The following is a 280,070-nucleotide window of genomic DNA, read 5'->3' on the forward strand; positions in this document are numbered from 1 at the left end:
CTTTTCTGGCTGGAATGATTTATAAGTTTGTACATGAGAAAACACAACAGTGCTTCCATTATTATAATCACCAATAGTATATACAAGATGTCCTCTCCAATCGGAAAAGACGATTAGTCTAAAACTAGATCAAGGAAATCTTTTCTCCAGAGATTGCTGGTCAGAGTTTGGTTTCAGTCGGAAATCCTGAGATGAAAATATCGGTAGACTGACACGTATTGCTCTTGATAAGGAAAGAATTCACCTTTGCTGGCTGTAATGATCTATAAGTTTGTACATGAGAAAAAAAAACAATGCTTCCATTATTATAATCACCACTTATATATGCAAGATGTCCTCTCCAATCGAAGAAGACGAATAGTCTAAAACTAGACAAAGGAAATCTGTTCTCCAGAGATTGAATTGAAAGATGGTTTCAGTTGGAAATACTGTGATGAAAATATCGGTAGACTGAGACGTATTACTTTTGATAAGGAAAGAATTCACCTTAGCTGGCTGGAATGATATATAAGTTTGTACATGAGAAAAAAAATGTGTTTCAATTATTATAATCACCACTTGTATATACAAGATGTTCTCTCCAATCGGAAAAGAGGAATAGTCTAAAACTAGGCCAAGTAAATCTGTTCTTGAGAAATTGAAATGAAAGATGGTTTCAGTCGGAAATCCTCTGATGGAAATATCAATAGACGGAGACGTATTACTCTTGATAAGGAAAGAATTCACCTTAGCTGGCTGGAATGATCTATAAGTTTGTACATGAGAAAAAACATCAGTGCTTCCATTATTATAATCACTACTTGTATATGCAAAACGTATTCACCAATCGGAAAAGACGAATAGTCTAAAACTAGACCAAGGAAATCTGTTCTCCAAAGATTCCATTTAAAGAAGGTTTCAATCGCAAATCCTGTGATGAAAATATCGGTAGACTGAGATGTATCAATTTTTCTAAGCAAAGAATTCACTTTCGCTGGCTGGAAAATCTATAAGTTTGTACATGAGAAAAAACAACAGTTTTTCCATTACTATAATCACCACTTGTATATGCAACATGTCCTCTCCAATCGGAAAAGACGAATAGTCTAAAACTAGACCAAGGAAATCTGTTTACCTGAGATTGCATTGAAAGATGATTTCAGTCGGGAATCCTGTGATGGAAATATCGGTAGACGGAGACGTATTACTCTTGATAAGGAAAGAATTCAACTTAGCTGGCTGGAATGATCTATAACTTTGTACATGAGAAAAAACAACAGTGCTTCCATTATTATAATCACTACTTGTATATGCAAGATGGTCTCTCCAATCGTAAAAGACGAATAGTCTAAAACTAGACCAAGGAAATCTGTTCTCCAGAATTGCTGGTCAGAGTTTGGTTTCAGTCGGAAATCCTGTGATGAAAATATCGGTAGACTGACACGTATTACTCTTCATAAGGAAAGAATTCACCTTAGCTGTCTGGAATGATATATAAGTTTCTACATGAGAAATAACAACAGTGTTTCCATAATTATAATCACCTCTTGTATATGCAGGATGTCCACTCGAATCGGAAAAGACGATTAGTCTAAAATTAGACCAAGGAAATCTGTTCTAAAGAGATTTCAATGAAAGAGGGTTTCTGTCGGAAATCCTGTGAGGAAAATATCGGTAGACTGAGACGTATTACTCTTGATAAGGAAAGAATTCACCTTAGCTGGCTGGAATGATCTATAAGTTTGTACATGAGAAAAAGCAACTGTGTTTCAATTATTATAATCACCACTTGTATATGCAAGATGTCCTCTCCAATTCGAAAAGACGAATAGTCTAAAACTAGATCAAGGAAATCTGTTCTCCAGAGAGTGCTGGTCAGAGTTTGGTTTCAGTCGGAAATCCTGTGATTTAAATATCGGTAGACTAAGGCGTATTACACTTGATAAGGAAAGAATTCACCTTAGCTGGCTGGAATGATCTATAAGTTTGTACATGAGCAAAAGCACCTGTGTTTCAATTATTATAATCACCACTTGTATATACAAGATGTCCTCTCCAATCGGAAAAGACGAATAGTCTAAAACTAGATCAAGGAAATCTGTTCTCCAGAGAGTGCTGGTCAGAGTTTGGTTTCAGTCGGAAATCCTGTGATTTAAATATCGGTAGACTAAGGCGTATTACACTTGATAAGGAAAGAATTCACCTTAGCTGGCTGGAATAATCTATAAGTTTGTACATGTGAAAAAGCAACTGAGTTTCAATTATTATAATCACCAATTGTATATATAAGATGTCCTCTAAAATCGGAAAAGACGAATAGTCTAAAACTAGATCAAGGAAATCTGTTTACCTGAGATTACATTGAAAGATGATTTTAGTCGGGAATCCTGTGATTGAAATATCGGTAGACGGAGACGTATTACTCTTGATAAGGAAAGAATTCAACTTAGCTGGCTGGAATGATCTATAAGTTTGTACATGACAAAAAACAACTTAGTTTCAATTATTATAATCACCACTTGTATATACAAGATGTCCTCTCCAAGCGGAAAAGACGAATAGTCTGAAACTAGATCGAGGAAATCTGTTCTCCAGAGAGTGCTGGTCAGAGTTTGGTTTCAGTCGGAAATCCTGTGATTTAAATATCGGTAGACTAAGGCATATTACACTTGATAAGGAAAGAATTCACCTTAGCTGGCTGGAATGATCTATAAGTTTGTACATGAGAAAAAGCAACTATGTTTCAATTATTATAATCACCACTTGTATATACAAGATATCCTCTCCAATCAGAAAAGACGAAAGGTCTAAAACTAGATCAAGGAAATCTGTTCTCCAGAGAGTGCTGGTCAGAGTTTGGTTTCAGTCGGAAATCGTGTGATTTAAATATCGGTAGACTAAGGCGTATTACACTTGATAAGGAAAAGAATTTACCTTAGCTGGCTGGAATGATCTATAAGTTTGTACATGATAAAACGCAACTGTGTTTGAATTATTATAATCACCACTTGTATATACAAGATGTCCTCTCCAATCGGAAAAGACGAATAGTCTAAAACTAGATCAAGGAAATCTGTTCTCCAGAGAGTGCTGGTCAGAGTTTGGTTTCAGTCGGAAATCCTGTGATTTAAATATCGGTAGACTAAGGCGTATTACACTTGATAAGGAAAGAATTCACCTCAGCTGGCTGGAATGATCTATAACTTTGTACATGAGAAAAAACAACTTTGTTTCAATTTTTATAATCACCACTTGTATATGCAAGATGGCCTCTCCAATCAGAAAAGACGGATAGTCTAAAACTAGACCAAAGAAATCTGTTTACCTGAGATTGCATTGAAAGATGATTTCAGTCGGGAATCCTGTGATGGAAATATCGGTAGACGGAGACGTATTACTCTTGATAAGGAAAAAACTCAACTTAGCTGGCTGGAATGATCTATAAGTTTGTTCATGAGAAAAAACAACAGTGCTTCCATTATTATAATCACTACTTGTATAAGCGAGAGGGCCTCTCCAATCGTAAAAGACGAATAGTCTAAAACTAGATCAAGGAAATCTGTTCTCCAGAGAGTGCTGGTAAGAGTTTGGTTTTAGTCGGAAATCCTGTGATGAAAAGATCGGTAGACTGACACGTATTACTCTTCATAAGGAAAGAATTCACCTTAGCTGTCTGGAATGATATATTAGTTTCTACATGAGAAATAACAACAGTGTTTCCATAATTATAATCACCACTTGTATATGCAGGATGTCCACTCGAATCGGAAAAGAGGAATTGTCTAAAATTAGACCAAGGAAATCTGTTCTAAGGAGATTTCATTGAAAGAGGGTTTCTGTCGGAAATCCTGTGAGGAAAATATCAGTAGACTGAGACGTATTACTTTTGATAATTAAAGAATTCACCTTAGCTTGCTGGAATTATCTATAAGTTCCACAGTTTGTACATGGGAAATAATATCAGCCCTTGTCAAAGTATCAAGTATCCTGTCAAGAAATATTTCAGTTTGCATATCTATAGATGTGGTGAAATTTTTAAAGCTTTCTTACTTGTTGAGCTTTTACTTTTGACTCTTTTTCGGGCTTTGGCGAATATGGATAGTTTTAATTATTCTCACATTTAGGATTTCTCGCACTTGAATCCATCATAGACAGGTTCCCACATTCGAAGCACTGATTTCATGTTTTCAACCGACCAAATCTGCACTGCCCGGCCATTGTAGCAACATAAGGCGATTAGAATAGAAAGTCGAAATGGACAGCTGTAATACACAATTGCAACCGATTTCGGAAGGACAGGTTGATTAAATGTTAGTTTAAGGTGTATTGTTGGAAGGAGCTTCCGGTCTCGTTTCCTTTTAATTCTTTCCACTACGCTGGCATTTTAGAATTTCAAGGCTTCTAATATAGAAAATACAGAATCGTTTTGCAAATCTCTTTGTGACATAATGCCGTAATGTGTTGGCGATAGTCGGAAAAAAGTTCAAATATACATTTTATTGGCTCAGACAGGTCTGATATAGTGGACGATTTATTTTATGACTGCATTCCTTATTTCTCCTGTATAATTCGTATTTGGACGAATAAAATGTGTTCGTTTCAAATATTCTTTCATCTCCATAAAAGTTGCTCTCATTAACGAAATAAGGGAAATTTCATTCTGCTAGTTTTTAGATATTTCGTAATTTAAAACTCTATTATTATAGTGCTATTGAAAAAATCTTAACGTCCTCAACATTTGCTTAGAACATTGGAATGTTTAAAATATCGTTGGACTCTATGTAAAAATCCCATGGATACCATTTTCATCATAATAAAATAGCCTTATGAAACTTAATGAAATCCCCTGTCAGATAAATGGTATTTTCCCTTGAAACAATCTTTTAATGAACACCGATATTAAGACTGCTTTAAAATGGCTTCACAATACTCGGAACTCATCAATGGTGGAATTTTTCTTTTTTAAAATAATTTCATTCCGCTTGAAAAAAATAAGATGATTCTTGAGGCTTAATCAACGAAAGAGGTTGAATGATAAATTGATTTGAAAAGTAATGGGAAGCCTCGGCATTCAAACAATGGAATAATTTGAAAAGTCGTGCTCATGTTAAAGGTGAATTTGAATCATTCCTCCGATATTTCTGCAAATAAAAAGTAAAAGTTTTTTTTTTTCTTCTTCTTTTCCTATTAACAAGCTGAGAGATTTGCTTAATATGCAGTCTCCGGTGGGAAGACTCTTTCTCGGGCGAAGTATTCAACAACTGAGATTCCTCATATCTCAAAAATGCTGAGAGTTTCGGAATGGAGAATTTTTATGTATGATTCACATACATAAAAACAACTGCTGATCGAATTATTGAAAAATCTCGGTTTTCATAATAGAAAAATTTTGAGATAGTAGTTCATTAACTCGATTAATTAGTTTGTCGATTGGAACAAATGTGTCCCCTTGAGTCATTTCCATTGATTCCAGTTTTGTAAGGATGTGATAATAAGTAACAAAAATATAAAAAAGGTTCGTTTTTTTTGTTGTTTTTTTACGACTGCACACCAGTTGGTTAGTCGTTCGGCATTGAGGTCTTTAATACAGAATAATTTTCATGATTTATATAAAATCTCAAAGATATTCAACAAAAATTTCTCTGATGTATCACAAAATTCAGTTTTACTTTCAAAAAGATTTAAATGACAAAATTTTATTTAGTTTCAGTCTAAAAATCAATATACTTTAAAAAACTTACGAAGTTTAAATTTTATGCAGTCCTTTGTTCCTAAGTGAGCATAATCTGCGAAATATTCTTGACAATCTAATTTTTAAATAAATGAAGAAACGCTTCGATCTTCTGAGATCAAATCTGTCCAATTTATGAAGTTTTGAATATTACAATTTTAGAACAATCAACATTTTCAGAATCTTTGACCAATTTCTCTTGAGAAATACTTGGAGATGATTGACGTAACTTCTTGGAGATAATCGATAAAATAATCTAAAATCGCCATTTTTTTTTTTTTTTGTAGAATAGTGATATATAAATTTTCATAAATTAATCAGCCTTAATGGTGCATTTAATGGATTGATGTGAAATCCTTTCAATTTAAAACATTAGTGTCTCATGAACATTCTGTTAAATGTGATTCACAAGGCAGAGGATCTATGCAAAATTTAAAATTCGTAATCCATCAGAACATTTATTGATTCAAGATACTTAAAATATAATTATTTACTTCTTTTCAATAATTTTTTAGTAGATGTATGTTTATTACTAAAATTTTAAAAATTAAACGTTGGGCCCTGATTAGAGTGGATATCCTGTATATATTAACCCATGCTTGCCTTAAATAAAACTGTTTTATTGATTTAATAATACAGATATTGTAAAAGAACACAGAAAAATTCCCTGCATTTACTTTTTCGAAAATATCATATTTCATATTTATTTCATTTCATACAGAAATGCTCTGAACATTAAGCTTTTATATGTTTAATTTGCAATAATATTTAACTTATTTTTTTAAATTTGAGCTTTTGTCATTGGGATGGCAAAACGTTGATAAAATATAATTTTATTCCATTTATGCATAATGTGCTCGTGCAGAATAAATTTTATTTTCATTGTGTGCGAAATAAATTGTTGAACAATATGATAAAATTATTTTTTAAAAAAAATCATTAAAGATAGAAATTTAATATATAAGTAAATACATTAGTATCAATGAAAAGATTATTTTTTGAATTTCTATATGATGTAAACATTAATTATGTGCTACAATATTTTTGGAAGTTATAGCGGAAAAATGCCAAACTTTTGCTTAATTTTCAATTAATTAAAATTTCAAAAAAATCTTTCCGAGTTGCACATTCTCCAGGTATACATGTGCCAAATTTGGTGGCTGTAGGCAAAATGGTCTGGCCTGTAGAGCGCTAACACACATGCATTACGCTTAAGTAGTACAAAAGCTCGAGAAACATTCAGAGAAAATACGACTGTTTGAGAAAAAATATTCTACAAATTACTAAATACTAGAAATTAGATGGAAAAAATGTGGTACTTTGTGGTGGCTTTTAAAATTTTTTGAGAATAAATAACTGCAAACAAAACCAAGTTTCTCTATAAGCAACGACGCACTTCTAAATTCATTGATCACATTTTGTTGTGACCTCTTCCGCATGCCATGTTCTCATAAATTGTGAGAAAATATGCTTAAAGTATGTTTTAAAATTTGATTAAAAATAGAAAAAAAAAATTAGGTTTCACAAACTGGCATTATTAAAAAGATAAAGTTTGAGTTGATGCAAAAATAATTTTTGTACTTTAGTAATTATGAAGTTATCGCGAAAAACGAAGACGCTTCTCCTGATTTTAAATTAATTAAAATTCTGATCAAAATATTACAAATCGCTCCGAAGCGCACATTCGCACTCTTCAATTTATCAATGTGCAAAGTTGGCAGTTCGCTTAATTTTTAATTAATTAAAGTTTAAAAAAAATCCCTTTCCGAGGTGCACATTTCCATCCTTCAAAGCATGCAAGACTTAATTTTCAAAACCTTATATATGACATCAATAATCGAATGCAAATTTATATTTCATTTCAATTTTTTTTTTTTTTTTTTTTTTAATATTTGTCTACAAAAACCATCCGTGCACTTTTTATTTTGTCTCCGTTCAAATAATTTCACTTTGCCTCAGTATTCTTTTCCAATAGTTCGGTTGGGAAAACATTCAGCTAAAATACACTTCTTAGGGATCCAAACCGTCCTAAGTGTAAGGGTTCATTTGTCATTGGATAACATGGCCAGTAAACCTCTCATTAAATTCCAGATTGTTTCCCTCTAGTCTCATCCCCCATTTTCGAACGAAAATGTAACCAATAAAAGCCAAATATGTAGATTTCAACTACAGTAAAACCTCTTCGAACGGCCAATGTTCCGTGGCATGGCTTTTTCAGCCCATAGACCTAATGTTAAAACAGCCCCTAGAAACGGCCATCCAACTCCCTCTGAACGGCCGCCGCGATGATTCGTTCACTCATTTTTTAAGATTGTAATCACTTTCTGTTTCTAACTATGAGTCAAAAGGTTCAAAATCAGAAAGAAAGGCCGTTTTTATTTCTTGCTTACTGTTAGTTATTAGTGGATTTACGATTACTTTGGAACAAAAACGTCATTCATGCTTTCTTTCAGTAGTTGGTCATTGATCTGAGTTGCAACAATGTCAAAGGGCGTTTTTCTAAATCTCGAGCAACGCATCAATATGAGAACAGAAAATCGGGGGCAGCGTAGCTGAATTATTTAACTGCGAAAGAACGCAAATCAACAAAATCATTCAAGAAAAGGATCAGATTTTGAAAGAATACGAAAACTTCAAATTTCGTGGTATCAAACGGATGAGACATGAATGAGACAGTTTTGGAAAGGTTTAAATCTATCCGTGCGAAGAAAATTCCTGTCAGTAGACCTACTATGATTCAATACTGAGCAAAACAGCGTGCGGATGCTTTGGGAAATGAAAATTTCTCTGCCAGCAATGGGTAGTTGGATATATACCGTACATGGAATAACATCACTTTTCGATCACTGTGTGGCCGATGCTGACTTCGGTTCATGTGAAAATTGACAGGGGATCTTTCATTACTTTCGGTTGTATATGACATATTCAAAGTGGACGAGACGGCACTCTTTTTCTCGCGGTTTGCGTAATAAGAGTATGATTCGAAAATCCAAAGAAGCCGAAAGTGGAATAATTCCGTAGGAGCGGCTCACCATTAATTTTTGAGTGAAAGTAGCTGGAGAAAGAGAGGAGGAAGAAAAGAAAAAAAAAAGCTCCTTGTCATTTGGGTATGTCAAAGATCCGGATGTTTTGAAGGAAAAAATTTAAACCGTTTTGGTGTGTCATGGTACAGGAACAAAGAAGCATAGATGGCATCATTCATTTTTGAAGAATGGCTGGTAAACATCGACAAAAAAAGGAATCAAGCCAGGAAAGTTCTTGAGTTGGACAATGCGGGGTGTTCATGCTCACGGAGCTCAGTTCACAAATGTTAATTTTTTTTTTTTTCCCCACCGCCAAATACTACATCAAAACATCAGACATAGGATCATGGTGCTTTAAAGATAGAGCATAGACAATGCGCTCTGCGACATGTCATTGCACGTAAGGATGGATGCGAAACTGCCAGTGAACTTTTGAAAAAAATTTCAATCGGAGATGCTCGTAAGTGGATTAAAACCTCTCGGGAAAAATATAAGTGAAGAAGTGATCACTAAATGTTTCGTTACCTGTGAATTCAGCAACAGAGACTATTAGATTTATCTGATGAACCTAAGGCGGCAGATCAATAAGCGGAGCTTTTGAAACTTGCTGGAGTAGAGTACGATCCCTAATCCTTCCAGCACGAAGCAGCAGTGGAGTGCTTTGGTGCATTTGAGAAGAATGTTTTTTGGTTGACGAATCTATCGAAGATGTGCGTTTCTTACATACCTTTAATCAAATCTAAAATTAATTTAAGATTGATTTAAATTAACTAACCAGTATGTTGTGTGTTCACAAATGAATTGATTGTGCACCATTCTATCTATAGTCAGCACCGATTCTATCTCTGGCAAGGAATTTTCCGATCGTAAGTCAGCTAAACTTTCAGCTCAAGCGACTTTGAGGAAAATAGATGAAATCATCGGAAATCCCGAGTCAGTAACAAACGAAACGGTTAGAAATTTGATTTTTAAATGGTTTCAACTTGGAAAATTGGTTGCTTCAGAAAAGTGTAAAAACTTAAAAAAGTAAAATTATATCGTTTTTCACTAAAATGTAGGAAAAAAAAAAACATTAAGTGAAGTACTATTTTCTCTTTAGATAAATCTCAAACTTCATTTTGAATGTTTCAGACTCGTTTATATTATGTATTACAGCAATTATCTTGCATTGCAAAGCGGCCAAATTTTCTCGGAAGGAGGAGGGGCTGCTCAGACAGGTTTAACTACATTATCAATTCCAAAACGTAGAGTTAGTAAAGTTGAAGAAGAAAATCTCTAACAGCTGCTTTTGCAATGTCTTAGTTCTGAACAACGAAGAAATATATTTCACAGGGAGATTTGAAAGGGTAGTGCAAAAGCGCAGGGGCTCCCTGTATCTGATAATTATCAGTATTACCTGGCCATTTTTCAAGATTTAATAAATGCATTATTCAATCATTATTATATGCATAGTAAAATGATTATTGTCTTTGATATGTGCAACGAAAGACTCGCCCACTCATTAGAGATCTGAATCAATTAATTTGCCCTTCAATAATGCTTCAAATCTTGTATATAGAAAGATGAAAATTCTTTCGAACTGAAACGCTTTGAAATTATAATTTTTAAACACGTTTGTCTTATTGTTTTTTATTATTTCATAAATTTTCAAAACAAAATAATGATAAAACATTTTTTAAGTAAAATATAAAAATTAGAAAATATATTCAAATATTGATTCTCCTATCTTACGCAGTTACAAACGCTCGTATCAATTCCTTTATATTTAATTTATCAAAAATTTCGCTCTTTATGGATATAATTGACAAGTTCGATAATCTCTCCTACGCCATGGTAGATCACATGTAGTTTTTTGTAATTTTAAGTTTTGAAAAACTTCGTTCTCCAGTAGCCACCGAAACTGGCAGGGTTAAAGAAATCCGTAAAGCTATTGCAATATTTGGAAATGTATCGGTAAGATTGTTTTCATAAATATAATTTAAAACATCAATAGGTGACATATCCTCTTAGGTAAAACATCGCAAAGATTTTATTTCTTCGAACATATTTAATCCCTCAATGTTCTTTTCATTAACATTTTTAGTATCCGTTAATTTTTGTTCTAATTCTTTACAATGTTTTAAAATTTCATTGTCACTCCAGTTTTCTAAATTAGGTATATAGGTAGGTATTAAGTATATACTACCTCGTAATAATTGTAATGTTCTTTTAATTGACTGAATCTTTCAGTAATTGAAGAAATAGCAGTGTCTATTATATTGTAAAATTCAACCTTAAATTTTTGTCTTGGATTACTGATTGGTTCGTCGGTTTGTTCATCTTGAAATAGTTTCTTTTTAAACCTGTTTTGGCTTTGAGGAAAATCAGTATTCACCCCCAAATCATCAGCAACGATACTTGCATATTTATACGCTTCATCTGATCTATGATTATTTAGTTCTGATATAAGATTTTGTAAATTGTCAGTCACGATTTGTAAATCACATTTAGAATTTTGCATTATTTTATTTGCACATTTACTAAATTTAAAATATCGTGCCAGATGTTAATGGAACAAATGAATTTAAACGAGGAAATCTTTTGAATCAAATTTTTTGCTTGAATTCTTGATTCCGTGTTTCTTGTTTGATCTTCTTGAATATTTATTAACGCTCTCAAAATTCCCTTGAAATCGTTTTTCAACGGTCTTAAAGCTTGAATTCTACTTTCCCATCGGGTGGTGGAGAGTGGCCTTAAAAAGTCAGATTTTCGACATACTGTTGCAAAATAGACCAATGTTTAACGGATATAGAAAAGAAGTTGTAAAGCTCCTGCACTACACCAAAAAAATTAACTGTTTCGAAGAAAATTTTAGCTGCATCATTTACAACTAAATTTATATCCCCTACTTTGCCCATTCTCTAGAGTCAACTCTCGAATTATTTTCAATAATTTTTTGTTGCAATCCTTTATGCTTTCCTCTCATACTAGCACCATTATCGTAAGATTGGCCTCGTAAATCTGATAAATTTAGTTGTAACGATTTTAAATGTCCATTTATGAATTCAAGCATACCCTGTCCATTAGTGTCGTCGACAGATTGAAATCCTAAAAAATGCTCTTCAATTTGGGCTATATTGGTTTCCTCGTTCTTATAAACAAATCGAATTACAACAGTCAACTGTTCGGTATGACTGACATCGGGTGTAGTATCCAGAATTAGTGAGTAATATTTTGACGATTTAATCACATGTAATAAATGCTTTTTAATTCTTCTGAAATAATGCTTATAATTTCATTCTGAATTAGTAATGAGCAATGTTCTTGTTTCGAGATGTTTGAATTTTGTGGAGATATTCAGCGATTATTGGATCAAATTTTGCTATAGTTTCAACCAACTTCAAAAAATTTCCATTATCACTACGATACAACTTTTTCGAAGAACCTCTAAATGCAAGGTATTGAATTGAATAAATAAGCCGTTCAATAACCGATTGCCAGTAAACCTTTCCTGCATCATGAAGTCTTTGTTGAACTGCATCCATGGTACATGAATTACGCACAGACATTTTGAACTGTGCTTAAGGTGAGATACACTGGTTTCAAGTGTTTTCCAAATGTGCCCGATCATTACATCCATCCTTAATAAGCTTCTTCTGAATAGTTTACGTGGGAAGCAGAAAACTGCGTTTCGGGAATTTGAATATACTAAATAATTTCTAAATACTTTTTCTCCATTCGGTAATGTTCTATAATAGAACCATTCTGAAAACTTTCTGCCAGAATTATCTCTCGGAAAATGTTTGGTTATCAAGCGGGGAGGACCATTTTCAATTAAATAATCTCTAATTTTTATAGAAATTGTATCAGGCCAGGTAGCTGGATCGTTTAATTCAAAGTCAAAATCTTCGTTTTAAGATATTACGTTATTACCAGGCGAATTTTCTACGTCAACATCTAAGTTTTCTTTTGGTACAATCGTGGCTTCTTCTTGATCTTATCCGTATGAATTTTCATTATGAAATTCCAAACCAGATGTTGATGGTCCTGGTTCAATTGCTTGTCCGTCTAATCCTATTGTGTTTCTGAGATATTTATTTAGAGATACCTCCAGTTTCTGATTAGCTTCCTCTCGTTGCAATTTCCTTTTTCTATTTTGTACTCCAGACTTTTTTTCTTTTTTTGAGAACATGTTCTAAAGAAATATTTATTGCACTAAATAAAAATAATTAATTTTCATTTCATATACAAAATGCATCATATGATTTTCTCTCAATATACTATTTGAAAGTCGAAGCGTATGTCATTTGCTACTAAATAAAGATTCAGATAAAGAAACTAATTTGACTAAAAATTTAAAAACATTTTTTTTTTCGGAAAATTTATTTCTGAGATTTTAGTGTGAGATTTTTTCTTCTGATTCAAAATATTTAAGTAAATTAAACCAATATTAAGACAAATTACTAAAAAGCATTTGTTATAAGCAATTGAAATATTGAAAATATCTCAGATGCATAGTAATTATAAATTTTTAATGAAAAAGTGCAATAATCATTAGTAATTTTTTTTTTCGATTATTTGGAAATTGTAATTGTATATCAGAAATAGATAAATCAAATTCTGTCCAATTAAGGGTAAGATTTATCTGGGTTTTATAGAGATAAATGAAAAGTTGCTTTTTGAATTATTTTGTTAATTTGAAAGATAGAAGTTTTTCTTAATGAATTATTTCTTTTTATGAATCTTTACTGCTATGGGAATAATACTAATAATATATTTAGATTGCTCACCTACCTCTAAATAATAATCCTATTTTTTCGAGCAATTATAAACAAAAAAGGATTTGAAAACAATTAATCACAGTACTTTGCTTGCGAAGCAATTCACAGAATGTATGCACTTTATGAGCAGCGACTACGTATATGATTAAAAATAAGTGTATTCCCTGTTAATTCAAAGGCACACACGGACGGTGGCGCCTCCACCAACATTCAGGGGTGTTTGTGGGACCCCAAAAAATCCCCTGAAACTTTTACGGACTTACTACCGGCATTTTGGAGTTTCGAGAAGGGGGGGGGGAGAGAAATGAAAAATTACAATTATGAAATATTGAATGACCTAATTATAAAAGTTCAATGAATTACTTTTTTTGCAAAATTCATAACCATAAATTTTCAAACATATAAACTACTACATTTTATGCAAATATTTTAAATTACTTGAATTAATTCTTTAAAAAAATTATCTAATTTCTGCTGCTTTTTTTTTATTTTCTGATGTTTGTGGGCTTGTCTTTCTTTTGTGGTGAACTTCATAATTGCAGGAAGATTGACTTTTATTTTCCTCATTTACAGTTGAAGAAATTTCGTCGAGAACTGCACATGCAGAGGTAGAAGCAGTTTGCTTTTCTGCTAATGTAGAAGGTTTTTCAGAGACTTTTATAGGTGACTCATCTGAAATACATGTTTTTAAGTCCTCTTGATATGTTTTCCAACTTCTGTTCATATTCAGTAAGAGATCTTTGTGAATTGGATCAGTCATTGGATTTTTTGAGCCATATTTTTCACATGAGGTTTCTTTAGAAGCCATTAAATCATATTTAATAGTCTGCACTGCATCTAGGGAATCAATCTTAAGAGAGGTTCTATAGTCAGTGACAAGTGTATCCATTAAGTTGAATGCACTTTCCACTAATGGGCCATGGAAGCAGCTAAGGCAGGCTTTGACCAATTTAGCCAATGTAGGATACTTATAATCATTTGTGAAATCATCTTTTAAATTAAAAACTTTAGACCAATATTTATCAATTGTACACTTGACTTGATTTCCACTTTCATCAGATGTGTAGAGCATTTCTTTGGTGATATCAATATCACTCTGGTATAACCTTATTTCAGCTTCTACTTTTGACTTTTCATTATCACTAAAAATATGGGACATAAAAGATGATAATTTTTCAAAAGCTAATATTGTACTGGTTTTACCTCTTAGCTCTGAATCTAATGCTGTAAAACTAATTAGATATGAATTTTTAAGGGGTAATTTCTGTTTCATATGCTGAAATTTCAAAGTGAAATTCTCTTGCGTACATAAATAAAAAAATATTTCAATAAGAGAAACGAAAAATTTACACGTGCATCAATAAATGAAACGAAAATTTTACACAGCGGAGAAAAAAAAGTTGCGAAGCGATCAATGACAAATAGCTAATACGGCGAAAAATCCCCCTTCTCTACTTATTGGCGCCACGCCAGTAGAGATAAGACCTTTGAACCCAGAGTCACGTGATCGCACATCTGGTCGCGAAGTCTCTCCCTTTTTTTTCTGCCGCGCCTACTTGCCGAAAAGAATCCAGAAGAGAATGTCTGAGAAACGGGGGAATGAGTCATAACTCGCAATAAGGAAAGAACAAAAAAGAAGTTTTTCCCCCTTTTCACGCATTATCACTGCCTTTGGAGAAAGAAAGGAAAAGTTTTCACCACACACGCTGACCTTGCGTTTTCTGCTTTCAAAGCAAACAAAATCGCCCAGATCAAAATAAATAATTCATTATTATTCCTACTTCCTTTTGAACGACGATCCCCGGAATTTCCGGGTATCAAAGTTCAAAATCCCCGGAATTCCGGGGTTTCCCCGGAGCACAAACACCCCTGAACATTCCAAAAAAAAAAAAAAAAAAAAAAGCAAACTAAACAACGACGTTGAGCCGCAACAGCTTCACAGCACATAAAGAATAAATATATACAAATACAAAACATTCCTGTTGTTACATGTTACAAATTCTTAGATTTTTAACATGTTCCGTGTGGTAGCGTGAACTCCACACTTAATGTGTTTTTATTGTTCGTATCGGCAATCAAATTTTGTTTTACACAAACGAAAACAACCCGCAGAAACAAAAGTAAAATAAAATAGAATCTCATTTTTTTGCTTAGAAAATATAAAACATGCAAAATTGCAAGCGTATAATTAACAACTTTCATTTAACATTAAATTAAAACATTATAAAAGTACTATAAATTTTGGCGCGGCCCAGGCGCCCTTGTGCGGTGAACAATTTTGCCACCCTCACGCGGTGGCTTCGTGCTTGGAAACCTGTTTAAAAAAAAAAAAGTGTGGCATTTTTGCTTCCATTGGTGTGGTATTTTGCCATCTTCCTCCTCTTTTCTCTTACAAAAAATACTATTTTTGCTGTGATGTTGAAAATAAATATTTGGTGAAATGTATATACCAAATAGCAAAGGCAGTTTATTGATGTGAATGCATTCATAATTTGCAATATTGCTTTGATGTTGGAATGCAATTTCGAAATTTTTATTACAAACCTTCATACAAGCCAAAGTATGTTCCCAATTTGTAACCTTATTTAATGAATCTTAATCATTGGAAATTAACATCGAGGAGCAATTCTTCAGGAAATAAATGCCTGCTCTATTTTTTGGGAACACTTTGTAGAGTAAGATGAAAATCCAGATTATTTGAAAAGATCCATCACTACCGAGAAAGCTCAATGTTGATAAATAATTATTTTATGGCACCTGCAATGGCCAGAATTTTGCATAAACAACTGACCATGGTGCTTTTTCTTAGTCACAGCACTTTAAGATTTATCTCACACTAATTATTCAGCTGGTCTCTAAATTGGGAACACTGCAGTAAATTAATTTTCTTAATTTGTTTAATAACTTCATTAGATCTGTTTGGACTTCTTTAGGAACGGCCTTTTTATCCCCTGGAAGTAATTTAGCGATAGAATCTTCACTCACATTTTGGTTTATTAGACCTAAATTTTGTAAAGCATGTAACTCCTATTTTTCTTCCTATTAGTTTACAATTCAAAATTACAAATACCATCCCAAATTAGATTCGTCAAATTCAAAACATGACATTATTCTATATCCACAATGATGAAAAGAATTCATTCATTCATTTTTTTTAATGCATTGATGATAAATGTGGAACAGAATAGATATAATAAACTATTTTTGATTTCCATGTGTACAAAATAATGTTGAGGGAGGTGCAAGTTATGCTTTTCTAAATAGGGTTCTTATAAAAGATTTCTGTTGCTTTCTTTTCCCCCCAAACCTATTTTAATTTATGTGATCCAGCATTATGAAACCACTTGGATTGATATTTACATGCTTTATTTGAAATTGATATGTTTAATGTTTTTCAAGATGAATTTCGTAATCGATTTTTTAAAGCCTTTTCCACACTGAAAAGTAACGAGATGAATTATTATACAGATGCAAATATAAGGATTCCTTTTAATGTTTAGAAATCTCAGTAATAATTGCAGTCTGTTATGATTCATAAAAATTAGTTCTGCTGTGAAGTTTCTGCTATTATAATAATCTTTATTCAATAAGAATGTGAAATTGATGTATTCTACACAAAAGCCTGTCAAAGAGGACATACTTTTTTCACAACATACTTTAAAAAAAAAAAAAATCTTATATAATTGTGCGCTGATGATATAATATTTTCAGGATTTTATTAACAGTTAAATCAATTAATTTTAATTAAGTATCATAAATTATAACTGGTGGCATCTGATAGTGAATTTAAAAAGGAGAAAATTACCACAAAAGCCAATAATATGATGAATTTTGCAATATATTAATGACTAAAAAACAGAAAATAATGAAATAAGTTTTATAAAAACATTTTTTATGAATATATTAAAAAGTGATCAAAATCTAAAATAAAATTATCAAAAATTTAGAGGTAAAAATGCATAGATGCAATATCAGAAGACGGAAACAATACTAAATGGAAAATAAGTTATAATGGATATCGTAGGAAAGAAAATTCTTAAACATTCACTGAAAATTAAATACATTGTACATGTAATTCAAATTCCAATTAAGTATTCATGTCAGTGCCAAGTATTAGATTTGATATCCATATTTTCATAAAAAAATAATAATTTTCTTTTTAATGATATATTAAGACAGAGTTTCCAGAAGCTTTTTCAGTACTTTTTTTTCTGAGCTAGCATTTCATTAGTATTCAAAGAATGAAAGGGAGATCTTTCCGTACTAGATTTTGTTGCTCCTATATAACAAAAAAAAAAAAAAAAAAAAAAGAGGGAATGTGTAGTAACGCATTGTAAGGTGGGTTTTGTTGATAGAAGCACTGGCCATTTATCTTTTTTATCAAAGCCTTTTGGGTCAAATGGGTTAGTGGTAAGTTTTGGAATCAAAAGAATCGGGTTTGAAACCCAATTCCACTTGAAGAACTATCATATAAATGGATGTTAAATGTGTCAATTTAAACGAAATCTCGATAACAAGGATCAAATGTCTTCCTGCTTTTGAGGAATAAAAGTTTGGAAAAAGAAATATAGCTTAGATATCATATTTATCTGAATGTAGTTCAAAATTAAGTTTCAAAATAACTTGTATGTTACTTTAAAATAGGGTGTAAATATAATTAATTTAAACCAAAATATTTCATTTCTTATTGCTGCTTGTAAACAATAATCAATGATACCTTACTACACAATGAGTGCAAATTCTTCCAAACAGATCCTAAATGGATAATTCTGAATGCCGATCTCTGCTTTGAAAAAAAAATCACAATTTACCAGGATACACAATAAATTGTGATGATGTTTTTCAGGAATCAAGTGTGTGTGATTGTGAAGAACTTTCTCTACTACAGATAGACAATCACCATAGAACAATACTACTTTTTTCTCAGAATATCTAACAAATGAAGAAATTGCAGATACATACAATATGCATCGCAGTAAGTCCCTAAGTCTAAAAACTGCATGATAAAATGAATTTAGCTTTTCCTCTCTTCCCTATTTAGGAATTTTCCTTTATCATTGCTGTCGGCATCCTACAGAATTACTATTTCACTGTTATTAAAAGAAAAAAATCATTTTGTAAAATTTAGAATTTGATTTCAATTTATTCATTGTTTGCTATTTCCAATTTGGTCTCTTTCGAGAATGTGAATAGTTTGACAGCATTTTCAATTTAGAGAAATATGCCCAATTCACTTCTTATTTTGCTCAACTTCTACAGCACGGCTCTTGATAAATAATTGTATTTGTATCATGGTTAATGAACTTTTAAGATACAATTCCTAAAATATGGAATCCATACTTTATTGGCAATGGCTTTTTGTCAGCAAAGACATATGTACATCAAATCTATGATTGTCTCAGCTACAATGAAGAAATATTTAGATAAATAAAAAGAAATGTAACTGCTTAGATTTTTTCCCTTCTGTTCAACATTCCCTGAGCTAGTTTTATTTAGGAAACAGAAATAGTCCAAATACATGAACATGAACCAACGTTAGGCACCTCAGAAGCCTTGATCAGAAAGTGTATGAGAATAATTTTTTTTTATTCTGGCTCTTCAAAGAAATAAAAACAAAACAGTAATAGCTGTTTATCTTTTTAATTATGATCTGTACATTTTGGAGTGACACACAAGTTTTTAATATTTCCTCATATTTGGACGATAGCAACACTGAATGAAAGCACTTTATACAAAGAGGATTTTCTAAATGATGAACAATGGCAAGGCAATTTCTCTTATTTACAACTAGAATATTACACAAATCTTTTTCAGAAACATTTAAAAGTGAAGTCAAAAATGAAAAGAAAGAAACTGTTCTTTCACCTAAAACGGTGCAAGACTTTGGTATGCTACAAAAATTTTTGCAATTTTTTTATCTACTTTTTCACAAGTTAAATTAAATATGAGTTAATGAAAATTCATAAAGATGAACCTCATGCACACACCAAACACATCTTTCACTTTTTCTACTTGTGATTGTACAGGATTCAAAAATCTCAAATGATGTATAATGGAAATAATTATTAGTGGATTCACAAGTCAAATAGTGAAATATGATGTTGTCAAATCAAAAACTGTCTTTGTCTTCATATGTGTTGGACAACACTCTTCAAGAAAAACAAAATGGTGCTTTTGTTTAATTATGGAATTGTAGCTATTTATAACAGCTATAGAGCATTCAATACCTCATTTAGGAGGATTTCTCAGTCGCATGGTATAAGGCGATGCCTTTTGCTGTTGTGCAGCTGCAGCTGCTGCAGCAGCGGCTGCTTGTTGTTGCTGCTGTCGTGCAACCTGCATAGCTGCTTGCACAACCTGAGCATTCGACTGTGAAGTGGTCAGTGTTAAAGCAGACGTTGAACTGCATGTTGCAACAGTATGCATAACAACATGAGTTGAAGAAGGGACTGTAGAATCAGAAGCAACTTGCTGAACAATAGTTGCTGTAGGAGAAAGAATGCTCGAGACCTGTGCTGTATTCTGCTGTTGGATTCGGTTCTGGGTATTTTGGAGTGCAGCTGAAACCACCTGTGACTGAGGTTGAACTTGAATTTGGACCTGCTGTTGCTGGCCTTGTGCGGCACGAACAGCAAGAGTCACGGCCTGAGGAGTTAATCCAGACTGAGAGGCAGCTACCTGCTGCAGAATCGCAGCTGTTTGTTGTTGCCCAACAACAACAGCTGGTGTTCCCTTTAGGACACCACTGGTGGTTAAAGTTGTAGATGGTAAAGTTGTTGTTTGAGCTTTCACAGAACTAGAAACACCAGGTTCACCTCTCAGAGTAACAGACTGCTGTTGTTGCTGAGGAACACTTGGAAGACTTGGAGTTGCTGTCACAACCTGAAATGGAGATAAAATATAAAGCAGAATTCTATGCTTATTTAAAATGGAGTATGAATCAACTCTTAAAGTAAAAGATATATCTACATATTTTTACCATTAAAAATATCAATTAATTCAAGCAATAAGCCAAGAGAATAGGTCTATTTTTGACAAACTGCATTAACAATACAATATTCCTAATTAGAAAAAGGTACAATACATAAATATTGTCAGATATTGAATTGAAAATACAGTGGAAGGCAAAATGCTTAGATAAACAGTATTTACGAAAGTATGTGTCATGAGAATCAACTTGACAGTGCAGTTCTTGATTACTGCACTTGAAGTGACTACATAGAAACCAGTTTGCAGGTATTTGTCACTTACAGCAACTGAATGCTGGACATGACACTTGAAAAGAGATGAATATTATGCTTTGGAAAGTAAAAATACAACACACAGGAATCATTTAACACAAACAAATAGTGAATGCTGCTACTGTTAAATCCAGATTTAGGCCAGCATTTTTGACTATGTGGTCAACCTTATAGAATGATAATATAAATTACACACACCATTCAAATAATAAAAAGAAACTCCTACTACATTAATGATCAGATAGCATATTTATACATTATTACAGAGCTTCAGATATCTCAAAAAATTGCTGCCAGGTCTCCTCCCAAACAACTGCATCCAAAAACATGTTACATGTGTCCACTAAAGAGGATTTAAATAATATATATATATATATATATTTAAATCTTACCACTACCATTATTCAGAGCTTGATTGAGCTGAATGTTTCTTCAAAAAAGTCCACTCTTCTGGTAGCAAACACAAAATGTTAAGTTAGAACCATGCAAGGGATTGAATAAATACCATTTTTATTTACATTAGCAAAACTTTTGAATTTGTTAGGAAGAGAATGCTATTTATAAATGCTAGAAATCTGACTTTATGTCGTCAATTGTTCAGTAATATTTATGTACAAAATTTTGCATCACTTAATATATCACCAAAATACTGTTAATTTGATTTGCTGCTGTATATAAAAATAAATGAAGAAATCTGAATCGCAACATCACACATATAGTACTGTGCAAATTAATTGGAACAAACTTCATTTTTTATAAAATTCTTTTTTTTTTCTCGGGAGTTTTCTGCCTTAAACTCATTTAAACTTCTTACAAAAAGGGGTTGGCCTTGACTAGTCTAAACTGGTTTAACCATGTGATCATCACATGTACAACATTTTACCATCAGTTGTGTTTCAGCTGCTGCAAGAAGCAATCGATCGAGTGAACTGTCTTGTTCTAACATGTATAAAAAAAATGAATATTATTCCCAGGAAAAGTATTAAAGTTGACATCTTTAGTCAGCATACTTCTAGAACTGTGGGGCTTCTAGGACTGAAGCAATTGGAGTTGGAAAATCCAGTTTTTTAGGATTATTAATCAGCAAATAAATTTTGGGACAATTTCTCCAAAATGAAAGATAAAAGTGGATGCAAACACATGACAGCACCTCAGACAGACAAATTTCTTGTACGAAATTATAAAATGCATCTTCGCAAAACAAGTATAGATCTTTAGAGAGGATTATTAGCTACTGGTATGAGCGCTGATTCATCAACAGTATTATTGAGTATATGTGTATATATCTCTCGTTTTATTAAAATAAACTTGTAAAAAAAAAAAAGAATATGTGACTGTGACCTTAATGATGATGATCATCATCAGAGCTTTTTTTCAAAAGAATCTGATGTTCAAGCAGATGACAGTGAAGCAGACTTAATAGTAATGTAATATCAGAACAAGTAATGTTTGATAGTGTCATCTGAGGATGAAAACACTGAAAATATCAATGATCCTGCTGATGACGGTGGTGTGAGTTGTTCACTAATCACAAAAAATAATGAGAAGATTATCTATGGGAAGCATTTAATTGAGATTATGCATTCTGTAACAAGAAATCCCCAAAGATTGATTTCAATACAACAGGTGGAGAAGAGCTACTAAAATTTTTGGACTTTTGCTGGCTTTAAGGTCAAAAAAGAGCCTTTTGCAATTTACACTTTTTATACTATTCACCACCAGTTCCTTTTAATTAGATCCTTATACTCTCTCAGGGTGTGTAGTGAGAAACTGAAGAAAAAAAAAGTACTTTTAAGCACTTTAATCTCAAAAATTAAGCACCTTTGTATAAGCATGCATATGTAAACTGTGTATTTTACAGGCATAGTATTTTTTTCTGTTTTATAATAATGCATAAATTTTATTGGAAAAAAAATTCTTAAAACTTAATTTTAAATGCTTGTTCTTTAAATTTTAATATTTATTTCTGTATTTGCACAACGTCTTCTATTGTAAAATTATGCCTGTTGGGATTCGACAAAAATATAGAAATGATTATAAAAATAAAAAAATATCAATACAAAAAAAATTAAGTTAACTTTTATAAGAATAACAATAAAAATCTATGAACTTTTTCAACATTTCTTAAAATTAAAAAAAAATCATCGAGATAGATGCAACATTTCTGAAATTGTCGATAGTCATGTAGAAGATTAGCACGACCAAATATTTTTTATGTTTAATTTTTATATAAGCAACAACAAATACGATTAAACATGGCTGGGATGGAAAGAGTAAATTTCTACCTGCACTGACTCATTCTATTAAGAAATTTTATTTGCCATCTTATAAAGTTAAGAACTAAAGCATTCCCATGTCTATCATCATATGATTGGCGAAACTGCCATGATATTGATGATGGAACAATGCCATGTTCTAAATGAGATTTTAAAATCATTTTAATAGAAAATAATAGCAGCATTCACAAATGATCAGACTAAAAAAAAATTGCCTTATCACCTCTTATTTCTAAAGTGTAGTAAAGACCTTTTTTGAACGTTTAACGATCCTAAAATTTAATGAAAACCTGCTTTTTAACTTATAAGCAAAATTCATACTTAAAAAATTACAGAAGAAATGTTATATATATTTTATCAAGAGATGAATATTCTTTAACAAGTTCTAGTTTTCATAAATAACGGAAAAAAAATTCATGAAATCAGCTCCGTAGTAGGAACCAAAACAAAAAATAAGTCAGGGGGAGAATTTCTCCCAAAACTTTCAAGCATACTTCCAGAAAATGAGAATTTACCAGCGAATTTGGGTTTTAGATGCATTCTTCCCAATTGATTAAAACAAAAATTCTGACTCAAAATAACATACCACGTTTTGATATATTTAAGTCAGTGCATTTTTGAGTTATCACGTTTACATGTTTCTGAAAATACAGACCAACATACAGTAAACCCATGGTTGGATTTACCTCAAAATTTGACAGATGTTTATACTATAGAAATTAAATCTGTGTACCAAATGTTACCCCTCCAGCTGTCTTCGTTTTGTAGCTATCATGCTAACTTATATTCGAACAGTCGGACAGACTTCCTCTAAATGGATATTGCTGAAAATTTGATCAAAATCTAAAAATTTGGTGTGACGACCGTATACCAATTTTCATTCCAAAAACACTTTTGCCTAGCTTAAAGTGTTTTTGGCTTATTTTTATCACAGACAGATGTTTTCCAAAAATGTGTTTTTCGAATTCAAGGAAGTTTGAAACGTAGAGATTCTTTAAAATCTCACGTTCGAATTGTTTGACGTTTGCAACATTTTCTCTAAATTTTTTATAGGAGAACGTAAAAATCCAATTGAAGAATTTTATTATTAAGTCCTCTTTGAAGCCAACAAGACAATATATCAGATTACTTAAAAATTTAATAAAATTTATCAAATGAATGAACTGCTTAAAAATTTGTTAAATTTAAATAATAAGGAAAAAAAAAAGCCCCCTTCCCTTATATTACAACAATTTTAACAACTGCAAAATAATGCCATTCAACAATTCGAAAAAGTAATACTATTTTGAATTTCATTATTATAAACTATGCCCAAAACTAATTTCACAAAAATTATTAAAAAAAAAATTAAAAAATACATTCAACCAAACAAAACTTTTATCATTGAAAAACTATTCATTTTTAACCTTTAAAATGGTGTTAAAATAATTTTTCTGTAATAATATGCTTTGATGTTATGATGAAAACAGGTTAAAATTCTATTTTTTAATTAAACTTCGAATTAAATGTTTGAGAATTCCATTTTTAGTGGGTCTCTAATGCCCCCAAAAATAACTTCCAAAATTTCATGCTCCAATGGTTTTATGCTGGATATTGTTCAGGTCAAGTCTTTATATATAAAGGGAGATTTCATTGGGGAAAAAAAAATTTCTATAAGAATTATAAAAAGAAAAAAATCATTATAAAATCAGAAAATCTAAGCCCTGAAAATAATTGTTAAATCCTTTTTTCTTTTAATTCTTTAAAAATGTCAAGTACCAGATCCAGTAGTTTCTTTTTCACTTAATCAAAACAAATTTGGCAAGATTAGTTCAACAAATAAAAATGTTCAAATGGATGGGGACATTCAAAAAATTCTGTGAAAGATATCGCGACCAGTGAAAATTTAAGGTTTCAAGTAAAAATTTCATACTAGATGTTACGCAATTGACTTTTGTATTTACATACCACAATTAATCACAATTCAATATAGTGCAGTTGTAGTTCAATATACCTGTAGTAGGTCATTCAAGCGTTTGCACCAAAACGACATATTAATAAGAATGATGATCAAATATGTTACTGTTTTTAAAGCAGCTTTTCCCAAATTTGATATATTGTTTTAATGTATCAAATTCAACCTGGTGTTTTCTTATTTTCACGTTGATCGGACCATATCGCATATTCTTCTTTACAACAAATAAAACTTACCAAGTGTAACAAATAAATTCTTCAAAACCAAAAAATAAAATTCAAATGTTTTTCGATTCACAATAAGTATGCATAGTACACATTTCGTACTGCCCCTTCTGGATAGCTATTGTAGTATTTTAATAAATGTTAGGAAATTTGGGCATTAAGGTTATAAATTCCAAATTATTTTGTCTCCCATACTTTATTGAAAAATGATGCAATGCATTTTGAACCTGCTTTTGTGCGTCATTAGTATGAATAAATCACTTCGCATGACATTAAACATTTAACTATTTAATTGGTATCGTATCTGACATTTATGTAACCTAGCAACTGTAGCTAATATACAAAATTTTAGAATTAAGACAAAAAAAAAAAAAGTGTCGTTTTGTTTGTAAGATGTTTTGATTCGGTATTGGTCTCAGGTCCTGTAATGACCATTTATGTTTTTATAAGTTTTCCCCGTCATATCTGTAAATAGTTCATCATGTGTTCAATTCTATTTCCTCATAATAAATTGTGTTTAAATTAAACCTTTCCTTTTGTCGGACCCAATCTTTGGAGACTTTTTATTTGTCATCATTTCCACTGCAATACTCTGATATCAAACGTCTGAATTCCCAGCCATTTTATAAAATATCATTGTAACAATAAATAACAATGCACATTGTTGAAAAAAAAAAAAAAGAGTGGAGAGAAAAAGAACCATTAAGCATTATCTTAATTTGCGCTGGAATCCGATATACTTAATTGAATTATACCCTTTTCTAAGTTTTTTTTTCATACATCTGGAACAAGCCTTTGCGACCACAGGGGTGTTTGTGGGACCCCAAAAAATCCCCGGAAACTTTTACGGACTTACTACCGGCATTTTGGAGTTTCGAGAAGGGGGGGGGGGAGAAATGAAAAATTACAATTATGAAGTATTGAATGACCTAATTATAAAAGTTCAATGAATTACTTTTTTTGCAAAATTCATAACCATAAATTTTCAAACATATAAACTACTACATTTTATGCAAATATTTTAAATTACCTGAATTAATTCTTTAAAAAAATTATCTAATTTCTGCTGCTTTTTTTTTTTTATTTTCTGATGTTTGTGGGCTTGTCTTTCTTTTGTGGTGAACTTCATAATTGCAGGAAGGTTGACTTTTATTTTCCTCATTTACAGTTGAAGAAATTTCATCGAGAACTGCACATGCAGAGGTAGAAGCAGTTTGCTTTTCTGCTAATGTAGAAGGTTTTTCAGAGACTTTTATAGGTGACTCATCTGAAATACATGTTTTTAAGTCCTCTTGATATGTTTTCCAACTTCTGTTCATATTCAGTAAGAGATCTTTGTGAATTGGATCAGTCATTGGATTTTTTGAGCCATATTTTTCACATGAGGTTTCTTTAGAAGCCATTAAATCATATTTAATAGTCTGCACTGCATCTAGGGAATCAATCTTAAGAGAGGTTTTATAGTCAGTGACAAGTGTATCCATTAAGTTGAATGCACTTTCCACTAATGGGCCATGGAAGCAGCTAAGGCAGGCTTTGACCAATTTAGCCAATGTAGGATACTTATAATCATTTGTGAAATCATCTTTTAAATTAAAAACTTTAGACCAATATTTATCAATTGTACACTTGACTTGATTTCCACTTTCATCAGATGTGTAGAGCATTTCTTTTTTGATATCAATATCACTCTGGTATAACCTTAGAATTCGAAAAGAATCCAGAAGAGAATGTCCGAGAACCGGGGGAATGAGTCATAACTCGCAATAAGGAAAGAACAAAAAAGAAGTTTCCCCCCCCTTTTCACGCATTATCACTGCCTTTGGAGAAAGAAAGGAAAAGTTTTCACCACACACACTGACCTTGCGTTTTCTACTTTAAAAGCAAACAAAATTACCCAGATCAAAATAAATAATTCATTATTATTCCTACTTCCTTTTGAACGACGATCCCCGGAAATTCCGGGGATCAAAGTTCAAAATCCCCGGAATTCCGGGGTTTCCCCGGAGCACAAACACCCCTGGACCATGATTTTGAATTCTCATTTTCAACTTGTAGGGAAAGAAAGAAAAAAAAAAAAAAAAAAAAAAAAACCACTGAACTAAAAGCTTTCTTTGTTTTCACGAGAAAATTAAGCACTTTTTAAGGACCTTGTCTGAAAATTAAGCACTTTTAAGGTGCTTAAAAATGGTTTTCAAATTTAAGCACTTTTCATGACACTACGCACACTGTCTCTTTTATTCACAGGAATGGTTTTTGAATTAGTAAATCAAATACTGTATAGCCATCACAATGGTTATAGCTTTTGAGAATTTTCATGGAAAAACTTGACAAAATGTGATAATTTTTACTTTCAAACCTAAAACTGATGCTTGATTTCATATGGCAGATATAAATAATTGAGGAAAAAAAAAAAAAAAAATACATGCTTCTTTGACAACAATAGTCAAATTGAAAGTGTACAGTAATGTTGTTAAGTTTGAGCAATGGGATGATAATTCATTCCAGATCAATAAAAGAATATTAGTATTTTAGAATGCATGAAACTTATACAAATCGGCTAATCAATAACTCAAATCCATGATTGGAAATCAAAATTGTTTTCCATCAGAAACTTTTTTCTCAATATTTCTATTCTTAGGAAACATATCTAAATAATTCATATTTTCTCTTGTTATTTTTAAAAAGCTACACAGGAATTTTTATGAACATAATACTTTCAACACGAATTACAAATGAAAATTCAAGCATTCAGAAGAAATGCAATACTTACCACAGGTAAGTTTTGAGGAATTGCTTGTTTCATTGCCTGCTGTATCTGTTGCACTGTCATTGCTGTAGGCAATCCTTTTACTTGCTGGGTACTGCCTACCTGAGGATTGTGTTGAACTATCTGAACTGCATTCATAGATCCTGTTAATGAGGTAGCAGCTATGCTCGCCCCTTTACCTTGTACCTGAAATAAAAAGACAATTATTTAAAACTCTTGAGAAGATAACAGGAAACTAAATATATAAAAAATTTTAAGTTACAATTTTATTTTTTAAAGAAATGCAATATAATTTACATTTCATTTCATTATTTAGACACATTACTTTAATATAAATTAATTTGTAATATTTCAATAGATGTGATTTAAAGAGGAGAAGATAATCATTGCATATTAATAAAAACAGCTAACTTCTTAATGGACTTGGCTAATTTCTTAGTTAGCCTTACGCACTCTTTCAAATTTATAGACAAAATTTCCATTACATGGGAAGTTTCTTTATATCCAATAGGTTGTTTCAATTTTTAAAAATTATAAATTCTAGAATTAGTTTATACGATAAATGAACTAAAATAAAGGAAATAATTTTTACATCTTGCCAATAATGAATAGTGTATGACAATTAATTCTATTTACAAATATTAGAAGAATATGACAGAGGCTGTTCAATTTTATTAAAATAATGCTTATGAAAATTAAATAGTTTGATTCAGAATGGCCATAAGTTAGTTCAATTTTTATCTTAAATATCAAAAGTATGATCCACTCTTGAATAATTAACCTGAAAAAAGCAATTATAGAAATTACATTGTTGTGGTTGAGTTGCTTAGGGCCAAACTCGCAGAGTTAGGGTTCGTAGCCGTGTAACATAACCACTAGACAAAAGTGATCACTCATGTCCGGAGGTTATTAACTGACTTATGAAGCTACCACCACAATACTCCCTCACCAGTGAGTCGGCGGTAAGATGAATAATATTCATCCTTACAGAAGCCACATGAATTTCCACATTTTAAAGACCATATTAAATCTACAATTAAGCACTGAAGACACAATAAATAGCATAATAATATTATTTCCAGCTGCTAAAATTGCTGAAGATTCTTTCTATATATGGTAATCCTGCTTCACCAAATTGCAAAGAGAAAAGACCTTAGATTAATAACTTCCTCATATCAACACTCCTTTCCTTTTGGTGGATTTCTTCAGGCAAAATCAACAGTCTAACTGAATGGTTTTGAAACAAGCCAAAATATGGTAAATAAAATGCCATTCTTTTCTCCGTTTAAGTAGTTGAATTGGTTCTTAAACAGGCTTTTTAATTTGCTACCCAATTAAAAGCCTGGGAGATAGTTGGAACATTAGTTTTCTGTGTTTAAATAAAAGGCTATCAATTTGAGAGGGAAAGCTTGAATTGAAAGCCTTAGATATTAAAAAGTTCTGAACATTGAGTTACCGAATGTTAAGATAATTGAATTATATCAAAAATAAATTTGAAAAAAAATTAAATTTACAAAATATAAATGCTTTAATATATATTTAAGTGAAACTTTATAATTTTTTAAAGGTATATTAAATAGTAGGAAATGACTAGTAAAAATTACACTGATATCTGCACTTTATTATTTTTTTTTTTGAATAATCCAGCTTTGTTGGTGGAAGGGGAATCTTTAAAATACTGGCAGACTGATAAAAAATTTTTCCCAAGTGAAACAGCAATAAAAAAATGCATTTAAACTTAACACTTGAGATAAAATCTTAATTTTAAACTTAACTTTCATTCTTTTTCCTGAAAATGGACTTCTAAAATGCCATCTAAAATCATAGACAAACATACTTTTTGGGGGAGGGGGGGGGTCTGCAAATTGGGGGAAAATGTGTGTAAATGTTGCTTAATCTTCCAGGACTTAATGAAGAATCACTTTGTTGGGGCACCCCAAGAATTTTCAAGGACTATAGGAAACATTATACAATCTAACAAGAAAGAGTTTTACATTCTGTAAGCATGATTATATTTGTCATTCAAAAAAAATTAGTGATGATGCTAAAATGCCTTTTCAGTGAACATATTTTAGCTAAAAATTTGATAATATTCAAGTACAGTAAAAAAAAAAAAAAAAAAAAAAAAATCTATCAAATTAAGGTCTAAGTGTACATACATATCTGCATCATCAGAGGTCTACAAAAAGTGAATAGAAGAAACAATAAAACAACACTATCTTCTAAGTTAAAACATTCAAGATTGAGCTGTTTCAAATTAAACAAAACAACACAATGCAGTAAATGCATACTTATTATACACAATTATTACGCAAAATAACAAAAACACAAAGATAAACATTTTATATGATAATAATAAGAACATTATTATTATCATATAAAAATGTTCATGAATTTATATTTCCAATGAGTTTAATTACAAAACTAGGTAATAAGGAAAATAAATAAATAATTATAAAATTCATTTCATTAAAATTTTATACACAACAAACTAAATTCCACTTTGAAATTTTTTAAACAGTATTTTCACCCGCATAAGTAGTTAAAATTGCATATCAATAAATTTTTCAGTACCTATCTACTAATATTTGCAAAGTATTATTCAATGAACAGCACTGAAAACTGGCAGCAGCTCTTATAATTAATTTAAGAAAGCAATTTCCTCCCCCATTTTTTGATTGTTTCTTGCGCAATATTTAGGTAAACAAGTAATTCTATTCACTGGTGATTTATTATATTTTGTGGTTGCAATTTGAGAAGGAAACAAAAAATTATTTCTCATATTTTTAATAAAAATGGGTATTTCAAAAACAGGGCATTGAAGTTTTTTAGATTGCTTAGAGAACTATGCAAAATATATATTAGGTATACTAAGTATTTCTTCAATTATCACTGATTCTAAACCAAATTTTTACAAAATATCCAAGCTGAAACAATAATTTATAGAACTAATATTGTTATTTAAGTTTGGAATTATTTCTAACTGACATAATTCAGTTTTATAGAATAGAAAATTTTATACTGTAATTATGAGCACATAACATTTTCATAGAGTAACTATTGTAAAAATTGGAATGCAGTCTAATTCTAATAATAGAGAATATAAGCTTTAATACTTTACCTTAGCAAGTTGAGTTAAATTAGACTGTGCTTTGCTTTTACGGGCTTGACTTAAAAGCTGCTGTTGCAACTGAAATTGTCGAATCTGTTGATTAGTGAGACTAGCAGTTGCTTTGGCTGGAACAGCACCAGCTTTCCCCTAAAATTGCATTTCAATATCAAAATATAATTTCTAGTTCAAGCATCAGGGTTGCCACTCAAATCTGGAAAAAAAATTCCCTGTGTTTTCCCTGTATGTATATTCAAGATATGCGGAAATGCACAAACAGCACTCGTGTGTTAGTTATAATGCATTATGGTTTTAAAGAGAGGAAAAAACAAGGAAAGGAAGCAATAAATTAACATTATTGGAGAACAGCATATTCAAAAGTTTATATTTACATGCTGAAATTTTTTTAAATCTTTATTATCTAGAATTTAACAAGACAAAACTTATGTATTAAGGAGTGATGGTGGTATATTACTTCTCAAGCTCTTTAAATGTAATCCACACAAAATTAAAAACTCAGGTGAAATAAAACGCAATAATTTGATTATTACTTTTTATTTATTTATTCAATTTTGCCAATTCAAGCATCTGACCATCAATTTCTGCAGATTTGTCAGCCATAAGTTTCATAGAGCTAATGGACCTAATCCATAACAAATAAGGTACTGCAATTCTGTACGGCCTAACACATATTTTTTTAAATCCTATTCCACTTCCAGTGTATGGGAAATTTTTTCCACTGAATGAATTAAAGGACATATGTCACACAATGAGTTTTACTGCCCATAATAATTCAGCTTTAAATGATTGTTCTTGAACTAAAAAGTTCGAAATTGGTTTATTTTTGGATATTTGACATTTTTGGATTTTGTGTCTTTTCCTGTATTCCTTTTAGATACTAAGTCCAATGCCAACGATAACTGGAATGTAGTTTTGTATGTTTTCCACTTTTGACATGATTAATAAATTTTCTTAAAGCAGTATTCAATAATTGGATTTTGAGGACCTTTTTGAACCCACTTAGCAAAATCGGGAATGCTTTTTTATCTTTCCAATTAAATATGGATTTTGAGCAGCTCAATACTTTAAAAAAATTCTCTAATCTATTTTAAGATCACAGTTTCTCAAATAATAAACAAAACATTCAATAAACAAGTATGGTTGGCTAAATACTGCTGCGCTGCTTCAGTAGATTGAACATTGCCAATTCCACCAGAAATGTATTCTATTCTTTCATGCAGTTGCAGAAATCTCACATTTGCTCATTAGCTGCAATTCAGGAATCTCATGGAAAAAGAACAGTTATCTCGCAAATCAAAACCAGAAAAATCTCTGCAGAAAAAAATGCATTTCTGCATTACACAAGCGCCAATGGTATTCAGTTTTTATAAGCTATACAACTGCAATCTTTCATTCTTGCAATCTTTAGTGATGGGTATTTTTTAAATGAGGAAAAATAACTAAGAAACTTAAAATTCTCTGTTAATATGAAAATTTTCAAATTCCCTTGTATTTTCCCGTTTTTTTTTTTTAACACAAATTTTAACTTTTCTGTGTTTTCCTTGTTCTCCTGGTGGTGTGGCAACCCTGAACATATCACGAAATTATTAAATTATTATAAAAGGTAATATATGAATTATAATGATTATTATTAAATAAAAATAAATACTGATGGCCTAATTTAAAAAAAAAAATTGTTACAGGATCTAAACTCATCACATTCTATGAATCATTTTCTATCTGCTAACAGTTCCTTATCTCCAACATTTTAAAATTCTAATCTACCATTTGTAAACCTAGAATAAAATAATAGCATTTCTTGAAAATGAACAGCATACTTGACCTTATTGTATTTTATTTGTTAGCACAGCATTTAAAAATATCAACACAGAAATTCTCAGAAATCCCTCCTTCCAAAGATGTATGCTCAATTCAGTGAAATTATATAATAAAGCAAATTAATTACAGAAATTTATTTAATTTTTCTATTCACACAATTAATCTATATACTTCACACGATTGTTAAAACATATCTGTGGATGCAAAAGTAAATATTAATAACATGCCTTATTTGAAATGAAAGTGCAATCATTCATTATATAGCACAGATGCTTCTAATTATGAAATTTAAATGTAACTAATTTCTTTTAGTTATTTTTAAAAGTTACTAATCATAAGTGATTATAAAAAGAATTAGTAAACAGCTTCAAATATATGAATGGAGAAGATGTACCTGCGGAACACTGACATTGATGTTGACACCCCCAACTGTAACAGCGGAAACAGGAATAGCTAGGGAAGATGTGCCTGGAGCTGAAACTGTCTTTACTAAAGTAGCAGTGCCTCCTGTTATAGATACCTGTTGTGGTTGAACCTGCAACTGAGCCTGGGCAAGGATTTGAGCTGTAGTCAGCTAAAATTACAATTGGTTAATTATATACCAAAATTGGTTAATTATATACCATAAATATAACAAACTGTCATATTTAGACAAGTTTCTGTGTGTAAATATTTTTCTACAAATGTGAATGTTTTCTATACTATTATTTTATTATTCAGTTTGCATTGAATGTTATAAGATTTTCACAAATTTAAAAATTTAATTTCTTAACAGGTTCATAAAAATAGATATTAAGGTGCAAGCGTCCGGGCATAGGGGTAGCATGTTTCCCAGTGATCTGGGTATCCTGGGTTTGAGTCCCAGTTCGGGCATGGTTGTTCTTCCTGTGTTCTATCTGTGAGCTGCGTGAATGTGCCCTCCTGTAAAAAGGGATTGTGCAAGCAAATGAGTGATACGTGAGTGGCAAAGTCGTACTCTTGGCAACAGTTGGTGCTACTAAAAAAACACAACAAGAGACACATCCCCTATCGGCTTAAATCGTTGTCTTTGTAACAGCGGGCTTGTCTGCCACAAGAAACAACAAAAATAGATATTAAGGTTGTAGTCTACCAAACTTCTTTGAAAAATGTAAATATTTCAACACAGACATTACAAGTAAAAAAAAATGCAGAAGAGACTTCACTACTAAAATAACAGGATTTTATAATACCAGCCTATTCTTGAACTTCCATAACAATCAAATTTGACATTTAGATGATAAAATTATAATATATAGAAAGGCAAAGTCATTCTTTTAATTTTTCCTGCAAATTCCGAATTTAGATATTGTTTGAAGAGAAGAAAACATTCAAAGAGAGATCATTACATTGACTTGTGCTTGCTTCTGCAGCTGCTGTCTTTTCATGAGTTGTGTCATCTCAGCCTCTGTTATGGGCCGACCTTGCTTCATAGTAACTTGTTGTGCAACACGTTGCTGTGCTGCCACTGTCAAAGTCCCAGCAGTTCCAATAGCAACTTTAGCAGAAGGCTGAGAGGCTTGCTGCTGAACAGTCTGCAACCGTTTTAACTGATGCTGTTGTTTTGCAGCTTGCTCACTCTGATAGGAAAATATACAAAAGCAAGTTTTTAAAATTTTCCATGAATGAAATCTAAAAATAAAATTATGTCCTATTCTCATTCGCAAAGTGTCAGAAAATTAAAAAAGAAGAAAAAGTTATGGCAGTACTGTCCCCTATTAAAGAATCCTGAAAATGATCTTTAGGAATTCGAAAGTAATTCACACATTTACGATTTTAGTTAGGAGTCCCAGTAATAAACATTTTATATTTCAACTATCAAATTTGACAGTAAAGAAATCAGTTTCATACAACATAAATAGTGGTTCCCTTTGATCAAAATGAGTTGTCACTGATAAAAGAAAATAAAAATATCATTTCAGTTAAAAAAAGAGTCATCAAGCTCCACAATTATACAGATTCACTTTATAAGCATAAGTAAAACAATATTCAAGGTGTATTATTACTAACAAACAAAAATGTATTTGTTTTAAGGATTTTCCACTTTTCTATTAGGTAACAGAGAAAGAGATAAATAAAAATTCATACATGGAATAAATTTGACCAGCGGCAACATCAGTTAGGTTGCCTTCTTTGCTAGCTATGTTTTCTATTAGTTGTTTTTAATTCTGTTTGCTGTATGCTATATTGAAATGCAATTGCTATTTTGTTTTGTACCACATATTAGGTAAGTCAACCTTCTAACTCTCCGACCCGCCCTAAGGCACACGGATTTAAATCATAAAACTGAATGACCGGACCGCCGCAACAGCAATTGGCGGGAACTGTGGTTGAGTCCTAAGGGCCGCCACCGGCCACGGTACAACCCTCCCCAAAGGAAGTACGTCCCGTCATCGATGGGAGGAGCCAGATCCCCCACCTATTAGTGTACCCTCCAGGGTGGTGAGATCCAACCACCATGCCGGAAGCATCTCATCCTCATTTCGAGGTGCCCCCCCCCCCCCCGAGGGTCCCACATGTTAGGTAAAAAATTTTTTGTTTTTCCCTTGTGTGTGTGTGTGTATGTGCGTGTTACATTTAAGGCATTTCTTTCCTGGCAAATAGATTCTGCTGTAACAAAAATTACCTTAAAAGCAAAAAAGGTACAAAAGAACTTGTGATGTGCCTTGGCTCAAGTGACTATCAAGAAATAAATATTCTCACAAATGTTGATAAATCTAAGAAAGTGCCATAGTTCAAATCCTTTTCTTGTACAGGCTTTCATAATGAAAAACAATAGACATGCTTTCTGAGAAAATATGAAACTATGACGCAAAGCAAAATAATTTTTAGAACTAAAGATTCAATATGTACCAGCCTACTGCTCTCATTGCAAAATTTATTTATACAGACATAGCAAAAATATTATTTGGAAAAACATATCTTCTTAATTTCTGACATTTAAAAACTCAGCAAATATCCCATTGGAAGAGTTGGCTGATGAAATTAAGGATAAAAATGACCATATCATTTTTGAAATAAAGTTTTTTTAAAAGCAAAATTCAACAAAGGAGGTATGCCAAAGCTGGTAACAGTTCTCAGTACAACCTTAGCAGATTTAATCAAAATTTGGTTCATTAAAAATCATTAAAAAGAGGAGAGGAACATTTTAAAGATTCACCTCATCAATTTACCAACTACTTTTTGTATGCTTACCATTCCTGCATCTGTGATGAAATACATATTGGCCTTTGCCACAGACCAGAAAAATGTTTTGACTAAAAAGGTTCCCACAATGCCAAACATAAATCAAGCCGAGCTTCATATAAAAACTGGAAAAGCCAGAGATACCAAAAATTTCATATTCTGAAACAGTCAAAACTAAGCCAACAGCAACTGATTTACAGTACCTCAAATTCAAATAAATTCTTCCAGTGATAAATGACACTTGGATGCAGACAATGAAGAAGGGGGGGGGCATGAGCAAGGGTACAATGGCCAAGAGAATATGCGATTAAGCTGTTTCAGCTTTTCTTGTTTTATATTCGATTGATTTCCTTCTGTCCAACTCATGCGAGTTTCTTCATTATCAATGGTTTTCCACTGTAAGCTTTTACCTTTTTCTTTTCTTTCTTTCTTTATTTTTTGCCTCATTTCCAACAGAAATTGCATTACCATTTAAAATGCAATTTCTTCGGTGGAGTTGTCACAGCATTAAGAATAAACAAATTTAGTTCAGGCAATGACCATTTTTTACTTCCTTATTTTGGAGCTATCAAGAAACATGCTTGAAAAAGAGTTATTTCTATATTCAAAGCAAAGCCCAATGAAATAAGACCAAATAGTTGTCTTCTTATTGGTATCCAAAAAATATGTCAGACAAGAGTTATTTACAGGCAAGAAAAATATCCAACACATCTTTTATTTTTGGAGACTAATCTCCATAACTCTATTAACAGTAAATATTTTGTAGAATGGTAAACTATTTTCAATATATCAAACCCAATTAACATCACAGATATTGATACATACAGACTTTGGACTTCAATTTTTTATATTGCTCATCTTTTTAATGAAGCTGATTGTAATGTCTTGAACAGTTTATTTAAAAGTTAAGATTTACCCATTGTCATCATATGGTCAAAATTACAACAGTTTTTTGAGAACAAATGAAAGTATCTCAAAACTATTTATTGGATCCTAATTACTAAGGAATCGAATATATTTATCAGTTTGGTTGATTATCCTTCCACTGACTTGTAAAATCTCACAAATTATAGCTATGAAGAAAATATTGCAAAACAAAAGTTACCAATCATATAGAATGCTGATCGCGATAATTTCGGTTGGCTACGAAAATAAAGGGGGGGGGGGATGTATATTTTTATTTCCAAATGGATAGAACGGAAAAAATAAGAGAAGCAATCTGAAATTTCCTATTATATATATATATTAGGATTATTAAATTTTTCATTTAATGGACATTTTTTAAAAAATATATCAAAAGTCTACTTTAGTTACAATACAATAATTTTGTTTTATCATGCAAAAACAATCATAAAAATGAAACCATGAATACAACATAGACTAAAATTTAAAAATAATACAAACCCTTTGACGCAATATGGCATTTTGTCTAAGTGCTTGTAGCTGACTCATTCTCTGAGGAGTTACAGTCTGAGTATTTAGTTGACTAACAGCAGCTATAATAAGAAAAATAATTAGCACAGATAAAAAAAAAAAAAAAAAAAAAGAATTCTTTAGCAAATTCTTATAACTCAATAATGGATTTTAAGAAATTTAACCATTATTATTTTTCAATTACACCAATAAATATTATATGGCATTTATATATGGTATTGGCTGTTAAATGATGAGGAGAAATATTCCTTAAATCCAAATTAATGTTTTTTAAACATATTCATGCAAATGTTTTTATTTTTGAGCCAATTGAATAGTTTTATTGAATATAATTCCATCTTCTCATAATTAGGCCAGGTACCTAATTATGAGAAGATGGAAAGAGACAGCACAGAAATGAACTTTTCCTGATGTATAGTTAATAAAGAAATTCCTCAGCAGATCAACATTAAGAAATTATAGACTCTAAGAGACATGGGAAACACCAACAACCTTTATAAGGAAGGAATTACTATGTTTTTAAGGGGCTTTTAAAAAACAACCTTTTTCATTCTGAAAACTTCTACAGAGTTTGGTTGCATGAGTTTTCAATTATTTTTGTTTCTTTTGTTTTATTCTGAATATATCAACCACATTTGGCAACCAACTTGTTTTTCAAAGTAAATTTGTCACACTGAAAAGCAGTTTAAAGAATTCATATCATTATGTAAAAATTAATTTTAAACTTATTTGATTTGCTATTCATTCTATGCAATGGGCAGCAAACACATTTTTTCACCATTGCGAGTTGCGTTGGCCAGTGCTTGTGCACGTGGAAAAGACGCGTCTAACCAATTTATTTTATGTTAGTACATATACATATGTGCAATCCATCACGACAGGTTCGCTTAATATTGTAAGATGAAAAATGGAAACATATCCTAAACTGAATTACTAAACCTTTAGAATTTCGTAAAATCTTGAGACCGATTCATCTAGCAGCTGAAGGCTTAGGCTGACGAGATGCCAATTTGTTAAAATGTGAAGGTATATTTGAAATTCTTTTAAATGAACTAAAAAATTAAAATAAGTATGAAATTATTACATGCTTTAGAACAGAGTTTCCCAAACTTTAGTAAGAAGAATGAAGTTTAGAAGAATGAATTCAAGAAAGAAGACAGTAGAATTAGCCACTCTTTTGCTGTATTTGAAAAATCCACAAAATGTTTCTAGTTCAGCGAAGAAATCTAGTGTACTTACTTTAGCTTCAAAAATCAAAATTATTTAATTATCGGGAAGATACTGTCTAGAATATTTCCAAATTCTTATGTCGAAACCGATTCTGATGAAGAACAAATCGAAGAAACTACTCATGAGAGTAATGCTTTTTAAAAAGACGCCATAGAAAAATCAATTCATAAGTTTTTTGAAGATCCTGAAGAAACACTTACAAATCCAAAGACACTGAAAGCTGAATTTTCATTATTTGAAACAACGAATAAAAGAATAAAAAACTTGGATTTGTTATTTGATGCCATGAAAATATAAAACCGAGCTCAGTAGCTAGTGAACAAGTATTTTCAATTTCAGGCAATATTGTGCCCAAAATAAGAACAAGACTTAACTACTGTTCAGTGGATATTTTATGTTTTTTTAAATCCTATTTTCGTAGGAGAAATTAAAATTAGTGAAAATAATATAAATACTATTTGAATTTTTTTTTTGAGTTTTTCATTATTTTGCATAAGTAATATATATATATGTAATCCTTAATTTTTTTTTAATATTTTGACTTTGTTTTTTGTTATTTTATATAAATAAAATAAAATATTTTCTCTATTTTATTTTTTTGACAAAAATTCAAAAACTGGTTTTTTGGAAATATTGAATTTGAAAACCAGTTTTTCAAAAAGTCGGGTTTAGTATAAACCCTAATTCTAGCATTAATGGTGTCTAAAATTTTCAATTACAGATCAACCATGTAAATTTTTCATGATAGAATTTTTGGCAAAATACTTTAAACTAAAATTTATTGAAGTATGTTTTAGTTTTAGAGTCTCGCACCAACACATTAATTGTGCAATGCATCGCTCTTATTCGCTGTCTTCTCACTTAAAATTTGAAATTTAATTTAAAAAATGGAAAAACTAATATAAAATTTGTCTTAGTAAATTATTTTTTATTAAAAATATAAGGACAGAGGGAATAATCGATGAGCATTAATGTTACAAGTATTCTACAGATTATTTTTTGGTAATATTCTATATATACGATTTCGTATATAATGTATAAAAGATTATTTAATAAAAATTTATTTGATTCACTTATGAGAGTAGTACAATAAAATTTTTAGTACAATAAAAAATGTTTGAGCAAATGCAAATTACAATGCAAGTTTGTACATCCGATTATACTGCATTATTTCACACCTGAATTGTTTTTTTTTCCTCAAAATTTTCTTACTTGCTTCTCTGAAAAGTTGAACATTATTACGATTCTTTCCTACAAATTAAATTATATCTAAAATTAATGTTTCAAAAATTACTAAAACTATTAGGGGAAAATGCTTTCATTGTGCAATGATGCTTTGATGTTTCAGTGTCAACATGTTAAAATTGTTTTTATTTTTTTTTTAAATTATACTTTTAAAATTTTGAAATATCCCTTCTTAGTAGACCCCTAATACCAAGATGTAATTTTGCAAATTTCAAGCTTCTAACTTTAATGGTTTATGCTGTGCATTGATTGCTCAGTCAATTAGGACAAACTTATAAATTTAAAGAGAGATTTCATTGTGGGGTTGGGGGAAATTCTTTAAGAGTTATAAAAAGGAAAGAAAAATCATTGTAAAATGATAAGAATCATTTTACAATTTTTAATAAGAACCCTGAAGAATAAAAGTTAAAAAACTTTTTTAATGTTAAGCACCAGAACTAGCACTTATTATTTTTTTTTCTTGGTAAAAACTAAAATTTAATGAGATTGCTCCAAGAAATAATAATACTTTCAACTGGATGGCAACATTTAATAAAGTACACCAAAAAAAAAATTATGATCATTGAAAACTTAACGGCTTCAAGTTAAAATCTCATCATACTAAATTTTATATGGACTAATATAATTAGTCACAGTTAATTACTAATCATTATAGTACAGTAAAACCCTCCCAAACGATATATTTATGAGAATCATCGAATTTGCAGTATTAATAAAAAGGCTTCACTGTAAGAGATTTGAGAACAGCTTCTCGCATATTTGATATATCTCTTTGGCACAACATTCATTTCACTGCATTGTTATTTTCCTTTAATTGAAGCAATTAGCACATTCTTCTTTAACACATAAAAGGTTAGACATACACTTATCAGACATAAGTTAAATAAATTCTTCAATATCTCTAAGACTAAAAATTTTTTAGTGCTTGAGATATTAGAATTTGTTTTCAAACACTTTTCGAGTCTCAACAAGTATGGCACAGTTGTATCTTATATTGTCCTTGCTGGACAACTATTCCAGTATTTTAATAAACAGCAATGCACTTTGTTGATAAAAAAAAAAAAAAAAAGGAATGGGCAAAAAAAAAAAAAAAACTAATTAAATGTTATCTTAATATGTGCAGGAGCCCCTGCATCTATTCCATCCTGGATTCCTCATTTTCATTCTTCACTTTTCTTGATATATCTGATAAAGAGGCCTTATTTAAGACTATGCTTTTGAATTATCATATTCAACATGTAGGAAAACAAAAAGTTGTTTATGCATTTCTCAAGAAAATTAAGCACTTTTTAAGTGGTTTAAGTGGTTAAGCACTTTTTAAGCTTAAAAATGTTTTTGAAATATAAGCACTTATCATGACATTACACACCCTGTAATATTTTTAAAAAAATTGCCTTGAGTCTGCATATTCCCATCTATTAAAATATATCTGTGACAATTTAGAAGTTCTCAGTTTTACAACCTGTTCTGTAAAGCACCAACGCATACATTCATCGTCATTATTAGTTATGATGTAAATCTGCATCAGATGAAGGATAAAAGGAAAGAAAGGAGGATTAAAGTAAGTAGGATGGATGGAAAAAAGATAAGGTAATAGTAGAAGTCTTTAGTCATCCAACAGCATCAAAGTAAATCATTCAACAGTTTAAAGCAAGACTGTTTTTAAAAAAGTATCACATTAATATAAAACAGATTAATTTTTTAAAACTAAATTTTCAAATGGACACGCTTTACCAAATCAAATTATCTCCTTAAAAAAACAAAATTATTATAAATGTCCAATTACCTGATGCAACTGTTGTTGCAGGTGAAAGAGTTGTTCCTGCCAGTCGCTGGGAAGCTGCCAACTGCACAGCAGTTAAGTTGGACACAGAAACAACAGCAGGAGCAGTTGATATTCCTCCAGTGACAGTTGTGGCAGCTCGTACTTGACCAGCAGTTGCAGCAGCTACAACCATCTCTTGCACAGTCATTGTAGTAGTTGTGCCAACAGCAGTAACAGTGGCACGTTGATTGCGTATACTGGCATTATTTAGAGCTGCAGCAATGGCAACATTCTAAAACCAAATAAACGACATACTTACATATTTCAATTTTAAAATATTCACAAAAAATAGTAAAAACAATTTTCAAACACAACTTTACTAATGAAACAAAAAGCTGAATTATTTTATAATAACCATTTTCTACTTTTTAACTTTTAATTCATAATTCTGTATTCCAAATATTATGGTATCTTGAGATTATTTATTGTTTTTTAATTCAATACTTATATGGAATTAAAAATTAAAATTATTAATCCACCAGCCTCTTACCCCGCGATTTCCATGGGTTGGTAATCAGTACATCTTCTATTGCATCCAGTGTTTTGTACAGTTTAGAGTATTTATTTTTATGACAACAGATTTTTATTATATCATATTATTAGCATGTAACATATAGTACCAGTTCACTTTGTTAAAAAAATATATGAACTTATTTGCAAACATCACATCTAAATAGTGATTTTAAAAAAAATGTGCAGTCAGTGGGGTTAATAGCAGCAAACAAACATATAAATTTTAAAACTCTAGAATGGTAACAAGTTTCCATCTTTACAAACATTAATAAAACAAGTTATGTTAACCATAAGCATGTCAAAATAAGAAAGATAGACAAATATAATTCAAGAAGAATCAAGATCATATAATATTTTTTAAGAAGCCACACTAAATATTTAATGTTTTTTGCAGACAAAAAAATGATCCTAAAAATATGTCATACTGAGCTATGTTTACAATATAAAAGTATGATTTATATACTAACTAGCCAAAGTAACCATGATTCTCTCAAAATACATATTCTTTTACACTGCACAATTTTCGAATTTTTATATACAATTCATTAAGAAAATTTAGGATTTTCAATCCTAGTTAAAAATAATTAATTACTGCTTTGAATAATTTTGGCAAACAACATTCTTAGTCTCGTTGTTTGGTGCATGTTTGTAAAGATTAGAATAGGCTTCTAACCTAGAACTTGATTATTAAGAGTATAATTATTCTTCCAGATACTAAGGAACTTGTGCTCTAAATTTTTTTGTTCTAATCTACCAAAAAGTGTAGAATTACATAAGGTTTGAAAATACAGATATTCAGCAATGCAATTAGAGATTTACCCTCTTCAGAAGAGGAAAATGAGATTCTCATGGAGAGAAATAAGCCTCATAGCTTTGAAGCCTGGTCAGTAAAAGAGGTAGTCATGTCAAAATAAGGATATTGGATCTACAAGAGACTCAAGGTGCATTATGTCGATATACATAGTATATTTCTAATGAAATCAAGTCTTCAACCTATTGTCAAGCTATCTCAGCATAAAAAAAGTTATGTGAAACAAAATGAACTTTTAGCACTACAAAGAAGTGTACTAAAGAGTAATCGAAAAGAATGATGTGATAAGTCATTCATTATACATGCAGATTTAATAAAATAATAACAAAGATATTAAGTTAAAAAATATTTTATAGCAAAATACATTCCTTAAGAGCACTGATGACAAATCGAAATTTCAAGGCATGCTATAAATTTTATAAACACCTTATATGCCCTTTAGTGTGATTAAAAAATTAGGTCACTTTTTATAAGACTATTTATACTAATTGACAAAATGTTAACTCTTATATATAGAGCTTCATATTTAATCCATTATAATTAATTTTTCCATTTAAGAGAAAAGATAAAATTCAAAACATTCTAATGATGAGTTATAATAACAAATAAAACTTTCAGATAAATACCTGTGCTGTATCCTGAGTTGTAATAGAAGTGACTTGTCCAAGTGCTTTTGTGAGATTAGCCAATGTACCAGCTGAGCTAGCATTTACCATAATACCACTGGTGAGCGATTTTGCCAAGGAAACAGATGCAACAGTTCCTGATTGCAAGTTGGCTTTACTTAATTGTACCTGCTATTATATGATATTTACTCATTAGCATCTGGAATAACATGTTAGATCTATAATCTTAGAATATTAAAATATTTTACAGCTACAAAAATACAAAACACATATAGTTAGTTTCTTATTAATTATGTATATACATTTTTGTAAAATAATTAATGTGAATGCATATTATGGAAACTATACATACATATTTTAAATTACAATCTATTATAGTACTGCAAGTTCAGTACTTCATTGATTTATACTACAACAATGGATTAATGGGTTTTTAATGCAAATGGATGACATTTGTATTGTAACTAAGAAATTTTATTAATATTGGTAATAACATAAATGTCAAGAAAGACACCACAGCTTGAATTCCTTTCAATCAGCATCAAACGATGTCTACTACTACTACTACCCTTGCAGCAATTGTCTCCAAAGTGATTAGTGAAATTTGGTTTCCCTAGTATAGATAATTGTATCAAGAATTTCTCAGATAGAGATATATATATCTTTCTTTCTGGCCTTCATTAGCAGACAGAATACTTAATATTAATTGTGTGTTTAAAACAGAAAATCTTTTAAAGTAATTATTAATATACAATAAAAATATCTTTCAAAGATGCTCCAAGGAAAGCGTCAAAATAATTTTGAATCTTCATGCAAAATACAATAAATTACTCATTTACTATAATACAGCCCAATGCACCTTATGATAAATGCAAAATAATTTTGAATTTGATACATAACAAATGTCATAATAATTTTAGACTTTATAAAATTCATTAAATTATAATTAAGATTTTTATTACAATTTTATTGTTACATCTTTTCTGGAATAACCATAATTCCTGATATTTATCACAGAACATAAAATAGGGAAGTGCAATTCTTATTTTTAGAGATAAGCAATAATCTGAACTCATTTTATTATTTTTACTTTTACCCTAATAACCTTCTACATAGTTTCTTAAGAAATGCTCAAATTTCAATTGAATTCAAAAACGTAAGGCGGGAATTAATTTTGATTGCAGCAAAAATTTATTTGGTTCACTATTAAAAGAATTTATAATTCAAGAAATTCCACACAGTGGCATACAGATGACAGAGAAATTCTTCCATCTTTCAACGCAGCTTGAAAAGAAAATTATTTTCTTCATCCCCACTTCTTTTGTCATGCAAAGAATCCTCAGTTAAATCTTCATTATTTTATATGCAGTACATATTTGCTAATTATCAAAATTAATCTGATCATGAATGTTTCCAGGCAATTTCTTTTAGAATGATTGATATCAAGACCTATGCTTTTGCTTACTAAGTTGTGTGTGGAGGAAGGAATAGAGGGGCATAAGTTCTTATATGAATTAAAAAAGTTAATTTTGGCACAGAATTTCAAAACAGGTAATGCGCTATCAAATATAACAAAATAAAGAATTTTCTTAAAAAAGAACTGGGATCAAAGACACTGTACACATTTTATTCTAGTTTCACAGAGCAGAATTAAATCAATCAAGAATTATGTTACAGCAGTTAATATTATAAGAGATTTAAACACCTGCAATTGCTGGGCTTGTTGTAGACTTGCTATGACAGCCTGAGCTTGTGCATTCAAATTAGTCGTTGCAGAGACAGCAACAGTTGGTTGTTGGGTGACCTGGCGTTGGGCTGTTATCTGTTGATCAGATACCTGAGTTGTATTTTGTGCAGTAGACTGAAGAACAGCGGGCGTCTACAATTATATACAGCAAAATAATAAATCATATTCAAGAACTCTTTAATATATTTTCTATAAACAAATTAATAGCAAAAAAGGAAAGAACAAAAAGAAATGTGAATCAGTAACTTAGAAATTTTAATTATAATGAATAATCGTTTTCTAAATTTTTTTGCAAAATAATAACAAGTTGTATTAATGCATATAGGCTTTCATTACTCCTCATTCATGCTTACAATGTAACACATTAGCAAATTGTAACAAAAAGAGATTACTCACAAAAAAATGGCTAAATTATGATTTCCCCAAAAAATTAAGATCTAAAATAAAATTCTGAACAATGAAAAAATTTGTAAAAAGATTATAAAGAGATTATACAAATTAATAAACTCAATTCAAACATTTAAATGAAGCAATTTCAAATAAATTTATGGCAATTAAAATAAACATATTTGGCAACCGTCTAGTTCATCCAAAATGAATTTTAAGGTGTAAGGTGTTTAAACTTTAGTTAAAAAAAAAAAAAAAAAAAAAATTAACCATGTTATTTGATAAAAAAGGAAAAACTAAATCAATTCAGCATGTACAAATATATAGAACAAACATTCAACAAAATAAAAATCCTATTTACTAGTAGTCTAAAGAAAGTAATTTTCTAAAAATTTTAATTTAAATATTGACAAAGACATATGGCTGAATTAAAAAAAAAAAAATCCTACAAAAATGAACTTAAATATCATTAAAAGGTAAAATTTTTGATTTTTTAGATAATCCAAAAATTATTTTTGTGATAAATAATGCACTGTTTACTTCCCTTCTTTCTTTTCATTTAATATTTAATCAATTGCGATTAATTACGATTCTATCATAAGTACAATGACGCAATAAGACACTAAGCACCATTATCCCATGTTTCTATTGTTACTGAAAATCATTATGATGTACTTCTATCTTAATGTCTGCATCATTACAGTTATCTTACTTCAATCATATTAGACAATAAACTATAATTACTTCAAGCTCATTTTTATTTCTGCATATTACATTCTGCTTATTTCCCCATCATTATAATTTTCAAAGATATGCATAGTAATTTTCATAGAAAGTGAACTACATCTAAGGTTAAGCCTGATTTCCTTCTTTATTAAACTTTTTGCTTGATGTCTATTTCCATTTTGAATTTTTTTACATCTTTTTTTAATTGAATGAAGCCATTGCTGACTCAATTATAGGAACTCTTCTGAATAGTATCCTACAGTTCTATTAGTTAGGTGTGGTTCTGATGATTTTTAGAAGTATCCTACAATTCTATTAATGTAATTGTAGTCAGTGAAGCAGTGTGAAATGCTTGCATAGTGGTTTGTTTACATTTGTGAAAAAGTAATATGACAGGGTTGACACTCAAATCTAGAGGAAATAAATCCCCGTGTTTTCACATTATTTTCCCTGTATGTATATGCAATATAAAAGGAAATGCACAAACAGCATTTATGTGCTATTTATAATAGAATAACAAATACTCCATAGTTTGAATGAGTGAAAAAAAGAAGGTTCCTTAATAAATACAGATAACCTGCTGTTCTGTTCGGGTCTATATGACCTGAAATAAAATTTATACCTACATAAAAGTATATAGTACAATGATATTTTCACGAAACTTCTTGACATCTTTGGTAAATAATATAAATATGTACTCATACAGAGATTTAGACTCATTCTTATCTCGAAGAATTATTTTTCAATTTATAAATAATGCATCGTTCAGGTCAATATGACCCATAGCAAAAAAAAAAAAATATATATTTTTACTTATACATTTTTATTTGGGATAATTCAAAGGAAAAGAATAACAATAGTTTCTGTAATTTATCCGTTTTCAAAACCTGTTTCGTTGATGTATGTGTTTGGTCACATGACAAGAAAATGCATGCGCTAAGTCCAAAAGTTGATATGATTGGCAGGGGGTCAATTTCTTTGCTTTCATTGCAAAGTTTCTTTTTTCTGCTATATTTCACTTTCCGATATTACTGTAAAAGAGTTGTGCCTGCGAATGTGGGAGAAAAAAAATGGCGAATTGCAGAAATTTGAGTCACGCTGATATAGCTAAACTAACAGAAGCTTCTGACAGCGAAGAAATATCAGAGTATGAAAAGCATACAAGTGATGAAATTGTAAATTCTGACAGCGATTTTGATGCCGATGTTCAACAAATGAACTATAAAGGAAGTTTTCAGTCCAAGAATCGTGAAATAAAGTAGAAGTTAGATCCGTTGCCACATTCTTCTCAATCAACATCTGCTAATATTATAAAAACTACCCCAGGGGTCACAAGATATGCAACGGCAAGGATAACACACATAAAATGTACATTTGAGGTAGTATTCAATTCTACAATTGAAAAAAGAAATCATAAATATGACTAATATTAAAGGAGAAAGGGTTTATGGAAAAAAGTGGAAAAATATTGAAAGTAAAACTTTTCAAGCATATATTGGATTATTAGTGTTAGCTGGTGTTTATAAATCGTAACGAAAATCAACAAAAAGCTTATGGGATAAAGGAACTAGCAGAAATATATTTCGTGTGAAAATGCCACTTGAAACTTTTTGCACTATATTTAGTGTTATTTGTTTTGACAATAAATCCACTCATCATGAAAGAAGAAATTTAGATAAATTAACTGCAGTGAGAGATATCCAGGAAAAGTGGATAGAAATTCTACCGAAATTATATAATCCGAATGAAATTACTGTAGATGAACAATTAGTAGGATTTCATGGCCTATGTCCTTTCAAACAGTATATACCAAGTAAGTCATCTATACATGGGATCAAAATATGGACTTTATGTGACAGGAAAACTTCGTATGTACTAAAAACTGAAATTTACACTGGAAAAGAACAAGGGTCAAAGCCAAAGAAAAATCAGAGAATGCGAGTAGTATGTGATCTTACTTATGGGTATTCAGAGAACAATATTACATGTGATAATTTTTTCACATTTTATAACTTAGGACTACTTTTTCTAAAACAGAAAATGACTATGCTTGGCATCATTAGAAAAAATAAATCGTAACTGCCTGAACAAATGCTAAGCAAAGAAGTTCACAGCTCATTATTTTATGTCACAGAAGACACAACAGTTGTAAATTACATCCCCCAAAAGAACAAGAATGTTATTCTTATGAGCACTTTGCATCATGACAAAGAAGTCAGCAACAGACCTGACAAAAAATCATTAATGATCTTAGATTAAAATTCAACTGAAGGGGCTGAAGATACTCTTGCAAAAGAAAAACAAATCGCTGGCCCATGAAAGTATTCTATAACATGCTTGATATTTCTGCATTTATAACTTCAATACATTTGTTCTATGGACTTCAATACATAGTGAATGGAGCGAAAACAAATTGACTAAACGAAGACTATTTTTAGAAGAACTGGAAAAATCATTTATTTTTCCACACATTGAAGCAAGGTCCAAGAAGAAAGCACCTACAAAGAAGTGAGACTCAATAAAAATAGTGAAACAAATAGAGAGAAAAAGGGAAAACATACAATTGGAATCTGCTGAGAATACTTCATTGTGTGTCAAACATGCAAGGTGCAAGCTCTGCCCATGAAACAATGAAAGTAAAACTTATATGTTATACTGCAATTGTAAGAATCACATTTGCAAATCTCATGTAAAATATTATTGTTGAAATTGTAAATAAAAGTAAGTTTCCATTTCCAATATTTTTCGTTATTTTTACAGCTGCTTTATATTATTAGATCTATTTTTAAACTTACATTACTACTGTTTAAACTCTTTCTTAAATGGTACTTATCAATTACTGCAAGAAAGGTTAGCTTTCCGAGGGGTCAGGTCATATTGACCCCAACGCTACATACGTGAAGCAAATACGAACAGAACAGCAGGGTTAAATATGACAGTTTTTAAAAATAATATTTTTTGGATATATGCTCAAATATTTTTATTTTATTCTTCACAAATGTGAAACATTCTGCTAAAAAGCTTTTTTTTAAATTATTATTATTTTATTTTAAGTTTCAGCAGCTCTACTGATAATCAAGTAACTTGTAGTCATTATTCAAATATCAGTTTTTTTCTGGACCTTATGTTTTTACCATCATCAAACTTTATTATATATAATTTTCTGAACTTTTCTCATTTGGTGACTGGAATAATGATACCATGATAAGCCTTTTGAAATTCCAAGAACCTACATTGAAGTTGCAAAATTGAGAAAACAATATCAAACATATATATAAACTTAAGAAAAAATTAATTCCAGAATTCTTCAAAACAAATATTTTACCAAGAAAGAAAAGACAGGATATGAAGCATTTCCTAAAATATAATACATTAAGTAATGAATTACCCTTTTAATAAAAGAATTCAAAAATAGATATTCAATTACCAGGACTACTGTCCCTGTTCCTGTTTGGGTTTTCTGCTTCTCTCGGGCGATTCTCTCTGCTCTGTTTGCAGCAATCTGTGTAGGGGCAAGAGGGGCATCATAGTTAATACCATTTTCAGCCAAGATGGAGGCAATTTTCACATTTTTTGATTGCTGCAGCACTGTCTGCTTTTCATTGGCTTTACGTCTAGCAGAAGCTTCCATAATCCATTTGTAACGGTCATTGATTATCCTTGTAAAAGCGGAATTATTATCTTGTACAAAAAGTTGACTAGTTTTCATTGGTCGGTTATTTTTGGTCTGAAAAATATTATTCTTTTTTAAAAGGATATTCAACAGTATTAAAATGACAATAAAGAATCAGTATAAATTTAAGTATAATACAATTATCAACCAAAATTTCTTTCTACATCAGGTAGGGTATAAAAGCAGACCTCATATATGAATTGATAATGTTTAATGTTTATATCATATCTTAAAAAAATGTTAAATGAATCAATGCAAAAACTTAAAATTTAATTCCTCTAACAAGAAAATGAATGCACAAACAAAATTTCTTCATATAAAGTAAGACACACACTTTAAAATCGATATAATTATAACATACATTTTAAAAGCAGAATATAAAATAAATTTAGCATTTCAATGCATATTAGAATTTAACATCTATAGTTCTATTAAAAAAGATTAAAGAAGATTAAAAAAGACAAATTTTGAAAATATTCATATATATGGTTTACATTCTATCACATGGCTATTTTCATTAGCTTTAAGCATAATTAATAACACTATTTATTAAAAAGATTGCAAAAATAATGGATTAAAAAAGGAATAAAAGTAATGGATTAATAAATAAAATAAAATATATCAGAATAGCCACTTAAATCAGGAAAAAAATTCCTATTTTTCCTGTATGTATAAGCAGTATAAGAAGAAATGTGCAAACTGCACTCATGTGTTAATTATAATAGAACAACAATTTTCTTCTTAGTTTTTATCAGTCGAAAAAGCAAATATAATCAAACAACAATGCAACATTACCAGAAATAATAGCATATTAAATATTTATAGATACATTCAGGGGAAAAAAAAACTTATTTTTATTATTGTCTAGAATTTCAGAATAAAAATTCACAAATAAAAAATGTCGTATACATACCAAATACAATTTTCGATCGTAATGTTATTTTATGGAGAAAAATCTTTTTTTCATTTGCTATTATTATCTTTTTTTTAATGAAATCAATAGCAATTGGTAGAAGGAGCAAAAAAAATGCTGGTTTCTAACAAAGGAATTTTTTTCAAACCTCTGAAAGTATTTTTAAATATTTATTAAAAGTAAAAAACCTCAACTTCACCATTCAAAGAATCTCATAAAAAATTCTATCATAGCAGAAACATCCATTTTGATATCTTTCTACAAATGCATATGTATTAAACATATATTTAAAAAAAAATTTGGCCCTTTCCATCATAATTTTTTAAGTCTGATTATTTTGCAGAGGAATATGCTGTGAACCCTCTGACCTCTGATTGATTTTGATGGTTAGCAATCAAGTATTTATTACATTGTAAAATCTTCCCTACAGCAAGTAAATCCCCCCTTCTGATTTGTTAAGTATCACAGCTGTGGTCATATGAACATTCCTAACGAACATGCATTTCTACAATTGCTACCTCAACATGAGGTACTAGACTTGCTCTATGCTAATTTTATTTACTAATTTTTATGCATATTTGTATTTAAATAATTTTTCTAACTCATGTTTTTTAAATATTCAGAGAAATAATTTGCTTATTATTTTAACGTAATGGATGTTGAAAACGTATTAATATTTTATTTTATTTATTTGTTTATTTTAGAATGGCAACGTTATTTAAGAAATATTTTTTGCTGTCTCATTTTGTAGATGGCAACTTGTAGATCAATCCCAAGATGGAATAAACAAAGTTTGAATTTTTTACCGGTGGGATATCGTTTTTCTATTTTAATATAAAAAGCGAAAGAAAACGGTGTTTTTTCTTAGGCAGCTTTAACATTTTTTGGCGTCCGCGACAGGACTTTCTCGAAACAAAATAAATCAAGATGTTTCAAGCAATAAAAGGTTTTAAAAAAGAAGATCTGAAATACGTTGCGTCTGAAATTGGAGAAGACGTATCAGAAAATATTACGATAGTTGGATTAAAAGATCTTATTTTAAAAAGTTGTGAATATAAGAATGATCCAGAATTCGTTCAAGAACTTTTAAGTAATGTTATTTCGGAAAGGAAATTAAAAGAAGAAACCGAAAAAGAAGATAAAAGATTGCAGCTTGAAGCTGAAAAGGAAGATAAAAGATTGCAGCTTGAAGCTGAAAAGGAAGATAGAAGATTGCAGCTTGAAATTAAAAAAGAAATAGAATTGGCAAGAATACAATCTCAAAATAGAGGTGAGTCATTTTCTGCTAATTCTACTGCTGATTTAAATAATTATAAGAGAAAGTTTACACTGCCTAGATTAGAATTTAGACAATTTGGCGACGATATTAAAGATTGGCTCCCATTTTGGAGTCAATTTGAGCAAATACATAAAGATGAGGATATCGCACCAGAAGATAAATTTCAGTACCTAGTTCAAGCAACAATTTCTGGTTCTCGTGCTAGAGAGGTTGTTGAAAGTTTTCCGCCAACTGGCGCCAACTATCAAAAGGCTATTGATGGTTTAAAATCGCGTTTTGGTAGAGAAGATATTTTAGTGGAAGTATATGTGAGAGAATTATTAAAATTAATTATTTCTGTGCAAACAAAAGAAACATTTTCATTAACTTCTTTGTATGATAAGCTTGAATCATATTTACGAGCATTAGAAACATTAGGTGTAACCACAGATAAATGTGCAGCCATTTTGTATCCTATGGTTGAATCGTGTTTCCCAGCTGAATTTTTAAAGGCTTGGAATCGTAGTAATATTTCCAGTATTAACTCTGACGCGAAAGGAAGATTGGATAATTTGATGCAATTTTTGAAAACGGAAGTTGAAGGAGAAGAAAGAATATGTTTGGCTGTAGCCGGTTTCGGTTTAGGAAAGGGCCAAGAATACAGACCTTTGAAAAAGAAACAATATAGCTCGGAGAATTTGAGAAATAAAGTACCTACAGCTATAGGTTTGTTAACGACTGCTGCAGATAAAGATGTAAAGAAATCTTGCGTTTTTTGCGGTGGTAAACATTCAAGTTCAGATTGCTTTACGGCTCAAAAAATGACTCTATCGGAAAGACAAAAAATAGTCAAGGAAAAACGATGCTGCTTTGCATGTTTATCGCCATTTCACGCAGTTAAAAGATGCCGAGCAGTTTTAAAATGCCTGATATGTTCTAAAAAACATTTTCCTCTAATGTGTGATGTGCTTGATTCGCAAAAGATGTCTGTAGAGGGAAAAGAAGATAAACCCGCACTAGATGTTAATATGGCTAATTTTAATAAACACAGCCCTAAGATATTTCTTCAAACTCTCAAAGCTAAACTGGTATCGGATAATAAACAGAAAATTGTGAGGTTACTTTTTGATTCTGCATCACATAAATCTTACATTTTGAAAAGTGTAGCTGAAGAAATGAATTATACACCCGTTCGATGTGAAAAATTGGTACATTCTCTTTTTGGTGGCGTTATCACTAATGAATTTAAACATAATTGTTATAAAGTAAAATTGAGAAATTTGAGTGGAAATTTCGGCTGTAATTTTGAAGTTCTGGATCAATCTATTATTTGTGACAATATTAGACCGGTTTTTAAAGGTCCCTGGATAAAAGAATTAGAGGAAAATCAGATTAATCTAACTGATATTAGCGATACTTGTGAAGGCATTGATATTCTAATTGGAGCTGACGTTATGGGGAAAATGTTAACTGGCAAAAGAAAAGTCTTATCTTCAGGTCTTGTCGCTGTAGAAACTTTCTTAGGATGGACCTTAATGGGTAAGGTACCACAGGAAGAATCTTCGAAAGAAAACCTGGCTTTAACAGTGCTGTCCTTATTTGTAAATGAAGCTGAAATCACAAATTTATGGAAATTAGATTCAATCGGAATCAATGATCCTGTTGAGAAAAAATCTAAGAACGAGATTGATCTTCGGACAAAGGAGCATTTTCTAGAAACGGTAACAATTAATAAAGATGGTCGATATGAGGTTTGTTTACCATGGTCTGATGATAAGTCACCTTTGCCCGACAACTTGGATTTGGCGGGGAAAAGGCTCGACTACACTACCTCAAAACTTATAGCTATGAATATGTATGAGAAATATGAAAATATTCTTCTAAATTGGTTAGATGAAGACATAATAGAGGAAGTTCCTGCCAACGAAATGAACTCTTATGGTAATTATTTACCTCACCGTGCAGTGATAAAACTAAGCAGCAGCACTACTCCAATTCGTCCGGTGTTTGACGCTTCAGCGAGATTAGCAAATTATCCATCTTTGAATCAGTGCTTGGAATGTGGTCCTAATCTCATTGAGCTTATTCCAAATATTCTTCTTCGATTCAGAGAGGGACAGCTTGGCGTTATAGCTGACATCAGGAAAGCGTTTCTGCAAATTAGTATTCGTAAAGAGGATAGAGACTTCCTTCGGTTTTTGTGGTGGGAAAATAGAGAAGAAAAGAAATTGAGAGTTTTTCGTCACACAAGAGTTGTTTTTGGGGTAAAATGTAGCCCTTTTCTTTTAGCTTCAGTAATTGAGTACCATATTCAAAAATGTGAAGGATTTGAAAAATCTTTGAAGAAAAGACTTTTGGAGAGTTTCTACATTGATAATGTCGTTACTAGTGTCGACAGTAAAGACCAATTAGATCGATTCATTGACAATTCTAAAACCTTGATGGCAAAAGGTGGTTTTGATCTTAGAGAATGGGAATGGTCTGGCGACTGTGAAACTAATTCAAAGGAAGAAACTCAGGTATTAGGTCTTATTTGGAATAAGAAATTAGACACTTTGAAAATTAACATGAAATGGCTGGATGGCATTAATGTGGAAAAAGTAACTAAAAGGAGTATGTTATCTACAGTACATAAAGTATTTGATCCTTTTGGATTCACTGCACCAGTGATGCTCTGTCCAAAAATAATGCTACAAAAGGCATGGACATTAGGTACAAGTTGGGATGAAGAAGTAACTGGTGAGCTTCGTAAAGAATTTCTACAGTGGTTTCAAGAACTTAAGCATTTGTCTGACATACAGATTCCTAGGTGTGTTCAAGCATCTTCAAAAGATATAAGCAACTGCACTATTCATACGTTTGTTGATGGAAGCAAAGATGCATATGCTGCTGTTACATTCCTTAGAATAGAAAATAATGGTCGAATCGAGCTATTTCTACTTGCAGCGAAATCTCGAGTGGCTCCTTTAAGAGGCACAACTATCCCAAGAATGGAGCTTCTTGTGGCGGTGATTGGAGCGAGGCTAGCGAATTCAGTTGTTGAAGCTCTTGGTTGGAAAAATGTTACGATATATTACTGGAGTGATTCTACAACAGTGCTTGCATGGATATTACGAGAAGAAAATTGGTCTGTCTTCGTTAGGAACAGAGTCCAAGAGATAAGGAAGTTGAGTAATCCTACATCATGGAGACACATACCTGGTGATAAGAATCCGGCAGATTTACCTTCCAGGGGCTGCAAGGCAAAACATCTAGTCTCCCTAAGATGGTGGGAGGGTCCACAATGGATGAAAAATGCTTTTGAATTTCAAAACATTATGGGTTCCACCAACCATGATTGGAATGAAGAAGAGATTAGAAAGGAAAAGTCTAAGACGACTTTTATATTATCAAATAATGAAGCCTGTGGTGTTGCAAACTGGTACTACAGATATTTTTCGAACTATGATAGAATAGTTCGTCTTGTTGCATGGATCCTCCGCTTCATGAACAACTGCAAAAATATAACTGAGAAGAAGCATGGTGAATTAACCGCTACAGAATTTCAGGAAGCAGAAATGAAGGTTTTATTTATGATACAGAATGAGTCTTTTCTCCCAGAAGAAGAAAAGAGATTAAAAACCCTACAAGTATTTAAAGACGATCTTGGCATCATCCGTTTGAAAACTAAAATTATTTATCGCAAGGACAGTGAAGATTTTCTTAAACCTATTGTTCTTCCTCCGAAGCATGAAGTGGTAAAGCGGTTAATCTATAATGCTCACGTTAAGAACTGTCATGCTGGAGTCCAGATACTATTGAATGCACTTAGAGAAAAGTACTGGATCCTAAATGGAAGAAAAGCGGTGAAACATGTGGTGGCCAATTGCATTACGTGTAAAAGATATAGCTCAAAGAACATAGAAGTTATAAGTCCCCCCCTTCCAGAAAATAGAGTAAAGGATGCTGCGGTGTTTCAGATAACTGGCGTTGATATGGCTGGACCTTTATTCCTTAAAGACAAGAAGAGCTGGGTTCTAATTTTTACTTGTGCAGTGTACAGAGCAGTTCATTTCGAGCTTGTTACTGCTGCATCGACTGATGTTTTTTTAATGGCCTTTAGGAGATTTGTTTCTCGCAGGGGAAGATGCACAACAATATACTGCGATAATGGCTCCAATTTTGTTGGAGCAGCCAACTATTTAAAACAACTGGATTGGAACCGTATCCAAAAATATGGAGCAATAAACTCTATTGACTGGAAGTTTAATCCTCCAACTGCTGCCTGGTGGGGCGGATGGTGGGAGAGATTAATTAGAATTTTAAAAGATCTTTTGAAGAAAGTGTTAGGACATGCACGTCTCAATTATGAGGAGATGATAACGGTTTTGGCAGACTGCGAGCGTGTAATCAACTCAAGACCTCTAACTTACATTTGCGAAGAGGAAGCTATAAAACCAATTTCTCCATCGATGTTCATACAAGATGTGCATGAATGCAATCTTCCTGATATAGATGCTGTAGAGCAAAATTCTGTGAGCAATAGATTCAAATACAGACAAGCAGTGCTTAAAGACTTAAGAAATCGTTTCAGATCTGAGTATTTGGGTGCTCTCATACAGCGGAGAAATAAAAAATCAAGAAAATGTACAGTTACTGTTGGTGACATTGTTATGGTGGGAGCAGATAATAAAAAGAGACTTGTCTGGCCTTTAGGTCGTATCACAGAAATCATACCAGGTAAAGATGGACATGTACGACTTGTTCGAGTGCAAACTTCACAGCAGAATTTCCTGCGACCAATTCAAAGAATATATCCATTAGAGTTAACATCCTCTGATGACTTCTCCACTTCGATGACACCAGATGATTTGAATAAATCAAATGACATCACCAAAACTTCTGACAGTACTTCTGGCAACGAGATGAAATTTAGTAGAGCCGGAAGAAGAATTAAATTGCCAGAGAGACTGAACTTGTGATTTATTTTGTTTTTGATTGGACATTTTCACATTAATTTTCATTTTTATATTTAAATATTAATTGAAAATTTGTAAAACGTTGCCATTTATTGAATCTCTTAACTGTGTTTAACTAATAGTATTATATTTTGATTATTATTTATAATCAAAAGGTGGGAGGATGTTGAAAACGTATTAATATTTTATTTTATTTATTTGTTTATTTTAGAATGGCAACGTTATTTAAGAAATATTTTTTGCTGTCTCATTTTGTAGATGGCAACTTGTAGATCAATCCCAAGATGGAATAAACAAAGTTTGAATTTTTTACCGGTGGGATATCGTTTTTCTATTTTAATATAAAAAGCGAAAGAAAACGGTGTTTTTTCTTAGGCAGCTTTAACAATGGACATTTTAAATAGCATTGTCCCATAAGTTAAAAATAAATATATTATCTAGTTGTTATTGAAACCACTACTACAAATTTGTTCATTCTTGTGTGGAGATGGGTATAAAATTGACAATATTTGGTTGTGCATACATGTGTAGTTGTAACTTAACTCCAGCACATCACAATAAAAAAAAAAAAATCACTAAATATGCTCGAGGGGGAAAATAAGGCTCTTTATTTGCAATGGTTTAATTTTATACCAATTGCAGAAGAAACACGAAAAAAAAGTTTACATCACTAAAAAGCTTTAATTTCTGTTTAGCTGCTCAATGCTGAAGCTGCAGCATTAGAAAAGACAATCACTGAAAAAAAAAGTGTTGTGCAGAGAGGAACATAATGGTCAGCAGAATTCCACAAGGCAAAAAGTGTCAAAATGTATCGCCACTTTTAATTTTGAATTATCCTTTTCATTTAAAATAATGTTAAATAAAATTTTTAAAAAACCCGATGCTTGCTCAACAAAATATTAACCTTTGAAGATATTTTGAGCCCCAAAATGTCGGAATTTCAAAGAAACTGCTAGCGTGGTGTGAAACTGGAGATTTTGGGTGATCCCATTAGGTATATCTACATAAAATAGAGCATTAAGCAAATTAATAAACTGGAGTGAACATTTTTCCAAATTGGTCCAATTTAAGAATCAAAGAATCCCCAACAGAGCATAGAATTTACTCAGTACAGCAGTTTATAACTTATCTAAACATGCATAAGTTTGAGTCATAATTAGGTTCAGATTCTCATCAATTCTGCTTAGATCCTGGAGTCTTTTGACAGCTAAGGTTTTTGCACTAAATTTGTAGACTTCTAGAAAATTAATGCAAAATCCATTATGAGGAAGTCGGCTGTCTGTCTGCCTGAATATTAATTACACAATAACAGCAACAAAATAAGCAAGACAGAGAGTGAGCTTCAAAGATAAAATTCGGTACACAGATTTAAAATCTACAATGTAGACATCTATCAAATTTTGATCCAAATTCAAAGAGAGGATGACTATCTGTCAGATTGTACAATGGGAAGCATATAAATACAATAACTGAAAAATTCAATCACTTAAATAATCAAATTTGGCATGCAATTTTGTGACTTGAATTACAGTTCTGTGTTAAATATCAATTTCAGTTGATTAGGGAACAGCACGTCCAAACCACAAATTTGCCTTTATTAGAGAATATGCAAGGTTTTGGGTGAGCACCGTCAGTGGTTTTTGTATCTCTATCTCTATTATTAACAAAGGCGAAAGTGTGAGAGTGTTTGTATTAGCTCTTTATAGACCAGACCATTAACCTATAGCTATCATACTTAGCACATATATTTTTTGAAGGGTAACAATGTGCACTTTTCATTGTAATTAATTAAAAATCAAGTAAAATTTTGGCATTTTAAATGATAATTTCTAAAAAATATTGCAGCACTTTTTTCTCTAAATTCAAAGAATTATCTTTCTGATATCACTTTTTGCTGCAGATTTTTTTCTTATTTTCCATTCATCAAAAAAAAAAAAAAAAATATTTTTAACATATTTTACAAAAATATATTTAATTGTGGAAATGAAACACAAATCACTTTCAATGTTACTACTAAATCTAGGCTTTTTTTAAAAAATTTGTTGATGATGATACTATGAAAAAGGTTTATTTTTGCATAATGAGTAGATTTCTATTTAAAATATGCTTTTAATACACATTTTGAAACTTATAATTACAATTTCGGTTTAACTTGATAAGTATGCAAATTTTTATAAAGTGTGTCCATTTTTAAATTCTGTAACACTTTAATGTAATAAATTACTCAACATATAAGAATATATGAAGATATATTAGCATAAGATGTATAAGATAAGAATTAATGTTTACAAAATTAATTAATATTAAGAATACACTCTATATTACACATAAACAATTCTATTTTCTGTTCAAGTTTTTGTATTAGTTAAAGTTTTAGCTCATTTTTCTTAAAATTAGAGAGACGCATTGCAAAATAAATGAGATAGTATTAGGTTTTTAAAGAGCAGTAGATGTTACATGTTTATCAAATTTGAAGTTTCAATATATTTTTTTGAGCAAGTGATCAAAAGCTAACTAAATAAATTTGAGCAACCACAAATCCAGACAATAAAAATTATCTAAAACTAAGTTAGCAGCTTTTTTCATAAAATAAATAAAGCAACATAAATTTAGAAATCAATTAATGACGGGTTTAAAATTATCAAAAACCAGGAGACATTAAAAACAATATATATTTATTTCACAATTTAATTTGCTATATTTTCTTCTAATTTATGCACTTTTATTTTACGTTGACAATTTCCTTGTATGGAAAAGTAGAGGAATAGAATTAATTCGAATATCATGCTTAGAATAACTATATCTGTTATTTTTAATATAATACAAATGGGACATTTAATTAAAATTTTGAATATTTTCTTCTTAGGAAAATCCGGCAGAAATTAGGAACATCCTAGCTACACAGACATCAGGTCATTTTACACAAATCAAATACGAAACAAAATTTGAAATATTTTTTCGGTTTCTTTTCAAATTAAACCTATTTTGTAATTTTAAAAATAAATAATTTACTTATAATTTACTCCCAAGTTTTGACAATCGGGGATATTTTATTAAAATTTACTGTTAGCAGTAAAATTATTGTGAAATTTGAAAAAAATTGAGAATCCGAGACCTTACAATTTCATAGACATATAAACCATGCACAATCCATCAAGACTAAAAAATAATTTGCAATATTTAAAAAAAAAAATTGGCCAAGGAAAGTGGTTAATGAGCAGAAAGAAATTGAAGAAAAAGAGAACCTAATAATTTTACAGGGTAACTAGAAATTGGTATAAAAATAATTTTAAACATGGAATACATATTCTAATGTTGAATTCTTTGCACATAAAATTTATTCCTAGATATTATCACCTTTATTTGTCGTTTGCGTTTCAAAGTCATGGTATTCACACTATAATTTTCCCCTTTAATTATTCATCTACTGCCAGAACCAAAAATGGAAGAAATGTATGAGGTTAACATTATTTTAATAAATATAGAAATATAAAAGAGTAAATAATACCTTATAGATTCCTTTAGTCTTTTTCTGCTTTTTGGGATTGGTATCATATAAAATTTTCCCCTCCTCTCGTGGAACAATGACATTCTCATAGCGATTTCGGCAAACCTTTGGTGAGCGATAATTTCTACTAACCGAATACACTGCTTCGCTGGCCATATCCCAATTAGGAGTATGAGCAGGTAATAGCACAGTCAAACTCAAAGGAATGCCTTGTAACTCTTGTATAACCTGAAAAGAAATGAATATTAAGGTAACCTTGGGAATGAGTAAATTTATTTATACTCTATAAAAAAAAATTTTTCACTACTTGAACTGAGATTACTAATATTCAGTATGTACCAGTTAAATATATATATGTAACATATTTTTGAAAAGTAGAATGCAGGTTCGAAGCAGTGAAGAGACTTGGTAGTTTTTAATTTCGTTTTATTCTCTCTCTTCTCTTCCAGGAGACAAACATGATTATTTTACGAGATGCAGCGCGGCACAAACACAAAAGTAAAGCAGAGGCAAAAAAGGGACGAACAAATGATCACTAGTCTTATATAACAAAGGATTTCTGGCCAGGTGTGCCAATTCAGTACACGTGTGATCTTTGACACCTTTTGAAGGATACAGAAGATATCACTTTCATTTGATATGTAGTACTGATGGCTCATTATTTTTACAAAGGGATTAATTAGACCGAAAGTGGAATTGGATCAAGAAATAAGAGAATATTTTAGAATGAAGTTAGATGGGCTATAAATTAAGATAAAGTTTAGGAAATTAATTTGGATTAAATTAAGAGTTTAAAATATCATTACAAACACAGACACACCAGATTAATTGCATACTTTTTTCAGTTTACTGCTTCAAAAAAATATTTGGCATAACATATATCACAATACATACCCACTTTTTTCTATTTACTTTTTAATATATATTTCAATTATCTTTTTTAGAAAATTCAAGGGCCATGAGATTACATACTTAGATATAAAAATGCAAATAATAAATGTTCACTACTAATTTTCAAGCATATGATTAACTTCCTTGCTTACTACTTCTAAATGCTTAAAGGAGGAGCACTCAAAAGATTTTCTGCACTCATCTTCAATTAATAAGTTAAAACTTGCAGCTCAACATATTGATTACAATACAAGCACCTATACTGCCAGCCACCACACACAGCAACTATTAGATGCTAATTTTATAAAATTACTATTGACCTGAGTACACAATTTAGTTAAAGCAAAATTCATTAAAAAAAAAAAAAAAGTGTTAATTCCATAAGAATATCTTGACCTACTTTTGGTCATTGCTTGAAAGATGAAAAAGGGGAGAGATGCAAATTAAGTAATCTTCATTTACATTTATTTAAATTAGAACAGTGTGCATTAAGATATTTTAAATTATAAAATTTCAATTCTTTAAGCTACTTGATTCTGCTATACATTGAAAATTTATATTATTTTCTGCCTTTCCAACTATTTTTTTTACAGATGTCTACAATCTAAAAAATAGTCTCTTTAATTTTTGCTCATTTTGATTTTAAATAGTTTAGTCTATTTGCAATGTTTTTTTTTTTTTTCCTTTATTGCATTTCACCATTTTGAAATTATGCTTGCCCAATTGTTGATATACTTGGAAAGGGTATTTTTCTGCATCTAAAAGTTCTTTTGCGATTTGAAAATTCTCTACTGTATTTTTTTCAACTCAGATGAAACCAAATTTTTTATAATGAGTTTTTCTGTAAGATTAAGATTTTCAAATGGGATATTTTTTATTTAAGAATAATTCTTTTCTAAATTTGGTAATATGAATGCTTCATAAGAATTTAATTAGTTTCCACAATTTCAGACAAGATTTTTTTAATTCAATTTTTCTTTTAAGTAAATTTTTTTGAATTTTTTTTTTCGACTTTTCAAACTTGTCTTTTTGATTTTTAGATACTTCAAATTCTCTAAATTCCATTGAACTGCAAGACACATCATTTAAAAATTTGCTCAATTCTATTAAACTAGAATAACATTCCTTTTTATAGGTACTTGTATTTCACAAGAATAGAAAGAATGGCTTTCATATTCTTAGAGTAGGGCATCTTTTGCTATTCTCCTCCGATATGAACAGTCATTCTTCAGACAAGCATATAACTGAGAAGGAAATCATCCAAAATTTCATGAATGAAGGTGCATATTAAATACTTTTTTGTATGAATGTAGATACATAGTTTGAAATCTGTTGGCCTTTTTCTGAAAAATTTTCTCTGATGAAAACGATTATTCAGAATTTTGTTTTCAAAGATAATTCTACTAAAAAAGTCTTATAAATCTTCATTTGAAAAATCAAAGAAATGCTATTTACAATCTTAAGGCTTCCAAGAATATCAATTCACATAATACTGACAATTTTCAAACCAGCAACCGTTATTGTCATACCTTGTACTAAACATGGAAGTCTATAGAAGAATGTAAAAAGTGATTGAACACTTTTATTCAATGATGAGCAAATCTGTCTAATATAAAGAATCTTTGTTGTATTTAGATTTTGGTATAATAAATTACAGCAGATATATTGACTGAGGAAGAGAAGAATGCAAAATATCTGAACTAGCCCATAAGTAACAAAAAAAAAAATTCTGCAAGTTTAACATTCTGTATATATTATCTTTCATCTACTTAATTTGACTATCCAAAAGTGATCCTCAAATGTAAGCCCATTTTTTTTCTTTCTTTTTCAAACTGTTTTCTATTAGATACAATAATATATTTCATAAGTTTTCCAATGAATTCAATGTCCTTTATGATAGTTTTGATAATCCCAGAAGTCCCTAAAATAACCATTGGAGGAACTTAATATATAGAATAAAACCCTAGAAATAAATTATCTATGCAAACAGAAGCCTTCATCTTAGATACAAGACTGAGCACTTACTTGAAGTATAGCCCAATCCTCTTGGACAAGCCAGTCTGGCCTGTCCTGATGGGCATCCATTGTTGGTTTGTTTAAAACAGTCAAGGGAGGTTGTTTTAATCCAGGGAAAGAGGCAATGCTAGGTTTTGGTAGACTGCTAGTTCCCACCATCAAACCTTTCACCTTCTGCATCTTAACTTCACGTCTCATCTTCAAGATGGCAGCAGAAGGACGATCGAAAAGGGAACGAGGAATATTCACCATATCATCCTTTCGCACTTTCTGCTTGCGAGTTGAAGCTACTGTTATTGAAAACAATGTGTATTAGAATGGTAAAAAATATACATATGAAAAATAAATATATGATACAAAGTTAATAAAGAAGCTTCTGAAAAATACATTTTTCTTAATTTTTCCATTTCATTATATATGTTATTTGGAAATGTCACTGAACTATACACCATAATAACTAAGTCTGCAGTATTCTTTAACAAAATAAGTTCTATAATAGTTAAGCACAATAAATTATTCTTCTCCTCCTAAAGCACTCCTAAGTTGGCTCATTTTATTTCCTCTTGTAGAAAAACAGCCTACAAATGATAAACACGTACAATGTAATCAATCAGCTTATTGTTTCATTAAAATAAAGAAAATTAAATTATAGCAAAGTGCAGTGTTGATTCTAAGAATCTTTTCTAAGACAGAAACATTTAGCGAATGGTTCTTTCATAAAAAACATATGTGTGTTTTTTAAAAAAATAATTCCAAAAACATTTTCTTTAGCATTAAATTAAAATTCCAATTTTTATAATTATCTTATAGGACAAAAATTCATATTTTAGTACAATATCCATTATTAATTTCTGAAGAAAATTGAAGTTATTATTGGCAAGCAGTATTTTCCAAAATATATCCTAATTGCTATATATTACTATATAATATAAACCACAATAATACTCAAGACCTGAAAATTTCCAAAATAACTTCAATTATAGTGAGTTTTTTTTTTAAAGGAGAGGGATTACTGAATTGAAGCAATTGGATTTAAAGTATTATACACAAAATTAAATGAAAGAAAAATTTATATACATGTTTCAACAGAAAAAAAAAGTAAGTAAAATTTAGGAAAGAAAAAAAAATCAAAAAGTAGAATTTAGGAAAGAAAAATTTCAGAAAGAATTAGTCAAATAAAATTCAATTTAAATACTATGTGTTTTGCAAAAAATGCAGAATAGAAGTTTACATAATGACAAAAACAAGTTGCTAATCAAATCTGGGGGGGGGGGGGGACAATGTGTTTTTCATGCATGTATATTCAAGATACCAGAAAATGCATGAATAGCACTCATGTGTTAGTTATAGGTGAATACGGTTTTTCAAAAAGGGAAAAGCAAGGAAACACGATTCAAAATAAATATAAATAGAAAGCTTATATTTACATACAGAAAAAAAAAAAAAATCTTTATTTATTATCTAGAATTTAACAAGATAAACTTTTTATATATTGAGAGGTGGGAGGATATTGATCACCTCTCATATTCTTTAATTGGATGCCAGGCAAAATTCAGGACTCGGGTGAAATAAAATACAAAACACTTTTCCTATCATCATATAAATCATTTAATGTTTACTTAACAAAAAACATTAGGGAGTAACATTACTTTTTATTTCTTTATTTATTCATTTTTACCAATACAAGCATTTTTGAAACTTCTGCCCATTTTTCAGCCATCAGCTTCATGGAGCTAATGGACTTCATAAAAAATATGGTACAAAATCTTTGTACTGCTTAATCCACAATTTTTTTTAGCTATTTCATTTTCAGTAAACATATGTGATCATTACATATGTATCACTGCATACATTAAAAGACGAATGTGATGCAGAAAGCTTTAATACCCATAAAAATTCCAACTTTAAATGATTATTACCGCACTAATAACTTCAGGGCTGGTTCATTTTTGGACATTAAATTTGACATTGTCTGATTTGATGTGTCATCTTTTCTTGTATTCCTTTTAAATACTAAGTCAAATGATGACTCTTTTGAACTGGCATCTTGTATGTCTTCCTATTTTGGAATGACTAGTAAGTGCATGCTTTCCCATGTAACTTAGGCTTATTATCTTCTTACAAAATGAGTAGTATGCAACTAACAATTGAGCATAACTTCTCTTATCTATTCAGCAAAATCAAGATTTTTAAAAAATTTTTATCCACCCAATTCATATTAAGTTCGGATTTTAACAGATCACTGTTTTGTAAAAAACTGCCAATCTATTTTGAATAAGCTCACAGTTTTCCAAATAATAAACAAACCATGATTGACTAAACACTATTGCACTGCTTCCAAAGATTGAATGTTGCTAAACCCCCCAGAGAAATGTATTTTATTCTTTCATGCAGTCACGGAAGTCTCTTTAATGCTCATTAGGAAATCTAATGGAAAAAGAACAACTTTTGCGCAAATCAAGACTGGAATGATCTATACAGGAAGAGAAAAGGGAGAGGGAGAAAAGAAGCGAGTTTCCGCATTAAACAATCAATAATGGTATTATTTCGTTTTTAGAAGCTATGTCCACAATCTTTAATTCTTCCAATCTTTAGAGATTGGCAATTTTTAGAAGGGGGCCCCAATATAAAAAACCTAAAATTCCCTGTTTTTATGAAAACTTTCAAATTTTCCTGCATTTTCCAGTTTTTTTTTTTACACGGTATTTAGTTTTTCCAGTTTTTGCCGTTTTCCTGGTTTTGAGGCAACTCTGCAAAAATGCTCAGATTATAAAGATTTGTTTTTAAACATTAAAAAAAAATTTTTTTCATGAAAAATAAAATGACTTGGTAAATGACTAAAGTGAATCTGAAAAAATGTTGCATATATCAACACATCATGCTTTTGATGACAACTACTAGATATAAAGCATTATTAAAATAAAACAATAAATATACAGTGGAATTCTAATTATCCAGAATTTTAAGATCAAAATTCCTTTGAATAGCTGATAAGATAAGAAAGTTGTTTTTAGGACTATGAAATCTACTTGTAACAAAACAATAAAAGCAATGTTATTTTACATTTTGTATACTTACAAAGATTATTAAAATATTTCTTTTTGAATGCATTAGTCAAAGTTGCCTATCTATTTGGTAAGATTACCCACTCCCTCATTTCAAAACCATCATTATAACTGGAATTTTATTATATATGTTTTACATCGGTATTCTGTTAAATCTCTTTTTTCCACATAATAAAAATTTGTATGAGATTTTATAAAAAAAAATTCTTTTCAACATTTCTGGTAGAATAATTCTGCACTAAGTTTTTGTTTCAAAAAAAATATATATACATAAATAAGAATGTATTTCATTAACTGACAAGACACATGTACAGTACTTTGCAAATTAATTAGGACAAGTATATTTTAAAAGAAAATTGGTCCTTTCTTGGGGATTTTCTGCCTCAAACCGGTTTTAACTGCATTTTCTTACAATGTGCGATTGCCCTTGACTAGTCTAAACCGGTTGGACCACGTGATCAGGATCAAATTTTTTCCCCTTCAGTTGCTGTAAGAAGTGATCGCTTGTGTGAATTGCCTCTTTCTGATGTATATTTAAAAAATGGATATCACTCCCAGGAAAAGAAGTAGAATTGTTACCCTTAGTCAGCATACTTCAATGACTGTGAGGGATATTGCTGCAGCAGTTGGAGTTGGAAAATCTAATGTGTCTAGGATTATTAACCAGCAAAAGAATTTTGGGACAGTGTCTCCAAAACGAAAGAGCAAATGTGAACTCAAACGCAAGATCACACCTCGAACATACAAATTTCTTGTACGAAATAGTACAATGCATCCTTACAAAACAAGTAGAGATCTTCAGAGAAAATTATTAGCTACTGGTGCGAGTGTGGATTCATCGACAGTTCAATTAAGGCTTATTGAAGCTGGGAGATTTGCAAGAAAACCAATGGGAAAACAGTTATTAACACCTACAATGAAGAAAAAACGTTTGGATTGGGCCAGGAAATATCAATCCTAGACAGCACAAGATTGGAATAAGTTTATATTCAACGATGAAACGCATTTCCTTGTGCAAGGGTTTCGACCAAGATTTGTCAGGTGAAAAAGTGGAGAACCCATCAGGGAACAACAGTTAAGCACCCAAAGAAACAGATATATTGGGGTTAATTTACTTCTGGAGGACCTGGCAACTTAGTACCAGTTGAAGGGATGATGAACTCTAAACAATACATTTCTATAATAGAAAGTAAAATTGTGCCTTTGATGCAAACATTCGCTGTTGATGTGGTTGCTTTCAACAAGATCTTGCTCCATGCCATACTTCTAAGCTAACAACGAATTTTTTTCAAAAACCAAAAATAACGATTTTGGATTGGCATGGTAATTCTCCTGATGTAAATCCCATCGAAAATTTGTGGAGCATTATAAAGAGACGTTTGAGTAAAGTGGACTGCTGAACAAATAAAACAATGATTGAGAATGCTATAAAAATTTGGTTTCATAATGGCGAGACCAAAAATTTATGTTCTAATTTAGTGGAATCTATGCCAAACCGTGTAGAAGATCTAATTCAAGCTAGAGGAGAACATATTTTGTATTAGATTGATATACTGTGCATGTAAGTTAACCTATACTAATTAGAAAACATGTAAAAATTTTTGTGTTTGTCCCAATTAATTTGCACAGTACTGTATCAATATGTATATATATTTAAGACATACCAGGCTTAATTCAGTTTCATAATTCAGGTGTCAAAAAATGAGGTATTAGTAATACAAAATTACCTGAAACAATAGGGTCAATCTTAAGTCTCTTTGCTTCTTTCTTAATGAATACTGGAGGCAATCGTGCTTCATGCATCAAAGAAGATTCATACCAAAAGGTGACGCTATAGTCAATATAAATGTCATTTTCATTGGTAGGAGGTGTGGGGGGAGCCCATATCTAGACACAAAATAGCTTTTAATTAGAGAAGATAACACATGGAAGGATTTTTTTAAAAAACGTTTTAAAACTACACTTTTGTTAATATATTAAAAGTTTGAGTTTCTTCTATGTTTTAAATATTTTACAATTATCAGTCTCCTATTTGTAATTTCTTTTTATAAATTTTATAGATTCTAAAAATTTATGTTTTTTAAATATTAATATCAGGTGATATTACTTATAAGAAATCGAATTCGATTTAAATTGACTGATGAACTGATGATTAAATTCCGAGTATTTAAATTATTTTGATAAAAACATGCAAAATTAAAAAAAATTTGAAAACTGTGGTGTGAGCAGAAAAAAGCCGATTGTTAAATTCTACCCATAAAAGCAGATAATCCTATCATGAGTAGAATTGGTCAAAAATAACACTCATTAAATGCTGCAGAGACACCAGCACTAGTTCTAATATAATGGTTAGTGCTTTCATGGGCACAAATTAAATCTTACAATTATAGTAGCAATACTTTGATTGAACATCACACACTTGACTAGCACACAAGAAAAAAAATTTGGCACTATGAAAATACTTATTTCCAATCCTTTTTTAAAAAAACCATTTTCAGCTAAAAGAGCTGTAATAAAAATAATAATATTACAAAGAGAAAGATAAGCAAACTAGGTTGTTAATATATAAAAACCAGAAGATTTTGAAATTGCAACTTTGTGCTTCAAATGGGAGTAAATGATTTATGGTTTGTCCTTTTAAAGGTGGAGTACAAAAACTTGAAAACTCAGCAACCAATAAACAAAATGGTTTCAAATAATTCTGATAAAAATGAACCATATATAAACACAATGCATTAAAGTAAGGATGAAAAATATACCGATTTTAGAGGAATCTGAAGAGCCTGATGTCGATGATGATAATGCACAAATAACCAATTAATCAAATATAGCATAAATTTTGAATAATTTCAGACCAATGCATGATTTCACTCTCTACCTCCCCCCCCACCCCCCACAAAAAACACACAATATTTTACAAAACAACAAATAAAAACAATATATTTAAATAAATGTAAGTTATTTCAGAAGATTTAGATTGTATGTAATGGAAGAACTTCATGGAAAATACAAAAACCAATAAATTCCTAATGATAGTACAACTCTGCAACACAATGGAATTCCTTATATTATTTCCTTGTTGTTTCTGTATTAACATGTTGACTGCCATGGGGGGGGGGGTCACAGGAAGGCCCATATGAATTGCAATACCCAGCAGTCAATGTGTTAATGACCAGGAATAAGAAGTTATCCAGAGATGAATCCTAAGGTTAAAATAGACTGTTACAAAGCAATATATCTGGGGAGATATGTCGAAATTACTACAAATTATTACTAGGTATGATACACTTTACTGATGATCCCTTAATGGTACTTCCTATCTATACTAAATTTGTATATTAACATAGGCAAATTATATTCTAACCAATTTATTCCACTAAAAAGACATAATTTCTGCATGGAATGCACAGGAATAAGGATAATTCCTATAAAGGACAGGAATAAGGATAAAGGATATTCACAGGCTTTATTATTAATTTTAGGCTTGGTATTATAAGCTTCCAATATCCAAATATTGAAATATCAGGTAATATTATACAACAATTGATTAAACTTTCTACTTTTATAAGGCACACATGTTGAATGTTGATAATTGGTACACAGGTATGCCATTATTTAAATATTTGCATTTTAATACCATAAATGTATAAGGTAAAAAAAAAAAAAAAGTCAAGAAAGTTTAAGAACAAAGAAAAGGTTGAAAATAGAATTCAACTTTGTATTCACTTGTTAACACATTAAAACATGTACTATCTACTATGCAAAAAGAAGAAGCTGCAAGTATTCCAAACCCCCCCCCCCCCAAAAAAAACACTAGTTTGCACTATATGCAATTCTCAATACCACAGCAGCTGAAACGCCATCTATCCCGGCTAAACATTGCCTCAGTACACTCAAATCACTAATCCAAAAGAATTTCTTCTCTCTATAGACAAATGGCACCACATGACCCTTGACTTTCACTTTATTCAATATCCATGTCAGCACAAATCTTTTATCATTTGGTGGTGTTCTTGGTATTTGTTCAATCCATGTCCAGTATCATTTTTTAAATAGTTTTCATAATATAATATAATAAATTCACAGGGTAACATTTGACAGATAAAAGATGGTAATCAAGTCAATGCAGAAAAAACAGCAGCATGCTCAAAATGCTCTTTTCACTAGACCAATGTGTATCTATAGAATATATACTGCTTATATGAATTAAAATTGATGCACATACCTATATTTTGTATATATTTATACACAAACTGCCATCTTGTGTTAGCTAAACAAATATTAGCAAAATACCAAAAATCTAATATAAATTAATCTACAAATTTTGGTAACAATAGTGAACTAATATTCATCAGAAAATATTTTCTTTCTCCTTACACAGCTAAAGGGGAAAAAATGACAAAGATAAATTGTTTGCAGCAAAAACAGTAAGATATAAATGATATTATTAATATAAAGAATGTGACGATGGATCGTCCGTTATTCTTAATTAAAAATTTATTATACTCAAAAAGATTATCAATGATGTTTATATTATTATTATTATTTAAATTTTCATTGTCTCACTAAAAATTCAAACTGGAAATTTATTATAAATATATTTTCAAATATGGTCATGAACGATACAGAAATTATCTAATAATTTCTCTTAAGATCTTACTGTACAAAGATTTAACATGCATAATGGGCACTAATAACCCATTTATTGGTGGTATAAATAATTCTGTTGTCATCAAAGGGGTTAAATAAATTTGTATAAACACATTAAAATTATATTTATTCGATAATGATTACCGATAGAAAATAGTCAAAAAGGAATTGTTTTAACCTATAAATGTCAAGATGCAAAAAGCTTGCAACTAATATGAGTACAATATATACATACAAAAATGAAATTTTGCATATGATTTAGGTAAAAAGCAAATCTATTCTTTAATAGCAATAATACTCACAGGCATTTCTTCTTGACCATTAACAGAAAAGTAAACCTATATGGGGAAAAAAATTATTAATCCAATATTATATATTTTTATATTTTCAGTATAATGATTTAATTTATAGATTTGTAGATGATTCAAAAGAATGCTTGATTAAAATTCATGTTGAAATTAAAAAAACAGAAAATAATATGAAGCTTGATTGACAAATTCGAAAAATAAAATTGATGAAATGCAAAAAAGATAATAGTAGCAAATATAGACAATTTTTAAGAGCATCTGCAGAAAACTATTTTCTCCTATATCTAGAAACAAAATCATCTACGTATGGACGATTTATTGTGAAGAACCCTCAAGAATAAACAAATTATCTATCAACTAATAACCAACTAAAAACCAAAATCAAATCAAATTCAATGTTCTGTTCTACTCATTCATGATTTTGGAAAAATAAATACATCAGGAAGAGCATAAACATCTCTAATAATAATAAAACAGAATGTATATGACAGCTGCCTAAAGAACAGATTACTAGACAGAAAAATTATTAAAAATTATGTAAAATTTCAAAATTCTTCCACCATAACTTGTAATTAGAACAAGTGATTTTTACCATGTCTTAAAACTAAAATAATAATCTTTTCACTGGCACTAATTTATAAATTTGTTTGTTTAATTTTAATTAATATTTAAAGATATTTTACAAAAATTTTCATTGTTAACGAAACCTAAATAGATTTTATTGCTAGTAATATTTCAACCTGCTTACCTGCCCTTCCCCTTCCATTCTTGACTAAATCATTCATAACAAGGAAATGAGCAGCACTTCTTACAAATATATTACATATAATATCACATCAAAAAATTATTGATGAATAGATATTTCCAAAGAAATTTAACAAGTTAAAACAAATATTTTCAAAGATTGTTCAAAATTATTTAAGACATTTAATGTTGACTAAATTTATAAATGAAATAATTTATTTAAAAAAAATCAAACACAATCTTACTGATCTAATAAATAAGCACTATTTGTTCGACAATTATAATTTTGATACTCTAAATAGCAAGCCCTTTTCTAATGTCATCATTGTTCAATTTATTAACATTAATTTTTGTTATTCATGTATTCATTAATTTGTATTCATGCTTGAATAAGATTGCATTCTCCGTCTCTCTTCAGAATCATGCTAAAAATACCCTTATTATCGTAAAGCTGTGAGTAAAGATTTAGGAAAGGGGCATTTTCAGAATATTTTTTAGCTTTCCATATATACTTTTTTTGTATACATATCCATTATTTAAAAATAGTTTTACTTAGTTTCTGATTATATATTCGTAATTCTGTAGTTTTTATTTAATTTCTGTGGCAACTACAGAAATTTTGCAGTTGATAGATGGCATGCATTTTGAATACACAAAAAATTTCAATTAAAATAATCTATATTTCTATTCTTTCTTTTTTGTAAATGTGCTTTAATTCTACAAGCAAGTTATTAGATTAGCTGAAGTATTATCAGTTTCTGTTTCAAACTACAATTAAAATTTCAGGTGAAATTAGAGAAAAGTGTATAGAAAATTAATGTAACTGTATAAGTCTTTTGAAACAGTACAAATTAAATAATTATCAAATAATGAAGTTTACAAATATTTTGTTACAAAAGCTACTAAGAAAATAGTAAGTCAAAAAATTCAACTGAAATTTTCACAAATAATAATTCCAGCATACTAACTGGTTACCAAAGACGGTTAATTATTAATAACACTTTAAACTGTTTGAGAACAATAGAAATAAATCAATTTCTAAAACACATAAATCCCCCAAAAATGAAGAGATTTTCAAAAAACTGATTGATAAAATTATTCATTATTATATTTTGTTCACCCTTGTTATATGAACAAATTTAAATATATATAAAAAAATAGTATGCAAGCAATAAGATAATATTAATGAATGGAATATCAACGAATATTAATCATCAGAGGATTAACAGTTCATAACTATCTAATAGGATGATTAAATATCATATTTCCGTTACCTAATATGTTGTAAGTTTCTCACCCCCCCCCTTTATGTTTAACAGTGAATGTTTATATAGAAAAAATAATTTTAAATTAAATCCCTATAACCTATATTGAGAGAAGGGATACTGCAACACATAAAAGTACATTAACATTGAAAATATTTCATAAAAGCTCAAAACTTTTCTTTAGATTTCATACTATAGATAAAAGTTTTAACGAGGGAAAAAAAAAAGAAGGTGATGGTGGATAATTTTGTTTATATTTTCAATTTACAAATGAAACAAAAATAATTGAGCATAAAATTTCGTGGGAGGGAAGGAAATCAAACTGCTGTTTTTAAAAAAAATACATTCCTATTAATTGCTGGTAATTTCTTACTTCTGTTATTAATTTCTATCCGGTCTGTTCAGAACAAATTTTGCACTCAGTTTTAAATTAATAACAAAACTTTCAATACTGACTGAATGGTGACATGAAATATTTAGTAGTATTTTGTATTTTTCATTCATTTTTAACACATTTTTTAAAATTTGTTTTCTTGTTGTATTAGTTGTTTTTGGAAACAATTTTAAATTAACTCTCAATGAACTAGACTGGAAACTTTAAACATAACTTAGTATTGGATACCAATGCAATATTTACTTGCTTTCTTGCATAATCATTACAAATTTTTTCAACAGCTATAACTCATTGGCAAGTTAATTTAAGGTCAATTGCAAAGTTTCATACACAAAAGTAAAAAACAATAAATAAATAAAGAAAAATAATACATCGCATCTCTAATTTGGATTTAAAGGGATAAGATCATTCCTTCTAGTTCTATACAGAGTTAAATTCACAATCGCAAATTTTCAGGATAATCCGCATGGTTTTAAGATAAATTATATTATATTCTTCAGTCCGATTGACCAATATAGTATATTAAATTCTTTTTGAATTTAAATAATTTTTTTTCCTTTTCCTAATTTATAAATCACTAATAAAAAGCAAAAACAGTTATAAAAAAAACAAAAACAAAAAAACAATAACACTTTCCCACAGATCCGTTTCATATATAACATACATTACCAAAGTTGAAGTATATTTCATGTAAAAATCTTTTATATTCTTTTTGCACTCAAGTATTCTTTTCCCTTCAAGCTGCCACGATAAAGTTAATGGTGACTGAAGTTATCTTAATGAGACTGGTTATCAAGTGTAAATGGTTAACAATTGACACCTTTAAAGATTGATTATTTTACTATAACTTCTCATTGTCATTACAGAATCTTCTTTTACACATATCTAATGCTATACATTTCAGATAATATTATGATTTTTTTTTTCATTAAAAAAAAATAAACTTAATTAGTTCTTTCACAGATAAAATTAATATTTGTCTCATCATTCAAAAACATCTGATTATCTCATTTAAAAAGTTGATATTTAGATAATGCATTTATAAATTCTCACAATGAGATCCTAAAAGAGTTGCCAATAAAACACCTGTAACATAATGTTAAAGATTTCATTTACAGCATCAATAAATATCTATTTGCTAATCAAATAGAACAGCAGCATACAAATACTTATCCCCTTTCCCCTAAAATAATTATCCCCTTTCATTTTATCTCATTGATTAGATTTAAATTTAAAGATACCAAAAGATCAAGAATATTTACTGTATGTCACTAACTCTTTCAGTCTCTTTTATACAAAGTGCAAAAAAAAAAAAAAAACAACCCCTAAATCTTAAAAATATTTTTTGAATTATGTTTTTCAATAAATAATCACAGCAGTGCTTTTTACAATAAATTTTGAATAGTTTGTTAGAAATTTCCTCTAGATGTGGGCTAAATGAGCAAAATCTCAGTATAAATTTCTAGACTGCAGAGGCTAACGTTCTGATCTATAGCTACAGCCATCTTCTTTCAAGCTGAAGCACTTTTAAAAATTTTTGACTTAATAATGATGGGGACTTGATATATGAACACTTTTAGAAAATATTTTCCAATCAATAATAACAAAACTGTTTCTTTATACATTGTGAATTTGTTTAAAATACATATGATTAGTAGTAATAATTAGTTGCATTCAACAAAATATCATTTTATATACAAGAAATTTCATGTAAGTTTTAAACAAGAAGGTAAAAATATGTACTTTTTAGGTATTAAAGAATAAGAATTTAATAATAATGCAAACTAACGGATCCCAAGCCTATTGGGGGACAAGAAATTTTTGCTTATCTGATAACAAAATTAAATTAAAATATTTTTGAAATTAAATTATAAATATTTTAAATATATAAATTAATATTTATATGTAATATAAATAAATAAATATCAAATATATAAATTATAAATATTATTAAATTAAAATTATAAATATTTTTTAATTAATGAAATAAACTGTAAAATGCTACACTTTTAAAACTAATTTTCCGTTAGCTATCTGCATACGATGTGAATCGTGAAGATTCCCAAACTAAGTTTATGTTGAATAATATTGAAATTCATCACATAAGCTATAGCATTCAGGAAAAATTATGAACTATATATACAAATTAATTAATTTTTATACTACAGGGTATTCTAAACATCTAATTTAACTTTCTATTACACAAAGTACATTAAGAAAAAACATTGTAATAATAAAAAAATTGGAACTTGAAATTTTGTCGTATTTCTACATTTCAGACTTCTCTAGATCCAGAAAACATATTTTTAAAATTATGTTTGCTTGTTTGTAAACAAGATAAGGAGGAAAAAGGTGTAATATAACTTTGGCATTAGGTTTTTCATTGCAAAAGCATACAATAGGAAATATTATCCTTTTATGAGAATTTAGCAATTTTACTAAATCTATCGTATCTTTTCTTGGCGAGTTTTTTTGGTAATTAATCACTGCCATGAGATTAAATATATTCAAAAACTGAATTTTTATTATAAACATGTTCTTTCCAAACAATAAAAAAAATCTGACACAAAACTATGCTTATAGTCACAAAATCACATACCAAACTTCATATACTTAAATGACTGTTATAGCATTTCCATATTTCAGACAAACTGACAGCGATCAACCTGTTGTCAAATTTGGCTCGATAGGTATCTATACTACAGATATTAAGTCTGTGTATCAAATTTTATCTATCAAACTCTCTTCATTTTGTAGTTATCATGCAATTTGTATTCAAACAAAGAGGCAGACAGACTTCTGAATGATTTTCATTAACTTTGATGAAAATCTACAAATTTAGTGTAAAAACCTTAACCAAATTTTGCCCATCCAGATCAAAGAATTTTTGTCACAGACGGACATTTTCCAGAATTGTGTTTTTCGAACTACGGGAGGTCTAAAATGTAGAAATCTGTCAAAATCTCGTTTGTCTGGGAAAGGAGGGAGGGGGGGGGGGAGAGTTGCACACACAAAATATTTCGGTTATCATACATTTATCACAAGTCATTTAATGATTAACAAAAAACAATACAAAGCAAAATTTCTTTCTTTCTTTTTTTTTTTTAATCATTTTTGCCAATTCATGCATTTGGGCATCAATTCCAGCTATCAGTTTCATTGAACTAATCCTTAGAAAATAAGGTATAACATTTTTGTGCAGCCTAACATACATTTATTTAGCTATTTCCCTTTCAGCGAACATATGTGAAAATATTTACGATATACCATTGAATGAATTAAAGGACAAAGGTGATGCAACAAGCTTTAATTCTCATAAAAATTCAGCTTTAAATTAGTCAACTTAAATTTATTAAGTCACAAAGATCAAAACTAATATTTATCTAGAATTGAAACAGTAAAATTCATATAATGTTTATACAAAGAATTGAATGTCAATTTAAATCGCATCCAACAATGAGCAAAAGAATCATAATAATCTTCTAGTAATCCAAAATAAGTTTTTTACAAAAATAAATTTATTCTTTCTATTATAAAAATTAATACTGAATTCGCTTAAATGCATGATAATACTTTTAATTTGCCTCAACTTTGTCTTTCGTAGAAATATCATATAGACAAATCATTATTTTATGTATTCCTGAGAATTAAAACAAACATTAATATAAAAAATTAAATTTCAGAGCAATTAAACACGAACAAATATTAAATAATAACCAACAAACACTTTGAAAAAATAAACTACTGATACAAAGGTGCAAAATAAACCATCTACTATATTAATATATATATATGGAAAATTATCACTTGAAAGAGGAAGCAAGAAATTTGTCAGATTCTTTAACCTAATTAATCAATATTAAACTGGACAAAGAAATGGGTCATTTACATATGTAAATGAGCCATTTAGAAATTTATAAAAAAAACCAACAAAGAAACCATGTTTCCTTTCAAAATCAGGCAAATGAAAATTTGCTGTCCAATGCTAATTAATTTCACTTCCTTTCAGTATCAAAAGTCCCATTTCGATGTTCACAAAATGTGATGCTCATTCGGTTTAACAACAACTAATAAAGGGGAGGGGGGCATTTTGCCCTATATAGTTTAAAATTTTATAACACTTTTTAATTTAAGAATAGATAAATTTAGTTAAGATTTTAGGCAAATTAACTGATCTGTAATGAGCTTTCTATGAAAATATTATATTTTTTTAATTATAAGTTTAATTAGGCTGAAAATTTGGGACAAACTAAAATCTTCATCCAAAAGCATATAATGTAGGAGGAAATGAAATGTTAGGTAATAATAAGTATTTATAAATAACCATTTCTTCACTAAAACTGTCAATCAGTATAGAAATAACATTGTATAAATCTATACCATATATAAAAACTATTCAACATCTAAAACAAGTACAATGCCTAAATAAAAGGTACTTTTTTTTTTTTTTGAAAACTGTTTAAAATTTAAAAAAACTTGCATGTAAAAAAAAGAAGGCAAAAGTGATAATCTGAAATGAATTATTTTTGTAATGAAAAGATGAATGCTATATATCAAGAAAAATATTAATTACAAAGGAGGGGAAGGGGAGGGGGAAAGGACATGAAGTCTAAAAGTTAAGAAATATTGAAACAATAAATAAAAAAATATTAAGAGTTTAAAAATTCTTATATATCTGTTTCAATTTAAGGAGAAACAATGAATAAATGTTCACTTTCAAGATAAAAATTAACCTGAGGCTTCTCTTTTAATGAATCCCTCTATAATGAATCCACTGAATCATCTTTGGTTAATATATAACCTTTTCAATAAATATTTCTTAAGATAGGGAGATTTTTTTTTAGAGAAACATAAGATGCATCCAATCCTTTTCATTATGAAAAAACATTTTATTTTTTTATGTCTTAGAGTATATAGTTCTTATCTATCCCCTTTAATTTATCCCCCACCCACTGTAAATGGTACTATGCAACAGAGCAGTTAGCAACAAAATAAAACCCTTTTCATGAAAATTGGGAAGACTCGGTATCATATTTGTATAGTCTATCAATGTATGTGAACATTTTTTTAAAAATATATTAGATTGGAACACACAAACATTAAAATGAAACAAAATATCTACTGTAAAAACATGCAAACTGTATTTTCGTAAGGTGGGGTGTGGGAAGGCATATTTATTTCCACATTTTCAAATTTGCCAATGGCAAAATTTTTTTTCTTATTCTAAAGAATTTCTCATATTCAAAATCTTTAGAACATAAAATTTTATGCAACTTGAAACACAAACAAATGGAGACATACGAGAAAAAAAGATTTAAAGACATGCCACAATATAAACAAATATAGAAAACATATCATTTTTACAAATCTTTTCTTTACTTTTTATACTTCACCAGTTGATACAACTATTGTTTATTAAATACCGAACCTTTTAGCTACTCTTAAAAAGATTTATATCAAAAGAAAGAACTGAAAATATATGTAGAAATATGAACAAAAATATTACATATTCACGCTCAAGTATAGAAAGGAAAGGGAAGGGACTGGATATTTGAAGTCTGCATGGCAAACAACCCTTTATATGCTGTTTGGTTTTAGATAAGAGTTAAATACTTTCAAAAAATAAATAGTCGATATAAAATTATATATATATTATTAGCATTATATTGAGTGGGGAAAAAAATTGGTTAAGAAAATTCTATTAAATCATGAAATATTGATTTCATACTGATTTATTCATTTAATTAAGATTAATATAACATTAAAATTTTTTTATATGGAATTTATATTTTTACTATAAAAAACTTGTAGCAGAACTTCACAAATGATAAGACTGACTCTTACAACAAGATTTTTCTTTATTTTGTTCCTAAAGTTGACAATTTAATAATATTTTTCATACAGAAGTTATTTAATTATTCTATTTTATCTAACTATACTTTAACAATTGTGTCCACTATAATTTCAATGAACAAATTTTTTAAAAAAAGATTTTTTATTATCAAATCAAGGATGCATCAAATTCTTGCAATAATTTCTCCCTCCCCCCCAAATCATTTTCTGCACACAAAAAATTGAGTTCAATTGTACATAAATCAAATTTGTTTTTTCAAATGCTTCATTTCAGTTTTTTTGCATTACAAGCTCTAAAAGGAAACATCTATATATATAGTATAAAATGAAGTCTACTGAAAGCATCTGTATGTTGAAACAAAAAAAAACCCCAAGAAGTACTTAACTAATTTTGGAGATATTTGTACCATTTTGTAGGGCATTTATTAGGAAAGGTTTAGCATATTGAAGTCATATCAAAATTAAACAGTGATTCAAAACTCTTTATCTCCAAAAGAAGGAAATTCAACCTTGGCCGGAGCACATTAAATACCAAAACGCTTAGTTTGTTGTGCAATAATGAAAATGTAGAGGAAAGAAATATTAGGTTAGCGAATATCAGAGAAAGATTGTCCACACTCTTCAAAGGAGTCTTCTGCTGAGCCAAGTAACCCTCTCTCTTCAAATCGCACTGCAATTGAATTACAGAAATAGAATGAATCTTGCCTGTATGCTCACAGAGAAAGATATTTAAATTTGAGACACAGGAGAAGAAGAGAAAGAACAAGCGTTCCTGATATTTAGTCCAAAAAGGAATACTCCGCTCTGAATTTCAATCCATGTGTGGATTATAGAAATGATGCCTCAGTTTAAATAGGAACAATGTCTATCTAAACAATGAATGAACAATCCGTATTGTTCAGCTTTGATATACAGTAATTTTTGCCAAATTTTATCAAACTAACCGAGTGTGGCGAGAACAGCAGCAAAAGTGCCACGGAAACTGTTAGCTAATAGTATGCAATTATTTGTTTAAATAGAATCTAAAGATCTACTTATGATTTAAATTATCTTTCTCCTCCTTAATAATATGTACGTAAAATTCTGAGTATCCTTTAAAAATTATAAAAAAATGTGGAATTTGATACACTTCAGAATTTCTTTGCATATTTTCATAACTACTGAAAGGAAATAGCTAAAATTTTACAAGGTTGTTGCTGTCAGAAAAGATTTTATGTGTAGAGCACGTTTGTTTGCAACCAACACAACAGCAAAATTTTCCTTAATTTATTTCAATATGAATTTTTGATAGGGATTTCTTTGACATATGTCAACTTAGGAAAGAAAATCTTGGGTATTTTTAAAAGGAACATGTATGTGTAGTAGATTTTTTTATTCCTTCGCTCGTGGCAGGGAGAACAAAGCAAACATCAATTGTTTTAGAGCACATGTTAAATATATATATATTTTTAAAGGGAGATTTAGTTAAAAAAAATAAGAGAAAATTTTAAAATGAAATAATATGGGCTAATTTAAGATAAAATATTACATATATGATAGGATAATTGCTATTTCAAAAAATCATTAGGATAAATTTTAACATAAAGTTGACTCACTCATAAACAAAAATTGCAGAACTAGCTAAAATCTTTTTCTAGGAAGAATAAAAAGTTTCAGTTTTAATAAGTATAAATTATCTCTTAACTAATAGGCAGTGTTTGGATACTTTGGATACTAAATAAACCAACTTAAATTCAGTACATACACCTTCAAGTGTAATCAAATGAAATGAGCTAAACTCTTTAACAGAATTTTAAAGAAATCCATAGCATAATAAGATATTCGAAATTTGAGAACTGTTATTTCTATGTCACAATGTAATATTAACCATGTAATGAGCAATATCCTTTCATGTCAATTTGATCTTGCTCTCAAATGCATCCCATTTTTCTTGGTAGAGCCATGGTTTTTTCTTTCTTTGGCTTCAGAAGGCATGTTTTGGTGCCAATAGAAATTTGTTTAAAAACAGATGGTAAGTCACTAATTTTTTTATATCTCTTTCAAAAAGGGAAAAGAAATTGAACTGGATCTACCATAGAAAATTACAGCATTTTCGAGCAAGAACAAATTCCTTAACCCTCTGGCAAAAATTCTTTAATAACTGCAAATTCTGCAACAATAACTTCATTAAATTTATTACTTGAAACTTTCTATAAGATAAAAGTAAGTGTCTCAGGACTTGAAAATTCTTTTGAAATGATTGCTGAACCACTATCAAGAATAAGTAATAAATTAAAATTAAACTTCACATTAAGTCCCCTGTACAGGAAAATTTTAAAGGAAGAGCATCTACAGTTCCAGAGTAAATAAATGAAATATATATTTTCATGGGTTTATCTTTTACCATTAATTACATCTAACCCAAAACTATAGTTTAAAAATACCTAATTTTCGAAAGGATTGTCAGAGGGTGACATTGCTAATAGTATTGACACCAAAACGTGAACCTGAAACCATGCCAAATGACCCGGAGACACCAAGAAAAATGAGACAACACACAATGATTTTAAAGTAGCACTTTAATACATTTATTTCCTAAACAGCTTTCAAAAAATTTGTACAATACAATTCATATAATGGTTACTTATAGTCAAGATTTTGGGTACTACAAGTACATTTTCATCCAAATAAACAGTAAAAGATGAAAATAATAATAATAATAAAGACGGCAACTTTCTTAGTAATCTAAAAAATGAGTACATTAACAACTTGCAGGTCACATAACAAATTCATTCAGATTTCTAGTGGTCTAAATTATACACATTTATGTACATTTAAAAATAAGAACAAACTGTGATTTTCAGAAAATCACTGTGTCAAACAGTGAAATCATTTTAAGAGTTAGAGGGCAAGGATGTCATAATGGAAGTAGCCAATGCTTCAGCAAATGATACATTCCTATGAGTATTTAAAATATTATTTACAGTCTTAGGGCTAGGTAAAGATAATTCTGATTCACTTTCACTCTTTGACTTTTCTTCTGCTTCAATGGCAGAAGCACGTCTTGTCCGAATGACAAGATTAGGATTAGAAAAAGGTTTTATTATGAGCGGATTTGGGGTCACTTTCGAGATAGGCTTATGGCTATTCAGCCGTTGCCTAGAGACCTTCATAGAAATATCACCATTAGTTGGACCATTTAAAAGACTTTGAAAGGAGTATTCTTGTTTTACTATTGAATCATTTGATTCCTCACTATCTGCAACATTATCTAATTTTTCATTTTTAATTATGATGCGCTTACTCCTACGTTTAGGAGTAGTACTTTTAGAGGCTGGGGAACTGTTCTTAGGGGACTTGGTTCTCTTAGACCTAGATGATGAAGATCTAGAAACCTGATTGGCTGCTTCTCTACTGCAAAAGAGAGGAGAATCATCATCCCCAAGCTGCCTGGATCTTCGTTCTTCCTCCTCTTTTAGAGCCTTCAGGTGTCCAAGCTCCCAATCTTTCTTCTGTGCTTCTATTTCTTCCTAAAATTTTGAAAACAATGCATACATAATGATATAAGCATACTTATATTAAACATGCATATCATAAACACCTTTTGAGAGAAGTAATGTGATCAAGTTAATCATTTTATTTTTAACCTTTTCACATAGTTTTATTATTACCAAGTTATACCAATGTTAATTATTTATTAAAATAGTCATTCAAAAAATTTTATTACTTGAATCAACAAATAAAGTAGGGCACAGGCATGAAATAATAAAAATTTGTATTTCATAATATAATGCACTGAGCCAAATATAGACATTTGAGAACTAAAAAAAAATAAGTATAAAATAAAAATAGGGATATAAAATAAACAAATTTATACAGAAACATCTAAAGCTATTACAAACAACAAAGAATTATTACAAAAAAAGAAATCAAGCTCAAGAATGATAAAATTTGACTTGAAAAACTGAAATCCGTGGAAAGAATGCTTGATAAAATGCTTATATGGAAGATACAAATGCTTATAATAAAGCTCAATGTGTGTGTGTGTGTTGGCGCTCTACAGGCCAGACCGTTTGACATACAGCTACCAAATTTGGTACATGTATAACTTGGAGGTTGGGAATGTGCACCTGGGGTTTCTTTTTTCGAATTTTTAATTAGAATTTTAATTATTAATTAAAAACCAACTTTCCCGCCAAAAACATCTTCCATTATCCCCAGCGCCAAACGAGAAAGGCTTCAGTTTTTTTTTTCTCCCAACAGTAATGAGGGTAGGGTTAAAATTTTTCGGCGGATTATTTCAATCGGTTCTGTTTATTTTCTTAATGTTTGATGCATTTAAAATTAAACATTGTTAATGAATCAATCTTTCAGATTCATTCTGAAGTACTTTTGAATTAAAATAAAACAGAATAAAGGAAATTAAAAATTTCTAATCCGCATAGCGTTCCCCCAACTGGCGTAGAAAAAAATCACGTATTTGCGTTACGTAACTGGCGAAGAAAATTCACGCATGCGCATTCTGTTCTGATTGTTGCCATGACAACGTTATCAATGGATGATTTAAATTATTTTTGGGTTAGCTGCATGCTTTTGAAAGTAAATTGTATTTATGTTAGTTATATATTTTTTGTATATGCTTATAGTTTTAAGTACATCGTTTTTTAAGTAGATTTTTTTAAACCGGTTTTCGACCGATTATTTTAAACGATTCATTTTATTTTCTTAGTGTTTGATGCATTTAAATTTAAACATTGTTAATGAATCGATCTGCTCATAATGAATCTAAGAAAATTTTGTTGACCAACTCTTGAGATATTACATAAATTAAAAAAGATATTCTTTAGTGCCCATAAAGTTTAAACGCTGAGTGACTCTATTTTCAGTAATCAGATTAAAAAAAATGCTTTGTTTCAGTAAAAAATATTATTATATTAATTGAAGATAAATTCTTTCCACTTTAATTTAAAGCATAAATTCTAGGGGTGCTAACAGAAAATGAGAGAGATACATATTACGTTATGACTGAAGGCCTTTATAATATTATGAATGAATTATATGATAATCAAAATTTGAAGTTTTAAAATATTTTGATGAAGAAGCTATTAAAGTAGAAATTGCATAAAATATTTAATTATTAAAATTTTAACGAACATTAAGATTGGCGAACCGGCTGGTCGCCAAAGGCGGCTAGTTGAAAATAAATGCTAGTATATAATAAATTCAAATAATTTTAAAGTAACTTCTTTAGCAAATAGTACAAAATCACAGTAGGTAAAAAGATTTCACTTCATTCTCATAAAATAGAAAAAAAACCTTTAAAAATCTGCAATTGTTTGTAATTAGATGACAAACATGAAGATATACAAGTCTTTTTCAGTTATCACAACTGAAAGCATAACTTACTTCAGCTAATTTGAGCTGCTCAAGGGAAACTGGTTCTTGCAATGATTCCAAGAATTTTAAAGCATACTTTTCTACTGGTGATAACTATTAAGGGAGAGGAAGAGAAAGAAATTAGATTTAAATACAAAAAGAAAAAATGGATTAATTATTGCATCATTAATATGAAATTTTCAGTAATATATTAATAACTTTATATTACAAGTAAAATTTCTAAAACATAAATCTATGATAATTTAAATTACTATGAATATTAATGCAACCAATTTAAAAATGGACCAAATATCAAATAAGGATATATAATCAATAGTACAAGCTTATCTTTTTTGATAAAGCTTTTTAAGTAAATAATTAAGCTTCTTGTAAAAGTTATAGACAATATTTCTTCATTTCCTTAACATTCCAGCAATATATATAACAGAAGGTAGTGGTGATATTCTACGATTGAAAGTAATTTTAAAAAATTATTTAATTTAAATGAGTTTTAGTTTAATTCCTTTTGAGAGAGAGAAAACCCGTGAGAAAGAAACCCTAACTTTTCTGTACAGCTACACATGTTTTGTATGTATTTTAATATTATATTTACTAAAAGAAATTACATATGTCATTAGACATCTTTGAATCAAACAAACTTTTACGTGACAAGAAAAATGAAAAGTTACCTGAAACATTAGCTTTTCTAATTCTTCTTCTGCAGCAGATTTTTCTTCATTGTCTCGACTGTCATTATCCAATGGTATAGATTCATCAAATTCGGCAAGTTCCGCCACTGCTTCTGCACTGGCTGTTTGAGCAGCCTGTAAATCAGATTCCTCTTCTGCCATTCCTAAAGCCTGAAGAATAAACATCATGATCTTACTTAACGGAACTCACAAAAGCTGGAATAATGATTATATCAACTGACTTATTTACTTCTAATGTTTCAAGCTCGTAAATTGTATCATTTGAAAAACTATTATTTATTAATAGCATCACTTCAAAGAAATCATGACAATGTTTATGCTAAATTAAGCATGCTATCTCTAAATTGCATCAGCAATTTAGCAAATAGCAATAGAGCGAAAATAATTTAAAATGTTCTTTTGAGCAACATTATAAAATATATTACTAAAATTATGTTTAGATTTTTACTTAAAAAACAATTCAAAATATATATGTGTGTATGCACATACTTTAAAATAGTTCGAGACTATTTTAAAATATAGGAGTCATTCTGGGAGAAAAAAAAAATAGAACATTCATGTTTCAATAAAAATTCTTAATAGCTCTGTGATAAACATATATACATTTATATTTTCAAATGATTTAATGCATTCATATTTTCAAATGATTTAATCTTGCAAAGTTAAAGTAAAATTTTAAACTAATAATAATTCACCATTAATAATTTCAAAATTGCATTTAATATTTTTTTTTTTTTTTTTTAAATCAGTTTGCATTTTGGTGGGCAAGTAGAGAAGAATTAATTTTGGGAGTTGATATATTTACATTTTTATACAAATAAATGACAGTTAATTTGCATTACCTTCGTGTAAAATAAATAAATAATTCTTTTTTACTGAATCAATACTAAATCAGAATGTGATAAACCATAATTAATCGGATTAATCAGACTTTGATAGAACCATATTAATAAGTGTTGGTGAGGAAATGAAGGAAGTAAAGTTAGTAAAATGTCCAGTTATTAAAGAATATATTCCTAAACTCTTTATCAACTAGGAATAGAATATAACAAACTAAATTGTCATTATATTACCCATAGAAACAAATGCACTACTTGCAACACTACAAATGCATTTCTTTTCTAATTGGACTGATCTACCTCAAAATGCCTAACAATTTTAAATGCCTTTCACCACCAACAGTTGAACTTTTAGGAAAGAATCCCAAAGACTACACTGTGATTTATTCCTAGTTTGATTTCCTAGTTTGATTTATGATTTCAAATATTTGCCAAAGGGCCACAGTCTTGAACAGGGGCAAATTAATGCAATTATATTTAAGAAACATTCAAGAATTTTTACAGGGTTAAAAAGGAAATCTTTCAGACTGACATGTTTGCAAATTATTATTACAGAAAAATTTAGTTTGACCTCCATACCATATCATTAGATTACAAAAAATAAATAAATAAAAAATAATGAACATGGTGTGTTTATTAGGGAGGGGAATTCCACAAATTTAATTAAATAAAAAAACCAGAATAATGGAGAGAAAAAATCTGAAAGTCAATCATTTTTGATTATCCAGCAGGCCTTATGTTAGCATTCTCACAGTATCCTTGCATATTTTAGAGGGAAATATAGAAAGATATCTGAATTAAGATGTATGTCAGTTGCAAAATAAATATAAACTAATTTAAATCTTGTGTATGTATGCTAACAGTAGGTCTAAAATTTATGACTTATCTAGCTCTAGTTGCCAATTAAAATTCCAGTTAAATTTCTTTTACGAATACATTTCCATGATTTTGATATTGATTTTTTTGCATTTATCTCTGGTTGAAGATTTATAATACGTTTTACAAAATAAGCAGCTTACATAAAAGAAAACTATTTCTCTTTTTCAAGAAAAATTAAATGCACCTTTAAAAAAACATTTGAACCCATATTACATGATATTGTAATTCATTTCAATTAATTAAATAAAAAAAATTGATAAATCTTACAAAAGTAATTTTTATTTTTAAATGAACGAATCAACTAAGAATTTAGTTACTTTTCCTTTTAAAACAGAAATTCTTAAAAAATAAGAAAATATAATAGCATAAACATGCACCCTATTTTTTTAATCTAAAATAAAACAAATTAGAAACTTGCATATTCTTTAAGCATTTTGCACAAACAAGCTGCATTTGAGATTTTTCAGTAAAAAAAATTATTGATCCATAAAAACGTTAATTAATTTTAACAGCTACTGAAAAAGGCTATATATTATATGTTAAAGTTCAATTTTCAAACATCTCACATAGTTAAAAATAAGATAAAATTTGACAAAAATTATACCTGTTCAAGTTCCTTTTCAGAAAATTTTTCACCATCTTCAAAAGTAATTTCTGAAGGGATTTCCTCAATTTTTTTCTCTTCCTCTTTAATCACAGGTTCAAAACCAAAAAGCTCCTGAATGGAATTCTGGCAGAAATCATACAATTAGTATGCATTAAATATAATTTACTCATGTATGCAATTAAAAATTCAAAAATATATTTACTTTTTTAAAGAAAGCAGTAGTAAAATTACCACCTTCAATGGCTACATCACCCAAAATTCTTTTCTGGTTGGCTTTCTTTAAAATGTTCTCCTCTATAGTTCTTTCACTTATCAGTCTAGTAATCAGGCAAAACAATTAGTTATGATATTAAATTGACAAACTACTAACAAAAAATTTTAATTGATAAAAAAAATCATAAAAATTCACTTTAACATTTTTCAGCTACTCATTTTTGCCATAAAAAAAAAACTAAGTTAGAATTTTGAAAAAAATTTATTCATTCATAAATTTACCAGTCCAATATATTTACAAAATATTTAAAACTTATTAAAAACCAAGGGAGTGGTAATAAAGTTATTACAAAAGAAAATGCATTACACGGTATTGGCATATAATTTATCCACGTTAGCCAAAAAAATTAAGCAGGCGCACAGACATACACTCTAAGCATTGGATATTTTTTTTCCTGTTTTGTAATAATGCATAGTTTTCATTGAAAAAAAAATAATTTAAAATATTGATTTTTTAAACTACAATATTTATTTCTGTATTTGCACAAACATTTTCTATCTTAAAATTATGCTTTTTTAGTTTTGACAAAACATAAAAATGAAAGAAAAAAAAAAAAAAAATACCAAAAAATTAAATCAATTATTTTCTTCAATATTTCTTAAAATTAATAAGTTACCAATTCATTTAAATCGATACAATATTTTGGAAAAATGTCAATAGTGATTAGAAGCATTACCAAACCTTTTATTATTTGATTTTTAAATATGTAACAACAAATAAGATTCAGCATGGCTGGGAAGGAAAGAATAAATTTCCTCCAGCACTAACTCATTCTATTTCCAGTCTTACAAAAAACAGTCTCAATTAGGGGGGGGGGGCAAAAACAAAAAATAATAAAAATGAAAAAACTATCAATGCCAAAATGTTAACTTTTATAAGATTAACAACACAGATGTCCTTTTTCTTTTAAATTAACAAACTACCAGTTTATTTAGATAGATGTATTATTTCTGAAAATGTCAATATTGATGTAGAAGAACAAATAATTTGTAGTGTTTTATATACCAACAACAAATAAGATTCACCATAGCTGGGATGGAAAGTGTAAATTTCTTCCTTCAATAAATTGCTATATTTAGAAATTTTATTTGAAGCCTTATAAAACTAAGAATGAAAACAATCTTATGACTATCATCATAAGATAGGCAAAACTGCCATGAAATTGGTGATAGAATAATGCCATATTCCAAACAAGTTTTTTTAAAGATTTTTTAATTAAAAAAATATCTGCAATACTCAAACAAAGGTTACATACATTTTATGACAAAATAAAAATGATTTAGCAAGTCACAGATTTCATAAATAACAGAAATCCATTCGTGAAGTAAAAAAATCTCTGTAGTGAGAAGCAAAATGAAAATAAATCAGTGGATATGTCACTCCAAAACTTTCTCGCATACTGCCAGAAACTATTTGGCATGGCATTAATGTATAATGGTTACGAAATATTAACCTTAGGTGCGAATTAAACATTTTTACTGATTCTATCGAATGATCCTTGGCAGGTATGCAATGTGGTAGTGATGCAAATTCACTTTAGTAATGCCCAGAGTTTAAGGGCATTCAGCTAACACACTCTGTCTTTAAAAGAATACATCAATCAAATCACATTAACAATTCTCACCTGTATATATGTACATCGCGTGTCTGTCCAATTCTGTGACAACGATCTTGTGCTTGAGCATCCATAGTAGGATTCCAATCACTATCATAGAAAATAACAGTATCTGCACCAGTAAGATTGACTCCAACTCCACCAGAACGAGTTGACAGAATAAAGCAAAAAATACGCTTATCAGCATTGAAGCGTTCCATAAGTGCCTTCATAAAAAAGAAGAAAAATTATATATATATATATATATATATATATATATATATATATATATATAAATACACATACGCATATTATACATAAAAAATATATACATATATATATATAAACTGCTTGACAATTGCTAAGGAACAGCTACGTTTTTTGGAATAATTAAGTATAGAGAAAGATTGAAATGAAATTAAGTACATATTATTATGGAGCAAAATAGCGCAGATATCTACACATCAAAGAATTAAAAAAAAAAAAGAAAAAAAAAAAAATGCTCCTTGGATGGTTTCCAAACAGCCCCACAAAAATTGATCTTCAGATCAGAATGATGCAGACATGAGTACCTTAGCATGATGACCACAGGCACTAATGCATATTTTGTACCTATTCTCCACTAAACTACCGAGGAGTTCTGGGAAGGGGGGGATTTTGTCCCACTCTTTTCAAAAGGCGATTTTGAGCTCCTGCACTGTTTAGGGAGAGATGTTTCTTTGTGAAACACGTCTGCCAGGAGCATCCCAGGCATGTTCAATGGAATTTATGCTGGTAGAGTAAGCATGCCATTGCATACGGGCAATATTTTCACTTTGCAGTGTGTCCGATACCTGAATGCTTCTGTGAGGCCGCACATTATCGTCCAGAAACAAAAAGTCTGTACCTTCAGCAACCCTAAAAAGACTACCATGATCCAGAATAACATCTCTGCAATACTGTTGCAAAGTAATGCTTCCTTGCTCAAAGATGTGAAGCGGTGTTCTGCCATTGTGCATGAAGAATGCCCACACCATCACGCCTGGGCTGTACCGATCACGTTCACTAACAAACTGTTGTGCATAACGCGTTTCACTCTCTCCCTACAGTAATTGGTGGCCAGAATCACTTTTCACACTGAAACAAGATTTGTCTGAGAACATCACTCTAGACTAATTTTCGGAAATCCCAACCAACAAGTTTCTTACAAGTTTGCGTAATCGCCAACATGTTCCTTACACCAGCATAATCTCTCGTGAAGATGGCGTAGTTGAAGCGTGTAGCAACGAATAGGCTTTCTTGCATACAAATCAACTTGATTTAATCGTGGTGAGATGATTCTTGCAGAAACATGCATACCGGTAGTAGCTGCAAGTTTTACAGCTATCTGGCCAGGAGTTAAATTTCTGTTCCTTTTTTGCCACAAGGGTTACACAGCGATCCTCTAAATGTGTTATGTTCCTACTATAACACCCGTCATGCTTTTGTAAAGTATTTCCACCTTCAACAGCCTTTGTTAATTGCGAGATGCCACTCTTCGATACACCCATCGCAGCAGCTGTAGTGGTGACACCGTAACCTGCTTCCAATCGGCCAATTGTTTGCTCATGTAAGATCGCAAACACTCAAATGATGTCTTGCTGACATTTTACTCTGAATAATTGCAAGAACCAAACGGAATTTCAAAGAAAAAAAAAAGCCTTTATAACATCCTGTACTATTTAGGGTCAAACATCAAACAGCACGAACTTTCGTATGAAACATGAGCTTGTATGCAATGTCTTTTATACATATAATGAGTCCAGGTCTATCACGCAATTTTGCATAAATCACTTCTTCCTTAGCAATTGTCAAACAGTGTAAAAACTATAAAAAAGTGAGAAACATTATTATGAGTTAGAAGATCTGCTCAGTACACTATCCTTAAAAAATGCTTTAAAAAGTTATAGGTTGCCTATTTAGATATAAAGCAGCATAAAATTTCATGAAAATTGTATTAATCATTTTTATTCTATAGGCATTATATCAGTTGTATGATTATACCAATAGGTGTACCTAATAGGTACCAATTTTATATCTTTGAGCAGAATTAGCATAAACCTAGGCCACTCAAATCTAGGAGAAAAAAAAAAAAAATCCCTCTGCTTTCTGGTTGCCATAGCATCGCAAATGCAACACAGGTAGACATGCTCATATTCGCTATCCGGTGGATAATCTTGAAGCATTTTCAAAGCTTGTGCCATTTCGAATACAGTTAATTTACAAAAAGAAATTCATATTTACAAAAAAGGGGTTCATAGAATATATTTAATTCAATATTTACATAATTGTCCGAAATAAGCAGTAGCAACACTTAAAATGAAGAGCAAAAAATCTGAGCTGTTAAAAGTAAAATGCCCAAAGCTACTAAACTTTAGAAATAAAGAAACAGGCAGGCACTTCAAATAATTTTAAACATCCCCTACAATACAGCCAACAATTTTTTTTTTTTTTTTTAACTTTGTTAGTACCAGAAAAAGTTTTAAATATATATTGCTTTTACAGAATGAACTGCATTAAAAATTATCAATCCGCTTGATTTAAGCTACAATATTAGCAAAAGAGAAAAGTAAAGGGTTCATTAAGGAGTTAAAAGAAGACAGGCTTTAATAAATGGCATGCTTAAATGAGGAGTAAAATGTTTCCTTATAAATTAATATTTTATTAAAAGTAAGAAATAAAAAAAATTTTAGGGTTGAATATACTTTTTTCTTTTGACATAACAATAAATCTTCAGTTGTTTGTATGTGCATGGAAAGAAAAGGAATGAAAGTGGCCATATAATTAAATCACAAAAGGAAAAAGATGCTAGGTGGAAAAAAGGGGGGGAGAGGATAACTTCAAATAGTTAATGAAATCAAATCAAATTTTAAGTTCAAGAAATTACATAATAACAGTATTTTGAATTCTCCTGGTAAAGCCAATACTGTCCAAAAAATAAAAATAATTAAAACCCAATAAATCATTTATTATATACCGACATAATACATAAAAAGTGCTAAAAAGGCCCCAAAACATTTTATATATATTTTTAAACATTTTATATCAATGAGATATAAATACCGAGGGTTGCGGTATCAACTTTTTTTTTTTTTTTTTGAAGAATGATTTTTTATAAACCTGTCGGAACTCACCTGCCGTTGCTCTATTTTAGTGTTTCCATCTAAACGAAGATATGTGTGTCCATGGTAATTCAGAAACTGCTCTAAAATATCTAGCATTCGTGTCATTTGTGTGAAAATAAGAACTCTATGATGATCTTTTTTTAACTCCCAAAGAAGATGCGCCAACCTTTGCAGTTTTCCTAAAAAGACATTTCAATTATTATTTTCACTAATAAGAACTGAAACTTTATAAAAGTGACACAACAACTACAGATAACAAATTCTAACATGCAGCATTAATGATTTTATCAAGTAATGTTTATTTTATAGTTAATATATTAGAATCCAGATCTACATTTGATGACAACACAACAAATCTATCAAAAAATAGTTCAAAACCGGCAAAATTTCTTTTCAGCATGTAGTGAAACTTACCACAATCATATTCAATAAGGCGTAATTCTGGAAATTGAGTCTTCATATTACTAACAATAGGATGCAAAAAGGCACAAGCAGGAGCAAGATATTCATTTAATTTCTCATTGTTCATATTTTCTTCATTCAATTTCCATGGGGCAGGATGAGATACATGCAGTTCCACAGCAGGCGCAGTTACAGCAGGAACCACGAAAATAAACCTTTGATAAAATATAAATAATAAGAGAATAAAGATGCATGACTATAAACATGTGAAGTAATACAAAATTAAATTCTATTTAATAATTTCAGAAGCAAAAACCATACCTAAAGCTTTTGAGCTTAATTTATTCTGATAGCTAAACAATGAATATCTGAGTAGCTTATAAACCTAGAGTATGGCTTAAAATTCCTTTTTTAATTAATAAAAATTAACAGTCTCATTAATTAAAAGGAAATTTCATTACAAATATGTTTAAACTATAATATCCCAGAAAAAATATATTCCACAAGTATCCTTTGTATGCAAAAAGCAGATATATCCTCATTATTAGAACTCAATGGAATGCTAATATGGCCATAAACATTTTTTTCAAAACTTATTTTCAAATGCAATTGATCATTTTATATACTGCAATATACAAAATCCTTTTTCTGTCTAGAATTTTATTTTCAACTAAACATGAGAAAAAGTTTTAAAGGTTTAAAAGTTTGCATAATTTTTAAAAAAAAATTAAGCATATTATTTTTTAAAAAATTCCAAATAAACTCACAAATAAATTTTAAAAACTGCAAAAGGCATATTTTACTCATAATTTCAAGATCATTTTAAAAAAAATCACATAAAATACAGTAGCTACTTAATAATATAAAGACAGCTATTCCCAATAGCAAGTTTCACTTTCCATCAAAAGTTAACGGCAAATTGTTGCATCTTGAATCAATTTTCAAAGAATAGGAAATATCAAAATACTTTTCATTTTCAAGTATCAATAGGATAAAAGATATCTTATTTAAACATTTCACATGCCTATATTTTGGACTGCTAAACAGAATTCAGGCATTGCAATGTTGTTTGTTTGTGCAAAGGAAATACAGTTTTTCACTAATGCAAAATAAATTATTAAAGGTCATGAAATTATATTTAAATACTTCCTAATGTCTCACATTGTCTGTAAAAAAATTTTTGAAAAAAAAAATCCTCTAATCTAGATTGGGTTATTATATGGGGAATTACAATTAGCATTGGTTTTATTTGTATACAAGAAATGAGACATTTCATTTGTCCCCCTTCAATGTGACAGAAGATTTCTGATTACAAAACCTTCAAAAATGATTAAATACAGAAAAAAATATATAATACCTATTGATGATATCAGTCAGTTCAGCCACACGATCTTCGGGTGTCTTGATGATATTAGACAATGTTTCTGTATAATCCCAGTAGAGAGATGGATTAACCTTCGCAGGAATTGCATTCAGACAATTAACATAACCTCTACCTTGCCAAGGACAGCCAGTGCTGGGATGTTTCAAACTATGGACAATGGTCACAGCTTCAACTAGATCTCTACCATAGATTGGGCAAGCACCACAACGACGATTGTTAATTTTTGCAAGTGTTTTCAAGCATTCTTTCCTCTGCTGTTCCCGGGCTTGAACCAAAGATTCCTGATGAAATTAAATAAAAATGAATAATATACATTTAATATGTGCATAAGTGTTTTTTAATTACAATGAAAATAACTCTTAAGCAAATAAATTTGTCATGAATAAAATAAAATTACAGTATAAGCCTTAAGTACAGTTAGCAGCAAAGAACATTCGTGCAGTGCATAAAAATGGCAAGAATGACTACTACCTGTCCATGACAAGAACACTGCCAGACAATCGTCTATGTTTATGGCGGGCATTACATAAATAGGTTACTGTAGGAAGAGTTCATTTCGCAGAGGTAGAAATTAATTCAAGTTTCTTACGTTGGCACGTTTGGCGCCAAATTGGCGATATTTGGAATTATTGCATTTAATTTTTGAAAACAAATTCAAAAAATAATTCACTAAGCTGAAAATCATTTGCATACTCAGAATATTAAAATTGTCTGGCATTCCTGTCATATGTATACAAAGAACAAAACAAATCAAATAGAAAACTGAATAATTATTTGTAAGTTAACGACTGCATAAGAAGAAGAAAAATAATTAACTAAAATCATCCAAGACAAAACATTAATCGTCTTCATTTCATTTTTTTAAAATTTTACAGAAGTTATTAATATCAAATTCTTTGCAGCAAGCGCAAGGTTATCTGCTTAATTTATTTCATAATTTTTATAAAAGGTTGCTTTTATTCAATAAAGTAAAAAGTTCATTGTTAAATATGCTTAAAACCTTTCCAAATTTGTATTTATTTGTTTGATGTATATACTATTTCCCGAAACACAAAATTAACGATCACCATAACTATCAATTTTCAGATTTTTAAAAATCAAACTTTGATTTGTAACTTATTTTCAATATGCACAAGCTTTTTACAGCATAATTAACTTCGTAAAGTTTATATGTAAAACTATTCTGAATTTGAAGAAAATTCAAGTATTCATTCCTACACATGCCAGATGTCCCGGACTTAAAGGAACCCAACTAAATAAGCCCAACATTGCCTTACATTATTCTATGAAAAACGCGGTAAAAGTTTGTTTTTGTATTCCAGATTACCATTTATTCATTTACCCTGGCTTGAAAAAGAAACAATTATTTCAAAGAAAATTTTTTCTCACGAATTGTGAATTCAAATAATAGTGATAAATGAGCTTTTCCTTTCAATGTATATCAGTAGTCATGAGCTCGAGGCAATAAAGGATCCAAATTATTGCATGCATTTTATCATTTCAGGGTTAAAAATTCTTCACTCCCAATGTTCTTCACATTTCTGTTCCAAGTCCACCAATGCCGTTTGAGAATACTTATCTGTTACCTTTTTATTATTACAATCAGTGCACCCGAGTACAAAGGAATCTCATTAAATGCTTTAATCAGGGGTGTTTGTGGGACCCCAAAACATCCCCTGAAACGTTTACGGACTTACTACCGGCATTTTGGAGTTTCGAGAAGGGGGGGGGGAGAAATGAAAAATTACAATTATGAAGTATTGAATGACCTAATTATAAAAGTTCAATGAATTACTTTTTTTGCAAAATTAATAACCATAAATTTTCAAACATATAAACTACTACATTTTATGCAAATATTTTAAATTACCTAAATTAATTCTTTTAAAAAAAATTATCTAATTTCTGTTGCTTTTTTTTTTTTTATTTTCTGATGTTTGTGGGCTTGTCTTTCTTTTGTGGTGAACTTCATAATTGCAGGAAGGTTGACTTTTATTTTCCTCATTTACAGTTGAAGAAATTTCCTCGAGAACTGCACATGCAGAGGTAGAAGCAGTTTGCTTTTCTGCTAATGTAGAAGGTTTTTCAGAGACTTTTATAGGTGACTCATCTGAAATACATGTTTTTAAGTCCTCTTGATATGTTTTCCAACTTCTGTTCATATTCAGTAAGAGATCTTTGTGAATTGGATCAGTCATTGGATTTTTTGAGCCATATTTTTCACATGAGGTTTCTTTAGAAGCCATTAAATCATATTTAATAGTCTGCACTGCATCTAGGGAATCAATCTTAAGAGAGGTTCTATAGTCAGTGACAAGTGTATCCATTAAGTTGAATGCACTTTCCACTAATGGGCCATGGAAGCAGCTATGGCAGGCTTTGACCAATTTAGCCAATGTAGGATACTTATAATCATTTGTGAAATCATCTTTTAAATTAAAAACTTTAGACCAATATTTATCAATTGTACACTTGACTTGATTTCCACTTTCATCAGATGTGTAGAGCATTTCTTTGGTGATATCAATATCACTCTGGTACAACCTTATTTCAGCTTCTACATTTGACTTTTCATTATCACTAAAAATATGGGACATAAAAGATGATAATTTTTCAAAAGCTAATATTGTACTGGTTTTACCTCTTAGCTCTGGATCTAATGCTGTAAAACTAATGAGATATGAATTTTTAAGGTGTAATTTCTGTTTCATATGCTGAAATTTCTAAATGAAATTCTCTTGCGTACATAAATAAAAAAATATTTCAATAAGCGAAACGAAAAATTTACACGTGCATCAATAAATGAAACGAAAATTTTACACAGCGGAGAAAAAAAAGTTGCGAAGCGATCAATGACAAATAGCAAATACGGCGAAAAATCCCCCTTCTCTACTTATTGGCGCCACGCCAGTAGAGATAAGACCTTTGAACCCAGAGTCACGTGATCGCACATCTGGTCGAACGAAGTCTCCCCCTTTTTTTTCTGCCGCGCCTACTTGCCGAAAAGAATCCAGAAGAGAATGTCCGAGAACCGGGGGAATGAGTCATAACTCGCAATAAGGAAAGAACAAAAAAGTTTTTTCCCCCTTTTCACGCATTATCACTGCCTTTGGAGAAAGAAAGGAAAAGTTTTCACCACACACACTGACCTTGCGTTTTCTGCTTTAAAAGCAAACAAAATTACCCAGATCAAAATAAATAATTCATTATTATTCCTACTTCCTTTTGAACGACGATCCCCGGAATTTCCGGGGATCGAAGTTCAAAATCCCCGGAATTCCGGGGTTTCCCCGGAGCACAAACACCCCTGTTTAATCCTTCTCACATTAACATGCATAAATTTTTAGATTCTTAGAAACATAGTTAAGAAGGAAAGCTATTGAAATAGGGAGGCAAGAAAACAAGCCTGAATAAATGACTATTTTTCTTTATTTTATTGAAAAAAAAGTAATGCGCTACCCATAATATATTCTTCACACCAATATATAGTTGAATAATATTTCGCAATAAAAAATTAATAGAATTACTTCTTAATTGCATATACTCATTCAATTTCAGAAAACAAATTAAATCGTTTTAATCCCTAAATACTTACATATTTAGGGATTAAATATGTAAATATTAAAAATTGCAATTTTTAATTTCAAAGTAATTCTTTTTTTCTTTTAAAACTATAAATACAATTTCTCATAATTATTATTTAACACTAAGAGCAAAAGGTTAAAACTACGTGTTTTTTTTTTCTCTCTCTCTCTCTCTCTTCCCTTCTCTTTTTATCTTGACAATGATTGTGATAAGAGATAACTGAATTATACCTGTAGATTTAAGGTAATTATTCAATAATTTCAATGAAAATAAAATACTGAATTGTAAAATATGCTTCTTTAAAAAATAATGAAATTCAAAATTTCCCTTTAAGAACTTTTTTAAAACAAATTTTCAAATAAAAAATTCAAAATCAATAATCAATTAATTTTACAAATACAAACAGCTGAGTATAATTTGCATTAAAAGTTTCAATTGTTTATTTTTTTTATAAATATGATCCAAAATGGATTTCTATATTTTCCAGTTCCATACATCGATCAATTCAAAAGTCCTAAAAAATACAATATCAGGTGAGAAATATTATGTTATTCGCCCATTTCTTCTGGCAAAAATTCACTGAATGTAAAACTTTCATCAACGATTCCTTATTCCAATAAAAATTCAACTTCTCTCTCAATACGGGAAGTAATTTTCTTAAAGAAAACACTTTCTTTTGCTGGACATAAAAATCTTGAATTGTTTGCCAAATTACACATTTGTCGAAGTCATCAATTTCACAATTTCAGTGAATAGGCCTTTCACGGTGTTTTCTAAGAGTACTCAAAACTACTGTTTTGTACAGTGTCAAAACTCCCTAATAGTGAATTCTGACATTCCAGTCATTTGAGCAGCTCTTTTCATGGCTTGTGGAAGAGGAATTTTTAAAGATTTTGATGCAGCTTCTTTGGAGAAAAACTCTGCAACATTATGCACCATTTTACGTGCTTGTGATTTTAAAATCTCTCTTTTCTTAAATCCAAAAGGCATTTTAAAGATGTCAAAATTTAAGAGACAAAAAGAATTATTATTATTATTACAAAATTAATTATGAAATAATGAAATGCAGTTAATATTAACCAAAGAAAGGATTAATAAAATAGAAGTAAGCTAAGCGAATATAAAGATATGTGCAACTGTGACTGAAACGAGAAGACGAATGAGCAACAGGTTTTCTTTAATCGCTTCACATTGATGCCAAGAAAAAGAAACCGAAACCTATTTCTCTAACGCCCATCGTAAACATAATGATCATACATATTTAAAATGGAAATTTTATTCATGATGAATCATTTTTAAAGACTAATATATAACTTTTTGAGAAGTTTTTTTTCTTCTGTTATGTAAACTTTGTCACTAACATTTGAATATTATTTGATGATATCTTTAATGTTCATCTTAATTTACAAGAAGAAAAGCTGTATCTACCGAGACTGTAATGAATTTATTTACATGAACTTGCACATTCTTCTGTAATTTATAAGCACAAAACTTCTATTCACTCTAATTAAAGAAAAAAAAATTTGCATAAAATTTTAATATGAAATGCTTATTTAATATCATAAAAAAGATACAGCAGAAGAATTGAGTTGAATGCTTGACTTTTAAAAATATAATTCCCATTAGTCTATATCAAAGAACAAATGTCACATAATTTACTAAGAAAAATACAAATGTTTATATAACCTCAAATAATGATAGTCGTATGAAAACAAAGCACAGATTTTATGTCTACTGACATTCTCACTGTCCAGAGTTTTAATCCACATACTTTCATTTACAGAAAATTTCACAAGAAAAAAATCTCAATCTCATGTCTTACCAAATAAAATGCAGAATTCTTTTTGGCAGATGAAACATTCAATATGGCATCAGATTTAGGAGCAGGTTTTGTCAGAGAATGGACAACAGGAGATTTAGTTGGTTGTATATGATTTTGATTTACAGAACCTTTAAATAAATCAATAAAACATCAGATTTAAACTTGAAAATAAGGTAAAAAGTTTCAAAACAAGATAATACTGGCATCATGAAACTTACTATCTAAAGATGTTGTAGAAGGAGAATGGCCGTTAAAAGAAGTCACTCGTGTAAATGGCCTGTTGTGGACAGTCTGATTGTTGAGAGTTGTTACAGATGCATTATTTGTTTGAGGTCGAGTGATGTTAGTTAAAAATGGTGGTGCAGCAGATGGATTCCCAATTTTCTGTGTAGGAGTTACAACTGAAACATTTCAATAAATTTAAATATAAGCTTTAAATGCTATAAAACAGAGCAAAGTAAAAGGAAAAAATTTGAAGGAAAAAATTACACAATACAGAGAAAAACTTAAGTTTCATCTCTAAACTACAATATTAGATATTCATAAGGACACATTCCTCCTTCCAAATCATTTTACTAAATGTTAAAACATGGGTTCTTTTATAATAGATACTTTTAATTCAAAATTATAAACAATAAATAATATTTTATTTAACATTGTATAAGATGTCCAGATTTTATCAGCCAGAAACTCAGCATTGTTTGAATTATCTTTGCAAATAGAAATTTTTAACTCTAAATTATAGATTATAAAAATATTTTTTTGAATTAACTGCATTTATATTATTTCCAATTTTATAAAACATACATTTTTTCAAACAATAATAAATTAAATCGAATCAATCATTATAGAATTGTGCTTTCAATTAAAATATTTTGCCTCCGAAACCGAAAATCCACTTACTTCATTTACAAAGATTTGTTACATAAAGAATAGATGAGGGAATGGTCACCATTTTAGCAAGCTTTTAGTCTAGAAACATTTTGAAACAAATGTGAAAATCTCTTTACAATACCTATACAAATAATAACTTTCTATACCTATAAATAACTTTTTAAATTTTATAACCAAGTATTGCAAAGACATAATGAATGCCATAATAATATCTCCAGCAGTTGAAGATTCCCTGGCAGTTGTAGTGGTGTTCCTGTCTGAACCCTCCCACTTCCTTTCCAAACACAAACTGAGAAAAGATAGGTTATAGTTTTATCATACCAACACCCTTTTACAGTTTAAAATTCAAGAATTTTTGAGGGCTGTATTAACTTAAGGAACCTTACAACATATAATATAACCAGATTTGAAAATGTGCTTTATTCCATCAATTTTGAAAGATACAGACCATTATATAAAAAAAAAAAAAAAAAATTAAAACCAGAAAAATGATCTCCACATATCCAGCAGATATAAGCCTACTTGAATAGACAAGTTTCAAAACGAAATTAGATCTTTGTAATAATGCATTCACATGGTGTTCAATATATCAATCATTAAAATGTCTACATCAAAAATGCAACAAGCATTGGTTACAGTACTTATTAATCTAATAGATACAACTTTAAATACTTCTTTATATGTTTACTCAAATTTCATTGAAATTATAATACTTCAGTAAATTCAATTCTTGATTCTTCAGCTTGCATTCTCTGCTAAAAGATAATTTGTTAGTCAAAACATAAAAGTTATCACAGTGACAACCATGCTAAAAATCATTCTGTCTTTATATGTAAAATAAATACACCAATACAATGAAAACTTATAAGCGAATAGCTTTAGCATACATTGGGTATTAATGTTCAAGCAGTTCCTTAAAGAGTAAAATATAAGCAATGAAGTAGATTTTCAGAAGATAAAGAAAATACATTCAATAATATTAAAGCTTGAATTAAACGGAAACACCAAAGCAATTTTTCTGAATTAAAAATAAAGCAATAAATAAACATTGGTTAGATGACTCGTAGATCTTTAGACACAGAAAAATTGAAATCAAAATTAATACGTAAAATCTCTACATGCAGCAAATATCCACTATTTCTACAAATGGTTTAAAAAGAAATATTGAAAATTTCAGTGGAAATTCAATTTAATTTCAAAAGAAACATTCAACAAAAATAGCTCCATATTGCAATGAACTAAATTCTAACAATGATGAATTACTGCATTCTGATAAACCTTTAGTATCAAATTTCAATGATACATTAGCTAATAAGCCATAATTACCTTACAAAAACAATGAAGTGTCCTTGTTTGCTCTGGGAGATAAAAAAACAAAACTGCACTCATGCATCAAAAAAAAAAAAAAAAAAAAAGTAATTCTTTAAAGAATAAAAAGAATCTCAATTCATGGAATCAACTGTTGAAAAAAGTCTTAATTTTTTTTAAAAAAAAGGTTTAATAACCGGGTGCACCCATATAACTGCAACACCACAACATACTTTGTAAATATTTAATAAAATGCCTACCAGTTGTCGTGGCAACATTTGTGCCTAATACAACAGGCTGAATACTAGATGTGGTACTAGCAACAGTCGTTTGGGCGGTGATGGCTGGTTGTTCCCCCACAGAAGTTATGACAAAGTGGGCCCCAGCAGCAGTCTGCACAACACGACCAATTCCACCAATAAGAGACTGAATGCACTGAACACGGTTGCTACCTGGAGGTTGCAGCTGCAGTGTGAGGCCACCCAGAGGGGCAATAGAAGCAACCGCTAAGAGAAGAGAGAAATGCCCGATTTAGACATGTTATGCAGTAGTCAGAACAGCACAAATACTGAATGCAGAAGGGGAAAGAATAAGCAATTCATTACAGCAGCAGAAAATGGGTAGCATAAAGAAGAAGGTCCACAATTTAATGTTTAAAAGTTGGTGTGTTTATATTAATTATATATATTTTAATCTTTAATATAATAGAATTTAAACAATTACATTAGATGAAGATTAGTAATTCACTCAAATGGTGTAATAAACAGAAAAATAACTGAGATGGTAAATAAAATGAGATAATAAAGCATCAAACTAAAACAGCCATGCTATATTATCTATACAGATTTTGAAAAATGAGAAAAATTTATTAAAGGTTAATAAAGACAGAAAACTAAATCATTATTGAACAGATATTCCTCAAAATTTACTCAGTATTTTGAAGCATACAGAAGATTGCCCAAATATAATTTTTTAATAACATGTTTCTATATTTAGAAAAGTAATATCTACAGTTTTGGCATTCCTAGTAAATGGAATATTTAATAATTCATTGTCATACTGCTACTCACAATTATGTGCTTATTCCCACACCCTTCTTTAAAAAAATTACCATGCATCAATGTTTAAAATTCCTTTTGTATTTCAGCTTGCATTTTTTTTTTTTTTTAATATGCAAGACTTAAAAGTTATAAAAGCTTGTCAATATACTCTTTTAATTCAAAATAATGTCATAGATGATATGAACTTTAGATACAGTAGCATTTCATTAAAAAAAAATTACATTGATATTTTACAGAATATTTTTTAAAAATTTATCAGATGGGCATTGACATTCCATAATGTGCCAATTTTAAAATATTTTTTAAATTTTTACATGTTTGCATAATATTTCCTGAACATCCTATTTGTTGTGCAATAACTATAACTTTTGTTATGCTAACAGTACTTCACCAAAGATCAATAATTTGTAATACCAAGCCATATAGAAAGCAAAGATACAAATCTCGTGGTAATTTTAAAAAGTTTCAAAATTACTTAATAAGTTAGTCTGAAAAAGTGATAAAAGTTTGTGACAAAATAATATTAAAAAGATTTAAATAAATATCACAAATAAATGTGGCTTGTACAATATATAGTTTTAGCATCTAAAATCAAAATCGTTCGAACAAGATACCTTCGCCCCACAGACAACTCTACCACCCAACACAATATATATATCATCTTTGATGAGAATCTTTTTAAAATGAATGAAGAGTGGAATTTTTCAATTTCAGCACATGAAAAATTACCTTGAAACAGAATGGGGGGCTATAATGAAAATCAAATTCCAACCCAAGAACAACTTTTTCAAAAGGAAAATGAAGACAATATTAAGGTAGATTTTGCTTACTCAACCAAAGAGGAATAGGCTGAATCAGAATTCTTATGATAACTGAGTTAGATCAAGCATTGGTTATCCAAGTGACAAAACAATTAAAGACCTGCAGAATTATACTACCAGGTACATAGCAGCCAATGGTTAAATTCTAATAACCTTCACGAACCACAGTACATTACCCTCATTAGAAGCATGCTCCATCATCAATATGATGATAGATAATCCTAATTGATTACTTTAACAGTCTTGGAAGTAAGAAAAACCACCCTATCAAAAGTTTCTCACTCCCCCCCCCCCTAAAGTGTCCAATGGCACTTCCATGGCATTTGTGGTAAGAAAAAGCACACATCCAAGTTTTAAGGATTACATATTGTCGAATATTATACCATGTAGCAAAGCTAGAAGCCAAGAAGGCTGCAGGATTTCACAGACTGCACCAAATTCTGGTGAAAGGAAATCTCAGGAATTTTAAATGAAATAAATTTATCATAGATTTGGATGATAATTCATGCATGTGCTCATGAAAATAATGATTTTATTCATTATAACCAGCATCAAAAATTATAAAATGCATTTCTGAGCTAGCAGTTCTTAAAATTCAAAGTGCTGGAGATATTATAGGTAAAAAAGCAAACATACACAAATTTAAAGGATATACTTTTGGGGTTAAATTACAATTGGCAATTGATATCAACCAGAAAGATAGCAACTACAGAAATGTGTACATTATTAAAAAAAGCAGAGTGAGATATGAATGAAATAACTGGAAATAGAACTTCCATGTCAAACAAACATTTTCAAAATATTCTCTCAGCATCTCAGACTTTTAAAAAAACCTCGATCAGGTAATGACTAATCCCATTAACAATCATATTTTAGCTCTATTTTTTATAGAATAAATATAATATAAAAGAAATCTTTTAAAATAATAAATAATGATATTATAAATAAATATGGCCTATAAAAAATATATCCATAATATGAAGAGTGTTCAAATGAAAAGTTACAAAATGATACTGTGAGTATAAATGAAGACTTTAATCAAAGTATACACCATAGGCCCGAGCACAACGATCCCATTGATAAATGAGCCGAAGGATCCCTTGTTCCGAGAATTCCTGTGGCTGTGACGAGACCCAGTCCTTCACAGCTTCTGTCAGTTTGCTGTCCGAGTTGAAGTGCTTGCTTTTCAGAGGATCAAACACATAAAAGTCTCAGGGCGACATGTCCGGACTGTAGGGCGGATGGTTGAGTTGCTCCCACTTAAACTTGGCCAGTTCCGTGCATGTGACATTGGAGACGTATGGATGCACATGATCATGGAGCAAAACCACACCCTCCGTGAGTAGCCCTGGTCTTTTGATCTTGATGGACTTGTTTAGTCTTCAGTGTCTCATAGTACACATCGTAGTTAATGGTTCTTCTGTGCTCGAGGAATTCAACACGCCACATTAATTGGACAGTGCCTTTTATAAGTGCCTCTGCTCTTGTACATGCAGGTGCCCGCACATACTCCAATCAATACCAGAGATTCCAATCGCATCCCTAGATGTCCGATTCTGTTCTCCCATAGTGGCATAGGCAAATACAATACATTAATGTTTTGATGACAAAAATGTAACGTTTTGAAATATGTTAACTACGTTGTGTATTTTTATTATCTGAACACCACTTATACTAGTACAATGGTAATATTTTGCAGAATGACCATTGTTTTGACAAGAGAAAATGGGCCTGTTTATGTACATTGTACAAAATGATTTAGGCAACCTTGCTCCAGCACTGATCTTGCAGTCTGTTCTTGTGCTTAAAATTGATTCCCTTCCCTCACACCTAAATAATATAAATCTTTCTGTTGTTTCATGACTTTCAGTACACATGAACTTTTTCAACTGGTTTCAGCGAGGGCTTTTAAAAATATTTCAGCTTTTTCCTTGTGGAATTATCTGTGAAACCACACCTCCCTTTTAATGTTCCAGTATCATATACAAAGCTTAGCAAAGGGCTTTAAAACTTGGTCCTCATGCAACCTTATGATCCTCATGATGAAACAGAGTTTCGGAAACTTTCAACTCATTTGCTGCAGTAAAATTGATATATCAATCCTCAAAAGCTGAATTGCAAAATAAAGCATATGACTTATCATAGTCGACCGCCGTCCCAGAATGTTGCTGGTGTACGAGGTAGGACCATGCTGACACACTAGTGTACGTATTAAATGAATCAGAAAGTTATTTTAGTGATGAGGATAATTGTACAGAAAATTTTTTCAATGAAAGTTCGCATTCGACAAATTATGATATGCACGTTCAAATCAAATTAATTTTTCTAGTGATAATGTATTTTGAAAAATTTTTTAAATATATCAGTATACCAAGAGAAATATCTACAGAATTTACAGGCTGATTTTTATACGAGTACTTAACCTGTATGCTTAAAATGCTACGGATGTTCACAAGTTTCTGCATAAAAATAATGCTGATAAGAAAAAGGGTCAATTTTACCTATTGTCAACTTTTTTTTCATATAATTGTTGAATTTTCTATTAATTTCTTTTTATATACTTTTAAATATTGGAAAAATAAGCAAAAAAAAAAAAAAAAATGTTTAAAAAGCAAAAAGTAATATGGTTACATGTAATTTGAGAAAAAAATGCATGTTCAAATGCAATAATTTTTTACATTTTTATACATCAAGAAAAATATATGCAAAATATATTTGCTGATTTTCTGCAGAATTTTTGGCTGATTAATACTTTCATTAGAAAATTTAAATTGAATATAAAGAAAATGCCGTCTTGTAGACCACACTTCCACAAGTCCTAAATTTTCATCTAACCAGTGTACCAGTAATTGTTGGATCTGTACATTTTTTTTTTTTTTGAACATTCTAAAAGCGAAGCAACATCCAAGTATTAAAGTTGAACCAAATAGATATAAATTGAAAATTTGGTAAGATTTTATTTTGTATTGTGTTAAAAACATCGAAGACATTTCTAAACTCTTCAAAAATGATATAACTGGCAATTACCTTTTTTTTTTTTTTTTACAAATCTTTCGAGATTGATAAAATTCCCAAACTTTTTCTAGATAGCCTAGTTTTGTGGTCATTGCGTTCTAATTTAGATCCTTATCAAACTAATGAAGAAATACCTTTCTCAGGAATCTGCACTTTTAGCTACAAATCAGTGAATAAAATCTTTAAACTCATCTAGCAAACAATTCTAGTTTTATATTAGAGAGGAATGTTCGAATAGTAACCTAAAATTTTTTGAAGATAATAGTCAAATGCAAAGATGTTGGTTTTAATTCTTAACATTTTTCAGAAACAGGACTTTTTTTTTCAAAAGTTCTTAAAATCTAATAAACCACATCAGATATACAGAAAAAAAAAAAATTCTGGAGAATGGCAATAAATTGTTACTTTCAGTAGCATACTGATTTCCCACTCCTGACACAATGATAGATTTGTCTGAACATGATACACAATAACTTTCTTTTTAGAAGTATAGATAAAATAATAGCTTAATTAAAAATATAAGAAATTAAAATAACATTAGTGAATCTGCAGACATTTTTATTATATTTAGAATATATATTAAATGATAGAATGAACCCAAAATTATAGCCACATTTTCAAATAGTTGTTTCAATTTTGAAATTAGCAAACTTTTAAAAAGTACATTAAAACTTCCCCAGCAACTTTTTTCATTAGACAGCATAACTAAGGAATAGAATAGGAAGGCAAGTCTCAATTTATCATCTATTAAAAAAAAGTATTTTCTTACTAGCACCAGGTTGAACTAATTGAAGAGTATACTGTTCAGTCTGACCAGTAGCGGTTTGACCACCAGCAGAGGTAACTGGAGTTGCTGCACGAGCCACCTGCTGACCAGGTATCACCATGTACCTCTGTGGCTGGGCTGTGGGTGGAGTAGTCAAACGATTAGGAATATTAGAAGGGACACGAAGCGTTGCAGTCGGAGCCCGGGATGCTGCAGCTGCTGGTGTGGAACTGTTGGAAACCTACAGGAAAGTTAACAATGTACTTGAACTAAATTTTCTAAAATAAATAATAAGATTTAAAAACATACAAAGAAAAGGAGGAAAAAGACTCAATCATACATCAAATACAAATAGCAGTGACATTAAAAATAAACATATTAGTAGTTCAATGTCACAAATATTCAGATAAGATTAGTACAAATTAGCCTTACAACAAGCCAAAGAAAAAAGTTAACACATCATCAATATCATATAGGAAAGAAAAAGAAGAATTACCTGCCACATCAATTTTTGCACACTAATTCAAATAACAAATTCCTTAAAGCTCAGAGAATAGATTTTGTTATATTACAATTTTTAATGCCCTTTTAAATGACTTTCATCACAGAAACTTAAGTATAATGTAGGTTTTCTATCATAGTATTTTCCATATGCTGAAAATTTTTAACTGTACACTTGTACAAAGATATCAAATTAACTCATTCTCAGCTAAACAAAGAGTATAATTTATCTGTATTTCTGTGCTGCCAGCACAATTATAATTTTTATAACATTAATAACGAATTCTTATAAATAAATTTAATATGATACATGAACGTCCACTTTCAGATTGGCCAACAATTCTGCCTATTGATTTTTCAAACTTTTATATAAATTATCCTGATTCTTTTAGGGTGTATCTTAAAAATCTTCAGAATCTTGCATTATTTTCATCATCTTGCAGATTACACGTTTTATTTTTGTAATTAATAAACTCTCTCTTCTGCATTTCTGAATACAAATATAGCCAGGCAACTCTACTGCCAATGGTTGATTAACTGACCAAATGCTAATAAGACAAGCCTCAGTCACAGTATGATCTAAAAACGATTTAACAAATTATAAAGCCAACAGATTACCATTAATTATGCATTACAACATATATTCTTTAAAACTATACATAAATAAATATATACAATATGGAATACAATAAGACCAGCAATGAACAAGTAGGTTATAACAAAACAATCAGCAGAACTGTTGTTGTAAATAACAATTATTCTGACACTGTTCATCATACAAACAATCATAAAAAGGTGTCATCCGAAAGATCTTAATGCATTCTTAAAGAATTTTTAATTAAAGTTTTGAAGGGCCATCTATATACAGAAATCAGAGCAAAATTCAAAATTTCTAATGCAAACAATCATTTTTCTCATCAAATTTTAAAACTACACAAAAGGTTATTCCTGGATATTAAATTTCATTGATTTTTGGACATTTTGTTTCAAAATTATAAGCAAACAAAATTTTGATTTTTTAATATTAGAATTAAGTTTTCAACTTTTCATTCATATCTTAAAAACTTTAAGTAACTGACCGAAATTGTTTTTGGTATGAAAATATAACATTCTAAAAATTTTACATATATATTCAACATGTAAAAATTTAATACTGAAAAAAAATTATGTTTAAAAATTTGCATCATACTTAAATTTTGACATAAAACGAAGGACATGCAAAATTTTAGTTCATTACTATGAGTTTTTTTCTTACATTAAATTTTCTATAATGCACCCAAAACAATGCATTTAGAGGTGCACTCACAAATTTCAAAATATTGACAGCTTTCTTCCTTGGAAATGAAATACTACTGATCATGTATTCCTTTGACACAAATATCATTCCACATTGTTGTAACAAATATATAATTTAAAAAAATTGGCAGAGGCAAAATTATAAATATAAAAAATTCCACTGCCATAATATTTTATTACAAGTTGCTACTTTTAAATGTGGATTATAATCTCTGTCCTTGTAATAAGTTACAATTTTTGTCAGATCATATAACGTAATTAACAGAACACAACAGATTCCAGAAATCTGGGAATTTTATTTCATAAAAAATTATTTCTCTTAATAATTTAGGCATACTGAATTCCATATTTTTTTAACAAGAAAAGGGCTATTTGTGTTTGTTTCAATTTATTGATATTTGCTCATGCATACAATATTTCATTAACAAGTTTCAAATTTCAAAAAAATTAATCTGCCATAAATATAATTACTGTATGTAATGACAAACGGAATAAAAAAAAAATCTAGACACCAAAATATTATTTATATACATATACTTCCCAAGACTTACATAGCCGGACTGGCTGTTCCCTTGAATATATAAATATAATGTAAATACCTCATTGCCAGGCATACACTGACAAAGGTAGATAGTCCCAGCTGATTGTATAGTAAAGTGATTTTCAATCTTTCATTTTACTTATGTAAAAAAAAAATCAGTAACTTGTCAAGTATGATAATGATCAAAATAAAAAAATTCTAGTTTTAAAATAAAAATCTTTTTTTTTTTTTGTTAGTTGGGCACTTTGAATCTGGAACTGAAAGCACATGAAAAACTAACAACTAAGATGCTGTAGAAAAATTATACAATAAAATCAAAGATAACACATATTTACAATAAACTGAAAGTTATGAACAAACCTGAGAATTGCAAAAATTGACTTTCATCTTCACTTGTGGGCAAGGAGGTGGAGGCTCTGGCAAACTGTCGATTTCAACAATTAATTTTGGTGGTACTTGAAATTTCTTTACACGATGTGCAGCGAATGCAGTTAATGACAGTTCAAGATCAGCAAGTAAAAGGTTCAGAGATGATAAATTGATATGCTGTAAAAAAAAAAGAGAGAGAGAGAGAGAGAGAGAAAGTGAACATTAAAACTCAACATAAAAAAAAACATGCTTTATTACATGGATTTTATAATTATGTTATTGCCAACCTTAAAAGGATCATAATCAAGAGCACCCATTGCAAGAGATGCAGTATGATATTTAATTCCTTCCATCAAGAAAGGAGATATTGTTGGTCTTTCTTCAAACATATTTGGATGATTGCACACTTTTCTCAACTGCATCAAAATATTAATTACACTCATGAAGTTTCCTGTCGCAAGAGTTTCTTTGGTCCTATGCACAAAAGAAATAATACATTAAAAAAAGAGAAGACAAGGGAAAAATAATATCTCCAATTAAGAATTTGAAGGGAAAATGTCTTTAAAAGTAAAAGACTTACTTAGTTTGGGACATGAAGTCATCATATAGATATCTCTGTCGGTTAGAAAGTCTGCATACAACAACATGTTCATATTTTTTAGGCAGTTGCTTCTCAACTTCCGATTTAAGCCTTCTTAACAAGAAAGGTCTTAATACCTATGAAAAAATAAAACCATTCATAATTATTAATTTTTCATATCATTACGAAATAACTCCCCAGTGATCTTATTAAGCGTATGACTTTTATATAAAAATTTATATGACATCGCTTTAAAAAAAGATGGTAGCAGCAGACTATATTAACAAATTCTGAAGCTATAAATTTATTTGGGAACATTATATCTACATTATATATATAAAAGTTAAGTTAGTGCTTTTAAGTCTAGTGCTTTCAAAAACAAATATTAAAAATAAAACTGCAAGAGAAGCAAGTTTGATTAAAAACTAATATCAAATTAAAGACACAGAAACAGAAAAGCAATAAAAAAACAGTAAGATAAGATTATTTAAATTACAAAATAGTTTAATAAATTCTTTTAGATCCCCCCCCCCTGCTTTATCTTCTTAACAACAATTATTTCCATTGTAATAAGATTAGGTTCACATTTTAAAATATGCATCTAATAACTATCCTAAAATTCATTGATTCTTCAAAAAGCATTACTTTACAAAATTCCCAGCAGTAAAAATTAAAGTTACAAGCTTTAACAGACGATAACTCTTACCTTATGTAGCCTTTTAATGAGACTCTCATTGTATTCATGATTTCCCTCTATCATCCCAGTAACTGGATTGACAAACCACTCCTTGAACTCTCTATGTGACTGGAAGACATTGGGCATGAGGAAGTGCATGAGAGACCATAATTCCATTAAGTTGTTTTGAAGGGGAGTGCCAGTCAGCAAAAGCCTATGTGAGCTTTGGAAGTTCAGCAACATTTGCCAACGCTGAGACTTGAAGTTTTTGATATGCTGTGCCTACAAATACATGGAAATTCAATTCATTAGCCAAATTCATTTAGTTATTAATTAAAACAAACAGGTAAAATCTATACAAACAAAATACAATTCACTGAAATTCAGTACTTGCATACCTTCATAATTTTACATGAAATTTTTTTTATAATTTTACTTCACATGCATAGATTATACAATTTTTTCAAGAATCGTAAAAATTTATTTTAAGTATAAAATTTCCTCTCTCTCAAAAGTCAATTCGAAGACAAAGATAAATATAAACAATTTGACTGTTTCTTCTAAATAAAACCATGCGGAAGGGTGTCCAACAGCTTGACACCATTTCCGAAATAGAAGACATGCTTGTCATAGACAGGATGTTGTATTGTTAACAAGATCTCAAATGTGATAAGTATAGATAAACTAATGAAGTTTGCAACAGAAAATATCATGTGCATACAAACAGTACTTAAGAAATTAAAAATACATATACATTATTTAAAGTACAGTTTAAATGAAAATATAAGCAACGTTAAAATTTGTTTCCTTACTAAAGGTCCCCAGAAGGCTCCCTTTGTCTATTACTTTCGAAATGAACATAATTTTAGTATCCTGACCTTCGGTTAGCTTATTTTTTACCTCTCTTTGGTATTTCATTCATCAACTGTTGAGGGGAGGGGAGTAACTGCAATGCAAATAAACAGAGCCAGGTTCTTTAACTTTCTATGCGATAGAAACATTCTATCGTTTCTAGTCTTAATAAGAATTTCATTTATTATTATTTTTTTATTTCATTTTTGCTACTATGCAAGGTCTGTCTGGGTTTTACCATCAAATCAGTTATATTTAACATAGCATTCAGATACATTATTAATTTATTTTTGAATACCTTGAATACGATTTGTAAAGTAAATATTCATCAGGGGAAGAAAGTCTCCCATTATGAATAAGGCAATTAATGGCACAGATTCATGGTCTAAAGAATTAGAAGTCAAGATTTTGATATGGATATTTTATCAGAATCCAAGTTCACTGCGTTCCTGCATTTTACTTGTTTTGTATCGTATTTTTGAATTTTTAAATATTTATTTCAAAGTTTGTTAATGCATTTTGCCAATTAAAACTATAAAATATAAATAGGACTTCTGAAAATTATTTCACAATGTAAATGAGTTTTAAAAATATATTTTAATGTAAATTAAAGCATTACTAAATGCTATATTAACATACATGACAGCTGAACTAATATTCTAAATGTGTACCGATAATTATGACATTAAAACTTGACACTTTTTTTGTGATCCCCCACCTCAAAGTTAGGCTTAGAGACGCAAAAACCATGTGGGATGATTACTTTTGCATACACCCCATACCAAGCAAATGTTTAGAATAAAGACCTCCCATCCCAAAAAGATTGAAATCCGATTTAAATATAATGGTCGACTAATAAAGAAAATGCATTGCCAAAATAGAATTTTAAATATTCCTAAACAGAAGAAAAATCATCATTCAGTGTTATCCATATAGCCTTTAATGTTGTGTTTTAAATAATTATTAAATCATTGAATTTATTTAATGAAATATCATTAAATAATTATTATATTATGTAATATTTTAACAAATATGCTATTTATTAAACATATCTGAAAATCTCTAATATTATACAAATTAAAGAAAAGTATAATTATTCATCTATAATGATGCTAAACACTTACAAATGGAATTGATATTAAAATAACACATCTTTCATTTAGAAACAAACTAAGAAAAAATAATGAACTCAATGAAACATGTAAAAGTATTTTGCAAACATTGGATAGATATTAGATGAAGTTCAATTTTAGCTATAGTACTGTTTGAAAGCAAACATAGATCTATTTAAATCATAACTTGACCTGCAATTAGATGATGAGAGCAATATCTGAGCTGACATCCCCCCCCCAAAAAAAACTTCAATGCACCAATAGGAGCCGATATAGACCATAACATCAGATTTAAAATGCACGAGCAAGCATACATCATGGATCTTTAGAAGAATCCGAATTTGAAACTGGAACACTCTGGCTCCGAGTTCAAGACCTTACTATAACTCATATGAATTTTCAAATTATTATATTATGAAGCTGAATAATAGTATACAACAATCATTAACAAGAGAATATACTCATAAAAAAACACCTATTTGATTAAAAATATTTACAATATAGCACACAAAAATTAAATATTAGGTATGGTCAGCATTTTTAAATTATAAAATTTATAACATACCTCATCTAAAATTAAATACTTCCACTTTTTCCTTCTGAAAGACTGATGATCTTGCACTACCAATTTATAAGAAGTTATACATACATGAAAAGCATTGAACTTTGTCCAGCCCTTGAAAGAAAAAAACACATTTAAAATCAATAAATGAAGATAAATTTCATGACTATCAGTACATAAAATTTCAATAATTAATTTAAGAAGTTAAGTTCATTGTTAGGAATCAAATGTTTGCTAATGAAAATAATTAATTAGTCAAAAACTATATCTTATCTATAAACAAAATTATATCTTATTAGAATAAAAGGAAAGAATGAAATGTGTACGATTAATGAATGCACATATTACAATATATGTGCATTCATTAATCATACAGAGATTAAATATATATACATATGCAGCATAGTGATTAAAAAGGTCCAATTGTTTTGTCGGCAAAATCTCTACCTTATTTTGCAATACTGCTACAAAAAATTACAGTTGGGATTAGGCAATAATTGATGATATCATGCACTTTCCTTAGTAATAAAAACCAATGAATTCAAATCAGTAATTGAGAACTCAGTTCTTGTGTTCTTCAAAGAAAAGGTAAAATGAAATAGAGCTTATCAAAGATATTTCGATAGTGGTAAATGGCAAGAGATGGGCAACCACTGATGTCCTATCTTGATTTATCTTTCTGGTGAAATAAATTCCTCTCAACAAGCAGGAATGTAAAGGTAGATTCCTATTCATCTAAGTTGCTATTTTCAAATTTCTTACAATCGTTAGACAAACATCAATGGGAATAATCTTCCCAAAATAATCGGGTACACCCTCCAATTAACTCTCTCCCCTCTCCTCGCAAAAACTTGTGGATCTGGCTTTAGGCCACATATGCCTTGAATGTTGTTATATTCGTAACACAATAAGCCAGTTGAATCAGTTCTCCTAAATTAAATGTATTGCTTCAGATTAAAATTTCTCTTTTGGATTTTAGCAAGCAATTATGCTACTGGTACTGACATGTCAAGTTAAGATTTTTTAAAAATGTATTAGAAATGGAATCTCCATAAGAGATTCAAATAATAATTTGAATAAAAATCATCTCTTTGAAAGGAATTTAAAAAGCCTTTATAATAACTATAATGTCACTTACCACCCTCTTCTGTTTTCGTTCCTTAGGCGTGCCATAATAAGTCAAAATTTTAAATGCAGGACACCATTTCTTGAACTCCATTTCCCAATTTAACATTACACTTGTAGGAACAACAATAAGATGAGGACCCCAAACACCTAAAAGGAACAAGAGATTAATTTTAATTTCATGCCTATAAACTCCTACTGTACAATGACAATCCTCCAAATACAGACTGACTGAAAGTTACTGAATTCTTCCAACTACTCATATTATGTGGATGCATTCATAAAATGACAAAATGTCCAGAACTAATTCTTTAATAATAAATACTCATCCTTCTTTAGATTAAATGCAATGTATCACTGTTTATTTTTCTCCTAGTGAAAAATTAAACCAGCCATTCATTTTTTATATAATAAAATTTAAATTATTAAAGGCAGAAAGTTCGATTAGTTAATTTTCATAAATAATATCAGATCCAGTAATTTTTCTAAAAATTGAAAATATTTCAAATAAATGTAATTTCCATAATTTCAAAGAAAAAAAAATAAATTTTGTTGGAGAATAAGAAAAAAAAAAATTTTGAAATCACATAAATCCACAAAACAATATTTCTCCTTTTCTATTATAACTAGCTGCCTCTGACGACCAACTTGTTCGCTGAATTTAATGCAGCTGAAAATATATTCAACGAAGCAGTCTAAAATTCTTATGATATTTTATTAACATTTGGTTGTTGCCACTTGATAAAAATAAGGATGATTTCTGCACCATATCTTAATATATATAAATTACGTGTCATGTTGTTTGTCCGCGATGGACTCCTAAACTACTTAAGCGATTTTAATCAAATTTGCACACCGTGTGCAGTTTGATCTAACTTAAAAGATGAGATAGCTTTTTTTTGAATTTTTAATGAGAATTTTAATTATTAATTAAAAACTAACTTTCCCGCCAAAAAAATCTTCATTTTTCCCACCACCAAATGAGCACGGCTTCAGTTATTTTTCCCAACAGTCATGAGGCTAGGCTTAAGATTTTTCGGCTGATTATTTGAAACGATTCTATTTATTTTCTTAATGTTTGATGCATTTAAAATTAAACATTGTCAATTAATCGATCTTTCAGATTCATTCTGAAGTACTTTTGAATTAAAATAAAACCGAATAAAGGAAATTAAAAATTTCTAATCTGCAAAGCGTTACCCCAACTGGCGTAGAAAAACTCACGCATTTGCGTTACGTTTCGAAACCGAATGTTCGTATTATTTATGATCCTATCCGAAAATGTTTCTCAGGTATAAGATATCATTTTCCACAATTATTTTTTAATGCATACAATAAATTTGATACGTTGCAACGGATACAGTTTCACGATCTTATGTTTGAATTTTGTATTACTGTGCACGGTGGCAATTCTCAGAAATAAAATATTTTATTTGAAAATGATTAATTACAAACGTTTTAACGCATCACTGATTAATATAACATACTATAATTCTGATTTTTTTAATTATAAAGAAGTTTGGAAAAATACTTGGAGGTGCACACGCATAATTATTACTTTTCGTTTTGAATGAATTCAGATTCTTTATCTGACTGTTTACTAAGAAAAATGTTGTACGGCAATAACATTTGTCACCTTCATTGAATTTTCAATTAAATGATTTTATTTCTTTTGTTAAGGATATCGTAAAAAAGGTAAGTGAACGAGCCAAGAATAAGTTCCTCTAATCGGATAATAAAAAAATATTAACTCATTTGTATGCTAAATGAAATTTAATATTTTTTATATAAATTATTGAAGATATGATAGTAAAAAATGGTTACAATAATCGTTTCAGTTTTTCATTTCTTTACTAATAAACTGCATGTACGTATCAAGTTATGTCAGCTATCATCAACTCAGCTATCATTTACTTCAGCTACAATGCTTATCATTATTTAATAAATGTTTCTGAAACTGATTTCATTTTATAAATGAATTTTGAATTATTGCAACAGACAAATGTATCAATGACGGAATAAATCTCATGGCAACTTCATATGTGGAATATAGAACTTTTTTTTTAAAAAAAAAAATCTTTCCTTTAAGCTGAGGAAGCCAGAATCTGTAACACTGAAGTTAGAGGATTTATTATACATCATAAAGGGTTTATACTAAGAAGGAAGGTATTAAGAAGGAACAAATTATTTGTTCATTATTTGACAGTCACAATTATCTGTTAGCTCCAAGCGATTCTAACAAATGGCGGTATCTGTTGACTGGATTGAGTAAGTATTTTCACAGATGGCGCTGTGTTAAAAGTACCAATGTTTCACATAAGCTACAATTTAATGGCATAACAGCACGTGTTGCTGAGGCTAAAGTATAAGTTAAATTTATTTCGTAGTAAACGCAATACAATGAAATTCAATTGTTCTTACTTTTTCAATTTTTGGTATTAGCATAGCCGACCACGTGTTATTTAGACTGAAGTATAAATTGAATTCATATTATAGTAAAAGCAATACAGTGGAATTCTTCTTGCTTTTTAATTATTAGTGCTTCATTGTTCAACAATCTTTAATTAAAATATATACATGTAAGTATTATCACACAGTTATATTATATATTTGCTATACATCAAATCACACTGTATGATATATGTATTTTGATGGTACTTAAGGCTTCAGGATCAAAAGATAATTAATATATATATATGAAAAAGTGGTACAAAGCTTCTCACACTTTTTCAATAATTGTACAAATATTTTAGTCTTCGATTAAAGATTGGTTCACCTATTATTCTCCTGCGTAATTTGAATCCACCTCGATTATGCAACGGTATGCGTTTGGTCATCAAAAAGATCACCGGAAATATACTTGAAGCTACCATTTTAACTCGAAAATTAAAAGGAGAAGTGGTCCTGTTGCCACGTATTCCGATGATACCATCAGAATCTACGATACCCTTCAAAAGGTTACAGTTTCCAATTCGTTTAGCTTTTACCATGTCTATAAATAAGTCTCAAGGCCAAACAATGTCCATTTGTGGTTTAGATTTGGAAAATCCTTGTTTTTCTCATGGGCAACTATATGTTGCATGTTCACGTGTAGGAAAACCTTCAAATCTATTTGTGTTAGCTAAAGACAGATTAACCAAAAATATTGTGCACCGATTAGTGCTAAATTAAATTGAAATTCAAAGTATTTATAATTCAAAATAATAAACATTATTGTCAAAGATTTAAAACTCTCTGCCCTACCTACCTCATTTATAAGTTTAAGTGTTACGTGTTTTTTACTAAAAACTTTGTAATGTACTCATTTGTTACAAACTTGAATACAAAAAATAAAGAAATTTAATTTTTTTTTGTATTGATTTTTGCTTAATATCAACGGTAGTAGAAAATCAATCATGGAGGTCCCCATGTTTTTTTACAAATGGCATCTGTGTAAAAAAGCATGGGGGTCCCCATGACTGGTGTTCTCCTACCGTTTCCCTTGAATAGTTTACTACTATGTAATGTAACAAAAACCTTAGCCACAGAAACGCGTGGCCGGGTCTGCTAGTATTATATATAATTTGCTAAAATTAATGAGGTCTTTAAAAAAGTAAATCAATGAAATAATTGATATAAAACTAACTGCCTGAAAACAGACCAATAAAAAATTAGAAGGAAAAAAATCCAATTAAATATGCAAATTATTTCAAATACAAATTCTGAACTAGTTATATTTTTGTTCATCAGTATTACTAATGAACATTATTAAAATACATTAATTCTTTTACAGCATCAAAATCTCCAATCTGTCATTTCATGCATAAAACAACTCCTAAACTTCAAAATGGTACATTTTTTATGCATTTTTAAATAACAGTGCATTTAGGCTATTTTTACATTTAATTTCATCAATAATAGATTTAATACTTACATTCCACCCCTCAAAGAAGCTATACCACAGAGAGAATAATTGTGGATGCATGAAAATTATTATTATCAAAAAAATATTGATTTATTATCAGTGTACATCAAAGCATACAAATAAATATATACTGTTTTTAATCTCTACTGCTAACAATAAAGATGAATCAGTGTGTTGGCACAGTATAAGCGATACCATTTGGCATACAGCTACTAAATTTGGCACATATATACTTTAGAGAGTAGGAATATGCTACTTGGAGCATTATTTTGTGAAATTTTAAATATTTAATATTATTTAGTACTTCTCAACAATAACTGACCGAAATATTATTGCAATAAACGAATTAACATTTAAAGAATGTCTTTTTAGTTATACTAATTTAATAGCCGTGCAATTTTTTTTTCTCTTCTGAATTCCAATTTTCAACAACAGATGACATTGTTGCCCTGAAGTTCGAATCGTTTCCCTTCTTTCATCAAATATTGAATCCTATTTCCTACCATTATTGAAAGCTAATAAAGGTAGATTCTGCCTAATATCTGTGTAATTTACGAATCAAATAAAAAAGTGGAATCATAATATTGTAAAATTCAGCAGATAAGCAAATATTTACATTTCTAACAAGACTGATGTGGAATGTTATGAAGCTAACTCCTTCAGAAAGGATTATGTATATAATAAAGTGAAGAATATTAAAATAATACAGCATTAATATCAGAAAATTTGGCAAAATCATGGTTATGAAGTTATATACATATATAAAATGATTTATCTAAAATCAAATAATCAATATATATAGCGAACCAGTTAATGAGGAACAGAAAAAATTATAAACTAACAAAAGCTGGTGGTAAATAACCAGTAAAACTAGATTACACTAAAAGCTACATTGTTAATGATACTACGATATCATGGGATTCTAATTCAATTAAGACATATATCAATTACACAGCTCTTTATTGTCATAATTTCATGCTTAAAAATATTTTCCTGAATAAGTTATACATATGAGATTTAATTAAAAGTATTAACTGCCCCTATTCCAAATGGATTGTCAAAGATGATTGGAAATAATATTTAAAAAAAATAATAATAAATAATCGAATGTACATAAAAATTACCTTTTTCACAAGCAAGATGTGCCAGCATGGATATTGTCTGAATAGTTTTTCCTAAGCCCATTTCATCTGCAAGAATGCCATTCAATTTCTTCTCATACATTGCATTCAACCAATCTAATCCTATGTGTTGATATTCACGCAAAGAATGTTTAAGCAGAAATGGAATTTTGGTACAAACCTGGAACGCATTCACAATTGATCAATAAAAATTTAAGTGTGAAAAAAAAAAAAAAAAGGTTTCATTAAAAATTCTTTGATCTAAAGTAAAATTTTAATAGTACAGAATAACATAACTTACATGAGTGGTAGATAATGTGTTTCCTTTAGGTTGAAAGCTTTCCGCAGCAGCTGCAATATCACTGATCTCTTTCGATGGATTATCATCTTCCTGGAATATAAAAAAAATGAAATCCAAGACATCATATTATACTATAATATTTAACATTAAAAAATGCATTAGCAAAACTTTATTCACTTAGAAAACAAGAAAGAAAAACACACATTTCGATCTTGGGATGTAAGCTCTTTCAGTGATGATTCGTTATCATTTTCTTTGTTTTCATCTTCAGAATATTCATCACTACTTTCAGAATCTATTTTAAAAAAAAATGAAACAATTTACTTTTTTTGAAACAAATTTAAAATGTCTACAAATTAGCTCCAGCAAATAAAGGCTCAGAAACAAAACAAACTTGTCTTATTCATGAGCCCATTCATTAAACAAAAGATATAGAACAAAAAAAAAAAAAAAAAAAAAAGGCAGTGTATGTATGATAACATTCATAAAAAATTTTACGCCTGGAATACTTACAAAAAAAATCTCCCTTATAAAAATTTAATTTTACATTGTAGGTATGATGGTTAATATATTGTATATCTCATACAATGAAATGCAATTTGCACAGGATCTAGGCTTGCAATCAAATTATCCAGCAGATCTACGGGAAGATTGAAATATTCAGAAAGCAATGTTTTATGAAGTTCTGATACACATGCAGGAGGTGATTGATAAGCTGCAACTTGATGGACAAGCATATCTCACACATGTTTTAAAAAGATTCAAATCAGGAGGGAATGCTGGCCATTCCATAGGTGTGATATCTTCAGATTGAAGACATTTGTTTATGATGTTTACATGAGGAAGTTGAAAATTGCCATCCATAAACACAAATTCTGTGCCCATGGCATCCCTAAACAAATGTACATGTTGTTCCAGAATGATGTCCGTAAATTTGGCCTGTCATGGTTCCAATTTGAATATACAGATATGCTCTGGAGCACCAGCTGCACAGCAATCCTGCACCACCAAAACGGTTTCTCCAGTGACATTATCTTGAAAGTAAAGGGCACATGGGTCCTTTACATGAAAGCCCGACATTAATCAGACTGGAAACTAAAGCTGGACTTGTCGGAAAACATCACACAAGTCCACCATGACAATGCACACATTGCATATTTCTTTACTCTAGGCTAACCGCTGGCAACAGTGATTTGCTATGAGCAAAACATATCTGATAGATGAGGGTCGTCACTGGACATTATAACTTGGAGGCAACCTGCACTTTAACGACTACTGACATTTCCGTCGTCTTGAATCATTCCAAAGCCTAGAGTTGACACTTAGGCCAATTTCAAGTTCTTTGGATACTCCCATTTGTGTCATTGTGCCCTGCTATTGGCACCATTCTGTAATCTGTATATTATTCTTGAAGATGTGTGAATTCTACATGTGAAATTTTTACTTTAGTATTCAATTATTGTGCTATTATATCTTCAATTTATGGACATAAGTGTAATAAAATGAGTAAAACAGTATTATTTGATTGATAATTTGTTGAAGTACTTACCATTAATGCCACTCAACTGTTCTGAAGTTTCTACTTCAAAATCACTTGTATATGCAGCAGAATACTTAGCTCTGAGTTCTTCAATGGAGAGTTCATCTAACATTAAAATGAAGATACAGAAATTAAAAGCTTCAGAAAGTCATAAATTTATTTAAAATTTTTTTAATATAGATGGAAACATAACTCAAGGAAGTACAATACAAATTTGTGTACTGCAAAGTCATAAAATAAATAATTATTAATTTCTAACAGCATTGCCATTCAAATTTGGGGGGGGGGATTCCCTGTACGTACATTTAAGATAGAAAGAAGTGTGTGAACACTCATGTTAATTATAATGCAATATGGTTTAAAGGAGAGGAAAGGAAACAATTTAAAATTATTCAACATAACAGCATATTAGAAGGAAATTTACATTTATATACATTAAGATGGGGGGGATATATTACCTCTCATGCTCTATAACAGTAAGACAAACAAAATTAAGGAGTCAGGTAAAATTAAACACAAAACATTGTTATTATGATATAAATCATTTAATGATTATTATAGGGGGAAAAAAACTCATGAATACTGTCTGTCGATCACAAGAATAGCTCCCGCCAAGAAGTCTGTCTAGTGGCGGTCGCTGTAGTAACAAGACTAGTTCATTTCTAATGGGGATTAAGCGTGTAGGGAATTGGCGGAATTATAGGTTACATCACGTCATTCGTCTTCTCGGATTTAAAAGAGTTGCACGTGTTATCTTATCCTTGTGTTTATTTTGCTTTTGCTTTTAAAATTATTTATTCCTTACTGGTTTAATTGATTTTGCTAATTTGCTAAACTTGCAAGATGGTCTTTAAGTTAAGGAAGGGTGAAATTTTGAAATCGCAGGCACGTAAAATCGTATATAATGTTGCGGAATTTTGTTCCAATGAAGCTTCATCGAAATCTGCGTTAATTCCACTCCCACAAGCTCTGAAAAGGGCTTCTCAAGCAACTGGAATTTCTGAAGCTACAATAAAAAAAATAAGAAAGGAAGTTTCATCATCCGGCTCATCGACAGTTTTAAAATCACCCGGTAAACACCGTAAAAGACCTAGTGAGCGAAACTGTGAAATAGACGACTTTGACAAGTGTGTTATACGGCAAACAATTCAAGACTTTTACATAAAAGAAAGGAAAGTACCATCCCTCAGAAAATTACTACCCGTGTTGAAAGAAAAAATTGGATTTTCGTGGCAAAAAGACACATTGTGCAAAGTCTTACATTCAATGAATTTCAGATGGAAGAAGTGCGTGAATAATAGAAAAGTACTCATGGAAAGACCAGATATTGTTTTTTGGAGACACAGATATTTGAGAGAAATGAGATGTCACAGGAAAGCTGGACGACCGATTGTCTATATTGATGAAACTTGGGTAGACAGCAATTTGACATTTAAGAAATGTTGGCAAGATGACACAGTTTTGGGAGTTACAGCAAATGTTAATTCGAAAAATAGACTTATAGTTGTTCATGCTGGGTCATCAACGGGTTTCCTTACGGGTGCTTTACTAGTATATAAAGCATCAACAAAAAGCGGCGACTATCACGGGCAAATGAACTATGAAAACTTTAAAAAATGGGTGTTGGAAAAACTTCTTCCAAATTTGCAACCAAACAGTGTCGTATGCATGGATAATGAACCGTATCATACGACTGTCGAAAACCCCACTCCAACGAAGTATTCTACAAAAAAAGTTATGATAGACTGGTTGAAAAATAACGGAATACCCTGCGATCAAAAAATGTGAAAAGCGGAACTGTTCTCTCTTATAGACAGTAATCGTCCAAAGAAAATCGTCTAAAATTGATAATTTAATAGAGAAAGAAGGACATGAAGTTATCCGACTACCCCCTTATCATTGCAATTTGAACGCAATCGAATTTGTGTGGTCCTCTGTAAAAAGAATAATAAAGGAACGAAATGTTACTGGCGATTTAAGTTTGGACAATCTAAAATCTCTTCTTCAAACAGCTATCACTAAAGTTACTTCGTCAGAATGGGCAGCGCATTGCAAAAACGTAGAAAAGCTTGAAAATAATTATTGGGAGAAAGATGGACTGTTAGAAGATTTAGTAAACGAACTGTCATTTCAAATTGATACGAATGATGATTCTGATTCAGAAGAAACCGAAACTTGTGAGAGTGATTTAGAGGATTTTGAAATGCTTGAATGAACATTATTTTCGAAATTTAGACGGTATTTTATTTTATTTTACTTTTAAAACTGTTTTGCCTTAGAAATTGTTGGAAAATACATGCTGAAAGTTTAATAATCAAGTTCTGTCATTGTATTTATAATCTAAAGTCCTTGATAATTATTGATAGTTATGAAAATATTAAACAATTATTAAAAAGTTAAATAATTACTTTATTGTAATAATTTTCATCTTTATTGCATATTCATTAATATTTCATTTTTATGTCTAAAAGTTTAAATATTATTATATAATTAATATATTAAACAATTTTTTCACTCTTTATAAAGCAATTTAAAAAATTGCCAATACATCATCAAGGCGATCAGTAAGCCAACATGGATGCCTTTCTTTTTAAATCCCCTATTGAAAATAGAGCAGGTCTTGTTTCCACGGCAACAGACTATCGTAGACATATTGGCGGGAGCTATTCTTGAGGTAGACAAACAGTAGTTCTTTTTCATTTCTAAATTTTAAACAATTCATGGATTTGACCATCAATTTCTGAAACTTCATTTTTTGCAGCCATCATTTTTAAATAACCAATATACAATAAATAAGATATGCCATTTTTATGGCCCAACATATTTTTTTTGGTTATTTCACTTTCAGCGAACATATGTGAAAATATTTCCAATATATATGTGAATACATTATATGATGAATGTACCACTAGTTTTAATGCCCATAAAAATTCATTTAAAATTGTTTTTAAATTAAAAAGTGCGAAATTGGGTTATTTTCGCACACTAAATTTGACATTTTTGTATTTAAAGCGTCAATTTTTTCCGTATTCCTTTTAAGATACAAAATTTTTTCACATCAATGATGATGCTCTTAAACTGGCAGATTGCATGTTTTCCTCATTTGGCATGACTGTAAGCACCTGTTTTCCAATATTACTTATTCTTATTATCTTCTTACAAAACGGGTAGTAGGCAACAATTGGATTCGGCACAACTTCTCAAACCCATTCAGCTAAATCAGGATTATTCTTTTATAATCTGTCCCAATTCTTAATACAGGTTTCGAGCAGCTCATTGTTTCAAAAAAATTCTCTACTCTACTTTGAATAAGCTCAAAGTTTCTCAAATAATAAACCACTCAATAAATACTGTGATAGACTAAACGCAACTGCACAACTTCCATAGGTTGAACATTGCTAATCCCGCCATAAGTGTATTCTACTCTTTCACAGAGTTACTGATGTCTTGTGCATGATCGTTAGTTGCAATTGGGAAACTTCTTGGAAGAACAATTGTCTGGCAAATCAAAACCGAAGAACAATTGTCTGGCAAATCAAAACCGGAAGAACAATTGTCTGGCAAATCAAAACCGGAATGATCTATTCAGAAAAAAAAAGGAAGAGAATAGAAATAGTGTGACAGGTGAAAAATTACAAAACCGTAAAAGGTATTTCACTTTTGGTACCAATGACTACGAACTTTTATTCTTGCTATCTTCAGCATTTTTTAGATAGGGAGAAAAGAAAGGGGGTAAAAAAACTAAGAAAACATTCATTGTATCTATCTTATTTTTATGAAAATTTTCAAATTTCCCTGTGCTTTCCCAGCGCCGTGAAACCATGTTCTAACTTTTTTTAACAAAAAGTCTTATTTAGGCTAACTTTCAATAATTTTTTATTTTAAAATTTTAAAATATGTTTGCAAAGTATTGAGAAAAAGCAATAATAGAATGAAGTAAACAACAGTTAAAAGAATTTGATATCAAAATTATTCAAAAAGCATTAAATTATTCTATGAGAACTAATCATAAATTTCTGTAATATTTTTTCAAATTAACATAATATTTTTATCAATACATAAACGTGAATACATATTTTTTTTTGCATTAAACTCCAAAACAAAATATCAAAGTAAGTGTGGCTTTTGGTATTTACTTTCAGCTTCCAGATCACGCATTTCTTGGTCATGATCAACATCTTTTTCTTCATCTTCTTGCTCCAATAATGTTTGTTCATCGTCTTCTTCTTCATCCGATGCTTCAAAATCATCATCACTATTTGGCAATACTTTTTTTTTATTTTCTTTGGACTCCTGAAAATAAAATATATTAATTTATATAAAAAATATTTCTTGATAATTTTGGGAGAAAAAGAAATTCAAACATTCATTAAAAAAATTGCTAATGAATACAGAATTAATATTTTTAGTAGGTTCACTTTTTCAATATCAAATTTTTACCTAATTGTTTGATATAACTGAAAAACTGGGATTTATTTAATCAATCTGCTATAAATTCTATGAACCCATATTTTTCACAAATGTCAAATTCTTTCCTAAAAAGCCCCTTTTTCCAGTTTCAGTAGCACCACCAGTAATTTAGCGTACTGCAAAAATTCAAATATCAGTATTTTTTTTCTCAGCTTTCTCATTTTTAAGATCATCAAGCTCCATCAAAAATAAGCGCCCAATGTTTCTCCTTAGCTGTTAAACAGAAATGAAAAGATTACATCAAAGAAAGGCAATATTCGTCCAGATGTTTTAAGTATTTTAAAGAATATTTTACAGAAATGGCCTAAGGAATATAAACAATTTAAAAAGACCTAACTTTAGAATCAATTTATCCTGACTAGAATTTATATTCTTACTCGTGGTAGATCCCAGAATTTTTTTTTAAATTGAAATCTACACATTTCTTTATGTTATCAAAAACCTTTAGAGTACTTTCACAAGCACTAATACCTGCCCAGTGGCAACTGCAAAACTTCAGTGAAAATTCATTATTACCAATAACTTCCATATCTAGTTAGTTGGACTATCATTAAGTTTTCTATACATTGGTCTTTTTTCTATCTCATGCTAATTTCTTTTACATCTTCTTTATTCTGATTGAATAGTACTTGGGGGGAGGGTGACATGGCAAACTTGTTACGAGAACATTTCTCATAACGTTTTACACCTCTATTAATTAGCGAACCAGTTTCTATTATCTTTTATATTTCTTATTTTCTTTTCTCCCAATAAGAATTTTTGGTGACAGGGCAAGCTTGCACCCATGAAATTATATTTTGCAGCTCCATTAATTATTTAATCTAAGTATTGAATTAAATGCCACAGTAAAATCATTCAATGAAATAATCTGAAATGTTCACATGGCTGTTTACGTTTGATAGTTGCTGTTCAGCAATAAGAAATAAGAGTGATTCATGTATTATGTACTTCAAGTACAAAATTATACATGGTGAACTGCTAATTACAAGCAATATTTCAAACATAGTATGACAATGTCTCAATCTCATAATTAATTATATGTTCAATCATTTGCATATAATAAATAAAATTTGAAATTGATTTGATTTGAAATAATCCATGATTTCCATTAAACCTGTATCCAAAAAGATAGATTAACTTCTTTTAGAAGTGATAACCAGAAATAAACATACTTTTGCAAAGGAAGAGCAAGAAGCTTCAATGTCTCCACTTAATTTGGAGTCATTTAAAGAAGTATGTGAACTTAAGATTTCAGGAGGAAGAGATTCAAGAAAATCCTCAAATGGCATTTCACTTTCTTGCTGAAGAAGTTTGATTTCTTCATTTTGTTCTGCTTCATTGACATCTTCTTCTTCTTTCTGGATAGTAGCCTCATCATCCCCATCGCTGCCTGATGGTTCAAAATCTAAGCAATTAAAAAAAAAAAAGAAGAGAAGAAAAAAAATGTCATTTACAGGAAGAAATGAGTATTTCATGTATATTAATGAAATCTAAATATCTTTGAAAATTGATCATTCACAAGGGCTCAATAAATTTTGAAATAATTTTTTTAATTCATTTCTTATTTAATGCAACTTTATGTAAAGCATACACAAATAGCATTAACTAAAAAAAATATCTATACTTATAATAAAGCTCAATGTGTGTGTGCTGGCACTCTACAAGCCAGACAGATTGACTTGCAGCTACCAAATTTGGTACATGTATACCTTGGAGGTCGGGAATGTGCACCTGGACCTGGAGTTACTGTTTTTGAATTTTTTACAAGAATTTTAATTATTAATTAAAAATTAACTTTCCTGCCAAAAAAATCTTCATTTCCCCATCTCCAAATGAGTAAGGCTTGTTTTTTACCCACACACTAATGAAATTAGGTTTAACATATTTTCAACCAATTCTGTTGATTTTCTTAATGCTTGATGCATTTAAAGTTAAACTTTGTCAATTAATCGATATTTCAGATTCATTCTGAAGTACTTTTGAATTAAAATAAAACAGAATAAAGGAAATTAAAAATTTCTAATATGCATAGCATTACCTCAACTGGCGTAGAAAATTCCTGCATTTGCGTTACTATAACTGGCGTTGAAAATTCAAGAATGCACATTGTGTTCTGATTATTGACAATTATTTTCAATGGATTTGGACTTGATTTAAATTAATTTTAGTTTAGTTGTACGCTTCTGTAATTAAACTGTATTTATGTTAGTTACATATATATTTTTTGCATATGCTTAGTTTTAAGCACATCGTCTTTTAAGTAGTTTTTCCAACCAATAATTTTAAACGATTCTGTTTATTTTCTTAATGTTTGATGCTTTTAAAATTAAATAATGTTAACTAATCGATCTGCTATGATGAATCCGAGAAAATTATGTTGAAAAATTCTTGAGATATTACATAAATTAAGAAAGATATTCTTTAGTGCCCATAAAGTTTAAATGCTCAGTGACTCTGTTTTCAGGAATCATATTATACAAAACAAAAAAATGTCTTGTTTCACTAAAACATATTATATTAATTGCAGTTTAATCATTTCCACTTTAATTTAAAGCATAAATTCTATGGGAGCTAACAGAAAATTAGAGAGATTACTACATATTACGTTATGGCTGAAGGCCATTATAATATTATGAGTGAATTATATGACTATCAAAATTTGAGGTTTTAAAATATTTTGATGAAGACGCTATTAAAATAGAAGTTACATAAAATATTTAATTATTAAAATTTTAACGAGCATTAAGATTGGCGAACCGGCTGGTCGTCAAAGGTGACTAGTATTTAATAAGAATAAAAAATAAAATGACCCGAAAATATAGGAAAAAATTTCATTATAATTTAAAATCTAATGGGTACTGCTTGTATTATTAACTTTGGGCCTAGGACAAAGAAATGACTACATCCAAATGTTCAATACATACAAAATACTTTAAAAATAATACTAGTCTGTAAAGATACAAGAACAGCAGTAAAAGAGATCACACATCATTCATATTCAGTCATTTTAATTAGAAACAGAGAAATCTATGCAAAGCATAGAATAGAAAAGGAATCACATTTTTTTTTAAATCAATGAAACTAATGAGTTTTCAGACATTTATTGAATAAACCTTTAATATGAATGATATGTAGCATAAAATTTACTATGGTATTGGACTGAGTATTTTGAAATTGAAAGGTATTGTAGAACTTTAGCTAACTAATTGTGGTTCTCGTCCAACTCCTTTTCATCATTACTGTTCTCATACGATAGATAACACTGTCATTTCTTCAATTCATTACACCATGATAAATTAATCTTTTTTTTTTTCTTTTGTGACTCAATTCATGTTAATACTGTCACAGGTGTTATAATTCTGTTCAGAAAAGTCTGTTGACTTTTCAATATATTAGTATCATCCTCTTTATTGGGCATAGTAAAAATTCCATGCCAAACTGCTTGGACATAAAAATATATCACTAAAAGCAAATTCTCTATCACTAACAGAGGCAGTTTTTTTTAAAGTATTTTATCGAAGTAACAGCCCTCCTATGGATCCATTCTCAAGATTTTGATCAATTCAATTGATCGATCGTTACAAGCGTAGTCTCTAAAAGCAGGAAATACTGTATATACTGGCTTATTTCTAAATTTCAAATTTGACATACCATCTTTTCCTGTATTCCTTTTAAATACAAATTCCAGTATTCAGTATGACTTTTTATTTTTTTAAGTGCACAAAATTTTGTATGCTTTCCTCTTTTGGCAAGACCAACTGTCTCTGAAATTGAAATAAGACTGATCTATTAACCAACAGAAAAAAAAATGAAGCGAGGAGAAAACGGATGAGTTTCCATGATTATACAGTTTCATTTTTGGTGCTATTACTACAATCTTTTACAGAATATTCCGAGATCAGGATTTTTTATATGGGAAAAAATAACTAAGAATAACATTAATCTGTTCCCCTCTCTTAAGAATTCCCTTTTATTTCTGAAAATTCCCAAATTTCTCTGCATTTTTTAAAAGATTTTTAAATTTCCTGTGTTTTCCAGATTTCCCCAGTTTTCCTGGTGGCATGGCAACTCCATAAAAGCATGAATGCTAAACTGAATCTCAATCAAGATTCAAATTAAAAACGATGAGCAAATAATATTCAATTATCATAACAATACTATATATTATGCAAGAAATCACAATGCATTTTTTTAACTGTATACTGATAAGCATTTACACTACAGAATATAATAAGGCATGTGATGAATAAATTAGTTGTTTCAAAATTCACAGAGGCAGAATGCATCAATCACTATATTAGATATATATCACTTATGAAAGAACTTATGATGCTACACAGAAAAATTTTCAGAATTCAACTGTTTAAAATTTAACTTATTTTCAGCAAATATACAAAAATATTTTTCAATTGAAAAATGGAACATCTCTTTGCAAAAGTAAATAAAATTCTCAATTAATTTTGAATATAACATATTTTTATCAATCCTATTGTTCCCCTTTTCTATTCTTGATACACCACTCTATTTAAATTAATATGCATTCCCAATATTTTTTAACTGAGCATAACTAACAGTTATAATGATAAAAAAATTGCATTTTTTTTTAAATGATACAAAAGAAGGAAAAAAATACTTACTAGTTTTATTTAGAAGAATCATAAATTTAAGTATATTTTTTAGAAACAAATAGCAGAGCAACTGTATGAACTGAAACTAATTTCTTGTTTATTTGATTAGTAACATTATTCTATCTTCAATAAATAGTTAAAGCATATTTCAATTTTTCTAAAACACAAAGTATAGATGAATTGATTTTAAAACAATTCCAAATGGTTGAAAAGAAGGTTTAGGCAGCATTTAAAGGTTCTTTTTAAAGCATTTTTTCATAATCCAAAAAAGAAGGGGGGGGCCTAAAAAGCTTTTCTAAAACTTGAAATTTACAGGAAGTTTTAAAATTTCTGCCTTTCCTCATCAAACAATAACTTCATCCTAAAAAATATTACCTATTACTTTACACTTCAAAGTTCACTGATGTCTTTGATGCTCACCTTCAGAATCACATTCAAGTCTTTTCTTTGGAGATAGAGATGTAGAACCTGGAATAGGTGAGGAAGCTCGGCTAGATTCAGGACTATCTTTGGTACTTCTATTCATGCCTTGAGTAAGCCAAGATGAATATTTTTCAGTCTGGTCCACAATAAAATTAAGATGTGTATCCAAGACTTTTTTCCGCTTTTCTTCTAACCATGTTTGTTGCTTATATTCAGCCAGCTAAAAATTATAGGAGATAAATGAAAGAAGATTTCAAATCATTTTATATCTTGCTTCTTATAACCAAATTTCTAATTTGTTTAAAACTCAACTAATTTTTATAATTAACAATTAATAACAAAAACAGTTAATAAAGAATGTTAACTTTTAGAAGAGGAAAAACAATTATTGCTCATATAAATATTTAAAATCCACAAAGAAGCTAATTTAATCAAATTTAACTCTTTAAAAAATGTTCTTTAAAATAAATAAACTGAATATTTTAATACAATAACAAACATCTGCTTTAAAGCTAAACATGAAAAACAGAAAATACTGGCCTTACTTATAAATAGATTTATATTTTATATTTCCACAATGCTTTTTTATTTTGAACAGTTAAATTTATTTTGAACAGTTAAATATGATTTTTAAGCAGATTCTATTGCCTATTTATAATCCCATTACAAATCTATAACTAAATTTTACCTTTTCAATGTTACTCCAGAACTGCTTGATTTCTCTTGCAATAGTACTAGCAATTTTACGAAGCTTTAGTTGTTCTTCCTTCTCAGCTTTTTCAGCTTTTATTTCTTTCTCTTGGAAGTATTTGGTGATCATGCGAGCACACTATGAAAGACATTTCTTTAAAAGTTAGTGAAAGCTCTCAATCATCAATAAGCAAACCACAAATTTAGTGAGATAGAAAAATGATACAGTATGAATTGATATATAACTGCAGGGGGGGGGGGACGAATCCCTGTGCTTTAACTTTGCAACATGACAAATATTCTTATGGGGCTGTCATCATTTTGAAGCAAGCAACTTTTTAGTTTGCAATATTAACTTATCATGTATTAGAAATATAAGCAGTGAATAAGTTTAAATTTTATAAAATTGTATTATCACTTCTTGCGGAAGGTGTACTTTTTAATCCATTCAGGATCATGATCACATTCTCTTTTCATGACACTGACTTACATCTTTTATAACTTTTGAGAGATCAAACTACATAGAGATTAAAAAATTATATTTGTCTTGTTTAATCGGTTTAAATTCAAATCATGTGAAAGCATTATTTTAATTAAAATTTAAGTTAAAGTACTGTAGTAGTATTAAAGCATCAAAATATATATATATTTAATAATAATAACAATTTCATAATTTTTACTAAATAATATAGAAATATATAAAAATTAGAATTTGTAAAACTGAGTTGAATTTTAACATAAATAAAACTTATTTTACCATATCCTTATTCTTTCTGTAATTATTGCTTTTTACCCACCATGGAATATACCCATCATTTGTATTTATCAACAGAATAAATATTTGACTGTCGGTGAATGTGTTAAGTAATTATGATATAATTGTGAAATAAACCAAATAGGTTTAATTCATTATTGCCATTAATTATTATTTGCCAAAGATCTGGTGTTTTGATGATGTTCAATTGATGATCTGTTTCATACTAAGGTTAAGGTTGTCAGAAAAAAATTGTACTACAATAAACAAATTTTTCCAGTGCATTTAATATATAGATAATAACTATATAAATCTAATATATAAAATTCTCGTGTCACAGTTTTCGTTGCCATACTCCTCCGAAACGGCTTGACCGATTTTGATGAAATTTTTTGTGCTTATCCGGTATCTATGAGAATCGGCCAACATCTATTTTTTATCCCCCTAAATGTTAGGGGTAGTCCATTATTAATTAAAAACTAACTTTCCCGCCAAAAAAATCTTCCATTTTTCCCAACGCCAACTTTTCCGCCAAAAAAATCTTCCATTTTCCCCATCGCCAAATAAGTAAGGCATCAGTTGTTTTTTTCTCCCAACAGTAATTCGGCTAGGGTTAACATTTTTCGACGGATTATTTCAAACGATTCTGTTTATTTTCTTAATGTTTTATGCATTTAAAATTAAACATCGTTAATTAATCCATGTTTCAGATTCATTCTGAAGTACTTTTGAATTAAAATAACACAGAATAAAGGAAATTAAAAATGTATAATCTGCATAGCGTTACCCCAACTGGAGTAGAAAAATTCACGCATTTGCGTTACCTAACTGGCGAAGAAAATTCACGCATGCGCATTGTTCTGATTGTTGTCATGGCAACCACTATCAACGGATGATTTAAATTATTTTTAGGTTAGTTGCATGCTTTTGTAAGTAAAATGTATTTATGTTAGCTATATATTTTTTGTATATGCTTATAGTTTTAAGTACATCGTTTTTTAAGTAGATTTTTTTAAACCGGTTTTCGACCGATTATTTTAAACGATTCATTTTATTTTCTTAGTGTTTGATGCATTTAAAATTAAACATTGTTAATGAATCGATCTGTTCATGATGAATCTGAGAAATTTTTGTTGACAAATTCTTGAGATATTACATAAATTAAGAAAGATATTCTTTAGTGACCATAAAGTTTAAACGCTCAGTGACTCTATTATCAGTAATCATATTATTAAAAAAATGCTTTGTTTCAGTAAAAAATATTATTATATTAATTGCAGATTAATCATTTACACTGTAATTTAAAGCATAATTTCTACGAGGGGTAACAGAAAATTAGAGAGATATATATCACGCTATAACTGAAGGCCTTTATAATATTATGAGTGAATTATATGACTATCAAAATTTGAAGTTTTAAAATATTTTGCTGAAGACTCTATTAAAGTTGGAATTGCTTAAAATGTTTAATGGTACGACCGGAGTTTTATCCCCTGCTTGGCGAAATTTTTAAAAATCGCAAACAACGGCCTTGCGAAATGTTCAAAAGCAAAGAAGCAGATGTTCAATTATAGTGCATAATAAAGATTGCCAGCTTTGGTGCGTTATCGCAACTTGGCGAAGAAGGGGGTTAAACTCCGGTTAAACCTATTTAATTATTAAAATTTAAACGAACATTAAGATTGGCGAACCGGCTGGTCGCCAAAGGCGGCTAGTAGACTAATAAATAACTATATAAAAAGACTAATAAATAGATTGCAATATTTATTATATTAAATAACTACATATAACATCTGTTTAAACTGATAAATCATAAAAATATTTTTTTTTTTTTTGCATATAAAAAGATGCATCATATTACAACTCGTACAAACTGAAAAATTATTTGCATAAATCAGCTAAGATTAAATTATTGCACTATTCCATTCATAAAATCTTAAGCAATCAGTTTGATAAATTACATTACAAGAATTTCAAAATCAGAAGTTCAAGAGTAAATCACATAAGTAGCAAATATTATTAAAAAATAGGATCAAGGATTTGTTCTGCTAGAATAGTTGCTCTCTCAGCCAATTAGATTCTTATAATTGGTTTGAATGTTGGGAAATACTTTTCCAACAGTTCTTATTTTGAAATCACTAAATTGCAGAAGTTATAAAGCTTAAGTAAAGGCCTGAGATCAAATCAACCATTAATATTTCTGTTCCCAATTTCTACCAATTAGTGGGAGAATATCTCAGCTGATCACTCTTTGTGCAATTGGACACACAGTTAATTCTTATTTTTAACATGTTGCCACAAAGTAGAGTATTTCAGGCAAGCATTTCATCCAATCAAGAAAACAGATACCAGAAGAGGAATTACAGGTATTGCTTGCCTGAAATCTCTAGCAAACAATATTAATGCATTCTAACATGGTTTGATATTACCATGCACTTTTTATAATGGCCAATTAAGAGCTTCAATCCATTTTTTGTGCACCATTAGGCATTTTTCTCAAACAATAAATTTGTATGCCTGTAATACTTTTCTCGTGACAGATGCTTTGGAGATTTTGCCCATCAGAGTTTCAATGAACTACATATTGCTGAAATTTCAAAGAATGAAATATTTTTCCATCATGCAGCAGTATCAGTTATTCTGGATGACACAAGAGCTAAGGTTATGTTGTTTTTGGATTGAATAACTGTCAAAATCAATCTCATAAGAGATGTTTAATTTATTGTAAATGCATTTTTTCTCAAACCTTAGCTTAGGAATATCTGACTGCACATATGACAAAAGACCACTATTGATGTAGTTTCGTCCACAATGCATTTTTACATTAAAAAAAAAAAAGCAAAAGCAGATGAAATTGGTAATAGGATTTGGTTGAGAAGTGATTTAAGTGGTTACATACCACTGCTCCAAAAATGACTATTTTATCTGCCATAAAAACAATTTATTTCAACGAAATAAATAAAAATATCCTAATGGTGTCTTGCATGCCAATTTGTTCCCTATATTATATTTAAATAGAGAAGGTATAATGTAAATCAGGACCACAGATATCTTCATTTACATGGATGTCCAAATATTTATTGGTAGATAACGTATATGTTGATGATAAAATAAATGTGTCTTTACTAAGTAAAAAAGCATAAGTGTACATGTCTGTACTTGCATGCCACAGGACAAATCATATGACCTAGAGTTATCAAATTTGTCACCAATATACACTGGAGGGTGGGAATGCGTACTTTAGAGCAATTTTTTTGAAGCTTATAATTTTCATCAACTGAAAATGAAAAGAAAATTTTATGCAATACTGAAAAAATTTCAAAAAATATATTGCACAAAAATCACCTTTGTACCACTACCAAAATTTTAGAACGCAACAATTTTTTTAATGGTAGCAAATTAATATTCTGTAATAATTACATTTTATATAGTTCTACGCTATGTAACTTGACACCCTCAAGATAGCTCGTAAAAGGCCAAAGTTCATTAAGCCCAATGGCGATGAAAAAATAAAACAATGATAATGCATATCACAACTCAATAATTAAAAGTTTGAAAAAAAAAAAAAATTAAAGAAAAAACATTATACCTTTTTTGCAGCTGCTTTTTTCCACTTTCTCTCTTGTGCAAAATCTGTTGCTAACCAAGCCATTTCTTCTAATAAATAATCCCAGTGAGCTTTAATTCTAGGAGTTTCAGCAACTTTTGGCAATCTTTTCATGGACCACAAACCTTCCTTCCGCAAATCGCCAACTCTTTGCATAACATAAGCTTCCTACATAAATAATCATAAAATAAAAAATCATTGCTTTCCCAATATATTGAACTATGCTGTATTCTTTAATATGTAATTTTTATACTTTTCGCTACTTCCCCACTAAACTTGTTTGTGTCAAATTGGCGAGAAATGGTTAATAAGTAATCTGAAATTTAGCAATAGTAAATCTAAAGATTGTTTTTAAAAACTTTTATTAGTCTACTAAGAAGTTCAATTAATACTTCAAAATTAATAAATTCCAAATTAAATAATGTGCAAATTAAAATAATATGAAATTCCAAATTAATACTTCAAAGCAATGAAATACTGAAATGATTATGTCTGGAATCAACATAATGAGGACCTTTTATTAGAATACATCTTTTTGGATAAAATGCAGAATAATAGCAACAACATTCCACAGAAAATAAGTCTGTTACCTGCTTTGCTCTTTCAACTATTTCTTCCTGTGATCCTATCTGCGAGTCATAAACAGATGAGATTGAATTGTGTTTTGACAAATGCTTATGAGAAATAGCAGGCTGTTTAACATTCTTTATTGCAGCAGCAGAAGTCTGAACTGATGATGAGGTACTGACTAAGCGTGGAGATGAGGGAACAGAAGCAGTTCGGAATGCCTGGGTGTGACTAGAATTTGATGATTTTAATAATGAATTGTCAGCAGGTGATCCTAGAGAGAATAAAAATCATTTTTCATTTCCTAAATTTAATTGGAGGAAATAAAATGTTCTTAATCTTTTTTTCTTCAAAGTTTGATTGTTTAAATAGTAGGTGCCTATTTTTAGATGTTTACTGTTACTATCTTTAAAACTGAAGGTATCAATCAACTAATATATGACAATTTTAAAAAGCAAACTGATAAAAGTCAACAAATAAAAACAATACAGTTCCCAAATAAAAACTGTGTACTTCAATCAATATAGAAAAACTTATTGTTTATCAGATAATTATTCACGATATTTTGAAAACCAAGACATATCTGTAACATCCAGTCATCACATTTTTTCCTTAATTAATATAAACAACTTTCAATAAATGGCAAATAAAATATTGGAATTGTTTAACTATTATTGGGTTGTATACTAGTGCTGAATCAGAAAAAGAAATAAAAGGGATTACTAGGAGTAAAATTTTCTTTTCAATAAACATTTTAAAATTAGGAGAATTGTAAAAATTCAATCATAATGATAATTACAGAAGTAATACGATAAAGAAATCAAAGTCCTTAAAGGGGGGGGGGGAATATAAACCAAATGTTAAACATACATTATTATCAGGATTTCTTTAAACAGCATTAAAAGTTAATCTTTAGACTTTAATTTAAAAATGAAGATATATTGAAGAGCATCTAGCAAAATTTCAATTGAATATTTTCCAATAATATGTCAGTATCTTAAATATTCTAAGCCATATAAATTAAAACATTTTTTTCATTTGACCAGACAATTGAACAGCATTTCATTATCCATAGTTTGTGCTACTGTGCACAATAAAGAATGAAATGCATGAGGTAGTATTACATTTTCTGACTTTCTGACTGATCACTTTTTGGTGTTAAAATTATCTTATGCGCATAAAAAATATAAAAACCACCAATTTTATACTTTTGAGCTTAGGATTTTCTACTGAAAGCTTTCCAAACTCATAACTTTAACCCAGCATTATATGATTGCACATTGATATCATTTGCAGTCACAAAGCAATATGAAAAAGTATACTTTTAAATTACTTGAGCAAAATCTATCAACTATCAGTTGATCATAATTAATAAAAAGCTTTAGAATGTAACTAAAACTGTTATTGGTCAACTAGGAAAAGTTGAATTCAAATTTACAAATAGTTTATATTTTACAAATAGTTAAAGTTTAACGAAAAATAATCAACAATTTCAATATTTTCTTAATTTTTTTTAGTTTTCAATTTAAGTACACACTTACAATTAAAGAATAGTAAATTCAATTTTTCAAAAGGATGAATAAGCATTAACTAATAAAGAGCAATGTTGAGAATGATTTGAACAAGCTTTTCAGAGAGTCTCAAATGCTATTAATATATTTTTACGTTTTTGTAGCAATCTTCAAAAGCCAGAATATGGAGAACAAATATTCTTAATATAGCACAATCAGTAAGTAGAAAACGTTTTCAAAATCGATTAAGTGAAAATTATTTAAATAATATAACACAGTGAAGTATGCTTTTAGCAAAGATTTTTCTCATCCTAATCAGGATGAAATCATTAGGAAAAATCACAGAATGTCATACAGTCTATAAGAAATATCTTGGCAGAATCAAAATATTGCACAAATGTGGACAAAGCTCTATCTTATTATAGCTTATCTTCATTCAGCCACACAAAAACCTCCCTAAAACAGGAGCCATGTGCCAGGAAAAGGCAAGTACATCAGCAGAATATTTTGATGAGAAGGATTTTACATGTTTGAACATAGAGTTAGATTTAAGAAACACTGCACTTCTACATGCAGTAAAATTATAAGTAAATGAAGAAAGTGTGACCATGTTAACAAATCACACTTAACAGTATAACCAGCATCAACCAAGATTATAGTTAGTTACATTATTTTATGAAATGACTCCCAAACGTAAAATTTTAATTTGAAGAAAAATGAACTAAAAGGGGAGGACTCTCCAAAGTAAGGTTAACTTTTTCATACTAAAATAGCTACATGAATAGTATGGAGAAATGAAAAATGACTGATTAGTATATTTTGAAAAAGAAGATGTTTTAAAAATGTTTAAAAATCCTCATACAAAAAACATGGATGATATCTAAATTGTCTGAATAATTTTTTTTTAAGCAATTACTTTTAAAACCTGAACTGCATTAAGCCAGCCATTCTAACTCTCAATATTACAAACTGTAGAACCAGCTGCAAGATTTAATCTTAAAAAACATTATAGTATTGTATATTTGGTATTGTATTATATATGCCCAACCAGGATATATCCCTTCTGGGTACAACTACTCATTTAAAGAAATCTAGGTTAAAGAAAACATAATTAAAAATGTCTTCCATTATAGTGGATAAAAAAATTTACAAAAGGAATAAATCAACTGTTAACAATGCCTTAACAATTGGTGGGTCACCATTATCAAGTGGCTAAAAAAGTATAGATATGTTTTCCTTGCCCCCCCCCCCAAGCAAAACTAAATATTTCAAATGTTTCAACGACAATGTCAAACATGCCGGTACAAAAAAAAAAAAAAAAAAAAAAGGAAGATAAATCAAAAGGGCAACAAATTGATCTTAAAAAGATATGGAAGGTTTCAAGGTCATGTTCTTAATTTTCAGATGTTAATGTAAACTGTGAACAGTTTGAACCTTTTTTTTTTGTTTTTGTAACAAAATAAGTAAATAAGAAAATCATGATAATATTTAAAAAAAAAAAAAACTCTAGACATTAAAAAAAAACTTTACTTTGAGAAAAGACGTTGGTTCTTATATATTAACTGCATATCACTGACAAACTTAAGGCTAAATAGCATGTCACTGCCAATCATGATCAACAAACTACGACATCTTTGACAATTAATCACTGGTAAGTGGTTAATACTCAAGTATCAAAACATTAAATTTACTACAACATTTTAGACAAAACTTCTCATTTATTATAACTTATTATTAATTGCAGGACAATTTGCTTAACACAGAAATAAAATCAAGGAAGTGAATATTTGAAAAATCAGATAAAACAAATCTTGTTATGCTGAACTTCAACATCAGCCTGTTGAGGGTTTCTTGCAATGGACTTTGACATCATTTTAGTAACTTCATTGAAACCCGAAACCTTCTTGTTAAAAATTAGGAAGTTTTTATTGCATCACAAATACTTACATCTAAGGTTACAATTACCTATATAATATAAACATTATATGCAAGAAAGTACATATAATATCAGAACTTTATGAAAAGAATTTTTTTTAAAACTTTCTTCGTTCTTTAAGATAATCATTAATAAAAACAAAAAATATATTACCAATGAATTTTAGACATAAAACTTCTAAAAAATTGCACTTTTTTAAGCAGTTAAAGAAAAATATATTTTTAAAATAAAAATAAGGATACGAAAAATCCAATTAAAAGTAGATGCCTTTGACAATCAGTTTGTTTATCAAGATAATGACATTTTAGATTATTAAATAATTTATGAAATGCATTAAAAAACATTTCACTTTAACGCAATTAAAAAAACATATATTCAATATAATCACTTTACAATGATTTAAAAAAAATTTATACATTGCAAAATAAAAGCAGAAATGAAAATCCTACCACATAACTAATGATTGGCATAAAACATGCTATTAAATGTTTTGAAAGATGAATTTGAATTACAATATAGCATTTAAAAACATCGTTACATATAGTGTAAATATTAAAATAGTATTAAAACGAAGAGTAAATTCGTAATTGATATAGCAATCTGAAATTTCTATAAAAGTATGTTTAAACTTGATTGTTGCCACTTGTTGTTGTTACTTATTGTCAAATAAGTAACAACAGCAATTCCGTACCATATATGCTAGAACTTTATATTTAAGCACTTGTAAAAAAAATTTAAAGAAAATCTTATACAATCTTTTATATTTCTATAACATAAAAAATATAAGCATTTCAGCTTTATATACCTCATGTATGCAAATCATCCAATCAATTAATATATTCGTTAATCACAAATTAAGAAGAATCACAACACAAAGAAGAATATTCGTTAATCACAAAAGCATATTCTTCTTTATTAAATATTTAAATCTACACAATTAACACACAGGCCCTGATATTTCAAAAGAAATATTTTCTTGGAAAATATTGGATGTGCGGATGTTTTAAATCAATGAAATGAAGCAGAGCAAGGAAAATATTTAATCTAAGCAAAGAAAAATAAACATATATTTAAGCAAGAACTCAGGACTTAGACTAAAAAAAAAAAAAAAAAAAAAATCAGAAATAAGGCTGGAAAATAATTTCAAAAACATTTTATAGCAATTCATTATCAAAATGATAAATAAATTAAGTTACCTTGTGAATATAATGCAGGATTCCCGATGGTTTGTAAAGTTGACTGCACTAAAATATCAGAAATAGCTTTCACATCATCTGGAGGATCAAAACGATTTGTTTTTAGATATTCTAAAAGTGCAGGTTTCATTTTCTTTCTCCATCCTATAAAATCCACAAGATTTCCACCATTTTTTAGGAAATAATATTCAGTCTGTTGTTGATAGTACTTCGTTTTCAATAATAGTAACTTCCTTTGTAAATGGTCAGCAACCTTTTTACGCTTTGCCAGATCTCTATTGACTACAATGGATTTCTCCAGTTTTATTCTTTTTGCTTTAGGGCTACTTGGAATGCTAGAAATTTTACCTTCATAAGATACCAAACCAAATAACAGTTTATTTACAGTGGACATGTGTGCTAATAATTCAGTATTATTTACAGTTAACACATTGGTACGTACAGGGCTAGTAGTAAGTAACTGACGCTTTACACCAGTTCTCAATTGATTGTGAGTAATGGGAGACTTATGTGACAAGCTAGTCACTTGCAAAGGCTGCCCAGATGCATTAATGACAATTTTCTGCATTGCATTAGAAGGTGCAAGAGATGACACAGTGGCACTCGCCAAGCTGTAGGAGTGAACTTTCGTCACATCACTTGATGGTGCGAGACTTGCAGAAGAATCCAACACCATTATCTGTTGAGAGGAGCCTCCACTACCCAAAGTTGTGGGAGTTATACGGAGTGCGTAGACATCAGAAATGCCACCACTGTTCAAAACTATTCTTGGTGTCTGTGCACCAGTTTGGGCAATGACTGCAGCACTTGCTGTCCGTTGAGCACTTGTGACGGCGTTTGTAAAGTTTCCAAGAGTCTGGAACTGTTGTGGCATGGAAGCACTTACATTCACAATGGAATTTTGTAATTCTACAGTATGAAGAGGAGAATTTGAAGTGGCAGCCACAAGAATATGGGCCAGATCTTGAGTTGATGTGACAGTGCATCTTGGATTTCCTGAATCAGACACAGAAGTGGAACCGGTACCTGCCACAAAAGAATTGGGGAGGAGGGGGAAAATGACATATCAATCAAGAAATAAAAAAATATACAAATTCCAAAAATCTTATCACACTGATCCTTTTTCTAAAAATTTGAGTGTTACAGAAATTACTAAAAACTATACTGCAAAATAAATATACTTTCTGATGGAAGCGAGAGGGCTATTTCACTCAAAGCATAAGTAAGAATCACATGATCTGCACAATTAAAATTACCGACATGGACACTACATAACAAGCCTTTCATCAATAAATCAATATATAGCTATACTAATATATGTGTAATTATTACAATTGCAATATTTCTGCTTTTAATTCCTTCAGGTATAATATTTTGTAATAAAACAATCATAATTTTGACATTGATAAGAGGTTAAAATTTGGATTATTAAATGCTTTAAAATACAGCAGAAATCTTCATAAATACTAACATTAAAAAATTGAGCCTGCTTAAACAGTTTCTTTAATAAGTACATGTGCATATTTAAAATACAAATCTTTATTTTAACACCACTTTTTATACAAATTACAATTAAAAATAAAGATTATACTAATAGTTTAACTAAACTCTGTATACTTTGAATTAGGATACAAAATTAATTTAAAAGATTACGAGAAGTTGTTAATTTTTCTTCCATGTGGTATAAATAAGCCAAGATGATGCTTTTCACTTTCTAAAGTTGTACACATTTTTTTTTATCTGAATGAAAAAGATTACATAATAATTCACAGGGATCACTTTAATTACTTAAGTAACTTTAATTTGAGTTTGATTTTGGGAAAAAAAATACTATTATCTATATACCCAATGCTATTTACTATATACTTGGCTACAAATAATATTTAAAAATAAGAATACAGTTACACTAAAAAAGATCTTGCTTTAAAAATTTTAAATACATTTCTGTATTCACATACCCTGAACTTGTACAGGAGTTACTACATGCTGTGGTCCTATAGATACTCGTCGATACTGCAAAGTGCTACCTTCTGGAATGGTATTGCCCTCCGACAAAATAACTGTTGTAGGACCACCTACAGTATTCGTAACAAAAGCTGCCCGACGTTGGTCAAGAGAATGTACTGTTCTAATAGTTGGTATTGTTCGCTGAGTTGTAGAACTGGTAACTTGGTCTTCAGGTTTCTGCTCTTTAGTAATGTTGCCATCTTTTCGAGCTTGGATCATGACCCTTTACAGTAGGAGAACTAAGAAATATAACATTTCATGTTTAGACACTTGATAATATGTGTTTTAACTATGCTAAACCGAAACTAAAACAGCCTATTTCAACCTTTTTGAGAAATATAACATTCAAAGAAAAATAAAATAGTTTTTATCCAAATAAAATTTGACTTTAATCAACTCAACATATTTAAGACTAAATATATTTTCTTCCTTTAAGAATTTCCCCCTTCTTTCCTTTCCTTTCTCTTTCCAGACTATACATAGAGTGGGTATCGAGAAACTGCTAAAAAAAATTAAGTACTTAAGCCTCATAGCAAAAAAAAAGAAAGAAAAAAAATTCAGCACTTTTGAACATGAATGCATTTTTTAAGCATAGGATGTTTCAGTCATATAATAATGCATAGCTTTTATAGAAAAAATTTGTACATTTTTTTATTTAGTTATTAGTATGTATAAAGTAGTTAAAATTCAGTATATATTTTAAATTTTAATATTTATTTCTACACCTACATAACATCCTCTATTGTACAACAAATGATGTACTTCTAATTTTGGCAAAACATAAAAATGAAAGGACTATCAGCATTAAAAATTAAATCAACTTTTATACAATTAGCAATTAAGAAATGTGATCTTTTTCAACATTTTCTTAAATTTAACTAATTACTAGTTCATTTAGACAGATGTATCATTTTATCAATATTGGATTATCAATATTGATGTAAAAGCAGAATGAAACAAAGAATTTTGTATGATTTTGATGCATATAACAAACAAGATTTGACACGACGGGATGCAACACTAGCAATAAAATAACAAGATCAAAAATTCAAAGAACATTATTTTGAATTTCATTACAATAACAATTGCTGCAAACTGTGTCCAAAACCAATTTTTCAATTACTTTTAAATCCATTTTATTTTAATATTACTGAAAAGTTATTTTTTCTAACCTTTAAAACAGTATAAATTTATTGTTTTAGGTTTGTCACTCAAATTTATGGGAGGGGGGGGGGAATCTGCAGTGTTTTCCTTGCATGTATATTCAAGATATGTGGAAATGTGCGAATAGTACTCATGTGCTAGTTATAATGCAATATGATTTTAGGGACTGTAAACAGAAAGGAAAGGAAGCAACAATTTAATATTATACAAAATAATAGCATATTAAAAATAGGTTTATATTAATATAACAATCTACTAAAAAGACAATCTCTTTATTATCTAGAATTTAACAACACAAAATTTATATATTAAGTGGGAAAAGAAGATATATACTACCTCACAGTAAGTAGTAACTTCTAAGTAAATTGTAAGTCATGCAAAATTAAGAATTCAGGTAATATAAAACAAATATTTTTGTTATGATATAAATCATTTAATGATTACGGAAATTGACGATTTCTTCTCTTTATTCCTAAACACGTTGCAAAAACTTCACACGTGATGACCATCTTGAATCACAATAAAATAGTAATGCTGAATGTACTGAAACCTATGTCTTTACAAAGAGCGGAAAAGATTCTCGATTTCAGGGGTCTCATTTATATATAATTTACTACGGTTACAACCGTAGTTAACACAATATTCAGACCAGGACTCATTGCATGAAGCTTCTCTGTGTTCCGCAACTTCGAGAAAAGCTGACATCTTCTGCTATATCGCCAATGCGACGAGCAATGGTATCATTTGAAAGAGGTATGGACTGCAACTGTTTTGAAAAATTTTCTCCAAACAGTTTCTACAATCTCAATTGCTGCTGGCTAAATAAGCTCTTCACCAATGGTGTGAGGTTTTTTTTTACATCTGGCTATTTTATATGAACTTAGTAAGATGCAATTCAAGATTTTTTATTCACAGATAAAGTTTCTTTAAAAATGATTTTTGCTTTTTATATGATTTTAATTTTAATTCGAAGAATTCTCTGGGTTTGTTGACGTACTCACTATGAAGCGTTTCCAAATGTCATTTAATTTTATTAGGTTTCTGGTTTATTAGGTTTAGGTCTATGGCCAACATTTTTGAGCAAATGATACACAGGGGCCTTTCTTCTTCATTTACTTCAGTACTGGTAAACCCAAAATTTAAGTATTCTTGAGAATATTTCCTTGATTTTATTTTCGGAACCATGTTCGTCTCTGTACTTGTTGATGCTTGACTATCGTCTAATGCTTGCTTACTTCCGCTTAAAAATTTATCCACGAGTCTGCATAAATCTACTGCCGTGAACATTTAATATGGTGAATTGCAATTAACACAAAAGCATATATAATATACACATTCACTATAGATTCGATAGCGATACAAGGATCGATTCGAATGAGATTGGATGGAATTGAAACTTGCGTTATCAAGCATTTTCCTTCTTTCTATAAGAAAACATTTGCTCTGTGCATGCTCGAGACAGCATAGGTCGTGTGAATTCCCTTCCACAAACATTTCTTATTTTTTTCACTTTTGTTTAGTCATGCTTCTGTTTTATTTTTTTTATTACTCGAAAAAATGTATTCCCAGTTCCTAAATTTAGCTCACCCTGTCTAGATTAACTTTCATTAACGGATTTTTTTACTTTCATATTCCTTTAACGTTATCTCCCTGTTTGGCTTTCATTTCAAATATAATATTTAAAATTTCCCCACTTTCATTCGCTTCATCTGTTTACAGCTGGCTTGTCCAAAATTCAAGACGTGTTTACTTGCCAACGTTGGTTCACTTTTACTCTTGTTTTGGGAGTTAGTTTTCCGATTTAAAACGATAATGAAGTTAATAAATATTTACTATTTGGCGAAAAATTTGCGATAAAGTTTCGCCAGCGATCTGCATTTCTAGTAACTTTGTAGTCTTTGCCAGTTCCCCTGACAATGACTGTGATTCGGCATGTCTAGAATATACTCTACTGCCAAGTTAGGGTGGAACAAAGTATAATTGCTGTAACTCTACAAGTTCAGCAAGTGCGAGCATTCCAATGCCTGAAAGTCCCAAGCCATTTTTCATGGACAAAAACAGAATGGAATTATCTTTTAATTCAAAGAGACTACAAGAGGAGGACATCTACAGAGCTATAACTGAAATGCATGATCAGTTTTTAGCCGTAGTTTGAGAGAAGGGTTTGCTTAATTTGTTGTTGCTGAATTTACACTTGCACGTGTTTCAATAACTTTAGATACATTAGTTTTTTTTTGGTTGTCATTAAAGAATTAAGAATAAATTTTAAAAATACGGTTAATTAATTAAACATAAAACATTATCTTCGAATCTTCTGATTATTTTTTTTCCTAAAATTGTAACTTTTTACTTATCAAGAAGCATGAAAACATTTGATGATAAAAATAAATTTGGTATTTTAAGTTTTTTTAATTAATGTTTAAATCTTTTAATTATTAAATCTATTAAACTTTCATGTAATCTTTAATTTATGGGAAATTATTTTAATAACAAGAATCTTGAAAATGCAAGTTTGTTTTTAATCATCAAAGTAAAATTGGTCATGATTTTATTTGCTTTTTGAAATTCATCAATACTTTTACAAACTTTATAGATATAGTGCAATATTAATGACTCAAAAAACTGAAAGAAATCTAATGAAATGATTAAAAAACATACCATTAAAATTCATTATTTTGCCAATATGAAGTTTAAAACTTAACTAATTTCCAAATATTCTGCAATAATATGGAATACAATTTGTAAAAAATCTCTTCTTTTCTGTATTACATATTTAATTCCCTAAAAAACTAATCCAGTAAAGATGATTAAGACAATGATTTAAACATTTCTATCTGCTTTTGTTTCTAAAAAAAAATAAAAATCTACATTTATATTAGTAGTTATAATATATAGTTAGAGGGGAAAATGCTCTGGCAATATTTAATGGAAAAAGGATTATGATTATCAATTGCTCAAATGATCTTTTTATTTATTCTATTACATAATCTTGTAGATTTCCCACAGCAATTTAAATTAGTCTCTGAATTAAAATTAATACTTTCTACTCAATTTCATAATTAAGACAAATTTTTTTTCAAACAGCAACAATTGGTAAGCTTTTGAAAAATAAAATAATAAATATAACATCTGTACTATTTGCACGCTAGTTGACATTTCTCTTTTCAGTTTTTATTTTTCAATTATTTTCAAAGAAATTTCTTCAAAATTGAAACTGAATGCATGAAATTTAACTCAATTTTATACAATAATTGATTTTAATTAAGTCAGCTTGTTTTTCTAAAATGTACTAATTGTAAAAAGTTGAGGAAAGAAATAATTGTTTTTATTTAACATCCGAGATTTTTTGGTAGAGTAAAAAATTTAGAAGAATCTTTTTGTAATTAAATAAGGTATTAAAGATAACATGAACAAAAAGATTTTAAAAAAAATATTTGAATGATCAGTGCCAATAAAAATAAATACAGAAGAAGGAAATATTTTTTTTAATTGCTAAAGATAATAAAAATTTTAATCTTATGCATAAAAAAAAAACTGAAAAACTTATGGGGTTGACTATGGGCTGTCACAGATACATTGACTTTTCAGGTATTTACAGAAAATTTATCTGTAAACAAATCTCATGCTCCCAGTGTAAATGAGAAGTAACAAATTGCAGTGCAAGTCACAATGTATTTCAGATGTTTAAGTCCCATGTGGAGCAGTGGAACAAATTTGTCCCTTCCCTTGTAAGAAAACTAAAGGTAGGACAAAAAATTTTCAGATGCAAAATATTTATTTATTTTGTCGGGTATGCAGCTTCACCTATGCATTTTTTTAAAAAGAATATTTAATATATCTATATATATATATATATATATATATATATATATATATATATATTTCTAAGGATTAAAAATTCATTTTGAAAATAGAAATGCAGAATTTCCGTTTATAAGTTTGTTATTTTATGAATAATTTTAACATAAACCCTACTTTAATATAATATTTTAAAATCTTTTTTAATCTAAACTGTTTTTTAAATGAAATTATCAATTTAGCCTGACAATTTTTTTAAAACACATAAAGCTAATTTTTGCCACAAGTTATTAAAATTTCTATGTTGATACTGCAAATTTTGTTCATAAATTTTGAAATAAAAAAAGATTGCTTAAACCTGAAAGTTTGACTTAAACTTTGCATCAAAGACATAGTTAAATCTCACCTTTCACACTGATGAAATTAGAAATTTTAAAAAATCACCAAAATAAGAACATAATAGAATTGTTCAAAGTGTACAAAATTTGGTTGCATTCCACACAATTATTAAAAAAGTAAATAAGGAGAATACATTCATAGATATACATTTGCAATGACTTATTTATTTTGTACATATTAAGACAAGATAAGGAAATTTGAGATTAACAATTAAAGAAAATTTTTTTATTAAAACTTTAAAGTTTTTGAATTTTGTCAAGACATTATATATATATATATATATATATATATATATATATATATATATATCCAGTCAAATCTTTGTTTAGATCTAAATCATTTATAAAATTGAGAAATTGTTGATTTTTGAGAATTCTTAATATAATGGATTACTGAATGAAAATCAGTATTTGCTGCAGACTTTTGTACACATTTGTAAATGTTCTATTTTCAAGACAAAAATAATTAAAATAAAACAGCCCATAACCAGAAAAAAATCATAACTTGTCAGTCAGTTATTAAAGAAACAAAAGTGTTAAAATTTTAACATCCTGAAGAATACTTGTAGGAATACAAGATCGCCAATTATCAATCAAACTTGCTGTAAACTTTATATTCTTAACTTTAAATTGCCAAGCAATTAGCTGGGGGGGGGGGGGCTGTTAACAATATCTCCCTTAGAATAAAAAACTGAATTTAATATATTCAAGTAATCAGGGCCCAATATAAATATGAAAGTATAAAGCACAAACAATTTTACAGTCCTAATATAACATAAGCAAATCCTCCCTCCTCAAGAAACAACTATTTTCATCAACTATCCAATTGTAAAAATTTGATAATTGAGATGAGGTTCATTTTAAATAAAGTTATTTAAGTTCCTTGTTTCCAGCACAAAACGGATAATATTTAATAAATATATTTGTAAATAAAATCATTAAAAGAAATATTAAAAGTAATATTTTTTTAAATTTCAATCATTTCACTGAGCAAACACTAAATCTAAACTGGATGATACAATTTAAATCTTAAGCAATTCAAACAAATAGCACTATCATATTACAGCAAAAAATAAGCATTCTTCGTTCTTAAATAATTTTTAATATACTATACTACAATTTAATAATAGTTAATCTTCAAATAAAAAATTAATATGAAAAATCAAAGTAAATAAAACAGGAATATTGAAAAATAAATTATGAGAAATAAATAATTTAATAATAAAATTAAATATCGTTAAGTTCCACAAATAATAACAAAAAATTAGAATTGTTTTGCTCAAAACAATTATCAATATGCATTTAAATGTAACAAAAAGATTTCTGCAAAATGTATAACATAATAAAATAAGTACCGATTCTTTGTTAATTCAAACACTTTAAAATGTATTAGCTGGAAAATATGAAACTTAAATACAAAAGAAAATAAAAGCATAAATTAGTTTTTCCATCGCACTTGTCATATACTTTAATATAATAACCATTAGAAGAGATTAACAAACAGAACAAGATTTGTTAAAATACTTATTTAAATTCGATGCAGAAAAAAAAGTTCTGCGACTTTTGTCTGTAGAACAAATTAATAAATATGTACAAAAGAGTAAAATGATATGAAGAGATGCAATCTTATCCTTTTAAATGAATAAATATTAATAAATGGTAAATTTTCGTATGCCATTTTAAAATCTGTAATATATTTTAAGAGCACAACTATCAAAAATTTCGCTTTACATAGAGAATTTAAATTAATTAAAAGCATGTCATTCGTATTTGCAGCAAGAATGTCGTTTATACAAAGAAAATACATAACTCGCTTCAGTACTAAGGAGAAAATAACTTATACCTAAAATATTAACTCTCTTTATAAATACAGAAGAAAATGAAATGTAATTCTTTGAATGCGTAGTAATAAACATAATTTCCAAAACAACTCTTAACTTAAAATATTTATTTTTCCATTTCACATTCAACAATAACAATTGAGAGCGCAATTAAGTTGCCGGTACCTCTGATGAAATTCATAACGACACATCACGTGCTGCACGACAGATTTACGCAGATGAAACTAACAAAGACTGCGCAGCCGCCATATTATACAATTTCAATCCTTCATACTTACCAAAATTCAATCACTTTTTCTAAGATGCTATACATTCCATCTGTCCCTTTCGACCATCTAATTCGCAAAATCAGTTCCTAAATATTCTAAATGTCTGTTTATTCCTGAAAAGAAACACTTTAATTTCTGTGTATTTTTGATTGAAATACCGTATTCAGACACTCGTATTTCTTCCTCCAACTTGGGCAAATGGCTACCTAACAAATGCGATTTTGCGCGCACTGCGCATGCTCTCCAATGGACTATTTTCTTGGCTCTTGTGTTGTAGTGCAGTGTGCAGTATCAGAGGAAGGTTTTTAATGTGCAGCATATTAGTAAGAAAAAGTCTGTTAACTATTATATAAGGAATATCACCGTATATAATTTAAATTATGGCTATCGAGAAAATTTTGCAAAGCAAAAAAAATGCAAATTGCATTTTGGATTTGGAAAAAACTTTGTTGGTTAGTATTCATATTGTCTTATAACACTTGCATGTTTTCCAAATATCATTAGAAAATTATGCGAATGCTTTATTTCATATCTTATTTTTGTTTTCCATAATTTTAATTTAGTTCGAAGTAATTTCAGCAAAAAAAAATTAAATTCATTACGAAAAGATCAAAGTATTTTTGAAAATCATACAATGTTATACTACTATTTTTAACTTTATACACTAGCACATGTGTGCAGTGATGGTATTTAAGAGATGGAAAACGTTCTGTATCATATAAAAAGTAATTTTATTTGCATTATGTTCTACTGGGGATATCATTTCATTCATACTCATACATTTAATAGATATAGAACCAAACTGAATTATAAATTTAAAAGTTGCCGAAGCAATAATTTATATATGGTCTTATATAAGATTAAAAGTGTGCTGCTATCTATCTTTCGGCAACTAAACAAATCTTATTAAAATTGATTCGCATTGAGATGTGTGGATAATTAAAATAATTTAATAAAGTTGACTTGCTGTTCCAAATTATATTGCAATCACTACATTGAAAATACCTGATTAATTATTGTAAGGCTGTTTTCTGTTAATCTGCATTGTTTATTGTAGTTGTAAATTATTGGAGTCCTGAGAAATTACTCAATGTCCGTTTGTCATGTTCTTTTTAAACTGCATATACTCATGTTTCTGCATATCTTCAAATTGTTAAATTTTGCAGTTTAATTCTTTAGTCCTTCAATATTTAAATTCCAATAAATTTTCTCCTACCCGTATCGAACTGGCGATACAATTTCCATTTACTTCAAATTCTTTCTGTAAAACTGTAGATTTGTCAGCTCAACACACTCTTCTAGCATGACCATCACAGATTTTCATAAAATTTGACACAGATGTAGTATTTAAATAAATTTGGAAAAATATCAAATTTCTGAACGCTAACATTAATTAGATTTTGAATTGCATGAAAAATTTTACATAGTACATATTTATTTAAAAATTTATTCCATGAATAGTAATAGTATTTATCACCTGGCGAAATATAAATTTCGAATAATGATGTTTTTTCATTTGCTTGATTTTTCATTACTGTCCAGTATTGAGCCAAAAGATACAAGAATGTTAGATTTACTCTTCCGAGAAAATAAATATGGACAGAAACATGATTATCCTTATTAGTATAAAGTTGTTTTATATAGTGGTAGAATATTGATGTTTGAAAATGTCATATGTGTTTGGCATTCATAAGCTTCAAATGTAACTTGACTGTTTTCATTGGGAGGTGTAGGGTTCATTTTTGTTTAAATGCCCATTACTGAATACAAACATTGTTTCTTAGATTTGAGAATGTTATATATGTTTTAAAAATAATAAAAGAATATTAAATTTATGTTCCTTCAGCTAGTGCTTTATTTTTTTTATATCCTAAGCCATCGGTTTCATTCATTGATAGTTGATATAAACCGATATATTTTCTAGTTTGTTTATCTGGAGATTGTTCTTCTTTTTTTTTTTTTCCCCTCAAATCATCTGAAAAATACTCTCTAGTAGTTTTAAAAATAGTTTCAAGAATGAGCATGTAGTGTTTCTGTGTTCTTTAAGATTCTCAGTACTTAATTTAAATGAGCTTTCAAGAACAATTGATGCAATATATTCTTTTTGGACTAAATTGATGTAGTCTACCTTAATATTTTCAATTACCTTTTTAAATGCTGTTGTGGAATGTATCCATTTGTATTACTCTAGGACCAACACCAAAATTTTCCTCATAGGAAGAAACGGGAATTTTCTAATGTTTAGAAAAAACTGATATTTTTCGGTCTATGTGAAGATAATTCAAAATGTCTATTTGGAATTAAGAAACGTGCATGCTTTTGATTTCAAAGATGGTGTTATTGAACTAAACTAACATCAGATTTAAATGCGATTTTATTTGAAATTTATGACATTTTTATCGTAAGAGTATGATGCAGAAAAAAATTGTGACCAAACTAAGAATTATGGTATAGATATATCATCTATTTCAACCAAATCAATGGCATAGTTTTTATTATTTAATTATTTTAATTTGAAAGCAACACAGTTTAATTATAAATGTATTTCAAAATTGCATGTGCTAATGTTATTTGTTCAGGAGAAGTTTCTGTGACTAATAGATGTGTATTTTCTGCTTCATTCATCAGTAAATCAAATTTTCTTGTATTTATTCAGGGAAAAAAATGATTTGATTTTTAAAAAACTGTGACTTGTATTTCAGAGTGGTTATGCCTCTTTAAGGACTATTTTTAAATATATATAATACTGTGCCATTGAATGCATAATTCGGGCAATTAAATTATAGGAAAATCTGTAATTCCCATCTCTATAAATAAAATTAAAAAAATTTGTATTAAAATGCATATTTTTCAGTTGCAAAATTTAAATTTATGTTAACTTTGCTGCAATAACATTTTAGTGTATTTTTTTAAAACCATTCATATCATTATTAATTTGCAGAAAATAATAAAAATAGTATTAAACAATTATTTTGAATAAATGTATATTTGGCCTTAAAATCTATGTCATTGAAATATTTGATTATTGTTAGTGTTAAATTAAAGTTATTATAAAACTTTGTTTATGAAACAGTTGCATAACTTTGTTTATCCTGCTGTAAGAATGGGTTTTAGTCCAAAAATAATTTGATCTTTTATCTTTTAATTTAAAATTTTAAATTCAGTTTTTTTTTTTTTAATAAAACCTAATTCATGTCTTCATGAAAGCAAGTTATGTCACTATGTACTTTAAATTTGTATATTATTTAATTTTCGAAAATGTCATATGCGATTGCTTATTGAAAATGTTGAGTGTACCTACATTAAAAGAATTTTAAAAGACTAGCAATTTGAAATAACATTTATAATTCATAAGCAAAAAAAAGAAATGACTTCGTCAATTTTTTCAGTTTCTAAAATACCTTTCTAAATCTAGAATCTTATGAAAGATGTTTTAGATTTCAAAAATATTAATAAGAATTTTATCATTATGAAATTAAACTTGTCTAAATAACTACCTAATGCTAGTTTGAAGATAAAATATAAATACTAGAAGGACTGATTTTGTTCATTAATGTTTAGTAGAGAATTTTAAAATTCCATTACATATGTTTTAAAAAATATGTATTTTATTATTTCCTAACTTTCTTTGATAGCCAGCTGACTTTGAGGTTCTGTTATGTATATAATACACAGAAATTAAAAAGAGAACTTTTTCATGGTTGACCATTTAAATATTTAATGAAATATTTAAATACTAAATAAACTAATAAAAAAAATACTAATACTAAAAAAAAAAAAAATTTAATGTAACAATGGTGTTAGAATTATTTTTGTGCTATAATATTTTCAGAAATATCACAAAATTCAGCTCATTTTTAATTGAAATTTAAAATATAGCTCTGATGTGCACGTTTTCATACTCCAAAGTATGTATGTGCCAACATTGATACTCTAAGTCAAAAGATATGGCCTTTAGATTGTAACACAAATACGTACTTTATTTTTATTATTATTTTAGTAAAAGTTGTCCATAAAAAATGGATCAAAAGTGATGCATTTAATATTTCCCCCTTTTCTTACAGTGTTATGTAATTTAAAATAGTATGTAGATGTATAATATATTAAAAGAAAAAGGATTAATATTTATTTTTAATCAAATGGTATTTAGTGACATCTTATAAAAGAGCCAATAAAAGATAAATTTAAAAAAGAAATGAATTTTTAAGATATTAAAGGTTATTTTATAAAATCTAAATATCTTATTTTAAGATTTATATCACCATATGTTTTACTATTTGAAGTATACCTGTAAGATTTCAAGGAGATTGACAAAAAAAAAATCATTACTCTTTTTCACAATGTTAACTATTTTAGTTAGGTTAAAAATATATAATTGAAGCCTGGAAAAAAATTTTGTGTAATTATTCAGTCTATTTATAAGTTTTAATCTCTAGTGGAAATAAATAATTCTATTGTAAAAAAAAAATCTATTCAAAAATTCAATTATGACTAATTAAACTCATTAACAGATCAATTTCGGGAAAAACTGCATGGTATCGTAAATATACAAAAGACGGGGGGGGGGGTTAGACTGAACCATCCATAGGAAAGAAGTGTGAGGATTTAAAATTCTTGGAAGTATAGTTTTGTTTATTTCTCCCAATTTTCTCCATAGATATGAATTAGTATCTAACTATGTACTATATATCCAAGATATGATGCTATTTGGATATTAAGATAGAATTCAATGTAGATGAAATGTTAGACTAAGAAATATTCCTCTCAGGTTTGAAAATTAAGATATAAAATTATTTCCCTGTTATAAAGTAATTATAGATATGAACAATTACTTTCACCTATGACATGAAATAAGTTCTTTTAGATCTATAATTACATTATATCATTTTGAAATTAATTACTGTAGACCACATATGTTTTGAAATAGGAATGAGGGTAGCTTGAAGAAGTTCCAATTGTAAGGAAGGAAGGAAGTATTGATATCAGTCTGCCTTTGTTCTTCCTTTATTTGACAGTTTTGAAATAAACCATTTTCCCAAAAGAAAAAGCATTTTTATTTTGTCTAGGCTAATATATGATTTTGACATCTTTGCTATAAAGAAATGGAGGAATTTATTTAAAAAAAAAAAAAAAAAAAAACACTTAAAATGTAATTAGAGCAAGATTTTGTGTAAATATTTTAAATTAAATTATTGAACCAATGGTTCAAGAATCCTTTTAATTAAATAAATATCTGTTTGATACTTATATTTTGATGTCAGCTAATTAAATATTTCATTGTTATTAATGCACAAGATAGATTTTTGAATGTTGATTCTAAAGAGAAATTTAAACCAGACTGTAAGTGAAACTGATAATGTAAAATATCATATTTGAGTTTATTATAAATGTGTATATAATTTCAACATAGCTAATATTTTAATAAATTTAACTTTGAAGTTATGGCTGGGATAGATGCGAGGAAATTAAGCTACAGAATTATGTTCGTACAAAATGAAATTTCCTATGTGTAAAGTCTACAATGAATTGGGAATTTTGAAAAACTAACTTTAATTAAAAATTGTTTTTATATAACATTTTTAAAACAGGGAACATATAATTATTCAAAAGTAGGTTGCAACGAAGTGTTATAGCCATTCCATTTCACAATTCTGAAATTGAATATGCTTTAAAAATCTAAAAGGATTTTGAGTAATTCCAAATGTTTATTTGATGCAGATACAAGATTTTATTTTTAAAGATCACTGAATTTTGAATAATTTACTTGTACAAGAAACTTGATTATTTCATTGAACTTGGTGTTATCTAAAAATTTTATTTGTTCCCAATATCTTACTTATATACCTTTTTCTAAAGTAAAATCCAAGGTATTGAGCCTGTGAAAAATTCTTGATTCGAGAAGGTTAAAAAAAAAAAAATCTCGAATATAATCAGTCCAATATAATAAAGAAATCTATTCTAAAATTCAATATACAAACTTAAGAAGAACTATAAACAGAAATATTTCCCATTGTTCATTTTACCCACATTCCATTTTAAGAATATTTAATTGGCTTTTTTAATAATTTCATTGTACAAGAGTAGCTTGTATTTGAATTAAATTGATCATACATAAGATATCTGAAAGCAAATTTTTAATGGTGGAATTTGACTCGTAATAGGTATACACAAATTAGTTTTCATTACATTATTGCAATAACAATTATTAAATATAAGTTTTTAAAGAAATGAAGTAAGATTTATCTTTCAAAATTCTCAGATATAATAAAATTTAAAGAGTTTATCTTATAAATAGCTTCTTTCTGATTATATTAAAACAATTTTTGCAGTGCTTTTCTTTTCAGCAAATTATAAAATTATTCCTGTTACAGAATAAAAAGATGTGTAATTTTAAACATGCATTCCCATTCAGTATAATTTTTTTTTTTTTTCAAAGCATTTTTACTTTTAAATGAAGAAAAGCATTTTCTTTAAAAATTTTACATGCGAAAATCCTGTAATAAAAGGCCATTGTATTTGGCTTTAGTAATAGTAAAATATCTTAGTTAACTTTTATATTTTATAAGCAGATTTAATTTTAAAATAAGAAATCAAAAGAAAAAGATTGTGTATCTTAATAAATATTTTTACCTCGTTGAATTCGAGATATGCATTCAATTTCCAAGTTGATGTGGAATTTTACATAATTGAGAATAACCTTTTACATTAATTGCCAATGAAATATTTTTTTTAATTATAGAAATAATTGTGTATAATTTATACCAACATATGTAAACTTCAGAAAATCTGTAGACAAAATATTTCATGTAAATAAAGTAGGATTCTTTAAATGTAATTTACATGCTTAAAAATCTGAAAAAAGTGATATGGAAGATTTCATAGTAAGTTATTTCATTAATAAAGATAAATATTATATGGAATTAACATCTAATCCTATATCTTTTTAATTGACATAGATAGTTTCACAAATAGAAATGTGTGATGAACAGGGCACGATTCAAATGTCTTGAATACAAAGCTGCCTAGCTTGAGGCATAAATTGCAATTCTTGCATTCATATTTAATATAATACTTAAAAATTCTGCAAACTGGTAATACAGTAATTAGTTGTAATAAATTTATATATTTGTAAAATTCTGAGGTGCAACTAAAACTGAGAGTTGAAAGGACTATTAAGACAATAAATGTTAACACGCATTTTATATTAATCTTATGCATTCACACTATTATCGTGCCTAAAAATAATCGACAGTACACTCAAAATATTTTAAATACACATTACAATACATTTAAATACACATCATTTAAAATTAATCAAAAATGGGTTCAATCAATCTTGCAGCTGTCAAAAAATAATGGATGTTACGAGATTATTCTTGAGGACAGGTGTTAACTACTAAAACACTATTCTGAAGACTTTCCCTTTGAGCATGCTATAGTTGCTTCTACTACTTGTTACATTGCAAGATCTTTTTCTATTCATAGTTAAAAAGTGCTATTGTCCTGCCTCTTTAAAATCTTCATGAAAGCAGAGGTTCAAAAAGATTTATTTTTTTATTTGGTGGCAGATTTGTATAAGAAATAAGTCTTACTTGAAAGTTCTTGATATTTGAGTATATGAATTACTGCTGTACCTTACTGTTTGTATATATTTTTTTACATTTATTTGTTATTGCATTTTTAATTATACAAGTTTCTATTGTATTATAAACTTTCATAAGAATAAACTTAAAAGGTACAAGTATTTTATCTGTTAATTAGTTTTTTTAATATGAACTTTTTCTAATAAATATTACCAGAAGATTACAAGCCTGTTAATTTGTTTTAAGTTTGTTATTATACTCTATCTTAAGATAAACTTCCATGTTTATCTTTATGAAAGTGTAAAAATTAGCATTCTGGTATTATTCAACTAAATACTAGTTTTAATTTTTTAAAAAAATTAAAAAGTAATACATTTTAAATTTTTATTTTACCATGTGATTTACAACATTAGTAATTGTTCATAGGATAAATTTGAAAATATGTATTTTTGAAAAAAAATTAAAGCTATTTAGATTTTGACAAAAAAAAAAAAAATTAGCTTATATGCTGAATAGCAGAAGAGTAAGTAAATTTGTATATTTAGTGAATAGTTTATATATATATATATATATATATATATATATATATATATATATATATATATATATATATATATATATATATAATCAAATAACTTTGAACTGATAAATTTGCAATTTATAATTAATTTCTATTCTTTGAAAAATGTTTTATATAAGGAAACATTCTATTCATTTTAATATAACTGCATTAAACATTTTATTTGTTAGGTTATAAGTGATGTTAAGAATTACTCCTCCTATTAAAAGGACTTAAATATGCAAGAGGTCTTTTACCCTCCAACTGTGTAATTTTATAAAATCACTATTTAGATACAATGTTTAAAATAAGTTCAAATATTTTTCAAACAAAGTGAACTGATACTATGTTGCACAATAATGATATAATAAAAATTTGTAATCGTAAAAATAAACACATTAAACTGTGAAAAATACGGGATGCAATAGAAAATGGACTGATTGCCAACCCACGGAAATTACAGGATAAGCAGCTGGAATGTTAAAATATATTTAAAGCAATAAATTGCTGAATGTGTCTTGTTAATTATATTTACATATTCTTTATATTCATATATGTAATTAGATTATTTATTTTCTAGTCTAATGATGATGATAGTATTCTTTCGACCATGGATACATTTCAGGAATTGTTCACTCAACTTTTTTTGAAAAATTTGATCCAGTTAATACCTGGACTAGGTATGATTTCTTTTTTTAAGATATTTGGTTGAAATTTATATTTAATACCAAAGGGTTTTTATTTAAGGTTGAATGTGATAATTAATAAGTAAACTTTTTCTGGAGCTTATCAAATATTTTGATTATTGCTATGCTAGCAACATGATGTTAAATATATTTGACAATTTTTATGCACATTTCAGATTCCATACTTACTGTGATTTTGTTCCCCAAAAATGCTAAGCCTTTTATTAGTTATGATTTTCTAAGCATGTACTTAAAGGCATGTGTCTTTTTAGTTTTTCGTTCATTTGCTTGTTTTGGTTTGCTTATGTCTTTTGATGAAATTGAAATAATAGCTCTAAAGTTTATTTTAGTGAGATATTTCATAATTTTTATTTCATTTCTTAAACCTGAAGTTTGGTGACAAAAAAAAAAAAAAAATTGTATGCGACTTTTCATTTTGGACTCCTGTAAGATTTGCAATCAGCAGCATCTTTATCAAACTTTTATCATAATACAAATTAGATAAAAACAGTAAAAAAAAAAAAAAAAAAAAAACTAAATACTACAAATAACATGAATGATAATGAATCTCCTTGGAATTAATGTATATGCAAACTGAATTAAACATCTATGGTGGAAAAAAAAAAGATTCTGATTATGGGGAGGAATCTCAGGTACTGCATGGAAGTGTAATCTTAAGCAAATCCTTTCATTTACTTATTCATTATTACATACATTCAAATATGTTGTAATAGTGTTTTTGTTAAGTAATATTGATTTAAAATATTTATTTAACAGATAAAAATGAAGAAAAATATAGGCTTTGGCTTATCGAAAGAAAAAAGGATTTAATTAACAATTTGTTGATTTATTTAAATCATGATAATGAAAAATTGCAGGTAAGTTTTTTAGTTGTCCTTGTTTTTCATTATGTTTCCTATTTAATGTAAAGTTAAAAGTAAAGTTTTCAAATGGTTTATATGCTATAGAAGTCTTAACTACTGAATAGGTTTTCCTATTTTGTTCATGAATGCTATGAAGCATAAAGATTTTAGTAAAAGTATTTAATGACAATTAATTATATCATATTTTTATCAATTAAAAACTGATTGGATGTATAGAAAGGATTCTTTTATTTTTAATGTTGCCATTCTTAGTGGCAAAAAAAACTTTTTAATCATTTTATTTCTTTGTTTTTTAATTGCCACTCGCATATATTCAGTTTTGTATCTCTCTCTTTTTTTTTTTTTTCTTTTTTTTTTTTGTGGGAGGATTAAATTTTAAGTTTTAAAAATCAAATAACTGTTTGAAAGATTTTAAAATTGTTTTGTGCAGTTATCTTATTTTGATTAAAAACAAAATTGCATAAGAGTAGGATTTTTTGTATTATAATATTTTATCTAACATTTGTATGGTAATATTAGGCATTATATTTTTATAAATGCAATTATTTATGTATTCCTAGAGAGCTGCGGTGGCCTCATGGTAAGGTCTTGGCTTGTGAGCCATAGGGTTTCAGTTCGAGATTTGATTCCACTGAAGAACTGTCATGCAGGGGAGTCTGTTGCACATTAAATCTGTTAGGCCAAATGTCCTCCCACTGGCTTGATGTGGAGAGGGGGGGTGCGAGCTCGGATGTCATCCTTGTCATCTGACCACGGTTCAAAATTACGAGGTCCATCCCAAAATAGCCCTAGTGTTGCTTTAAAACGGTATGTTAACCCATTAACCGCTGGTGTTGCGTTGATGCAACGGTCAATATAAATGAATATAAAATAACGATTAAAGAATAGCACTACTAACAAATCGGTGAAAAAATTGACTTAAATAAATTATTTTACACCTATTAATCAATGTTTCACTTTAAGTATTTTTTTTTTTTTTAAGAAAAAATAAATATTATAAACAAATTGGGGTTTGGCTGTGAAATACATTAGCCAAGTCACTTTCTGTCAGTACATTCCACAAAGCAGGTGTTTCTGTGGGGGAGGAGGGGAAAGTAAAAACTGGTGTTATGTTCGCGCAACGTCAGTGGAAAGGGGGGGGTAGACTGTTATCCTTCTTGAAAGATTTCATTTCAGTACTGTTTGTCTTTTTGGTAGCAACTTTTTTATCCTCTGTGGTTTAAAATGCGTAAAACAAGATATCTTACGTTAGAAGAATCTTTGGAAAAAATTTTCAAACAAAATTCCGATGACGAAGATACATACGAGAGCGATATTGTTGTCGAACCTCCAGAAAGAGCAGATGCTACCAAAAAGGTAAGGAAAATATTTTAAATAACGATAATGAAGTTTAACCTAGAGATACTGCAGGGGAAGTTGAAGTTCATGTAAAGAAGAAGTTAGATCCTCCCAAAAGTTCTGCTGAAAAAAAAAAAACGGAAAAAGGAAGAATTAGGATGGACAAGAAAGGAACCAATTGATAGGCCTCAACTAAAAAATGAAGAAAAAGCTTCAATTGATCGTATCAAACAAATCATAGAAGATAAAACTAGTGCAGATATTTTCAAACTTTTTTTTTTTTTTTGGAATATGAAGAAAACAAAATGATATTTGTTGTTCGCTGGAACGACAACTCTGTTGTGACAATAAGGTCAACATTTGGAAAAATTGAACCACTAAAAAATATTTCTCGATACTCTAAAAGTCAGAAGAAGAAAATATTAGTAGCTCAATTTCACTGCATTGAGCAATATAATTAGAAAATAGGTGGTATAGATTTGTGCGACAATTTTGTTTCCAATTACCAAATTAGGGTCCGTGGAAAAAGATGGTCATGGCCGATATTTTCAAATTTCATCGATGTTGCACTAACAAATGCTTGGAGAATATCAAGATTTTTTGAAGAAGGAAGTAAAAAGTCACTGTTGGATTTTAGACGAGAGATTGTGCTTCATCTGCTCCAGACACCCATGGATCGTGAGATAAATAAGAAAAGATCAGCTACAGGACGTCCGAGCAAATTCAGCCTTACAAAACCAATATCCAAAGGACATTTTATTGTTAATTCTACAGACAGTAGAAGACTACATTGCAAGTATTGCCACAGGCAAACTATTTATCGCTGCAATGTTTGTGAAGCTGCTTTACACCACAATTGTAGTGAAGCATATCATACTTGAAATTTATATCACCTTAATCTTGCATAATAAGCTTGTCAATTACATTTATTTGTTAGTTTTTGATAAATTAAAATTTTCAAAGAAGTTTTTTGACTATTTTACACCCTTTAATAAGCTGACAAAAATTTCCAGTTTTTAAAACATGAAAAAAATGTGGCGTAGTGCTCGGTGATAACGATCAACGTTCGTACTTCTTTTCCGCTGACGTTGCGTGAACGCAACACCCTATATTTTTAAAAGTGCAATTTCCTTATTTTTACATTAAATTACTATTATAAGTGGTCAAAATTATAACTTGTATTGTTTGCATCAAAAACAAATAATGAGTTTGAGTTTTGGCGTTTAATGGGTTAATATAACTAAACTAAAAAATTATTTATGAATTCCACTGAATACTGATAATGTTTTTATTTTACTTTTCATACAATTTACACTGCATAATATGCGACAATTGTAAGCTTTATTTTGGTATTACTACAAATTCCACATACAAAAACTGAAGCATAACAATGGTTTTGATAAAGGACTATTCATTTGATTTATTTTATTAGTTGTAATGGCAACAAAACAGCACCAAGAAAAAATTTCATCAATTTAGTGATTTTAATTATGAACTGTATAACATGAGATTCGTATATTCAAAATTTTTCATAATAAATAATAATGTACTCGGGTATATTTTTATAATATGGCTCTATTTTTTTCCTTGCTCTTTATGGTCGCCATTAAGACTGAATTGTACTATTTTATTTGTGAAAGAATAAATGGAATTTTATATATAAAAGAAAGAATTAATAAGACTTGAAAATATTTTTATATTCAAATGTATCAGCTATTTACTTATAGAATCTCATTAAATATGCATGTATTTCAGAAGAAAAGTCTTGATGTTCTTTTGACCCTTGTTAAGCTGGAAAGTGTAAATAAAGATGTATGGGATTTTCCTAAAGAACTCTTTGGGGTATGTATATTCAGTAAAATGTCTAACATTTTTTGCTTGAAGTAAAAGATCAGTTTAGAGAATTTAGATCTCATAGTGCGCATTTTTGTTGTATGTTTATAATAGGGTGGCCCAACATTCTGTTCTTTATTCAAATAATGAATAGCTTATTTAATTGTGTATTTATTTTTATAACCCTGTGATAAATGACAAAAAAAAAATACAAACCATCACCGACCAACTCTGCATTTTACATGTAGTGAATCTTACCATAACCAAAGATTGCATCAAGTCATTTTAATCATTAGTTGGATCAAGAAAGGAAATAATTTTAGTTTGTTTCATGTAATTTTATTTCTTATCAAATGTAACAAAATAGCAATACTTAATTTAGAATACATATCTGAATTTTCCAAATTAAGGTTGCTTTTGATTACTTACAACATTTCTTAATTATGATTTAACAATTTGTAAATTTGAATTCCCAATCTTAAAGATTGTTTTTCCAGTGTATTAAATGCATTATTTTCCTAAAGGGTAATTTAATGTGTAAGCTGTAAAATTTCCAACTTATATATCCCAGAAGCCTTTTATTGTTATATTGGGTAAATATTTTTTTTTTTTTTTACTTTTGTTATTAAATAAATTAAGATTTTATATAATACAAAATTAAAAACAGTATGTATTAACAAATCTTAAAAGGTCGGTGGTCCTCTTTTGCATGAATTGCAGCTCATGTCCAATACAAGATGCACAATAGCTTGATAATAGAAAAAGGCCTTCTTGCTTGCCTTCTAAAATACTGTATAAAGGTTCAATTATATTTAAATCAGGTGATTGAAACACCAAGGGGTTGTACTTCATTTTACTATTCTCTAAATCATTCTCAAATAATTCTAACACTGAATGAAAGCATAATCCTCTTAGTACAGAGATCATTCATAAAGAAACATTGACATTAGGTTAAGATGGTCAGCCATTATTTTGGTATAATCCTGTCCTGTAACTTGCCCATGCAATGGGCTGAAACCATGCTGTGATTTCATTCCTTATAATATCACTATATCTTTGCCATGCTTAATGGAACAGAGATGGTAAAAATTATATATTTCTAGTATTCTCCAAATGTAAATATGTATGTAGTTTTGAAGTAATGTAAACAATGATTTTTTACTACATGCTTTTCTACCATCGATATCCTGTACAATTTGGGGCACTATTTTGTCATTGCAAAGCATTTTATGGTGTAATTGATTATTTCAGAGTATTTTTGCAAATTGCTGCTCATTCCTAATAGTTTTTGATAATGCAAACTTCTTTAGAGCTGCAAAGGTTCTATCTCAAAGCTCTCCTATTCCATTAGTTTAATTTTCAAATACTGTAGTGTTTGTTAGATGTTTTTTGCTGTTTGATATAGGGTGTTATTATAATTGATATGAAATTTGTTCCAACAATTGTGCCTCTTTTTAAGATCTGAAATGTAAGTCATAATATAGTTTCAGTGCTGTAATATATTTTACATTCAACTGTTATTCCTGCTAATAATCGACTGACTTGTGTATATTCTTGCCTTTGAAGGTGACACATTTTGCATCTAGGAGTCAAAATATGCACAGTTTCCCTGTTGTATTCTGAAGTGTTTATATTGTTTGTCCAGCCCTTGCTTATGCCCTGTAACGCTTTTAATTTTAGAATCTTACAATTAATATTTGATTATTTTTATTTAAAAATTTAAAATATTTCGATTTGAACTATTTCTTCAATATATACAAGTTTTTCGTTTACAAATATATATCCTCTTGCCTGCTGTGTAATTTAACTTTAAATATGATTCAAAAGAAATCAATATCATCTCTTGAGTAATATCTCCTCTCCCATAATTTTGATATTGAAATTTACAACATTATATTTCCACAAAAAATGTGTTTAATGGGTAGGTGTTAAATAAACTATGTTTTTAGCATCGGCTATTTCAATTTCCTCAGCATATTTGGGGAACAACCACCATTCATGCATGGAAGAGAAATTACTATGCAAAACAAAGGTAAAGTGTATTGTGACCATTAGTAGGTTAAAAACTTTTTCAGAATGAAATCTGCTTCCCATATATGAATTCTTCTTAAAAATTTGAGTTGTATAAAAAAAAAATTTGATTGCACAATGAATTTTGAATTCTATGTATACAAAACAGAAATTGATTTTATTGGAAATAGCACCTACAAATTATTTTATTGAATTTTTAAAATTTTTATTGCAGAGAATAATTTTTGAACTGCTTTCTCCACATATTGATCAGCAAACTAACATTCTTAGATTCCAAGTATATGCTTCATATGATGATATTTTTATGTACACATTGAAAGCAATAATGAATATATTGGATAAGAAAGAAGAGGTGAGAATTATTTTTAGTTTATCTTATGAAATTTATTTCTGATTAGCCAGGAATTTCATTGAGAAAATTGATTAATGTAATTTTATAATTTGCAAGAATTTATTGTCATATCTTCAAAATATTTTATCTTTGAGCTCAATTTTTGTAATTTAAATAATCATTGGAATTGCTAATTTTTCAATTTTAGGCTAACAAACTTAACAGTTTTTGAATTTATTTATTGATATTCTTTTATATATACTCAGTATTTTGTTTGATATTACATTTTAAAATTATTTTCTTTAATAAGGCATATATTTAAAGTTGGCCTTTTTTATCTAAATGTTTGGGCCTTATTATGAGCTATTTTTTTAACTATACAATCAATTTGAAATTCTTGAAAATTAAATTGTGCTCCATACTTGTACCATAATCTTTATGAAATCTGGAAAAATTCTATTTATAGTATTTCTTTCAAAAAATACCCAAGTTTGAGGTATAATTAGTATTTAATTTCCTTTGTAGTAAAGCAATATATAATGTTTTACAAGAAATACTTATTAGTACAATGCCTTAAATTGCTCTATTTCTTCAAATGTTAATAAGTGTTCATTATATGAAATAATAATACATTTTTTAATATTATAAATGGTGGTTAATAAATAAAATAACTATCATTCAATGTGTAATCATATAAATTTAGCAATAATATATTATTTTAGTAGATATTATTTCACAGCCTCTGTGTCTATTTTAATTCCAGGTTACAGATATTTTCTTAACTAACCTTTTTTATCTTCTGAATGCACTGAAATATCCTGATGAGTTCCATACTTCTAAAGTTAACACTCTTCTACCTCAAGATAGTAAGTTTAATTAACTAATTTGTGTAATGTGATGCACAAAAATATTACTAACAATTTTTTGAGGAGTTGTGAATCAAGGCCACACTAGAAAAATTTAAAGAGAACAAAAAAAAAAAATCATTGGAACAGCATCCACTGTAATCATTTTGGATAATCTGTCTTGTAATAGATGTGTCATGTATTAAGAAGGTATTTCCTGTATACAGTAATTTGCCTTCATTCATTTAATTATATAATAATGGCCAAATATATCTCGTCTACTTTTTTATTACAGTTTGTAATTAAGAAATTCTAATTTAGTGATTATTTTTTTGTCTAATCTTACATAAGATGAAAAAGATAATAAGTTTGATGCTTTCAAAATAACAATGCATGTTTAGCCATTGAAAATGGGACAGGTATGCAAGTGACTCATTTTGTTTTGCAGCATTATATTGAACTTTTTTGTTCTGTTATTTGCTGTTAGTTAAATTAAAATTTCAGAATGAGTTTTATTGCAGATTTTAAATCTAATGAAAATTACTGTTCCTAAACTTAAAACAACCTAATGTTGATTATAAAAATTTTTCCACCCTGAAAATTTCATTATCTTTACATAGTATAAAATGAAATCTGAAAGCGTCTATATGTTTAAACCACAAAAACTCAAGAAATAGCTAACGGGTATTGAGATGTTCATACCATTTTGTAGAGCATTTATTGGGAATGTTTTAGCACATTAAAGTCATATCAAAATAAAAAAAATGAGTTTTATAATTGTGATTTTAATTATTCTGCGCATGTGCAAATAGCAAGAGCTGAGATATGCATTTGCGCTACATTTCTTCGTTTACGTCTGATTTTAAATGAAGATTCAAATCTCATTATGCCCAATAGAAGGAAATCTAACCTTGGCTGGAACACATTGAATGCCAAAAAAGTTTCGTTTGTTGTGCGATACATAAATTGAAGAGGAAAGAAACATTCGGTTAGCGAATATCAGAGAAATAATGTCCACACTTAGAGAAGGAGAATCTTTTGATGAGCGAAAAGTTACATACAAACAAAATCTTTTTGTCTTGACACCAGGAGGAAAAACAGCCAATATAGTTTGCAAAGAAATTTTATGAAGTAAGCTGAATTTTATTTTCATATCAAATTATACAGAGTTGATAAACAAGTTTGGAACAGTGGGTACAATGACTTATCTGTATATTTTTAAATTTTAAAAGTAGGGTTTTTTTTAGCTTTTCTTTTTTATATTTTTAGTGGATTGTTTTGTAGCTATTTTTGATAATTTCTAAATATATTTTTATGTTTGATGTTGCGTAACATACCCATGTAATATCGGGTGGGGGAGAGTTTTAAGTTTAAAGCTAATTTTTCTTCTTGGATGATATGCCATGGGCAATGCCGTGCGGGTACTGCTAGTTGTAAATAAAATTACCTGATAATTCATATATAGTGTATACTTCAGACAATAGGGAAAGGGGTTAGAATGAATAGTTTGTTATCAAAGTCCATATTGCTTTACACCAAGATATTCTGCAGAATTTTGCTGCATGTGTGAAAATGGCATTAATTAGAAAATGATTTCCTTGCCAGAATGCCAGTAAATGCTATGGAAGCATGAGTATTTATAGGGCAATTTATTGTACGGTTAAAGTAATTGACTGCATAATGTTTTTAACACTAATGTTACCTCATTAATATTCATGCAAACAAAAAAAAAAATATTTTATTGATATGTTTATTTCAGAATGCAATTTTTTTGTTCTGCTATTTGTTGTTGGTTAAGTTTTGAAAATATTTGTAAAAATTTATATAACCTTTTGTATATTAAAATGATACAGAATTCTTAAAATGGCTATCTTTTTAATGATTTGCATGTTTTCAAAAATATGTTTTACTTTGAATTTAGGTTTGAAGACACCTTTCTGTTTAAAAGAAAAGGTTATTTGTAAATTATTTTCAAATACATGGAATAGATTTTTAAAATTTCAGGTAAATATTTTAGAACATAATAGATTTGATTTTTACTTAAATCATTGTTCTTTATTTTCTCTTCTAGCATAAATAAAATATAATTTTCTAATATTACCCTTTTTGTCACTTTTATCTATCTACCAATAGGGATAAGGTTGGGATTGATATTTATTCCTACAACATTTTTAGTTTATGTGCCACCAGTTTTATCAAATTTACCTGAGAGTGAAAATGTTTGAACAAACATTCATACACTTGTTGAATTTTATTTAAAGAGAAATTGTGCAGATATTTTATCAGCTCAATTTTATTAAATAATCGTAAAAAAGTAATATTCAGAATAGAAATGGTATGGTTATAGGATTAAATTAAAATTTTGGCAATATCTTAGTCTTGAAATATGTAATTAAATTATATTACTCAAAAAAATTCAGTGTAGTTAAATATATTGTTACGAACCTTTAATTTTGCTTCCCAGCCCAAATAGTGTCATCGTAAGAAAGACCATTTTAACGATCAGCCCTGTGGGCACTGATCGGGTGACGCGTCAGTGACCTCAGAGCTTAGCGACAAAATGGATAATGCTGGAAACTTAGAGAATTTTCACAATCCATCCAATAGAAACTGACATACGCCCTTATTGGCCCAGTAGGTTCTCGGCCCGCCTCCCGGGAACTATAAAAGGCCGGCAGTCTCGAGCTGCAAGTTGTCGTGAATTGAATTGTAGTCTGAATTGCCGACAAGTAACGAGTCTTCTAGAGAATAGTGGAGCAAGTGCCAGCTTTGTGTGGAGCTGTTGCTGAGCTGTGAGCAGCAAGTCATGTTGTCTACTGTGGAGGCAGCGTCGTGTCGTGTGATGTAATGAGTCGGCAGCTAAAGCAAGGAGTGTTTCAGCTGTTGGAGAGACCTTAAAGCGAAACTCCGAGGATCCCCTCTCCTGCTGGATTCTGTCTGGCCGCTTTGTGTGCTGAGGTTGATTACTACTTGTGGACCATTCACCCACTATCAAGCGAACCCGGCAGTGAAAATTACTTTTGTTTAAAATATGATAACATGCAAAATCCTTTTATCATCTGAAAAGTTTTTTAATTCAAATTAGAATAGCAATTGAAGCAAACAACCTTAAAAACCATAGCAGTTTCTCCCTCCCCCCCATAAGTTATAATATTTGTTACAGTAGTATTGCAAACTTTGTTTACAAAAAATGATTATAAAAACATTCTTAGATAATCAATTAGTTATTTTTCATTAGTAAAAATTGTATTAATTTGCTTGTAGGGTTTTTATTAATAAAAAGATTGCAGTCGGATATTTTCTTATGTTTTTCTTGTTCATTAACAATAAAAAAAAATAATAAAAATACTGTGGAACCTAGCTTAATGAAATAATTCTTTCCAGAATTTTACTCATGATTTGATAAGTTTATATCACTCATAACTATTGCTTTACTAGAAATGATGCTTTTCTATGTACAGTATTACAATAACTTCCCATATTCTAGCATCTTTCTTATTTCACTGTTAGGCCATTACTCTGTTGAATCTATTATTCTCTCCTCTCCTGACCAAATCTCCTCTGTAGCTTTTTGCAGTGATACAGCTGCATAAATTCTTCAGTGTATTTGACTATATTCTTCCACCAGCTCATTGATGTTGTCCACTTATCGTCTATTTCTAGCCTCAAAAATTTAATCAGAACCACTATCTCATCAATTAAATATCTAAAGACATACTCAAAATAGATTACATTCAACAATGTTATCTGGCCAAATTTCTTTCATGTAGTTATACTTCAAACAAGCACTCGATGCAGACTGATGCATGGCAAACTATATGTGACATCACAGTGTCACACACCACCCATTTTGTGAAACATTGCTCATCACGCAGGTCACTTTTTACATTTTGTTTTGCTCATTTTGATAATTACTCTTTCTGAGAAATGTCATTAACTTAGTTTCGATTATATTTCATTTCTTCATAAAAGATTCCTAGCCTTCATTGGATCTTTTAAGACATTGCTAAAAGCAAATAAAAATTTTATCAATATATGTGTGTGTGTGTGCATCTAATTTTTGAATTGGAAGGCAGTTTCGAAGACAGAAAGACTCATTGAAGTTTTAAAGTTTGCTTTATTTTCTCTCCCGGAAGACAGGCAAGCATATTTATGTACATGTAATAGGGATTTCCATGGTATGTCAGTCAAAAAGCAAGAGAAACACAGGGATCATTTAGAAGAATTTGTAAAGTCAGCTGTATTTTGTCCTTTCAAGCAGAGTGTGTGAAAGTGCCGCATTTAGCCAATTCATCAATTTTATAAAGCTTCTCTTGAATTAATTAAGTAGAGAAAGTGGAATTGGATCAGGAAATAAGAGAATGAAATAACTGTGGGCTAAATTAAAAAACTTTGGAAATTAATTTGGATTAAATGAAGAGTTTAAAATATCATTACATATATATGTGCAGTTGTTCAAAATTTTGTTATTGTATAGCAAAGGAATAGCTATAAGTTTTCTTATTTCTGATTCATTTGTACTAAATTTTAAAAACTTAAAACAATCGAAATAACTGCACAATAAAGAAATGGGTAATTTTTTTAATGAATAACTATTGAAGCAAGAAACTGTATAGAAATTAAATTGGAAATGTTTAAAACAAGGATGGGCCAGCTCCGGCCCACGGATATAATTTTAATTTTTCCGTTTCGAGACAAATTAAAAGAAATATATATTATATATTGATCTCCTTTTCTACTTTGATTAAATATTAGGGATTTTTTTTTTATTCCTTTTTTTCAAAGGACTGATGATCTTTTTACTTTCTCTACTTTTGTTCTACAAAACATAAATCGACGGAAATAGCAAGCACAAACATCTTTCAATAGGTAAAGTGTTAAAAGAGGAAGTTCTTTGTTAGTTATAGCTGTAGAAGGGTGCCAACAAGCATTATCTCTTTCTGGGGGATCAGATGGGAATCAATATAGGTGAATTACCTCAAATATGCGCATTTTAAGCTCCAGCCAGCGGCTTTTTCTTTTGACCCGAGTTCTAATATTATTGATTGCGTATGGAAAGATTACGGGCATAAAGCATCATTGTGAATAGTGGTGAAATTATTAAAAGTATTGTGTAGCTAGTGCTTGTTTGGGTTATTCGTAAAATATTTCGACCCCAAAATGGCTACTAAAAATGTATAGTTGTGATTCAGAGTGCCGTGCTTTTAAAGATGAATGGACCCTGAAATATTTTTTACAGTTGTAAAAGATAAACCAGTGTGTCTTATCTGCAATGAAGCTGTTGCAGTCTTCAAAAAATATAACATTTCCCATCAGTTTACATCTAAGCATAATAATTTAAATTACGAAGCAATGTCCGAATATGAAACAAAACAAAATGCAGAAAGTCTTTGTAAAAAATTATCAGGCCAACAAAAAATTTTCAATAAAGGAAGCAGCAATATCCAAGAAGTAGCTACACATGCAAGTTACATTGTAGCAAACAATATTGCTAAAAATAATAAAGCTCTCAGTGATGGGGAGTTTGTTAAACAATGCATGCTCCAAGTTTGTGATGTCCATACAAGAAAAATAATTCTCAGGCTGTAAGCTTATCTCGAAAAACGGTGACTTCTGGAATCGAAATCATCGATAAAAATTTGACATCACAATTAGAGTCAAGGATTGGCCAGTTTAAATTTTGCTCTATAGCTATGGATGAAAGCACAGATATAAATGAAATGATACTACTCAATTAGTATTATTTATAAGAAGTGTTGATGAGAACTTTAAATTATCGAGGAACTGGCGTGCTTGCGTTCTTAAAAAGGAACTACAAAGGGATGTCATATTTTTCGTGAATTTCAGGAAGGGCTTTTAACTTTGAAAGTGTCTATAACAAATATATGTAATATTACGACCGATGGAGTACCAAATATGACAGGGGGAAAAATTTGGATTCCTTGGACTCTTTAATCAAAACTTTCTCGGGAACAGTATTGTTTTTCTGCATTGTATTATACATCAAGATTCTCTATGTAAATCTGCATTGAATATGAAACCCGTGCTTGATGCAGTCATGAAGCTTGTAAATATTATTCAATCTCGTGGGCTTACTCACAGGAAATTTCAAGCTTTTCTGCAGTATGTGCAATCTTAATATTCTGATGTACTGTATTACATGAAAGTAAGATGGCTTAGTACAGGATGTGTTTTCAAGTTAGTTTGGCAGCTGAAAGCTGACATTATGTCGTTCTTCCATGAGAAACAGTATTCTGCGGAGTATGAAATGTTAGAAGATACAGAATGGCTTTCGGACTTCTTGCATAGATCTTCTTGGTCATATGAGCAACTTGAATGTCAAGATGCAAGAGAAAAAACAATTTATCGATGATATCTGGGCCCATCTCAAAGCTTTTAAACTAAAACAATCTGTTTGCTGGGCAGCTAGCTAAGAACGATTTGTCTCATTTTCCGAGGTTAAATTCAATACCCTCAGTAAATGAAGAGAAGCTTAAGAATTATGAAGATGGCTTGAAAAAATAGCATTTTGAGTTTGAACGCAGATTTCAAGATTTCAGTTCCATTCAAACAAAATTAGATCTTTTTGCCAGGCTTTTCAACGTAAATTGTGAAGCAGTGAGGTCAATTAGCAGCTTGAATTAATTGAGTTGCAATCTAACAATCATTTCAAGCAGTTGTTTCAAAATATACAAAAGTTAGAGTTTTACAAATCATTATCGAAAGTAAGTTTCCCAAATTTAATCTCAAGCCCAGAAATCAGTGCTATGTTTGCTTCATCTTATATATGTAAACAAGTGTTTTCAACTATGAACCTTAGAAAGAATTATTTCAGAAGTAGACTGACAGATGAGCATTTAGCCTCGTTCCTTAGAATCAGTGCATCTCACTTCGAACATCAATATAAGTAACTTTTTAAAATGAAATCGCAATTTCATTCATCTCATTAACATATATTTAAACTGTGATACTTTTATATTTTTAAAATTTTAGAAAAATTTATCTTGGCCCGCCAAACTTTTCGATTTGTGGCTCTGGGTCGAAAAAGGTGAAATTTTGAATTTTAGGTGGGATAAAAAAAAATTTTGGAAATTATTGTGGATAGAGGACAAAATTTTTAATTTAAAAAAATTATTATTCAAATTAAATTTGTTATTTTAATTTAAATAATATTTATGCTTTGAAAAGTTGACAGTGTTCTTTCGCTTGTTTTATGATAAATGTTTTAATCATTTCTCAGCTTTCAGGCTAAGATCAGATTATAATAAATATGCAAAACTTGGTTGAATTTGACCTAGTTGTTAAGGAGGAGATGTGGAACATACATAATCACAGTGACTTTTTTTAAAGATTTTATTATGTGTCTCGCAGATTAAACTTGATTATATTGTGCAGTTCCTTAAGTCGTATATTTGCATTAGTATTAGAATGACAAAATTATCTGTACCTACAAGTTCCATAGCATCATTAAAAGACCGTGAAAGCTGCTTATTTTTAATGATCCTTATATAAGGGCCTTTAAAATGCTATCCCCCCTTCTCTATCTGCCATTTCCTGAAAAGGTAGGGAGTACAATTTCACTACATTACAGAACCATACTATATTTGTTTGATTATATGATTGCATTTTCTTTGCAATCTTTCATCCTCTATCGGTCTTGATGAATATAGAAGATAAAAAAGGTTTCATCTCAGTTTAGGGGAAATATTTTTTATTTGCTTATCTCTTCTTTCACATTGTTTTGTGGGTTTAGATGTAGATTTTTGATGTTTAGATTTTTTTATGGGTAATTTTATATAAAACTGTGCTCATTAGTTTTTAAAAGGAACTTCAGCTCATTGTTGTGTGCTTTTCTACATTGTTTACTTTTGTTACTGTTATTGTGTATTTATTAGTTATATTTCAACAACATTGAGTAAATCACCAATAATAATTTTAATATTTTATTGTAAGATGTTTGTGTTAAAAAAAGATTTGGGTACTTTCTAACAATTTGTCAGGAAAATGTTTTTAATTTACCATGGATTTTCGAAACTGCCTACTATGAATGGTTCAGTGTTTTTAAAAAAAGTGTAACAAAATGCTCTTGTTTTAAAGTTACTTGTATTTCATTTGTTATTCTTGCCTAAGATATCAAAAATAAATTGAGGCCTATGAAATCCCTTTTTTACTTTCAGGTCTACAAAGAGAAAGAAAAATTATACTCATCAAAAAAATTAGCCTGAAATTTTGCCGTATCTCCAAAATTTAGACCTCTAAAAAATTATTGGAAATATATATATCTGACTGTGAACAAGATGACTAAAAAATCTTGTGTTGAATGATAAATTTTGGTATGGTTTCTTAAGGGGACAGTGGGCTTTAAAGTAAGCAAAAATGGACAAAAACTTGAAATTTTATTTTTATCATTTCTTCACCAAAATAAAAGTTTATATTCAACTAAGATAGTATTATATTGTTCATTAAAATGAATATTTCATAGGCCTAGAGAAAAAAGGCACATTTTAATTACTTACCTCAAAATAATATTGCAATTAGATTTAAATATCTTTGAAATTTTCCAGGTGTCTTAATTTTTGGCAAAATTAAATAGAATTGATAATACAGATTTTTTTAAACGTTAAAAGAAAATAGAGTACGCATTTGATATTTCAAGTGTATCTAAATAGTTAGGACAATTTTAGTTCCAAAAGACAAAATTCTTATGAAAATCCAGCAAGTGTGTATAAAAGTATTTCTAAAAAATTAGCATTTAATTGGAATTACAAAATCATACATAGTTTTATTCCAAATAAACATATATTGGGTAATAAAGAAAAAATAATAGAAGAAATAAAAAGTTGAGTCACCTGGAATGTTTTGAAATTTTAAAATTATATACCTTTTCATTTTTAAAAAATACTTTGCTTAAAAAGTATTTTAAAAAGAAATTTAACATTAATATTTTAATACATACGCATAAAATTTTCATAACTCCAAGTGAATAATTCCCGAAAAATGTCTAATACAGTCCACTGTCCCCTTAACATCAAATTTGTAATTTCTATCAAATTTGAAATGAAATTCAATTTAAAAAAAATTTGCGATGTAAATTTAAATTGCAAATTTTTTTTTCTAATTAAAATGTCAAAATACAAAGAAAGCAGTAAATATGAATTCAGTTAATGTCCCTGCATTTGCAAATAAAGTTTTGATTGGCAAATCACTATTCAAAAGCAGAAATGAAATATTCAGGACCAAATGACAATTTATCATTCATATTGTTTTATCAAAAAGCCAGCAAAAAAAAAAAACTGGTAAAGCCTTTTTTTTTTTCCCCAAAAAAATGCTACTTGTACCATTTCCTTCATCCAATTAAGTAAAATCAATTGAAGGGCCATTTGTTGCTAGATTTATATGTGAAAGTTGCATTATAAAAAAGGGGGGCACCTATATGGGAAAGTTAAAAAAAAAAATGATTTTATGTGCAGTTTTTGTATTATCATCTGAGAACATGTTGCTTTGGTTAGGAAGTTTTGAAACTCGAAATCGCATAGTCAATGAATAAATTATCAATGGCAATTTCCATCATCTTTAAATCGGATATATTTTTTATCTGTTTTTACCAATATCGCATTATTATGTATGTTCCTTTGAAGCAGATAATGTTTTTAAAAAATTGACATAGAACTATGACGTCATAGCTGTTATTTAATCTCAAAATCTATCGAGCTCCAAAACTTTGTTTGCCAGTTAGAAAAATTGTTTATGAAAGCTCAAAAAAAATTATCATTATATATAGAGAGACAGGAGGGATAGAGACTGATAGAGAAATCTCGTTATTGTTTCAAACCGGTTTAAACTGATTAATGACTTAAATTAAGACAAATAATGACTTAGAAGATAATAATGCTCTCGCATGATAATTTGAAATGTGTGATTGTAGATTTCATTTTTATATTTCTTGTGCTACAAGGGTTTGTGTGAATGGAATTAGATAGTATCAATAATGTTTAAAAATTAAATTTTTGAATCTGAAATTTATTTACTGACAGTAGTCAGATAAATTTATTAGTGAATATTTTGATGATTTCACTCATTTCTCTTTCAGCTATTGTTGTTATCAACTATATTTAATGCATAACATCTGTACTTTTAAAAAATATGTAACTGTATTTACATTTGTATTATTTTGAAACTCATTGCTTTAATACTTTTGTCACTATCAGCTCCCATTCCCTGTTCTCAAGAGAGTGTTACTGGTCTTGCATAAAAAAGTGATTCCTCATCTACAGAACCCATATCTACTGACAGATTTTCTCACTGATTCTTACAAGCAGGGTAAAGCGCTAGTTTGTCATATAAAGAATTCTCTTTCAATCCTATGTGCAAAATAAATCTTATGTGGAACAAAGTTTTTCAATTATGAAAAAAAAAATTGAATAGCAGATTATTAAAACTATTTACCTAAAATATTTTTAAATTAAAAAATTATTATAATCAAGGAATTTAATAAAACTGATTTTTTTTTACCACTTTTTCCATTTATTTGTTATTTTAATACAAAGGAGAATTCTTCAAAAATTGCACTTAGTTTACTCCCTTTTTAATATTCTGTTCAAACTATTACAGGATGCATAGCATCATGAAATGCGTTTAATTTTCTTGAGAAGTGCAAAGACAGCATTTTATTCGTTTTGTTTCCCCATATATGATAGCATGGGCACAAACGCTTATTTGCCTGATGTATCAAAAAAGTAAAAGGGAAAAATTCAGAGAAGGAATTCCAGGGCAAAATAGGTCCAAGTATTCCATTTTAAGATAACACTTAATAAACCTTTCCCCCCCCCCTCCACTCTTTTCTATGCATTACCGTTTATTGGAATAGTTATCCGAAAGCTGCAGTACAAAATGCGTACTGTGCCATACTTGTGATTTGAAAAACTTCCAAATTTCAGTTTACAGTGTTTCAGATGTTGAAGAATTTATTTAAGTTGTGACTGATAGGTTTATGTTTAATCTTTTATGTGTTATAGAAAATTAAACGATTGGTCTACTCAACGGAAAATAAGAATACTTCAGAATGAATTTGGTATGCGATAAGAGATACATCAAACATAGTAGAAGCTTCTGTAAAAACACTTGCAGTGAAGCCTCTTTAGTATCTTACACATTCAATCATCATTCTCTTTGATATGTTGTTTTGGAGCAATCCCTTGAATGACTTATTAGATTGATTTTAATGTACTGTATTAAATTATAACTAATTCTGTTATGTAATTATGTTAGCCAATCATGTAAAACATAGTATGATGAGATTTTAACTTGAATGATTAACATCAATGATTGTCATTTCTTTCACAGTGTAGTTTTTAAATGACCCTAACTATTTGAAAATTATCATTGGACTAATTTCGTCAAATTTTAGTTTTTACCAAGGGGAAAAAACTGCTGGTTCTGGTAATTAAATTTTTTGCTGAAATAAAAAAATTTTTATAGTATTTTTACTCAATAAAATTCCCCCCTTTACATTTAAATGTTTGGCCTGATTGAGAGAGCAATGCAAAAAACATAAACCACTGAAGTTATGAACATGAAATTTGGAATGTTATTACTTCTTGGATACCAGAGGTCCACGAAGAACGACTATTTCAAAATAGAGCAATATGTAGCATAAACCTTTGGAATTGGGATATTAGTAGCTCACTAAATGGGGATTTTTCAAAATTTTAATTCAAAGTTTGATTTTAAAATAGAATTTTAATGTTTTTTCCATAACATCAAAGCATATTTTCGCACAAAAATTATTTTAAGTCCATTTGAAAGGCTTTTTAATGATAAATTTTATTTGAATGAATGCTTCCCCCACCCTTTCCTTTTAAAAAATTAGTTTTGGAAACAATTTATAACAATGATTTTTATGATGATGAAATTCAAACATTGTCATTGCTTCTTCAAATTGTCACATCAAATTATTTTACCACTCATAAAATCATGATAAAAGAAAACAAGATATTTACTTTGCTTTTATTAAACCTTTAAAATTTTTAAAGCAGTTCATTGAATGAGATTCTTTGTTTGAGTTTTATTAAATTTTGAAGCAATGCAATATATTGTGCTGGCTTCAAATAATACTTTAAAAAAAGGCTTCAACTAACACTTTTTATTTTCATTTTGTTTCTAATTACGAAACTGGCTCTTTTTTAATTTCACGAATTTGTTTCTGTTATTTATAGAAACTAGCAGTTGTTAAAGCATTTTCATTTCTTAGCAAAATATCACATTTTTCTGCAATTTTTTAAAGCTAAAATAAGAATTATGTAACGTATTATGTCAGTTAAAACACAAGTTTTGAAACAAAGTCTCTACTAAACTTCAGAAATAAAAAGATTGAGACAATATTTTATGGTTTGACTATTTCTGTATGCTATTATTGTTTTCCATTTTAAAAAATATTTTAAGAAATTCATCTGGAATTATCATTGATTTCATGGCAATTTTGTCAGTTTTAAAAAAGGAGTCATTCTGAAATGCTTAGTTCTTATCTTTATCAAACTGATATAAAATTTCTTAATAATGCATGTTGGTATGGGAGGAAATTTATGCTTTCCATCCCAGCTATATTGAATCTTATTTGTTCTTGCATATATAAAAATCAAATGCGAATTCTTTGGTCATGCTATGCTCCTACATCAGTGTTGATATTTTCAGAAATGATATGTCCATCTAAATGAACTGATAGTTTGCAATTTTAAGAGATATTGAAAAAAAATCTAATTTATATTGTTAATCCTTTAAAATTTGACTTAATTTTTTAGTATTGAGTGTTTCATTTTTATAAACTTTTTTTATTTTTGTCAAAAATCAAAGACATAATTTGTTTTAGAATAGAAGATATTGTGTAAGTATAGAAATAAACATTAAAATTTAAAGAATACTTATTTAATTTTTTTAATTCAATATAAATTATGTACTATTATAAAACACTAAATACCATATGCTTAGAAAATAAGCATTTTTACATATGTGTATATATAAAGGTGCTGAACTTTTTTTTTTGGCTAAGGTGCGTAAAAGTACTTAATTTTTGTTTAATTTTCTCGCTATGCACATTATATTATCTTTATATTATGTATTTTATTAAACGATTTGTTATACTTGATAATATTTATTTATTTTATTTTTCTCCCTAGGAGGTATAAATAGTTTATTGTCTTTGAATAGCCTGTACTTTCTAATGGCTCACTATAATGTGTAAGTTTATTTTTCTTTTATTTGTAATTTAAACATTATAATAAATATTTATTTATACTTACAATATTTAAAAATAAGTGAATTAAATGAGTTGAATTTAGTGTTAAATTTGTTTGAGATCTATTTTGTTTCTGATAAATCTGAAACAAAGAAAATATGAATGTTAGAACAGCATTAAGTAACAAATTTCTAAGAATTCACCCCATCCCATTAAACTTCATTCTCCTACTAGCATTTCTTGATGATAATTTAATATTTTCCTAATGAAAGTAATCAAATCTATTTACAAAAATCTAGTCTTTTGGAGCATGCTTTTTGTTAAATATTCTATTATTAATAAATGATGCAAGAAGAAAGATAAATGAATCAAATAAATTAGGCATTTTATTTATTTTTATCAATGAAAGCAAATTAATCCCAGATTAGAATCGCAAAATTTCGAAAAAATTTTTACTATTTTCATTTAAACATTTCATTAAAACTTGATTATCTCTCATTTTTAAATAAATTTCTTAACCCCTGCATATACACACTTCTTCATTTTCGAGTGTTTTTTGAATAAAATGGGAGTCTTGAAATATTCTTTCATCATTTCTTTCAAAAAGAATCAAAAGGCCATTTTAAATAAACAAATCAGCATGGTATTAAAAACGTGTTTTTTAAGCACTTTTTATTCTGCTGTTAGTTGTATGAATTTCTTAAATAAAATGAAAAATTATTTTTATAAATATCTTTTTAATTGTTAAATTTATTGAATCCTTTAAAAGTATCCGTTTTTTTGAGGTTCCATAGTCCTTTTTCTTATGTATGATAGACACCGTGGTGGTATTTGTAATTTTTATGTTTATATATAAAAAAATTAAATTGATAATGCTATGTAGTATTCAGTGCTTAATGGGATTATATTTTTGTTTGGGTTTTACAAACTATATCTGTAGTCATGACTGATTAAAATACTCAAATAAAAATAATGAAAAATGTGGATAGAGAGGTTGTCATTTGATTGCTTTAAAATTTTATTTTGTTTATTTTCTAATGAATTAGAAGTTGCATATTGAAATTTAAAAGTGTTGCATTATTTGTAATTATTTTTATAGTATATCTGCTTGTCTTTTTCCTCCTTTAAGGCTGGTATATTTTAAGAGATTGAAAGCAAAAGATTCAAAGTATTTTGTGCATCTAATAACTGTAATTATATTGATTTAGAAACCTCAGTGATCAAACTTATAATTGACAGATGAGCTTTTAAATATATGAATGAGCAATTGTTTTTCCAAATTATTAACATTTTAATATCTTCAAGTAATTTAAACATTAAATGGGTTAGTTGAATTGGTTCAGAATTTTATTCTGTTTAAATTTTCTGTTAAAAGTGAACGTCTTCAACATTTATGCTTTCAAATAACATTTAAATTATATTTTTATGAATTTTTTGGTAACTCTGCAGAGAAATATATAAAAACTCTTGAAGGGGAGAATCTTGACATTTACAATCAATTATTCTTTGCCAGTTAAATTTATGATATTGAATGACATTTTATCAAAGGAAATTAAAATTTTATTAACCTTCTCAATTATGCTGATTATTCAACTACCAAATCTCCAAGATATGAAAAAATTTAAATCATCTACTTGCTCTCACTTAATACATACAATGTGCAAATTCGTTATGTATTTGATGTGTTATGGATATGATTATTTAACTTTACTTACTTATTACTTTGTGAATATAATGTTTTTTGACATAGATTAAGATCATTTTAAGTTTCTTTGTATTATATCAAAATATACTTCATTAAGAAAATATATGCCAATAAATTTGAATCTATTTTCGGGCCTGATCAATTTTAACCTATAAATTGTTTTATGTTTAGAGAATATCCTGACTTTTTCAAGAATTTTTATTGTTTGATTAGTAAAGATGTAGTAAATGGAAAATTTAGCTCAAGGTTTTTTTACCTTTGTGATCTTTTTCTGTCATCCACGTAAGTTTGTAATCTTTTTTCTATAGTTAATTCCTGTGTTTTTTATAAATATGAAGTGAAACTATTCTGTTATATTTAAATGCTTGCAGAATCTGTAAGCTAAATTACTTACATAAATAAATACAAAATATTCTAATAGAATATTTTGTCTAATCTTTATACATATAAATTTTTCGAGTGTTAAAATAAGAATATTGCTAAAAAATTTCGGAATTCATTGAACTTATAAAAGTAGTGCAAACATGCAATACAGTAGACTCTCGATTATCTGCGGGCGGGTTATCCGCGCCTGCCACACAGTTTCTTTTTTTTTTTTTACTTCCAAGCAAAGAGAAAATGCTTCCAAAGCAAGAAGCAAACACAAATGACTGATTTCTACAAAAAGGTGTAGTTTTACAGTTATGCTTTTGTAATTACATAATATATTACAGTATTAAAACAGTACATATGTATCAACTTTCTGTGTATCCTTGAAGCCTCTCGTAAGTACAAAGCACTTTTCTGTTTTCATTAACAAAATGCATTTTAGGTTAGTTTTGAGTGATATACTAAAATATTAAGCGTTAGTTAAACATTTCCTGCTGTTTATTGAACATAAAACGATTTTTCAAAGTTGAAATGACTGTTTTCTCTTTTACTATACCCGTTTTTAGCTTTTTTCGGATTATCCGCGATTTTTGTTATCCGCGGCGGTCGCGCCACCCAATTCCACGGATAATCGGGAGTGTACTGTATATACAATTATCTGATAAAATTATTTTATATTAACAATTTTTAAAAATCAGGCTAATTTTAAAGAGAGGAAAAGGATATTGAAAAGAATTTACTGTAAAATTGTTAATGTGCAAATTTATTATTTTATTTTTTATTCCAGGCACTTACCTGCATATTTGATTGCTTCATTTGCTAAAAGACTAAGCAGAATTGCTTTATTATCAAAAACTGACAGCATTTTGAAAATAATTGTTTTAGTTATAAATTTATTTATTCGTCATAAGACTATATCTGTACTTATCCACAAAGAAAGCCCCACAGGTAATTTGTGATTTATCGTCCCTTTATGATATTTTTAATATTGTATATTATCTTTTAACATGAATTGAATCCAAAGGAAACTGCTTTTTTATAATTTTTTCTTGGTTTCTGTTTTTCACTATATCTGAACTATGCAGAGGAACAGAAAAATAGAAAAGTTTAATTATAAAAATTCTTAGGAATGAAAAAAAAATTAATGTAAATTAACACTTATGAACTTTAACATTTTACTATAACCAAGCAAATCAATTTTGCTTCATTATCAGCAGGTTATAAAATGATTGTTTCAATGATTTATAGCTTAATTGCTTAAAATCCTAAATATTATGAAACCCCTCATTCTCTTCTTTAGTAGTTAAATAAATTCAAATTAACAGGCCCTGACCCTGCTCACTAATGGTTGTCAACCCACAGGAAGATTACTAAACAGTCATTTCAGGTTTGCTATATATGAAATGTGTACCATAGTATAATTAATAGTTATAGATTGTAATCATTAAAGATAAATGAAACAAAATTATAAAAAATAACATATTTATTATTAATTTAGATTGCACAGTTAAAAGATATAGATTGATTGATTTCAAAGAATTCATTGGCTTAAAACCTATTTTTAACTATGCTGCACCAAACATATGGTCATGATTTAAAGTTTTGTTCTGTCACTAATAGTCGATTTGTTTAATTTACTTAAATGCATGTTCTTTAGATTTATTAATGAAAATATTTGGGTTCTCATTTTATAAGGATTATCATAAAAAAGACAATTTTATAGATTAATTAAAATATTAAATATATTTCCTTTGGCACTTATACCATAATTTTTCCAAAATAAAATCTGTTAAATGGGTCCTTTTAAGATGAACAGTATGCTTATAATTATTATATAATCAATATATTGATTTATCTGAGAGTTCACTCGCTAAACAATCCTTTAAAAATATGTAAATATTTAAAATAATTAATGCAGTCATGAATTCAATTACATACTGAACTATCTCGTGAGGATTGTTTTTCGTCCCCTAAATGCAGTGTTGTTAAACATCTTGAAGCAAATGATTTTTCCTTATTTCCGAATGCTTTCTTTTAATTTATTCATTTTCTTTCATTCCTTCCATAATTTTTTCTTAGAATGACTGAAATCGCATTGTATTTCAATTGTCGTAGTTGTTACGAAATATGGTAGATAAATAATACATTTTCTGAGAGCTTCATAAGAGAATTTCTTATAAATTGCCAACTGATGTTTTAATAGGAAAATGTTAGTTATTTACAATGCAATTTTTATAAATGTTCGTCTTTTGCTATACAATTCTTTTTTTTCTTTTTTTTTTTTTCTCACCCGAGTTAAAATTTGTTAGATACAAAATAATCCATTTTAATTTGAACATTAATTATTTTATTGTAACTCCTACAGGAGTGTTGTTAATCATCATAGTTATCAAACCTTTCCAATGTTTTACACTAGAATGTCCTAATTTTTATGTATAATAGTTCTTTGTTGAAATTTTACAAGTTATCTCCACTCTCCTTAAAAGTGTTTACTTTTATCTTGAAAATAATAATTTCTTTTTGAAGTGTTTGTAATTATATTGAAAGAAATAATTCTCCTTTTTAGTTTAAAATCATGGTGTTTAATTTTTTTTTTTTTTTTTTTTTTTTTTTCTTTTCTTGTTTAAAGATTTTTTTCAAATGCCTTTTCATTATTTTAGAATTATCTGAAGATCCATTTGTTTTTGAGGCATCCGATCCTGCAGAAAGTCATGCATTAGAAAGTTCTCTGTGGGAAATAAAGGTTAGTGTTCATGCCAATATGCATTTTTTAGGGATGAAATAATACATTCCTTTGGCGATTCTTTTATCTAAAAACAATAATTTAGTTATATGTGTTACAAGATCTAGGATTTAAATTAAACAATAACTGGAATTGCCCCCCCCCCCAAAAAAGGTTACTATCTAAAAGCTGTTTATAAATTTATGTTGATATTTATAAACTTATAAACATCTTTACCAAAAACAAGTGTCCAAAATAAAAATTTTATAAATATATATAATATAGCTGTGATAATACTAAAGACAGATCAAAAGATGAAAGTATTGTCAAAAACATATCTCAGTGGTTTTTCGTTGTTATATAGAAGGCATAATAATCAAACACCACTAACATTATTCAAATTAATATAATGCTTTCAGTGACAGTTATTTAAAAAAAATATGAAATTATGTTGATTATAAAATGTAATACAGGGCTGTTATAATTATAACTTTCTATATTTAACGAAATGTGCAGGACGTTCTGTGGGAAAGAATGGCATAAAAATTGAAGTGTGGACGTTTGAATGCAAATGCTAGAGATTTATTTAATAAAAAAATTAGTGCAGACATCGCCGATAAGTGGTGTTGTAGATTTGCATACAAGCTGTATATGCTTATCGGATGAACATGGAGGACAAGCTATAGGAAAATAACAGCTGATTACTCATTTTTCTCTGAAAGTTTGTTATAGCAACTTTGTGTGCTGCAATCTATATGAAGAAGTGCACCATCCTGCATAAAAATTGCTTCCTGTGGGCAATGCAGCAAATTGGGGACGGAAACAGCTCTTGTCTTATCCTGATACTGTTGCACTGTGATGAAGTCTTAAAACATATAGGACCAATTATGATACTGCTGGGGAATTGTACCATACTGTAATATTTACAGGGTATGGTGGCATTTGATGAACAGTATGTAGATTTTCTGTTGCTTAGATGTAGCAGTCATGATATTCACATGGCCATTTAAGCAAATGTGGGGTCACAGAATATTCCGCAGCCAAGTTGCTTTCACTTACATTTGTGCAAGGAACTGCAACCCAAAATGTTTTTTGGACTCTGACATACCTATCAGATGACCCATGGATTTATAAAGGAAATAAGATTTCTTTCATTATTTTTCAAACAATAGCCATGTGGAGATATGCTAGATTCTTCCACGACTGTCAAACCTGCATTTTCTATGCATGCAGGGTTTATAGCATGTTGTTTCATATCTGGTAAAATACCTATTTGCATAGATCTTTCAAACTTTTTCATCATATCATGTAGCACAATGTGTGTTATTAGTCCACAGCATGGATTCTTTTTTGATGAAATCCTCTTAATGCAGCTCAGCATTTTCTTCATTCAAATAAAAAAAAGCTTTGTCAATAAACATCAGCATGATGTAACAGCAAACTGAATACAGTCGCCTGTGGGTTGCCTGCCTTATACTTTTATCAAGCTTGTCATTTACTTAAGTTCTGAAAGTATTCAGTTCATGCAAATCAAATTCAATCAGTGTTAAAGTGCTACCTAATGGTGAAGTCCTGGTATAATTTTTTATTTCTTAAATCAGCGCATGACATTTTTTTCACTTTTTTGAAGCTATGCTGTTTGTTTGTAGATTCTAGGATTCATTTATGGCATTGGGGTACAAACCTGTGAACTTCTTGGTTGCAATTTGTTGGTTTAATCCCTCTTCTACGCTGGCATTGCATGCTTGATCTGTTCAAATTCCATGACATTATAAACTGTACCCTTTATTTGGGATTTTTTTTATATTGATATTCTGTGTGCATGATCTCGCATTTCTGCAATTCAAACTTCATGATATTCTGGCTGATAAAACACCTTGTGCAACTCTCTAAATATGGAAAGTTTAGTTATAAGAAATCTGTATATCTGTAAAGAAAAGGAAATTCAAAAACTAATTGCTTCTTTTTCTATATAAGAAATATTTTAGAAACCTACTTTAAATTGTTGCAGAGGAGTTACCTGTATCTTGAATTAATGTGGTTTTGTACAATTAGCTTGTATAGTTAGCTTTATTGCCTTTTTTGTTGTTGTTGTTTCATTAACTTGTAATAAATAATTGATCTTTCAATATAGACATTGCAGAACCACATTATTCCAGAAATCTCTCGTAAAGCTAAAATTCTAAATCACCCTTTGCCTTCTGTAGAACTGGATTTCTCTTCAACATTAGATATCTCACTGGATTCTGTAAGTATACCAAAAGATTTATTTGATTATATTAACAGATTTTGCGCCATATTGATGTTTTTGTAAAATACTTGTTTCTGAAAATTTTGTGAAGTTTATTTTTATTTATTTTTTTTAATTTTATTTTATTTTATTTACAAAATTGTAGATCAGATTTGTCTATTATCTAGGATGCTAATACTAATATAAATGATATTTTGGGTTGTAAATGGGGAATATCGTAGAGCCAATTGATAACTGAACATAATTGATTGGATATTATATAATGCAGTTTTAGTATATAGAATCATAGAATTTAATTGCAGAAAAGCAATATTTGAGCTGTTAAATTCTTAGTTTGTCATTGGCACTCTGGAATCATACTTTTTATTCTTTGATTTCATTGTTGTATTATCTCAAGGTAATACTCTATTGCACTACCAGTGCATCAATGACTGTGCTTACTGAGCAGAAAATAGCTCTAAAAAATAACTGATGACTCTAAAATATAGCAGAAAGTTCAAGAGGAAATAAGCAGGAAATATTCTTGCATCCATTGCATTTATTTTTCTGAACACGAACCGAAACTGAATTCAAAACAAATTTCAGCAGTTATTAGTTACAGTTAATAAAACTAATACTAAATAAAAGATAGGTAGACATAACATCCTCCCACCTTAAAAACAACTTAACCTATAAAAAAACACTTAAAAATTTTCAAAAAAATAACACAATACATTTTTTTTTTACTTTTACAATTATTGCATGCAAACTATTACTATAAATATCCTATGACTAAAATATAAATCTTAAAAGTTCAACTGCAAAAAGAAAAATCTGCAGTTTCAGTCTTATAGGTTGTTTTACAGTCCTCCCACTTTTTGTTTTTAAAACAGGTACAGTGTCATTGTTGGATTTTTTTTTTTTTTTTGAAACCTCATTTTTAACATTATCACGTTTTGTTTCCTTTTGACTGTCTTTGAACCAGGTTGAGGAAACTGTAAGTGGGAAAATTCTCTGTACTGGATGTAAAAATTCTCCTTTAGAGGTTCACAAGCGAAATTGTCTGGTAACACCATCTTTTCCAGGTAACGATTCAATAACACATCCTAAAAGCATGTCAGTTCCAATTGTCACTTCCAATAAGCACAACTTCGCCGAGCGAAATTTCTAGGCCTTGTTTCTAGTGTTCATTTCTTTGAATCAAGTCTCCTAAATATTTGGATCTAAATCTTTTATGGATATTGGTGATTAACTGTTGGCGATATTTTATTCTTTTGTTCAGATTAACTTCATTTACTTGATCGAAATCAAGAACACCAATTTAATGGGAAATCTTGCAAAAATGAGTTAGGGGACAAAGGAGCAAGTTAAGAATTTATAACAGACTCTGCATCACATAGGACTGTAACCATTTCTTCGTAAGATAAAAAATTTTCCCAGAATTCTTCTTAGAATTTGCTTCATAACACCAGCCAGTCTTTCCCAGAAACTTCCCTACCAGGAAGCATTAGGAGAATTAAAAAGCCATTCTTTCCTTGTTCTGCTAAATTGAGCTATTTCAGCCCAATTCGCTAATTTCAAGTAATTAAATGTACGAATAAAATTGCTCTTATTGTCACAACATACAATGAAGGGTCTTCCTCTTCTTGCGATGAATCTGCGAAAACTTTGTAGACAAACTTCAGTAGTTAATGATGCAAGAAGCTCGAAATGCACAGCTCTTAATATAGCACATGTATTGATGCAAATCCAAGCTTTACTCCCACCCTTTAAACGTAGTGGTCGAGCTAAATCAAAACCGATTATCTCAAACACTGAAGCATCTTTGATTCTATTTTCATGAAGTAAAGAACGAGGGAGTAGTCATATTTCTTTTTGCGTGCTTTAAGCAAACAACACATTTCGATAAAACCGATTGGACAGTTTTTCTAGCATTCAAAATCCAATAATGTTCAATAGCATTTGAACTCCTGCATGTGAATTCTTTTTGTGTTCTGTGATTATCAATCTCTCGATAACTTGGTGATGAGGTGGTAAAATTATAGAGGTTTTAAAATCATCTGAATCCTTTCGAAATGTTAATTTTGTCTTCACTCTAAGGACTCAAACAAACTTGTCGCAAAAAGCAGGCACACTAATATCTTGTTGGTACTTGTAAAAGGCGAAAAACAGCATTTGATCGATAAAGTGTTCGAAGAGCCTAATTCTTCAAACCATTGTGAAAATTCCTTCATATGATTTTTAACCTCTATATCCCAAGAGTAATTCTTTCCACATTTTTTTGCAGCATTAGTTTTAGTTTTAAGAGAACAGAACATAAAAAACCAATTGGATCAAATGTTTTATGTGTAATGGAAAGAATTACTCTTTTTGATGCAATTTCTAGTTTATAAGTTTCCAATGACTTCAAATTAACTTTCAGCATGTCTTCTTTACAATCCCAAATTAATCCTAATACTGAGGTAACGATGAATTTCATAATCTCCAGTATACTTCCATTCTCTTAGGTTAAATTTTCCTTCAACTAAGATATGATGAGCCTCTTCAATTAAAGGTAATAACTCAGATTTGTCATCCAAACTTGTGACTAAATCATCCACGTAAAAGCTTTGCAGAAGTATTTCAACAGTTCTTTTATTATACTTTGTATTCTTCGGATATTTTTTCAAGTGATGTTCTAGTACAGCTCCTAAAAATAAAAGGGCTCTTCACTCCAAACACCACACAAGTGTGTCACATAATTTTTCGATTAACGATTTTTCTTTTTCCGTCCCACCAAAAAAATTTAATTCCTATCCTCTGGTCTCAGACTTATTTGCAAGAAAACTTTCTCTATGTCGGCAATGATGCCATTTTATGCTCTCTGTATCTAAGGAGAATATTAGGGATCAGTTCCAATAAATTCGGTCCAGATTCTAAACACTGATTCAATGATGGTGATCCAACTTGTCCTGGCGGATGCATCAAAAATTGGACGTACTTTTGCTGTTTTACAACTCTGTGAGGCAAAAAGCATTCAAAGTGGCCAGATATGGGCTCAACTGAGTTATCTTCAATAATGCCTAATGAACACATTATCATATGATATAAACAAACCTTTGAGGTTCAGTTTTCTAGTTGAAGTTTCTAGTCGTTTTTTGGTAATTTCTTTATTGTCAGATAGAGGAAGATGATCTTCTTTCCATGGGAGAGAAACTTTGTACCTTTCATCTTCATTTATTCTAACAGATTCTTCAAAATTCATTTTGATCAGATTTTCAGTTTCTGTTTTAGATTTTATCTGAGCAGGATCACTAATCCCTAATATTTCTAAACTAAAAAGATCAGAAATGCTTGCTTCTTTTAGAAACATTGAAATAACCATCATAATAGCATCTTCTTTTTCAGAGGACAAATTGGTTTTTCCCCATTAGTGTCCACCCCAAATAGGATTCCAAAGCTACTTATCCACTAGATAGAACTCTCCTCTTTCCAGTAAAAAGTCTTCCTGCAACATGTGCTCTAATAAGAACATCAGTGGGCCCTGAAATGTCTTCTGTATCAAATATTTTTATATTCATTGATTTCAATTCCTCAATTCATGGATTGAACGAAACAGAGGGGACGTCATTACAAATAATGTCCTGATTAATAGTATCAAAGTTACAATAAAAATTTTCATCTAATTTTCCTAGTTCAATTTTATATAAATTATGAAGCTCCTCGCTAATTTTTTCTCCTCCAAAAAGTGCATGAGGCAAAAGTTGTTGATGTGAGGGCTTTAGACCTAGAATAAACACTGTCTCTTTTTTTAATATATGATTTCCAAGAACCCGAATCAAACATTGATTTTACATTTAAATTGCAATTTTTTCCTATTATTTTAACTTTCAAAGTCTGCAACAAAACTTGTGGACTGCAGGAAACACTGGCCAAATTTACTGATTTAAAATTCTGATCTTTATTCTCCTTTTCTAAATTACCGGATGAAGTTTTATTTATTTTTATTTTGATTAAACTTGTTACACATTTTTGCATAATACATTTTATTACAAATGATACATTTTATAAAGCATCTGCATTTTCCAGACCTGTTCCCTACTCTTAAACTTTTAAAACAGCCCCTGGCCTTTAAAATTTTTATTTTATCATTGTAAGACATTTTTTACGCTCTAAAGCAATTTGTTGCTTCATGTTTACCATTACAGAAGATGCACAATTTCTCTGAATCAATAGTAATACATAGTAAATTAGCTGCAGTATACACTTTATTTAATTTATTTCCGTTTTTATGTGAAAATTCATCCTTAAATCCGAAACCATTCATAGCCAAGTTAATTCTTTCCTCAGCTTCTACTTCCGTTTTTAAAAATGTTAACAAACTATCAAGTCTACCTTTCGAATCGATACCAAGATCAAAATTTGAATTTCTCTACCACGCTCTAAGAAAATCTTCTGGCATACAAGATTCAACTAAAGGATACAGTTAAGCCACACTCTTGTCAGTTGTAGCACCTAGTGTTTCAAGTGCACGAATCTGTTGTTCTAAACTGTCATATAATGCACATAAATTAAGGAAAAATTTGAATTATTAATTTTCAAAACCAACTTCAACAATCCCCTAACATATACCTCTACTTCTAAATCGTTGCAACCAAATCTTGTTTTTAAACAATCAATTGCTTTAGGATAATTATCACCAGTTGGTGGGAAGCTTTCAATCACTTCTCTCACTCAACAGCCTTCCACGGTAACTTGTAATAAATACTGAAACTTATCAGAGTTTTCAATATCAGAATCGACATGAATTTTTTCAAATTGGCTACAAAATTAAAGCCACTCCGAATTTTCTTAATTCCAATTTAGGTAATTTAAACCTTTTTTCAATAACATTTTCATCAGAATTTATTATAAAGTTACTTTGGGAAGAATTCATCATTTTGCTAACAAAATCCTTCTAGGTCTTGTTTCAATCCTTATAACTCTATCACAAAAATCTTCAAATTCTGTGTCAAATTCACTCTCGGAAAGAAGTTCAAGGACGATGGAATGAGTAATTTCTTGCCTCTCCGCTTTTGATTTAAAAACATTCAGTTCTGATTCCAGTTTGGTTATATCAATATCAATACTTTCCAAGGTTATCAGCTCTGTTAGTCTTCTGTGATTTCTTCAAAGCTTCATGATTTGCCATATCAATAATTATTGTAAACACAGTCCTACCGAGTGTACCAAAAATGTTGTATTATCTCAAGGTAATAAATACTCTATTGTGCTACCAGTGCATCTATGACTGTGCTTTCTGAGCAGAGAATAGCTCTAAAAAACCGAACACTCTATAGTGGAAGGTTCAAGAGGAAGTGAGCAGACGTTTTCTTGCATCCATTGCATTTTTCTGAACACAAATCGAAATTGAATTCAAAATATGTTTCAACAGTTATTAGTTACAGTTAACAACAGTTATTAGGTTGCAGTTAATAAAACTAATACTAAATAAAAGATAGGTAGACATGACATTAATTGCAGTTTTATTCTTTTGCATATTATTCCTTTATTTTACAGCTGTACAGAAAAGAAAGGAAGCGGAAATTCGAGGAGGTACCTCTAGTAGTAAGCAGGCCTTTTAAAACTTGCTGATGAGAAAGACTGCCATAAAATTGTATCCGTGTAAATAATGTGAAGATGTATATTTTTGATTAAATTTTTACTCTTTATATGTGCATCATAACTTTTTTCTGGTGTGTTATTTAATGAAGCATTGTGTTATCAATGTCTTCTTGGTAAATGTCTGCAATTAATAATTGCAAAGAATGGATTAAATTATGGAATACTATATTAATAGGTCTTCGAAACATGCTCAGACCCGAAGCCAATTCCAAATGACCAATCATGATGATTCTGGAAAGATGGCAAGAAACAGTTAAATAAGGAAAAGCTATGTTTGTTTCCCCTACAAAATCCTGCTGTTAAATCAAATCCCTTACTTTATTGAATATATATATACATACATATACTCCTTTATTAAGTTCCTAATATAAACTTGTGTTGCATTCATTCATTTTTCAAAGAAAACAATTTATGACAATAAATATATTTAGGTTTAAAAAAATATTCTTCTATCTGTTGGCATATTAAATTAATTTAATACATATCTTGAATACAAATCTAGTTTGAAAAATTAAAATTGTATTAATACTGGGAAAATAAGGTGGCCAGCCAACTAGTAATATCCTGGGAATTTCAGGAGATCGGTGAAAGTTATTATTGATAAATTTATTTTGATAATTCTTATATTCGATAATTCATTTTTTTTAATAATTAAAATAAAATGTTGGTTAGCCATTGAAAATCATTTACTAATAGTCAAAAACTGAGGCCATCCTAGTTTCTGCAGTCATGCCAAGCGACAGGATGTTTGCATTTAAATTTTTGAAATGTTAAAACCAAAATTAATTCCAAAAATTTGTGTACTTTAGTTTTTCAAATGTGTAACTAAAAAGAAGATAAATATTGAATTTCAATTTATTTTTCTTTGGGGTGGGAGTGGGGACACTGTTTGTAATCAGAAAAAAACTGATTAAATGCATCTGTTTACAACAGGGCACAAAATTGAGAATTTTTTCCTTCAATACTTTTATTAAGAGATTCTTTTAGGGATTTCTTTGATGCATGTCGATTCAGGAAAGGGAATTTTTGGTATCTTTGAAAGAAATGTTGTAGGCGTTAAAAATTTTTTATCTCTTTACTTGGAACATGAAAATTGCAATGGTAATCAATTTTTTAGAGGGCATATTAGAAATAATTAAATAAAAATGTGGGATTCAGATCAGAAAATATGAAGAAAATTATATTAAGTGATAACACTGTATATGTATAGGGTTAGTAGGATGTAAGTTTCCCAACTTCAGAGCTAATAAATTTTAAACTACAAATAATTCAAATGATATGCTTTAAGGTTTTAAACAAAAAATTTGAGTACCAAAATTCATCAATAGATGGCTCTATAACACAAATGATATTTATTGGCATATTTTGAAAATGTGAAATATCTTTGCATTACAGTGAATGGTTATTAGTATAAATCTTTGGATAAAAAGAAGGTGGAATCAGCAAGAACATTCATTACTTTTCTGTGCATCATGCATGCCTACATTGCAAGAAAAGCACTGCTGGTAAAATAGCTCTGCCAGAACCAGTTGTACTCTGTTGCAGCTATAAAAGAATTTTGTCATATGAAGAGATCCAATGTCCCCATGCGAGTTATGTAAGATGATATGGAAATCTGAAACAACAAAACAATTTTCTAGTTAGAGGATGAAAGCAAATTCTGTCTTCTAGTATTGTAAATGTGACTTTTGCAATCATTGAAGCCAATAGTCAGTCACCACATGGTAGTATGTGTGGGGGTTAGTTGCTTTTACTCTATTGGATATTTTTCATATTCCCTTCTATGAAAACTTGTGGATTTTTCAAAAAATCCACCGTAGCACTACATTACAAAATCAAGTCTTGGCACCAGAGTCAAATCCACATAAATTGGTGCCTAGGACAAATATGAAAATGGTTTTTAAAAACTGCAATCCATAGAGACCTCCCATTTTTCTGAAACTTTATACTAGTCAGATCAAAACTCACAATTTTAATAAAAACTTAATAATAAAATATCAATCATTTTTTAAATGTAAAAGTCTTACTATTTGAATTAAATTTGAATGCAAGAGCAAAATCAAAATACCCTGCATGTTGCAGGGCTAATTAAATTAATGATTTAATTGTTAATAAAATCAAATATAATGATTTTCAGAAATATGAATTTTAACTTGTTTATCAGTTTGACCAAGTCTGAAATTAAATTTCAGTAGTGTCACACTGTATAATTAATTTTAAAATAAACAGAGAAGCTACATTACAAATAAACTGCAAATTAACTTTTTGTCCTGAAAAATAATTAAAATTATATCTAAGGAATAAAAATCGTTCAATTACATAAAAAAATGGCATTGCGTACCAATTATAATTACTCCGAATAATATACAATATCATTCCAAAATATAAACATAGGGAAAAGAAAAAAAAAAAAATTTGTTCTTGAAGTCATACAATATAAATAGTTATTTCAATAATTAAATTTCTTTGGTTATTAAAAAGTATGTAATAAGAAATAACGAATAATTTAGTTGTAACCCATTGTAAATAAATTTATTTCTACAAATTTTTAAAATGTTATAGTTTGTGTATAGTTAATAAATCTTACATGATAAATTTAGCCTTGAAATAGAATGACTGGATGCTTAAGTTTTCTCTCTCAATATAATTCTAACAATCATGTTATAAAATTGCTTACTACCTTTTCATAAGATTAAAAAATCCTTCATTAAGAAAGCCATCTGATATATAATAACAACGGGAGAATTGATTATTTGGACTTGGTAAAAAAAAAAAATTGATTGATTTAAACAATGAAAACTACTGCTGCAAATCATATTTTTAAAAATGCAAAAAAAAATTGCACATTAAAAAAACAGATTTTGGAATTTTAAGATGGGATGAAAACTATTTTTGTGCAATATTTTTAAGTTATCACTAAAAAAAATTAAAATTTCAAAAACTTTTTTAATTAACTTAAGATTAAAGGTTCGAATGTACATTCCCACTCTTCAAAGAATTTATTTCGAGATTTAATAATTCTGAGTAAACCTTTCATGCACCATGGGCAGAGAGAACAGAAGCCTATATCTGTAGCTTTAATTTGCAGTGGATTTATTATAGCTAGTGGCGTGCTTAACGCCACGATGCAGTTTCGAACGGGTCTAGCTATAATACAACTTTTTTTTTTTCGCTCTTTTTTTCCCCTCTTTTATGTAGTGATGCTTTTAGCAAAAAATTTTTATAATTTTAATGGACCATTGTATACATCAAAGGACAATCCTTAGAAATACAATAAATCAATTCAATAAAATTCCAAACTCATTCGACTGCATTTTAGGCATGCTGAGACTTATTACACAATTTTTTTTATTTCACATTTATTTTTCAAAGTGTTTTTTTATGTAGGGATAGACTTTAGTATAGAATATGCAAGGTGTCGCCGAATTCGATCGACAAATTCAGAGAGGTGATAGCGGACACCATATCACTATACAACATAGAGCCCCAAATGACGTTTAGTAGGTAAAAAATCGCAAAAATATAGGGTGTCCGAAAATTGTTGGAAACTGTAAAAAATTAAGAAAATAACAAATGATGTTAGAACAATGATTTTTTTTAAATGAAAGTACATTCTTAGAAGTGTTTCTTCGTGTTGGTAATTTGGTGAACCAAGGGATCAAAAATTACTGAAAACAAAATAGTAGTTTGTAGTTCTTATCTGCGCAAATATTAAAACTTGAAGAAAAATAAAAGAATCAAAATGTAAGGAATTTTATACTCTAATTTCATATAAGCATGCAGTTTGAAAACTGAGGAGTTTTCAAGTCTCAGCGTATGGGTTCCGGCTAGCACCATGGTAAGCGCCGTGGCTGGAAATGTCTGGAGCCGGTGGCTGCCATCCCTTGTTGGGCTCCGTGGTGGGCAGTGCCGTCGGGTCCGAATCCTTCTCTAAGTCGCATGGCTTCTACTGTTTCTAATCATTGTAATGCTTTTTCTAAATTTTTTGTTATAAGTGCTGAGAAAAGTTCATTGAAATTTGTTTCGCTAATTGTTATTCACAAGTGTATAACTAGTCTCATTAGAGAAGTTAGCAATATAAAAAAAATTATTTAATGGTAACCTTATAGAAGTGAAAAATAAACAGCAATCAGAAAACATTGAAAAACTAAAAATGATAGGGGAAACCCAAGTCACTGTTGCAGCCCATTGATCTTTAAATCATTCCAGAGGCGTTATATCAAAACGAGAATTTCAGACAGACCTTGAGGAAGACATCCTAAATTGCCTCAAAGAACAAAATATAATAGCTGTTCGTAGAATTACGATTTAAAAAAACAATCAAATCCTGCCTACAAATCATCTTTTTTAACATTCAACACTCTTGTTTTACTAAAATATGTGAAAATAGCCTATATAAACTGTTCTGTTAAACCATACATACCGAATCCCATCCGATGTTTCAAATGTCAGAAATTTGGACACACCATAACGGCATGCAGGGGAGACAAAGAAAGTTGTGCTCGATGCTCTCTTCCTGATCATAATAGTAACAATTGCACTTCAACAACACCAAGATATTTCAATTGTAGCGGTGACAATCCAGCATACTTCCGATCACGCCCACGTTATAAAGAAGAAAAAGAAATACAAACAGTTAAAATCACAAAAAACATACCTTTTCCAGAAGCTCGAAAAATAATAACAGACAGAACACCCAAACCAGGTCTCCCGTATTTTACTGCATTAAACAATAACTGAACGCAATTCGCAGCCAATACCTAAACCGACTGTTAATAAACTGGTCACACCTGCAAATACCAACCCAGATATTGTAATAGTAAAAAGAAGTGATTGGATCGCACTTCTTGAGATAAAAAGATCGTATGAAGAAAATTCCTCCCAGCCTTCTAAAAAAGTTAAGCGGAAAAAGATTTTGAATAAAGTAAAAGCTCATAAATATCTTGAAAAAGAAAATAAAAAACATCAAATTGAGGAAAAAGAAGAACAACTGAAAATTCATCCATCAGACGATTCTATAAGTAGCATGGGAGAGGAGAAAGTTAATTCTGATTCTACTTGCATGATTTCCGAACATTTTAAATCAAAATTTAAAAAAAAAAAAAAAACCAAATAATGGCTATACATTTAATCTCTTGGAACTGTAATGGCTACCGCACCCATTCTGATGATATCAAATCTATTTTGAATAAATATCAACCAATTTGCTTAGGGATCCAAGAAACACATCTCAACCCTATGACTGATGTGAGAATAAAAAATTATATAATAAATAGAAAAGATTATTTACAAAATGCTCGTGCTTCTGCAGGTGTCGCCACTTTCATACCCAGCTGTTTTCCGTCCAAGAATATTGATATTCCTTCTCCACTGCAGGCTGTAGCTGTGTAAATTCAGATCAAATCTGTAATTGCTGTGTGCTTTGTATACCTTCCGCCTAATGACACCATTCACCAGAAAGATCTTAATGATCTTATCAAACAGTTACCAGCTCCCTTTATTATTCTTGGAGATTTTAATGGGCATAATACGCTTTGGGGTAGCACAGATACAAATGAAAGAGGTCGACAGATCGAAAAACTCATCGATGACCATTCTCTTTGTCTTTTAAATGATTCAAACGTTACTTACTTTCATCAGGCAAATAAAACTTTTCACACCATTGATCTTGCCATTTGCTCACCTGTACTTGTACCCCATTGGGATTTCTCAGTTTCAGACGATCTATTCAATAGTGACCATTTTCCCATTATTTTAAAATATTCAAAATATGATGTTAGCCTTCCCAGAAGACCTATGCGTTTTATCTTTGACAAAACCAATTGGTAACTTTTTAGATCTTATTCCGAACTTACAGAATATATAGTAAAACAGCCAAATACTGATAAAAGCTGCAGAAATAGCCATTCCGAAATCCTCTGGAAATCTGCCAAGGTTTTACAAACTCTGGTGGAATAAAAAATGCGCTGCTGCTGAAAAAGCACAAAGAATGATCAATGCTAGATTAATCCATGTTCTAGAAGAGAAGAAACTGTTCTCTAAATTTCAGAGTGGATTCAGACATGGTCGTAGTACTTTAAATAACATACTAATCTTGGAAACGGCCATCGGGGAAGCGCTCATTACAAAAAAAACATCTAGTATCTATTTTTTTCGACATGGAGAAAGCATATGATCGTACTTGCCGGCATGGCATTTAAAAAGATTTGCATGATATAGGGTTTCGTGGAAAATTGCCAATTTTTATTTAAAAATTTCTTTAGAAAAGAATTTTTAACGTTCGTATTAATGATGTTTTATCTGATGATTTTATTCAAAATGAAGGGGTACCGCAAGGTAGTATTTTAAGTGTTTTTTTATTTATTATTAAAATTAATGGAATTATGGAAAAGCTTCCACCATGTGTTCATGGGTAATTATTTGTCGACGATTTTCAAATCCATTGCTCAAGTAGTCACATGCCCTTTATCGAACGACAATTGCAAGCTGTTGTCGAATCTATAACGGAATGGTCTGATAAAAATGGTTTCCCTCTTTTTACTCAAAAAACAAAATGTACTCATTTTTGTCGAGTTCGTGGATTGCACCCCGACCCAGACGACCAGTTAAAAGGCACATCCATTCCCGTTGTGTCGGTCGTAAAAGTACAGTGGTATTTCTTTCTTGCCCCCACCAAACAAGGTATGCACGAGAGTTGTTTCCCACACAGCAGAATATTTCCTCTTCACAGCAACCTCCTTCGTTATGTACGATTTTTGACTTCCGTTGTCTATAAGGGCCCTTACTGCTAAATCTTCGTTTTCACCTCGAAGAATTACAACAAGAGTTTGAAGAAAAAACACTTGAGGAACATGTAAGATTTGGCAATATGTTAAAATGCTCAACTTTCTTGACACCAGTAGCTTCTTTATGGATGAGAGATCCTCAGTTTTTGCATTGGAGCACAATCACAGCATGATGTCATTTTCCACAGTTCTCACAGTTCACTCGGACCTTACACCTCTTGGACACGTGACTAGTACATAAACATCTGAAACAATAGCCTCGTTTCTTCAATCTTGCCGTTTTTCATCTAATTTCACCCAGCAAAATGGCACTTTTGTTTCAGGGTTATCTTTATATCAAAAGATGCACTTAAAGAAAAATTCAGAGTTTCTCTTTCCTGAAAACAGTCCTGCTGCCGTAGGAATGTCCCTTTTAATTGTGCCATCATTTGCATTTTTCTTTAAAGAGAATCCTTGCATAGCAAGAGCTATTCTATCTTCATTCTTTAGGAATTTCATTCAACTCTAATAGAGATTCCTTTTCGGCATCCTTCTTATCATTCGTTCACTACCATTTCTCTGCCAGGCTCTCTTCACTCAAACATGATTCCAAGAGTGGAAATAACACGGCAGCATATTTTGCTGTTGTAACACCAAGAGTTTCCAATGATCTGAGCTGAGTTTCAATACTGTCATAAGTACTGGATTCCATTCGTCTGTATTTAGCATTGAATGCTAGAGTCAGTTTTAGCAATTCTCGGATTTAATACTCAACTAAAATGTCATCCCTCCCCCAACGGGATTTCAAACAGTCAATTGCTTTGGCATAGTTTCCGGGAGATGGCGGAAAACCATCACCCGATTCTCGGGCTCTAGAATTAGGAATTGTAGTCTGTACTAAATATTAAAACTTATTGTCTTCTTCAATATCAGAATCTTCATCAATTTTTCTAGATTGAGCCCAAAACTGCAGTCAAATCTCCTCTGAAACACATGCAAATGAAGTATTAGAAGAGCATTTTGAACCGTCTGTAAAAATAGGAATGAAATTCATATATTCTTCCCTGAGGTTCGCAAAAAGTTGTTGGTAAGCTGTAGGAGTTGTATTAGATTTGTCAAAAGTTTTGAATGGATTTAGATACGTTATACCATAAGATTTCCATGGGATGAGATGATGTTTTAAAAGCGGCATAACATGAATATTAGTTATACCTAAGCCATTGAGAATGTTTGTAGCTCTTGAGAAAAATGAAGGTATGATTGTTGGCCTAGCATTTTGCAAGCGTTGTATAATAATGAAGCGTCAACACTTTCCTTCTGTGATCTAGACAAGGCTCACAACACTCAACATACAAGCTTTCGACAGGAGAAGTGCGAAAGGCCCCACTGCAAAGTCATAGAGCAGAATGATGAACAGGATCCAATCCTTTTAGCACACTTTGTTTTGCGGAACCATAAACCACACATCCATAATCGATCTTAGAGAGTATGGCTGCTCTGTAGACTCGAAGTAATGATGTTCTGGAAACCCCCTCAAGACATATTTGAAAGGACTTTCATGATGTTCAAAGTTTCTTACGTAAATGTAAGAAAGTAAGTTTTTTATCAAAAATCAGTCCTCCGAATTCAACCTCATTTACAACAATGATGGGTTGACCGGCAATCTTAATCTCAGATTCCGGATGAAGTCGTCGCTTGCGACAAAAGTGCACACATGTGGTTTTAGACGTAGAAAAATTAAATCCGTTAAAGTTGGACCATTTTTGTATCTTATTTACTGCTAAATGCAGTTGTCTTTCAATAAAACTCATATTATCCCCTGTACAAGAAATGAACAAGTCGTCAACATAAAGGAAACCTTTCACATAAGTTTTAAAGCAAAGAGTGTTACGTTGAGAACACTGCCCTAAAGTACGCCTTCCTCTTGAATAAAATAGTCGGATAACTGATCTCCAATTCTGACTCTAAATTTTCTAAACATTTTTGTATGAAAAGGGGCAGGTTACCTCGTAGATTACAGTTATATTGATGCGAAGAATGCCAAATCGCCAAGCGCGATCATGGGCTTTTTCAATATCGAAGAAGATAGATACTATCTACGAATAAAAGAATTACATATTTCAGTCTCCAAAGCTAGCAAATTATCAGTTGTGGAGCGTCCCTGTCTAAAACCGCTTTGAAAGGGACTAAAAACTTAATTGGTTTCTAAATAATAAATTAGACGTTTATTAACCATTTTTTCAAGGAGTTTACAGAGGCAGCTAGTGAGAGCAAAGGGTCGGTAGTTGCAAGGGTTTGACGGTTCTTTTCCTGGTTTGAGAATTGGCACTACAATAGCATGTTGCCATGAGGATGGGAAAGAGTGTTCATTCCAAATTCTGTTATAAAGCAATAATAAATTGTGCAAAGATGTAATAGAAAGATGTTTTATCATAAGGTAACTGATGTTGTCAGAACCTAGAGAGGTTTTATTCATTTGGTAAAGACAATGTTTTAGTTCAAATAAATGAAAATTAAGTTTTTGATTTTCTGCTGCACTTTTGTGGTGTGAAAGAAGAGTAGAATAATTATTGCTATTTGAGGTATGAGATAATGCGATGCAATATAGTTGGCGATATCTTGTAGAGATGTAACTGGAAGTCCATTATTGTACAATATTCTGATATCTGAAGATTTAAATATGCCACGTGTTTTTTTCACTCTTCCTCATAATTTTTTACTGGATATAGAGGAGTGTATACTGCTGATATATTGTTCCCATGATTCTCGTTTACTGCGCCGTTGTATCCTTCTTGAATTAGCCTTAGCTTGCTTATAACTGACCAAATTTGAAGTTGTTGGACTGCGTCGAAAAAGGTACCAAGCTTTCCGTTGTCTCTTGTATGCTTTTCGGAAACAGAGATTGAAATCATTTAAAATCTTTTCAATCTGTAAGCCTCGGGTATTAATATCTTCATTACCCCAGAGTGAACTGTGACCATTTTTGTAACCTAGGACAATAAAAGGTTTAGGAAGTTGAGAAATGAGGTTATTAAGACTCGTCTGATCGACAGATGTGTTCGGTAGAAGATAAAGGCTGCAAACTGTAAATAATAAGTGGGTGTGGATTTGAACAGCCAATGCTTGCAAAGGAGTATTTAAGGTTAATGGAGATGAAGGGAATGAGCTCGAAATCAGCAAGGCTACTCCTCCTGAGCAAAGATGTAATAGAAAGATGTTTTATCATAAATCTATTTATGATAAATGATTAAATGATTTGGTTTTATCATTTATCTATTTCGCATTCCAATTTTGTGTACAATATTATAATGCTTTAGTGAAATTGTATCCCCTGGGTTCGGGTTTTTGAAGTGAAATGATGGAAGGTTTATATGCTTTAATAGTATCTTTTAGATCTGAAATCTTATTTTTAACGCCACGGCAGTTTCAAGAAAGCAGGTTTGCCATAAAAAAGATGAGGGGGAAAAAACACGTATGCTCAGGACCTTTTCGGAGAAGATGGTAAAATATCTATCTCACTAGCTGATGTCATCATCTGATGGATGGACATTTATCAGAGTTTCAGCTTTTTGTGCATTCTTTTTCAATTTTTAAAAAAAATCGTCTTTAGTTATAGGGCGATTTGTCAAATCTTTCTTTTTCTTTGAGGCAGCCAAAAGAAGCTTTTTTGACTGCTTTCTTTTCCTTTATATGTCCAGGTTTCTTAGAATTGGAAGAGTTTTGGTTGTTTGTTGCTTTAATGATGTGAATTTTATCTAAACTTTCGGGTTTTTGCTTCAACGAAGTAGTAATAGTGGAAGAAGTGTTTGCAGAAACTGGTCGTTCTTTTGCCTGTTGTGAAGAACTAGGAGGTATTGCTGATGAAATCGTTCTAGAAAACATGTTAGATTCGGCTTTAGTGGAATCTGTAATATGGCCACAGTGTGAGCATTGCTTTATTGCAGATGAGTATAATAATCCTGGTTTGGGATTGTGGTCAGTATCTAATTTCTTGGCTTCAGCAAAGGAAATATTTCGACGTATCTTTGTTGAAAGGATTTCTTTTTCGAGTATCCATTGAGGACAAGATCTCGAATACGCTGGGTGATTTCCACGGCAATTTATACATTTTACATCATCAGAAATACACTCAGAAGAGTCGTGACCAGAAATAGAACACTTAGCACCAGATTTTCGACCCTCTGCAAGCCTGCTATGAATAGCCAAATTTTTAGCATTTAAAACATCTGACCGGATTTGGAATATATGGTTTTACTGTGCATCTTAATAACCTGCTTTGATAAATTTTGGTAGATCAATAGTTGAAAACGTTAAGACACAATGCTGCGAAGGAAAATAGCTGATCATCCCGTTTGATGTAAATACGGCGTGCTGCACAAACTTTTTGTTCAGACAATTCCTGGACTAATTCTGATTCAGTGTGGTTTTTAAGGCCAAGCCAAGAGAGAAAAATTTAAACTTCTGTGCACAGAAACGTTAACTTTTATGTTTCCTAAAGTAGTAAGTTTACTTAAAATTATTGCTTGTGAAGAATTCGATACTTCTATTAATAAGTCACCAGATTTCAATTTTTTAACATTTTTCACTTCTCCAATATGTGACTGAATAAGCTTATGAACAAGAAATGGTGAAATTTCGTGAAATGTTTCAACAGTAGACATGATAAAAAACTTTGAATCAGCAGTAACAACGGTGTGATTAGAATAGCCCATGCAAAAGTAAGAGTTCGGGTTCCAACGTCACCGCCACGTTTTCAGTTCATTCTACTTCTCAGAGTGTTTTTTCCCTTCGAATTGAAGTGTCAATTCCTGCTCCTACAGTCCTGTTTCCGTTTCACAAGCAACAATTTCACTTGGGGAGGGGGAATAGTTGTGGTGGCAACTCATCGTACTGGATAAAATCAGATTTGAATGCCGGAGACAGCTCAACTCTTGTTTTGAATCATGAGTAGTTAGTTAACTTTCTTACTCCGCATATTTCGTTTTAATGCGCGTCAACTGAGAATCCAAATTATGTGTTCATGTAAATAGTTATATATATGCGTGAACGTGTTGTGAATAAAGTTGAGTGTTTTCTAAATCGCTTCATAAAGATGGATACATAAACTATACACAACACATCACCTCCATAGACCCTATGTTGTAAGGTCATTTTTTATCCTCTTGGTTTCTGCTGTCACCTCTCTGAATTTGTCGGTTATATCAGACAACGCCCTGTATACTGAATCTAAGACACGTGGCTTAAAATGTGCGTCATTGAGCTTGTCATAGTTTGCTCTATTTTTAGTGCTATGAACTGCCATGCACTTTACGCAAGTTCGGTCCCGGTTCCATTTTCTTTCACTTTTCATTTATTATAACATTTAGAGAAACGTCCTTTTCCCCCCTTTCTTTTCTTTTAGTGATTCTTTTAGCAAGGTTTTTAAAATTTTAATAAAGTATTTAATATTCCTTAAGAAGTACAATAAATCAATTGAATAAAATTTTAAACTCAAGCAATTCCATTTTACGTATGCACCAATTTAGTCTCTTTAATATACACTGTTGTTTTATATATGAATACACCTTCGTATAGAGTTTATACAAAAGCCTAAACATGTGACTGTTGATTGGGTGTGTCATAGTTTGCGGTGTGCGAGCTGCTATGCAGTTTGCTCAGGGTCAATCCAGATCTTACTGATCCGTTTCCTTTCACTTTTTATTTATTATGTAAGAATATGATGGGGTTTTTTTCTTCCCCATTTTAGCCATAAAATGCACTGGCAGAACATTGGTGGTTTACTGCTTTTGTGGCAGAAATTTTTCGCTTTTATGGTTATTAGAAAATGATAAAAAATAGGTTGTCGTATTTAGCTACTTATCGCCAATCAAAAGTTACAGTATGGAGCGAATGTCAGCTATGAACCCATGGAGATTGAAATAGTGAGAGGAGGGATTGCACCTCTACTTTGGTGTAGGACAAGATAAAATCACATGACTTGTGATTAGAATTTGCATTCGCTGTAGCCTCATTTTCCATTATATTTTAATGGCAGGTTATTTGCCTTTTTTAACAATTAAATTTTAAAATTTCGTTAAGCTATGGTTCTTTTTTTGTTTGCTGAGCAAGTGGATGCGTAGAAAAAGCTTCGGATAAAGTGAAGAATAGTGTGCCCCCGAGTTTGTCGCCAATATGGCAACCCATTGGAACGCTCTTCTAGCAACCCTAATGCTGTTTTTTTTACTAGTTTTTGCAATGGTCGAGTTGTACATAAACTACAACTATATTATGAAAAATGATAAATTAAAAATATTAAAAAAAATATCGATTAAAGATTTTAATTTTATTCTTTATTATTATTAAAATTTTATTAAATAAAGAAAGTTAAGCTTATAAATAAAATTAATTTTCTTCTTTCTATTTTTTTAATGTGAATACGAACAGGAAATATTTATTACTTTGCAATTTTTAATTGGCAGTATGCGCTTTAAAAAATCGTCTGCATTCTCACTTTAAAAGACAGCTGCAATGGAATTCTTCGCAGTTCTCGTAATTCTTTTGGTTTTCTAACGGTTGGTTCCCTTCATCATTTGTTATGTTGGCAGTATTTGGAACCTGTAGAATGGATGAAGGGTGAGTTAAATGTGTAGATATATATATATATTTACGAGTTGATGAAGTTAGGAAAAGATGCTTGTTTGAAATTTTGTATTGAGAATGATTTGATATCGAACCGGCAGAATGGATGAAGGCTGAGTGGAGTATATTTTTTTAAGAGTTGATGAAGTTGGGGAAAGGATGTTTCTTTGAAATTTTATATGGAGAATGTTCCGATTGCTTCTTTTTCCGTTCTTTCTTTTCTTTCCGAAGGCATCTCTAGAAGACACCGGGCAGCCTGAAAAAAACAAACAATACTTATCAGTAAAAAGTCCTAATTATATGGCGGGAAATGGTAACCGTAACTGTTCCGCGGAAGTATTTGTTTATTTTGTCCGCCATCTTTATTGGCGACTTGGCAATGTTGGCGCACCAAGGGGCACACTAAAATTCACTTTTACCAAAGCTTCTAAGGATAGTCTCGTATCATTTCACAAGCATGTATGATAAAAATATTCTATGTATATCCATTTTAAATCCATTTAAAATTTCGTAACATGGATCACTCAATGATTTTTGATGTCATAAATGAATAATATTTCATAGTTCGGTTTAGTTATTGTACTTAATTTATTTAACTTGTTATTAAGCTTCATTTAAACTGATATAACTGCATTATATTTTGCTACTTGCTTTATTTTAATTTGGAATATGCTTCATTTGCTTGGCTGCAAGTTTGGCGTAATTTCTTTGTCGCCAATACAAATGTATATATAAACATTATTGACCGATTAATAATTGTGTAATTATTTTAATGCAAATAAAGTTCCTTATTATTTCTAATATGTAGTGCTTTTTTACAGTAATATTCGGAGTGTCATGAATGAAATAGTGAAACGCATGTTTTTTGAAAATGTTATCTAGTAAAATTTCATAAATGTTCATGTAATTGCAAATAATTGCATGTTTTCAACTGATATCTACTTCATTTTATCATATTTTGCTTTACATTTGCCTTTTTACGTTATAATCAGCCTCTAAATATTGCAAAGCAATTTTGCACAGCATGTATGGTAAGTAAAAATTATAATTAAAGAAAAAAATAATCACTTTTAATTAACGCAAAAAAAAAAAAAAAAAAAAAAAAAAAAAAAAAACGAAGTAATGTTGAGCAGACCCAATGCCTGGAAGCAAAAGGTTGCGCGACAGTTTTTAAGTAGACCAAGATTTGAGATATGGCGCCAAAAAAAGGCACGCAAAAGGCAAAAAAAGGATTGAGCATTAAACCAGATTAAATCGAATTTTTGCAAATAAGTAAATAAAGAAATAAAAAAAAAAATCTGGTTTTGAAACTCGAACATTTTTGAGATATGGTTTAAAAAAATCCTTTACTAAATATCAACGCATGTGCAATCTTATAGTCAGGTGATTGTTTAAAATTGGTTTTTCAAGAAAAAAAAAATTCTGGCCTCGAAAAAAAAAATATATATATAACTTGATTTATTTTGAGATGGTCAGAAATCATCGCTTTTCTAAATGTTGGTGATTGCGAAATATGGGTCTTGACAGAACACGATGTTTTTCTGTCGGATTGATACCAGGTGACTTAAAAAATAATTTTTTCACATGAAAACATAAAATTTGCAATAGCAAATTCCAATTTTTTTATCTTAATGTTTCTCAATTTATCTTTTGTAGTTCTTTTTTTTTTTATTATAACATTTAGAGAAACGTCTTTTTTTTCTTTAGTAATGGCACTTTTTAGCAAGATTTTTTATAATTTTCATAAAGTATTTAATATTCTGTAAGAAATGAAATATATTACTTAAATAAAATTCTTGTATTACTTGAATAAACGTATCTATCTGTAGGCACGCGCAGACTTAATCGCTTTAACATACACGGTTTCTTTTATATTGGGATACTCTTTAGTATCAAAGAGTATTGTACATAATATTCTGTAAGAAATGAAATATATTACTTGAATAAAATTCTAAATTAAACGTATCTATCTGTAGGCATGCGCAGACTTAATCGCTTTAACATACACGGTTTCTTTTATATTGGGATACTCTTTAGTATCAAAGGGTATTTATTGTACATAATATTCTGTAAGAAATGAAATATATTACTTGAATAAAATTCTAAATTAAACGTATCTATCTGTAGGCATGCGCAGACTTAATCGCTTTAACATACACGGTTTCTTTTATATTGGGATACTCTTTAGTATCAAAGGGTATTTATTGTACATAATATTCTGTAAGAAATGAAATATATTACTTGAATAAAATTCTAAATTAAACGTATCTATCTGTAGGCATGCGCAGACTTAATCGCTTTAACATACACGGTTTCTTTTATATTGGGATACTCTTTAGTATCAAAGAGTATTGTACATAATATTCTGTAAGAAATGAAATATATTACTTGAATAAAATTCTAAATTAAACGAATCTATCTGTAGGCATGCGCAGACTTAATCGCTTTAACATACACGGTTTCTTTTATATTGGGATACTCTTTAGTATCAAAGAGTATTGTACATAATATTCTGTAAGAAATGAAATATATTACTTGAATAAAATTCTAAATTAAACGAATCTATCTGTAGGCGTGCGCAGACTTAATCGCTTTAACATACACGGTTTCTTTTATATTGGGATACTCTTTAGTATCAAAGAGTATTAGGTTGGAACGAAAAAATCAATTTTTGATTTTTAATTTGTAATAGTGCGGAAAAGTTACCTTTTAATGTAGATAAAATAAATAAATATTATAAAAAATAATAGAGTATATCTTGAGGTGCTGCAAGAACGTTAAAGTTTCATAGAAACACACTTTTTGCGACTTTTTAAGAATTTTTGCGTGCCTCGATTATGAAATAAAAAGCTTTCATTAGGCATTGTCATATGATTAAAAATATAAAAACAATTTTACTATTTCACTGGCATGGCACTGAGTCGTCGTTTCGGTTGTTGTAAGCGGAGATTTGTCTGCTTCCTGTGACAAGGATAAAGCTGATTTCAAATAAGTACTTTGCCGAGTTCAGTTGAGTTAGTGTCTTCCCTCTGTCTACTGTGTAACTTATTAACGTAACTGATTTGTTAGTTTTTGCTTGTGTGCTTCGATGTGAGTAAAAATGACCCAGTCTAAATTAATGGAGACAAGACAAATATCAGAGTGTTCTGTTTTGTGGAAATTAGGTGATTTGCTTGAAGTTGTACACACTACTGACTAATCTAATGTTGTTATATTAGATATAACCTCAGCATTGCTTCAGAGTAGGATCCTTTTGTAAACGAAATATGTGACACTTCAATTCCCATAATAGAACAAAAATGGTGAAGAGCTTCTATTCCCTTTGCTTCTAGCAAAAGAATTTCACAAATGATAAAAGCTTAACATGCTAAACACAGACATTTATTAAAGTCTAAAAGCAGAAAATGTTCAAATAAGTTTAATTCCAACCTCACAGAATTTCGAAAAGAAGCTAGACGTTTATTTGATATTGCTGACTTGTGTAAAAGAAAAAAAGGGCCAGTTATGGAATAAAAGGTTCTAAACCATCAATGCTCTAACAAGAAAAACGTTATAGGTAATATTCATATTGCTACCACAAGCGCTTTGTGGAAGAAAGAAGCAAGAAAGAGTAAAGAACTATAGAGAATGGTTAAGTTTAATCAAGAACGTACAAAAAATACTAATGCATCAGAAACCATTACTAGTGTAACATTCCCCGTTTCCCAGTACTGATAAGACATTTACAGCCAGCTGTGTCGTAGCTGTTACTTACTAAACTCCCCGAGATAGCCAGATGATGGATCTTTTCACCTGGGTGGTCTCGCATCTGTTCATTAGCGACTATAGTAAAAGGCCACATGTGGAATTCCTCGTCCAAGAGGTATTGATCGTACCTTCAAAGAGAAAGGGGTGTCCAAACATCTGGACGCTAGATGTTTCTCTTTGTGAAAGGACCTTCCCACAACCCACTGGCGCCGCTGAGAGAGCATATAGCTGAACCCCGACTGGCCGAAAGAGAGCTCAAATGACCAATGTAAATTAAGAGGCGGAGATTGTCGCCGAAATAAAGCGCGGATATTTTTTTAGGAGGAGAGAAGAAACGAATTGCAGAAGACGGTTGGTCTACGCCCACGAGTTTGGAGTCTGAGAAACTACCCCTGGAGTGGTCGTGTTGACGTGATGGAGAACTGAGTTTCAAGAAAAACCTTCTACTTTGACTGTTGTAACTCCTACTACAGGTGTAAATAACTATTTATTTAACCAAGATTAGAACAAGTTGTTCTTTGTATATATAGGGCTGTAAAATAAAGAATTGTCTGGACATTCTGCTTCGTTATTTGATCAGTCTAGATCAGGACATTACAGCCTTATGCAAAATTGGTGGCAGCGGTAAAGGATGAACTTTGCGCAGTAATCTATCAGTAGATAACTGGACTTGCGTTTTGGGCTCAGAAGATTTATTTCTAGCCTGAGAAAACTTATTACAACGTCTAAGTTGGACCGAAGTTTCTAATCCAAAAAATCCATAAAGTGCCTTCGTCTGTGGACTTCGTGGAAGACCAAACACTGCCGCTCTTCTAAAGAATCAACTCCAGAGATCAGTAAAACAACGAGCAGTGGACCAAACGGTAAGCTTGTTTATTTTCTACTGTCAGAGGCGAATAGTTTTGAAAAATATACTGAAAATTTATTTCAAAAAATTTATATATATACATATATAGATTCATTTTAGTACTTTGGTTTTGCAGTCCATTGTTATTAAATTGAATAACTAAATTTAAATTAATTTTGAATTTGTTTTCTCATTGCTGCGCTTTGTAAAATTGGCAGATTGTACTGTGTATTTAAGTACTAAGTTCAAAAGTTCACGAGGCTAAGAGTAATTTTGTCAGTGATAGAATTATCAAGTTAAGTAAAACTTTATTCAGGAATTCGTATTGTATTTAACTGAATTGAAATTAATAGTAGAATATTATCATGCAAATTAGAAAAATTGACACTGATTCGTAGTTTTGAATTGTGCTGTGCATTTTTATTTAGTTGAATAGAAAGTAAATTTAAGTATTCAGTTAATGTAAAAAAATTTTTTGTTTTGTTTTGAAATTGTGAGTGCATATCTAGTTTCATAGACAATTGTTAAATTCCTTATTTCAAAAGAAAAAAATCAAGGAAATGGCTTTCTTAGCGAAATTTAGGAAGGTAGATTTGACCACGTTAGCTCAGAAATTAGGGATCGAAATTACCCCTGCTGATAGAGTAGTAAACATATGCGGAAAGATTAAGTTTCCCCAGATTTTGACGAGGAATTTGTTAAAAATCAGTTGGAAGTTATAGTTCAGGAACGCGAGACTGCGGAAGATGAAGAAAGGGCTAGGGCCAGAGAAGCTGAAGAAAGGGTGCTCGAATTAGAGAAATTAAGAATAACTAGTGCCGCGGAAACAATTAGCGTAACTTCAAATCGAAGCGAAAATAAAACACCGACCCGGTTTAAAAAATCTTATGCAAAAATTTGATGCACAAGTCACAGATATTTCTTTATATCTGGCCTTATTTGAGCGCCAAGCTCGCATGGCAGAACTGGAGGAAATAGAATGGGTGTCCAACTTATTTCACTTTTACCATTGGATCTAGCTCAAATTATCATTAAAGAGCCAGAAGAAAAATGCAGGATTATGGCAACGTAAAGGAAGTTTTGTTAGATAGGTTTAAAATGAAACCAGAAACTTCCCGATTAAAATTTACGCAGCATCAGAAAAAAAACCGGCGCATTATGGAAAGAATTAGTTTTTGAACTCAGAAACTATTTAGAAGGTTGGTTGACGGGAACAGAAGTTAAAGATTTTGAAAGCTTGAAAAATCTTATGATCGCGGATCAGATAAAACGTCGCGTACCGACTGAGGTGAAAGATCATTTTCTGAACGAATGGGGAACATTGGTGGACCCATTAAAATTAGCAGGAGAAATAGACCAATACGAATGGGTCCGGCATAACTGCAAACCGAATAATTTTAAAATTCCCTATCAGAAATTATTTGAAAGGGCTGGACCTACTTCGCCGATGGAAGTAATTAAAAATATACCCGGTGAAAAATCCGACCCCCAGTATTGGAAAAAATCCACTGCAAAAGGAAATTGGAGGAAGGAAAATTTTGAAAGACGGACAGCACCAGCGTGTTATGTTTGTCACTCCACTGAACATTTTAGATCGAATTGTCCACAATTAAGAAAAAATGTACCTAATGAGTTCGTAAATTGTGTAGGGACAACTAAAGATGCGGAAGTCTTATTTGCTCCTTATATGAGTAGGACTCTTGTAAATAATGTAGAAATGTCTATTCTGAGAGATTCGGGAGCGACGATTGATTTATTGAGTAGTAATTATGTTCGCGCCGAAGATTATACAGGGGAGACCATCTGGGTAAAAATTTTACTTCCCTTCCTCTCGCAAAAGTAGAGCTTCAAAGCCCTGATTTTGGACGCATTATAACAAAAGCAGCCATCATAGACTCCAGTCTAGATGATGGAATTTATTTGTTAGGAAACGGAACCGTGAATCTGATATCGGAACAAAAACAAACCATAACTTTGAATGCGGTGGTTACCCACTGCCAGAAAGGCAAACAATCTCCCCTGAAAACTATTGTAACCACCCAGAATCCATCGATAATGAGTAAGGACGCGTTGACTGACCTCCCGGTGAAGAGGACGCTTCTAACCTTTTGAAGGTCAGTGCAGACTCATTTGTAGTGTCTCACAGGGAATGCGAAACCCTGAGGCCCTGTTTCGAAAATGCTATAAAGGCAGAAGGTTCTTTTGTTGAAAGAGATAACATACTTTTTCGGAAAATGGTGGATCATCACGGGAAAGAAAGTTTTCAGTTAGTCATTCCGAGGGAATTTCGAGAGAGAATTCTGGCGTTGTGTCATGAATCTAATTCCGCGCATCTAGGTGTCATTAAAACTAAGGACAGGTTGCTTAAACATTATTTTTGGCCAAACTGCATAAAAGAAGTGGAAAATTATGCAAGATGCTGTGAACCGTGTCAACGAATAGGGAAGGCTCGCGATAAGTAGAAGGCTCCGCTTAAATTAGTACCGATCATCACAGAGATATTTTCCAAAATTAATATAGATGCAGTAGGACCCCTTCCTATTAGTACTAAAAACCGATATCTATTGACAGCGATATGTATGACATCTAAATATCCGGACGCAATACCGGTCGAAGATATAAGTTCCATATCGGTGACGGATGCTTTGTTGGAGATATTCAGTCGTATGGGATTTCCTCGCAAAGCACAATATGACCTAGGTACCTCATTTACTAATCAATTAACGACTGAATTTTTTGAGAGATTTGGGATTAAAGTAACGCATAGTTCGGTATATCATCCGCAATCGAATCCTGTTGAAAGGTTTCACAGGACTCTCAAAAAACTCTTGAAAGTTTTATGTCTTGAGTCAGGGAATGATTGGGAAAGAAACCTCCCCGCAACTTTCTTAGCACTACGCATGGTCATGCATGAGAGTACAGGGTTTAGCCCCGCAGAACTTATGCATGGCAGAAATTTAAGGACGCCGGAAGTCCTGTTATATGAACAGTGGATGAAGCCCCAAGAAACAAACTCCTCCCTAATCGAATACATTTTCGACCTTATAAACGGGATGAAGAGATGCCAGAAATTAGCCGTGGAAAGAATGACAGAGGTCCAGGCGAAGCGAACGACTTGGTACCACAAAAACGCAGTACGTCGTAAATTTCGAGTAGGGGATCAGGTTTTAGTTCTCGCAACCTCTCAACCGAATAAAATGGCAGTACGGTGGACCGGCCCTGGTGTAATTGAAAGTCAACATTCAGACACAAACTATATTGTAAAAATGGCTAACAAAAGGGACGGAACTCAGGTATACCACGTGAACTTGTTAAAACCGTACCATCAAAGACCCGAACAAAAAATCTGGTTATTAGTGAAAGTAGAAAACAAAAAAAAAACTCGAAGATGAATCAGAGGGTTTAGAAATTCCCTATCCAATCTCTGATCCAAATATGTATGATTTTGATAGTATAATTAGGGATAGCGCTCTAGAGGATCGACTCAGTTCATTAGAGATTGATGCATTGAGAAAAATACTAGGTCGGTATCAAAGGGCGTTTTCGAATGAGCCCGTAAAAACGCACCTAGTCGAGCACGAACTACAATTAATTAGTAATGAACCAGTTAGGTCGAAACCGTACCGTACCTCTCAGCGCCAGACTGAGATTCTTAAAACTGAAATAAAAAGAATGTTGGATTTAAAAATCATTGAAATCGGTCAATCCGATTATACTTCTCCAATGATCTTAGTGGAAACTCAGGGAAAAGACCTTCGTACCTGTATAGATTACAGACGTTTGAACTCAATTGTGCGAACACAATATTTCCCGTTGCCAAATATCAAAGAGCGTGTCGAAAGAGTGCCCGCCGCCAAGTTTATTACCGTAATTGACTTAGCAAAAAGGTACTGGCAAATTCCCCTTAGTAAACAAGCGCAACGTTACGCTACGTTTGTGACAAGTTTCGGAACCTATGTCCCGTTAAGAATGCCTTTTGGTTTGGTTAACGTCCCATATTTCTTTAGTAAGCTCATGTTACAGGTGTTAGAGAAATGTGAAAGCTTCAACGTTCCGTATTTAGATGACATTGCGATCTACTCGCAGAATTGGGAGGATCACTTGAAACACATAGAGGAAGTCTTAAAACGTTTAGGCGACGCAAATTTAATTATTAAGCCGTCTAAATACAAATTTGCCCAAAATAATACTAAATATTTGGGACATATCGTAGGAGGGGGAGTACTAACACCCGCGGAAGCCAAAATTAAGGCCGTCTTAGATTTTCCTACACCCACTACAAAAACGCAAATTAGAGCTTTTCTGGGCTTAGTGGGATATTACGCTCACTACGTAAAGGATTTTTCAGTAATTGCAGCACCCTTAACAAATGTTTTAAAAGGGAAAATTAAGAGAGAAAAAATTACTTGGACAGAAGAATGTAATCAGGCTTTTGAAGAGTTAAAGCGCAGACTGACCAAAAACCCAATACTGTACGCTCCTGACTATAAAAAGGAATTTATCCTCCAGACGGGTGCTTCGGATATCGGAATAGGAATCGTGATGTCACAACGTGACTCAAAGGGAGAAGAACATCCCATTCTGTATTTAAGTAAAAAAATTTCGAATGCTGAGAGCCAATATAGAGACGGAAAGAGAGTGTGCAGCCATTATTTACGCGATAAAAAAATTAAAATACTATTTAGATAGGCAGAAATTTGTAATTGAAACTGACCATAATCCTTTGGTCTGGTTGAATTCAAATGCAAGTTCGAATTCACGGTTAATGCGATGATCTTTGGAATTACAACCTTTCCAATATAAAGTGAGGCACAAGGCAGGAAAAAAACATTTAAATGCTGACGCTCTTAGCCGCAGTGAAATTCGAACTAAAATTGCAAATTAATTAGATTTTTTTTCCTTGCATTTGGTAAATAAAAAAAAATTAAGAAATGATTTTTGATTTAGCAGGTAAGGCAGAGAGCTGCCATACCGTAAAAAGTGTATAAATATGTTATTATTATTATTTTAGTTTATATATTGTATTCAGAAAAAATTAAATTTTAAATGTTGTAATTAGGCCTCTCAGTAGTATGAACAAGTTTATCGGAGATAATCAGGATTTTTTCTCATTAAAACCAAGAAGAAAAAAAAAATCCTTTCTGCAAAGGTGGGGGAGTTGTAACATTCGCCGTTTCCCAGTACTGATAAGACATATACAGCCACCTGCGTAGTCGCTGTTACTTACTAAACTCCCCGAGATAGCCAGATGATGGATCTTTTCACCTGGGTGGTCTGGCATCTGTTCATTAGCGACTACAGTAAAAGGCCACATGTGAAATTCCTCGTCCAAGAGGTATTGCTCGTACCTTCAAAGAGAAAGGGGTGTCCAAACGTCTGGATGCTAGATGTTTCTCTTTGTGAAAGGACCTTCCCACGACCCACTGGTGCCGCTGAGAGAGCATATGGCTGAACCCCGATTGGTCGAAAGAGAGCTCAAATAACCAATGTAAATTAAGAGGCGGAGATTGTCGCCGAAATAAAGCGCAGAGATTTTTTTAGGAGGAGAGAAGAAACGAATTGCAGGTGACGGTTGGTCTATGCCCACGAGTTCGGAGTCTGAAAAACTACAATTGGAGTGGTCGTGTTGACGTGATGGAGAACTGAGTTTCAAGAAAAACCTTCTACTTTGACTGTTGTAACTCCTACTACAGGTGTAAATAACTATTTATTTAACCAAGATTAGAACAAGTTGTTCTTTGTGTATATAGGGCTGTAAAATAAAGAATTGTCTGGACATTCTGCTTCGTTATTTGACCATTCTAGATCAGGACATTACACTAGCGACAATGACAACGCTGAAGAATAATAGTGTTCTTTACAAAAGAGGCAAGCCAACCAGATCCATAAAATAGAAAAGAAGTGATAAAACTACCAAGCCTTTCAGTGCAATAACCACATAGTTATGACACAAAGGATGCATCTGAATAATTTTTCACACGGTATTATCGACCATTTGGAATGTGGGCGTACCCAGCTGGAAGTATTAGAGGGACTTGGAATCGCCCACGGAGTCATCTCCAGGCTTTGGCAACTATTCCAAGATGATGGTAATGTGAGTAGACGTTACAGCACAGGTAGTCCCCGAGTTACAACGCCTCTCTTCAGCCACTGGTACGACAGTTTCAAGGCAAACTGTGTACAGACGCTTAGGGTAGATTGGTCTATATGCTCATAGGCCTGTAAGATGTGTTCACTTACAGCAACTCACTGTCGCCTGCTGATAGCCTGGAGTAGAGAGCATGCATTTTGGATACCTCAACAGTGGGCTTGTGTGATGTTTTCCGATGTAATGATTCAGCTTCTTCCTGGGTGACCACTGTGACATTCCTTTTTCCCACACTCGATAATTTATATTCCGGGCCATTCTTCATCAACGAAACTCCCACAGTGTTAAGTGTCTCCAGATTGCCAAATGGAAGATCCTCCTTTTAAGTACGGTCATCTGGCCAATTAGTGCTAATCCAGATAAGGAACCACACGTGCGTTTCCCAGGGAAATAAATCGTGTCTTCGAAAGTCGAGAGTGTCAAACACTCCAGATGTCCTTCATTTTTCCCATTGTGGAGGGTGGATCATCAATGGACAATTCCCACGGGCGACCAGAGACGATTCAGGTTGTTCTGAACGGTGATTGGGTAACAGGGAGTCTGAGAGGGAAATAAAAGGTGAGATTTTTCGGAAGAAGAGGGAGAGAAGCTTCGTGTGAACCAAGGAGAGAAGCTTCGTGTGAATCGGACTTCTGAGTAAAATTCCACCCGAAGAAAATTCGGTGGATTCCAAGAGCTACCCCCGGAGTAGCCTAAGACGCCAACAGCCTGTTAGCTGTTCTTGTAAAGTTGTTTCCTTCGAAATTGTTCGAGGAACTATTCTTGTTTAATTTTCGTGTTGTAAATAGTATCATTCATTTAACCTAGATTAGAAAGAGTTGTTTTTATGTAATAAAGCTGTAAATAAAAAATTTGATCATATCGCTACCTGTTATTGGATCGAGACTTTACAGCTTTAATATTTGGTGGCAGCGGTGTTGATAGAACTTTGCGTGGTAAGCTATCATTAGCTAACTGGACTTGCGTTTCAGACTCAGAGATTTCTAGTCTGAGAAAACTTACAATATCTAGGTTAAAATTACTTTTAAAAAGTTGCGTGGTAATTGCCAACTACAAGATCGACGAGTGGAACTCAAAGCGAGGAAGAATCGCTCAGCTGCAAGAGCGTACTGACCCAAGTTAGAAAGGAATTCTCCAGCTACAAGTTCGACGAGTGGACTCAACTTCTATTGGAATTCCCTCTACCTCCAACCTGGTATCAACCAACCGACGAAGTGTTCCGAGTCTCCTGCACACCGGTGAGTGCTTCCTAACTTTCCTTTCTCTAGAGGCAGTAAATTTATTATAAAAGTAACTGTCGATTACTGAAGTAAAATTTGAAATTTCAGTGTAGCATTTTAGAATTGGCTATTAAAGCAATTCAGTAAAGAAATTTTTAATTAGTTGGGACTAATTGTAAAGATTAAAATTTTGGTGTACAAGTTCTGTTAATAATATAGAAGTAATGTTAAATTGTAGATGCTAATTAACTTGTAAATGCTAAATGTAACCACAGGTTTCAGTGGCTGAACCAAATGCATTCGATGAATGATAACTTGACTTTTATCGAATGTGTATTAGATGAAAAATTGTGTGACAGTTTGCAGTAATTAGTTGAATAGAAATCTGCTGATTTCAGTAAATTATTCAAAACTGGTGAAATATTTAATAGAATTATTTTGTGTATTGTATAAATCAACTGTGTTTTATGTGTATTGTTGATACATAAAGGAGTTCCTTGTATTTAAAATCAGTTGAGTTTTGTGTAGCTTAAAATATTTTTTTGAGAGTAAGATAGCTAATCAGTTTGTAAGTAGAATTAAATTAAGAAATGGCTTTCTTAAACAGAGCGTTAAAAATAGATTTATTTCCCCTGACGGAAGAATTAGGGATCGAGACTGACCCCTCAAATAAAGTAGTAGATCTGATCAGGAAAATTAAAGAGTTCCCAGATATTGACTTAGACTTCGTAAAAGATAGATATGAAGTTATAGTGGAAGAACGTAAAACAGAGAAAGAGCGCGTAGAGGCAGAATTACAAGCTGAAAGGCAGCGCGAACGGGAATTTGAGTTGGAGCCTTTAAGAATATCTAATTCCTCGGAAATTAATAGCTCACTTTCAAGCCGAAATGAAAATTCTAGACCGCGAAGAGATATTAAGCATTTAATTCCTAAGTTTGATAGTAACCAAACTGATATGTCAATTTATCTGACGTTACTATAGAGGCAATTAAAAACCGCCGAGATTGACGAGGCTGAATGGGTCTCTCAACTACTGTCATTATTGCCGTTAGATTTGGCTCACATCAGAGCGAAAGAACCGGAAGACAAGGCTCAGGATTACGAGCATATTAAACAAGTTTTGCTGGAACGATTTAAGATAAAAACTGAGACATATAGGCAGCGTTTCGTGAGCCATCAGAAAAAACCGAACGCATTGTGGAAGGAATTAATTTTTGATCTGGAACATTTCTTAGATGGTTGGCTTTCGGGATCGGGTGTAACGGATTTTACCAGGCTAAAGAAATTGCAAATCACCGACCAGATAAAAAAACGTGTCCCGAGCCAGATAAGAGACCATTTTCTAGACGTATGGTCGGAGTTCGTGGATCCTTTTGTTCTAGCCGAGAAACTGGACCACTACGAATCGATGCGAACGAAATCCAACTTTGTAAAATTCCCCGAAAGAAAAATGGTTGAGAGAAACAGACCGTTTTCGCCTAAGAAAGAAGATAAGTATAAAGCTACGGAAAGAATGGCAAACGCTAAACCCAATGAGAATAAATCGTGGAGGAATTTAGCCCCACAAAGGAATTGGAGGGGAGACAATTTTGATCAGCGGAAACAATTACAATGTTATGAATGTCTGTCTACGACGCATTTAAGGCCAAACTGCCCTCAATTAAAAAGGAATCAACCGACAGAGCAGATAAATCACGTAGGAAGCGCGCACGAAAATGAATTATTTGCTCCCTATATAAGTGAAGGATCCGTTAACGGATCGGAAATTAAAATTCTCCGGGATTCAGGCGCCAGCGTAGATATCGTTACACGAAATTACGTCAGTAATGCAGATTTTACCGGTGAGGTAATTTGGGTCAAACAACCATTGGACTTAGATTTGAGGTGTTTGCCTCTGGCACGTGTAAAGCTCACTAGCCCAGAGTTCGGGGAGGTCGTCACAAAGGCCGCTATTGTCGATTCATCTCTCGATCAAGGAATTTACCTTCTTAGTAACGCAACGGCCGAGTTACTTAACAAAAGTATCAGTATTGCCACTGTGAATGCTGGCACTACTCGTTCACAAAAGAAGGGGGGAAACGCGAAAGGGGATGGAAAAGCAAGGAGAATAGAAAGCAGGACAGGAGGGCATCAGTGCAAGGCTCCTAATAATGTGATGAATAACATTGTGCCCGATTCTGCTTCATTACGTTCGGCAACCAGATCACCTACAATTGATGTGTCAACAAATCGCAACATGTTTAATATTAGTACTGCAGTGTCTACTGCAATAAATTCTACTCCTGTTATTGCTGTTCCCCCAATGTCCACTACTGGTGTGATTGGCAAACATGGACAGCCTCAAGGGAGTGCTCTTCCTACTAATCGTATGACAGCAACTTCTGGAAAGACTTCTCAGTATTCAGTTCCACAGTCACAGCAGGCTTATTTTCAATTTGGACAACAAAAGTTTAATCACCTGCAATCTAATCCAATTCGAGCTCCACAAATGTTGTTTCCAAATTTTGTAAGAAATGCTCCTCATCAACAAATTCCAACTGTTGCTGCTGCAGCAGCAGCGTCTAATTTACATTACCCACCACCTATTCAGAGACCTGGGCCTGCAACTGTTACTCAAGCTGCACCTCAGCCTCAACAAAAAATTGGAATTAGACCACAAGCCAGTGTGCTAGTTCCTGGAGGAAAATTAACACCAGCCCAGCAGGCAAAACTAAGAGCAGAAGCTGTTCAACAAACCCACATGTTCTTTGCTCAGTCAAAAACTGGCAAACATGATGAATCTGTATCTAATATGCTTTCCCAAGATAACAAGAATAACATTCAAGGAGGAGTGATTCAGAAAATGCCCCTGATTATACAAAAAATTTATAGTCCAAACTGATGCGTCGGATGTAGGGATGGGAGTTGTAATGTCTCAATTAGATTCCGAAGGCAAGGAACATCCTATTTTATATCTAAGTAAGAAATTTTCAGACGCGGAAAAGAAATATAGCACTACTGAAAAAGAGCGTGCTAGTATAGTATACGCCATAAAGAAGCTTAAATTTTACTTGGATGGCCAGCACTTCACTATTGTCACGGACCACAATCCGTTAGTTTGGCTAAAAACTAATGCGGGTAACAACCCTAGATTGATGAGATGGTCATTGGCTTTACAACCATACAACTATACTGTCACACATAAACCGGGCAGTAAGCACCAGAATGCTGATGGTTTGAGCCGCTGTGACCTTTAAAAAAAAGGAAAATCTAGTGATAAATTTTAATGTGTAAGCGGTATTTTAATGTGTAAATAGTGTTTTAATGTAAATTGTTTTTTTAAATGTATTTGTATTGTATAATTGCCTCTAAGAAGGGATAGTTGGTTCCACGACCCGGTAGTGACTTTCGTCCAAGACTGGCCAAAAGTCCCCTTTCAAAGGGGGGGGGGAGAGTTGTAATGATTCAGCTTCTTCCTGGGTGACCACTGTGACATTCCTTTTTCCCACACTCGATAATTTATATTCCGGGCCATTCTTCATCAACGAAACTCCCACAGTGTTAAGTGCCTCCAGATTGCCAAATGGAAGACCCTCCTTTTAAGTACGGTCATCTGGCCAATTAGTGCTAATCCAGATAAGGAACCACACGTGCGTTTCCCAGGGAAATAAATCGTGTCTTCGAAAGGCGAGAGTGTCAAACACTCCAGATGTCCTTCATTTTTCCCATTGTGGAGGGTGGATCATCAATGGACAATTCCCACGGGCGACCAGAGACGATTCAGGTTGTTCTGAACGGTGATTGGGTAACAGGGAGTCTGAGAGGGAAATAAAAGGTGAGATTTTTCGGAAGAAGAGGGAGAGAAGCTTCGTGTGAACCAAGGAGAGAAGCTTCGTGTGAATCGGACTTCTGAGTAAAATTCCACCCGAAGAAAATTCGGTGGATTCCAAGAGCTACCCCCGGAGTAGCCTAAGACGCCAACAGCCTGTTAGCTGTTCTTGTAAAGTTGTTTCCTTCGAAATTGTTCGAGGAACTATTCTTGTTTAATTTCCGTGTTGTAAATAGCATCATTCATTTAACCTAGATTAGAAAGAGTTGTTTTTATGTAATAAAGCTGTAAATAAAGAATTTGATCAGAACGCTACCTGTTATTGGATCGAGACTTTACACCGACGAATCTAGGCCTAGCTTGCTGTCTGATTCTCGCCGGACTTTCATATGGAGAGCGCCAGGTACCTGTTGCCACCAAGAGAACATCAATAAACGACACCGTTACGGTGGTGCAGGATTGCTCGTTTGGGGACTAATTATTCTGGGTTCCAGAACTGACCTGCATGTTCAAATAGGAACCATGACAGGCCAAATCTATCGAGATGTCATTCTGGAACAACATGTACGTCTGTTTCGGGGCGCCATGGGCACAGAATTCGTGTTTATGGATGACAAGGCCCGTCCTCACCGTGCAAACATCGTAAACGAATGTCTTCGATTGGAGTATATCACCAGTATAGATAGGCCAGCATTCTTACCGAAATTGAATCCAGTAGAGCATGTGTGACAGATGCTTGCTCGACGAGTTACAGCCCGTCAACCACCTCTTACATGTCAACCGGAACTTCGGAGAGCATTGCTTGATGAGTGGTGTAATATTCCCAAAGATCAGATCGATAATTTGATACTCAGCATGCCCAGACGTTATGCGGACTGTATTGCATCATCTGGGAGACATATAACCATCTTACCAACCATGCAATATTGGGTTTTGTAAAAAGGTGTTTTTTTTTTCTCCGGAACTTGCATTATCCTTAATTAATGGACATGAGTGTAATATAGGGGACTCGGTTATCGACTTTCCCCGGATTCCTTGTCACGTGCAAGCAGTGGACTGATGGCCGAATCGGCTGAAAACGTCCGTGGCTCAATCGCAAGAAAAGAATACATAAGAGCAAAAATTGCCTCACGTGTGAATATGCCAAAATTTAATTAAAAAAACAGTTTAATGTGGCAATGAAGTAGAAACAAACATTTTGCAGCTGTAACATTTGTAATCATTAAGGATACAAAAGTAAGAAACGCAAAATTGGACATAAAAAATACTTTTTTTATTAATAAGCTTTGTAATTAATAATTTTTCCAATTGCAATGTTTATATATGTATTTAAAATTATCTTTGGTAAAATTATATGAACAGAAAATTCATAAAAATATTTTAACAAAGTTTATAATTTTTCATTTTTTATAAACTTTAAACTCTTTTGCGGCACCTCGAAATATTGTTGTATTGCAATCAGAATTTTTTAAAATTCTTTTTGAATCTAAAAGCTAACTTTTCACCACTATTGCCAAACTAAAATCTAAGAAAATTTTTTAAAGGCCCTTTTTAAAAATTTCAAGCTTTTGACGGCACCTTAAGATTATGTAATGTTGCAACCAAATTTTTAAATGTTTTTGAAGCTAAAAGGCAACTTTTCCGCACTATTACCAAACTGTAAAAAGACCCTTTTCGTTCCACCCTAATGCGCATACTTATTAGCTGTAACATACATAGTAGCTTTATGTTGTAAAACACTTTACTGTAGAGTATATACAGAATCACAGACATGTGCTTCAAATTGCATAATTGGTCATGACGTAGCTAGCGGTTTGTTCAGCGCTACAAGCTGCCATGCAGTTTACGAGGTTTGACCCCAGTATGACAGCTCCGTTTTCATTCACTTCCAGTTTATTTTGTTCTTTAATTACTGTAACATTCAGAAAAATGTTTTTTTTTTTTTTTTTCATGTAGCGATACTTTTATAATTTTATTAAAGTATTTAATATTTCTTAAGGAACGCAGTAAATCAATTGAATACAATTCTAAATTAAAACGATTCCCTTCTAGGCATGCGCGGACTTAAAAGGCTTTAATATGCCCTGTTCCTTTTCATTTTATGCTAAAGCCTAAATTTACATATACTGAAGCCTAGTTTGGTTAGTAGTTATATGTGGCTTTAAATTGCGCTATTTGACATGGCACAGTTAGTGGTGTGCTTATGATTACGATGTGCCATGCAATTTACGCAGGTTCAAAGCGAGACTTACAAATCCGGTTTTTTTTTTTCACTTTTTATTTATTTTATTTTTTCTTGTATAATTTAGAGGATCTTGTATATATATATATATATATATATATATATATATATATATATATATATATATATATATATATATATATATATATATATATATATTTTGTTTTCTTTTCATAAAGTGATATTTTTGCAAGCTCTTTTATAATTTTAATAAAGTATTTATTATTCCTAGAGATATGGAATAAATCAATTCAATAAAATTCTAAATTAAATTCCACTTTTAGGCAAGCGCAGTCGTAATCGATGCAATATGTCTAATGTTTTAATGTAGGGATGCAGTTTAGTATAGAATATATACAGAAGCCTAGACATGTGGCTTTAAATTACGCCGTTGGGCGGGTCTTGGTTTGCAAGCTGGCATGCAGTTTGCGCAGGTGCGATCCCGTGCTTATAGTTTCGTTTTCTTTCACTTTTTATTATTATTATAACTTTTAGAGGAACTCTTTTTTTCATATAGTGATATTTTTTATAAATTTAAAAGAATTTAATATTTAAGAAATACAATAAATCCACTGAATAATATTCTAAACTCAAACGATTCCGTTTAAAACTTGCTCAGACTTATTTCTGTAACATATACAGTTCTTTTATGTAGGGATATACTTTAGCATATAATATATACAAATGCTAAGACATGTGGCTTGACATTATGTCGTTCGACTTGTTATACTTAGGCAGCGGGTTTAGGTACTTGCCGAGCAGTTTAAGCAAGGTCGATCCCGGTCTTGCAATTAAAAAAAAAGTCGATTGAAAATCTGTAACATCGAGGTAATTTTTAATGTTACAGACTTGTGTACTTTCTATGAACTTTCATTTTACTAGTATTTAAATATCAAAATCAGTCAATGTGAAGAATGTCACTTGATAGTAAATTTGGGAAAAAATACATTTGAGCATTTGATAACATGCATAATAATAATTAATGGCTAAAAAGTAAGAAACAATTAAAATTAAAAAAAAATCTATTTTTAGATATTACTTAATGTGTTTTATTATTTTTTAAAATTCATATTCTTATGATTCAACCAACACTGATGGAGGTGAGTTGAGAAATCAAAAATTCTTCTGGTCAAACTCTGTTTAGATTTTAATCTTAGTTATGCCTTTTTTTCATTGATGGAATATTCGAAAATCACACAAAACCATTAAGGAGAAATTTTTCTGCCAATTATGCTAACAGATATTTTAGACTATTAAATCTTAGGATAGGTACATCCATTGGTGAAAGCTCATAAATGCTAATGTTCAAATTAAAAAAAAAAACAGAAAAATTGAAAAACAGACATTTTTTTTAATGAATTTATGAATGCTCAACTCATTAAATCAACAGAAATTATTATTCCAAATTATTTTGTTTTATTGAAAATTATCACAACAATATCACATTTCAAAAAATGGCTGCACTGTAAATGTGCAATCTATCTTATAATTTATTGATTATAAAAAATACTGAAAATTTTTTAAGAACTGGAAAGTGCACTAAAAGATAAGCCGTTTTTACATTCGTCTTAAAACTCTCACAGTATAAAACAATTCTATTTATTAAAATTAGAAAAGCTACAATTTGACATAACAGGGGATTTGCATCAATGTAGATGAGCTTCATAATAGAAATATGCATATAGGAAACAGTTGAATGGCACCATTTAAAGAGATGACAGAAAATGATACTAACATTTAATTCCCTATGTTTTTATAATTATGTAGAAAAATAATTTAATTTCTGTAAAACTAAGATGAGCTGCTAAGTACTCTTAAAGGCACAGCTCAGAATTAAGTTCTGGTTCAGGAAATGCTCCACATTAAATGCATTTCCATTACAAAATAATAAAAATTAATTTCTAAAAAAAATTAAGGTCTCAAAAGGCACTTTTTTAAGCGAAACGAATAGAAGAAACGATGACGTCGTTCTCGATGTAGAGGGTATCGAACCGATCCAAAGGCTTGAGGCGGTGTCGGAATTCGACGAAGTGTTGGCCATTGACGGCCACCATGAACTTTTCGAACTCGACCCGGATAATGAGGTCGAAGTTGACAGAGGGTTGGAAGGGGAAGTGCGCAACGAGGTTCTCTTCGGCAGCCCAGGTGTTGTTGCATCGGCTGTTGCGCACCACGGAGCGGCTGAAAAAGCGGACGTCAAAGTGGAAAGCAATGTCTGGAGGCGGGTAGGGAGCTGTACCATTCTGAAAGTTGATGGTGAACCTAAAGAACAAAATGTTTGTGATGCTATCTGGCATAAACACAGATTCATTCCAAATGATATTCAGGTAACATAAATGCACGATGCAAGTTATTAACGGATATTTCATAGCTTCTATGCTTTGATGAGATATTTATTCTTAAACACTAATTCTGAAAGATAACGAATACATTACAGAAATATATAATTTACTAATGTGTGGAAATACAAAATTAATCCAACATCTCAAATAAGTCACAATCCATCTTCCCTCCCCCCCTCCTCCCATTGAGAAAAATTATTCTTAATATACTAGAAGTAGATAAAAAAAATTGTAATACTTTATCTAATCTTTAAATATTTTGAATTACATTGTCGAAATATAATATGGAATATTATAAGCATGCTTCACTGCATTATATCGAATATTACTTCATCTGAACTAAGTTTCTGTCTCTGCTTTCAAACTAAAATATATGTTATGTAAAATTCACGCTTTCAGGCAATTTTTTAAACATACTGTTACGAAAAATCTGACCAGTGTCTGTATACAGTGAAAAGTCTGTCAAGCCTCATAACGATGCTTTATCCCCCCCCCCAAAAAAAAAACAAGAAAATTCCGATTGCAAAAGAGAGCCGAAGGATACAGAAAAAGAACACTTGCAGAAATTAACAACACACAAGCAACAATCGCTATTAAACAATCGGAAAGGCATAAGAAAGAACTTGCTGGTGATCAACACTTCATGTGTGCGCCTCCGTTGAATAGCTCCTATGACAAGGCATCAGAAGATCTAGAAGTATCCCGCATCTTGGCTTCCAAAAGAAAAATTCCTACTTATTAGAGAATTTTCATTTTTGTCGCCAGGCCCAGAGGATTTTTTTTACTTCACTTTTTCCGAACATTCATTAAAATATCTGTAGAACGCTCTTCTTCACTAGAACATCAAGTGAGCAGAAAAGGAATTTACAGATTCTTAACAAGCATGCACAAATACTATCTCTAAGAACTGTGAATCGAAAATACGGACTACATATCCGATTTTGCTTCCTTGTTTCTAGAGCAAGTTTATTTATAAGTACAGAAATTTTTGCAATATTATAATTGCCTTATTGCATTTTGAAAAGAAAGGAAAAGACAAAAACAATTCTATTGCTTTAATTTGTTGGGCTGGTATTCCAAACCATACCGTAACATAGACACTCGGATATCAGAAAGGATAAAGGGAGAGTCGAAGACAAAGTTTCAAGAGCTGAAATAAAACGCCATTCACCTCAAATGAAAAGTGCAAAAAAAACCTTTTCAGATCAAAATCTACATTATTCTCGAAAAATTCATATTTATCGAAGAAACAGTTTTTGAAAAATGCCTGAACATTTTTCCAAATTCACTGACTGAAAAAAGTTATTCTAATTATTCTACAATTTTAGATGGTATTAAGATGGCTGATTTTCTAAAAATCGTGAAAACTAAGGTTGAAAAAATAAATCTTAACCTGGTGCTTGAAAAGAATTTAATAGTAGGTAGTTCGAAGATGAATCTAGACTTCATAACTGAGACAAAAAATGAACCTAAAGTCTAGTTTTCCCAGTTTTTTTCACTTGGAATCGACCATTATAATCTGTCATCTGAAAACGTTAAGCAATACCTTTGGAATACAATTTTTTTCTTCTGTCCAATGATTTGGATTGCTCATAGATATATTTTCGAAAATTGCCAAAAAAGAAAAAAAAAGTTTACTTTTGCCCATTAGGTCAGAACATAATTTAATTATAAAGTTTAATATAACTTACAACTTATCATGGATATTCAATGACTCAATGTATAAATTGATTTAATATTTATAACTTTCCCATTTAAAATTTTCTTCTTAGATTCATAGTCTTGTCTTTACTTCCCTCATTCGGGAAACATATGGTAGCTTCTTTTGACCCTCTCAATCATACAAAGCTATTAAATTTCTGCTACGCATCTTTCCCAATTCAAATCTTTAAAAAAACCCCGCATGCAGCAGTCTTTGAAAAGCTGTATAGTATGATCCTATTAGCTTCAACTCCCCATTCTAAACATATTTTTTCTTGGGGAAATGACTTCTAAATAACTTTTTTTGCAAATGTATGTACTTTAATTAAACAAAGATGTCAACATATTTAAAATGGACTTTATTTTACTAACCACAAAATAATAGCTTCTCAATGCGGACACAATTCTAAATTTAAGGTCTTAAGATTAAGACAAAAGTAATTAAGATTAAGTAAAAGTTAATTATTTCTCCACATCCTTATTGCTTGAAAGGCGTTTTTCCATAACCTAATGGTTTTTTTCTTTTTTTTTTTAAAGTCGAATTTTCCAGAAATTAATGCAGAAATTATTTTGAAAATTTTATAGTTGTAATATTCTATGTAACATGTATTCAAGGGGAATTGCAAAATTTTCACCCAATTTTTAAAAGAATAATGGCTTTTTTTTTTTTTTTTTTCAAATTTGTACTTTTTTAGAAATTTTCTCTTGATTTAATTAAGCTATGATAACATTCAAAAGGACAATTTATTGGTCTTTTCAATAATTACAGCTTTTAAAATTAAAATTTTCCTCTCACATAATATATGCAAGTGTTCTGAGATGTGAATGTTCGGGAGTAAAGCACCTGGGGGAGTTGATGTGAGAGAGAAAGATTTAAATATGATTTTAGCATAAAATTGTTATATACAACAAAAAAAATACATTTCTGTTTAAAAAAAATTTCTATTTTAAACTTTATTCTATTTCTATTTTGTGCTTTTATATTTTAAAAAGAAATATATATTTTTTTCATGTTAATACACTGCTTGGGTTTCATGCAAATAGCTGCAGCTTCTAAACATGGACTTTGTAAATTCTAAACTTATGCTTAAATAAACTTTTTAGTATCTTATCTTATACTGAGTCCCTAATTGAAATTCCATCACACTATTTTTAAAAAAATCCATAATCAGTCATAATATATAAAGTTAAATTCTAAATTTTGAAGAAAAAAAAATTGATTGTAAATAATACATAAAAGCTTCCTACTTCATTTCCAAAACATAATTAAACATATTAAGTAAAATAATTTCAACAATATTGAAGAAATGTAACAATAGATGACAAATTTATCACTTTCTTTCATGTATTGGGTTTCCCTTCAAAGTTCAAAAAATTCCACAAAATATTGGATAGTACATAGTATGATTAGTAATAAATGGTAGCTAGTTTTTACATTTCTAATTACCTGTCCCTTCCTTTCCATCATCCAGTTACAAAAATTATGCTTTTATGGCTCCTACTCTTTAGTGAAATATGCAAAGCATGCATATATCTATACTTATAATACTTATAATAAAGCTCAATGTGTGTGTGTTGGCGCTCTACAGGCCAGACCATTCAACCTACAGCTACCAAATTTGGCACGTGTATACCTTGGAGGCCGGGAATGTGCACCTGGGGGTTATTTTTTCGAATTTTTAATTAGAATTTTATTTATTTAAAAATTAAGCGAAATTTTGGCGTGTTTCTAACTATAACTTCCGAAAATATTACCGCACAAAAAAGATTTTTACATGAAGTTAAAGATCAAAAATTTATCTTTTAAATGATACCAATGTTTTAACCTTAAAATTAAATTTCTATTTTTAATGAAAATTTAATTCTTTTCATTAGGTACACCATACCAATAGTTATATTTAAAAATTTTTGTTTAAGCTAAGACAAAAGATCATTATGATTTTATTTCTATTGTGCCATTAACCTATAGGACGTATCATGTATGTCCTATACTCATTACGTTTAATGCTAATAAAGGGAGACAAAGAGTAACACAATTCACCAATGATACAGATAGCCAGCTGCACATCCTAGTCCTTCAATTGATTTTAACCACTGTCCAAGAATTCTAAAACATCTATGTCTCTATAACAAATAAAACAACCATTCCCATTTCTAGGATCTGACTAGTTAAAAAGGCAGGATACTTATGGTTATGCTGTTAACATCAAAATCAACCCTTCTAAATACTGTTTAAACAACAACAAAAAATTCAGAGTATGTAAGAATACACATGGTAAAATGGATGGGAACCTCTCAGGCTGTCTAAATTTTCTATCAGTGTTTTAAATCAACTTTTATTTCATGCAAAAATTAATTACTGACCCTTTGTGATCCATATCTGCAGGTGCAAGTTAATTTCACACAACATGCTCCATTTGAAAAAAGCAATCCAGATGAATATATAATCCTATGGCAAAACTCCTTAATTTTGTCCAATTAAATATTGAAGCCATTTGGCCAGGTGCAAAAACACAAAAATTATTACGAGTGCAATAGTGTTTTTTTTTGCACTGTTAGTATCATTGCTGAAAAGTAAGGAATGTGGCGAGGAAAATGAAGACACAAGAATTTTGTTAATATTTCTATTAGAAGCTGGAATCCAGGCACTAAAATTTGATACTTTTTTTTTTATGGAGATATAAGAATTAATTTCCTTTTTGAAGTGTCACTGCCTCGTTAGAGGTACATATATTATTGCTTTTATTAAACTAATAATTTGATGTTTGTATTTTCATTATTGACTTTTTAATTGTATTAATTTTGTGTATGCTTTGACTATCTGTATTTTAGGTGCTTTTGTAGAATAAAGCATCATTATACATTATCCATCTTGTCAGACTTCTTGAATTGCACACACCAGACCGTTTTCTATAACAATATTATTACAACAAAAAAGAGCCATGTCATAAATTATGAAGGAAGTCAAGATATTCATACTGATTAAGAAAACTTTAAATTACTCTCCTTAGTCTATTTTCCTCCTAATCCCCACCTCCTTTGTATCAGCAAGTTTTTGTCTTTTTCTTGTACCAAGATAGAAGTGGTTAGGTTAAGCAACTTTCTATAACCTAACCAATTCTATCTGGTAGATTACTAGTAGTTAATTCCATAAATATTCTAAATAAATAGCAAATCTTACCAGCTGAAAATTTGAAAAAGGGGAGGGGAAATCGCTTTCCTTTCTTCCTCTGAAATCCCCATCTTTAAACATCTTGGATTTTCCTCAGCCCTACTGTAATGGTTAATAGACAGAGGAAATGTGTTTTGACCATTTCCACTATTACACTGAATTTCCCAAACCCAGATTTTTTAAGAAAAATTTATAAGTTTCTGGACTTAACTATGAATTCAACTTAAAACAAAAAAATACAACAATCAGTCAACATTTTGCACTGCAAACTAAAAATGGGACAAAATGGATAGCAAATGTTTTTAACAAAAATTCTTACGAGCTTCTAAATTTTAACACTTTAATGTAAATACAGTATATTATATATATATATGGGCAGACAGATTTTTAATTTTTCAGCTTGGTAGAACATTTTTAAAGTAAACATACCTATGAGCACTTGCAGAGGGTCGCCCACTGATATAAATCATCATACCTGATTTTAAACCACCATAAATAGGATATGCATATGGTATAGGCTGCAAAAATAATATCAATCATATTAGTATTTTAAACACTAATCTAATAATAGCATCATTTTGTTAGATTTTATAATGTAAATTGAATAATGTGAAATACATTTCAATTTTTTTTATACTATAGAATTAAATTGTAATGTTACAAATCCATATATTTTTAGAATAAGATTGTAATAATTATCAATCATCATCATAATTATCATCAATATATCAATAAAATCAAAATATTTGAAATTTATAACATTACAAGAGTAAAATTTAAATATGGAGTTAAATATTATTGAACCCCAAAATATTTGGAGATGAAATGTTCACATATTAATGAAATGCATTTATAGTCTTATTTTAAATCCATGGACTAGTTTTATTTTCATGACTTCAACTTTAGTATAAACAAGGTGCCCTTGATAACCAGCTGTTTTAATAGGAATATTGGTTACACTTAATTTTAATTAAATCTTTTATATACGACTTTTATCCTAATACTACTCTCTATATTAGCATTTTAAAGCATCAAATTGTGATAGATATTAGAGGCCTTATTTAATTTTCTTCACACTTATATGCATTTCATTTCACTCACAAGTATTTATTTTTTTTAATTTATAAACTATTTCTATACAAATAAAACATTGTGCTTATTTTCATACAAAAAGTGACCAAAAAAAAAAAAAAAAAAAGAAAGAAAGAAAGAAAAGAAAAGCATCCTGGACAAAAAAAAAAAATTAAAAATTATATGTACAGATAAATTTTTTCATTCAAATTTTATTTTTATTGGAAGTATATAGGGGGAAAAAAAACTATTGTAATCAACAAAATCTTTTATGCTTTAGAACTCCTTAAGCCAAAAAACAAATTTGAAACTATGTCAATGTAGAAGAGATCAAAAATGCCACAAGTCAGAATGCAATTTGTAACAGATCTGTATTAAAATCCTTCACTTGCCTAAATGCTATAACGTTAATCAAAAATTTAAGGAGCTAAATGGTTAAAACTAGATAGAGTTAATAGAAAGTACTTTTTCAAAATCTTAATTTTTGTCTGCATACAATGAAATTGTATAAGCAAACAATATGAAAATATATGAGAAAAATACTCCTACTTTTTAAAGTATAACATGAGTTTTGAATTAAAAAACTAAGATGAATTCTTACTGGATTATAGACAGGTGCCAAGTTAGATCCCCCTGGAATGTAACCTGGAAGTTGTTCAGGCGGTGGGATGACACATGTTGTGGTAGGAGGAAAAGATGGATAAGCAGGAATAGTGCAAGTGCCTGGATTGGAAGGAACTGACGGGAAGGATGGAATGGAAGGAACTGGGCAGATTCCAGGCCCGACTCCCTGAAAGAGAAGTTATAAAACATATAGTTGTTTATTCTTTCGTTATCATCAATTTTTCCCAATAAAAAAAACACATTATAAAGCATAATATAAAAGACAGATTATTCCTGAATATTTAAATTTATTGCTTCCACTTTTATCACAAACCAACCTTAGAATGATCAAAATAAAATTAAAATTATCACATTTTTAGTAAACATATTGATCACTAAACACAGTAATTTTTGCATCATCTGGGACAGAAGGTATTGCTTTTGATGAGAGGCAAAACCAGTTTCTTCCCATGTTAAGCTTCGATTTGATTAGTAATAAGCACAGGTGCTCTATTCAATAGGAACTAATTGGATGAATAATAATAATTAAAAAAAATAGAACAGAAAAGAAACAAATAGGTCATGACTGAAAAAAATGATCAAATAAAAGAAAAGGCCTGCTTTTAACAAAATATTTTGCCTCAATTAAGCCAAATAAATACAATGTAAGGCACTAATTGAACACATTTAAAATAATTCATTAAAGTTTTGGGTTCTCATTTGATTATCTATTAAATGTAACTTTTATTTTATATTTAAAAATGTAGCCATGCAAGCAGCTTGACATGCCCAGAACCCCAGATGATGTTTTAGGAATAATAAAAGAAAATGCAAGACAAAGTAGAGGAATGATAATGTTTATTTTTAACCTTTTCTTTCAGATACATCTTTAGTTACCATAATGATGAATTAAAAAAGTGAAACTGGCATGGAAATTTATATTGCCAGGATACTAAAAAAACATGAAAATCTGCTCTTCATGAACATTTTAATAGATTTAAATTTGTTTGATCAAATCAATTTTCTTTTGCTACAAAATCATTTTATTAAAACAAACCATAGGAAAGGGTTTGGATTCTTAAATGAATTACATTTGAGGAAAAGAAATTTATCATTAAACTGAAGAAGTAATAAAAAATGAATTATTTTCAATTAAATAAATTCGGAAATATTACCATGTAGATTGCATAAATAACTATCCTTTAAAGAGAACTCAATTTGCATGGATCTTTCAATTTGGTCTTTATAACTTCCAGCTCAAGTAGATGATTTAGTAGTTACGTAATAATTTAAGCATAGATAATAAACTTTGCTGACATAAATGGCTTCCCTAAATATAAATTTATAAAAGTTTTTCTTTGATTCCTTTATTCAACTGTGATCATATACAGATCCTTATTTATTCACTATTTATTTTTTAAGTTTACTCAAAAAGTCACAAAAATCATAGAAGATGAAAAAGTTTTTCATTCCACAACTTTATATGACTGCTCATGGAAATGTATAAAATAACAAATTAGTAACCTACAGGCATAAATCCAGGGTCGACTTTGGCAGCTGGACAGATAGCAATAGGAGGAGGATTGTAAGGTGAAGGTCGATACTGGAGAAGGAAAATATTCCAAAGTTAATTGGTTCCAATTATTGAAGTGGCCCAACATAAAAAAAATGATATTTTATATTCTTTAAAAAAAGCAATGCATGCAGAAGACATTAAAATTTGTAGACCTGAAATAAAATTTTTGTACAATATGAAGAAATATTTAATTATTTGAAAGCAGACCACATATATAGATTTTCTCAATTTATGATTGAGTTCCATTCCCACTGACGAGTTATAAATCAAGCTTGCCACAAATCAGATTTGTATTTTTCATTGCTATTTCCATTCAAAAAGATTTTGAAAAATGTAGGGGAGACTGGTTATTTGGCACCAGGGACAAGTTGGCTAACAGCGCAGTTAAAAGCCATTAGATGGCAATAGAAGTAGGAACAGAATGAACAGGAGGTTTGACTTCATATGCTCAGAGGCTATTTCATTTTGATCTAAAGACACTAGAGGTCAAACTTTTTTTTTTTTTTTTTGCTTCAAAAATCAATATTTACCACTCGCTTGATTGTCTTCTATATTAGCATAATATTTTGGCTAATACATGTTTCAAGCAATGTGAAAAGAGCATTTTTGTACTTTAATCAATACGAAACAGATTCCTCAAGTATCTAAGAAACATTCAACCAGATACCAGAGTAAGAAAATAAAAGTCTTCAAGTATTCATTTCCTCAATAAAAATAAAGAATCTCAAACAATTGCTTTTTCTTACAAAAATGCAACCTTGCAAGGTTTTAATTACAACTACGATGAAAGGTTCTATTGAAAAAAAACCCCAATACATTACATTTTGAAATTTTAATGATCAAACAATGAAGTGCTTTTTAACTAACATATTTATGATATTTGGTTTCACAGAAGAAAAAAAGAGTACTTAAAACTATACATATATAAAGTAGCAGGTATGGGAACTGTCAATTATTTAACTAAAATATCACTGCACATGTTTTAATATTTTGATCTGATATGAATTATTTCATGTGCTTTTATAATGCATGAATGTACTTTACAAATAAAGGAAGTTATTTAGTAATACTGAGCTACTATATATCTTGATACAAAAGTACTGCTTCTTTTATTATGCAAGATGAGCATTCAGATTGTATTGTGAAAAAGTCGATCTAAAACCTTGCAGTAAAAGTTTAATATGCTTTTTAGAATTTATTAACTTCTACAAAAGAAAAATAATAATCTTGGTGACATCAAAACCTCATTACCTAAGTTATTTTATATTTTTCGAGCATAGGTCATTAAAATTTCTTAAATATAATAAAAAACACAATTAATGTCATTAATGGTTGTATACACATCGATTTTGCTGTCACTTTTTTTTTTTTTTCACTTTCCTCCTTTTGCAGGGAGTGGTGTGCCCAAAGGAGAATACAGCAAACTGTATGTAAGAAAATCTTTTGAAGTAATTGCATAAATTGTTTGTGACAACAGCAGTAATTATGAATATTTTAGGTTTGTAGATACTTTTATTCTTGCTCTAGGTAATTTGAAATATTTAAATTGTTAAATATACAAAATATAGTATATTTACTACAAAAGTTCTAAATTAAATCTTATAAATATAAATAATTGCAAAATAAGAACTATTACAATTTAATTCAATTAAGAATAAATATTATCTAATTAAAATGTTAAAAATAAATATTTACAATTAAATTTTATTAATTAATAGGATGAAAAATATAAAATAAAAAAATTATTTGGCATGAAAGCATGTAGAAGTCTGTATCAACCCCCCCCCCCATGCATATTCAAGGAAATGTGCAAACAGCATTCAGGTGCTAGTTATGATGCAATATGACTTTAAGGAGTGGAAAAAGCAATTTAACCTTATTTAAAATAATAGCATATTAAAAGAGCATTCATATTTACACACTTTCATGCTCTTTAATTGTAAATCACACAAAATTAAAGTCTTGGGAGAAACAAAGCACAAAACATTTCTGTTATCATGATACTCATACTTTAATGATTTCCCAACAAAAAAGCATTAAAAAGCAAGATTAATTTTTTTTATTTATTCATTTTTCCCATTTGGGAATCAACTACTGCAGATTTTTCTGCCTTCAGTTTCATGAAGCTAATCATTAACAAATAAGGCATGACCTTTTTGTATGGTCTAACATACATTTTAAACTATTTTACTTTCAGTGAACATATATGAAAATAGTTCCAATATATCACTGAATGCATTAAAAGACAAATGTAATGCAACAAATTTTAATGACCATATAAATTCAGCTTTAAATTGTTGTTCTTGAATCAAGAAGTTCGTAATCAGTTTATTTTCGGACATTCAATTTGATGTTTTCAGATTTGACGTGTCATCCTTCCCTGTATTCCTCTTATCCAACATCAATGAACTGGCAGGCAGTCATGTACATTTTCTTCTTTTGATATGACTGTTAAATGCCTGTTTCCCATATTGTTTAGGCTTATTACCTTCTTTCAAAGCAAGCATATACAACAAATGGATTTTGTGGTACTTCACAAACTCATTCAGTAAAATCAGGTTCAATTCTTTTATCTACCCATTTCATATTAAATATGGATTTTGAGCAGCTTATTATTTAAAAAATAATTCTCTACTCTACTCTGAATAAGCTTGCAGTTTCTCAAATAATAAATAAACAATTCAATAAACTCAAATATGGTAGACTAAACACTACTGTGCTACTTCCATAGATTGAATGTTCCTACCAGAGAAATGTAATAAATTCTTTCATGGAATTACAGAAGTCTTATGTACACTCATTAGAATTAGCAATTTGATTCACTCATTCATTAAAAATAGAAATTTAATTAAGTCTTATGACACTCATTGCAATTAGCAATTTGAGAATCTTAGGGGAAAAGAACAATCATCTCACAAATTGAAACTGAAATGATCTATATAGAAAATAAAAAGGGGTGAACTACATTGCACAATCGTGAATGGTTTTGTTCCTATCTATGACTATGACCTTTTCTTCTTGCAATCTTTAGAAATCAAGATTTTTTTTAGATGGGAAAAAAAAAAAGCTATCAAACTTTAAAAATTCCTTGTATTTTCATGAAAATTTTTAAATTTCGATGCATTTTCTAATTTTTTAGATGATTTTTCTTTGTGTTTTCTCAGTTCTCCCAGTGGCAACCCTTCCAACCTAAATCAAACAGATAAAAATCATTTTCCAGTTGATTGCCAAAGTTACTTACAGGGTTCATTCTATCTATAAATTCAATCTTATGGATTTGGACGGAACCATCAATGGAAACGGAATTGACTCGTTCCATTGGAAGTCTGTGATTGAACTCCCAACAATGCTGACCATTAACAGCTATCTATTAAAAACAAAAACATAAAATGTGTTTTGTCAATTGATTATAGTTAAAAATACTAAAATGATCACAAACAGACATAAATAAAAAATTTAACAAAACAGCGATGATATTATTGAATATTAGATATATTCTCTACCATCAATACAGATGAAATTCAGTAAGTATTTTGTTGATTTACAGAACAAAGCACTAAACCTAGAGCTATTAAATTCAGCACTCAGTACTTTGGAAAAAAGGAATGTGTATCTAAAAAACTCTTTATTAAATTTTATTCAAGAAATAAACCAAATTTTGAAGTTAATGATTTCTAAAAGAATGATTGCACGGAAATTATTTTTGCATTCTTCAAATATATAAACATTTATCTTTGTAAAAGTACTATACCATATTGGACTATGGCAAGTCTAATTTTTATGGATTTCTTTTTCTTTTTAATTATCAGGATTTGTGGTCAAAGCCCTTGCAAAACAAATAAATAAGATACGGAAGGAAGGAAAGGAGATGAACAGCATTAATTATATGAAATGACAACTTGCTTTTTGTTTTGTCTTTTAATTTATCCCAATTTTCTTTTAGTATTCTTTCTAATAATATATTTCTTTCAAGCAAATCATATTAAATCTATTTTTTATTTCTTATATTTGAATACTTTATTTGATTTAAACAATCAAATTTAATAAGATGAGCATTAATTAGGAAACACCTTCAAAAGCAAGCAAAAAATTTGTTTTTAATTTGAATATATCCTTTTTAAATTTTGTTAGTTGACTGCAGCAATTATATTTTTATGACATTTTAAAAGTTATTCAATATGAAAATTAATCTTTAGATATCAATAGTGGTGGATAATAATGATGTGGGCAATGATAAAAAAAAAAAAAAAAATACTGTTGAAATATGTTTACTAATATCAGCTGTACTTGCCTACTTAGCTTTTGAAAAACGATTTTATCAAATATAATATTACTTAAGATTCAAAAATAATTATATTGTGTAATGAAATTACTGACTCTCATAATTACTCCAGTGCACTAAGAAATTATTCAATGCTTTTATGTGCTTCCCCCACCCCGTCTGTAGAAAATGGACTGGTTACGAGATACTTTGTTGTATCTTTCTTGTATCTGGCAACTTTATGAGCACTTCTGTTTTTCAATTTTTATGTTTTTGATGTAATGTTTTTTGTGCGTCGTAGTCTCAGACGTTCATGAATGAAATTAGATGCAGTTAAAATAGTATGTGATGTAGATTAAAAGCTTTAGTAAGTTTTTGAAGAGCATCGAGTTTTATATACTACATCACACGAGTATTGAGAATTAGGAATATTGATCCATAATAGAGTTTGAAGATCGATATCCGACACCCTCTTTTTTCAAATAGGAAACTGCTTCCATCTAAGGAACAGAAGGGGAGAAAATGGCAAATTCTAGAACTATATTGAACCAAAATGTACTGTAAATTTTTATCCTATTTTTCTAGTCACTTTTCTATTCTTGATTAGAATTAGATACATAAGGCAATACATTGTAAAAACACTCTTCTAAACCACGTTTCGAAAATAAATGTTACATTTACAACTTACATAATACCAGGAAATATGCATAATAATTAAAAAAAGTATAGTACTATAGTAAAATCATCAAAAAATTTAATATTCATAAAAAGTTTTAATCATACATGAAACAGTCAAGTCAACAAATAAGTTTGGCTACGTTTAATAAGACTGAAATATATAGATTGTATATAGAATGTTTTGAAATATATATATATATTGCATACTTACACGATAACAGCCGATTTCTGCCATAATCATCAATGTAAAATCCCGACCAGCAGAAAACGGAAAACTTCCTTGCCTTTCTTCAATACTCCAACAACCTCTCTCATAGCTATTGCGGACAACACAGTGTTGGTCAAATCTACAACTAATGTGCAGAGCTCGATCTGAAGAAGGATCAAATCCAGTATTCAAATTTACCTCAAACCTGAAAATGGAAAGCAATAGAAAGATAAAAATCTCAGATAAAAAAATTAAATACAAAAAATTATGAAATAATTTCCTTTAAATTATTCTTTTTTATTTCCAAATAAAATTAAAATAAACTTTTAAAAGGTAGCAAGAAATTTTTTTCCAAAAAATATTCTATATAGAGCAAGTAAAAATCAATCATAATCAGCAGAACTATCTTGTAAAATACTTTTTTTTTTTTGTTTCATTTATTGGATTATTTCAGTGTAATTTATTATTGGATTATTTTAGTGAACCAATAAATTTGTCTCAGCATATATTATAATGCATCTAGATTAATGCATTAAATTCCATTTGTATCTAAATGAATAAAAGAAATATCCTATTAATCCAAAAGAATTCGTTTGGATACTGTGACATTTAATCACACCCCCATAAAAAATTTTTTTTGTTACATTATAAAAATAATATTTAAACTGATGCAATTAAAGTATTAAATTAATTTGCCTCATACTTTAGGAATAACTGTCACTTTCAAGACCATAATATTTCATAACCATTACAACCAGATAAATTAATTGAAATTTAAAATATTTCTTCAGTGACATTATTTTTAGTTGTTATACATTTGCATAATGTTAAATGAAAGCCACATATTCAACCTTCAATTTGACATTCAGCTTTTATTTTTATGTGTAATCTTTCCTTTCAGTTAGATACTATTAAACAGACTTTTCCATTCAGTATATAAGAGATACAGATATTATAATATTATTAATATTTCGCTCACTCTACAAATTTAATCTGCAGGTCTTCAAATTATCAAATAAAAATATATAATTTTTTGCACTGTCCTATAACTAAGAGTGACATTGGGTCTATTTAAAAAAGTCAGATAAGTATCACCATTCAAAGTCTGACATAAGTGATATATATATTAATAAAAAAACAAAATGAACAGAGAATAAAATATACTGACATTAATATACAACAGAAATTCCATAACAATTTAATGTCTATAACAAGGTGTGCTGGCCAAATTCCTTACTAATATAAATGTAACCACATTAATAATTTGGTCCCTAATATTTTTATAAAGGAATTAATTCCATTTATAACAATAACAGAGAAGATATTTTTTTCTCTAATATTATTGCAATGGTATAATTTCTTCTATGAAATTGGTAAAGAAACAGTATTTTTAATTTATGGGATAACAATTATATTTTTATGAAAAGCATCCTTGTAATAGCTTATATGAAACACTATATATAAGTAATTATTTAGATGTACATATATTCTACATTTAAATAAAAAATATTTTTGTAAAAATTGCATATGGTAACAAAAAAAATCATAATCAACACTGAATATTATAAAATGATTTACAAAACAAATCAAACTAATGAGTCATGTTTTTTTTTTTTTTTTTTAAAAGAAAGCCAAACACAATTTTAATTAATCTTGCAATGTTCATAAAGATTGAAATTTCTGCCTTCTATCAGAATACTTATTTTTACTTGCTTATAGCATAATTTCACTGTCTTTTCATTGCATATTTCAGCTTTTATTTACATACCAGTTATTACTTACAAAAAACCACCACAAAATAATTTTTACCTATGAGCCCCATATGGAACTGAGCCACTAATTTCAATCATCTTTCCATCATATATTCCACCAGGAATTCCTCCTTGATAGGGTATGGTCTAAGATATAAAAAAAAAAAAAAAAAAAAAAGAAGAAACATTGATTAAATATGTCTATTGAAAGTACGGTTAATTTCACAAATATCTTTTCAGTGTATAATATTATTTCACACCTTTATTTTTCTGGAGAATAATACATTCTATTTATCATTTCGTGAATATTAAATAACAACTGCTACATTTTTCTTAATGCAGCTTTCATATCCGCATAGTCATAAATTATATAAATAAACAGAAACAGAAAATTAATCTATTTTTTGAAACACAATACATGATTCCCTAGACAGCTGACAGATACAATGAGTTTTTCAGAAAAATGCAATCAAATTGTAGAAGTAAAATATTTAAATACAAAATTAAAACTTGTGACTGATAAAGTATTGCTAGTTATCATTTATGACAAAAAAAGAAGGGAAAGGCAGATTTTTTTTTCGTAAATACTAACTGAAACTCCACAGTGAAGACAATTTTAAATTGTATTAACTAAGAAGAGAAGAAAAGTCAGCGGCACTAAAAAGCATATATATAACAGAAGTTGAAGGAAAATAATCTCAATATTTCAGACAAAGATCTGCATTTATTCTGAAATATGATCTGAATTATGAAAAGAAAAAAAATTTATAACAAAATGAATGATTTGCGTAACCAAAATTTACCTACTATATTATGGCATTCCAATGCCAACAGAGTTAAATTATGCTAAAAAAATATAACGAGATATTTGATTTTGTAATTCAAAACATTATCTGCTGGGAAGCAAGAAATTTTTACAACAAAGAGAATGTATCTTTTTAAGAACAAAAATGCAAATTTTATCGGCTTGTACTATTTTCCACCCCATATTAAGAAATAAATTTAAATATAATAGAAATTTACCACATTGTAAACTACTGCATCTGGATTGGGATAGAAAGGTTGATACATATCACCCACAATTTCCATCACAACAAAAATATTAAAACCACAATAATGGGTAGCGAATTAATCAAGTACAGTTCAAAAGGTGTTACTATAACATGAAGCTCATCGAAATGATAAGTGCATGATGAATTCTTCGCTTTCTGTTTACATTGCAACTGAAGTCGGCTGATACTGCTATCTTAAGCAATCTATTATCACGTGGATACTCGGCGGAATCGAATCCACACCCGTTGTTTGTTGTGAAATTCTCAGAGGAAGTAAAAGCTTCGAACTCACTAGCAATTATGTTTGAAAAATTCTTAGTAAATCAAATAACTTCTGATAGTTTTTTATTAATATTTATAATTAACATGTCTGTTTTTCATGTCTACTTTTTGAATATATTTTGTTTTCGAAAAATTAAGGATAAACAGTTCCAGTATGGAGATAGATTTAAAAACAAACAAACCAAAAAAAAAAAAAAAAAAAAAAAAGGAAGGCAAAGACGCACTTGCTCATTGATCCAGCTTATACAATTTCTTGATTGCAGCAAAGGTTTAAAGTTGAAGCATTAGTTACTGTACTTGAAGCCGGCCATAAGCTGATTGGACTGAATGCTTCTAATAGGACTCCGAAATTAAGGGGCCTCGTGACATAAACGCATCCTACCGACTCCTCAATTATTTATTAGATCGACTTACCAGGATAGATTATAAAGGCACCCACACCTTAAGCGCAATTACCAGAGGGCCCAAAATAAAATTTAAGAATTTCAGTTACCACACCATGTTTTGATGAATCTCTACGTTTTAGAATTTCCCAAGTTTGATCGTAAATAAATGAAATTGTGCCTGTCTGCTACCGAAGACAATTACTCATAAGAGTATCGATAATAAAGTTGGAATGCTGTCTTAACCCGAAGATTGCAAATCTCAATCAAATTTTAAACGAGATCCATCTAATGTATATAGTATGTTTATCGTGCACACATGAATATAATAACCCACGAAACGTGACCTATTACATGAATGAATTAGTATATGGTTTTAGAGTCAGAATTATAGATCAGTATCAAATTTTCAACTTAATTAATTAAATAATAGACTATCTGTCAGTCTATCTACTTGTGGATACTCGAAAATTATAACGCAAACGAATGAAATTTAACATCTAGTATCGTCACTAAAATTATAGATCTGTACCCAACCGACAAAAAAAAAAAAAAAATGTTGAAAATTCATTTTGGTTTTTCTTTATTGAAATAATGACGTTCAATATTGCATTAGTCTACAAAAATGTCTAGGGTACGATATTCCCAGCAGTTTTCTCTTAACATTAAATCATTACATTTTTAAAAATTAAAATTTTTAATCGGAATTGTTTCGTTTCCCACCTCCAAAGGCTGATCGAACTGTCAAATCTCCAATTTTTAAAAAATTCATTCTTTAAATTTAAATTAAAAAATAAATGATGACTTATTTTGAGCAAAAGTGGAACAAACGTTTTTGCAGCAGCTGTTAATGATAATGACCTTGCCAATTTTATTTATCCATTGCCGATTTTGTAAAAGAAAAAAAAAATGTGACATCATTACAAATGTAAGACAAACAGATGACTAATGCAGTAATATTTCCTTTATCGCATTCATAATCACATTACGTGGCGTAGAGAAGTAGTAGGTACCCATGTCATATCATATTTTTTTTATCCGCAATCATTATCAGTGGTTTAATACGTATAGACAGCCACCAGGGCATGACATTTTTTCCCTGCCTTATGATTTTCCATTTCATATACAGGGTGTTGCCGAATTCGACCGACAAATTCAGAAGGTGATAGGAGGCATCAAGAAGATAAAGAATCACCATACAACATGGGGTCCCAAACGACGTTTAGGGGGTGAAAATCACTAAAATATAAGCAGTCGGCAAACTTTTGGAAACTGTAAAAAAATAATAACAAAATAACAAAAGGTGTTTCAACTATGAATTTTTTTAAGTGAAAGCACATTCTTAAAGGCTATTTTTCAAGTAAGTAACATGCCGATTTAATGAACCAGGGGGTCGTAAATTATTGAAAACAAAAAAGTAGTTTAGAACTCTTATCTGCAAAAATATTAAAACTTTAAGAAAAATAAAAGCTTCAAATTTTAAGGAATTTTATACTCTTTCATTTGATATAATTCTGTAGTGTGAAAACTGAGGAGGTTTTAAGATATTCAAGAAAAACTAAAATGTTTGCAGGAAACATCGCTGTAACATCGGTGTTCCGTCTTAGAGACGCCTTTCCCCTATTCCAGCTGTAGTCATCAGGAAACCGGCGCATGCGCAGTTTCTGTTGAACTTTGATACGCTTCTTTTTTATTACTTTATGATTCAGAATTTTGTAATGCCTAATGAGAGATGTAACGGATGTGTTTCCTGTTGCTGTGTGTGCGCGTGCTTTTGTGATGTTATGTTAATGTGCTTTAGTTGTCTTCGTCAGTAGCTGCTTTATGTATAATAAATGGAAAAAAGACAGATCAGGTCCCTTTTATTTGATTACCCACGAGCATTTTGGCGCCCAACGTGGGGCCTGATCTAATGGAAAAGCAGCTATGAAGATCGAAAGGAATCAGTAACCAGAAAGGTGAGCGAATATTTTCCTTTATTTAAGAGAAACTCGGACATTTAAAATAATTTAATTTCATGGATTGGAATGTCTGAAGTTAAAAGGAATGAATGTAACAATATAGTGAAATTTGATTTTTATATTTGAAGTTGAATTTTTGTTACATATTGATACTATATTCGCTTTAAAGATATTGATTACTGATAGAATACTATTGAAATATTGATTGATAATGCATGAATAAATCTAAAATTGATATTGAAATTTGATGTATTAGAAATACAATTTTAATTTGGAGTTTTTGAATATTAAATATAAGAACGATGGATGAACTTTCTAAATTGAGAAAAACCAGAGGTTTGAATAGATCTTCAGTTACAAAGTACATTAACAAGATTAATAGCGATTTGGAAGAGAAAATAGATTCTTTTACCACCAAAGATTTGCAAGAAGCCTTAAATTATTTGAATATATCGTCTACACAGTTAAAAGACTATGATAAACTTATACAAAATCTAATCAAAGATGATAAGGAATTCGAAACCGAAATTGAGTCGGCTTTCGAATACAATGAAAAAATTATAGTTTGTTTGTCCAAGTTATCAGCGCAATTAAAATGTTTACAAGACGAATCAGAGCGCCAATCAATATCATCAAATGTTTCTTTATTAGGCGCTACAGGAAATCCTAATTTAGATGCAATAAACAACACTCAGGAAAGTTCAGCCATCGTACCTGTAAACGAATATAATTTTAAGACCATAAAATTGCCTAAACTTACAATTGAAAAATATTATGGAGACCCCTGTTGCTGGTTAGAATTTTGGAATCAATTTCAAAATTCTATTGATAATAACAAATATCTGTCAAAAATAGATAAATTCTCATATTTAAAGTCACTATTAGGGGGTGCGGCCGCGATTGCGGTTAATGGCTTTGCGCTCTCAGACGAGAATTATGATCAGGCTTTAAAATTGTTGAAACAAAGATTTGGCAGAGAAGAACTCGTTATTAACGCACACATGTCAAAATTACTAAATCTTGTACCAGTAACTGATTCAAATAATATTTATGGTCTTAGGAAGTTGTATGATACCGTAGAGATAAACTTAAGAAGTTTAGAATCATTAAAAGTTACTTCAGAGATGTATGGGCATTTACTCTATCCCATTTTAATTAAATTGATTCCCGAAGATCTTGTCCTTGAATTTAATAGAAAAAAAGTTGATAATTCAGTGAAGTTCGAATTTAATGTAACTGAATTACTAAATTTTTTAAGAATTGAAATTGAATGTAGAGAATCCTCTGCGTTTATGCATACCGCAAAAGGCGATAAACGCAAAGAAAATTTGCTCCCGAAAGCGAAACAGAATCCTTTCAACAAACTCAGTCGAAACACAGCTACCTCGCATGATATATTGCGAAGTCCAAGGTCAAGCGCAAAACCGAAAGATCTTCAATGTTTTTCCGCGTCAGCATTAAACGAAAATTGTTTATATTGTAAAGGTGAGCATCAATCGGAGTTATGTTCTGAAACCGACTTAGAAACGAAACTCGGTGTTTTAAAACAAGATGGCAGATGTTTTTTATGCTTGAAGCCAAAACATCGAGTTAATGAATGCCGCCAGAGAAGATATTTGACATGTGAAATATGTGGTAAGAAGCATAATAAATCTATTTGCTCTCAAGCAGAATCTAATACACCCGATTTGAATAAAGATAATAAGAACGTAATTACCGCAATTTCACATTACGATAAAAACAAAACAAACTTTTCTCGCGGTAATATATTTCTTCAAACATGTGCAGCCCTAGTACGCAATGATGAAACAAACGAATTTGAAACAGTACGACTAATGTTAGATAATGGAAGTATGAGAACATTTATAACACGTGAAGTTTCAGAAAAATTAAAGTTAAAAGTAATAAGAAAAGAATCTTTATCGGTATACTCTTTTGGCGCTAAACAAGCAAAGGAACATTCTTACAATATAGTGAGAGTAGAATTAAAAAACCGTGAGGATCCCTCTTTACGTATTGAAGTAGAAACTTTGGTTACAGAAAACATTTCAGCCACTACTCTTCATGTACCTAACAACAATATTACTAAAACGTACTATAAATTGAAGCATTTACAGCTAGCTGATAATAGAGGCAAGAATATCTCAATATTAATTGGTGTAGATTATTATTATGAAATCGTTTCAGGCAGAATAAAAAGATTAAACAACAAACTGGTAGCGACTGAAACAATTTTTGGATGGTGCTTGCAAGGTCACGTGGGTTTATCAAATGACTTAATGACCATGAAGATTGTAGTGGATGAAAAGGATATTTCGGACCAACTTAAACAATTTTGGGATCTTGAGAATTTAGGGGTAGAAGGGGTTGAAGAGGATGATTTCGAAAAACATACTGTAGATAAAGAAATTATGAAACAATTTGAAGAAAATATTGTTTATCAAAATAAAAGATATACTGTAAAGTTTCCTTGGAAAACAAATATGAAAGAATATTTAGCTAATAACTTTGAAGTGGCTAAAAGGAGGTTTTCGCATTTAAAATCAAAATTTATTAAAGATAATTCGTTGTTTTTAGATTATAAAGCTGTTATTGAAGATCATTTAAAAGAAGGTATCATTAAGAAAGTTATAACATGTGAAGAAAAACCTTCATTCTATTTGCCTCACAGGGCGGTATTAAGGGAAGATAAAACTACCACTCGTTTGAGAGTGGTATTTGACGCAAGTTCTCATGCGAAAGGACAGTTGTCGTTAAATGATTGTTTACATACTGGTATCAATCTCATTCCAGATCTTTTTGAGATTTTAATAGGTTTTAGAGAACAGGCTGTTGCCATAACTGCCGACATAAAGAAGGCCTTTCTGCAAATACAGATTGCCGAAGAAGATCAGAATTATACTAGTTTCTTCTGGACGGAAGATCCGGAAAAGGAAGAAGAGGAAATTTTCAAGATGACTCGAGTTCTTTTCGGTGTCAAATCAAGCCCCTTCCTCCTTGCAGCTACAATCCAATACCATCTAAAGAGGTATGTAGAACAATTTTCTAATACCTGTCAAATGCTAGGAAAATCATTGTATGTCGACGATTTAATCTGTAGCCAAAGAGACTTTGATTCAGCTTTTAAAATAAGCCTAGAATGTTATAACATCTTTAAAGAAGCGAGCATGGAATTAAGGAAATGGAAAACTAACTCAGTTGAGCTTCGTGATAAATGGAGAGAGGCAGGTTTAGAAACAGATGAAGAAAAATATTCAATTAATGATAACTCTGCTTTAACTCCTTGTAAAGTGCTAGGATTGGCCTGGGATTCCGATTTAGATATATTCCAGTTTGACACTCGAAGCTTAGAGAAATTCCTGTCTAAAAAGATAAATTCCAAACGATATGTTCTTCAAGTAGCTGGACGCATTTTTGATCCAGTGGGATTTTTAGGACCTTTTACCATCAAGATAAAATGTCTAATACAGGATATTTGGTGCTTGGGATTAGACTGGGATGACCCTCTCCCGAAAACACTGACCACTAAAATAAATGAATGGTGCGAAGAAATAAAAAATTTGCATCTTATTAAAATACCTAGATATTTTTTCGCCGAAGCGAAAACCACTGAAATAGTTGAAGCTCAACTACATTGTTTCTCCGACGCCTCTAAGAGGGCATATGGAACTGTAGCGTACATTAGAGTCTTATTGAAAAACGGGGAAATCAAATCAAATTTGGTCGCTTCAAAAAGTAGAGTAGCCCCTCTAAAGACACTTTCGATCCCAAGATTAGAACTAATGGGTGCTCTTTTAGCAGCAAGACTAGGCTGTAAAATAGTTAAGTGCATTAACTTTCCTGTTACACGATTCTTCTGGACTGACTCTTCAATTGTTTACTATTGGATGAAGGGTGACCCTGAAAGATTTAAAGTGTTCGTAAAAAACAGAATTAAAGAAATCCAAAATATAACCAATCCCACTGAATGGAATCACACTCCTGGAACTGATAATCCGGCTGATCTAATATCAAGAGGGTTAACGGTACATGAACTGAGAAACTCTAACTTCTGGTGGCATGGGCCAAATTGGTTGTTAAAAAATGAATGTAAATGGCCTAAATTAGCTAAAATAAATAATGAGACAAATATCAAAGAAGACGCAGACAATTTAGAATTGAAAAAGAATGTTCTAATAAGTTCTACAATAGCAAAAGTAAATCCATTAAATGATGATTTGATTAAAAGATATTCTTCTTTCAGCAAATTAATAAGAGTAACTGCATGGTGTTTAAGATTCTTACATAATTGTAAATCAGCTCTGCAAAACAGAAAGAAAGATCATTTAAATGTAAAAGAATTACAAATTGCTACAAAATCTTTAATAAAAATTATACAAATGAGAGAGTTTGAATTTGAAATAAATTGTCTAAAAAGGAATAAAGTTCTTCCAAAGAATAATCCCCTTCTGAATTTAAATGTATTCTTAGATAATGATGAACTTTTAAGAGTAGGCGGAAGATTAAAATTTTCTGATCTTCCAGATACACAAAAATTTCCTCTACTCTTACCAAAGAAACACCATTTCACAGATACACTTATAGAATACTTTCATAAAAAAGCACTCCACTCCGGTGTTCAAACTACTCTGTATTTAATTAGACAGCAATACTAGATACCAGCTGGTCAAGCCAAAGTAAAAAGTGTAATCAAAAGATGCTTAACCTGTTTTAGAGTAAAAAATAAAACTATTCAACAGATGATGGGCGATTTACCAAGAGATCGAGTTATCCCATCTCGACCATTTGAAAAGGTGGGACTCGATTTCGCTGGTCCCATAATTACTAAACCTAATCTAAAAAGATCTAGGGTGACTTTAAAATCATACATTGCAATTTTCATATGTTTTAGTACAAGAGCTACTCATTTTGAAGTAGTGCCTGATTTGACTACTGAGAGTTTTTTAGCTTGTCTTAGGAGATTCATAGCTAGGCGGTCAAAACCCTCAATCATATGGAGTGATAATGCCACTAATTTTAAGGGCGCACAAAATATTTTGGATTCTCTGCTAAAAGCATGCAAATCGGATTCCGTGCAAAGATTTTGTGCCAAGGAAGGTATAGTGTGGAACTTCATACCTCCAGCATCTCCTCACTTCGGTGGATTATGGGAGGCAAATATTGGAGCTATGAAACGGATCTTGTTGAAGGTGACTAAATCAACAGTGTTGACTTTTGAAGAGCTTACTACGCTGGTGACACAGATTGAAGCAGTTTTGAATTCAAGACCACTGTGTCCTCTTTCTGCCGATCCAGCTGATATTCAACCTTTGACACCTGGCCATTTTTTGGTGGGAGCACCACTGTTGTCAATACCAGAACCCAGTGATTCCTTGACTAACATTTCTTTATCTTCTAGATGGTCTCTCATCCAGTCTCTTAGATCCAAATTTTGGAAAAGATGGAGTCAAGAATATCTCAACTCCTTGCAGTCTCGAGCTAAATGGAAACTACCTGAACTGAACATCAAACCCGGACAGCTGGTACTCCTGAAGGATAATAGCAAGAGCCCCATGGAATGGAACTTGGCCCGAATTGAAAGGACATATCCTGGAACAGATGGACTAGTCCGTGTCGCAGACATCAGAACCCCTAAAGGAATTTTTCGGCGAAGTATCAACAGACTCTGCCCACTCCCTTTCGAAGAAGGTGTTGGACAACTGTCCAACGGGGGCCGGGATGTTCCGTCTTAGAGACGCCTTTCCCCTATTCCAGCTGTAGTCATCAGGAAACCGGCGCATGCGCAGTTTCTGTTGAACTTTGATACGCTTCTTTTTTATTACTTTATGATTCAGAATTTTGTAATGCCTAATGAGAGATGTAACGGATGTGTTTCCTGTTGCTGTGTGTGCGCGTGCTTTTGTGATGTTATGTTAATGTGCTTTAGTTGTCTTCGTCAGTAGCTGCTTTATGTATAATAAATGGAAAAAAGACAGATCAGGTCCCTTTTATTTGATTACCCACGAACAATCGGTACCGATGTTTGGAGAGAGTTTTGCCAAATTCTAAAGGTAAATTTAGAGAAGTGATAGTAGGTATTAAGGAGATGAAAAATTATCATAAAACATAGAGTCGCAGGAGACGTTTATTCTGTGAAAATCGCAAAAACAGACATCGAAGAGACAATTAGCCTGACGAAGAGAATGGCCCTAAGAATGCAAGGATATAGAACAAGGTAGTCGACAAAAAGAAGCTTTCTCGTATTTAAATTTTCCATGCGTTCTCGGAATATAAAAGCAGCGAGCACTGCAGAATTGATGGTTCGAAGAATATAAAAGCAGCTTGTATTCATTAAAGAGCAGTGCAGAATTGATAGTCGATAAGTTTCATTCGCAAACAACATGTCAGATTTCACGAACGACGAATATGAATTTAATTTACGACCGAGCGGATGGTAATGCACGGCTATCACAAAGAATATACCAATAGCAATATCTAAGTAGGCTCTGTCCACACCACAGCACCTTTGCAAATATTATAGACGGTTGCGGGTGACAGAATCCTTCAAAATAACGAGGCCAAATGCAGGGCCCGAACGCCTCAATGGCGCAAAGTACCTTGTTTTCTTGCAGCATGTCCTTCCGAATTTACTGCAGGAAATACCGGCCATTGCACGCCAGAACATGTGTTTAATTCATGATGGTGCACCAGCGCATTTTTTTAATTATGTGCGTAACTACCTAGATGATACATATCCTGGGAGGTGGATTGGATGTGGCGGACCTGTTGATTGGCCTCCACGTTCCCCGGACCACAATCCCTTGGATTTCTTCTGCTGGGACCACATGAAATCTTTTGTTTATCAGGCACCTTTGGATACAGTGGAAGATCTTATAGCACGGATCGTCGTCGCTGCTGAAGAAATCTCAAGCTTTGTTTGAATATGGTTTGGTATGTTTGAATAGCAAATAAATTTTCACCGTCATTTACGACTTTATATTTCTTTGAAAATTCTTCTCTACTTGATGCCTACTACTCCTTAGAATTTTGCAATACCTTCTGTAAATATTAGTGCCGATGTTGCAGCGATGTTTCCCGGCAAACATTTTTGTTTTTGTGGAATATCTTAAAACCTCCTCAGTTTCCACACTACAGACTTATATCAAATGAAAGAGTATAAAATTCCTTATATTTTCAAGCTTTTATTTTTCTTAAAGTTTTAACATTTTCGCAGATAAGGGTTCTAAACTACTTTTTCATTTTCAATAATTTAGGAACGCCTGGTTCATCAAATCAGCATGTTACTTACATGAAAAATTGCATTTAAGAATGTGCTTTCACTTAAAAAAGATTCATAGTTGAAACACCATTTGTCATTTTTTTTTATTAATTTTTTTACAGTTTCCAAAAGTTCGCCGACTCCCTATATTTTTGAGATTTCCACCCCCTAAACGACTTTTGGGGCCCCATGTTGTATGGCGATTCTTTATCATCTTGATGCCAACTATCACCCCTCTGAATTTGCCTGTCGAATTCGGCAACACCCTGTATATATATAAATGAACTAATGTTTTATCCTGATGGTGCCCCATAAGTCAAGCGACTGAACCATCAACTCCTTCTCCCTTTACCCTCCGATTTAAAAGCCATTGATGGCATTAATTGGTTATGCAATTATGCAAAATAATTACCTCTTCTCCTTTACGCTCAAAACGACCATTCTTACGCTATTAAGTAATGATATTTGCATTAAAAGCGTATATTCGATCTGAATCTTATTTTAATTCTTTTTTTATAATATGTAAATAATTTTAACTTCATTTAATCAACTGTGCATTTAAAAATGTTTTAAACAGATAAATATAATATTTCTCAGACCTTGTCCAGGTCAATATGACTGAACATCCATGACAGTATAGAGAGGGGGAAAAAAAAGACGTTTTCATTCAATCATAGTTTAAGATGCATCATTTTCCTTAAAAAAAAAAAAAAAAAAAACAAGTGAGGGCGAGAATTTTTTTAAAAACCATTTTTTGAAGCAGGAGAACATTGCAGCACCAAAGAGAAGTAGGCTATATGGATTTTAAAACAGCCATTCTCAATTTGTATTGGCTCGAAGGGAAAGTAAAGACAATTGAAAAATTCTTCCTGTTATAAAAGCAAAATAAGCAAAGAAACATTATCAAAAGAAATATTTTTCTTATTAAATAAATAAAAAGCGAATTATCACAAAAGCAATGGTGCAGTGACAAGAACACTAAAGACCAGTTTTCTAGGACAACATAGGAAGAAAAAAAAAGCAGTTGTATACACTATTAGCACAAAATGGCCAACAATACTGATAAGATACTTTAACGAAGTGTAATATTGTTTCCCATCAAAGTGGGTGCTAATAATTTTTAATTCAAAGAATTTGTATTATTTACACACTTACTTAATGCGACTGGACTAATAACAGCTTTTTAAACAAGCTAGCGGTCTAGGTAGTTATTTAAAATAAATCCGCCACTACCATGAATCGTAGCAGTTTTTCCAAGAAATCTTTTATAATAGAGTAAGAGTGATTTGAACTTCGATTACGCTAATCAGAATCTCAAATATCCTTTTGAGAAGAACACCAGTTTCGAAGACTAGAAAGATCGAGACATCTCCCTCTATTTTCACGTCATTAAAAAAAAAATGCTGTCTTTTTTTCAGCATTTGCAAAACAGCTTTTTAAAAACTTAATTGGTAATATTATATAATATAAATTATAAAACAAGATATTGAATTTTGATTTGTTTTAAAAAGAAATGTACCATAAAATACACTTGTATTTTAAATTCGATCTGCTAACATATTTTCAGATTAAAAAAAAAATTATAAACGCATTAGAACAATTATGATAGAAATAAAAAATGGTAAAAAAACTGTAATTAAATTTTACACAAAAATACAGATTATCATAAAATTATGTTCTTTTTGAAATGGTAATAAAAGAAATGAACACACACACACATGGGAATTAGATTTTACAAACATGGAAATGGATATTGGAAGGCATCGAGATACTAAAATCTCTCTTTTTTTCTCATTTAATGAAAACATAATTTTTATCATATTACAATTCCTGTTCTATGCCATTCCCAAATAAATAAAAGCGACAACTTATTTCAGTTGGGATACATTCGCACTATTCCGTTATTATTATCGGATACGTTTCAAAACATAAAACGATCTTTCTCCGCTTACATCACAAATTGTTATGGATTTTCACTTGATTTCAGTTGGATGGCAACTAAACAAAATTATTTAAGGGTTTTTTACTTAAATATTTGATTGCCATTTGTCTTACAACATTTAGAATATTTTACTGCTTTAACATTCTTTTGTTACATTAGTTTTATTAATTTAAATGGACTTATATGTTGAAAAGGGAAGACTTGAAGGACGATAGCACTTTTGTAGGAAAGTAGAATCCCTTCAATATTAACAGTATTTATTCTTCAGAAAAGGAAAACACGTATTGCGAACGCAGAAATTCGGTAATTGATGTAAAGAATCTACAAGGAATTTATCGCAGCAAAGGATAAATAAAAGACTAAAAGAATATTTTTTTTATGTTTTTAGCTTAAAAGATATTGTTGATGTAATACTATCTTTTTTAGAATTTTTTTTACATTTTTTTTATTTTATAAACTTTCCAAATATCTTTGCTTTTGATATGATTTATGGATTTCAATTTTAATCCCTTTTTTTTGTTCGTATTTATTTTCCTTTGCATTTCCTTTGTCTCTTTTCATTCATAACCTCCCCCTTTTTTTGAAGAAAAAGTAAAAAATTTGCCATTCGCTTATCAATGTGATCGGCAATGGAAGGACGAAAAGATTTTACACCCACCCCCATATTTCGAGCCCTCTTCCAACTGCTGCGTGAAAAATCGCCGCTCTACAGTTTTGCTTTCCTATTGAAATGGACAACTTTTTCGACTGTGAGCAAAATACACTTTTTCATGCGTTTCTTCAGAAGCTGCATAATTTCAATGGACGGTGAAGAAGATGGTTCCCGAATTTACGAGAACAATGCTATCGTGTTTGTGAAACGTATTCTCCAGCACGCCCGCTGTCTCATCACAGAAAATTTCAGATGATAAGAATAGCAGAATCTTATCATCATCATAATAATAATTTATCTGTTCTTAAGATAAATAACCTCACTAAAAGTCTGAATCATTACAGAAAATGGAATAGAAAACTGCGAACTAAAGTTAATTTTTGAGAAATAGACAAATAATTTCACTTTACAATTGTTAAAAATATCTGAACAAATTTGTATGATTTGGAGAATGTAAACTGTATATAACACATTTCTGCTTGAAAAAAAAAATGAATGCAAATTCTTTTAAAAAGGATAATATTATTCTCATGTATTGTATGTTGCGTCTAAAAAGTTTCCAAATGTGTGCTCCTTTTTCAGGAACTCATCACTCATTAAAAACAAAACTTATTGTCATTCTAGAAAAGTGATTTCTATAATTGCATGCCATTTTGTTTATGCAGAAGGTCGTCGCCCCACCGTATTTGTTTAAATGGGAGCACCCAGCATGGAATGCAACTTCAAATTGCTGGATCACATCAGCTCAAATGAAGTACATTAAAAAAAAAGGAAACTATGCTTGAAGTATGAAGATCTGAAATTCAGACCTCTTAAAGGAAGACAATTTTATCTGTCTTTCTTGATTATATCTCTAGATATAGCAAATCTATTAAAATAATTCTTTCTGTTCATTAAACTGCTGCAACACTGCAAAAGCTGCTCAGATTTTAAGTATTATTTATAAATTTTAATTAATTATTAAATTTATATTTTAAAAACTCTTTTATAGAAATTAATAACATTTTTGATGCTAATAAAAAAGTAGAAAATAATCTATAATGCAAAACTTCTGCCAATTTCATTCAATAATTCCGAATTTTTTGTTTATTTTTTCAGAAATTTTAAAGCGCATCGAATTTTACCATTTTCATTCATTTAGAAAATTCGTCACAATTTATACATAAGATTAAACACCGTAAAATAAAACAGAAAATAAAGTTGGATTTTTGACATCATTTGAATTTGAAAATAACTTTGAATTTTTAGACTAATGACTATGTATTAATAATGTAAATGAAGGCTTCCTTTTCAAATTAGTTATAAATACAAAGGTTCCTCCTCTCCACAAGCTGGAAGGAAAAAGTAGATTCCTTATTATTTAAGTTAATGTCTTGAAATTCTTTTCTGTCCTTGCGCAAAAACAATGAAGCAATCATGTATCATGACTTTATCACTGTCCCATATTCTGAGTTTATTGCAAAACAAACTATATGAAGGCAACAAATATTATAAAAATAAAATACACAAGATTTGTTTCAAAGTTTAAAATGCATTCTTGAAAGGCTTTTCAGTTTTTAAACAAATACCGAAAGATCGCATGAACCCTGCAAGAACTAAAAAACTATCATCTGCATTCTATACCTAAATGAAGAAATGAATCATCATTTGCGATTATTATTTTTCATTGAAGTGTAGAGAATAACGTTTTATGATATAAAGTATTCATTTATCGTTTGGCTTTTAAGTTCTATTTGGAAAAAATAATCGTTTGCTGTTTTAATTAATATATTAAAGCTAGAATTAAGATCTTATCTTTTGCACTTTTAAATATTTCCTTATCATTATTTACTGAATAAAAGAGTATATATCGTCATTTTTTAACATATTTGTTTTAAGGCTAAAATACGTTTGGATGAACAAGGTTAATTTAAAAATGCATTTCAATAACAAAATTCATTTTTATTTCACAAAGTATATAAAATAACACAAACATTTTTTCCATATGTCATAAATATTACAAAATATAATTCAAAATCTGAGCAGCAGTGTATTTTACAACTTGTCATGATCATGGACCCATTTAGCACAAGGGAGATAGAGTTTCTCGTCTTTTGAGAGACGTCATTTTGACTCTTCTTTTTAAATGATATAAAAAAAATCACAACAGTTCCAAGAATATTTTGTAAAAAAAGTGTTTACAATATTCATTTATTAAATGTTAGATTTTTATCCTATTCGTTCCCGCCTCGGTTCATACTTTATTTTATAATAATTTTTTGGAGGGTATTCAAGAATATACACTATATTTCTAATCTATTAATGAAATTGAAAAGGAAAAAAAAAAGTGAAGTCAACTATATGAAAGAAATTCTTTGAATTTCTTTGATTATTTTAAACGAATATTGTATGATAATTATATGCTTTAGGTGATGGGATACATTCAAAAAATGAGTATCACGAAATGACTTATGAGCGTTATTCTTTTCTTTTTCTTTTTTAGAATTTTTACAAACATTACATTTTATAATGTGTACAAATGCCGTAAAACTGATTGACTGTTTTTTTTTTGTTTTTTTTTGCAGTCGGAACTCATATTCATCATTTTATTGCGTCATCGATTGCTTAGACATGGTTCCCATTTCCTGCTAGAAATAGTAGGTGTGTCATCTGTACTTGGAAGGAAATCGGCAAAAGGAAATCATTTCGAGGAGACAATTTTTTTTTCAGCTCATCAACGTTATTAAAAATAAAATCGTGAAGCTTGATTTTTATACTAGAAGTTTCCTTCTAAATCACCCAAGTATTTATAACAACTCAATGCAAATAACTGAATGATACTTGCATCGACGAGAAGCAGATGGAGTCGAATATTTTCGTGCCATTGGATGAAGTACATCGACAGAGTATTTTGTTGAATTTTAAAATGGAATCGCCTCAGATGTTTTCTTTTTATTACATTCCACTTCGTAAGGAATGTTAAGTGCTTGGTAATAGGAAGTTATTATTTTTCTTTCCTTGGTATGGCAATGGAATGGTAGTATTGTGTTTTAGAACTTTATCTGAATACAATTTTCTTTTTTGCAGATTGAATGATCTGGGAAATTCTGTATTCGAACGTCTCACAGTATCCACTAGTCTAAGTTATTGACTTCGCAAAAGTTTTGGTTCATTTTAACGATGTAAAAAAAAAGGATCAGTCGTGATATTCTTTCTAGATTTATAAAATGGCTCTGAGGAAGCGACAATATATATTCCTCAACGGTTTCATCAATGAATCTACTTTCACTTTTTTTTAAAATACAGAAAACTATTCATTTTTTTTAAAAATTTAGTATCAGATATCCGCCAAAACTGAATTCCAATTATATCAGGTTTTCGTTGCATATACTATGTAAATGGACAGCATAATTTATTTGGAGATAATTGTTGGTCTACCACTACATTTTTTTGCTGCTTTAAAACAAAATAAACTATTTTCAGCAAACAAATTACCTATCTCCAATATGAAGCAATTTGATTTGTTTGTAATCTCTCGGTTTTATTGACTACATACCAAATCGCAATATTTCATGATTTCATTAAATCTTTCGCGTGTCAAGGTTTCGCGAAGAAAATGTAGGCCCTAGGTCTTGCTTCACAAATTGTTTTTTAGAGCATGTTTAGAAACTCCGAGGAAGTCCAGTAAAGACACTAAAACGTCAAATTCATTAGAAGCATTTCGTTTATCTCTAAAAGTTACAAGACTCACCACAAATGTGTTCGGTCAAAGCTCATATCTCAGAACATCGCACCTTCTGAAGAATGAGCATCAGAAGCAGCTGCAATTCGTCTTTTGCCACTTCTTCAATTGTCTCTTTTAGAGAGGGGGATTTTTTACGACTTTTCTCCAATACTTGTTCGCTTTTAAGTGTTTTTTTTTTTAATTATTTCTACATCTCCGCTTATTTCCGCTTGATATCGTTGTATATCGAGAATCGAAGCTTATAAATGAATTTTCTTTATTTTCTGTCTCAGAAGAAAAAATCAGTGTGCGTAATTTCAGAAAAAAAAAAAAAATAGCATTTGACCGCCAAAGAAGGTTTGTGAATATATTCATCTTGTGATTAATCAGTTTTTCCAGCTGAACTCGAACTGCTTTCATGTTCTACAAAATTTTCCAATCGATTCTTCGAAACACCTCGAATGAAAATACATATTAAAATAATAGAGGGACTTCAAAAGAAGTGAAAATCTATAGCTATTAATCTGACAATAAAGCAGATGTGTTCGAGCACAAACAGATTAGCATGTGGTCAGCAGATGCAGATGCCTCGCTCTCTCCTCATTCCATTTCAGATTTTGTTTCAGTTTCTATCAACTCCTATTCAAATCTCCTCATAACGAAAGACGAACAGAGCGCAAATTATAATAATAAAACAGAGGACAAAACATATGCGATATATTTGTCCAGCGGTCTAAAAAAACGCAGCTCGTCTTTCTAAGTGTGCATATTTATACTATAAGTAATAATGAGAGAAAATTGATTTTTTCCATACATTCTTTATGAATAACTAAGAAAAGTGAATGAATAAACACGAAATCGACGTGTGAATAAAATAAGTATGAGCACTGAATTTTGTTTTGGGATCGAAACGACTATTGTCGTCTTTCTGATATTAGTAAAGTGGTTGATACAATAAAAGTCATTTTTCATCTTAAGAATTTTTTTTGGGTAGAAAAATATTAAATTTTTCTGATAGTATATAATTATATTTGAAGATGTTTAATATTCCCCCCAACCCCCCCCCCCCCCCAAAAAAAAAAGAAATGAACCTCTGCCGAATTTCAAGTGTCTATCCTGATGGTTGAAGATATTCTTTATTTGATCGTAATGGAAGAGAATACATTACAAAACTATACAATTTTAGAAAAATAATTCGGTTCATTTTGAAAGGTAAAATGGAGGCAAAACAAACACGTTCACTTTCCAAGATAAAGATTGCATTCAAAAGAGCGAAAACACGCGCAGCTTATGGCATCTTCATAATCAGACCATTTTTGCATAAAGTTACTAATAAATATTTTTGCTCTTTTCTTTTATTTCATGACTTTACTCGAAGCTATGGTGCTGTAGTCTACCCGCATTTAAACAACGTCAGAGCAAGGAAATGAAGAAAGCACGGAAGTTTCGTTTCATCTTTTCTCAGAACTGGCGAAGGTCTGATGTTTGAAACAGATATCGTGCGTAAACTGGCCGAAGTCAGGGGCCGAAAAGTGATTTTCATTCCCGAGCAGTAGCAAAGATCTTTCATTTAAAGCTGTTAGTTTTAACGTGAAGTGAATCCGCTTATTTTGATTTATTCTACTATCTTCAATCCTAAGGATGGTATTTAGAAATGGAAATTTCAGACCTACCATTGTTTTCACTCCCTTTAAGTGAAATGACCCGTTTAGCAACTCAATCAAGATTTTTACTGTCTTCACAACATACTGCAGAAAAGTTAGAATTCAATCAAAACTACCGCGCAAGTCAATAATAACACGGTCAAAGCGTTTTGCGTATACATTTAACCCTCTAATTGAAATATTTTCGAACATATTTCAATAAGCATTTCAGTGACCGGTACGGGTACAATCTATATTATTTAATGTGTATGGCGGAAAAGTAATGATGTTCGCATGAAGGGCAAATGCAGCACAAGCTGATTCGCAATAGACACAAAATGATTGAATTCAGACATGTAACCTTCATCTTGCCTGCACATTCAGCGAATAAAATAAAATGATTGGCGTTAAAGCGTGATATTAAGTTTCTTCAAATTTCATTAAATGAAGACGTTTTTAAAATGACTCTCACCAAATATATCTGCATTAAAAGTAATGACTTTCTCTATACTTACAGGTCTGACGACTTTCGACATGATTGGGCCTTTGGATTATTCTCTGAAAAGGATAAATAAAAAAAAAGTATTAAAGGTAAAATATTGAAATAGAAAAATAAGATAAGAAAAATCTTAGATCAAATATGCATTTCAAAATGAAATAAAATATTTTTATAGTTTATTAATGACGCAATTCTTTCATTCCGATCAAAAGATGACTTTTGAATAATTCCGAGAAGAGTTTGCCAAGCTTACGCTTAATGCTTTAATTCGTTACTACTATTCATTAAAATGTCAGACCAAGCGGGCTAAATACAAGATTGGTAAAATTACGAGCTCAAGGATAAAAATTTTCATTCTACATTCATCAAAACGGTGAAGTTTCCAATTATTCGAGGCATCAGATTTCTGTGGAATTGCCGGTAGTTTGAGAAAGGATGTAAGCCAACATAATAAGAGTTTCCAAAGGTTTTTATTTACAGTGCAGGATCTACGCATGCAATTACGATCTACTACAGAGACCAATTATGTTACTTCTTTACTGAAAACAACAAAATGGCAATTACTTTTTTGAATACCTTTTTTTCTCATTAGTGACTAAAGTTGTTGCAAAAAAAAAAAAAAAAAATATTGCAAAAAGAGAAAGATGAATTATCTGCACAGTTTACTTCACAATAAAGTTAATATATTTGCACATGATATGAAAGGCAATGAAAATAAAAGTCCTATTCTCTTTATCCACTTTCTATAACAGTTAACGAGGGAAAAGGAAAGCAAAGTGGAATTCATTTTTTTTTCTACATAATTATTAACTTATTGAATTAAGAACAGTTTTTAGTGAATGAAAAGAAATCATTTTTGTGTGTGTGTGTGATGAGGCTTACCGTTGGACAGGAAACGATGCTGTGGGTGTGAAGGAGAACTGGAAAAAGAATGAGTACTCGGATCGAGATTTATCAGGCGCTATCGTGCACCTGCAATCTGCGACGACTCCCAGCAGCAGCGGACGGTTTTATCGCTGAAACAAACAGAAATGTCACCCGCCTCGCTGCTTGAATTCCATTTAAGGCGATTGCCGGTGTTTTGTTTCAGGAAGTCAAATGAAAACATCGTGGGTGACGCCATTGGGCTTTTTTTAGTTATTGTTGTACTATAGACTGAATTGTTGGGTGAAGTTCAGGCACTCAGGAAAGACAAGGAAAAATATGAAATGAAAGTCTTCAATCTTTTGCTTGCATTCACTGGGCATTCTAATATTGGGGACAGAAAATGACGGCATTTTTTGAAAAACTACACCTTTCACTCATACAGAAGTAAAACTGAAATTAAAATCAGTTCTTAAAAGCATGCACTTGTTAGTGCATTAAAATCCTCTTTTTATCATCTTTTTTTTTTTTTTTTTTTTTTTTTTATTTTTTTTATCGGGTATTCGAAGGTCAAAAATAGGAAAGCAAAAGAGTGAGGCTTTCGATAGAAATAATTAAAGCAAATTAGAATTTAAACTACAGTCGTAATAAAGATTTAAGAATTTTCTTCCTTTTGATATTCGCGGTGATTTTATTTCCTCCCTATTTTGCACGCTCAAGTCATTTCTTTTCTTGTCTACTTTAAGGTTTTAAATAAAAGAAGAAGAGAAAAATTTTTTTAAAATATATTAATAAAATCTTGTTTTCAATTTCTCTATTATTTTCCGCTTTTTATTTTAAAATTATTTTTATGATTATACTGGAATATTGTCATCAAATTCACCACTTGATGGATACACAACAACGTTTAGTAAAACCATTGTATTTTTTGATAATAAAATTCTGGAAAAATGAAACTTTTTTTTAATTTTAAGAAAACAGAACTGCACTAAATTTCGAAGTCATTTCATTTTGAGAAAAGATTGAAAAATCGATTACAAAATTCAGTTTTGACAAACATGAAAAAAGTTAGATGAGAGCGTATAATAAATTATTTTATAAACAAAATTATAACAGTGTAGTGAGTATAATTTTTTAATGAAGTGTTTTCATATGTTTTCAAACACTAGAGACACCAAAGCCGACATTTTATTTCGTATGTTTCCTTGTAAAAGTTGCATTTCCTTATTGAAATGCAATTATTTTCAAGTGAATGAAGTGACCTTTGATTTTACATCTTCCGTCATTTTTTACCATGAGTCTCCTTAACTGTGAGATGAATGTAATTATATCTGATTGGATCGGTGATAACCACGTCGAGTTTAGCCCAACCCACCTAAGCATCCGAAGCAATCTGGATGACGGCATGGAGGCGGGAATCCTATTGGTCAACTTATCCTAACGAATAATATACAAATCACTTTGAACTAATATGATTTAGATGTTAGAAACCAATCGTTTTCAGTGACCAGATATTTCAACCACCAAATTATTTTTATTAATTTCGTAATGTCAGCTAACTTTTATTTAATTTGTCTATATTAAAAATATTGTTTTCTACAACCAAGCAACGAATAATTTGGTAAATATAAAGAAGCAGCGTAAAAAGAAAAGCATAACTATTTGAATGAAATTTTCATGTATAAACAAAATTAAAATGTCCTGAATGTTTTTATTGTTAATTAATTTTACGATTTGGACTTTATTTGCTAAAAACGACAGACAGAATAGCATTTTTTTAAAAAGAGCTTTACTTCATATTATTTATGATTTTGTCCAGTATGAATTTAATAGCACTCCTCCCTCTATCGAGACACAAATATTTAAAAAGAACTCGAAAGGAAATTTATCCCTTCACAAAGGGGAACTTTGATGATCAGATATTGTCGGGATTAATTCCCCTCCCTAACTCCCAGATGGCTGCGCATTCCCGTTGTTTTGAAAACTAAGCAGAAAACATCTCTTGCTTTCTTGGTAGTCAAAAAAAGTAGACGTTCACGTGGTGTGTGAGAGATCAGTAGCTCGCGAGGAAAAGCAGAGCAAATTTATTTTAACGATCACGCGGAAATCCAGCGAGTTGCTTGTGAAATTGGTAGTTTACGAAGAAAATAAATTTTATTGTCTTTAAGAAATATTCATAATCGTGATATAGAATTGCTTTTTTGAAGTTGTATAAAAATAAGGAGTGACTCGATGTGAATAAACGAATGACTAGTCAAGAAAACTACTTCTTGATTTTTTTTTGCATAGAATCTTCTATTTTTTGCAAACAGGAGCACAGGGTTTGTGCTCACGAGCAGTGCAGAAATATTTCGTTAGGGAAATGCCCCATATATTCGACAGATGTTACACTATATTTTTTTTAAATTTAATTTTGACGTACTCACTTTAATTAGTTCTCACACTGGGATTCATTTCTTATGTTATCTCACATTTGATTGGTTCCATTTTAACTTCCGAGAAAGTAAGATCTGAAAGTTAAAAGATAAACGGTTTTTTTTCGAATATGGTAACCAAAGCGTTTGCCCTGCTTGTCACTTCACATCGAACATCAGGTAGGGCAGATCAATAGTTTAGTTTAGTTATATTAACGTCCCATTTTGAAGCAACACTCGAGCTATTTTGGGATCTGTAATTTTGAACCACGGTCAAATGACGTTCAAAGGAGGTCCCAGTACGACGGCTGTGCTGGAACCTCCCCCCCCAAACTTCCACACCACACCAATAAATAGAAGAACGAAACATTGTATTCATATACATGAGTGTAAGAAACATATTATACTTCTTGACGTTTTTTTTCACCACAAAGGGAGGATAAAAATTAATTTTTTTTCAATTTTTTACTATTTTTATCTACAGAAGCCAAAGCATTTTTATACATTTGTGTACCTTATTTTATAAAACTTTGCAACAGGAAATATATGCATAATTGCAAAAGTTAAGAAAATAAATGTTTGTTCTACTTTTTTGTGACATTCTGAATATATAAGCACAGAATTTTCAGTGTCATGTTCAGTTCTCAAATATCTGTTTATATCGATATTTATCTATAAATTGATTCTTTTAAAGTAGGAGTATTCAAGTCCAAACCATTTAAATACTGGGACATCGAGACAGCGGGAAAAAAAATCTGACATCAGGACATTTCCAATTCATTTTATAATTATTTAATCGGTTTCTTTGAATTGTATCTGCCCACTAATATCGCTATCAGCAACGAATTCGAGATAAAATATCTGTGAATTGGAGTCATTTCAGATATCTTTGCAATAATCTGATAAAGAATCAAAAATTCAAAGTTTTTGGCATTGTGGCACATTCAAAACACGTGATTCATTTCACATGAAACAATTAATGCGGAGTATGCCTGATTAACAGATATTTCCATTTTTTAGTCCATTGCTTTCCATTTTCAAAGTATGCATCAATGGACTTCAAATTTAAAACAAAAACAATAAATTACATTTTCTACTGCATACTACGATAAAAGAGTAACCAATTTTTTTAAGTAATCTGTTCGAATACCAACTCAAGCAATTTAAAAATATTTTGAATTTTGCAATGAATGAAACGCTGGCTCTTCGGTTAGACTAATTTATTGTTTCTTAGAAAATAATATGAGCTTTCTAATAGAACGGAACGGACACAACAGTTTTAGGACTCTGAAACACTGCACAGTATTAAAGATTTAAGAAAATGACTCCGAAGTGAACTACCAAATGATAAATTTTTAAGGCCAGTTTTTTTTTAGTAATTTTAAACTTTTTAAATAAGTTAAGAAAAACGCAATCTTTCACAGAATTAAACAAAATGAATTATATTCCATCTTTTTTTATTTTGGTAATATCAAACAAACAAGTTTAAACTAAGGTAATGGTCATGGCATAAAAGTCTACCTTTTGATAACGTCTTATGATTTTGGAGTAAAAGCAAACTTTTACTGTGATTCAAATAATGTAATACTGCATTCAGTGGTATTTGATAAGTAAGCCAATGTGTGCATCATTTTTGTGTGTTGCATCATGTGTTGCAAACTTCATAAAATTCAGATTCCAGATTTTCGTCAACTTCTCCGAGTGCGAATAAACTATTTTTAAAAGAACTCGAAAACTCTAAAAATGCGAAGGTCGAATTTTTGCACGCTCTCTTTATATCAAAATACATGCCCCTGTTAAGTTTTGAAATAATTATTATGGCATCCAACCAGATTGTATAGCTACTTTTTCCTGAGAAATTCAAATTCTACTTTATGGTCTAAGAATAAAATCCAAACTTCGTAAATTCTCAAATAATCTTCCTTTTGATGTAAGAGCGAACTGCAGATACAACAGTTTCAATAACACCCAACAAATTGAAATAAGAAATAGTGATATTTTAAACCAAAATTGAGTGACTTATTTTATTTCTACCGTGAAATTCTCTAAAAAAATATTTGAAATACATATATATCAATACCTTATCTATCTATACGAAAATTACTTATTTGGGCATTTATATTAAATAAATTTGAAAATGAAATTTCTTTTAAACATATTTAGAAACTTCTGTTGTAGTAAAACAGCAAACGAAATGAAAACGCTTTATTCTAACCTTCTGATATTAAGTTAATTATTGGATATGTTTTGGATGGCCATGGTCACCACAAAGTGGGGACTATGTGGCCTGTCTTGGATTAAGATGAAATGCTATTCACTAAGAATATGAATTCCTAGAGATCTTTCAATACTTTCTTCTACTTGTAAAACATAATTCAGTCGTGAAGTTAAGCAGTTATTGCTTATACACGAGATACTCACATTATACTTTGTAACAGCTCAACTCTAGCAAACTTGTATATCGTTCACCATATCGAGTATCTAATTACGAAAGGCAAGTTTTAAGAGAAATAGTTCAAGAATTGAAAGGACAGGGTGTCATTCGGGATAGTTGTTCAGATTACAGTAGTCCAGTTTTGCTGGTATCAAAGAAAACAGGAGATAAAAGAATGGTAATTGATTACAGACATTTGAACTCGCAGACTATTAAAGATAAATATCCGCTTCCATGCACTGATTTTATTGAGAGATTTTCAGGTTTTAGTTTGTTCTTCATTCTTGATGCATGTCAAGGATTCAGTCAGATACCCATGGATGAAGAATCCTCACGGAAAGCGGCGTTTACCACACCTGATGGACATTATGAGCCGATACGTTTATTTTTTGGATTGTCGAATGGACCTCCTGTTTGTCAACGAGCCATGTCTTTGTCTTTAGGATATTTGCTATAGAGCGGTGTGTCAGGTTTTGATCGACTGATTTTGATGGTATGATAGCGAAGCTAAGACAAGTGATTGAAAAATTGCTAAATGCTGGAGTGACACTGAAATTGTCTAAATGTGAATTTTGGATATCAGAAATTGAATATCTGGGTTTTGTAATTGATAAAGACGGAATACGACCAGGTCCAAGAAAACTTGCTGCAATTGCCGAGTAACCGGTTCCTAAGACCGATGATGAATTACATCGTTTTCTTGGCTTAACTATTTTTTCTCGCCGTTTTATAACACGATACGCTTCAGTACTGAACCCCTCACAAGGTTACTAAAGAAAAATTCCTTATTTATATGGACTATAGATCAAAATGAAGCATTTGAAGACTTACGCTCTAAGTTATTATCAAGACCAGTATTAAAATTATTTGATCCAAAGGATGAAACTGAATTACACACCGATGTTAGTTCAGTAGGATTAGCATGTACGCTGTTACAACGAAATAAATGTAATAATGCATTCCAGTTAGTTTATTGTGTAAGCCGTCGAACCACTCAAGAAGAAAAGTATCATTCAAGCAGTTTGGAACTAATAGTTGCAGTCTGCACGATGAGTAGGCTTGGCCCTCTCTTATTATGTTGACATTTCACGTTGGGCACTAATTGTTCAGCCATAACACACACACACACACACACACACACACACACACACACACACACACACACACACACACACACACACACACACACACACACACACATACACAAAACCATTAAACCTCAGGTTGCAAGATGGACTGAACTATTAAGCGAATTTGATTACGAAGTTAAAATAGAGATGGTGCAAAAATGGTTCATGTAGATGCTCTTAGTCGATCACCTGTTCGGTAAATATCATAATCTAAATCTGTTAATTGACATTAAGCAGATTATTCCTTTTCAGACATTTTATAACTGTTACTATTTTTATTTCTGTTAAAATATTATTAAAAAGTAAAAGCAAACGATTTTTCCTTTGATAAACATATTTTATTAATATTATTTCGTTTATTTTTTGTATAATAGCTGATGATCAATTGTAAACCTTTTGGAATCTGACAATGTTTGTAATATATGCTGTTAAGTTGAAAGAATAAACAAGCCGATGGAATTCTAAAATGCTTGGAGTAGTATTTTAGTTTTAAGATTTTAAGATGCTTTGCAAGCTATTGTTTGAAACTTAAGAAAATGGGTAGTTGGGTGAACCGGAGTTTACCCCCTTCTTCGCCGAATTGCGATAACGCGCCAAAGCTGGAAACTTCCGTTTTCTCTGGACTGGCAAACCTATTATTTTTCGCCTTTATTATGCGCTATGATTGGACATCTGCTCCCTCGCTTTTGAATGTTTCGCAAAATAAGACCGTTGTTGGTGAGTTGGCGATTTTTGAAAATTGCCAACTCACGCACAGTTGGACAAGGGAGAAAAAGGCAACCTAATTATACAACTATCACTCACGCTTCTCAGTTGAAAATGTTTCATCTTATCACAGAAGATGAAGACCTATCTGATGGTGATAGTGAGGACCTAGTTACCAGTTATTGCAATGACGATTCCGATGAAAATTCAAGAACCCTCGACCAACAAGGGTTAGAAACGTACCACACCACTTGAAGCCGTATTAGAGGGTCTTTTCATGGTCAGGATGGTCGAATGTAAAAGATAATTCAGTTGTGACGTTAAACAGTTATTGCTTATACACGAGATACTCACATTACGCATTGCAACAACTCAACTCTCTGTGTGTAGCTGGATCAACTCAACTCTTGATTTTTAAGTTTGGAACTTTTGTTGCTGCGATTTTAAGTTCGAGTGAAACAAAAATTCGAACTGCGTTTGCGTTTAGAAGTCATTTATTACATACTGAACCATTCGCTCTGTCGTTTGAGGGCTTACTTTTGCAGGAGTGCACTTTTAACCTCAATACATGTACAACTCTACAGAACACGTTTACTACGCCTATATATGATACTATAGTATTACATATAATGATAACCCTTAATGAAATTAAAATCTTAATAAATTTCATATTTTTTTAAATCTCAAATTACCCATATTATTTTATTCTAAAACTTTCCTTATTTCCTGATTTAAATCTCATTTTTTTAAATTTAATTATTTCTAACACGCTCTTTAAAAAATTGATGAGTTTCCACAATGCAAACGTAGGGTTAAAAATCCCTGACGCCCACGGCATTCCTTCCGAAAATTCCTTTAATTTTACTTTACCCGATGAATGTTTGCAGTTTTTCTAAGTTTTGACTTCTTGAAATACTCATGTTCGCTCAATTGTTTTTAACGTCAGTTACATTTTATAAAAAGAGAAAAGGCGGTCGGAAAATCTCCCATCACATAGCGAGAAAAGGCGTTTTAATTATTCTAGATTAATTTCAACCAGAATATTTTCATTTTTTTTTAATGAAATCGTATTAAATGTTAGCAACTTAAATAAAAGTAGGTAGTCAATAAATCGTTTCTTGTATTTTTTATTTGCGGAGGAAATGAAACTTGATAAAATTGAGAATTGATAAAATCTGATAACATTTATAAAAATATCTCGAGCATTCAAGACAATACTTAGGTTTCGGGGCATATTCCTAGTCTTTAGATATCCATTTTGCAAAGAGCAGCAGTTAATTGTTACTGTTTTCTTATCATTATAGCTTTTGAACGTTTCTTTTTTCGAGCTTGAGTAACAAGCGCTGAAGGTTGCAGTAGCGATAAACGCGCTCTTTCATTCTTACACGCAAGCAAAATCTCTAAGGCAATGGTTTATCATCTGCACAAACAGAGATTATTACGGGTATGTTTGCAACATTTAGAAGAAAATCCCCGATTATTCGAGGAATTATGTAATGTGGCAACAGCAGATAATCAACAGAAAATTGATAAAGGAAAATGCATTTGGGCAATTTTTGTTTGCCTGCATAATTTTACGCATAGAATTAACGGCAGATTTTCAATTTAAAAGTTTATGTTTTTTTCTAAAAGTAACAGCAACAACAAAATAAACACCCAGTAATAATTTGTTTTTATTTTTTCGTGACAAACACGTCTTGCAATTAAGAATTGCTTTAGCCTTTTAAGATTAACAATCGTGGATAACCAAGAATTTATTGCATTTTTAATCGTGCGTGATTAACATGCGCACATTTTCGTGATATGAAGTAAATTCATAGTAATTTCATATTCGATGTTTATTGATATTTGAAAAATTACAAGATTTGTTGTGGTATATATAATCTAGAGTTAATTAAGTAAACAAACTTTATTCATAAAATAAAAACATGTAATAATAAAATGTATTTCATTAATGATAATAAATATAAAAAAATCAACGAAGGTACATTTTTTTATGAATGATAAAAAAATTCATATCGTCACATTTTGGAGTTTGTAACTGGGATTCTTATGAAAATAGCAACGAAATAAGTTTTGAATTGCAGTTTTTGAATTTCAACTTTGGAAATGAATGATATGCAAAATAAGCAAATATGAAATGCGAATCGAAGTTAAGGAAAGGGAACTTTCACTACCGTGGGATACTTGATTGCGTCAAACGCTTATTATTAAAAACAAGTTTCATATGTCACGTAAATGGTTGCAATGCAAATTATATTCAAATTCAGTGCATCTCCATAGTCTAAAAACACTTACCTACCTGACTGCATCATCAATTTCAGTGTGATTTCAACTGAAAACGTAATAAGGAGGCTTCAAGAAGTTATATTCGTCCTTTTTAGTTTTCGCGAATAGAATTCATAAGAAAAAAATTATTGACCATAAAAGCATGCATTCAAAATTTAAAAAAAAAAAAATCTATAATAATGATAGCAATCATGGCTGCGACATTTGCTATTAAATGTATAAAAGGTAGGAATCGAACCTCCATTGGAATCCTGCTTGTCTCATACATAAACCAGGAGCTACTTATGACACAGAAGCAAGTTCGATTCACCATCACTAACTTCGAATTCATTGCAGATTTTTGACTGCAAAATGGTGATTAGTAGCATGCATTGTGCAATTTCGATAGGATTTCAACTTTTGAAATACGAAAAAAGTCTTCGGAAAATGAAATTAAATTCTGATCTTTATTTTTTTTTTAAAAACAGAACGGAAAACAAAGAAAAAAAAAATACTATTATTTAGTTTTTAAACTGAAAATTAACTGAATAAAATAAACTGAATAAACTTAACTGAAAAATGAATAAAATAAATTGAATGAAAAATATAACATTTAAAAGCAAATTATAAAAAAAAAAAAATCACGACAGAATCTATGTTAGAAGAATATTGCTTCAATAAGTGGTTTATGACATGGAATGGCTACAGAGCAACATTAATATTGTTAGGAATTTGTGGTGTTGCTTCCAAACTCAGTTCCATCGAAAAGAAGAAAGTTTTATGGGTAGTTCTGGTGAATATTAAACGGATCAATGACCTTTCGGGCTTGACAACAAACTTGACGATCGTTTGCTGACGAATTTGGTGACTTTGGAGACAAAATGGAAGATTTTAGAATCGACAGAAATTTTAGGTTTGGGACCATTAAAATGCGAACTATATTGATTTTTCTGGCAGTTTCTGCGCCACGCTGCTCAAACTATAAAAAGCTGAAAGGCTTAGCTACGTTTCAATCAATCAAATCTGTTAAATGAAGCGCAAGTGAAGAGTTAATTGACTTGAGCTCAAGTGATAAGTCAGATGATTCTTGGAACGTGCGTCGAGCATTGAGAGAGCACTGAGTCATATGCTGAGTAACCAATGAGCGTTGAGTCGAGCAGTGAATCGAATACAATTTAAGCGAGTGCAGACGTTTGGAGGGATGTGAATAATTACATGAAGTCTCTCTGTTTGAGCGTTTTGTGCTACTACAGTGGTTCATTACTGCTATAATGTTTGTGTGCTTTTCAAATTGTTAATAATTTTTTGTGTACCACCCAGCTAACACTGAACGAAGCAGTATAGATAAGATTTGATGCGGCCGGCTGCTGTCTTTATCATAAATCATTAACATGACTGGCCAGTTCTACGAACTGGCATTTTCATTGGAGACGGTTGGCCGCCATCCATCCTCATCTACCTCTACATTTATCGTCCTGTTTTACAAGGGGCAGACCACTACTTTGAGAAAATCTCCTCGAAACTCTCCATGTTCCTCTAGATCTGCATTTCACAACAAAAGAAAGACAAACACTTCTATGATGAGAAAAACTGTCAATTTTCAACATCGGATCTTTCAGTGCTTTAAGAGTTTCGACCGCCATCAGTGCTATTAATTTCAACATTTAGGTTCTTTCTTAATTCCAAAACTTCTATACATTCCTCCACAGATGCTTTCATTCCCCCCGCATTCTTCGAAATCTTTAGAAACATGCGGGAAATTTGCCATGCCCTGATATAACTTTAATTATTGATGAATGGCATTTATTTAACTTTATTTCTAGATTAGGAGTAAAGTTATTCTTCCTTTTTTTGGAGATAAAATTTCAAAGCAAAATTATGTTATATAAAGACACGAAATATTTCTGTGTAAAGTTTAGTACCAAATTTTTAATTTTATTTTTCAAAAAATGCTGAATTTCAGCCTCACTGTTTTTATTTAATTTCAAAGTCCTATTCCTGAATTAAATTTTTTTTTATTATTATTATTTAGCAAAAATATTAACCAATATTTTCCTTCCCTCTTTTTATGTATTCATTGGTTATTGCTGAATTAATTTCTTAAACTTAATTAGATGGTAAAAATGTTTTAGAAGTATATATTCTCTAATAATAGTTTATTTTAAAGGTCCTTGCGAAAGTTTGTTGTAATTAAATCTTCAATTCAGTATTAAAATAAAAAGAATTCAAAATAATTAGTTTAAATTTTATTTTACCAACTACGGTTTCTAAGTTGATTACAGAAATTAACATTAATTATTTTTTAAAATATGCTCCTGAAGTGAAATTCTTTATTTTTCATTGTTTAAACATACATTACACAATTTTTTCTTAATTTTTTTTCTTAATTTTGGTTTACTTTTAATTTGGATTTCAACTTTACCCAACTTTTTATTAAAAACGATTTTCTTAATGATGGTTTACAAAAATTTATCCTCATTACAGTTTCAATTTCAGGGATTAAATTGATGCATTTCTATTTATAAAACTCATTAAAAATGTATTGTAGTATCAGAATTTCTTTTTAAGAACTGAGCCTGCATTTTCATTTCCGAATCATTCATAGAATGTAGTTGAGTAAAAAATAGATGCTTTAAGAAATGCTGACAAAACAAACACAGATAGATTGCAAAACTATATATTCGCTTTCATACATACAAAACACGATTCATACAAAAGGCATAATAATCGCTTTCATGATTCAAATGAAATGAATCGCTAATATTGTAAGTTAGTATAAATTATTGTTTGTTTGTTTGTTTCTTATGGCACTTGCCACTGACAAGCCCGCTGTTACGAAGACAGCGATTTAAGCCTGAGGGGGACGTCTCTTATTTTTTATAGCAGCGCCAACTAGGGCCAAGAGTACGACTTTGCCACTCACGCATCACTCATTCGCTTGCACAACCCCTTTTTACAGGAGGGCACATTCACACATCTCACAGATAGAACAACAGAAGAACAACCATGCCCAAACCGGGACTCGAACCCGGGACGCCCAGATCACGAGGAAGACGCGCTACCCCTATGCCAGGAAGCCGGCATAAATTATAGTATTTGCGTAAATGTTTATATATCCGAATTGTATCCATAAATTTAAAATCACAGGTAGTTCGCACGTCAAGTTAATTGCCTTAATTTCATAAGGAAACGGGTCAATTGAAATTTCAACAATAAAAAATGCAATTATAAATTACATCAAGAAATATTTTTAAAAGTTTGTTAAAATGGAAAAAATTTTCACAATTGCCAGTATGCCATTGACAAAATCATTGTTATAATTTTAAGATGGTGTGTCAAGTATTTTTGTATGATAGTATTGTTAGAAGTTGTATTTCAGACAAGTGAAATTTTGCTTAATTTTTGAGTAGTTAAAACTTCTTTTAGTTTCAAAAAATGAGCCGTGAGATGCAAATTTCCAACATATTTGAGCCAAATTTGATAATTCAAATAATTTCACCTGTAATATGCAATGGACACAACGATCACAGAAACACGTCTTCGCTTTCAGTATTTGTAGATTGCATAATGCACATTATGGATGTTTTTTTAAACTTTTTTTTTATCTGAAACGTAGCGATTTCATCCGATCGTATTTATATTTCATTAACATTCATCTAATCACATTGCAATGATTATCCATTAATTTTATTTTAACAATTTTTGAAAATTTCTGAAATTTTTTAAGGAAACTTTGTTAAACTTGATCAGGAAATGTTTGATATATCAATACTTTAAACCATTTAAAAAGGACTTGAATGAGAATTCGAACAATTATTTAGCTGAAAATTTTGAATTATGCTTATATTCTTGGAAGCTCTTTTGAAAGGAGCACATAAGGTACATTTCGATTTATTTGTCAATATGATTTCAAGTGCATTTGCACATTTTAACTATATATATATATATAAGAAATAATAAAAAATATAAACATTATGACAATTACAAATAAAACCTGTTTCTGAAACAATCTAAAAAAACTAAAATTATTTTTGAACCAAGCTAAAAAAAGCACAATTCTATCTAGAGAGTACTAATGCTGCTACTACTAAAATACAGATGAACATAACCAACTTAGTAAAAATAAAAAGGAATAAAAATAGAATCAAAAGTAAAAGAAAGAATCCGGCCTGAAGACTTTCTCAAGGGTCACCTTCAGGCAGGGATTCAAAACAAGAGATATTTTCTGTGAGGGGTCTGACTTTTTGTCCAACAATATTGACCCATTGACCCGAAAATCCATAATTTTAGGTCTAAGATATACAACATTTTTTACAGAAATAAAACAATAAATTACATAAAATACAACCTCCAATGTAAGCGAAAATAACAACAACATAAAAAAACTATTAACACTCAGAACAAATTATTAATATAAAAAAGAAAGCACATACCAGTAGCAGGTAAAAGATCTACCAAATAAAGTGTCCCATCGTGTTTTTTCTTGTTACCCGCGGCTGTTTCTGCTTAGAATTGCCACATCATTCATATTAATAAATAATTGGAGGGTCTTAGCGCCCTCTGTTGAGTTAGTTGACATGTAACGGAAAGTCTATTTTTATTCGTGTCAAAAGATTAGATGCGAACCAGCCTTTCCTCCATTGAAATTTCGATACTGCAGTCGTTTCTGGGAAGTTCGTCAGCAGTTAATGAGATTATTATTTGTTGCTTCAATATAGCAAATTTTGTTATTACAAACTCTTTTAATCCTATCAAACTGTGAGAAAATTAATTTTTTTTTAAATTTTAGAATTTAGATTAGAAAAGTAATTACTGAGTTTAATTATTTTAAAGTTGAATTCCTCCCTTTTATCGTAGACACTAACTGTTTTACCATTAGAAATTACGATTTTTAAATCCAGATAGGTAGCTTCAAGTTGATTATTATGTTTTTCAGTTACAATTAAATCTTTTGGATAACAATTAGTAACAATATTAGTATTATCTAAATTCATCAAAAACAAGTCATCAATATATATCTAACCGTTTATTAAATTGTGTTTAATTATTTTTTTCTCATAGCAATGTAGGAAAATATTGGCTAAAGCACTTGAGAAAGCTGTTCCCATTGGAATGCCCTTTACTTGTTTATAAAAATTAATTCCATTAAAAACGCAATTTTCGGTAATAGTACAGTTTCATAATTCTATATAGTTATTTTTTTTTGTAATAATATCTTCATTTAAATATTCGTCGTATATAAAAGTACAGACTTTTATTAATTTTTCATGAGGCAGATTGTTGTATAAATTTCCAAACTCATAAGTATTAAAATTATTAATGTAGTTATCTTTTAGAAAATTCAAAACTTCTTTGTTACTATTAATTATAAAATTATCTTTATCTTTAATTTTATTCAGTATAATTTTCAAGTATTTAAAGAAATGTTTTCCCATATAGTAACTATAACTGCCAGTGCTACAAGTCACGAATCTGAATTGTAATGTTTTTTTAATGAAATTTAACTGTTGGAAACAAATAAGGATAGTTTAGAGAGTAAGGACAATATTGTTGAACAAAAAGTCAGACCCCTCACAGAAAAAATCTCTTGTTTTGTATCCCTGCCTGAAGGTGACCCTTGAGAAAGTCTTCAGGCTGTATTCTTTCTTTTACTTTTGAATCTATTTTTATTCCTTTTTATTTTTACTAAGTTGATATATATATATATATATATATATTATGAAATTTCAATTAAAATCTATTTCTGAATCAAATTAAAAAGGTACAATTGTATTTAGAGAGCGCTAATGCTGCTACGACTGAAAAACAGATTGACTTAACCAAATTAGTAAAAATACCAAATTAATATTAGCAAAAAGAATAAAAATAGAATCAAAAAGGAAGAAATTAAGAATCCGGCCTGAAGACTTTCTCAAGGGTCACCCTCAGGCAGGGATTCAAACAAGGGATTTTTTTCTGTGAGGGGTTTGAATTTTGTCCAATAATATTGGCCCCTCACGACCCGAAAATATCCTGAAATTGAGACCTTAGAGATAAACAATTTTTTACAAAACAAGAACAATAAATTACAATATCCAATTGAAGTGAAAATTATAATTACCTAACATAAACTCTAAAAGAACTTTCACAACCAATTATAGAAACAGAAAGGAAACACCATATCAGTAGCAGGTTAAATCTCTACAAAAATGGGTTCACATCACGTTTCCCGCGTCATTTACAGCCCCTGCATAAAAACGCTTCGTCATTCCAAGTAATAAATAATTGGAAGGTCTCAGCGCCATCTATTGAGTTAGTTGACATGTAACCGAAAGTCTATTTTAAGTTGTGCCAAAAGATTAGTAAGAAGTCAAGCCTTCTTTTATTAAAACTTCTTTATTGAAATAGTTTCTGGGAAATTCATTAGTTATTAAGCTTTTAATGAGTTATTTGTTGCTTCAATATTAGAAACTTTGTTATTACAAACTCTTTTAATCCTATTAAATTGAGTGAAAATTAAATTTTTGAAAATTTTAGAGTTTAGATTAGAATGATAATTACTGAGTTTAATAATTTTAAAATTGAATTCATCCCTTTTATCGTAGACACTAACTAATGTTTTACCATTAGAAATTACGATTTTTAAATCCAGATAGGTTGCTACTAGTTGATATTTATTTGTTTCAGACAGCATTAAATCTTTTGGATAGCAATTAGTAGAAATATTAGTATTATCTAAGTTCAACAAAAGCATGTCATCAATATATCTCCAACCGTTTATTAAATTGTGTTTAATTATTTTTTTTTCTCTTAGAAATATAAGAAAATATTGGCTAAAGCACTTGAGAGAGCTTTTCCCATTGGAATGTCCTTTACTTGTTTATAAAAATTAATTTCCTTAAAACTGTAATTTTCGGTAATATTAAATTTACATAATTCTAGCCAGTTATTTTTTGTAATAATATCTTCATTCAAATATTCATCATATATAAAAGTACAGACATTTATTTATTTTTCACGAGGAAGATTGGTGTATAAATTTTCGAAATCTTAAGTATTAAGTTTATTAATGTTGTTATCTTTTAGAAAATCCAAAATTTCTTTGTTACTATTAATTATAAAGTTATCTTCATCTTTAATTTTATTCGGTATAATTTTCAAGTATTTAAAAAAAAATGTTTTCCCGTATAGTAATTATAACTGCCAGTGCTACAAGTCACGAATCTAAATTTAATGGCTTTTTAGGAAATTTTATTATTGGGAGCAAATAAGGATAGTTTAAAGAGCAAGTCTTAGTTTTAGTTTTTTTCGTGAAAGCTGGCATTCTTTTATCTAATTCCTTTTTTCCGTTATTCTTTAAAATGTCAGTTGCATTAGAGTTATATTCATTAAGTAATAGTTCTCTATAATAGTATTTACAAATTAAACAGATATTGTTTGCTGATTTATCTATTATTGTAATAATAGTTTCTCTTTTAAATTTTTTATTTAAATTTTATATATATATATATATATATATATATATATATATATATATATATATATATATATATATATATATATATATATATATATATATATATATATTTGTTCACAGTTGCTTTTATAATTGTTACATTTTGTAATTCCTAAAAATAGTTCAGTTGAATAATTTAGATGTACTGTTTAGTTGCTAGGCTATATTATTCAAATATTTTTTTATATCTAATTAACTAGGTTTAATTTCCCATTCCCACATCATAACACTTTTTTTTGCTGGGGTGGGGGGGAGCACAGGAGGAAAGAAAATGAGATTTTCAGTTTAA

At 30.2% G+C, this 280,070-nt stretch overlaps 4 protein-coding genes across 8 annotated transcripts; 2 read left to right on the forward strand and 2 right to left on the reverse strand.

Moving 5' to 3' along the window:
- Nucleotides 1-19,114: 19,114 nt before the first annotated feature.
- On the reverse strand, nucleotides 19,115-152,496 carry LOC129966529 (helicase domino-like). Of its 2 annotated transcripts, XM_056080969.1 has the most exons (46): nucleotides 152,358-152,496; nucleotides 144,830-145,117; nucleotides 142,872-143,897; nucleotides 138,252-138,502; nucleotides 137,644-137,829; nucleotides 133,299-133,439; nucleotides 132,608-132,830; nucleotides 128,732-128,964; nucleotides 127,226-127,382; nucleotides 123,099-123,194; nucleotides 121,753-121,844; nucleotides 121,550-121,639; nucleotides 121,252-121,429; nucleotides 116,237-116,373; nucleotides 115,102-115,212; nucleotides 112,603-112,854; nucleotides 111,897-112,033; nucleotides 111,604-111,790; nucleotides 111,308-111,493; nucleotides 108,613-108,850; nucleotides 103,207-103,452; nucleotides 100,963-101,145; nucleotides 100,745-100,872; nucleotides 95,311-95,618; nucleotides 93,966-94,168; nucleotides 93,561-93,730; nucleotides 90,439-90,635; nucleotides 88,743-88,857; nucleotides 88,538-88,663; nucleotides 86,195-86,365; nucleotides 85,536-85,619; nucleotides 83,525-83,659; nucleotides 71,889-71,924; nucleotides 68,664-68,823; nucleotides 63,881-64,161; nucleotides 60,965-61,192; nucleotides 50,082-50,381; nucleotides 45,500-45,673; nucleotides 43,795-43,965; nucleotides 41,806-42,076; nucleotides 37,515-37,606; nucleotides 34,274-34,504; nucleotides 33,301-33,480; nucleotides 31,080-31,217; nucleotides 27,962-28,144; nucleotides 19,115-20,375 (listed from the first exon to the last, which is right to left on the reverse strand). In XM_056080969.1, the coding sequence occupies exons 2-46, from the start codon at nucleotides 145,095-145,097 to the stop codon at nucleotides 19,722-19,724; spliced, it is 9,354 nt and encodes a 3,117-aa protein (XP_055936944.1). In that variant the 5' UTR covers nucleotides 145,098-145,117; nucleotides 152,358-152,496; the 3' UTR covers nucleotides 19,115-19,721. The 2 variants fall into 2 exon arrangements, with proteins under 2 accessions (XP_055936944.1, XP_055936945.1); XM_056080970.1 differs by lacking the exon at nucleotides 103,207-103,452.
- Nucleotides 152,497-152,541: 45 nt separating this feature from the next.
- LOC129966531 (nucleolar complex protein 4 homolog) lies at nucleotides 152,542-194,385 on the forward strand. The gene is made up of 14 exons (XM_056080971.1): nucleotides 152,542-152,800; nucleotides 161,071-161,170; nucleotides 161,954-162,054; nucleotides 165,154-165,240; nucleotides 167,477-167,614; nucleotides 168,357-168,459; nucleotides 170,360-170,442; nucleotides 178,647-178,758; nucleotides 181,611-181,671; nucleotides 183,546-183,656; nucleotides 184,531-184,691; nucleotides 186,404-186,486; nucleotides 188,600-188,713; nucleotides 194,234-194,385. The coding sequence occupies exons 1-14, from the start codon at nucleotides 152,729-152,731 to the stop codon at nucleotides 194,306-194,308; spliced, it is 1,401 nt and encodes a 466-aa protein (XP_055936946.1). The 5' UTR covers nucleotides 152,542-152,728; the 3' UTR covers nucleotides 194,309-194,385.
- A 32,741-nt stretch (nucleotides 194,386-227,126) lies between these two features.
- LOC129966899 (galectin-6-like) lies at nucleotides 227,127-263,511 on the reverse strand. 3 transcript variants are annotated; one of them, XM_056081509.1, is made up of 9 exons: nucleotides 263,354-263,511; nucleotides 262,488-262,530; nucleotides 243,155-243,243; nucleotides 241,349-241,550; nucleotides 239,440-239,565; nucleotides 236,151-236,225; nucleotides 234,621-234,809; nucleotides 233,378-233,466; nucleotides 227,127-227,995 (listed from the first exon to the last, which is right to left on the reverse strand). In XM_056081509.1, exons 2-9 carry the CDS (start codon nucleotides 262,506-262,508, stop codon nucleotides 227,668-227,670), a joined length of 1,119 nt encoding a protein of 372 aa, XP_055937484.1. In that variant the 5' UTR covers nucleotides 262,509-262,530; nucleotides 263,354-263,511; the 3' UTR covers nucleotides 227,127-227,667. The 3 variants fall into 3 exon arrangements, with proteins under 3 accessions (XP_055937484.1, XP_055937483.1, XP_055937485.1); XM_056081508.1 differs by lacking the exons at nucleotides 262,488-262,530; nucleotides 263,354-263,511 and adding an exon at nucleotides 244,120-244,361; XM_056081510.1 differs by lacking the exons at nucleotides 236,151-236,225; nucleotides 262,488-262,530; nucleotides 263,354-263,511 and adding an exon at nucleotides 244,120-244,358.
- On the forward strand, nucleotides 246,418-253,649 carry LOC129966898 (uncharacterized). Of its 2 annotated transcripts, none has more exons than XR_008784309.1 (2): nucleotides 246,418-246,771; nucleotides 252,173-253,649. XR_008784309.1 is itself a non-coding variant. In XM_056081507.1 (2 exons), exons 1-2 carry the CDS (start codon nucleotides 247,776-247,778, stop codon nucleotides 252,504-252,506), a joined length of 2,361 nt encoding a protein of 786 aa, XP_055937482.1. In that variant the 5' UTR covers nucleotides 247,089-247,775; the 3' UTR covers nucleotides 252,507-253,646. The 2 variants fall into 2 exon arrangements, 1 of the variants encoding a protein (XP_055937482.1); XM_056081507.1 differs by lacking the exon at nucleotides 246,418-246,771 and adding an exon at nucleotides 247,089-249,802 and having other exon boundaries at nucleotides 252,173-253,646.
- Nucleotides 263,512-280,070: the final 16,559 nt, after the last annotated feature.

Source organism: Argiope bruennichi, chromosome 4 (assembly GCF_947563725.1).
Source record: "Argiope bruennichi chromosome 4, qqArgBrue1.1, whole genome shotgun sequence".
NCBI classification, from domain to species: domain Eukaryota; kingdom Metazoa; phylum Arthropoda; class Arachnida; order Araneae; family Araneidae; genus Argiope; species Argiope bruennichi.

Excerpts from the sequence above, each read along its gene's own strand:
- LOC129966529 (XM_056080969.1), bottom strand. The coding sequence starts at position 145,097 with ATGATCCAAGCTCGAAAAGATGGCAACATTACTAAAGAGCAGAAACCT. Across the intron at positions 112,034-112,602 it reads TCATTAAAAGGCTACATAAG|GTATTAAGACCTTTCTTGTT; the intron begins GTAAGAGTTATC and ends ATTTTTTCATAG. Across the intron at positions 88,664-88,742 it reads CTACTGCTTTCTTTAAAAAA|AATTCCATTCAGGAGCTTTT; the intron begins GTAAATATATTT and ends GATTTCTGCCAG.
- LOC129966531 (XM_056080971.1), top strand. The coding sequence starts at position 152,729 with ATGGCTATCGAGAAAATTTTGCAAAGCAAAAAAAATGCAAATTGCATT. Across the intron at positions 162,055-165,153 it reads ATGATAATGAAAAATTGCAG|AAGAAAAGTCTTGATGTTCT; the intron begins GTAAGTTTTTTA and ends CATGTATTTCAG. Across the intron at positions 178,759-181,610 it reads CACTGATTCTTACAAGCAGG|GAGGTATAAATAGTTTATTG; the intron begins GTAAAGCGCTAG and ends TTTTCTCCCTAG.
- LOC129966899 (XM_056081508.1), bottom strand. The coding sequence starts at position 244,185 with ATGGAAATTGTGGGTGATATGTATCAACCTTTCTATCCCAATCCAGAT. Across the intron at positions 243,244-244,119 it reads ATGCAGTAGTTTACAATGTG|ACCATACCCTATCAAGGAGG; the intron begins GTAAATTTCTAT and ends TTTATATCTTAG. Across the intron at positions 239,566-241,348 it reads CAGAAATCGGCTGTTATCGT|ATAGCTGTTAATGGTCAGCA; the intron begins GTAAGTATGCAA and ends TGTTTTTAATAG.
- LOC129966898 (XM_056081507.1), top strand. The coding sequence starts at position 247,776 with ATGTCAAAATTACTAAATCTTGTACCAGTAACTGATTCAAATAATATT. Across the intron at positions 249,803-252,172 it reads ATCCAATACCATCTAAAGAG|ATGGTCTCTCATCCAGTCTC; the intron begins GTATGTAGAACA and ends TTTATCTTCTAG.